The sequence below is a fragment of the Ornithorhynchus anatinus genome, chromosome 17, assembly GCF_004115215.2.
Source record: "Ornithorhynchus anatinus isolate Pmale09 chromosome 17, mOrnAna1.pri.v4, whole genome shotgun sequence".
Lineage (NCBI taxonomy): Eukaryota > Metazoa > Chordata > Mammalia > Monotremata > Ornithorhynchidae > Ornithorhynchus > Ornithorhynchus anatinus.
The window spans coordinates 15,251,113-15,538,442 of NC_041744.1; the positions used below are offsets into that span (position 1 = coordinate 15,251,113).

The window sequence follows — 287,330 nt, forward strand, 5'->3', positions numbered from 1 at the left end:
AAATATTTTTTCCATGTTCCATGGGATTCCCCTTCTCCGTGAAATCCAACCCACCGTGTGCAACAAGAGACTGCAACCTACCAGATAAGATATCCCGAAGATATCCGCTCACATATATACTTTACTATGAACTATCCCAGATTCAAACTCCTGCTTTCCAGGTTTTTTAAAAGACAAATCCTGCTGGGAGTCCTGCATCTTCCAAGGCATTTTGGAGCAAAGGCAAGGTGCTATGTTGGAACTGTAGCTTGGGAGAGACCAAAAAAAAAAAAAAAACCAACAACAAAAGGAAAAGTTTAGCATTCCCGAAATCCTGGCAATCGCGTGATCTGGAGAACTCACCAACGCCAAAAGAATTCAACTGAACAACAGTCTTGAAAATGCTTTATTGAACTGTGTGTCTTATTGTAATGTGCAGAAGATGTGTTCGAAAAGACTACAGCTTGAAAATTGTTTTTGAAAATCCTCAACAATCAATAAAAAAATCCCTACTGGGGTTAACTCCTAGGATAACAGAGCCCTGGAGTAAAATTTTCCCTTGAAACATTTTCCTGTTGCAGAGACTAAAGAAAAACAAAGCTACTATTGTGTGGAAATCACTGGATTCTAAGGCTTCCGGAAAATGAGAATGAAACGGAAACAATTTTTCAGCGGGGGTGGGGGGTGGAGTGGGAGGGGTGGTGGTGTCGGCGGCTACTTTAAATTAACATATAGGTCACAGTTGTGTCGAGAACACCGGTGGGTATTCAAGTCTGTAATTTAATTCTAAAATGTTGCTTTGCAGAAATGGAAGGACACAGAGAAAAGAGGTAAAGGGTGGTGGGAGAGAGAAGGATTTAGAGGAGAATCCGGCAAGAAGACATGATTATGATAAGCCTAGTCATCAATCGAGTGGAAGCTGTGCACATGGTTTTCAAGTTCTAACTTTACATTCCAATCCCACCCCCTCCCCCTACCTGCTGTCCCTGTCCTGGGGCCATTATGAAAGTCTATGCACAAAAAACAAAACAAAAAACCCCACCCAAATCCCTCTTTGCCCCCCAAAACCACTGTACATTCTTTTTACATATAGGATTATACGCATAGGCATGTAGGTGGCATGATTCAATTAAAAGGCTTTACTTTTTTATGCCAGAAGAGGAATTAAAAAACAATAAATAGAAGGTGCTAAAGTTAGCAGTAAGAATTCATTTGTAATATATTGACAAGGTCTGGGAAAGTGAAATCCTCGAGCTCTCCTGACACTGACAAGTCTCTGCAAACTATGAAGCAAATACATAAAAAACTCAGAACACGAGCGAGAATGTGAGGCTTTTAAAACGAAGACAACATTATCCAGGTTAACTTTTTTTTTTTTTGCACAGAGAATCAATGAATCCATCTACACCTGAATAAAACATGTTTTTTTTTTTTTAAACAGTTGGAAAGAAAAATCTTAAACAACCACCAAAGTAAAGACAGTAAAACAAACATGGAGAACAGGATCGGATCTGAGGGCGCGCAAAAAGCCCTCTGCAGCAGATTCCGACAGGAGCCGTAACGGTTGTGTCTTCTAGAGATGCGTTAAAAAGCGAGGTGGAACTTCACGTGGAGGCAGGTGGCTAGCGGGTGGTGGGAGGGGGATGTAAAGGGGAGGGAAAGTCACATCGAGTCAAAATGCCACCCCCAGGGGGTCCACGGCAGATCTGGCTTTATGCGCAGGGTAGGCACATAAAGGAAGGAGGTTCGGTCACACATTATTCAAAAGCTACTCCCTGGCTACAGACCGGGGCCGCCCGCTCGACGTCGTAACCTTTGAATAATGTCTAGGAAAAGCTTTGGGTTCTTATAGTGTTACTCCTTGTATTTCTTTTTTTTTTTTTAAATGACAAGGTCACTAAAACTCATGCACGCTGCAAAAAACCTCATGCAGTAGTTAAGGTAAACCATCCAAGCAGTTTTTATTCATTAATATTCATAAATACACACAGCAGCTTCATTAGAGATTTCAATTTTCCTCTTCAGTTTGAATGTGGAGTATTAGCAGAGCCTTTTGCATGTCAAGGTACAGGAAGCAGAGATCATCTCCGCACTGCTTCCTACGTTTACCTGCTAGAAGTAAAAATTAGTTAAGTGGAAATGATTATCATATATATTTTCTTTTCTCTCTCTTCCTTTTGAATGTACACAATGTAACAAGAGTGACAGACCTGAAATTACAATCACCAAAACAAACCCAAGATAGTTGTCCACTTTCATTGGCAAATACAGCACAGAGGACATTGTCTGCTTATTGGGATGTCATCAAAGAGGAGGTGGCGGAGGCTCATTTCCTTTATTACTCTCTTTTAAATTTAGATTTTCTAAAGCAACATCTAAAGGCATAATATCTACACAGCCCATAGCACCAAAATCGGCAATCTCCCCCCGCTCATCCTCGTCTGAGGACGAACTTTCTTCCCGCATCAAGGTGGACAGGAGAAGCTCCTGAACGAACAGGCTGCGGTCGGCGCGCTCGCTCTCCATAGACTGACGCTCCGTCTCAGACATCTTTGGGTCGTTCAACCTGCGCGGGGGCGAGAGGAGGGACAGGATCCGTGAGCTGCCGGCCGATGGACAAGAGAGGATGTGAGGGGGATCCCCGCCCGCCGCCTCCGACTGACGGGGGAGAGTCGCTCTCGACTGAGCCGGATCGGCCCCGCCCCGGGGGACATCTGATATGGAGCTTCTCCGAGAATGCGCCGGTCCCCCGGGAGTACGGCGGAGTGAAGACGGGAGAAGGAGTTGACGCTCCCTAGCCTATAAGCTCATCGAGGGCAGGGAACGTGTCTACCAGCTCTGGATGTATTGTACCCTTCCAAGTTCTTAGTACGGCAGACAGCGTTAAATAAATGCCACTGACTGATTCAGTCAGTCCGTATTTACTGAGCGCTTACTGGGTGCAGACCACCATACTAAGGGCTTGGGAGAGTACGATATAACTAAATAACGGACACATTCCCTGTTCACAACGAGCTTACAGTCTAGAGGGGGAGACAGATATTAATAGAAATAAATAAATGACCGATATGGACATAAGTGCTGTGGGGCTGGGACGGGGGATGAATAAAGGGAGCAAGTCAGGGCGAGGCAGAAGGGAGTGGGAGAAGAGGAAAGGAGGGCTTAGTCAGGGAAGGTCTTTGGGAGGAGATGTGCCCTCAATAAGGCTTTGAAGAGGGGGAGAGTCATTAACTTACAGAGGCTCGCTCAGGAATATTGCCAGGCCTCAAGCCTGAGAATCCACTTCCCAACACGCCTCAGGCACCATTCAGTGTGGCTATGAGAACAGCCCTAGTTTGGGAGTGGAAGTCCGCACACGGGAAGTGCTCAATAAATACGATCCATCAATCTATCAACATCCCAGACTTGAAGTCCATCTACAGGAAGCGCTCAATAAACACGATCGATTGATCGCTAGACACCGCAGAGCCGGGGGCCCTAACTCCAGTTTGGCTCGGCCCAGGCCTTGCCGTGGAGTTTCAGGCGAATTCCGATCTCCCCTGGCCTCCATTTTTTCATTTGCAGGGCCCCGGTCCCAAATTCCACGGTCAGATATTCCACAAGGTCTTTGTGGAATCAATCGTCAGTATTTATTGAACACCTTCTCAATGTGGAGCACTGTTTGGCTTTTGGGGAAGAGAGTCCAACAGAAGTTAAAAAAAAAAACAAAGCAAAAACCCTTCAATCTCTGCCCTTGAGAAGCTTTCAATCTGAGATTGGCGACCTATGGAATAAATTACTAAGGAGAAGGAGGAGGAAAGAGAGGGGATATTCCACAAGGTCTTTGTGGAATCAATTGTCGGTGTTCATTGAGCACCTACTGAATTCAGAGTGCTGTGCTAGGTTTTTGGGGAAGAGAGTCCAATAGAAGTGTAAAAAAAAAAAATCCCTCAATCTCCACCCTCAAGAAGCTTACACTCCAACAGGGGAGAACAATGGAATAAATTACTGAAGAGGAGGTAAGAGAGAGTGGAAAGCTGAATTATTTGAGTTGTCAAACATTTATACTCTCCAAGTCAGTCAACTGTATTTACTGAGCGCTTCCCGGGTGCAGAGCACTGTATTAAGTGCTTGGGAAGAGTTCAATGTAACTAAAGGACACATTCCCTGCACACAATGAGCTTAACTGTCTAGTCAAAGCCCTCCGACGGTTACCTGTTTCCCTCAGGGTCCCGGAGAATTAATTCAGTCAACTGTATTTATTGAGTGCTTATCATGTGCAGTGGGCTGTACTAAGCGCTTTGGAAAGTACAATCTTACTAGTGGTTCTCCAGGTTGGCTCTCTTCACCTGACACTTGTCGGGCTCCCACGCTCTGGTACTCCACAACCCTTGCTCCTGACTGCACCTTGCTGGACTCTCCCACCTCCCCTCTGCACTGTAAGCTCATTTTGGACAGGGAATGTCTGCTTACCGTTATAATGTACTCTTTCAAGCGTTTAGAACAGTGCTTTGTACCCAGTAAGCGCTCAATAAATTCAAATTGAATGAACTCCCTCCCCATCTCCTCTAAGAAGCCCTTTCCCACTCATTACTTCTAACCTTCTGTTTCGATTCGACTGTTAGCCCGTCAAAGGGTAGGGACGGTCTCTGTTACCGATTTGTACATTCCAAGCGCTTAGTACAGTGCTCTGCACATAGTAAGCGCTCAATAAATACTACTGAATAATGAATGAATAAACCTAAGCTGATTAACCCTGTGGTATTTATCCCCTTATTCAGCACTTAACTGTATCATAATCAGCTGAGTTACTTTTTTTCAGCTATTTCACACCAACATAGCGGTGCTACTATCCGTTGCATCTACTTTCTCCCCACGGTCCCTGGGTTTGTACATTATAAGCACTTCGTACAGCGCTTTCCATACAGCGCTTTCCACACCAGTAAGCACTAAGTATATACGAGTAATAACATCTTCTCCTGGCCCGAGTTCCTCATCAATAACTGGATAGGCCTTTAGGCTCTCCGAAGGCAGGGACTACGTCTTTGCTTCCGGAACTCTAGAATGTAAGTTCTCTGTGGGCAGGGACTACTGCGTCTCCCAACTCTATTGCATTGTACTATCCCAGGCGCAGAGTACGATGGGGAGAAGGGCAGAGATGCCAACGGTGGAAGGGGAGGGTGGGAGGAAGACAGGCAGGGAGGGAGCTGGGGACGGTGTCGCCAGGCCAGACCAGACTTACCCACAGCTCTAAATGCGCAAGTTTCCTTTCCGAAAGACTCATCCGGATGAACCCTTAGGTGCCCCAAGGCTGAGGCTGGTTGTCCCAACGGTATAAAAAGCCGAGTGCCCGGCTTTGGAGGGAAGAACCCCAGCTGGACATCTCCTTTTGGGGGACACTTGGGAAGCTAGGCCTGCAGCCAGTCGGGGTTCAAAGAGCACTGGTGATGTCAACCCCTGTGGTGGACATTATGTTCCCTGCTGACCTTTCCTTTTCTCTTTTTTGGCCTCTTTTCCCCACTGGGAGTCTCTGGCCACTCCCTTCTCCTTCCTGTTCCTTCCAGACGACTGGAAGCCGCTTCCTGGAGCCCCCGAATTGGTTCCGTTCGGCCACCAAGGCTGGCTTCAATGGCGAACCCCATTTTTACTGGTCCGAATCGCTTTTCCCCGGCTAATCGGCATTTACCCTAAGGTTAACGACCGTTTAAATCGAAAGCTGTTCGACAGCCATCGGCACAGTCAAATGCTGGCCCAAATTAAGGAAGGATTAACACTTGGAACATACATATTCCATTTACAATTTTGCTGTTCTGGGGGAGGCGAGAGATGAAAGCAAACTTGACCGCTACCAAGAAAGGTTTATGTAAGACTAAATAGGGAAGTTTAAGAGGCCTTATATATATATGTATATATATACACATATGCATATATGAATATATAAAATCAAGTCCATCTTCCCACACAGAGGAAAAAAGTCTCTGAAAACCCGGTTTTATTCCCAAGAGGTCGAATTTTAAAGATCGCGTCCCGGTGGGCAAGAGAGAGGGCACTATACCATCCCAGCATCAAGGGATTCTCAGCGGTCGATGCCTCAAGGCCAGTGTGGGTTTCCTTCGGGAGAAGGAGAGGGAGACGGTAACTTCCCATTTGGAGGTGGCATAAAGGGGCAGAGCCGTCGGGGCGGGATTAAATACGGCGAGACGCGCTACCTGGTGAGAAGAAACTGGGAATTCTGAATCGTTTGCTGACTGTTTTCCGTGTTGGCTGTGTTGGTGGCTGCTGTGGATTGCGTTATTGTCGTGGTGACACTGCTTGTGTTGGTGCGCCGGGTGGCGTTGCGGGCCGTCTCCAGCTGTTGCCGGGCTGCTTGCGCGTGCTGCCGTTCTAGCTGCAGTTGCATCTGCAGCTGCTGCAGCTGGGAAGCGGAAGGGCCGGAGGAGTTGAGCTGTCCTCCCGCAGAGCGTCTCACTCCTGAGAGCTGAGATAAAAGCTCTGCCGAGAGAGAGAGAGCAAGACACATGGTGACGTCCACTTGCCACACCAGCAAAATGCCAGTCGGGTCGTCCGTATTTACTGAACACTTACCGTGTGCCTGGCACCGTACGGAGCGCTTGGGAGAGGACGACAGAACGATAAACAGACGCGTTCCCTGCCCACAACGAGCTTACAGTTTCGATTCTGCGGTCTAGAGCTTAGTCCAGACCAAGGCCCTGATTGACAAGGTGATAACAGATCCCCACCAATAAATCGAAAGGCACTCATTAATAATACTAATTATTATAATGACATTTGTTAAGCACTTGGGGAAGATTAAAATGCAATCAGAACAGCAGTCCCTGTCCCATGTGCGATTTCCGGTCTATGGGGGGGACAGGTGTCGAACCCCCAGTTTTACAAGCGAGAGAACTGAGGCACAGAACTGAAGTGATTTGCCGAAGGTCACACAGCAGACAAGTGGCAGAACCGGGAGGAAAACTCAGGTGTCCTGTCCCCTAGCCATATGCTCCTTCCACTAGGCCATGCTACTTTTCTCCGTTTCTTAACTAGAGTGGAGTGCAAGTCCACTATATCGTGATCGTCTTATCGCCGGCTTCGGTTTTCAACCGGGGGTTTAGCGAAAAGAGGAAGTGGCCGACAAACCCTTTGCTAGTGCTTCCGCTCATTTCTGGGGGCTAAGAAGGTTTCCCCGGCTAGACTTCCCTAGTGCGGCCCAGGGAAGGAAGCGTAGGACGACAGAGTCGAGTCTCGGTGACCGCCCCGTCAAATCCCTCCCCGAGGCCAGATTTCGGGTTTTCGGGAGCCATACCGGCCCAGGTGGCTCAGGAAACACTACCGCTATCAGGAAAACCAGCACTTCCGCTGTGAAGATTGGGAGTGATTTATCTGGAAGGCCACCGCAAGCGCGAAATCTACTCATACCTATGGACCTGGGGGGTAGGGCACTTGAGGCAGGTCTTCCTGTGTCACTGGACTCTTTTCCTCCTCCCATAGTCCTCTGAGGGTTACAGTCTGATATAAGATCAGGGCGCCGGTGGGTTCGCTTTTCGTCTTCACTGGCCTTACGGCTTCTGATTGCCACAAAAAAGTCGCCGGGTAAACCCCCTCACGACCTCACACTCAGCCATTATGTCCCACTCAATACCCTGTGCCCCCCTCCCCCCCCCCAACCTCCTAAGCCTTCTAGGCCCCCTCCCTCCCAACCCCCAGAGTGTCAGGAAGGCGCAGTCACAATGGATAACAGTCTGAGTTGGGGTGGATCACGTTTCCACTCTGCAAGACCACTAACACTGGACGGTTCTGTCACCTTGCCTAGCTCTCTCCCAACCTATTCCTAGGAGAGATGCACTCTGGCGTAGTGGATAGAGCACGGGCCTGGGCATCGGCACCAGAAGGTCCTGGCTTCTAATTCTGGCTCTGCCACTTGTTTGCTGTGTGACCTTGGCAAGTCGCTTCACTTCTCTGGGTCTCAGTTACCGCATCTGTAAAATGGGGATCGAGACAGTGAGTCCAACCTGATTAACTTGTATCTACCCCAGCGCTTAGAAATGTGCTTGGCACAGAGTAAGCGCTCAACAGGTACCATGATTATTATTAATTATTCCCAAACCCTGCCCCTCTCGAGGGTCGGGGATGGTAGCTTTCTCCTTCCATTCCCCTTCCGAGAGGATCTGAAAAAGACACTGCTCTAACCCCTGTCATCTTCTATTTGTGCTTCATACCTAGGTACAAACAGGTAAGCAAAAAGGCTACGCAATCCCCAAGACTTACATTACAAAGGGCTTCCATGCTATTTTTCCCCTTGTCCTTCAAATCCCGAGACCATTCGCCCACCTCTGTCTGGGAACTGGGGGTAGAAAGGAGGCCATGTGAAGCAGCGTGGCCTAGTGGAAAGCGAATGGGCCTGGGAGTCAGGGGATCTGGATTCCAATTCTGGCTCCGCCAGTTGCCTGTTGTGTGACCATGGGCAAGTCACTTGACTTCTCTGGTCTCAGTTTCCTTATCTATAAAATGGTGACTCGATACCCGTTTTTCCTTCTAATTGGACTGTGAGCCCCACGGGGAACAAGGATCACAACTCATTTGATTATCCTGCATCTGCCCCAGTGCTTAGTACAGTGCTGGGCACATACCATCTGATTCCGTTACAGAGTTCTCTCCCAAGCGTTTTCCATTTTTCACATAGAAGCACTCAATAAACACGACTGATTTAACATACTACAGTTATTATCATCATCAGCTCATCACTGCTCAGATACGTTTTTCCCCATTAGGTTGCTGGTTCCCAAATTAGGAGGATGACAGCCCGACAGCTACTGTCGTTGCAAAGACCACAGACGACATTTCTTTCCTCTCAAAGAGCTCGACTTTTTACAAATCTCTGATGACAGCACACGATAGCTAAAATGTACTTAGGATGGTGGAACTGGGCTGATTCCAAAGACCTTTTTCCCTCTCAAAACACCCTTAAGTATTTTATCAGGCGGAACAGTGGCGGTCAGGACCGAGCCTTCCTGGAATATTCGTTTCTCCTAGAACACGGTCACTACGTTCTTGACAAACCTCGCACTACGGGATATATATATAAACTGTCGTCTTTATTCGAAGAATACACTATTGACGGGCAAGGGTCTCCCCGAGGGCCGGGGCAGCTGCAGTGAACGATACCAGATCCACGGCCCCGGTCACACTGGAAGAACAAAAAAGTTGTCTCGAGTTGCGATGTCTGATGCTTGAGTGCCTGGTATTGTTGTCATTTTTGTCTGTTTTTTATGGAGCTTTGCATTTCCTCAACTCTTTGCCAGCCATCCTCCTGCTATGGCAGTCACGTCAACAGGCGGGCAGGGGTGCCACACTCTGCCAAAGACACACAAAACCGTACCTCTCACCCTCCACTTATGGCCTAAGTGACCACAGCATAGCGCCAGTAATAATAATGATGATGATGATGGTATTTGTTAAGTGCTTACTATGTGCCAGGCACTGTACTAAGAGCTGGGGTGGATACAAGCAAATCAAGTTGGATGCAGTCCCTGTCCCACGTGGGGCTCAGTCTCAACCCCCATTTTACAGATGAGGTAACAGAGGCATTGAGATGTGAAATGACTTGCCCAAAGTTTTATTGCCATTGTTCTTGTCTGTCTCCCCCGAATAGACCGTAAGCCCATCAAAGGGCAGGGACTGTCTCTATCTGTTGCCGATTTGTACATTCCAAGCACTTAGTACAGTGCTCTGCACATAGTAAGCGCTCAATAAATACCATTGAATGAACATAGCAGACAAGCGGCAGAGATGGGATTAGAATCCATGACCTTCTGACTTCCCAGGCCCGTGTTCTATCAAAGGAGCCGTGCTGCTTCTCAGCCAGTATTGGGCTGTAGCAACCCACTGAAGAGTGGGCAGTTGCCCAGGGTAGCCGTTTTCAGTAGCCGTTGTGGTCACACGAGCTGGTTAATTTCCCGACTCCAGCTGAGCCTGCTGCCATGAGGGATGTGAGCTCATCTCTAGACTCACTGTGGGCAGGGAATGTGTCTGTTTATTATTGTATTGTGCTCACCCAAGTCCTTAGTATGGTGCTTTGCACACAGTAAGCGCTCAATAAATCCAAATGAAGGAGATGCCCTTGGTCATCTTTTATCCAGAATCCTTCGCCACCGCCGGCAAAGCCTCAGTGGGCAATCTCTACTTCTGGCCGCTTCTCCCCCACACCGAGGTAAGGGATGAGTAGCCGACCGCCAGCTCCACGGAGCAGGTCCTCAATTACCCAAATTAATCAATTAATAACCTCTCACACTTCTCTTACTCCCCCGCCTCGGTCTTTACTGCCAGAGGAGCCCAGTCCAAGGAAACGCCGGCCCCCCCCCCGTGGCTGTTTGGATTGGACCGGATCCTCGCCACTCCCGTCTCTGACAAGACTGAAGTTTTCCATCCTGTGCTCTTAGTTCTTGGGAGCCTGTTTCTTCCCAGTGCTCATCCCGCTCAAAATCCCCGCCCCACCTTCCACGCCTACGCTCAGAATGAGAAGTTGGCACCTTTGATTACTGGATCCATTCCAACACGAACACGCTTTGTAAAGTCTGGGACTAAATGTTTTCCTGAAGTGTAGGGACATGGAGCTTCCACCAAACCCAGATGTGGCTCAGAGGTGGGGGAAGAAAAAAAAAGGCAGGCAGGCAGGCAGACAAGCACATCCATTAAAACAGAGTTCTACTGGGCTTCACTGCTTACGCTGAGGACAAGGCATGAGAGGAGATTCTGTGTCTGTGGCGAGAGGCATGAGCGTGGGCATGGGAGGTGCTTCCACAGGAACGAGCCTAGAGGAGTAACCTCCTCCTAATAACAATAATGGTATTTTTAAAGTGCTTACTATGTGCCAGGCAGTGCTGGGGTGGATACAAGCAAAGTGGATTGACACAGTCCCTGTCCCGCACAGGGGTCACAGTCTTAATCCCCATTTTACACTGACACACAGAGAAGTGAAGCGACTTGCCTGGAGTCACTCAGAAGACAAGTATCTGAGCTGGGATTAGAACCCAGATCCTCCCGACTCCCAACCTGGGCCCGAGCCACTGTTGACCCCCTGTTCCAAGTGACCTCCTAGGTGATGCCTCCCCACCGCCACATTGCTACCCTCTCACCCTTGATCGAGGGCTGTAGGAGGAGATCCGGCTGGGAGAATATCTGGGGTTCGTAGAAGGGGAAAGAGCCTAGCCTGCTGCTGTTCCCCTTCCAGGATCTTGATCTCCTGCCCATCCAAAGGGCAAGGAAACACCAGCAACGCCAGCAACACCGACTTGACCCGTCTTCCCCCAGAAACCAATCGCTGCAGCTAGAATCAACCAGGGCTGGTGGCGGTGCAGTGCAGACTTATCTCCATGTCCCCCTCTGGTCTGTAAGCTCCTCGAGGGCAGGGGTAGATATACTGAACTCTCTCAAGCGCTCGCCACAGTGCTCCGCACTCAGTAAGCGCTCAGTACATACAATGACAGACCCCATCAGGGTGACCTGCTGTCCCTTCTGCAAGAGTCATTACCCTTTGTGTGGTTCTTGATCCCAGGGGGTCAAGACGGGAGGAGAGTTTAGCCTTCCCTCTACTTAAGAAGAGGAACAGCAATGTAAGAGTCAGTGTCCTCCCCTAGGAGTGTCCTGTTAGCTCACGTTGGGTTTAGGGAAAATTCTTCCTGCTCTGAGGCAGAGTGGGAAACCGGAGCTCTTTGGCTACCTAAAACCCAAGCTCCAAAATGGAAGGCCAAAAAACAAAATAGATTCCCCCAGGGGTGGCTATAATCCTTTCCCGGTGGCCTTTTAAGAAACGAGAGGAGGCGGGGGAACTCCAGCAGATTTTATACAGCCAGTTTTTACCCACGCTTTCTCAAGCTCCAAAGAGAATCAGATACAGTCCTATTTTTAATATGAAGAATGTAAACTTAACTCGAAGGAAACTGAGGAACTATCCCTTCCACTAAAACCAGTCCAAAATCCTCTCATTTTTCCAAGAGGCAACTTCCACATTTTATAATTGTTTCCATCTGAACGGACGACTCACAGACAAACTGCACGATAGCACGTTAGCAACTACTGCTAGAGAAAGCTTCGAATCCAATTTTCGGTTCGCAAAACTTCCTATTGCAATCCTGCCTTATTCTTACTACAGGTGCATTACGACAGAAGAGGAGCGAAGCACCGACGACAAGAGATCTAAAAACGACATTCAAGCTCGATTACGTGAGGGCTAACTCATCTCACCTGTGGCTTTTTCAAGGCATTTTGGCTTACGCTCTGCCCCTGGCAGTTTAGTGGATAACAGTCCAATTAATGGTACTTACTGAGCGCTTACTGTGCGCACAGCACTCTACTATACGCTTAGGAGAGGACGCTACAATAGTTGGAAGACATTTCCGACCCACGAGGAGCTCAAAGTCTAGAGGGGGAGAGGAAAAGGGGAAAAAGCAGGAAATGGAATTCACACCCCTCCCTGTTCTTTATGACTCCAGACATGCTTCTGCTTGAAAACACTGCGGGTACTTGGTGAATCTCTACAGGACGATGACTGTGATTTATTTTAAAGACCGTGTAACCTGAACGCTTTCATCACATAATGTTAACTCGGAGGGCGTGCCAACAAATTGGGGATTGAGAGATGGGAGGCAAAGCTACCATCGCAACGAGATTTCCTCGGAATACAAACGAGGAAGCTGAAAGACGTGAAGTCCCCTTTGAGACTTCCTGCCCAAATGGGAGTTGATTTCCGGAACCTCTTTCTCGGTAGTTGCTCCGTGTTTGCCCATAATGGGGAGCCCTTGATTTTAATAGGCAGAATTCCTGCAAATACACAAGAACCCAGGTGCTTGGCTCAAAAGGAGACCAGGCGGCACAAAAACAAAAGTGGTAAGAAACTGGAGTTTCGTAACGGCTGCGCTAGCGGGTTTTTTTCCATAAGCTCTCACTCAAATCTCCCGTTCTCTCACAATCTCGTGTGAGTGTGACGCCTATCCATCCTCCCAGCCCACCACACTCAGGCACACAAAATCGACACAAAAATACCTTGGTTCCCAAACCTATCTTGGGAACGTGGCCTCATTGCTGGCTGCTGTTGATGCCTCCGCCTCCTCAGCCACAGCACCATTTCTGGTTTCTCGGGGGAGGCTGGGGAAGCTTAGCTAAGGATCCTCGAGGAAAAGGGATATCTGGGGCATAGTAATAATCGTGGTAAACGTCAAGCGCTTACTACGTGCCAGGCACTGTACTAAGCGCTGGGGTGGAACCAAACGAATCGGGCTGGACACAGTCCCTATCCCACATGGAGCTCACGGTCTTGATCCCCGTTTTCCAGATGAGGGAAATGAGTCCCAGAAGTGAAGTGACTTGCCCAAGGTCGCACAGCAAAGTGGCAGAACCGGGATTATAACTCACAACCCGGATGGGCTCATAGGCTAGGTATTCCAGGGATGGGCAGCAAGAGGGACAGAGGAGAGAAGGGAGCTCTAATGCATTTCGGCGGGGAGGAAAGAAGGGGAAGAATCTGGATGCTTTGCCTTTCCGCGGGGGGGCGGAGGGGCTCAAGTCCCCTAACGTCCTTTCCCAAAATCAGATGGGAGGAGAGAAGGATGAGCCCCGGGGAAGCGTTAAAGTCCTCTCAGCCAGGTTTTCGCGGGAGAATCTGGAAGAGCCCGGTGGATCTCTGCCCTGATGGTAGCCACGGCGATCCCAGGCCATCGGGCACAATTTGACTACAGCGCTGGTGAACAGAGTAGCCCGTCAAGTGGCCTGCTGGGTGTGAAAACACCCATCTGCTAGGCCGGCAAAGTTTCCCCAGGCAAGCCGTTGGTGTTTAATCCCTGAGTTCTCAGTCTGGTATTCATTCAATCGTATTTATTGAGCACTTACTGTGTGCACAGCACTGTACTAAGCGCTTAGGAAAGGACAACAAAACAATAAACAGTGACATTCGCTGCCCGTAACGAGCTTACGGTCTAGAGGAATTGGCTGTGAGGAGGAATTCCCTTTGAGGCCCAAGCACCTTGGCTGGGTTTCAGAGTTCTTTGAGTTCTAAAATCCCCCGGAATAGTTATTCCCCCTATTGAATTCCCTGAGCCGAGGCCGGGGTGATGCACGGTGAGACCCTGGGGCAGACCAGCCCTCTTGGGAGAACAATCGTGTTTTGTGACTTGGCAGTGCATTTTGACAGACACCACCAAATCACCATTTGACGGATGGCTGGGGCATCCCCTTGTCGAGCTAGGTGTCGGAGAAAAACCTGTGACACAGGGGTGGGGGAGACTGGGAGAGCGAATGGCTCCTTGCCAGAGAGGAGGATGCAAACAGGAATGTAAGGCGGATAGGGCACCTAGGGAATTTAGAGAAGAATTTGTTAAGCGCTTACTACGTGCCATGCGCTGTTCTAGGCACTGGGGCAGATACAAAGTAATCAAGTAGGGCACAATCCCTGTCCCACATGGGACTCACTGTCTTAATCCCCATTTCTCAGATGAGGGAACTGAGGCCCAGAGAAGAGAAGTGACTTGCCCAAGATCACACAGCAGACTGGTGGAGTCGGGACTAGAACCCAAAGTCCATCTGACTCCCAGGCCCGTGCTCTAAGCACTCTCAGCAAACTTGGGACTATGCCTTTACCCCATCCTGAGAGTTTTCAACGAGCTACTCTTAAGCCTTTAAACTGCAGTTTGAGGACTCAGGAATTGGCAGGTGAAATTCGGGCCGGCCATTTCAATTTCCATTTTCCTGAGCTTTCAGAGCACACCACGCTTCCCAAAATCCCTCACTACCATTTCCCGTTAGCTCTTTCACTGGGAGGTGTTTCACGTGATCTTTTGTACCCCAGGGGAGGAGAGAGAGTGCGCTGTTCTCGTTCAAGAGCACAAAACTGGGCTGAATTTTCTCTACCACTTCACTTCCTGCTGCTGCAGAGGAGCCAAACAAAGTCATTTGGAGAGTTTCAACTTTTCTCTACCACCGTGAAGTCAGTCCGATTACTCCCGCAGGTTTGATCTTTCAAATCGGCACCCCACGGGTACACGAGAAGGTGACACACGTTTGAGGAATGGGGAAAACGAGAGGGGGAACGTGGCTTCCAGAATCGGAACCCAATCTGACAGCAGACACGCACACACACAAACGACCGCCCTTTTCTCCGGCAGACAGAAATACGGGGAAAAAGAAAAGCATTTGTAAATCTTACCAGCTATTGGGTCCATGGCTTCCCTATTGCTTGGAGAATATGAGCTCTGTGAAGAGGAAAGCCCGCCAGTAGAACTGCTAGTAAAGTGCATGTTTGATCTACGGGCCCGGGGACCGCCCAATCCCCGGCCTGGGTGAAACATTCTACGGACATGGCGAACACCACTGGATTCATCGTGGCCCGGGAGTTAAGAAAACAGTCAGACGTTGGACCGAGACGATAGCGTCGCTTAAGTCTTTGCCCGCACAATATAAAGCTGGCCCAGAGCGGGTGTAGCTTCGGGGCCAAATTACTTCGTAAATGAGGAGTAACAGCATGCTGTAGTGTGGATTTATTCTGCCAACTCTCCCTCCCCGCCGCTGGCCTCTCACCCCCTCTCCTCTTTATACGTTCGGTGAGTTTCTGCTTAATTGTGCATTCTTTGTGAGGTCCTCAGACTGTGTGACTCATCTGAGCGTTACTCGTAATACCAAGTCCTGGTAAAATATGGGACAGCCATAATATTTAAAATAACGATCCTTTCTGACCACTTTAACAGAAATATTTTCTTTTGAGTGAACGATTTAAAAAAAAATCCACGTTTTTCTTAAACCATATAAGGTGATCCTTAATCTGGCCCTAAGAGTTCAAATCTGTTCCACGTAAATAGAAACATGGATAGTGGGGCTTTTTTTTTTTTTGTTTTTTTTAAGCGGAGCGTGAAGAATTTTATCTTGGTGGCAAATCAATGCTGGCTTATTTTACTTAATTCAACAAAATGCGAACGCTGGTTGGAATGGCCGGCCGAATCAAAATCTCTTTCGGTTGGCACGGATCGTTCGCTTCAAACTGGAGACCTAATTTGCTTCCGATCGATAGGTTCGTTTGCCTTTCTCCGTGGGGAAGAAACCTAAGAGGATTTTCGCTTTTGTGATTTGCCTTTTAAATAATTCAGATTGGCAGGACCAGGATGAACGCAGTTCTGATAATTAGCGAGGCCCAGAATGGGTGGGGTGGGGAGTGGGGCCCAACTAGTGTCGGTAGTTATATACACTTCTCCCCTTTTCTCTTGCCTTGTAAAAGGATATTAAATCTCTAGGGGCTCTGTGTTCAAGTGTAAGATGAGCTGCAAAGTCATCCGTGACGTGATTAGGGTCTCCTCCGGGTAACGCCGCACATATTGGACAAATCTGAAAAGCAAGCAGAAAGACAGGTTTCTTGAATGAACACTCATCAGTGGACTCCTGTCTGGAAGACGCAATGAGGTTCCAAGGAGTTCTACGGCCAAAGGTTGAGGCTTCGGCTCCGGCGTCCCGCTGGTTTTGAGCTGCTGCCTTCCCAGCTCCCTCAACCAGGATTCCTGCGGGGATATCACCTTTCCTCTCTGAGGGTGGGCAGGGCAACAACAGGAGAGGGGGAGAAGTAAAGGGAGCAAGAAGGAGGAAAGGAATGGGGAAGGGGGAAAAGGATGGGGAGTCAATCACTGAGCGCTTACACAGAGCCCTGCACTAAAGGGCTTTCTAAAAATGCTATTTCCGCGCTTACTATGTGCCAGGCACTGTTCTAAGAGCTGGGGTAGATACAAGGTAATCAGGCCGGATGCAGTCCCCTCTCCCACATAGGGCTCACAGTCTTAATCCCCATTTGACAGATGAGGTAACTGAGGCCCCGAGATGTGAAGTGGGCACACAGTGGACAAGTGGCGGAGCAGGGATTAGAACGCAGGTCCTTCTGACTCTGCTTCTCATGCTCGGGAGGGTAATAGCAATAATAACTATGGTGTTTGTTAAACACTTACTATGTGCCAGGCACTGTACTAAGCGCTGGGGTGGATACAAGCAAATTGAGTGGACACAGTCCCCCCGTCCCACGTAGAGCTCGCAGTCTCAACCCCCATTTTACAGATGAGGTAACAGAGGCACAGAGAAGTGAACTGACTTGCCCAAGGTCACCCAGCAGACGGGGGCAGAGCTGGGATTAGAACCCCTGACCTTCTGACTCCCAGGCCCGTGCTCTATCCACTACGCCAGGCTGCTTCCCTAAATTCTGGTCGACAAGTTCCCCGCCCACAATGAGTTTACAAAGAGTCTGGGGGGAGATGGACATTAATATGAATAATTTATAATATACAATTTATAGATATGTACCTAAGGGGTGAGGAAGAGAGGGAGGGAGAGTGAGGGGAGGGGGAGATTTACTCTCCATTCATTCAATTGTATTTATTGAGCACCGTGTGCAAAGCACTGTACTAAGTGCTCGGAGAGTACAATATAAGACTGTGGGGCTTCATCCTCTTCCGCTCCCACAGCTATCCAAACCGGCTCTGGCCCAGGAAGGGCTCCGGCCCCGGAGTTGTCGGAGAGGAGAGTGGCGGCAAGGGGACAAGCTCAGCAGGCTCTCCACCGCTGCTCCAGAATTTGAATCCTCTCCCGGCTCGTACCCAGGCTACCTGACGCTGGTGGCCAGGCGTGCGGCTCAAATCGGGAACGAGGGAGCTCCTTAGCTGGGCTCTGAAAGGCTGCGTGGCCTAAGAGGAAAGAGCATCTGGGTTCTAATCCCGCCTCTGCCACTTGTCGGTCGCGGGGCCACGGGCAAGTCATCTAACTTCTCTATAAATGTCCTCATCTATAAGTGCTTACTATGTGTCAGACACTGTACTAAGCGCTGGGGTGGATATAAGCAAATCAGGTTGGATACAGTCCACGTCCCACGTGGGGCTCACGGTCTCAGTCCCCATTTGATAAATGAAGTGAGGCACAGAAAAATGGGTTCTAATCCCAGCTCCGCCACTTCTCTGCTGTGTGACCTTGGGCAAGTCACTTCACTTCTCTGAGCCTTACTTACCTCACCCATAAAATGGGGATTGAGACTATAAGCCCCACGTGAGACAGGCACTCTCTCCAAAACCTGATTTGCTTGTATCCACCCCAATGTTTAGTACAGTACACAGTAAGCGCTTAATTACCACAATTATTATTATATAAAATAATCAGGCTGGAGACAATCCACGTCCCACATGGGGTTCGGCGTCTTAATCCCGATTTTAAATTATTATTTTTTTAATCGCTCCTTCTCACACAATGATAAAATCTCATCATCAGTAGCTTCTACAGCACAGTGCTCCTGGGACCACTTGCTCTTTTTCCCAAGGGGATTTTTAGAAATTACATCCAATGGGTTATATTCATCAATACAAGGCATTTTTACACCGATCTAATTTCTGATTGGTGTTTCTTTTTGCAGGAAGAAAATCTTCAGTTTTTCTATAGCTGCCTGAATTCGATTCACAGTCTCCTCAGGTTTAAAGTCAGGTTGACCGGCTGGATTGATTTCATTAGCATCTCACTTCTCCCTGTGCTTTGGCTGTTAGCTGGTGAACGGCCTCGCTGAAGTGTGCCTTCCAAGAGACCTTATCTCCTCGAGAGGATTTTAACGCCTGCGGAGAGGGGCAACTAGGGAGATTGTCCAGGGGGCAACCAAAATCAGGAGGGAGCTTTGGACCATGATGCGAAGTGGACTTTTGTCTCCCTAGCCCAAAGATGGGGGGAGTGGACTCAACGAGTCAAGAGAAAAGGACTGCCTCCTGTCTCTCCTCTCTCCGGCCCATACTTCATTCTGCTGCCTGAATCGTTTTTCTACAGAAACGTTCAGGCCAGGTTTCCCCACTCCTCAAGAACTTCCGGTGGCTGCCCGTACACCGCGCCATCGAACAGAAACTCTTTACCGTGCATGAGCTTTAAAGCACTCAATCACCTTGCCCGCTACTATCTCACCTCGCTGCTCTGCTACAACAACCCGGCTGGCACACTTTGCTCCTCTAATGCCAAGGTATTCACTATACCTCGATCCCGTCTATCTTGTTACCGACTTCTCGTCCACATCCTGCTTCTTGGTCTGCAACGCCCTTCCTCTTCATATCTGACAGACAATTGCTCTCTCCAACTTCAAAGCCTTAATGAAGGCATATCTTCTCCAAGAGGCCTTCCTTGATTAAGCAAACCCTGCTTTCCTCATCTTCCACTCCCTTCTATGTTGCTGACTCACTCCCTTTATTCATCCTCCCTCCCAGCCTCACAGCACTTAGGTAAATATCGGTAATTTACTTATTTATATTGTCTGTCTGTCCCCCTAGACTGTTAAGTTCGTTGTGGGCAGGGAACGTTTCTACCAACTCTGTTATTTTGTACTCCCCAAGGGGTTAGTATGGTGCTCTCCACATAGTAAGCACTTAATAAATAGAATTGATTGAAAAAGGAAAGACCTGGAAGGTCTTTGAGAAGCAGCGTGGTCTAGTGGATAGAGCACCAGCCCTGGAGTCACAAGGACCTGGGTTCTAATCCCTGCTCTGTCACTTGCCTGCTGTGTGACCTTTGGAGAGTCACTTCACTGGGTCTCAGTTACCTCATCTGTCAAAAGGGGACTAGGACTGTGAGCTCCATGTGGGATAGAGACTGAACCCAATCCGAATTCCTTATATTGTAAAAAAAAGTCATGTTACAATGGAGTAGGTCTTTAATGCTTTCCACAGATTTGGTGGCTGAGTTCATTCGTTATTCAATTCTATTTATTGAGCGCTCACTGTGTGCAAAGCGTGTGTGTGTTGGGGGGCCCAGGCAGGGAAGGCAGTGGAGACAGGGGGCCGCCTCCAAGAGCTGTGAGCGAGCCAGCCGCTGAGCCACTGACCAGGGAGACAGGTGCCCTCTGGAGTGGTCCAACCATGATGGGGCGGACTGACTGAACTGGTCACTCTGGCTCCGCAATGCGAGAGAAGGGCTAGATTCTGGAATGCAGCGTTCCCAGAGAGGATGTCTCCCACTAGTAAATTGCACCAGATCAAGGCAGGGGGCGAGCAAAGGAGTCTGGGGCAGTTGCTTTGAAAGCGAGGCATAAGGGCCAACCGGGGAACACAGCAGACAGGTGGTGGAGCCGGGGATAGAACCCAGGTCTTACTGACTCCTAGGCTCAGGCTCTTTCCAGTAGAATGCGACGCTTCTCTACTGTTGGTCCCCCTGGGTGTTTAGACTTCACGTACGTGAATGTCACCGGGCTAAGTCACTTCAAAGTTCAGTAAAATACACCATATCTATTAAAGAATGGCAAAGGTAAAAAAGAGGTCAGAAAGGGCAGCATATAAGAATTACAAGCAGCCAAGTAATAAATATAATAATAATGGTATTTGTTTAGCATTTACTATGTGCCAAGCACTGTTCTAAGCACCAGGGTAGATTCAGGGCAATCAGGCTGTCCCACATGGGGTTCACAGTCTTCATCTCCACTTTACAGATGAGGTAACTGCACAAAGAAGTTAAGAAGTTAAGTGACTTGCCCAAGGTCACGCAGCAGACAAATGGCGGAGCCGGGAATAGAACCCACGTCCTCTGACTCCGAAGCCCGAGCTCTTGCCACTAAGTCATGCTGCTTCTTTTGCCAAGGAACTTGACACCTGAATCGACAATAAAATGTACTATTGACAGTCTGCAAAGTGGCGTGAATTAAGGTCACCTAATACAAACCCCAGAAAGGTACACTATTTGACTACTATCATGGAATTCAAAAGCAAACACCCAAACGCACTGTGTGTTCAGGTACCTGTTCTAGACTAATTCTTGGGTCAGGAGAGAATCAAGGAGGCAGAGAGCACCCAGAGGAAGACAAGAGACTTTGGATCCCAGTTACATTCCATCGAGAGCCTTTCAAATAAAACATTTCCTTCCTCTGTTGGTGCTGGGTGACCAATGCTGGCAGGCCTGAGATGGTTCAACTTGAATTAGACCCTCTTCAGAGAGCCTTGGGTTCCACTAAAATGACATCCGGTTAGAAGATCGCTCCCCATTGCCAGAATCAGCGCGAGAAGAGCGTTGCCCAATAAGGATACCGAGAAAGCCCTTCTCCTGGCCTGATTTTTTCAGTTTCATTCATTCATTCAATTGTATTTATTGAGCGCTTACTGTGTGCAAAGCACTATATGAAGCGCTTGGGAGAGTACAAGATAACAGTAAGACATTCGCTGACCACAACGAGCTTACGGTTTCCTGCGCCAACTCCAGATTTTCCTCTGGTGGGAAATGTTGGGTCCCCGCATGAACGAAGTATATGGCACGGAAGGCTCTCCGATGTACCAAGCCCAGAAAACGCATCTGATCCATCTTTGGACCCAAGGAAATCATTTAGAGGAGGGTGGCCTAGTGGATAAAGCATGAGCCTGGGAGTCAGTAGAACCTGAGTTCTAATCCTGGCTCTGCCACATGTGGGCTGTGTGACCTTGAGCGAGTCACTTCACTTCTCTGTGATGCAGATTCCTCATCTGTAAAATGGGGATTAAGAGTGTGGCCCCTACCCCAGTACTTAGAACAGTGCCTGGCACATAGTAAGTATGCAACAAACACTACAATTATTACTTATCGGGTAGCACCCCAAGCCAGAAAAAGTCACGGTGACAAACCAGGGCCGACATCACATAATAGTAATAATAATAATAATAATAATGATAATAAAAAACAACAATAACAATGGTATTTGTTAAGGGCTTACCATGTGCCAGGAACTGTACTAAGTGCTGTGTAGAATCAAGATAATCAGGTTGGACACAGTCCTTGTCCAACATAGGATTCACAATCTTAATCCCCCTTTTAGAGATGATGGAACTGAGGCCAGAGAAGAAGTGTTTTGCCCAAGGTCACACAGTAGGCGAGCGGTGGAGTTGGGATTAGAACCCAGGTCCTTCTGACTTCCAGGCCCGTGCTCTAGCTACTAGGCCATGATGCTTCCACGAGGCAGAATGAAGACAGGGGTTAAGTAAAAGTAAAGGAGCCACTGGTCTGTCCCACATAGCTTTCTAGTTTTAAAGGCTCCGTTCTTCCTGTCCTTCCCTGGAGGGAGTAAGCACGAGGTACAACAATTGCTGCGAGCAGCCTGTGCAGAGAAGAGGAACTTGAATTTACACGAAGCAAGCCAAGTCCGCTCGGTTCTGCCTCCATGCACAAGTTCGTTCCATGTTATGGATGAAGAACATTCCCGAATACCCTGAATGCATTTTGACAACACGCACCCCTCTCCGGGGAAGGCAGCCCCGTCATGGCGGAAAAAACGGGCTGGTCTCCGGCCATGTGGCTGGGGTCCAGGCGTGCACTAAAAATACGCATTCTCCACAGCGGGTTTGTCAAGAGAAGCAGCGTGGTCTAGTAGATAGAGGCCGGGCTGGCCTGGGAGGCAAACCTGCAAACCTCACCTGCAGGAAGCTGTCCATTTCCCTCATCCCACACAGAATAGGGCCAAGAAAGGAATGGTTCATGTGTATGGGGAGGGAGGAAAAAACCCCCACAAAAACAAAAAAACCTCCTGCTCTTGGGAAGCCTAAATAAAACTTGCTCTTTTGGTAAGGGCTCTGGCAAAGCCAACGAAGACCAAAAGCCGGTCACCAGGGAGATGAAAGTCTTCTCTTTTCCTTCTGAGGCCACCAGAAATCTAGTAAATTGAGTTAAACTAATGGAACAGAGGAAGCTATACTGTAGACTTAACTCGTCCCAATTAACAGCGAAGAATCTCAGGGAAGGCCCGTTTACAATAAAGGATTTGAGGATAATCAAATTAGCTCCAATCCCGGTCAGACCCCACTGCAACGGAGCAATGGGAATATCACCTTCTGGGATTCCCTCACTCTACAATAGCGATGTTTTCTGAAAAAGGCAACGGAAAGTTAACAAGGGTGGGGGACTGACCTCTTGGAACTGAGTGAATCCTGTCGCCCTGTGTTTCTGAGAGCCTCGGCTGAGCTCACCAGGGCTTGACTGCTTTGGCGATAACCATGGAATAAATTTTCTTGTGGGGCAGAGAGGAGACGGTGCGCCTGAGCCGGGCCCACCCAAGCATTTTGGGAACAGATGCCGGGTCAGACTCTGTGCGCACGGCTCTGTGCGGACCTCAGAGTCAAATCTTTCCTCAAGAAATCCAACGGTGGCATTCCCAGCCTGCCTTCTACTCCTGGCTCTGCCGCTCGCCAGCCGAGTGACCTCAGACAAGCTGCTTTAACTTCTCCGTGCCTCGGTTTCCTCACTGGTAAAATGGGGATTCAATGCCCTTTCCCCTCTCTTTCAGACTCTGAACCACATGTGGAACACATGGCTTGTGATTGATTTGCTTACATTGAATCTACCCCGGTACTTAGGGCAGTCCTTGGCCTGGCACTGAAAAGATACCCCAGTTATCTTACTAAGACTTGGGGGGAATGGGAGGTTCTATCCAGCCCCAAGATGGAAGCAGCACAGTGCAGTGGCCAGAGCCTGGAAGTCAGAAGGCCATGGGTTCTAATCCTGGCTCCGCCACTCCACTACCCAAAGCTTAGGTTTAGCAAGATCCTAAGATCCGAAAGCTACAAATAGCTCTCAGGGTCTCCGTGGAGCTGGCCCTCTCTTATTTATGAGAATAGATCGGGAGGCATCGGACTCGGGTGCCAATCCGGCTCTGACCTCTTCAGTCCCGTGTGCCAAAATGGGCAGAGTTAAAATGGGCCTGAGGTTGGCAGGGGAGGCCAGGACAGGCTGGAGCTTAATAATAATAATTGTGGTATTTAAGTGCTTACTGTATTCCAGGCACTGTATTAAACGCTGGGGTGGAGATGAGCAAATTGGGTTGGACACAGTTCCCTGTCCCACATGGGGCTCAAGGTCTCAATCCCCATTTTTACAGATGAGGTAACTGAGGCCCAGAGAAGTGAAGTGACTTGTCCAAGGTCACGGAGCAGACAAGTGGATTCAGCTTAGGGGGCCGTGGGACTGGATCAGAATGGGCCTGCGGGTCACCAATAATAATTATAGAAATTGTGTTGTTAAATCCTTACTATGTGTCAAGCACTGCACTAAATGCGGAAAAGATACAAGACAACCAGGGACTCAGAGGCTAGGTAGGAGGGAGAACAGGTTTGGCACCCCCACTTGACAGATGAGGAAGCCTAGGCCCAGAGAAGTTATGGGACTTGCCTGAGGTCACCCAGGAAACCAACGGTGGAGGCGGGATTAGATCCCCCATCCTCTGACTCTCAAGGCCAAGTCCTTTCTCCTAGGCTGGGCTGCTTCTCAAGGGGGCTCAGTGAGCCTCCTCACCTGCTTGTTCCTCCCTCTACATGAACTGCATGAGCCTCAGGAGCTCAAAAGCTGCTTCCGATCACGCAAGTATCTGTTGCTGTTGTACTGTACTCTCAAACATTTAGTACAGTGCTTTGCACACAGTAAACACTCAATAAATAAGACTGGATGAATGAATGACCTGACCTGGGGGTCGACACCAAAGGTATTTTGCCACCACAGGTTGGTTTGGTAGAACGATATCTATTTGAACAGAGATTTAAACACTGTGTGTGTCAATTTATCATCATCGTAATAATTATGGTACTTATTAAGCACTAAATCATCATCATAGTAATTGTGGTTCTTGCTAAGCACTTACTATGAGCCAAGTACTGTTGTAAATGCTGGGGTACATACAAGTTCACTGGGTTGGACAAAGTCCCTGTCCCAGATGGGGCTCACACCCTTATCCCTGTTTAACAGATCAGGTAACTGACGCACAGAGAAATTAAGTGACTTTCCAAAGGTCACGCAGCAGACAGGTAAGGTGATGGAACTGGGATCAGAACCCAGGTCTTTCTGATTCCAGCCACTGAGCCACACTGCTTCTCTCCGCATTATGGAACTACAAAGCAGCTTACATATGTGCAGTATAGTGTGTCATCACCGGAGGCCTGATTCTATCAGTGCTTTTGTGTTGTTGTTGATTTAGAGTGGGTTTGTCCAAGTTCTTGCCCTTTCTGGGCCTTAGTTTACCAACTCAGCTAATGACGCGGAGGATTTCATTTTGGTGAAGAACAGAGTCTGAAAACAAACCATTTAAATCATGACCCTCCTACCCTCTCAATGGTAATGCTTCCCGCTTACCACTTCGGTTGATGTTTCTGCGTGCTCAGAAGTCACGTGTTCTTGAAGAGATGTCTCCGTGTAACCCATTTTTCCACAATAGGGACAAGTAAAAGACTGTGGCTGCTCTACTGAGAAAGCTTCCCCACCATAGTATAAATCTGCCAAGACAAAACAAACAGGATGCACTGGTGAACTCCATTCAGAAATACATAATCACCTCAAAAACAAAACAAAAACCCCCCACCTTTTATTAGGAGAACATGGTGCCCCTCTCACCTAATCAACCACATTTATTAAGCACTTACTTCGTGCAGAGCACTGTACTAAGCACTTGGGAGAGTTTCATGTAAGAGAGTTGGAAGAAATGTAGCCTGACCACAAGGAGCTGACCGCCTAAATGAATACGGCTTCTCACATTTAACTCTGTATCTTCTCCCAGACATCCTACCGGGGGATAATGATTAATAATACTAATTATGGTACTTGTTAACTGCTTACTATATGTCAAACACTGAATGAATGAATTAATGCGTGCCCTTGGGTGTTGCTGGTCCAAAGGGGAGCATATTCAAGTTCAACAGGGCTCGGCATGGAGCCTGTTGCTCATAATACCAATAATAATGATAACGTTGGTATTTGTTAAGAGCTTACTACGTGTCAGGCACTGTACTAAGCAATGGGGTAGATACAAGCAAATTGGGTTGGACATAGTCCCTGTCCCACGTGGGGCTCACAGCCTCCATCCCCATTTGACAGATGAGGGAACTGAGGCCCAGAGAAGTGAAGTGAATTGTTTGAGATCACACAGCAGACAAGGGGCAGATCAGGGATTAGAACCCAGGCCCTTCTAACTTCCAGGCTTGTGCTGTTTCCACTAGACCCCATAGCTTCTCAGTTAGCCAGGAGGGACATTAGTGAGAGTGCTTTAAAAGCTCCTGGATACTATTAAAATCCACTCCTCCTCAGGTGCTTTCACAAATGGAACCAACTCAGACGTACAATACCACTGGTTCCTGAAAACTGGGACTAGTCAGAACCAGTTTTCTCCTAGGAACTGTTAATTAAAGGGTAATTGGATCCTGATCCAAACTGACTCTATTTTACTAAAGTTAACCAGAATCGTGTTCTCAATCCTAAAGGAAGGGTAATAAGCTAAGTTTGCGTGTTTACCTGAGGCTGTGAGGTTCCATGATAGGACAGGGGAGTTTTACATCACTAGGCTCTTTCTGTTGGGGCAGACAGTGAGATCCTCTCCTGCCCTGCTTTGCACGACTTAGTGAATAAAGCACCGGCCTGGGAGTGAGAAGGCCCTGGGTTCTAATCCTGGCTCTGTCCCTTGTCTGTGTGACCTTGGGCAAATCACTTTAGTTCTCTGGGCCTCAGTTACCTCATCATAAAAATGGGAATTAAGACTGCGAGCCCCACATGGGACAGGGACTGCGTCCGACCTGACTATTTTGTATCTACCCCGGCGCTCACAACAGTGCTTGACACACAGTAAGTACTTAATGAATCGCAACATTATTATTGCTCTTCCAATCTCCCTTTCCCTCCCCATAGTGACTTTTTCCTATTTCCCCTGGGCCCCCTCATTACCTGTGCTTCCAAAGCTAGTGTCTGAAGGAGGGTAATGTGTCAAGTTAGATGACTTGTATCGCTTAACTATAAATGCCTCAGGTTGGAATGTGTCTCTACTAACGTTACAAAAACCCCAAAACATTTGCTCTCAAGCCTTACAAAAGCACAGTCATTAAAACAGTGGCAGTCCTAGAGCTGAAAGCTCCAACTGGGAGGATTTCTCCCTTCTCTATCTTACCCCATTTGCTCTCCTTCTGCTTCTCATTTCTAGTCTGTGACACTATAATACTGAGTAAATTGGAAGCCTCTTCTAGTGTCCTGTGTCAGGTCTGGAAGTTTAAATTTTACTTCTAGTCTTTACACCTAGTGACTAACTTCGTAACCTGGAGTATCGGTCCCTGACTGCCTCACCTGAAAACTCTTAGGATGCTAAGTGAGATGATAGCCCTGTACCTTGCTATCCATGCTACTGATGTGGTTTCAATCAATTCACCAGTGATATTTATTGAGCACTTAAGATGGGCTGACCCCTGTACTAAGCCCTTGGGAGAGTACCATTTAAGAGCCAGTAAACATGTTTTCTTGTCCATACATTACTGAACAATAACTACCTGGCTATTCTTATCTCAGTGACTTTCCACTGCCTCTGCTCATGGGCCCCAATCACTATGGAAAAAGATGGACTAATTCTCTTTTTTCTTGAAATCCTGCTTTAACCATGAACAGGTTTTTTTTCCTCCTAAACTGAGCCCCCGTTTCACACCAATTTATGGTTACTAGGGGCTTGATGTATTTGTGGCTTCAGCCCGCTGCTGAAAATAAGATTTAATAAATGCCTAGCTTTTTTTTTTCCCAATCTCCAAACATTCAATCTCTTTAGAAATTGTATCAATCACTTACCAAAATCTACCCTTGTTAGTATGCACTGCATTGGATGGTCAGTTGTATGCCTTGTTGTCGTCGCACCACTTTCATAACAAGATGCACAAAGATCGTAATCGTAGCAAATTAAACACTTGTATCTGCGACCTCGAAAATTTCCTTTTAAACATGCATCACAGCTGACACCTGAAACAGAGAAAATGGCTCATCAGCAGCTGCAACAAGCTACACTTGGGTTATACTGCACAATGAAAAAGGAAAAACTTTCGGCTACTTCAAAATCTTCTTTTCACCTTAAAAGAGTGGAGCTATACAGCAAACTGTTGAAGCAGAACCTGGACTCAAAGCTATTTCTGACCAATTACTATCTGAATGTGCTTAAACACAATTTTTCTCTCTCTTTTTTTTAAAGTTTTAAGCACTTACTATGTGCCAAGCACTGTACTAAGTGCCTGGGTAGATATAAGATACTCAAGTTGGACCCAATCACTGTCCCACAGGGTGCTCACAGTAAGTAGGAGGGAGTAGGATTTAATCCCCTTTTTACTGATGAGGAAACTAAGACACAGAAGTTGTCACACAAGGTCACACAGCAGACAAGTGGTGTAGCTGAGATTAGAACCCAGATCCTCCGACTCCACAGCCTCTGCTCTTTCCACTAAAGCTCGGAGCTTCCGCCTTGTCTTGGTTCCTGATTCACTCCTTCGTTCAATCGTATTTATTGAATGCTTATTCTGTGCAGAGTACTGTACTAAGTGCTTGAAAAGTAAAATTCAGCAACAAAGGGAGACAATCTACCATGCAACTCAATTTGAATCATTACCATGATTTTGATCAGATCAAAATTTGGGAGAGGGTGGATAGAGGTTAGACAGGGAGGTAAGGGCATGAAGAGCAAAATCTCTAGTCTGGGAAGAACGAGAGAGACCCAACCTGGAAAATGGAAAAGAAATTGTGAGACGGGAAACTTCTTAAAAACGAGCGGCTATCACGGATCTGGAATTCACAGAAGGGTGGGGTTGATGTGAATGGGTGTCGATCACGCATCTTAACCAGAAGAGAGAACTGGCTAACACCACTCCAGAAAGTCTGCAATCTCCCATGGAAAAGAACTCCAACTCTCGAAATGTCCTACGTTCAGCCCCACAGCACTTTCAGACCTATCTCTAAATTAGTTCCTTATAATGTCTAGACTGTGAACTCGTTGTGAGTGGTTGTCTACCGGCCCTGTTGTGCTATACTCGCCCAAGCGCTTAATCCAGTACTCTGCCCACGGTAAGTGCTCAATAGATGCCAAAGATCGACGTCCAGAGAAGCCTAACAAGGTTGGGGTGAGCTAAGATGCCAAGTAGTTAGGAGGAGGATGGGAAGAGGTGAACGTTTCCCTACCGGCTAATGAAGGTTTTAACCTGCGTCTATTTCTGAAGAGGATATTCTGGGGGTCCCGGATAAAGATAATTGATTACAGTTGCGATTAGAGAGTTTATCAGGAGGAGTGTCAGGAGAGAAGCAGCACAGCATAGTGGACAGAGCACGGGCCTGGGAGTCAGGAAATCATAGGTTCTAATCCCGGCTCCGCCACTTGTCTGCTTTGTGACCCTGGCTAGGTCGCTTCACTTCTCTGGGCTTCAGTTCCCTCATCTGTAAAATGGGGATTAGGATTGTGAGCCCTATGTGGGACAGGGACAGTGTATATCCCAATTTGCTTGAACCCACTCCAGCATTAGTACAGTGCCTGGCACATAGTAAGCGCTTAAATATCATCATCATTATTATCAAATTGGACACAGTCCATGTCCCACATGGGGCTCACAATCTTAATCCCCATTTTACAGATGCAGTAACTGAGGTCCAGAGAAATGAAGTGACTTGCCCGTGGTCCCACAGCAGGCAAGAGGCGGAGCCGGGATTAGAATCCATCTTCTTCTGACCCCCAGGCCTGTGCCCTAACCAAGTCACAAGGCAGGAAGGTGGCTGAGCCGGGATTAGAACCCAGATCCTCCGACTCCCAAACCGACGCCTTTTCACAAGGCCTTGTTGCTTTTCCCATTCTCCCTTACCCCCGCAGAGTGGCGAGGCAACAGACACCCACTGCTGGCGTGAGCAGGTCTACGGTGTCACTGGGCTCTGTGCAGGAATCAGACGGGAGATCTTCAAAGGATAAACGCCTGGCGGCAGGCCAAAGCCACATTATCACAGAGAGCCCAGTTCAATTTGGGGCCAACCACTCAAGGCTCCGCAGATGAGGGATGACGACGAAGATGAAATCACTTCCTGAGATCTTCGCCGAGTTTTCGTTAAGCTCCTGTGATGGCTGGCCTGGTAAATGTCTGCTCCACTTTTTGTTCAATCACGCAGGTGCAGAATTGTTAAAATGGGCTTCCTAATGCTACCACTAATGATAACAGTATTTAATAATTTAAAGCGCTTACTATGTGCCAAGCACTGTTCTAAGCGCTGGGGTAGATACAAGGTTATCAGGCTGTCCCAAGTGGGGCTCTCAGTCTTAATCCCCATTTTACAGATGAGGTCACTGAGGCACAGAGAAGTTAAATGACTTGCACAAAGTCACACAGCTGACAAGTGGCAGAGCCAGGATCAGAACCCACGGCCTCTGACTCCCAAGCCTGTGCTCTTTCCACTACGCCACGCTGCTTCTCTAAGCAGTGTGACCCATGAACCCATGACCTTCTGACTCCCAAACCCATGCTCGATCGACTACGCCATGCTGCTTCCTGACTGTGGGCAAGTCACTTAACTTCTCTGTGCCTCAGTTACCTCATCTGTAAAATGAGGATGAAGACTGTGAGCCCCACGTGGGACAACCTGATTCCCCTGTGTCTACCCCAGCGCTTAGAACAGTGCTCTGCACATAGTAAGCACTTAACAAATACCAACATTATTATTATTATTATTACTAAGTGCCAAGCACTGGGGCGGATACAAGCAAACGCGGTTGGACACAGTCCCTGTCCCTCATGGGGCTCACAATCTCAATCCCCATTTTACGGATGAAGTAACTGAGGTGCAGAGAAGTGATTTGCCCAAGGTGACACAGCAGACAAGTGGCAGAGCTGGGAATAGAACCCATGACCTTGTTGTATACGGCTACTTAGCAGCAAACATTACCATCAAAACACCAACCAAAATAGAAGCCAGAAACCAAACTGAGGATTATTCACCTAGTCTTTTTTCTCAGCTTCACTCTGAAGCTGAGCGGGAAGCAGCATGGCTTAGTGGAGAAAGCATGGAACTGGGTGTCAGAAGGTCACAGGTTCTAATCCCGGCTCCGCCACTTGTCTGCTGTGTGACCTTGGGGAAGTCACTTCACTTCTCTTGGGCCTCAGTTCCCTCATCTGTAAAATGGGGATTAAGAGTGTGAGCCCTATGTGGGACAGGGACTGTGTCCAACCGATTATCTTGTGTCTACCCCAGTGCTTAGAACAGTGCCCAGCACATACCATAATTAATTATTATTATCATTAAAAGCCCCAAAGCTAGCTAACTTCCAACTCCCACCTGGCCCTAGCCATACCACTGGAATAATTGTCACCCAACCGTCACCCACTCCCGCCCTGGTCCCTGGGCCAAAGGATCACCAGATTGGGGACAACAGGAAAGAACAAAGAGAACAGAGAAAAACTGATGTCAACCAGAAGATGAATCTGTCACCAACAGAGCATTGTTACTTAAAAAGTTAACGTTGTACTTGGACTTATTAACTGGCTTATAACACGGAAATTAATCCTTCCATCGCTGATCAGGTCTTTATCTGAGTAGTGGATCCAGTTTTGATCCCTGGATTTTAAAATGGTTTAGAGACGCTGAAGATGACTCAGAGAAAGAGACGAAACTGCTTAAGGCGACAGAAAACCGGATTCAGAGAAGGTGGGGGGCAAATTTCATTGCCGAATTACAGGAAGAGAGATTTCAGTTTGGATATAATGTGCACATTCTTGATATTACGGGGATGAAATACTAGACTTGAGGAACTTCCATTTCTGGAGATACCTGAGTTAAGAATAGACAACTGTGTGCTCTAAGTAGCTCTGCTTGGGACACAGGAAAGTGGCGTGATGTAGCGGGTAGAGCCTGGGCTTGGGAGTCAGAAGGTCATGGGTTCTAATCCCGGCTCTGTCACTTGTCTGTGTCACCTTGGGACAGTCACCTCACTGGGTCTCAGTTCCCTCATCTGTCAAATGGGCACTAAGACCGTGAGCCTCCCGTGGGACAGGGACTGTGTCCAACCCGATTTGCTTGTATCCACTCCAGTGCTTAGTACAGTGCCTGGCACATAGTAAGCACTTAAATACCACAGTTATTATTATTATTTGCTTGACAGACAATTCGTCAAGGACCCTTTTGGCTTTAAGCTTCTGTGATATTCCTTTGTGCAAGCTTATGACGTTTTTAAAGGGGAGAGGGCGGGAAAACTGTTCTTCATCTTGAAACAGGCATTAGATGAGGGAAGGTGGAACAGGGTACCCCCCAATGGTGATACTACTAATACTAGTAATAATGATAATGGCATTTGTTAAGTGCTTATTAAGTGCCACACACTGTTTTAAGTGCTGGGGACCATATGAGTTAATCAGGTAAGGTACAGTCTAAGCAGGAAGGAAAACAGGCATTGAATCTCCATTTACAGATGAGGGAACTTAGGCACAGATGTGAAGTGACTCGCAGACAAGTGACAGAGCCAGAATTAGAACCCAGGTCTTCTGATTCCCAGACTAGTGCTCTTTCCTCTAGGCCACACTGCTTCCCCCTATTAGCTAACCTTACAGGCACCCAGCAAACAAGTTCACTGGGTTTTTGGTTGTTTTACTTTTTTGGCTGACAGTAGTAGTTGGATTTATGGAGCACCCACTTGGTACAATGCACTGTATTAGGTGCTCAGGAAGTACAGAAGTATAAAGATGTGACTTGTTCCAAGCCCACAAGGAGCTTTCACTCAAATGGGGAAGCCAAACATATCAAAAATGCACAACTAGAGGGAGGAAAAAAAATCAAAGTAAGACCGAAAAGGGAGATCTTTAACTTCAATACTGTTTAGGGATGGGGTGGGCTGTTCAGAAAAACCTGCTGAAATGAATCCAGAAGATGATAAAAGGAGGACAAGTCGTGGGTTTGTGATTGGCAATTTTGTTGTGACTGGATTATTTACACACTCCATTCTCCAGGAACTCCGGGAGACCCTGTCCCTGATCAAGTCCACATTGCGGAAAACTCCTCTTTTTAGCGAGCTTGCTTTTCTCGTAAAACACACAACTGCTGCTCTCACACTGTGTTCTATCCAGACCAATGTGCATTGGGGAAGCCTGGGCTCTATCTAAACTGTCTTACGAGTATCAAGTTTTCCTTTTCAAAACTTCCCTCCCCCGCCGCCGAGACGAAAAACTTGGGGGGAATCCAGAAGAGACTAAGAAAGGGAGGATTTAGGTGGCAAAAGAGAAATTCTTGGGGAAAATGAAAGGTTTATCATTACATGTGATTGATGGTTCTCCATTTCCACGAGAAGAGATGGGTTTAAACTGAAACAGGAAGGGTTTGGGTTAGATGTTCAGACAGTTTTAGGCCCTGAAATTTTGTCACACAGGGAAGTCATCGAGTCTACGTTCCTGGAGATAATGGGGGCTCTAATCCCAGCTGAGCCACTTGCCTGCTGTGTGATCTTGGGCAAGTGCTTTAACTTCTCTGTGACTCATTTCCCTCACCTGTAAAATGAGGATTAAACCCTGCTTCCTCCTACTTAGGCTGTGAGCCCCTTTTGAGGCAGGGACTGGGTCCAATCCGATTAGCTCATGCCTACTTCTGTGCTTGGTACAGAGCTTGGCACATAGTATGCATTCAATAAAATACCACAACTATCATCTGGAAGAATAAGATGGCCCTCATTTATTCAAAGGGATGTAGATGCCACCCCTTCTGAAAGAGACAATGCACTGTACTAGATCACGTTTTACACTTTTCATAGAAGTAAAAGAGAAGAAAGGGTAAAAGCCAAAATATTTTGACAATTATAGGCCCTATTATGAGTGTAACCCTAAGGAAAGTCTCTGTCTTCAGAGAATAAAGGGAGGGGAAGCAGGAGAAAGTGGGGATGAGAGGGCAGAGGCTAAAGGGTTGGGACCGAACAATTCCTTCAAGCCACAACATTGGGAAGGAGCTCTTGGGGCAGACACAAAATCTGAGTGTGTTTTTTCAAGTTTAACCTGAGCTTTTTTGGAAAATGAATCAGGGAGTCGAGAGAAACTGAAAATGAGGAGGGAAAAAAAAAATCAGGCAAGCCTCCGCCCACTCCACACCCCAAGGATAAGCTGGTTAAGTCATTATTAAACAAAACAACAGGCTACATTTTGATCAAACTGCCAACATCAGACTATCCTTGTGTTTAAAAGTGTCACCCATTCTGGCGGTGACTTTCTATGAAGCCAACCGATGGACCTCTTAAGGTAAAAGGGCCCGTTAGAATGTAAAGGGGCGAGGATTTGCTGTACCCTGGATTGTGGAAATTAGATGTGGCAGTTCCCCTAAGTGATCCACCTCGGGAAGCCCCTCCAATGGTGAGAGAAACGTAGCCGGCCAGACTGAGCCTAGCTTCCTTAACGTGCTAAACTCCGGGCAGGAAACAGGGCTCCAGGGGAATCTGGGTCAATCTTTCTTTCCAACCGGATGGTGAGAACTAAAGGGCAATAAAAGCTCCTGAGCCGCGTCAGCAAAGATTTCATTTCTAAAATCTCTGAGCTACCAACCAGAGCTGCCTACTTCCTCTACGACCTCAGGGGTTTAGTCTAGCTAAAGTCCCACAGCTCTGAGCTGAGGTTCAAACATCAATGTCCAGGTGTTTCACAACTAACCTGGCAAGCTTACTTGCAATGAAAAATTTTTAAATCGATATGACGTCCGCCCGCATGTTGCACGGAGATGATGACCAGCAACTAGTTTCCTCTCATGGAAGTGGAGAGACGGTGAGCTCTTTGTGGGCAGGGAATGTGTCTGTTATACTGTTATATTACATTCATTCATTCAATCGTATTTATTGAGCACTTAATGGGTCCAAGCACTGTACTGAGCGCTTGGCAGAGTACAAGAGATACATTCCCTGCCCACAACGAGCTCACGGTCTAGAAGGGGGCTTAATATAGTGCTCTTTACACACTACGTACTCAATAAATATAAATGGCTGCTTGACTAATGAAAAGCACTAGGCATTCAGGTGTAATAAAAGCACGTGACTTGGTTTCCCTACAAAATAGTGGCTTTCAAATCTGTTAGGGAGTACTTTTAAGCAGCCCACCATTTTGCCAGTGTGGCAACTTTTGAATAGATGTTATAGACTACATTTTTTCAATTTAGCCCAGAAGTGCAAAGTCAGTTTTTGATACCTCAAATCAACCAATATATTTACTGATCACTTACCATGTGCCTAGCACTAGTAAGTGCTTGGTGGGGGGAAATGGCAGGCAATGATCCCTGCCCTTAAAGACCTAAAGAGAAGCAGCATGGCCTAGTGGACAGACCATAGGCCTGGAAGCCAGAGGATCTGGGTTCTAATCATGGCTCCTCCACTGGTCTGTGTGACCTTGGACAAGTCACTTAACTGCCCTGTGCCTCAGTTACCTCATCTGTAAAATGGGGATTAAGATTGTGAGACCCACGTGGGACAACCTCATTGCCTTGTATCTATCCCAGCACACAGAACAGTGCTTGGCACATTGTAAGTGCTTATATAGCATAAATGAAAATTTTTTAAAAATCATGGATCGCCACTTGTCTGCTGTGTAACCTTGGGCAAGTCACTCCACTGTGCCTCAGCTACCTCATCTGTAAAGTGGAGATTAAGAGCAGTCATTCAATCTGTTGAGCACTTACTGTGTGCAGAGCACCGTCCTAAGTGCTTGGGAGAGTATAATACAACAATAAACTGATACATTCCCTATCCAAGAGAACCCTCATAATAATAATAATAATGTTGGTATTTGTTAAGCGCTTACTATGTGCAGAGCACTGTTTTAAGCACTGGGGTAGATACAGGGTCATCAGGTTGTCCCACGTGAGGCTCACAGTTAATCCCCATTTTCAGATGAGGTAACTGAGGCACAGAGAAGTTAAGTGACTTGCCCAAGGTCACACAGCTGGCAAGCAGTGGGGCCGGGATTAGAACCCCATGACCTCTGACTCCCAAGCTCGTGCTTTTTCCACTGAGCCACGCTGCTTCTATGTGTCCTCATGTGGGACACAGGGTGTCAACCCAATTACCTTGTATGTACTCTAGCGCGTAGTACAGTACCTGACACATAGTAAGCGCATAACAAATATCATTCAAAAAACCAAACAAAACACCAAACAATAACAAAAAAAGAGTACCTTACAATCTAGTAGGGAAGACAGATATTAAAACATATTACAGGTAGGGGGAAAGAGCAGGGCATAAGGATTGATAAATCAATGCCGTGAGGGCGGGAGTTTCTTAGTTTATTCAATTGTATTTACTGAGCGCTTGCTGTGTGCAGAGCACTGAACTAAGCACCTGGGAGAATACAATATAACAATAAACAAATTCCCTGCTCCGCTTACAGCCTAGAGGGAGCTTAGGGGTACAGACCCAAGGGCACAGACGGTGTGGAAGGGGAGGATGAATAGGGTGGGGAAAGGCAGGTGGTCAGGGAGGGCTTCTTGAAAGAGATGTGATGGGGGGTGCTTTGAAGATGGAGAGTGGTGGTCTGCTACACATAAATGGGGAGGGAGTTCCAGGCAAGAGGGAAGATGGGGGCCAAGGGTTGACGGTGAGAAAGAGACAAAACCGAAGCAGATGCAAGAGAAGCAAAGAGTGGGTGCTGAATTGTAAAGACGGAGGAGAGAGGCTTAGTGTAGTGCTTTGCATACAGTAAGCACTCAATAAATACGACCGAGGGAAAGGACTGATGAGCCTTAAAGTCGACGGCAGAGAATTTCTATTAGATGTGGAGATGGCCGATCAACCACAGGAGCTTCTCGAGGAGTGGGGAGACATGCCCGCGGAAATTTTTGAGAAAAATGATCTGGGTGGCAGAGTGAAGTATGGACTGGAAGGGGGGTGAGGCTGGAGGCAGGGAGGTCAGCGAGGAGGCTGACGTAGTAGTCAGGGTGGGATGAGTGTGTTTTGGCCACACATTTCAAAGGCTCACTTTAAATAAAACATTAAAACAAAACTGGAAGGAAGGAAGGCAGGAAGGAAGGCAGGAAGGAAGGCAGGAAGGAAGGCAGGAAGGCAGGCAATACTTAGAAGTCAATGAAAACTGTCCTGACCTTTCTAACTTTTTAAGTAGGATAAACTTGTATTTGCCTTACTTAGAGGCCTGGAGTTGAGATTTAGAAATCAATCAATGGTATTTATCGACAGCTGACTATGTGCAGAGCACTGTCCTAAACACTTGGGAGAGTAAAATGACAACAAAAGAGAATTAATTAGCAGACACGTTCCCTGCCCTTAATGAGCTTGCAGATATCCCTTAGCCAAATACACGCACATTTTTCTCCTACTAATTTGCTGACTTTTGCTCTTTCTACAGGAGTGGGATATGCTGCCTTACTGTAATTGGCTGATAAGGGGGGGGTTCACGTTCTTGACCCCACGTTGAAAAAGACTCCCGTTAGGCGTCCTCTCTCTTAGCCAGCACCGCATGTATGTGCAAAATTGTTTTTTACGACATGATGTGGCCTTTCCTGACAAATGAGGGTCGTTGGAGAAGAATTTCCTCCGTAATTCTATCCGAAGGCATAGTTGAGGAAGGATTAATTACATCAGTTTTTAAATAACAACAAAAAGAATACAGCAGCAATCGCATGAAACCCTGTCTGAGGTTTAAGCAGAAGAACAATGTGAACATAGACTATTTTCCACCTCTGGACTCCTCCATTTTTAGAGCAATCAATAGTATTGAGCGCTACTTTTTTATAAATATTTTTTTTAATACCCAACTCGGCACACAGTAAGCACTTAAATGCCAGGGTAGATAGAAGGCAATCAGGTTGGACACAGTCCCTGTACCACTTGGGTCTCACAGTTTTAACCCTCACTTTACAGATGACGTAACTGAGGCCCAGAGAAGTGAAGTGACTTACCCAAGGTCACACAGTAGATGTGTGGCAGTGCAAGAATTAGAACCCACATCCTCCTACTCCCAGGCCCGTGCCCTTTCCATTAGAGGCAAACAGTGATTAACAGAAGATGATAATAATAATAATAATTATTATTATATTTGTTAAGCGCTTACTATGTGCCAAGCATTGTTCTAAGCGCTGGGGTAGATACAAGATAATCAGGTTGTCCCACATGGGGCTCACAGTCTTAATCCCCATTTTACAGATGAGGTAACTGAGGCACAGAGAAGTTAAGCGGCTTGCCCAAGGTCACATAGCGGATAAGTGGCAGAGGCGAAATTAGAACCCACATCTTCTGACTCCCAAGCCGTTGCTCTTTCCACTAAACCACGCGGCTTCATTACATATTTATATTAATGTCTGTCTCCCCTTCTACACTGTAAACTTGGTGTGGGCAGCAAAAGTGCCTATCAACCTGTTTACTGTACTCTCCCAAGCGCTTAGTACCATGTTCTGCATATAGTAAACCCTCAAAAAATACCATTTGATGATGGAGGTGAATAAACATCCTAACAATATGTAAATCGACACCTACCAAAGTTAGAGTGGTTTGATGCTGATGCTTGTCTACTTGTTTTTGTTTTGTTGTCTGTTTCCCCCTTCTAGACTATGAACCCGTTGTTGGGTAGGGATTCTCTCTCTGTTGCCCTACTGTACTTTCCGAGCGCTGAGTACGGTGCTCTACACACAGTAAACGCTCAACGAATACAACTAAACTAATGAATAAATGCTGAGCTGGTGTCTGGGAAGGTTTGTCTGGGGAGGAAGATAAGTAACAAGGGGCTGCTTCCAGGAGGAAGTAGGATTTCAGGAGGGGACTGGAGATGGGCGAGCTGTGGATTTATTTATTATATTATTTGATTTTTATCTGTTAGAGTTATCAGTAAAAATAATGGTGGCATTTATTAAGCAGGTACTAGGTGCCAAGCACTGTACTAAGCATTGGGACAGACGCAAGCTGATCAGGTTGGAAATGGTCCCCGCCACACACAGCGCAGAGTTGAAAGCAGCATGGCTGAGTGGAGAGAGACCGGGCCTGGGAGTCAGAGGACCTGGGTTCTAATTCCGGCTCCACCACTTGTCTGCTGTGTGATCTTGGGCAAGTCAACTTTACTGCTCGGTGCCTCTGTTAGCTCATCTGTAAAATAGGGATTAAGACTGTGAGTCCTATGTGGGACAGGAACTGTGTCCAACCCAATTATCTTGCACCTACTCCAGTGCTTAGCAAGTGCCTGGCATATAGTAAGTGCTAAACAAATACCATTAAAAAATGATAATAATAAGCATTAAAAGATACTGAGGATTTACAGATGACCATAAAGCTTCTGAAAAACTTAAGAGGAGCAGTTTTAGGAGGGAAGATGGAGTTCTGTTTTAGATATGTTTTTATCGGCAATGACAACCAAAAGAGATAGCACCAACTCCATCTCGCCCAGGCCCCAGTTTAAAAAGATGAGAAGTCTTGGGAACATTGAAGTCTGATGAAAAGGTGTCCAGTGAAAAGCTCAAAAGGTCTGATAGCAGATCGGAGGCCTGTTAAGCACTCAAAGGCAAAAAAGAGAGGAAGTTGAAAAGGTAGGGGAGGGAATATTAAAGAAAGGACAGAAAAGGCAGAGAGCAGAGCCTGAAAGATGGAAAAAGAAGACATTAAAAGGGAGGAAAAGGAGAGGGCAGAGAAACAAGGAAGGAGAAGAAGAGAGGAAAAAAGAAAAACACACTGGTGGGTTAGGGCGAATAAGAAAATTCTGCAATTATGACGAGACAAAAAAATTTCTCAAGGTAGTGTAGAGTTTGAAGGCGTCTGTGGCGCTGTCAGCGATACGTGGGAGAGAATGGCTGTAGAGCTGAGTCAGAGAGAAATAAGTGAATCGTGGGAGAGGGTGTAAAGACGGAAGGGTGAAGGCATAACTACCATTTGGTTAGAGAAGGGACTTTGGGATTCTAGATGGGGAGAAAGACTCATGCCCTCTTTGGTAGTCGTCAATCCTCCAACGGTGAGCATTCAATCAACTGTATTTATTGACCTCCTACCGGGTATTCTGCACTGGACTAAGCGCTTGGGACGGTACAACCCTTTTCCAACTGAAGCAGGAGAGACCTCAGAATTTTTCTTGTGCGGGCTGCGGACAAAAGCAGAGAGAATCAGCATTCTCTCTATAAAGGCTGGAGAATGAAGGGTGTGGTGAGTTTCTACTTTCACAACCTTAGCCAATGCATGAGTAAGAAAAGCTGACAAATCCTCTTTCTTCATCCTTTCCCCAAAGCCTAGCTTCACCAGTTGGGCGTTTCGTAACTCGATGACTGTGCATCAGTCAGTGGTATTTACTGAGTGCTTACTGTACGCAGGGCACTGTACTGAGCGCTTGGGAGAGTACAACAGAGTTGGTAGGCACGTCCCCTGCCCACAGTGTGCTCAGCGTCTACAGAGATTGTAAATAAAGCAGAATACCAAATTGTCTAACCTTTATATACTCACATAGATGTCTAATGTCTGTACGATTGCTCTTGGGAGAAATCGATTGGAATCTGCAACAGGATTGAACCTAAGAGTATTAAAATGTGAGAAACGTCATTCCCGGATTAGGCCAATGGTTCATCCAACAGCGGCTACAGGAAGATAGGAGGACCTATATGGTCGAGTGCCCTCCTTGACATCTTTAGTTCCCTCATCTGCAAGCGCTTAATATAGTGCTTTGCATGCAGTAAGCGCTCAGTAAATACGACTGAATGAATCTGCAAAATGGGGACTGAATCCCTGATGTCCCTCCTACTTATCCAGTGAGCCCCATGTGGGACCTGATCATTCATTCAATCGTACGGATTGAGCGCTTACTGCGTGCAAAGCGCTGTACTAAGCACTTGGGAGAATGCACTACAACAACAAACAGACCCACAATGAGCTCACAGTCTCTACCCCAATGTCCAGCATAGATTAACTGTTTAATCAATACCATAATTACAGTTCTCCCCAGCACTTGGGGGTGGGCCTCTTAAGTGCCTTAAATTTTCTCCATACTTTCCCCCAAATCTGCCTTTAGTAAACCACTAAGCTTTACTCAGGGCCTAGCACAGTGCCTGGAACATAGTAAGCCCTTAACAAATATCATAATTAAGGCAAGCCACTCCCCTCCGCCCCCCCACCCCCCATCCCCACGCACTTCTTTATGCTTGCTTTGCACCATTTCCTGTGGTCATGAATTCCACATGATTACCCCACTGTGTGCCAAGGAACCTTTCCTCTTATTTTGGGAATCTATTCGCCCGCTTCCACAGATACTTTTACATCCTGTCGTTGGAGGACTCGGTGAATCCTCATTCGTCCTGACCATGTCTTTCATGTCTGTAAATTTCAACTACAAGCCCCATCCAGTCGTGGTTTCAGCAACTGTGGGAGGCCGAATCTTGTCAGCCTGTCCTAACATGGGATGTTCTTCATCCTTCTGATTGCCTCTGTTGCAACTGCTCTGTACCCAATCCTATTCCATTATATCCCTCCTAGGACATAATCAGAGAAGCAGCAATGTGTAGTGGAAAAAGCCCGGGCCAGGGAGCCAGAAGGTCTTGGGTTCTAATCCCAGCTCCGCCACTTGTCTGCTGTGTGAGGTTGGGCCAGTTGTTTCACTTATCTGGGCCTCAGTTACCTCACCTGTAAAACGGGGATGGAGATCATGAGTCCCATGTGAGAAATGGGCTACGTCCAAACTAAGTAACTTCTATCTACCCCAATACAGTGCCTGGCATATACTAAGTGCTTAAGGGGTATCATTAGAAAAAAAAAGGGTCAGGGAAGGGGTCTTGGAGGAGTTGTTGCTTCAGAGTAATTCCTAGCTCAGTTTACCCCGTGAGAGTCTTTGCCTGATTTCATCTCCGAGTTACTCTGTATTCCCTCTAGACTGTAAGTTCATTGTGGGCAGGGAATATGTCTGTACATGGTTACTCTGTACTCTCCCAAGAGCTTAGTAGAGCTTAGTAGCACACAGTAAGCATTCAATAAATCCAACTGAAAGAATGAATGAAAAGGAAGCTGGGCACTAGTGTTAGAATAAGTCTCCACTCCTCCAGGAAACTCTTTCAGGAAGCTGTTGACTGTCTCTCTTGAGTAGCTGTAAGTGGGTAAGCATTCCCTAGAGGCCCACAAACAAAAACACAAGGCAATGATTGAACTACTTTTCTTTCATCTCAGTGTTAAGAACTGGGGAGAAGCATGAAAAAGAGTAGTGAATAGCAGCTGTGGCCTTTCTGAGCACCCTCTAGGTACAGTTCACTGTACTAAGCATTTGGAGAGTAAAACAAAAACTAGTGTGACATTTTCCTGCCCACCCCACAAGAGGTTATACTCGAATGGTGGAAACAGACGGAAGTATTTACAGAGTAATTGAATGTCCTGCCTTGTCTTATGCCGTCGAGTCGTCTCCGACCCATAGCGACGCCATGGACACATGTCACCTAGAATGCCCCACCTCCATCTGCAATTGTTCTGCTAGTGTATCCATAGAATTTTCTTGGTAAAAATTGAATGTACAACTGCATAAATTGGCTTATATTCCCTCCCCCTTCTCCCTCCCCAGTGCTTAGTACAATGTCTGGCACCTAGTGAGTAATTTAAATACCACAATTTTATTCTCTGGGCTTCAGTTTCCTCATCTGTATAATTGAGATTAGTAGTGTGAGCCCCATGTGGGACAGAGACTATGTCCAACCTGTTTAACTGGTATCTACCCCAGTGCTTAGAACTGTGCTTGGCACATAGTAAGTACCTTAATTATCATTACTATAAACTTAAAAACCTGAGAGCTGAGGAATGGGTATGGCAAAGCAGCACGGCCTAGTGGATAAAGCACAGGTCTGAGAGTCGCAGGATCTGGGTTCTAATCCAGGTCCCACCCTTTGTCTGCTGGTTGACTTTGGGCAAGTCGTTCAAATTCTCTGTGCCTCAGTTACCTCACTGTAAAATGTGGATTAAGCCCCATGTGCAACAAGGTGTGTCTGACCTGATTAACTTGCATTTACCCCAGCACTTATTACAGTGTCTGGCACATCGTAAATTCTTAACTAAAATCATTATCAAAAAAAAAAAGACCAAAGTGGCTGGTGGATTTATAGAACATGGAGTTTTATTGAACGTGGAGTTCTATAGATTTATAGAGGTGCAATTCTGGGACTTAATCGGGGAAGGCTTGTTGGAAGAGGTACAGTTTCAGGAGGGCTTTAGATATTGGTTGTGTCTGCTTATTGTTTTATTGTACTCTTTCAAGTGCTTAGCACACTGCTCTGCACACAGAGAGCACTCGATAAATACAATTGAATGACTGACAGGATATGGCAGTAAATAGGACGTGAGTACTGAAAGGCCACAAGGAGTCCAAGACCACTCTGAGATCGGAGGATCGGCAATTTTGCCTAATATAGAAAAGTTAGGAGAGGTATATTTCGTTGTCCGCTGTGTGACCTTGAGCAAATCACTTCGCTTCCTTGTGCTCTAGTTCCCTCATCTGTGGACTGAATGGGGATTGAGACTCTGAGCCTCACATGGGACACAGACTGTGTCCAACCCGATTTGCTTGCATTCACCCCAGCTCTTAGTACAGTGCCTGGCACATAGTAGGCACTTTAATACCACAAAAGATAGGTAGCTCCACTTGGGACATGTTGAGCTCGAGGTACAGGCGAGCCATCCGAGGGGATGTATCCGGGAGGCAAGCTCCACATTAGATGAGAGATTAGCAAGACAGGTGAGGACTTGGGAGACATAGAGACAGATATGTCTCTAATAGAGACAGGAGCTGAAGCGGGTGAGCAGATGATCTCCCCAAAGAGAGATCACTCAATCCGGCAGTGGTATTTACTTAGCGCTTACTGTGTGCAGAGCTCTGTACTACGTTCTTAGGAAAATACAATCCAACAGAGTTGTTATAAATGTGATCCCTGCCGACGGGGACAAAAGCAGAGGACGTGGCGCAGAGACTTGCGGATCCCCAGTAAGAGGAAGAGAGGTAGCTGATCGTATTTACTGAGCGCTTACTGTGTGCAGAGCACTGTACTCAGCGCTTGGGAGAGTGCAAGGCAGAAGAGGAGCCACTGAGCAAAACAACACGTGATCAGAGGAACCAAAAAGCATATTCATTCATTCATTCAATAGTATTTATTGAGCGCTTACTATGTGCAGAGCACTGTACTAAGCGCTTGGGATGAACAAGTCGGCAACAGATAGAGACGGTCCCTGCCGTTTGACGGGCTTACAGTCTAATCGGGGGAGACGGACAGACAGGAACAATGGCACTAAACAGCGTCAAGGGGAAGAACATCTCGTAAAAACAATGGCAACTAAATAGAATCAAGGCGATGTACAATTCATTAACAAAATAAATAGGGTAACGAAAATATATACAGTTGAGCGGAGGAGTACAGTGCTGTGGGGATGGGAAGGGAGAGGTGGAGGAGCAGAGGGAAAAGGGGAAAAAGAGGGTTTAGCTGCGGAGAGGTAAAGGGGGGATGGCAGAGGGAGTAGAGGGAGAAGAGGAGCTCAGTCTGGGAACGCCTCTTGGAGGAGGTAAGCATATCAGTTTAGTCCCGTGTCAGTCAAAACGAGGTACCTCAGTGTTGAGGAGGAAGTGGTCCACCAAGGTAATCCAACAGCATGACTTAGAAAAATCCTTCATGTAACCAAAAATCTTTAGTGGCCATACTAAACTGAACGCTGTGGCAGAATTCTGCCTGCTACCTAGGCAACTACGGTCCAACACTAATGAAAAAGGAAGAGGAAAACCAGATTGAGATAGCTAGCATTTCTTTTAGGAGAATATGGAGACAACATGGCATTAAACTCCAGTTTGCCTGGGGTGCATCTTTGGGACAGAACAGCTTCAGAGTTTACCAGGCTTCAATCAATCAATGGTATTTAATAATAATAATGTTGGTATTTGTTAAGCGCTTACTATGTGCCGAGCACTGTTCTAAGCGCTGGGGTAGACACAGGGGAATCAGGTTGTCCCACGTGGGGCTCACAGTCTTAATCCCCATTTTACAGATGAGGTAACTGAGGCACCGAGATTTAATGAGTGTTTACTATGTGCAGAGCATTGTACTAAATGCTTGGGAGTACAATAGAGCAGAATTAACAGACATGTTCTCCGCCCATACCAAGTTTACAGTCTAAGAGAGGGAGACAAACATTAATGTGAATAAATGAATAACAGGAATAAATAATATGAGAATTTTGTCTCTCTTGCCGCTGGCCCACATTCTCCCGCTGGCCTGGAACTCCCTTCCCGTTCATATCTGACAGATCGCTACTCTCCCTACCTTCAAATCCTTATTAAAATCACATCTCCTCCAAGACGCCTTCTCCGACTAAGCCCTCCTTCTCCCCTTCCCTTCTGCATCGCCTATGAACTTTGACCTGTACCCTTTTAAGCACTTGATGATCACCCGACCCTCGGGGCCCCCAGATATGCACAATGTAGCTTAATGTTGGTCTCCCCCTAGGCTCTAATGGGCAGGAAACAGAGTCTACCAAGTCTGTTGTATTGTAGTCTCCCAAGTGCTTAGTACAGTGCTCTGCATACAAGTACACAATAAATACCACTGGTTGATTGATGGCAGTGTCACAATATCCTTAAAAAATCTGAGACTGTCCCGAAATTCTGAGGATCACATTTTTGTAACTCTTAAGCCTCCACTTACAGATGGAAATTTTCTCCAACCATTACTCGTAAATATCACCTTGAAAAAGGTGTAACTTTCAGGAAACCATTAAGATCACCAAGCAACCACAATAAGGTCTGCAAAGAAGACAAACATTGGCCCCTGCTTTTGAAGGGCCTCTTGAAGTATCATTGTCAAGAACAGTAACAATAACTCTACCCTGGATTTAACACCCATCTTTTTTCCAAAGAGCCCAAAGCACACCATCTCATTTATAATTCCTAAAAGCAGGAAAGTAGATAGAAGCAAGTCTTACTTCTCCATTGTACCATTCAAAATGAATAACTGAAGCACAAGAAGCTTAAGTGACTTGGCCACGGTTATAAAAATCAAGACTAGAATCCAATTTTCCTAATTCCCAGTCCAGTTTTCTATCTCCATGGCTGACTGTGGTGTAACTCATTTGTACAAATGCTGCTAAAATGCTGTGAACGGGTCACATCCTTCATCACTGAGAAGATGCATTGTCTGCCCTCTGGTTAGTAAGAGCTCTTGGAATTAGCTGCTGGCAAAAACTATTTTGCCTGGAATGTATCTCTCTCTCTTGCTAGGAAAACTATTTAGCATTTAATCTATAAAATGACACAATGCTTGAGGTTAAAGTAATTGAAAAGAACAACTACACAACCGGGCAAGGCTATGCTAAGAAATTTTTTTCACACTGGCCAAAGTTCCCCTCATATGCTTCCCCCACTGTTTTCCATGTTGCTGCAACCCATCTGGACAGTGAAGGGAGTAGGGGTGAGCTGTTGGGAGTGATAACTTGCATCCTCCTCCCCTGTGGGAGGATCTAGATTCTAATCCCGGCTCTGCCAACAGCCTGTTGTGTGACCTTGGGCATGTCATTTCACTTAGCGGGGGCCTCGATTTCCTCATTTGTAAATGGGATGAAACATCGATTCTCCCTCCTTCTTAGACTGAAAGTTCTGTGTGGGACTAGGACTTCATCCAACCCGATTATCTTCCATCTACCCCACCCCGGTGCTTGCCCCATAGTAAACGCTTAACAAATACCATTATTGTAATTCTGCCCTCACTGTTATCTTCAGGGCAGCGTGGCGCAGTGGAAAGAGCACGGGCTTTGGAGTCAGGGCTCATGAGTTCGAATCCCAGCTCTGCCACTTGTCAGCTGTGTGACTGTGGGCAAGTCACTTAACTTCTCTGTGCCTCAGTTCCCTCATCTGTAAAATGGGGATTAAGACTGTGAGCCCCACGTGGGATAACCTGATTCCCCTGTGTTTACCCCCGCGCTTAGAACAGTGCTCTGCACATAGTAAGCGCTTAACAAATACCAACATTATTAGGGCACCACCTCCCCAGCCTTCTTCAAAGGAGAAGACTAGAAGATGCCATGGCCTTGTTTCTTGTTTGAAGGTACCTCTGGCAAATACCACAGTAGTCACAGAACTGTCATGCCTGGCAAACGGTTACACACATGCACAAAATCATCCTCCACCGCCCCACAAGTCAGAAAATACTATTGCATCATGAGTACAACACTGAAGCCCAGGTAATGCATATGTAAGCTTAGCTACTCCTGGAATTACCACATATTGCTAAGCGAACTACTGGGCTTGGAAGAGTCACAAGTTTGTGGAAGCAACTATTTTACTCCAAAAGAGTTTAGAGACAAAGACACACACCCACACACAAAAAATATATACAAATATTTTATAGACAAATCAACCTCTGGCCCAACCTCTAAGTCAGACTGAAATGCTCCAGGAAACTGAATTCCACAGCTTTAGATCTGAGGGGAGATAGGGAGGGGGAAAAAAAGAATTATTTTTGCCTCTGTCTTTTGCAGCACCACGGGGCTCAAGCCAACAATGGGTGGGATGAGCGGGGTCTCAAGGAGGTTATTAATAATAATTGTGGTATTTGTTAAGCACTGTTCTAAGTGCTGGGGTGGATCTAAGCTGATCAGGTTAGGCACAGTCCCTGTCCCACATGGGCCTCTCAGTCTTAATCCCCATTTTACAGATGAGGTAACTGAAGCTTGGGGAAGTGAAGTGACTTGCCCAAGGTCACGTAGCAGACTCGTGGCAGAGCTGGGATTAGAACCCATATCATCTGACTCGCAAGCCCAGGCTCTTTCCATTGGGCCATGTCACTTCTAAGACCAGAGGAGAATTTGGAGAAGAGGGCAAGATGGGGAGAAAGAAAGATGGGGAGAGGAGGGAAGGGAAGCTGCAGCTCAGCAGGGAAGAATGGGGGTGAAAGGAAAAAAAAATCAAAGGAGGGAGAAAGGCCAAAAAGAGGAAAGAAAAAGGAGGGAAAAGGGGACGGCAGTTGTGACGGGGCTCCCCAAACCAAACCTGCAGGAAGTAGACAGTCACGCCAAGGGCTCCCCAGGTTGGGGAGACTGTCCTGCAGCCTCTCTGGCCGGGGTGGACCTCCAGCTCGCCCACAAAGGGCTCTGGGATGAAGGGAAGTGAGCCAAACCTCGCTGGGAAGTCCCAGCCTGCCGGGAGGATCTTGGCTCTGCTCCTGGCCCACTTTCAACTCCTCAAGGTGGCCCAAAAAGCCATAAGGGGCCCGCTGACACATTCGGCATTAACCACTCCTTGCCCGAGCTGAGCCCTCGATGGGGCAAAGGCCCCCGTCTGACACAAGGAGCTGGTCCCTGTTTGGAAGCACCAAGGGACAGAGCTACTTGATTCATCAGTGGCATTTATTGAGCGCTTACTGTGCACAGCGTACAGTACGAAGCGCTCAGAAGGGTGCAATACCGCAGAGTTGGTAGGCGCACTACTTGACATCTTGCAACGGGAAGACAAGAGGTCGAAAAAAGGAAAATCGAGCGGCAGAAAACAGAAGATGAGATTGCCACTTAACTGCAACGACAGAGTCAACTGAAAGGTAACGCTGTGGAATCAAACAGTCAAACAGCGCGTGGAGATGGAATGATTTACTGTGACCCTAAAGATGCAGTGGAAAAAGCCAAAGCCAACAAGCTTGATTCTCTATTTTTGGGAGGAAGCTCAGGGGCCATGGAATTCTGTAGGCCAAATTGCTTACAAAAGCGCAGACATCAATTATCTTCTAGTTTATTCCTAGTAAGCTTTCTTGCTCTTTTAGGGCAGATCAAATTGTCTTTGAAACCAAACTTTTCAACTCCAGAAACCAAACTTTTCCCTCCCTACTGCCTCACCTATGCACTTGAGTCCTTGATACTCTAACCACTGACCTCCCTGTGGGCATGGAATATGTCTGTTTATGGTTATATTGTACTCTCCCAAATGCTCCGCACGGTACTCCGCACATAGTGTGCGCTCAATAAATCCAAATGAATGGTCAAATGAATGCCCAAGGTCACCCAGCAGACAAGAGGCGGAGCCGTTATTCGAACCCAGTTCCTGCTGCCTCCCAGGGTCTATCCACTAGACCACTCTGCTCCTCCCCTTTTGTTCCTTGTTTTTTCCTCAACTTCTCACTCAAAATTTCCCCTTTTTTCTTGCCACCCCTCTTTACCATATTTGCCTGTAGCTATTGTTATCTGCTCTCCACTCCCTCTCTACCTTCCTAGCCAGATTCCCACTGGCCATCTTGCCCCAATGTCGGAATCTCCCTAACATTAGAATCTACGACTCTCCCCTACCGATCCGATCTTCTCTTCATTAACTGCTCTTATCTCCTCCTATATTCCTGCTTTTCAAAATGGGCGTTATGCCAGATGGGGAGGTGGGATGGGCTACAGTTGGAGGCCCTCTGGACTGGATTCCTGAGGCCGTGGGCTAGGCAGGGTCAGAAGGACAGTCAAGGAGCTACCTAGCCTCCCTCCCAGGGCAGAGATAACACCCACCTGTTTCTCTCTGATGTTTAACTAACCCTCTGCATTTGCTTTCTCCTCTGAGCCATGAGGACCTCTGAATCACTCCAGATTGAGTAAGTGCCTCATAAATATCATAATGATTAATAATCAGTCGTCCCTGTGAACACAATGCATGTTACTCAGAATAACTGTAGTATCTGTTAAGTGCTTAATGCGTGTCAAGCATTGTTCAAAGCACTGGGGCAGATACAAGATCATCAGGTCAGACAGTCCCACAAAGGGCTCACAGCCTACATAATAATATTGGTGATATTTGTTAAGGGCTTACTATGTACCAGGCACTGTACTAAGCACTGGGGTGGATATAAGCAAATCTTATCAGACACAGCTTCTGTCTCACATAGGGCTCGCAGTCTCTCCCAAGCATTTAGTATAGTGTTATGCACATAGTAAACGCTAAATAAATACAAGTGAAAAATAGCCAAGCACTTGGACAGTTGAGAAAAGGCATGGGCACAAGCTGCCCTAAATACCTACCTACTTCACCAAGCGGGCTTAGGGTGATTGGACAAAGACAGACAGTACAGAGTCTTCCAGGTCAAATGGCAAGATGGATCCAGGATTACCTCTCAACTCCTTTTGGTCTTTCCCCAGAGGCAGGAAGTCTCTCAATTTCAGTCTCTGAAATTGCCTCATCCACATGTGGGGCTACATAAAACCAATAACTTGTTTTTTTGTTTGTTTGTTTTTGGTCGGGGAGGGGAAGGGAAGAGGAGGAAAATGACCAAATTCAATTCAAACAATTTGGAGGGTACAAATTTCTAGTGAGGTTCAACTCACTCTGGGCAACTCTCGGGGCAGCCTTGGACCTCCCAAGTCCTCCCCTCTGGAGAGCTGCTGCCCTAAGGGACAAAAGGTGGGGGAAGATCAAGGTTGACCCTGGGGAATCAAGGCTGAGACTACCCACCATAGTCAGAGAACTTGGGGAAGGAAGGATTGGTACCACAGATAATAATAATTAATAACTGGGGTATTTGTTAAATGCTTACTCTGTGCCAAGCACTGTTCTAAGTGCTGGTATAGACATGCGATAATCAGGTTAGCCACAGTCCCTGCCCCATATGGGGCTCAGAGTCTTCCTCCCCATTTTACAGTTGAGGGAATGGATGCCTAGGGAAGTTAAATGACTAAATAATAATCATAACAATGGTATTTATTAAGTGCTTACTATGTGCCAGGCACTGTACTAAGCGCTGGGGTGGATACAAGCAGATCAGGTTGGACACAGCCCCTGTCCCACATGGAGCTCACAGTCTCAATCCCCATTTTAGAGATGAGGCAAGTGAGGCACAGAGAAGTGAAGTGACTAGCCCAAGGTCACAGAGCAGACTAGTGATGGAGCCAGGATTAGAACCCACGAGCTTCTGACTCCCAGGCCCATGGTCATGGAGCAAACACGTGGAAGAGCCGGGATTAGAACCCACGTCCTCTGACACCCAGACCCGTGTTCTTTTCATTAGGCCATATTTGGCAGCAGTAGTTAATAATGTCAGCAGTATCTGTTAAAGGTTTACTAAGTGCCAAACACTGTTCTAAGTGTTGGGGGTGATACAAGCTATTCAGGTGAGTCACGGTCCCTATCCCACACAAAGCTCACAGTCAAAACATGAGGAAAAACAGATACTGGATCTCCATTTTACAGGTGAGGAAACTGAGGCACAGAGAACAGAGTCACTTGCCCAAGGCCACACAGCAGGCAAATGACAGAGTTGGGATTAGAACGCAGGTCCTCTGATTCTGGTCCTTCTACTGGGGGGAAGAAGCATAGTAAAAGAACAGGTACATTAACGAGCAAATGTAAACTTAGTGTACACATAAGGATATGTACCATTAAGAGTTTTTTTTTGGGGGGGTGGTATTAAAGGGCTTAGAAGAGGGCAGATTTCAATGCATGAATGAGTCATGAGGGACAACACAGTACACATTTGCTAAGCGCTTATTATGTGCCGGAAGCTATACTAAACAATGGGACAGATACAAGATATTTGGGTTGGACACAGCCCCTGTCCCACTTAGGGCTCACAGTCTTCATCCCCATTTTACAGATGAGGTAACTAAGGCACAGAGTAGTGAAGTGACTTGCCCAAGATCAGACAGCAGATGACGAGTGGTGGAGCTGGGATTAGAACCCATGTCCTCTGACTCCCAGGCTCATACTGTTTCCACTCGGCCATGGTGCTCCTCATTAAATACCCGGAGATTAAACAGTACCTGTCTCCCTCTCCTTCAGACTGTGCGGAACATGTAGCACAGGGACTGTGCCCGATCTGATTATCTGTATCTACTCCATCACTTGGTATACAGTTACAGTTGCCACAATTATTATCATTATTACTATCACCATCTTGTATTGGGAGTAGAGAAGCAGTCTCATTTCTCAACAGTTCACTGAGGGGACAGCAAGCATCAGAGAGACAGGAATAGGGGGTGGAGAGGGTGGTTAAAACGGAGAGCAGACTCAAGGAAGGGATTGGGGGAGGGTACGAAGGAGTCTTAGAGGTAGAGAAAAGGAAAATCCAAACAGGGAGAGAGCTTCTTCTGGCACGTAAGCCAGTGTTTTGTTGAAGTTAGTCCACCAACACACATTTCCCTTAGAGCAAAATAAATTAAATTAGAGATCAGAGGTACACCTTACCCACAAAAGTCTCTTCACTTTTTACCATTCTGTCACACCCGCAGAGAGTTTCGGAAAGAGAGACGGTTTAAAGGCTTTCACTCCCCCAGGTCCTGACCCTCTCGATGTTCGATGAAGTCCTGAGTCTGCTTACAGAAGGAGGGGCCAAACCTCCGCTTCCCCATCTCTCCGGGGATGCTGTTTTGTTCACTTACAACGTGCTGCTTCTATAGTCTTACTGCCCGTACGAACACACATGTTGAGTAGTGGATAAAGCCCGGGACTGGGACTCAGGTCACGGGTTCTAATCCCGGCTCTGCCACTGGGCGGCTGCGGGACCTCGGACAAGTCACTTTACTTTTCGGGGCCTCAGTTACCTCACCTGGAAAATGGGGATTGCGACAGTGAGCCCCATGTGCGACGGGGACTGTGTCAAGCCTGATTTGCTTGCACCCACCCCAGGGCTTAGTACAGTGCCTGGCACGTAGTAAGGGCTTAACCGATACCACAATTATTATTGCCTCCCCAAGGGTGCTGCAAGCAGGTTTAAGGTGACCCTGTCCTGGTTTTTGCCTCAAATGCTCATCTACATCGACAGTGAGGGATTTCTGGTCAGTCAGCAATGGAGGTGGCAAAAATTCCAGCATTGACCAATGCCATTCATGAAAGGCAGGTGGGCAGACCACAGAAGATAAGAGGCGGGTGGACTGTCGGACCTGGAAGACCCACCTCTCTCTCGGCTGCGTTCTCCACAGGGCAACCTCGGCCCCTCCTCAACGCGGGTTCGAGTCCTCCGTGGGTAAAAAGCCCGCTGGAAACAATGACTTCCCTGTTCCACCTCCCGGCCTTCTCGTCATTTATCGTATTTAGAATCAAACCGATTCGCTGTTCCCTCCTCCGCTTTGTTGTGGCTCCGAAAGTAACTTGAAACCCAAATCGCTACAAACGGGAAATGGGACGTTTCCATGGAAAATCCTGACTCACTGAGGGTGGGACCGTCAAAATTGGTAGCGGTCGGTCGTGGTAGTGACCCCTGGGAAGGCTTGTTTGTTTCTCAACACATTGTCTAAATATCAATGGTAGGGGGGATTTTTTTTTCCTCTTCATTCTTTCAACTGCTTCATCATTAAAGCACTTGATGAGCTCTCAAGACATCTTGAGCCAGCACCTAATAATCATAATGGAATCTGTCAAGCACTTGCAATGTGCCAATTCACTATTCTAAGCTCTGGGGGTAGGTGCAAGATAATTAGGTCAGACACGGTTCCTGTCCCACAATCTAAGTAAGAAGGAGAAAGGGGAATTTTAATCCCCATTTTCCTGATGAGGCACAGAAAAGTTTGACTTTGCCAAGGTGACAGGGCTGGCAAACAGCAGAGCTGGGACTAAATTTCCAGGTCCTTGTTCTTTCCACTAGGCTACGCTGCTTTCCCTTGACCGCCTGTGGACAGAGCTGAAAAGAAAATCTTCCCTGTAGGCATGGGGAATGCCTAAACCAGCCAAGAGATGGGATTTCTTCTTTTTAAAAAAGACTCGAAGGATGGAGATACAACCACCTCTCGTGTCTCAGGCTGTTTTCACGTTTTAACCAAGAAGCTTTGTTGGGGGGGCTAAACTGAAATAGTAAATATGAAAACACCTTGAACTTCTCAAAGGTATGATACAAACCCAAGTCATCAGATCGCTATAAATCACAGATATATGCGGGCAGAAAACTTGACCCCAGAAATTGTACATCTAAAATAGCCCTTCCTGGAGGAGCAGCTTATATGGAGAGGGTGGCTGAACTTAGCCCAATTTCCTGCCCGGACAATAGAGCCACTGGCCGCTTTTTCCAAAATAACTGCTCTCTCATTAGTAAGTGCTTAACAAATACCATCATCAAAGATGGGTTTAAAAAGGTGACATATTGGGAGAGGCAAAAACAGTGTTTATTTCACGAGGGGTATTCTGTGGGCTACCAGGGAGGTTTAAGGTTGCTACAGAATTAATAGCAAACCAGAAAATAATATTGGATGAAGCATTTTCAGTAAAGGAAATGAGCAGGTAGGGTAGGGGGAGGAAGGGAGGGAATCTGAAAGTGACTGAATGGCACCGTAAACAAACATAGGCATAAAAACTTTAAATTACTTTAAATTCCAACAAGTTTTAAAATCAGTGACTGATAAACTATTTTCCCATGGCCCCTGTGCATTTCATAACTAAACACACATACATGTTTCTGAATCACTCTTTTAAAAGAAATTCTCTTAATTTTACAGCATAGTTTTGTAGTGACCACGGCTTATCTTTGGGGTATGGATTTTATCGGTCTTAATCCAATCACTCCCCCGACTCTCTACCACGTCCCCCCCAGTCAATCAACTTTTTAATACTAGGCTTAAACCTGAAAAAAAATATTATAAAGGACCACACAACTTCCATTGCCAAAATGCATTTAAGTTGAATTACAAATCCACTCTAACTCTGACTCGGTCAACTTAAATCGGTTTAGTGCCCCGTCAACATCTCCATGGTCCTTTATAAGACTGATGTGCATTTTGAAGGGTCATTTTTAAAAGTTTTTTTTCTTGGAGATTTTCCTTTACTCCACTGTGAAAAGGCTCTCGGGTGTCTCTGGTTAACTTCTCTCCTAAGGCTCTTTCTCTCCTATGCCGTCGCTCCTCTCGCTCCAAGAAACCCTCTCCTTAAAAACCAAGATGGGCATCCGGTTCGGTTTAGGACCGATGCTGGATTTCGATTCGAGTTAGGAGGCCGGAACATCCCGAGGTATGCCAAAGTGGAACTGGGGGGACAAAAGAGGCAGCATGGCTTAGTGGAAAGGCTTGGGAGTCAGAGATCGTGGGCACTAATCTGGCTCCTCTGCCGCTTGTCAGCTGTGGAACTTTGGCCAAGTCACAACTTCTGTGCCTCAGTTACCTCATCTGTAAAATGGGGATTAAGACTGCGAGCCCAAGGAGGGACAACCCGATAACCTTGTATCTATCCCAGTGCTTAGAACAGTGCTTAGAACAGTGCTTGGTACAAAGTAAGTGCTTAACAAACAAACACCATCATTATTATTATTGAAAGGTCGCTAAGAAACTCATGTCATTTGCTAACACCAGAAGGAAACAGTGACCGACAAGACGTTTGCCCAAGCAGACGTCTGCAGATAGGAGAAGAAAGCTGAAATGAAATCTCTGACTGGGCTCGCTGTGGGCAGGAATGTGTCTATTATACTGTACTCTCCCAAGCACTTAGTACAGCGCTTTGCACACAGTAAGTGCTCAATAAATATGACAATGAAATTTGATTCTCACCCCAAATCCATTCCCTCCTTCAGCAAAATGAGGCCTAGATTTACCCAAGCCTGCTCTGTCCTGCTCTAGCCCAGGAAAATCAGTCTGCAAAGAGGAGAGTCCAGCTCAGGTTGGGGATGGGGAGGGAGGAGGACCCTGAGGCAATTCTGTACCACCACCTTTTTTTCTTTTAGTGGTATTTGTTAAGCGCTTACTACGTGCCAGGCCCCATACTAAGTGCTGGGGTAGACACACGTTTAATCAGGTTAGTCACAGCCCCTGTCCCACATGTAGCTGACGGTCTTAATCCCCATTTCACAGACAGGGTAACTGAGGCCCAGAGAAGTGAAGTGACTTGCCCAAGGTCACACAGCAGACAAGTGGCAGAGCTGGGATTAGAACCAGGTTCCTCTGACTCCCAGACCCAGGCTATATCCACTATCCATTCTCAAATGTTGCTATTCACTCTCAGATGTTTCTCAAATGTTTTCAACCCTCCCCATCAAGACTTACTTCACAAAAAAAAAGTCAGTTTGGCTTAGTGGACAGAGCACAGGCCTGGGAGTCAGAGGTCAGGGGTTCTAATCCCAGCTCCGTCACATGTCTGCTGTGACCTTGAGCAAGACGAGAAGCAGCGTGGCTCAGTGGAAAGAGCACGGGCTTTGGAGTCAGAGGTCATGAGTTCAAATCCCAGCTCTGCCACTTGTCAGCTGTGTGACTGTGGGCAAGTCACTTAACTTCTCTGTGCCTCAGTTACCTCATCTGTAAAATGGGGATTAAGACTGTGAGCCCCACGTGGGATAACCTGATTCCCGTGTCTACCCCAGCGCTTGGAACAGTGCTCTGCACATAGTAAGCGCTTAACAAATACCAACATTATTATGTCACTTCACTGGGCCTCAGTCCCCTCATCTGTAAAACAGGGACTAAGAGTGGGAGCCCTATGTGGGACAGGGACTCTGTCCAACATAACTTGTATCTACCCTGGTGCTTGGTACATAGTAAGGGCTTAACAAGTACCATAAATATTATTAATTTTTTGGTAAAGGGAGATGTTCATAACAACTTTGTACTTTTTTCCTTCTCTAAGAGAAGAGATGAGAGGAGACACACCATGGCCTAGTAGAAAGAGCACAGGCCTGGGAGTCAGAGCACCTGGGTTCTATTCCCAATTCTGCCATGTTGTATCTGCAATTTTGGGAGGGGAACTCATAATTCAAATGCACGAGGGGCTTCTCCACTTCCAGCGGCCACACACAGAGACCAAGAGTTGCAGGTTGCAAGACCTCTGTCTCCTGATCCCACTGGGTTTCGGGCTCCCTGGCCACCGCCAGCTCACACTTCTCGCCCATTTGATCTAATCGGATGGCAGCCGAACCCAACCGAGCTGAAGTACGTGCTCTGAGCATCTCCAAAAATCAAAGGATAAAAATACACTTCATTTAGACTTGAATTTTCCACTCGCTACTTTTACTACGGTAATGAAATGTTAAGTACATTTTCCACTTGACGCAAGCAAGAGCTGACTTTCGGCACGGCCTTTACATGTGCTCGATAGTAAGTCGTTCATTCAGTAGGATTTCTTGAGCGCTGTGTACAGAGCATTGTCCTAAGCGCTTGGGAGAGGACGCTGTAACCATGAACGGGCACGTTCCCTGCCCACAACAAGCTTACAGTCTAGACTGCGAGCCCATTGTTGGATAGGGATCATCTCTGTTGTCAAATTGTACTTCCCAAGCGCTTAGTACAGTGCTCTGCACACATTAAGCGCTCAATAAATACAACTGAATGAATGACTACAGTCTAGAGGGAATACAGAGCAAGATGGAGATGAAATCAGGCAGAGACCTGCAAAGGGTAAAGTGACCTAAAAGCACTATGAAGCATGAACAGCGGTTCATGCTCAGCACGTGACTCAGGTGTCTAAGTCCAAAATTGCAAGGATTCATTCGATTATATTTATTGAGCGCTTACTGTGTGCAGAGCACTGTACTAAGCGCTTGGGAGAGTACAATGTAACAATAAGAAGATATATTCCCTGTCCACAATGAGCTTCAGCATGGGACAAGGGGCAAGAAGCCTAACTAGGAATAGTAGAGATAACCCCGGATGGATGAGGCTAAGATTTCTGGAGCCCCATTCACTAGCATCATCGAACGAACCGAGTCACTGAGCTGAAAGTCGTCCTCCCCTCAACCTTTCCCACCCCTCTTGACCCCCACAAGGAGGATGAGGAAGAATTAAAAGGACCCTTGCTGCTGTGGATCAATGCGGGTATGAGGGTAATCAGGAGGCAGCGCGGCTTTGTGGAAAAAGCGTGAGCCCGGGAGTCAGACGACTTGGGTTCTTATCGCGGTTCTGCCACTTTCTTGCTGTGTGACCTTGCGCAGGTCTCTTCACTTTCTGTGCCTCAAGTTCCGACTGTAAAATGGGGATTCAAAACCTGTTGGCCTCAGTCAACTGACTGTGAGCTCCACGGGGGACAGGGACTGGGCCCGAACCGATGAACTTGTATCTAACCCAGAGCTTTGTTTAGGACTTGGTAAACACTTAACAGATATAATTATTATTATCAGGAAGCATAACCTTATCGAAAAAAACCCACTTAGCTACATCTTCCCATCCCACTACCTGTTGCAATTGCCTTCCACAGTACTCGGCACACAGAAGCATTCATTTAAACCCGATGATGACGCTGAATTGTGACAGGAAGTTCCCGTTTTAAAATCTCTCACTGGATGACGACGGGGAAGCAGTGTGGCCTAGTGGAAAGAGCACTGACCCGTGAGTCAGAGGATATGGGTTCTAGTCCAAGCTTCACCACTTGCCTGTGAGACTTTGGGCAAAACACCTCTGTGCTTCGGTTCCCTCATCTGCAAAATGGGGATTCAACTTCTATTCTCCCTTCTACTTGGATCGTGATCCCCACTTGGGACCTGATTATCTACCCTAGGGCTCAGTACAATGCTTGGCAGAAAGTGCTTAAATACCACAATTAATATTTTTATCATTAATATTGACTAGGTAAAATATCATGACAGTAAATACCAATGGGGATTCTGAATTTTTTTTTTTAACCCTTTTTCACCAGGGCAGGCCCATTTCCTAATGAGCACCTCAAGCAGAGCAAGATTTAATGCTTTTCTTGGACCATCCCAAAATAGTACCAGCACACCAAAGTCCACTGAAAAGTCAAAGTTAACCACAAAAATCAGTTTATCTCCTTACATGGCATTCTCCAATAGTTAGGGGCAAAACAGGTCACAATTTGACTCTCTCCCACCATCTCAGTTTAGAGTGGAATGCTTGCACTGAACCATGAGGCCACTGACAGTTTTTTACCTTTTCAGAATTTTGTTTCCAATCCTAGAGAAGCAGCATGGTCTAGCGATAGAGCACGGGCCTGCAAGTCAGAGGACCTGGGTTCTAGTCCTGGCTCTACCACTCGTCTGCTGTGTGACACTTGGCCAAGTCATCTCACTTCTCTGGGCCTCAGTTAACTCATCTGCAAAATGAGGATTAAGAAGGTGAGTCCCATGTGGGACAGGGACTGTGTCCAAACTGATCAGATGGTATCTACCCCAGCGTTTAGAACAGTGCTTGACACATAGTAGGTGCTTAACAAATACCATCATAATTATTGTGAACCCGGAAAGTGCATATTTCAGTTCTACTCTACTGTACTCTCCCCACTCACCAAAGGCTGCCTATCTCTCTGGCGCTGGTGAATGAACAGTGACCTAAAGTTTAATATTCTCTGTTCAGAGTAGAAACAGCTTGCCATCTCGGGTGTTTTTGACATTTACAACACTCGGCAAATATTGGCTTAGCTCACTAAACAAAAGAAATCGCTTTCATTTGCCCCTGCTTTAGTCTATGTGCCCACCTCTGGTTGAGCTGGAGGTTGGAGTTTGCTGGCATACCAATTCCTATCTGTCTCCTGCTTCTGTGTCTGTGCATTACACACAAGATTATCTGGGTCACCCTTCATTTTTCACTTGATGGCCATCGACTGGACAGATGTAATTCATACACTTCAGGAGACAAATTTAAGGGAAGAGAGCCTAGCGAGAGAATAGGCTTTTCTTGAAAGTTAGCCCTTAAGTTTCGGTAGTCACAGAGAAACCCTGAAATCTTCCAACATTCAAGTGGGATTACAAACCCTGAAATCTTCCTAGAGACAAGTACAGTTCGAACCCTATCTCCTCCAGGAGGCCTTCTCCAACTAAGCCCTCAGCCAATCGAGCAATCCGCGGCATTTGCTGAGCATTATGATGTGCACAGCACTAAACTAAGCGCTTGGAAGAGTACGACAGAATTAGGGGACACGTTCCCTATCCATAACCTCCTGGGGACACGTGAGAGGCTGAAAAGGTCACACTGCAAAAGCCACAGTACCAATCACCCAGTAAAAGTGCTCCTTATCATGCTGGCGTGCATGCATGCTTTTACCAGTGGCCAGAGCCGTTGGCTGTTTTTGCCTCCATATCTTCTCATAACTATAATAATAAGGGTGCTCGTTAGCACCTACTATGATAATAATAATAACTGTGGCATTTGTTAAGTGTTTACTATGTGCCAGGCACTGTACTAAGTGCCAGAGTGAGCACAAGCAAATCTGGTTGGATGCAGTCCCTGTTTCACATGGGGCTTTACAGTATTAATCCCCATCATGAACAAGGGAACTTGTCCCGCCTTTCTGTACACTCCCAAGTCACTGGTATAGTGCTTTTCACTCAACAGGCAGGCAATAAATACCATCCATTGCGGGAATGATGTATGCGTGACCTGTTAAATTGTGTACCACGCAAGGGCAGGGGCCATATCTTGAATTTCTCTCCCCTCAAGGCAGGTAGTCGGATAATGGGATAAGACTTTCTAGGTCAACCAGAAGGTCAATTACTAGGTCAATTATTTCCATTTGTCTCGATTCGGAGAAAAATCTCTCGGTGTGTGTGGGAGATTCTGAATTTCCACCTTGGTCCGCACCTGATCTATCTTTGTTTTTTTAGAACTCACGGGTTGCTCAAAGCCAGTTCAGGTACATTGCCAGAGCGTTAGAAAAATCTCATTTCTTGGCTCCAAAGAGGGAACGTCGAGAGCAAGACGGAAATGAAATTTCCATCTTGGACGATTTGAACGCATAGGCCCGTGACATAAAGGAGCTCCTTAACCCATTCTGAAAAGGCACCGAAGGAACTCGCCCTTCATCGCCTTAAATCTAGCTGACTTCTCTCCGTTCACAGGGTAACAGACAGGAGTATACATTAACGGCACTGACCTGCTGCTCTCCGGAAAACATCCCTCTCTTCCGAAAGCGGAGGATCCAGCAGAGGAGTGGCTGAGCTCGGATCTTTTTCGAGAAAGACGACGATTGCTATATTAAAACCTAGCGTGGGAAATCTGTGCTAAGGAGCAAGCTACAGCTGAGAAGTTCATTTCTCTGCCCAACTGCTACAACCTCCCTGTCCGCTGGTAAGGTACATGCCCTCACCGGTGCTTCGTTTCCCGGTCACGGTGCACCGCCTTGTCCCCCACTGCAGGTGCTTTTGATAAACCCTGCGTAGACGATTACTCTCCCCGCCTTTAAAGCCTTATTAGGCACTGGGGTGAATACAAGCAAATCAGGTTGCACACAGTCCCTGTCCCACATGGGGCTCACAGTCTCAATCCCCATTTTACAGATGAGGGAACTGAGAGATAGAGAAGTGAAGTGAGTTGGCCAAGGTCACACAGCAGAAAAGTGGAGGAGCTGGGATTAGAACCCATGACCTTCTGACTCCCAGGCCCATGCTCTATCCACTACATCATGCTGCTTCTCTGCCCATATGTACGTATCTGAAATTTATTTCTACTAATGTCTGTCCATCTCTTGACTGTAATCTCACTGTGGGCAGAGAATATGTCTACTCATCCCAAGTGCTTAGTATTCATTCATTCAATCGTATTTATTAAGCGCTAACTGTGTGCAGAGCTCCGCACAGTTAAGCGCTCAATAAATATAACTGACCGACTTTCTTAACCCCAGGGGAATAAAACTGCTATACTCCCCCCGTTCGCCCCATTTGGTGAGAGGTAAATTGAAGAGTGTGGTTTATCGGCAATTTTAATTATCCAACAATGGCTCCCCTTGATTTGTGGGGCGGTTCGAGATGACGCGGATTCAACATGCCAAATAGTTACGGCACATTCCGTTGGTGGTGTTTTTCATTTCTGGCTCTGCAATAGGATGCTGGCTTTCTTCCTCCACCCACCTTCACTATCTCACACTCTACTGGGAGCGTTTACCTCAATTTGTCCCGCTTTGGAGCAAATCTCTCTGTATGTGTGAGAGATCTTTAATTTCCATCTTGGTTCCCATCAGATCTTTCTCTGCTTTTTGAGGACTCACGGGTTCCTTAAAGGCAGTTCAGGTACATTTGCCAGAGTGTTAAAATCACTCTTTTCTTGGCTCTGAACAGGGAACATCGCCAGCAAGATGGAAATGAAATGTAAATCTCTGACATCTTGAACAAGTAGGCCTGTGGCATTATGGTTGGTAGCTGCACACTTTCCATCTGATTTCCTATTTCCTCTAGGGGTTCTCCCTGGATCCTCAAATTATTCAAAACAGATTCTTTCCCTGGCTCGACTGCTGCTTCGACACCAAGTTTTTCCTGGCCAGCTCTTTCCCCCAAGCCTCATGGCTGGGGGCTAAGTGGGCAATAACAGTAAAGAGTTTACCAATGGCTACTTTGGCTTCTTATCCATCAATTGTACTGAGTGCTTACTGTGGGCAGAGCACAGTGCTTAAGCACTTCATTACTGTGGTATTTCTTAAGTGCTTACTATGTGCCAGGAGCTGTATTAAGCACTGGGATAGATGCAAGCAAATCAGGTTGGACACAGTCCCTGTCCCACATGAGCCTCACACTTTTAATTCCCATTTGACAGATGAGGTAACTGAGGACCAGAGGAGTGAAGTGACTTATCTAAGAGCAGACAAGTGGCAGATTAGAACCCAGATCTTTCTGACTCCCAGGCTCATGCTCTATCCACTAAGCCACACTGCTTCTCACTTGGGATAATAAAATAACAGAGTTGGGCAGATAATCAGTGATATTTAAGAGCTGGCTGTGCGCAAAGCATCTGGGATGGTACAATACAAGAGTCGATTGACGCGATCCCTGTTGACGGGTAGAGCCTCCAGCAGGCAGGGCTTCAAAGCCGTTTGACTTTTCCCTTTCTAGGGGGGCTCTCCTTGAACACACTGTGCCCCAGGAATTCCCAAACTCCCCTCAGCCTTCTCTCTGACCTCCCTTCCTCCTCTCTCGCCCCGCTCCGGTCTATTCTTCACTCCGCTGCCCGGCTCATCTTCCTGCAGAGACGATCTGGGCATGTCACTCCCCTTCTTAAACAACTCCAGTGGTTGCCTATCGACCTCCGCTCCAAACAAAAACTCCTCACTCTAGGCTTCAAGGCTCTCCATCACCTTGCCCCTTCCTACCTCTCCTCCCTTCTCTCTTTCTACCGCCCACCCCGCACGCTCCGCTCCTCTGCCGCCCACCTCCTCGCCGTCCCTCGGTCTCGCCTATCCCGCCGTCGACCCCCGGGTCACGTCCTCCCGCGGTCCTGGAACGCCCTCCCTCCTCACCTCCGCCAAACTGATTCTCTTTCCCTCTTCAAAACCTTACTTAAAAATCACCTCCTCCAAGAGGCCTTCCCAGACTGAGCTCCTCTTCCCCCTCTACTCCCTCTGCCATCCCCCCTTTACCTCTCCGCAGCTAAAGCCTCATTTTCCCCTTTTCCCTCTGCTCCTCCACCTCTCCCTTCCCATCCCCACAGCACTGTACCCGTCCGCTCAACTGTATATATTTTCGTTACCCTATTTATTTTGTTAATGAATTGTACATCGCCTTGATTCTATTTAGTTGCCATCGGTTTTTACGAGATGTTCTTCCCCTTGACGCTGTTTAGTGCCATTGTTCTTGTCTGTCCGTCTCCCCCGATTAGACTGTAAGCCCGTCAAACGGCAGGGACTGTCTCTATCTGTTGCCGACTTGTTCATCCCAAGCGCTTAGTACAGTGCTCTGCACATAGTAAGCGCTCAATAAATACTATTGAATGAATGAAACTCCAGGGAGAAAGGGGACTGTTTTAGATCTGGTCACCTCCGACATCAGAACCAAGTAGCCTGAAGCTTCCGGGAACACTTGCTTTGGCTGAGGGCAAGCTTGAACTCTGAACGTTGAGAAAAAGCCCCAGTGTAGTGGCTGCAATACAGGCCTGGGAGTCAGGAGGTCACGGGTTCTAATCCTAGCTCTGCCGCTTGTCTGCCATGTGACCTTGGGCAAGTTGCTTCATTTCTCTGGGCCTCAGTTACCTCATCTGTAAAATGTGGATTAAGACTCTGAGACCTAAGTGGGATAAGAATAAAATGCGGATTAAGACTCTGAGCCCCAAGTGGGATAAGAACTCTGTCCAACCCTATTTCCCTGTAACTACCCCAGCGCTTAGTATGGTGCCTGGCACACAGTAAGCACTGAACAAATACCACAATAATTATTATTATTGTTAGAACCTTTTGGGGGGGTGGAGTGGGAGGGGGTAGGAGTTGAAACAACTGGAAACTGTTTGCCTAATTCACCAAACAAAAATTTGGCCGGACCACTAGCATATAAATTCCCGTTCTGTGTTCCATCGATTGAACATCTGCCAATCTTTCTGACAGAGAACAACATCAGTCCTGCTTTTGTCTACTAGAATATCAATCCGAAATAAAGACAACTATCTTTTAGCATCACCGCTAGCAGGCTAAAGCTGCCGACAGCAAAAGCTCGCTGTTTTAGAAATGTCAGGTTTCTTAAGCGCTTCTTCCACAGAAATATTTTTGTTGGTTCTGGATAAAGAAAATATCCTGAGTATTGTGAACCTTCCTGGGATGAGCATGACAGAGTGCCACATTCAGTGACATAATCCATCATGGTTTAGAATTGCTGCTCGGTTTGGTTTTCCTTGAAAATTGAGCCTTTCTTTACTGATATTCTCTCTAAACTGTTCACTCAGTCCAAAACCGCTTCTGATCCCCCTTCATTTGTTCTGTCTTTAAGCACTCCCACCTTAGGGAAGATTTGTGATGTCACCTCCAAAACTTTTCCTTAAATGGCTCGCAGCACATTTTTTATGCTCCTTGCCTTGCCCATCAAAACTGTCTTATGCCTGAAACACGTTTGCTCGGATCTAGATCATTCAGCAAACAAGTTAGTAGAGAGAGGAGCAAGGTAGTTACTTCTCCGGAGTGGAGAAGAGCTAGTGGAAAGAGCACTTCAAAGAGCACTTCGGAAAAAGGTTCCAATTCATTCATTCATTCAATCGGATTTACTGAGCTTTTATTGTGTGCAGAGCAATTTAGGGTGCAGGGAATCCCTCGTGGGGTATCACTGGGATGGTGCTAATTAGCAATTCAAAATGAACAATTAAAAACACAAGAACATTACTGGGTCGGGTCAATCAATGGGCCATCTAGCCTAGGATTTTCTGCATCTGCAGTAGGGTGCTTTTAGAAACCAATTAAACCATTCCCTACTTAAATATTATAGTTGTTATTACTATTACAATATTTTTACATTCATTCAATTGTATTTGAGTACTGACTGTGTGCAAAGCACTATACTAGGGGCTTGGGACCGTACAGAATAACAATAACCATATTCCCTGCCCACAGTGAGTTTACAGTCTAGAGGGGGAGAGAGACATTAATATACATAACAAATTACAGATATGTAAGTTAAATATTTACTGTGTATCAAGCAGTATTCTAAGTGCTGGACGACGCTCGAGTTCATCAAGTCGGACACAGTCCCTGTCCCATTTGGGGCTCACAGTTTAAGCAGGCTAACAGGTAGGTTCTTAACCCCGTTTTACAGTAGAGGAAACTGAAGCACAGACAACTGACTTGTTCAGGGTCACACAGCAAGCAATCGGCAGAGCTGGGATTAGAACCCAGGTCCTCTGACTCCCAAGCGCCATGCTCTTTACACTAGCTCATGCTGCTAGGTATACACAGTAACTCTCTTTATAATAATTGTGGTACTTGTTAAGTGTTTATTATGTGCCAGGCACTGTACTAAGCGCTGGGGTGGATACAAGAGAATCGGGTTCGACACAGTCCTTGTCCCACGTGGGGCTCAAAGCCTCAATCCCCATTTTACAGATGAGGTAACTGAGGCACAGTGAAATAAAGTGACTTGCCCATGGTCACAGAGCAGACATGTGGCAGAGCCGGAATTAGATGCGTCTGCCAGGACTTCTGGGTTACTTTCTTCTACCACTGAGGTTGGTCTACCAGGGTCACAAGTACCATTGTGGGTGCCTGAAAGCGTTATAAGAGGTTTTGCAAATAATATTAATGACAAAAAGCATAAAGTGATCGTTGTTAAGCGCTTACTACATGCTCCGTTCTGGGGTAGAAACAAGGTAATCGGGTTGGACATGGTCGCTATAACACATGGGGCTCTCATTCTAAGTAGAAGGGAGTAGGATTTAATCCCCATTTTGGAGATGAGGAAACTGAAGCACCGAGAAGTGAAATGACTTGTCCCAGTTCACATGACAGGCAAGCGGCAGAGCGGAATTAGAACCCAGGTCCTCGGACTCCCGATCTTGTGCCCTTCCGACTAGGCCCTGCCCTCCCACCTGGGCCCGCTTTCCCAGCACTCTCCCAGTGCTCAGCCCACAGTAAGTGTTTCATAAATACTATCACTGCTATTACCACAGCTATTATTGCTATAACAAATGGAGAGGGAGAACCGGTTCAAGAAGGCTTTAGGAGCTCGGAAGAAACGAGAAGCGCGGTATCAGTCAGAGCAGGTGAGAAGCAAAACGAACTCTGTTGCAGCAAAGGCCACCAGTTTTGCAAAATGTTCCCTTGGCTCCAGGAATATTGGTGGTGTGTGGTGGGGGGAGTGTATGTGAGAGAGGGGGGTGGGGGTGGCTGGGTCTGACAACAGAAATGGGGATAATGACTGGAGGATTAAAGTTTCTAAAAAAGATTAAAAAGTCCCAGCCCCAGCAAACGTGAGGAATTTTTTGGAACAGATGCCCATGTTTACATCATCATCAAGTACTGTAGCTGAGCACTGGGGGCACAACATTTTGCTAGCCACGCACTTTCTGTTTAGGGAGTGACACTTTTTGTTTGGGCTTTTTTTTAAAAAATTGGCACGGGGTAATAGGGACCTAGTACATAGTAAGGAAGTTCTCCAGCTTCTAAAGGATCAGGGGAAGACTGGGAAGCAGTGTTACCTAGTAGACAGAGCGTGGGCCTGGGAGTCAGAAGGACCTGGGTTCTCTACACCTGGCACTGTCTGCTGTGTGACCTTGGGCAAATCATCTAACTTCTCTGTGCTTCGGTTCCCTCATTTGTTAAATGGGGATAAAGACTGTGAGCTCCACGTGGGACACAGACACTGTTCACCTGATCAGCTTGTCTCTACCCCAATACTTGGAACCAGGCCTGGCATTCATTCATTCAATTGTATTTATTGAGTGCTTACTGTGTGCAAAACAGTGCTTGGGAGAGTACAGTATAACAACAGACACATTCCCACCCACAACAAGCTCACAGTCTAGAGGGGGAGACAGACAATAATAATAATATAAATAAATTACAGATATATACGTGTAAACACCTAAACACCATTTAAAAAAAGACTAGCGTTGAATTTACACTTGGAAACTTCCTCGATCCCACGAGATCAAAAAATTCTACATTTCCATGCATCTCTATGCTGACTTCCTTGAGGCGATGCGTCTGCACAGCATTTCAAAAGTCTTCAAGTCTTTAGAATGTACAAAAACTCAACAAAAGAAAAAGAAGGCAAACTAACAAAAAAATTCAAGGAGTCTCACCCCCTCTTCTCCACCCCGCACCCCCAGGCCATGGCTCTGTCCGCAACGTGCAGGGGGTCGGGGAAGCAGTGGGGCGACTTGAGGCCGTGACGCAGGTCCGGTAGCCGTGGCTTTTCGGCTCCAGAAGTGGCAGGGGCAGCTGCTTCTTGGAGCCTAACGCCGCCCGTGCCAACTTCTCCCAACCTTCCCCTTCAGTAGGTCACCGCAACCATTTCTGAATTCTCATCCCTTCCCGAGAGCAACTCGGCTTCAGGAGAGAGCGTCCTGGCTGTCTGCCATTAAAGGGCACCTTTAATTCAACGGGTTGACTCGGGTGGCCCTCGAAAAAGGTACTTCCGGCCGGTTTAACTGACCGCCCTGAAAGAAGTCTGTACGAAAATACTCGCCGGGCAGACCGCATCCTCAGTTGGCAGTCGATCCATTTTTTTTAAAGCGCCAGTCTTGGAATAGTTGGTTTTGCAATGTGTGACTAGCCAAATCGATGATTATGGTATTTGTTAAACGCTTACTATACTCATAATAATTAGGGTATTTGTTAGGCGCTGCCTGTGTGCCAGGCACTGCTTTAAGCACTGGGGCAAATACAAATAATGGGGTGGAACACAATCCCTGTCCCACATAGGGCTCACAGTCTTAATCCCCATTTTATGAGGGAATGAGGCACAGAGAAGTGAAGTGACTTGCCCAAGGTCACCCAGCAGACAAGTGGGAAAGCCGGGATTAGAAGCCAGGTCCTTCTGACTCCCGGGCCCTTGTTCTAGCCATTAGGCCACGCTGCTTTGAAAACATTGCCTCCTTCATTTGACAGACTTGTGTTCAATGAGATCTTTCCTGAGCAGGTGGGCGAAAAAGTTGTTGGTTCCCAATCTCCCCCTTCCCTATTTTGTCACCTTTTGTGAAAGGTTCCATTTGACCAATATCTACGCAGCCCCGGACAGCTAAGAATGTTGGGACACCTAATTACGGAGTTTTCATTTTTCTAATCCGTCTGCCAAATCTGTTGTCTCTCCCAAGCTCTGCGGAGAAGCAGCGTGGCCAAGTGGAGACAGTTTAAAGCTCACCTTCTCCAAGAGGCCTTCCCAGACTGAGCTCCCCTTTTCCCTCTACTCCCTCTACGACCCCCCTTCACCTCTCCGCAGCTAAACCCTCTTTTCCCCCCATTTCCCTCTGCTCCTCCCCCTCTCCCGTCCCATCCCCTCAGCACTGTACTCGTCCGCTCAACTGTATATATTTTCATTACCCTATTTATTTTGTTAATGAAATGAACATCGCCTTGATTCCATTTATTTGCTATTGTTTTAATGAGATGTTCATCCCCTTGATTCTATTTACTGCTATTGTTCTTGTCTGTCCGTCTCCCCCGATTAGACTGTAAGCCCGTCAAAGGGCAGGGACTTGTCTCTGTTACCGATTTGTACATTCCAAGCGCTTAGTACAGTGGTCTGCACATAGTAAGCGGTCAATACTATTGAATGAATGGACCGGGAGTCAGAAGGACCTGCCTTCTAATCCCAGTTCTGCCAGTTCTGCCACTGGTCTGCTGCGTGACCTTGGGCAAGTCCCTTCACTTCTCTGGGCCTCCATTCCCTCACCTGTAAAAATGGGGATAAAGACTGTGAGGTCTACATGGGATTACTTAAAAATCACCTCCTCCAAGAGGCCTTCCCAGACTGAGCTCCTCTTCCCCCTCTACTCCCCTCTACTCCCTCTGCCATCCCCCCTTTACCTCTCCGCAGCTAAAGCCTCATTTTCCCCTTTTCCCTCTGCTCCTCCACCTCTCCCTTCCCATCCCCACAGCACTGTACCCGTCCGCTCAACTGTATATATTTTCGTTACCCTATTTATTTTGTTAATGAATTGTACATCGCCTTGATTCTATTTAGTTGCCATTGTTTTTACGAGATGTTCTTCCCCTTGACGCTGTTTAGTGCCATCGTTCTTGTCTGTCCGTCTCCCCCGATTAGACTGTAAGCCCGTCAAACGGCAGGGACTGTCTCTATCTGTTGCCGACTTGTTCATCCCAAGCGCTTAGTACAGTGCTCTGCACATAGTAAGCGCTCAATAAATACTATTGAATGACAGGGGTGTGTCCACTGCGATTATCCTCTATCCACCCCAGCGCTTAGAATGGTGCTTGCCACCTAGGAAATGCGTACCAAATACCACGAGTACATATGGCGCTCTGCACGCAGAAGGCGCTCAATAAAACCATCGATGGATTGACTGATAATCAACGCAGGTTTCTGAATTTTTAGACTGTTCTTCGAAGCATGCCTCGGCCATCCCGGACCGAGTCGGCCGCCCCAGCATTGGGTCTCCCTCAGAGGGCCGACTGGCCCTCTGGCCCAGGATTCCACGCCAGGTTTTCTCCACACCTCACCTGCTGGGGTGCCTCCTTCTGGCCGGGACAGCTGCCACGGCCTGACCTAATTAGCAGATCTGCTGGCCTTGCTCACTCCGCCGGCCAGCCCTCTCAGACCCGCCTGAAGACCCACTGGGCTCTGGTTTCCCGGTCCTCACCCTTCTGGGCGGCGCCGCTTCAGACGGGACCGAGCGATGGGGTTCAGGGGTCCACTCTGAAAGTGCCAGGAAGCTCCTGGACAACTGCCCAAGCCCCGCCACCGAGGCGGCATACACGGCCCCTCCCTGCCACCACATCTTTTCCTAGAGCTGGTAATAAGGAGCAGAAGGTGGCCATCAGGAGGGAGAAAGGACACAAAGGTCCTAGATAAGTGGGCGACCGGATAATCAGTCTTGTTCTTAGCCAATCAGAATGCGAGAGATCAGATTCACTCATTCAATCTTATTTGTTGAGCGCTTACTGTATGCAGAGCACTGTACTGAGCACTTGGCAGAGTCCGATGAATGAGTTGGTAAACACATTCCGTGCCCACAGTGAGCTAAAATCCTATGTGGAGTTTCACTCCTCTTCTTGAGGTTCTCATTTCTTCATTCATGTCTTCCCAATATCCCCCATCCCACCAAATCAATAATCCAGATAGATCACCTTCACTCAACAGTGGTAGTCGTCTTCAGTTAAATCCAACCCGGTCAAAACTGTCTATGACAATAATACTTATGGTATTTGTTAAGCACTTACTATGTTGCCTGGCACTGTACTTAGAGCTGGTACGTTGGGGAATGCGCTTAAAAGTCACGTGACGTTCCAGGGACCGGAATCGTGACGCGCTTCCATTCAGTGTGGCAGCCATTGCTGTTTACACTGGGTCAATAATACGAGCAAATTTCCAAAGCATTTCTAACTTCTTGTTGTATCTCCCTGTGCCAGGAGTCAAAGACACCCAGCCAGAAATAGAGGAATACCTAGCCAGAGGAGTAAGAAAAGTAGGAAAACTCTTAGTTCTATAATACTTTAGACATTTTCCACCCTCTAACTCCTCAACGTCAAACACCACGGGTCCATTAGATGTAAATTATTTAAGACTTTCACTGGTCTTATTGTTTACAAGATTCTTCCCTCTCTAGAACACATCCCACTTGCAATCACTCGTAAGGGGATATTTAATTCCTTTAATATGTTTTCTCACACATGGAGGGGGAACAGTGAGCAAAGGGTAGCTGACTCTAGGGTAGGAGACACTCAGAAAGCCAGAGGAAGGATGAAGGGAGGTAGGTACAGCGCCATAAATCTTCCTCCAATCATAGTTGGGAGGATAATTCTCTGGAGGATTAAGGTTTGAAAACAATTACTCATGAGTTACACAGTGGAGGAAAATAAAAGAATCAAACATTTAAGGGTATCTAATATTACTATATTCAATCCTCCTCTCTAAAAGTTGAAAAGTTCAACTCAGAGTACACTGAAAATCCAGCCCAAATCACCAATATGTTCTAACTGACCACAGCACTGAATCATACCACTGTTCCTGGTATTTGTTTAGCATTTACTATGTGCTAGGCACTGTACTGACCACTGGCATAGATACAAGATAATCAGGTCGGACACGGTCCCTCTCACTCAACAGGTTCACGGTCTAAGTAAGAGAGAACCGTTATCTAAATCCATATTTTACAGAAGAGGAAACTGAGGCACCATGGTCACATGACAGACAAGCGGCAGAGCTGGGGTTAGAACCCAGGTCCTCCGTCAGGCCCGTGCTCTTCCCATCGGGCCACACTGCTTTCCCACAAAATCCAGGGCATTTGAATTTACTTCCCATTCTAGATACGGTGAATTGAAATTACAATTCTATAAAGGACCAACACTTGGTGAAGGAGAAAAAAAAGTTAAGAACATACAAAAAGGCTTAGAGTAGTTTCTGTTGGACAAAAAGCAGTATGGCCTTGTGAAATGAGTGCGGGTCTGGGAGTCAGAGGACCTGGGTTCTAATCCCAGCTCCACTGCTTGTCTGTGGGATGCCCCAGGGCAAGTCACTTACCTTCTCTGTACCTCAGTTACCTCATCCGTAAAATGGGGATTAGATCTCTGTTCTTTCTGTGACACCCGTGTCCCACTCTGTGCCCAGCCTGATTAGCTTGTATCTACACCTGTGCATAGTACAGTGCCGGGCACGTAGTAAATGCTTGGCAAATATCATTAAACAACAACAGAAAAACCCAGCAAAAACCTGCTAAGCTGAACAACTTAGCTGACAAGCAAATATGTTGCCAGGGCAAAATGACCATTTTTCCGGCTAATCTACTTTAAAACAAAGAAGAATCAAGCGTTTCAAGCTTCTCGTTCTTAACTGCCCTGCCTTCTGGTTGGGTCCTTCCCTCCCCCTTTCACTCTGGCCCCCTTTCAGCTGTCCGCACTCCCAAAGCCCTAAGGAAAATCCTCCTCTTCCGGAGGCTTTACCCTCTTCATTTTCCTTCTCCCTGGGCCACGTCAGCCCTCAGATAAGCACTCCCAGCTAACCCTTCCGTTCTTAGCTATTTACACCCAAGTACTTGCTTACCTGCCTATCCGTCTTTCTCTTCCCTTATTCCTCCGATCTGAAAATTCATTCAATCGGATTTATTGATTCATTCATTTAGTATTTATTGAGTACTTACTGTGTGCAGAGCACTGCACTAAGTGCTCGGGAGAGTACGCTGTAACAATAAATACATTCTCCGTCCACAGCGACTTACAGTCTAGAGGGGGAGAAAGACATTCGTATAGATGTGTACAAAGCTCTGTACTGAGCACTTGGGAGAGTACAATGTAACAACAAATGGATCCATCCCTCCTGCCCACGGTCACAGTCTAGAGGATGAACAAAGGGGCAAGTTGGGGCAGTGCAGAAGGGAGTGGGACAAGAGGAAAGGAGGACTTAGTCAGGGAAGGCCTCTTGGAGGAGAAAATCATTTGGCTGTCAAAACTGCCTCGACTACATTCTCCCTGGCACTCAATCTAGCGTTTGGCCCACGAACTCAATATTAGCGACCGGGGGTGCTGCAGAGAGAAAAGGGGTACCTCTGCCTCCCATGTCCGCAGAGAGCCGACGGGAGGGGATGGGGAGAACCAAAGCCAAGAGACAAATCCTCCAACAATTGACCCATCTAAGGTTCCCCGGACCCCGAGGCCGCGCAGAGCCGGAGACCACGGCCACCAGCTAGCTCCCTTCTGCCAGGGCTAAAGATCCCCATCTGCTGGTGACCAAGTTGGGAACCTAAACATTCTTTGGAACCCCGAAACACCCCTCTCCTTCTGTTCCTCGCACACAGGCTCGCTCGGGCCCAGCTGAGTTCGGCAGCCAAGGGCGATGCCTCAACTCGATTTCCGACTCGACTTTTCCGCTCCACTGTGAGTTCCCTGTGAACAGGGATCGGTTCTTTCGGACAGCAGCTGGCCTGATGGCACGCAACTCCGAGTGCATATCCTAGCAGAAGTGGTAGTTCTCTGCAGGTAGTAAGTGCTCAAGAAATACTACTGAATGAAGGTAGCATTCATTCGATCGCATTTATGGAGCGCTTACTGCGTGCAGAGCACCGGACTAAGCGCTTGGGAGAGTACAACAGAACAATAAACAAGACACATTTCCTGCCCACAAAGAACTTACGGTCTAGTGGGGCAAGCTAGGGGAGATATCCACAGAGTAACAACCCTAATTTATCCACTGTCGCTCCAATCCTGTCCCACTGTTCCCACTCCCCAAATTCCCAAATGGGGACTGAAGCTCAACAGGTACCAGCCTCAAGCCGGCGCTTTAGTTTCTTTTTTTTCCTTACCCGTGGGAAGAGTTGCATCCAAATCGGATGCTCCTTACGCAGAAGAAACCTGAGAAATGCCAGAAGATACACGGATGTGATAGAGGACGACAGATATGAATCACTAGGCAAGCCGGTAACAAAATAAGCGCATTCTGTTTGTAAACAGAGGTAGCGTTGACCAAAAAGCACAGTAATCGACTCTGTCTTTTCTAGGTCGGGAAACTGCATTTGTGTTCTGTCCAGTATGCCTGCTTTCTTCATTAAGTAGGAGATGGAGGACCAGGTGTATGATTAAGAGAATGGAGCTCGAAATGAGCAACAGAAAAACAGATACAAGATCAATTAAAAAAGCCATTACAAATATTGAAAAACAATGCCCCCAAGAGCATAATCCTGAAGAGGATTAAAGGGCACAAGAAAACTGGGATAAAATCAAGCAAGGAAAGCTTCCACCTCTCCAGAAGGAAAATTCCCGGGTGATTTAAAATTCTGAGATTGTGAGATTGGAAAGGCTCCCAGATGATCTAGAGGCTTCAACGCTTGAAGAGTTAAAATCGTCCCGAGTTAGCAGGAAGATGAAAATGGGATAAAAATCAAGCACGGAAAGCTTTCACCTCCACAGAAGGAAAATTCCCGGGTGATTTAAAATTCTAACGTTCCGAGTTTGGAAAGGCTCACAGATGATCTACAGTGTCAACCCTGATGAGTTAAAATCATCCCGAGCTAGTGGGAAGTTAAGGTAATGACCGGTTAGGGGGTTTTACAACTTTAGTTTCAAAACCGGGAGATGCAGTGTGGCCTAATGGCTAGAGCATGAGCCTCGGAGTCAGAAGGAGGTGGGTTCTAAGCCTACCATTTGCCCGTGGTCAGACGGCAGACAAGTCCCTTGACTTGGGGATTAAGACTGTGAGCCCCATGTGGGACAGGGACTCTGTCCAACCTGATTAGCTTGCAACTACCCCCAGCGCTTAGAACAGTGTCCGGCACTTAGTAAGCAATAAATATACATCATAAAAACAAACAACTAGGAAGGCCCATTTCGACTATTACATTCACTTCAAATAAGATTAGTTCTCCGGCATTTGGTCAAGGTTGACTGTGCCAAAAAAATAACCTTTCCTAGAGTTAAAACGGTAGTTTTAACAACACCGGGCAAATACAGAGCAGAGACTTCCCACTCCATTTATTCCCCAATCCACCCATGACCATTTCAGCCTGGTGGAGGAGTGACGGGCTCATGCTCAGCATGTACGTGGATGACTGCTCACACGGAAAGAAGTCGGATATTTTTAAATTTTGTGGGTGATTCATAAAGAACTGGGGGGTGGGGTTTGGGGGGGGGAACAGTGTCCTGAAAACAAAATGGCTGCCAAGGACAACAGCTCTCTAAGCAACCCCTCGAGCCCTGAAACCGGTGATCTGACCCCAAATGTCATTTGTAACGTCCCGTGAGCAGTTTTGTTTCTGCGAGGCTCCTCGGCCCTTCCCTTACCATCCCCATTTCCAGTTAAATCATTTAATTTTAATTAAGTTAATTTTTTCTACAGGCCTCGCTTTGGGCCAATGTTTACCAAACAATGTCCTGACTGCATTTCTGTGGCTTCCCCTTTTTTAAAACTGGCTAATAATGATCAATGGTTTTAACATTGATAACAACGACAAACCTGAAATTACTTTCAATAAGGTTTTTTTTTGAGGGGGGGAGGGGGCGGAACGTTGGGGGCTGCATTTAAGTGCTTAGCACCAGAATAGACTCAAGGTTATCAAACTGAACTGAAGCCCTCTTCTGCCTGGAGCTCACAATCTATCTTAGCCCCATTTTACAGATGAGGAAAATGAGCCAGAAGTTGACTTCAACTGTTACAGGTACTTTCCCAAGGACTTAGTAAAGGGCTCTGCACACAGTAAGAACTCAGTAAATGCCAGTGATCGACTGATTCTCCCAGGGTCACCCAGCGGGCAGGTGGCAGAGCCAGGATTAGAACCCAGGTCTCCTGGACACCCAAGCCCAAGAGAAGCAGTGTGGCCTAGTGGACAGAGCACGGGGCGTGGCGTCAGAAGGACCTGGGTTCTATTCCCAGCTCCACTACTCGGGCAAGTCACGTAACTTCTCAGTGCCTTACTCTTCCCCGCCCTCCCAGCCCCACAGCACTTTTGTATATATTTCTAATTTTATTTATTTGATTTGATGTGTCACCCCGCCTCTAGACTGTGAGCTTGTTGCGGGCATGTGAGCTTGTTATGGGCAGGAAACGTCACTGTTTACTGTTGTATTTTCCCAAGCGCTTAGAACAGTTCTCTGCACACAGTAAGTGCTTAATAAATACGAACGAACGAATGAATACCTCATCTGTAAAAGGGGGATTGAGACTGTGAGCCCCATGTGGGACAGGGACTGTGTCCAACCCAATTTACTTGTAATCACCTCAGGGCTTAGTACAGTGCCTGACACACAGCAAGTGGTTAACAAATACCCCAGTTATGACTATTATTATTTTCTGGCAGTCCCAAAGCCCTCGGTCCTGAAATACAACCAAGCACCCACAGGAGGCTGATCTACAGTTCAGACCTTCGCTAACTGATGAGACACCGAGTTTCATCTATCACCGAGAGGGAAAAAAAATCGATTATCCAAACCAATTGGTTCGTTCAAATAACTGGAGGCCCAATCCCTAATTTAATCTGGCTATTTGGAACAGGTCCATGTGCAATCTGTTCAGTGACTTAGCTTTTTTTTGTTTTGATTACCCAAACTACCCTTACCTGAACTAATCATTTTTCTGAAGCCGGGTGGCAAACTATGGGCCCAAACGACATTCCCCTTCTCTAGATTGTCAGCTGGTTGTGGGCAGGGAACAGGTCTGTTTATTGTCGTACTGTACTGTACTGTACAGTTCTCTGCACATAGTAAGCGCTTAATACGACTGACCGAATGGATCGAATGCAACGAACCCCATCCCTGCCTACATCTGGTCCCTGGAACGTATTTCCTCCCTAGCTCCTGATGACGTAAAAGTTGAAACAAGCAACAAACAAAGATTTTCTGATCACGCCTTTAAACACATGTGAAAGCACTTGGAAATCTTACGAGGAACTGTTCTTTCATAAACCTAGGGCACAGTAGTCATTTAATGAATGAAAGCACTGGGGCAGAATGAAAGGAAAATGGAAAAAGTATAAAAACACTACAAGTAAATTCCATTCAAAGGTACAAATTAAATGTTTAGAAAAAAGTGAGCCAATTACCCGTATGACAAAATACAAACTCAGGATTGAAGACAGTTAAAGGGGCAGAAGGGCATTTTTTTATCTTTAAAATCTGAAGTAGAAATGACATTTCAGGAGATTACTTCTGATTCCTAAATATATGAAGTTTTAGGGTCACTGGACGCTATGGGTACATAGGGATGGCTAAATAAGATAAACATTTACAACAAAGGAGATTTCACTTCTCTATGCCTCAGTTGCCTCATCTGTAAAATGAGGATTAAGACGATGAACCCTCAGTGGAACACGGAGCGCGTCCAATCTGACTGGCTTGTATTTATGCCCGCGCTTAGTACAGCACCTAACGCATAGTAAGCACTTAAATACCATTGTTTAAAAAAAGAGACGGTGGATATTTTCGCTGAAGAACATCTTAGCATCCTTTGCCTTATATCAGCATCCCTAAGTGACTTTTCCCCAAAGAAAATTCTTTCACTATAAAAAAAGCAACTGTCAGAATGCATGCCTCTTTCCATTCTGAAGAGCTGAGTATGTGCAGAGGGAGAAGGGAGAAAATAAGCTTACTATTCCGCCCGACAGGAATATGCAAATGTGACATCTAGGCTCTCTCCAGACAACCTCCCAGAACCGACAGCCTGGGAGAACCGTACCCTTTGCGTTGAACACCCCTTCCCCAAATAAGCCACTCACTCAACTCCCCAAAGGGTCACTTTTTAGCCCCGTTTTTGCAGACCGACCACCCAAGTTATGGGCTCAGGGTACAGGATGCTCTCGTGGGAGATTCCACCAACTCTGGGTCACTTCCTCCCACCTTGGAGATTCTCTTCCTTAGTCCCTCCCAGCCTGGGATCTCTCGCCCCACCTGGGCAAGAAGGTTCCTCGTACATTTTCTTCTGGGAAGCGGCAGGGCGGAGCCGATAGAGCACGGACCTGGGAGTCAGAAGGTCATGGGTTCTAATCCCAGCTCCCCGACTTGTCCGCCGTGTGACCTTGGGCCAGTCACTTCTCTGGGCCTCAGTGACCTCATCTGGAAAATGGGGATTGAGACTGTGTGTGAGCCCAACGTGGGACAGGGACTGCGTCTCACCCCATTGCTTTTGTCCACCCCGGCGCTTAGTACGGTGCCCGGCACGGGGTAAGTGCTTAAATACCTCGATTATTATTCTCTCCCTCCCCCTTTCATATCTGACAATCTGCCATTTTCCTCGCCTTCAAAACCCCCTAAAAATCACATCTCCTCCAAGAGGCCTTCCCAGACTAAGTCCTCATCTCCCCTACCGGCCCTCTCCATTGACTGTGCAGCACTTTAAGCTTTCTGTTCCTCACTCCAGCCCCACAACACTTATATGCACAGCCTATAGTCGGTGTCCCCCTGTAGACTGTAAGCTCCTTGAGGGTGGGGATCATATCTTGTACTTTTCCAAGCGCTCAAGTACAATGTGCACCCAGGGCCCAGAGTAAGAACTTGATAAATTTCCAAGCGCTTAGTACAGTGCTCTGCACACAGCGCTCAATACGTACGATTGAATGAATGATAAATACCATCGATCGATGAAATCCACTGAGTTTCCCTACCGCCCTAAAAGCCGACTTCCAACGAGCTGCGGCCAATTTCTAATGCATTCGATACAATCTTTAAATTCCGACCTGCATTTCTGAAGTGCTTAAATTACGTCAAATTCCTCCTCACAACCATTCTGCAGGATTAATCTCTCCTGCTACTTTAACTTTACAAATAAATCCACTGAGCGGACGAGGCCGAAACTTAACCGACGTCAAAAAGCAGGAAACGCAGTTTGAACGTTCAGGGCTAACATTACAGAGTCAATCCCCTTCGGAATAGATAAATTTTATTCTTCATCAGATTCCCGTCCTCTCCTCTGGTAATAACGCTAGAGATATCTTTGCAAAATTTAAAGTTCGCGGTCTCGTCAGGACCACGCGGTACTTCGAACCGGAACCTTTTCAGAGAGAATACGAATATGGAACCGTAGCTTTAACTAGATCAACCCAAAGGAGATTTCCAACCCAGTCTATGCCCGCCTTTACTAAGCCAACAGTTCTGATGCTGGGACACGGTCTCCGCTTTCTAAAGATTTGGAAAGTCGAAATTGCTTCTCGAAAATCATCACATTCCCAAGGTAAGCAGTATAACAGGGCAGATTTTCTTCCAGAACCTCAAGTCCCCATTTTCCCTGCCAAGTTTCCAGGTTCCCATTAGACACCGACCTAAAGTGCAAGTTAATAAATTGAGGCAACGTACAGACTGGCGTTGAAGAAATGCTCTAAAACTGAAAAACCGTACAGGGTAGATCATCGCCCCTTAGACTGTGAACCCCGTATGGGACAGGGACAGGTGTCCAACTTGGTGATCTTATACTTACCCCAGGGTTTAGACCAGTGCTCGGTACGTGGCGAGTGCCTAACAAATACCCCATCGGTAATTCCCGAATGCTATACTGAGCACTGTACGAGACCAACGGGGAAACCATAGATACGGCCGCTGCTCTCGTGGGAAAAACCCCGATGTGATCGAACCCGCGCCACCGAGAAATCTGAACGTAAGTTTGAACGGGATCATTTCTGAGATTTGTACCACCAGCTCTCCTAACTGCAAACAGACTTGCCCGACCGGATCCCCGAACTGAATAGGGTCACAGATCTTTCTACCACCGTGTAACGGCAAAAAAGGAAGAAATACATGCTGTCCTAGGGCCAGGGGGCTGAAGAAACCATGGTCCCCCCAAAAAGGGTGGGCTACCTCAGGCCTGCCCTAGGCTCCCCGGGGCCCAGGACCAAGTGGCCACTGTGGGGTGGGGGAGGGTCATCACTTTGGGGCACGAGGGGTGGTGGCGGGGGGGAGGGGGGAGAGAGAAGGAGGTGGGTGAAGCAGAGCAACTACCTACCGGAATGAGGGGCGGTAATTCCGCGCCTTAAACCTCCTCTCCCCCCCTTTTCTTTTTTTATCCCCAAAGACCCCGCCGTGACTCTACCGAGCAGGGGACCGGATCGGCGACCAAATCTCCGGGCAAAGCCAAATGCCGAAATGGGCACCGCCAGACCTCCCCGAGAAGAGGAGACCCATTAAGCATCACGACTGAAGTTGCAGAGTGTTTGATTCCTGGCTCCGGTCACCCAGCATTTTTCCCCGAGGCACCAAAGGGCCCGTTCGAAGTTCGTTTCAGACAGTCCCGGGCCGGAGGGCCACCCAAAGCCGGCGTTTGGAACTTTAGCTCCGAGAACCGATCTGACTGGGCCCGGCTACCTGGGCCCCTGAAGCGGCGGGGCCTAGCGGGGAGAGCACGGGCCCGGCCCGGTCGCTTGCCTGCTGGATGACTTTGGGCAAACCGCTTCACTTCTTGGCGCTTCAGTTTCCTCGTCTGTAAAATGGGCATTTGATACCTGTCCTCCCTCCCACTTAGACTGTGAACCCTCTGTAGGGGAGGGACTGTGTCCTGCCTGATTACCTTATAGCTACCCCAACTCTTACAAGAGTCCTTGGCCCACAATCGGCACTTAGCCTATACCATAATCAACTCTGTCATTATTATGACGGGGCCGGAGCCATGCCCAACTTGGAAACCAGAGCTTTCCAATGATCAGAATCGGCCTGGGTTCGGACGACCGATTGGGATAATCGAGGTTCCGATAACAGGTTTTCATTTGTACGGGAGACAAGTTTTATTTTTTAAAAACCAAGTCCTTGGCCATCCCGCGCCCTGAAAGGATGGAATTCAGAAGTTAACCGTGAAAATATTTCTTTTGGTCCATTTAACCTGTTCCCAATGAGAAAAAGCCAATAGGAGCAACTGCGGCCGTTTTAGGGAAGAAGAAGAAAATCCTCAAAGTCAGATGGGTAACAACCGGATCGGTCTACACCGAGCACAAGGCAATCTAAGGGGACCAGAAGTTAAATATTCAAGGGCACAGAAATTACAAAAGAAATCACGACACCGATGCCCAAAAGCGAGTGCCTCATGACGACTCTCCCATTCCATTTTTCAGGTTTACTCTCCATAGAGTACGACGTCCAGCCACAGCTTAGTAGGATTCAGTTAGAAAGCCCAAAGGAACTACAGAAGCAACGTGGCCTACTGTAAAGAGCACAGGGCCCTGTGACTCAGAGGCCCTAGGTTCTAATCCCAGCCCCACCACTTGCCTGCTGTGTGACCTTGGACAAGTCCCTTCACTTCTCTGAGCCTCGGTTCCATCACCTGCAAAACGGGGATTCGATATCTGCCCTCCCTCCTGCTTCGACCGGAAGCCCCATGTGGGACCTGATTCTCTTATAATAAAAGTAATAATAATTGTGGTATTTGTTGAGCACTTACTATGTGCCAGACATGGTACTAAGCGCGGGGGTAGAATCAGGTTGGACATATTCCTTGACCCACCTGGGTCTCACAGTCTAAATATCTTTTATCGACCCAGCGCTGGGTACAGTGCTTGGCACACAGTAAGCGATTAAACACCACACTTGCTATTATTAATAATAACTAGGATTATAACGCTTAGAATTGGGTAAGCACTTGCTACCTGCTCGTCTCAAAACAGACACTAAGCACCTACATTCAGGAAGCACATTGTAAAACGCATAATCTGCTGCACTTTGGAGTTTCCTTAACTTTCTCCCACATTTCGCGCCAAGTCCGTTTTTGTACGGAGGCTGCCGAGCCGGTCAGTCCATCGTATTTATTGAGCGCTTACTGTGCACAGAGCACTGTACCATGCGCTTGGGAGAGCACAACAGAACGGACGCGTTCCCCGCCCACAATGACCTTACAGTCTAGTGGGGAAGCTGGGCACTGATACAAATAGATAAAATTGCAGGTACACAGGTTCAGACACAGTGGGCTTCAAGTATACGAAGAGCTCTGAGCCCTATTCGGTCCTGGCAATTTTTAGACTGTGAGCCCCTGCAGGGAGAGGGACCATATTGAATTCCCATCTGTGCATTTTTTCCCCAGCGCTTAGTACAGTGCTCTGCACACTGTAAGCGCTTAATAAATTCTACGGCGACTCGGAGGATGATGGCCAATCGTTCTTCCAATTTCAGAGAGTAGCAGAGGTGAAGGGTTTAAAGTGAAGCGTGAGGGATTTAGGTTAGATATAAAGAACACCCTCCTGACAGCGAGGGTTGTTTAAGCCCGGGGTGTCATTTGTAGAAGGTTATGGACTCTCCTTCTCTGGAGATCATTAAAAATAGAATGCTAATCTGTCAGGATGATTTTGATAAAAGTCCCGTGACTAGGTGACTTCTCTGAAGGAGACGGACCTGACGGTCAGAAGACCCAGGTTCGGGGCCCCGGCTTTGCCACTGGCCAACTGGGTGACCTTCGAGCAGATCACTTCACTTCACTGGGCCTCAGTTTCCTCATCTGTAAAACTGGGATAAAATGCTCATCATCTTATAATAATAATAACAATAATAATAACGATGATGGTTTTTCTTATGTGCTTGCTATATGCCAGGCACTGTTCTAAGCGCTGGGCCGGGGTGGATACGAGCAGATCGAGTTGGACACAGTCCAACTCCCACGTGGGGCTCACGGTCTCAATCCCCATTCTATAGATGAGGGAACTGAGGCCCAGACAGGTGAAGTGACTTGCCCAGGGTCACACAGCAGACAAGCGGTAGAGCCGGGTTTCAAACCCATGACTCAGACTGGTCACAGCTCCTGTCCCACCCGAGACCCCCAATCTGATTATTTTCCATCTACCTCATCACTTAGCACATAGAAAGCGCTTTGAGATCATCATTACGATTATTATTCCATAATTATCCAGTGGGCCGAGGGTTGGTGGGATAGCCTGATCTGTGCTTTAATCACTGGTTTTTGTTTACTCCGATGAGTTTCAAAGACGGTGTCGTGTGTACAGTGAGGCCTAAAATAGGATTTAACGTTCCTCCTAAAATTCAATTCCAAACACCACTTTTAATCTAACCTGTTGCTGAAGGACCCCCTAAAATTGTAAACCTGTTGGCCGGTGCTTCACTGTTCTCTCCCGAGGGCTCACTACAGTGCTCCGCACATAACAAGTGCTCAATAAATACCACGGATTGATCCTGGAAGGCTGGCCAGAAACTACAGGAGAAAGAGTTGAATTTCATTCATTTAATCGTACTTAGTGAGTGCTCTCTGCGTGCAGGGCACCAGGCTTAAGCGCCTGGAAGAGTACGACTCAACCACACACACCCCTTCCCTGACCACAACGAGCAACAATTACAAATGTTTCTGTCTTTTGACACCAGCTTTCTTTCGAAAATCCGAGCCCCGCTAAAATCCAGGGTGGTACACAGCTAGAGAGAGAGACCGTTTCCTATGTCTTCTAGCAGTTCTGTAACTTTGCTGGAGTATTAGACTCCTCATTATTAATAATGCCTCGAGTTTAGTCAGCACCCCCCCCCCCACCCCCCAACTACTTTTGCATCGTTTCTCCATCCTTCCTCCCGACCCCCTTGTGAGCCGGGGTATTAGAATCCTCATTTTCCAGTCGAGGGAAACTGGAGCCCAGAGACGAAGTGATTGGCCCAAGGTCAGCCGGCAGCCCCCGGGACACGCTGCCCTTCAACCACCTGGGAGTCCGCCCTGGGTTCAACCACCATCGCGGTGTGCCCAGCCCCCTCCACCGCGACTCTCTAAACGCTGCCCTAAACGCTCTGCGGGGGCCGAGGTGGGGCGGGACAGGCCGTGCTCTCTCCCGTTGAGCGTTTCCCCCCAAATAATAATAATCAAAGAAGGTCATCGTCAAAGGTTCGGGCCCCACGGCGCTTCCCGGGCCCGCAGGGGCCTGGCCCGCTGGGCACCGAGGGCTTCCTGCCACCTCACCCTGTAGCCAGCCGCCCGGGGAGGATGAAGCTCGGGGACCACTTCCTTTTAGGTAAATACCGGACCGACCCGGGGCTCCTCCTCCTCGTCGTCCTCGTCTCCCCACCCCCACCATGGGAGGGAATTCCAGTTGGCAAGATTTCTGGGCCACCGGGGCCATCTGCGGGGGGAGGGGAGCGGCTACTTATTTACCCCGGCTGGGGGGCTTGGGCTCCCTAAGAGTCCCCGGCCAGTGGGGAGCCCCCCACCCCCCCCCAAAACAACCCCCACCCCCACCGTGTTTGGGGGGTCTGGAGGGGGAGGGGAAGGCGGGCCGGGCGGCGGAGGCCGAGGCCCGATGGGGGTGGGAGGGAAGCCAGTCCTCCGGGCCCGGGCACGTAGGAAAGGCCGGCGGATGGCGGGCTCCTCCGGGCCGGGGCCCGGTCCCGCCGGCCGCAGAGGCCCCGGCCCCGGCGGGAGGGAGAGGTAGGCCGCGCCGGGCCCCGGCCCTCCCGCCCGACACGGCCCAGCCCGGCCCGGCCCGGCCCGGCCCGGCGGCCGCCTCCTCCTCCTCCTGGTGTTGGTCCTGGGCCTGTAACGGGCCGCGCCGCCCCATGACAGTGCAAACCCTCCGGCCGAGGCCGAGGCCGAGGCCGAGCCCGGGGCCGGAGCCGAGGCCGAGCAGGGCCGGGCCCCGCCGCTCATGGCCGCGGCGCCTCCGCCAACCCCCGCTCCTCGGCGGCCTCCTTCTCCTCCTCCTTCTCCTCCTCGGAGGCCTCGGGGTCCGGAGGCGGGCGGCCTTGGGCCGGGGGTTGGGGGTTTGGGGCCTGGGCCCGCCGAGCCCTCGGCGCCCCCCGGCCGAGGGCCCCGGTGGCCGGTGCGGCGGGGAGGGAAGGGGAAGGAAGGGGAAGGAAGGGAAGGGGTGGGGGGTCGCGGGCTCCTCACCTTCATGTCGGGACATCCTAGTCGAGACGGCGGCGGCGCGGCCCCTTCCGGGCTCCGGCTGCAGCGTCCCCGCGGGGCCCCGGCGCGGCCCGCACCGACACGCACAGCACAGGGCCGCCTCCCGGGGGCGGGGGCCGGGGCGGGGGCCGGGGCGGGGGCGGGGCGGGACCGGCCGGGACGGGCGAGGCCGGGGCCGGACTGGGACGGACGACGGCCCGCAGCCCGGGCGGGAGGAAAGGACGGAGGGAGGGAGGGAGGCCGGGGGCGGGCCGGGCGGGTCCCGGGCGGGCGGTGGGTGCCGGTCCTCCCGGGCAGGAGCTGGGGCTGGGCTGGGCTGGTCAGGCTCCGGCGCCCGCTAGGCCCCGGCGCGGCTTTCCCCGCCCCCCCGGCGCTCTCCCCCGGCTCGGCTCGGCTCGGCTCGGCCCGGCCCGGCGCCACAGCTGCCCGGGCCCCGCCCCTCTCGGCCCGGGCCCGCCCCGCCCCCGGACCCGCCCCGCCCCCGGACCCGCCCCGGCCCCCGCCAGCCGCCGCGCCGGGACCAGGAGGACGACGACGACGACGACGAGGAGGAGGAGGAGGAGGAGGAGGAGGAAGAGGAAGTGCCCCGGGACCGGCTCCCTCCCCCCGCTTCTCCCTTCCCCTCCCTCCCCACGCGCCGCCGCCGTCTCACACACAGGCCTCTGCTTCTTCTTCTTCTTCTCCCTCCCCCCGTTCCCTGTGAACTCTTCCCCTTCTCCCCTTTTAACGCTTCCCTTTCTCCTTCCTCCCCCTCCCCGTCTTTTTACTCTTCCTCCCCTCGCATTCTTCTCCTCCCTCCTCTTTTAACTTTTCCCTCCTCTCCCCCTCCCCCGGGCTGCCCCCGCCCAGGCCCCGACTTCCCCGGGACCCCGAGCCGCCCCCTCTCCCCCGCGGACCCCCGCGGTGGGGAGGAGGGAGGAGACGCCTGGCTCCCCAGAATCCGAAACGGCTTGGCCCCTTTTCCTTCCTTCCCTCCCTCGCGCATCTCCCCCGCCGGGCAGGGGGTGCAAAAGGGCCCCGCAGGACCGGCCTTTCGGGTCCCGGCCGCCCCCCGATCCCTGTCCATCCCGTCGCCAAGTTTTCCTTGGCGGCCACCTGGCCTGTGGCGGCCCTCCCCTTCCCTCCCGGGAATAAAGATCCCAGTCCCGGTGGTTTACCTCTCCCACTCATTCCAGTCCCGGGACGGGTCCGGTGGGGAGCCTTTCCCCGCGGGGGCCACGACCCGCCTCCGCTTTGCGCTAACGTCCCCGAGCTCTACACCGCCGACAAAAGTGCTCCTCCACCAACCGCCACTTCCTTTAGGAAAGGAAGATTTAGAGGGATGGGGGTGGAACCCACGTTTGCAGATGCGGAAAAAGGGAATATCTTCACCATCGCCCGAATAAGTGGACTGCGCTTCAACAGTAGCCCCTTGCCTGGGAGTCAAGACTGGTTCCCCTCTGTACTCTCCCCGGTGCTCAGAACGGTGCTCTGTTCCCCCCCACTTCCAGTAAGCGCTCAATAAACAGGGAAGCGGCACGGCCTAGAGGATGGAGCCCGGGCCTGGGAGTCGGAAGGACCCGGGTTCTAATCCCGGCTCCGGCCATTTATCTGCCGTGGGACCTCCAGGGGCAAGTCGCTCGGCTTCTCTGGGCCTCGGTCACCTCATCTGGAAAACGGGAGTAAGCCCGGGAGCCCCATATGGGACAGGGACCGTGTCCAGTCTGCTCGGCTTCGACCTACTCCGGCGCTTAGCACTTGCTTGGCACAGTGCTTGGCACAGAGCAACGGCATTTAGGCACCATTAAAAAAAAATAAATGCAATGAATGGTGATCATTCGGTCCGGCAGTGAAATACCACCTTTCCTAGGTCAGATTTAAATACGGGGCTTTACCTCACCGCCGGACACTCCGCTTGGAGCCGATTGTCCCAAGTCCTTTATGAAATCGATATGAAATGTCTACCAGGTCTACCGGGCCAGCCCCGCGGCCCGAAGCCACATCTTGCTGCCCGGTTTTTTCTTTTAACCTTCTCCCTCTCGGAGCCTCTCCTTGACCGAGGGATCCCTCGCAGAAGCAGCGTGGCCTCCCGGATAGAGCACGGGCCTGCGAGTCAGAAGGATCTGCCTGGCTTCTAATCCTGTCTCCGCCATTTGTCTGCCGTGCATCCTTGGGCACTTCTGCGTACCTCAGTGACCTCACTGGTAAAATGGGGATTAAGACTGGGAGCCCCATGTGGGACAGGGACTGTAGTATCTGCCCCCATGCTTAGTACAGTGCCTGGCATATAGTAAGCGCCTAACAAATGTCACTATTATTATTATCATCATTATTCTTACTTCCTGCACAGCCAAAGGCACAGGGATGGGACAGGAACAAATTGGGAAGGAATCTTTACCCTTGGCTTTAAAGCACTCAATCAAGCTCATCCCCTCCTACTTTACCTCACCGCCCTCGTCACTCTTCTGATGACAGCTTACTCACTGTGCTCCGATCTCATCTATTTTTTTATAGTATTTCTTAAGCACTTACTAGGTGCGAGGCTCTGTACTGTGCACTGGGGTAGATAGGAGCTAGTCAGGTCGGACGCTGCCCCTGTCCCGCATGGGACGCCCAGCCTTAATCCCCATTTTACCGACGAGGTAACCGAGGCACCGAGAAGTGGAGTGACTTGCCCAAGGTCATGCAATAGACAACAATAATAATAAAAATGGTATTGTTCTACGCACTGGGGTGGATACAAGGTGATCAGGTTGTCCCACGTGGGGCTCACAGTCTCTATCCCCATTTACAGATGAGGTACCTGAGGCACAGAGAAGTGAAGTGACTTACCCAAGGTCACACAGCTGACAAGCGGCGGAGCCGGGATTAGAACCCAGGTCCTGCTGACTCCCAGCCCGGGGCTCTATCCATGAGGCCAAGCTGCTTCTCTCTCACCACTGACCTCTTAACCACATCCTCCCCCTTGCCTGGAACTCCCTCCCTCTCCATAGACCAGACCACCACTCTCGCCACCTTCAGAGAATGATTAAGGTCACATCTCCTACAAGAGGCCGTTCTCAATTAAATCCTCTTTCCCCTGGCTCCAACTCCCTTCCAGGTCGTCTAGGCGCTTGGATCTGTGACCTTTGAACATTTGACATTTGCCCCACTCTCAACCCTAAAACACTCATGTTCATATCCTTAAATTATATATTATAAATGAATTATTTACATCCGATGTCTGTCTCCTCACTCTAGACCATAAGGTCATTGTGGGCAGGGAATGTGCAAACAAAAACTTCTCACTACGGGCTTCAAAGCTCTCCATCACCTTGCCCCTTTTTACCTCACCTCCCTTCTCTCCTTCTAACAGCCCAGCCTGCACACTCCGCTCCTCTGCTGCTAACCTTTTCACTGTGCCTCATTCTCGCCTGTCCCGCCGTTGACCCCTGCCCCACCTCCTAGCTCTGGCCTGCAACGCCCTCCCTCCTCAAACCCGCCAAACAATCACTCTCCCCTCCTTCAAAGCCCTACTGAAGGTGCAACTCCTTCAAGAGGCCTTCCCAGCCTAAGCCCCCCTTATCCTCAGCTCCCTCTCCCTTCCACGTCACCCCGACTCACTCCCTTTGCTCTACCCCAGTCCACAGCACTTATGTATACATGCATTTATCTATAATTCTATTTATTTAGATGAATGCCTGTTGACTTGTTTTGATGTCTCCCCCCCCCCCCCCCAGACTGTAAGCCCAGTGTGGGCAGGGATTGTCTCTCTTAACTGCTGAAATGTACTTTCCAAGCGCTTAGTACAGTGCTCTAAAAACAATAAGCACTCAATAAATACAACTGAGTGAATAAATGAATGAATGAAAACCAACTTTGTTGACTTATACTCTCCCAAGTGCCTAGTACAGTACTTAATAAATATCATTGGTGATGATGATAATGAATACTGGGTAGGGGCCAGAGCCATGCTGAGGGAACTCACTTGTGAAGACAAGGGCCTGGGCATTGCGTGGTTTAAACCTTGCCCCCCACTTATTCCTACCTCACTCCCACTGACTCCCCTCAATGACCGCTGACCTCACCTATCCATCCGCTTCCTCTTTTCCCTCCGCCATTGACTGAGGGTCAAAAACTATGGGCAGATAAGGATTTTTCAAGAATCAACTGCAAGTGGCTGATCCAGAAAGCTGTGAATTGTGAATTTCAGCTTCAGTTCGTCTACCTAATAGGCAAAACCCGTGGGTTTTGGTTTTACTCAGCCATGAAATGACGATAAATGTCTCACTCTTGTCTCACTGTCGACACCTTGCTCTCGCCTTCCCTCCTGCCTGGACCTTCCCTTCACAGATTCATTCATTCATTCATTCAATCGTATTTACTGAAGACTTATAATTGTGGGCAAAGCACTGTACTAAGCGCTTGGGAGAGTATGACACATTCCTGCCCACAACGAGCTCACAGTCTACAGGAGGAGATGGATGTTAATATAAATAAAGAGACAAATAAATAAATGACAGATATATACATATGTGCTGTAGGGAATGGGAGAGAGGATGAATGAAGGAGCTAGTAGGAGAGGCACAGAAGGGAGTGGGAGAAAGGGAGAGGAGGGCTTAGTCAGGGAAGGCTTCCTGGAGGAGATGTGCCTTCAATAAGGTTTTGAAGTGAGGAAGAGCATTCCAGGCCAGAGGTAGGATGTGGGTGAGAGGTCGGCGACAGTGAGATCTCCTCATCTCTAGCCACTGAACAACCTCCACCCTCACCAACTCTAAAATCCCTCTCTCTGACCATAACCTCCTCACCTGCTTTCTCTCCCACACATCTCCTCCCCACAAATCAGCACCGTTCCTCCACAGAGACCTCCGATCTTTTGACCCTATCCAATTTCCTCAACTCATCATGTCCCATTTAGCCTCCGTCCCCAAACTACTCACCCTCGATGACCAAACCGATGCTCTCAACACCACCCTCTCTACTGAACTCAACTCACTCGCTTCCCTATCCCTTTGTCGATCTCGTACCGCTAGCCCACGGCCCTGGATCACCTCCACAGTCTGCCTCCTTTGCTCCTGCGCATGAGCCGCAGAGCGATGCTGGCGGAAATCTAGATATCAGGCCGACTTCACCCGCTTCAAGTTTATCCCTGCGTGCTTCAACTCTGACCTCTCCTCTGCCCGGCAAAATTATTTTTCCATCCTTATTGACACCCATGCCCATCGCCCTCACCAGAAGTTTAACTCCCTCCTCAAACCCCCCTGCTGCCGCCCCCCTCCCATCCTTTGCCCCTAATGACCAGGGCACCTACTTTATTAAGAAAATTGACACTATCAGGTGAAATCTCCCTGAACTCTCCCCTGCTCCTCTAATAATAATAATAATAATGTTGGTATTTGTTAAGCGCTTACTATGTGCAGAGCACTGTTCTAAGCGCTGGGGTAGACACAGGGGAATCAGGTTGTCCCACGTGGGGCTCACAGTCTTCATCCTCATTTTACAGATGAGGTAACTGAGGCACAGAGAAGTTAAATGACTTGCCCACAGTCACACAGCTGACAGGTGGCAGAGCTGGGATTCGAACTCATGAGCTCTGACTCCAAAGCCCAGGCTCTTTCCACTGAACCACGCTGCTCTCCAACCCCTCCCCGACTCCGGTCCCTTCTTCAACTCTCCCATCTTTCCCAGCAGTATCTCTAGAGAAGATCTCCTGCCTTTTCTCAAAATCCATCTCCTCCACCTGCACATCGGACCCCATTCCTTCCTTATCAAAACATCTGCTCCCTCCTTTTTTCCCTCCCTAACTGCCAACTTCAACTGTTTGCTCTCCAGTGGCTTCTTCCCCACAGCTCTCAAACATTCTCATGTCTCCCCTATTCTAAAAAAAAACCAAAAACCTTCCCTTGACCCCACGGCTCCCACCAGTTATCGCCTCATCTCCCTCCTACCGTTCCTCCCCAAACTCCTTGAGTGAGCTGCCTACACCCGCTGCCTCAAGTTCCTCACCCCACATTCCCTCCTTAACCCCCTCCGATGTGGCTCCCGTCCCCTTCACTCCACAGAAACCGTCCCCTCAAAAGTCACCAATGATCTCCTTCTCACCCAATCCAATGGCCACTACTCCATCCTGATCCTCCTCGACATCTCAGCTGCCTTGGACACCGTCAACCACCCCCTTCCCCTGGAAACATTATCCAACCTTGGCTTCGCTGACACCGTCCTCTCCTGATTCTCCTCCTATATTGTACTGTACTCTCCCAAGCCCTTAGTACAGTGTTCTTCACAGAGTAAGCGCTCAATAAATATGACTGAATAAATGAATTAATGAATCCATGACCACTACTCTTCCCTTCTTCAGACACTTACTAAAATGGTATCTCAAGGAATCCTTCCCAAAGCATCGCCATCATTTCTCCATCGTATTTCCCCCCACCCCTTACTATACCACCTATACATTTTAGCCAGTACTTCCTAAACACTTAGATAATTCACCCCATCAGCGCCTTAAATACAGACCTATAATCATTCGCTTCCCCCTCCCTTATTTAATTTATTTTAATGTCTGTCTCCTCCCCTGGATTGTAACCTCTCTCAGGGCAGGGATCATGTCTACTTTACTATACTCTTCAAAGTGCTCAGTACAGTGCTCTCCACAAAGTAAGCCCTCAATCATTCATTCATTCATTCGATTGTATTTAGTGAGCACTTACTGTGGGCAGAGCACTGTACTAAGCGCTTGGGAAAGTCCAATACCACAACAGTGACATTCCCTGGCCACAATGAGCTCACAGTCTAGAGCTCATAAATACAAATAAATAAAATGACAGGTATGTACATAAGTGCTATGGGGATGGGAGGGGGGAAGAGCAAAGGGAACAAGTCAGGGTGACGCGGAAGGGAATGGGAGATGAGGAACAGCGGGGATGAGTCTGGGAAGGCCTCTTGGAGGAGGTGTGCCTTCAGTAATTATCACTGATAGACTGACTGACTGGGTAAGACAGTGATCTAGCGGGATAGCAAGGTATGTTGAGGAATTTTCCAAACTCATCCACTAGCGAAGCGGCATGGCCCAGAGGATAGAACACGGGCCTGGGAATCAGAAGGACCTGGGTTCTAATCCTGGCTCCACCACTTGTCTACTGCATGACCATGTCACTTCACTTCTCTTGGCCTCAGTTACCTCACATATAAAATGGGGATTGAGACTGTGAGCCCCACGTGGGAGGCGACTGTGTTCAAACCGATTTGCTTGTATCCACACCAGCGCTTAGAACAGTGCCTGGCACATCGAAAGCACTTAACAAATACTATTATTATTATTAGGAGAATTGTTCATGGCAATTGGGTAAAATCCAATACCCCAGGATCAGGCAAAGCAGGATCTGGGCTGCTGTGAAGAGAAGTCAGAGTGAGGAAGAGGACCTAAATGTCTATAAATAAAAATAATAATGATGATATTTGTTAAGCGCTTTCTATTTGTCAAGCACTGTTCTAAGCGCTGGGGAGATCCAAGCTAATCAGGTTGGACACAGTCCCTTGTCCCGCATGGGGCTCACAGTCTTAATCCCCATTTTATAAATGCCGGAACTGAGGCCCAGAGAAGTGAAGTGACTTGCCCAGGGTCACACAGCAGGCAAGTGGCAGAGCCAGGATTGGAGCAGAAGATTTAAAGACACAGTAGGGAACAGTGGAACTATCCTGAAATTCTTTTAATTATATTTAACACCAACAAGCAGAACCAGGAGCACCCCCTAAGAAGTCTTGAAAGTAGCTCGTCTTTATGATGATCATTAGCATTTTTAAGTGCTCACTCTGTGCAAAGCATAGTACTACGCAATGGCATACATTTAAGATAATTAGCCCGTGGTCCCATGAGGGGCTCATGATCCGAGCAGCACAGGCCAGACACACAGAACAAGAATAAATTATAAACAACCATGAGAGCACATTCAAATTCAACAGTCCAAACGAAGAACATTAAAATATGTAACAAAACAGCACGTTCGGGCGGCAGTCCCCAGAAATCCACCAGATTGTGTTTCTGGAAATTGCAGTTGTGTCCCAAATGGTTGCGCTGTGGAATGCATTTTCCCAAAGGCTTTCGTGTTATAATAATAAGACTACTCCCTTGTATTCTCTACGCTCTTTTCTTTTCCCAGAGCGCTTCTATGTTAGTGATCTCATTTTACCTTCACAATACCCCTGTGAGGTAAGGACAGTCCCCTATTATTAACCCCATTTTACAGCTGGGAAAGCTGAGGACCTGAGCTGTCAAGTGACTGGGTCCAGGTCACCTGGTAATAGGTATCGTTTGATTATTATATTATTATTAGTATACTGGTTAAGCGCTTACTACGTGACGAGTAGTGCACTAAGTACTGGGGTGGGTACGAGATCATTGGAGAAGCAGCATGGCTCAGTGGAAAGAGCACGGGCTTTGGAGTCAGAAGTCATGGGTTCGAATCCCCACCCTGCCACTTGTCAGCTGTGTGACTGTGGGCAAGTCACTTAACTTCTCTGTGCCTCAGTTCCCTCATCTGTAAAATGGGGATTAAGACTGTGAGCCCCACGCGGGACAACCTAATTACCCTGTATCTACCCCAGCGTTTAGAACAGTGCTATGCACATAGTAAGCGCTTAACAAATACCAACATTATTATCAGGTTGGAGTCGGTCCCTGTCCCACGTGGAGCTCAAACTAGCTTAGTTTATATCTACCCCAGCAATAGAACAGTGCTTGACACATAGTAAGCGCTTAACAATCATTATTATTACTATTATTAATAATTTGATCCCCATTTTACCGATGAGTTAACGAGGCCTGGAGATGAAGTGACTTGCCCAAGGTCACAGAGCGGTCATGTGGCAGAATGAGGCTTAGAACCCAGGTCCTTCTGACTCCCAAGCCCGCGTTCTATCCCTATGCCACGCTGCTTCCCTAGGCAGAGGGGCGTAGAGGAAAGAGCATGGGCCTAGGAATCAGGGGACCTGAGTTTTAGAACTGGCCCGACCACCACGTGACCTTAGGCAAGTCACTTCATCTCCGTGCCTCGGTTTCCTGATCTGTAAAATGGGGATTAAACACCTGCCCTCTCAACTAACTCAACTGTGAGGCCCGTGTGGGGCAAGAACTGCGCCTGATCTGATTATCTTACATCTACTCCAGGACACACAGCAAGAAACACCACTATTATTATTATTCTTGAATCACGAGGAGAATTTCTGCTCCTCTAGCCTCAGCTCCCAACTGACTTTTGTTTTTATTTTGGGATGTTTATTTGTCTTTGTCCCTTATTTTGTTTTAACGTTTCATTGCTCCCCGTATTTCTGCTCCTCGCCCTCCCCTCAAACCTATATTCACAGATTCTCTTGAGGGACAGGATCTGTGTCTAATTCTCACCCGCCTACTCCTTCCGGGCACTTAGTAGCGTGCTTTGCACACAGGGAGCACTTAATAAATCCTATTGTTGTAGTGGATAGAGCCCGGCCCTGGGAATCTGAAGGTCCTGGCTTCAAATCCCGGCTCTCCACTTGTCTGCTCTGTGTCCTTGGGCAAGTCACTTAACTTCTCTGGGCCTCAGTTACCTCATCTGGAAAATGAGGATTATGGCTGTGAGCCTCTCCTGGGAAAGCCTAATAACCTTGCATCTCCCCCAGCACTTAGAACAGTGCTTGGCACATAGTAAGCGCTTATCAAATACCATTATTATTATTATTATTATTATTATTATTTCCACCGGGCCATGCTGCTTTTTCAAAGGCCTCAACAATTTTTCCCTTAGTTTCTCCAGGTACTCTCCTTGGCCTTCCATTTCTTTGTTGGTGCTGTTTTCACTTGCGCCTGAGTTGTTGTTGAGGTTATACGTGTAAGGAGGAGTACCTCGTAACAGCTGCCAATTCCCCTGGCAGGGTCGTATCAGAGACCTGGTGTGCAGAATTCCTCTGCAAACACTCCTTCGCGAAACTGACATTTTAGTGTTGGTTTCTAAGCTTTTTAATTTGGTCTTCTAAGACAGTGATGATGTTTTTCTCTGAAAAGAGCACCAGGAGATTGGAGACGGTGAAAATGCTGCTTTCAACTACGGTCAAGACATCGAAGAAGATTTTGTTCGTGATCGGCCAAACGGCCGGTCTGGAGAAGCAGGGTGGCTTAGCGGAGAGCGCCCGGGCCTGGGTGTCAGAAGGACCTGGGTTCTTCTAATCCCGGCTCTGCCACGTGTCTGCTGTGTGCCCTTGGGCAAGTCACTTCAATTCTCTGTGCTTCCCTTTCCTCATCTGGAAAATGGGGATTAAGACTGAGCCCCACGGGGGACAGGAACTGTGCCCAACCCGATTTGTTCGTATCCACCCCAGCGCTTAGTACAGTGCCTGGCACATAGTGAGCACTTAACAAATACTTTCGTTATTATTATTATTGCTATGCACTGAGAGGCAGCAAGACCACGGGCCTGAGAGTCAGAGGATCTGGGTTCTAATCCCAGCTCTTCCCATTGCTTGCTGTGTGACCTTAGGCAGGTCACTTAACTGTTTTGTGCCTCACTTTCCTCAACTATTAAATGGGGATTAAAGTAGTCTTGCTCCTACTTAGACTGTGAGCCCCATACGGGACAGGGGTTGGGTTGGGTCTAACCTAATTAGCTTATATCTAATCCAGCTCCTTGAACAGTGTTTGACACATAGTAATAATTTAACAAATACTAATAAGAAAATATTTTCTGGGCCTCTGACATTGTTGTTCTTTGGGAAAAACTGGGCTCATGGCCCCCAATAGTTTACCACTGCCAAACTACTCAATGGACTCTTTGGTCATTTCACTGTCCTTTTCCAAGCTTCTCAATGAAGAATTCTGGGTCTGACTCATTCTCTCCTTTGATAACAATAAAGTTCCTTCGTCGACCTCTTCGGAAAAGTAATACCACCACCATTTTCCCTTCTCCCCCAATCTCCCCCCAATCTGCTCCTCGATCCCCAAGTTTGCAGAGGAAAGGGTATGCAATGGGAACTGCACAGGAACGATAGCAGTATTGGAGGAAATGTGTCTGTTTATTGTTCTACTGGACTCTCCCAAGCACTAAGTACAGTGCTCTGCACATAGTAAGTGCTCAATAAATACCACGGAATGAATGAATGGAGCTGTAGAAGAGCTATGTCAGTAAAAGATATAGAGAATAGAAAGGAAGCACGAAAGTCCAGAAAAACAGGGACGTGGAAATTCGACTCTCTCCTGGCTCCTTAGCTTTGCTCCTTCCCAGTACCACCCAGCCTGCACACTTTGCTCTTCTAATGCCAACCTCACAATAATAATTATATTATTTGTTCAGTGCCTACTATGTGCCCGGCACTGTACTAAGCGCTGGGGGGGATACAAGCAAATGGAGTTGGACACAGTCCCTGTCCCTTGTGGGACTCACAGTTTCGATTTCCATGTCACAAATGAGGGAACTGAGGCCCAGAGAAGAAAGTGATTTGCCCAAGGTCACGCAGCAGACAAGGGGCAGAGCCGGGATTAAAATCCATGACCTTCTGGGTTGTATCCATTATGCCATGCTGTTTCTCGCTACACCTATTCACTATACTTTGCTCTCTTCTCTCTCCCCACCAATCCTTTACCCACAACCTCCCTCTGTTCTAGCTCTCCCTTCCCCTCGAGAAGCAGCATGATACAGTGGATAGAGCCTTGGAGTCAGAAGGTCCTGGGTTCTAATCCCTGCTCTACCACTTGTCTGCTGTGTGACCTTAGACAAGTCACTTCACTTCTCTGGGCCTCAGTTCCCTCATTTGGAAAATGGGGGTTAGAGACTGCGAGCTCCATGTGGGACGGGGACCGTGTCCAACCCGATTTGCTTGGATCCACCCCAGCGCTTAGCACAGTGCCTGGCACACGGTTAAGCGCTTAACAAATAGCACAATTATTATTTCCAACAGACCGCCACTCTCCCCACCTTCAGAGCCCTATTAAAATCACATCTTCTCCAAGAAGCCTTCCCTGACTGCCCTTCCCTCACCTTTCTATCATCTTCTCCACCCTCTACCTGTGTCATTTGAGTCCTCGTCCCCTGAGCTCTTAGGAACATATGTTTAATTTCAGTTCGTTCATTCAGTTCGTTCAATCGAATCTACTGAGCGCTCAATAAATACGACCGAATGAATGAATGAATGAATCTCCCCTCCTCTTAGATTGTCAGCCCCATAAGGGCCAGGCAATGTGCTCAACTTGGTTGTCTTATATCTATCCCCAGTGTTTAGTACACTGCTTGGCACATAATAAGCAATCAGTCAGTTACATTTATTGAGGGCTTACTATGTGCTGGGCACTGTACTAAGCGCTTGGGAGAGTACAAAATAACAATAAACAGAAACATTCCCTGCCTACAACGAGCTTTCGGTCTGGAAGCAATGCTCTTCCCCACACTTGTCATTGAGTAATAATAATAATTAATAATTATGGGATTTGGTAAGCGCTTACTACGTGCCAAGCACCGTTCTAAGCGCTGGGCACAGCACCGGTCACCTCCGACAGACTGGCAGCACTTCGGAGTCGAGGTAGGACTACTACACTCAATAGAGAGTAAGCATTCAACAGACACAGCAAAGAACCAAGTGGGCGAGGGGAGAGGAGAAGTGAATATGAATAAAAGCTGAAGATGAATGAGGGTGAAAAGAGATGACTAAAATGGCTTACCTGAGCTGGGCCAAGCTGCCAACGGGGAGCTCGCAGGGAGAGAAAGTTAAAGATGGCCGACCTCCCTGGGCCTTTCCCCAGCTCTGTGGAAGGAGGTTAGTCATTGTGAAGTCAGAAGTTTCCAGAACCTTCCTCTCCCGCCTGGCTCCATGGCACTCAAACCCCTCCCCCAGCAGGAGCCGGTCCCTGGGTGGCTGCAGTTTTGGGGTCCTGGGGTGGAGGGGTGGGGTGGGGCGGAGCCTGCTATGGGAAGGGGGTGGGGTTGGCAGATTGGCCCACCCCCCTCCTGCCGAGGCCCAGCCGCTGTGCACCCTTCAACCTGAAGACCCGACCATCTTAAGCTCCCCCCAAATGGGGGGGGGTCATTTTTAATAGCTGAATTTTCCAATTTGCTCATTTGATGTCGGTCGGAACCATGGCTGTTTATACTCAACTAACTCAATTCCCCTCTTCAAAGCCCTATTGAGAGCTCACCTCCTCCAAGAGGCCTTCCCAGACTGAGCTTCCCCTTTTCCCTCTGCTCCCTGTGCTCCCTCTCTGCTCCCCCTCCGTCCTCTGCTCCTCCCCCTTTCCCCCTTCACCTCCCCTCAGCTGTGCATATATTTTTATTACCCTATTTATTTTGTTAATGTTAATGTTGTTGTTGTCCATCCCCTTGATTCTACTGATCGTGATTATGTTGTCTTGTTTTTGCCCATCTGTCTCCCCCGATAAGACTGTGAGCCTGTCATTGGGCAGGGATTGTCTCTATCTGTTGCTGAATTGTACATTCCAAGCGCTTAGTACAGTGCTCTGCACATAGTAAGTGCTGAATAAATACTATTGAATGAATGAATGAATGAATGAATGAATGACTACTCTTTTCCCATTTCCTCTCTGCTCGTTCCCTCGGATTCAGTTTGGATTTAGGAGCAATCCAAATCTTCCGGAGAGAGCACAGGCCTGGGAACCAGAGGGCCTTTGGAGTTTTTGAGTGGCTGCTTTTTCTTTTGTCATTCTTGTAGCCAAGAGCAAACTCCATGGTTTAAAAAGTGGGTAATTACAATAAGGGTGATGGTATTTGTTAAGCGCTTACTATGCGCCAAGCACTGTTCTAAGCGCTGGGTTAGATACAAGGTAATGAGGTTGCCCCACGTGGGCTCACATCTTAATCCCCATTTTACAGATGAGTTAACTGAGGCACAGAGAAGTTAAGCGGCTTGCCCGAGGTCACACAGCAGACAAGTGACAGAGCTGAGACTAGAACCCACGTCCTCTGACTCTCAAGCCTGTGCTCTTTCCACTAAACCATGAGCCCGGGCCTGGGAATCAGGAGGTCATGGGTTCTAATCCTGGCTCCGCCATCGGTCTGCTGTGTGACTCTGGGCAAGTCGCTTCACTTTTCTGTGCCTCCGTTCTTTCATCTGTAAAATGGGAATTAAGACTGTGAGCCCCATGTGGGTCAGGGCTGTGTCCAACCAATTACCTTATATCTACCCCAGCACTTAGATCGGTGCCTGGCACAGAGTAAGCACTTAACAAAGACCACACTATTATTAATTATTATTACTTGGGTCCTAATTCTGACTCTAGCCTGCTGCATCACCTTGGGCATCACCTAGGGCAGGTCACTTAACTTCTCTGGGCTTCAGTTTTCTCCACGGTAAAATGGGGCCTAAATATCTGATCTCTGAGTGCATTTGCTTAATGTTGTAGTGTACTCTCCCATATGCTTAGTACAGTGTTTTGCCTACAGTAAGCGCTCAATAAATATGATTGAATGAATAAATGAATGAATCTCCCTTCCTCTTAGATTGAGAGGCCCATGAGAAACAGGGACTGTGTTCAACTTCATTGTCTTATATCTATCCCCAATGTTTAGTACAGTGCGTGGCACATGGTAAGCAATCAATCACCTTTATTGAATGCTGACTATGTGCAGAGCACTGTACCGAGCACTTGGGAGAGTACAATATAAAAGAATTGGTAGATTTGTTTCCCACCCACAGTGAGCTTACTCTCTAGAGTGGTTGACAGACATTAATATAAATAAATGATGGATATATATACTAGTGTTGTGGGGGGGAGAGAGGAATAAAAGAAGCAAATCCAATCGCAAGGGTGATGTTAAGGGAGCAGGAGAAGAGGAAATGAGAGCTTAGTCAGGGAAGCCCCTAAACCCTTAACAAATACTGCAAGTATTATTATTGATAATAATAATATTAATAATAACAATATTTGGAGGCCCTTGTGGGAGAGGGTTTTTTTACCTTGTATTTCCTCAGTGTTTGCTGCAGTATTTGACTCAAAGTAAGTGCTTTAAAAATCTTATAATAATAATAGCAACAACAACATAATTATAATAATAATAATTGGAGGCCCTTGTGGTAGAGGGGTTTTTTAATCTTGCATTTACCTCAGTGCTTGGTACAGTGTTTGGCACAAAATAAGTGATTAAAAATTGTATAATAATAATAATAAATGTGGCATATTGGTATGCTTCATTCATCCTCCCTCCCTTACCCACAGCACATATGTATATATCTGTAATTTATTTATTTGTTTTTATTTATCTATTTATTCACTTATATTAATGTCTGTGACTGTGAACTAGTTGTGGGCAGGGAATATGTCTGATGTTATATTTGATTCTCCCAAGCCCTTAGTGTAGTGCTTTGCACACATTAAGCACTCAATAAATATGATTAATGATGATAATAGTATTAATACTTTATTATTTCTGCACCCAAGGCATTTCTTCTTCTCCAATTCCTTTCTTAGCCCTGTTTAATCTGGTTTCTGCCCTGTTCATTCCATGAATAATGATAATAATAATAATGATGATGGTATTTGTCAAGCACTTACTATATTCCTGTTCTATGTACTTTTCTAAGGGCTGGAATAGATACAAGGTAATCAGGTTGGACAAAGTCCCTGTCACACAGGGGGCTCCAAGTGTCAATCCCCATTTTCCAGATGAGGTAACTGAGGCCCGGAGAAGCGAAGCGACTTGCCCAAGAACACATGGCAGACAAGTGGTGGAGTCAGAATTAGAACTCAGGACCTTCTGACTCCCAGGTCCATGTTCTTTCATTCGTTCATTCATTCATTCAATCATATTTACTGAGTGCTTACTGCATGCAGAGCACTGTACTAAGTGCTTGAAGAAAACAATTCAGCAACAAATAGAGACTATTCCTACCCAACACCGGGTGCACCGTCCAGAAGGGAGGAGACAGACATCAAAACAAGTAAACAGGCATCAACAGCATCAATATAAATAAATAGGATTATAGACATGTATACATCATTAATATAATAAATAAAATAATAAATATGTACATATATACATAAGTGCAGTGGGACGGGATGGGGGTAGAGCAGAGGGAGGGAGTCGGGGCGATGCGAGGGGGAGGAGGAGCAGAGGAAAAGGGGGACTTAGGCTGGAGAGGCCTCCTGGAGGAGGTGACCTTTCAGTAGGGCTTTGAAGGGCCTGGGGGGAAGTGTGCTATAGGAGCATGGTCAGTTGCTTGTAGTTGTAGTGTCAGTGTCAAGAAGAGGGAAGTGTTCGCACATCCTCAAGTCAGCCCTGAATAAGAACAGAGCAGTCAGGGAGGGGGGAGAAGGTTACGCGAAAGGCAGTTTACTGGTGGCTCAGAATCCAGTCTTGGAGCAGGTGATTTAACATTCTCCATCGAGCAACACTAGCAACCATAGCGATTGCTGAGCTGGGGTGGCTGGGGCTCATCTGGTCGGGCTAGATCCCCTGAGCTTAATCCCTGAGTGACTAGTTCCATTTCTCTCCTAAAAGCCCTGAAGGATTTTTCTGTGGTTTCTGACAAACTAGCAGCAGCCCCGACTTTTGTCCCCATGGCGACCCTAGTAGGTAGGGGTTTACCTTTCACCAATTCTATGAAAATTTTGAAGAGCAAAGAAGAAGGTTTTCTTCAGGTATTTGGTCTCTCTGGGTTATCCTCTTCGGTTCATTCGTAAAAGTGTTTGGGGTAATTCTAGGGACCAAAGTTCGGAAAAGCAAGGGGGAGACAGAGCGGACCTTAACACCCTCCCTAAGGATGAGAGTACGATTCAGTCCTTCTGTGAAGATAAAGAAGCATAATGATTAGATTTATAATTTCATTTCAAATCTGAGATCACATGAATGATAGACTCTACGTAGAAAACGGTTAAATAAAGCACTCTACTATTCCATGATCCCAAATAATAAAATTGCAACAAGATATGAGAGGAAAAAAATGAAAGAAAATAACAAAGTACAATTATATTTAAATATTGGGTGGGGAAATGGCAGAATACGCATTCAGAAGACAATTCTGGGAGACAAAATCATGGCCTAGTAGAAAGAGCACAAGATTGGAAGTCAGGAGACTTGGGTTCCAATCCTTCTGACTCTCAGGCCTGCACTCTAACCACTAGACCATGCTGCTTCTCGCTTCTTGTTTTGCCATGGCTGCATCAGCTATCACACTGATGCTTGAGGGGCACGCCAAGACCGGGGGCGTGGCAGTGAGAAACTTGGCAAGGTCCTGGGCAAGGCTCCTCGCTCCCAACGGGGGTCTCAGTGCTGTCGGGGGGTGGGGGGGGACCTGTGGAGGGTGGCCTACTGGATTAAGCACGGGTCTAGGAGTCATAAGGTCCTGGGTTCTAATCCCGGCTCCGCCACTTGTATGCTGCGTGACCTTGGGCCAGTCACTTCACTTAAGCGTGGCTTAGTGGATAGAGCATGGGTCTGGGAGTCGGAAGATCATGGGTTCTAATCCCAAATCTGCCACTTGACTGATGGGTGACCTTGAGCAAGTCACTTCACTTCTCTGGGCCTCAGTTGCCTCATCTGTAAAATAGGGATTGAGACTGTGAGCCCCATGTGGGATGGGGACTGTGTCTAACCCAAAATGCTCGTATCCAGCCCAGCACTTAGTTCAGTTCCTGGCACATAATAAGTGCTTAACAAATACCATAATAATAATAATTATTATTCTCTGTGCCTCAGTTATTTTATTTGTAAAATGGGGATTAAGAGTTTGAGCCCCATGTGGGACATGAACTCTGTCCAACCTTATTAGCTTGTGTCTACCCCAGGGCTCAGTACAGTGCCTGGCGCACAGTAAGTGCTTAACAAATACCACAGTCATTATTATTATTATTACTGGGTTGAACAGAGGCTGGGCAGTTTTGCCATCTGCCTCAGCCACTCAGAGACCGAGGTGCGGGAGGGTACCTGGCTCGTTCCTTCCTCCCCCTTTTTTTCCTCTGACTGTTTCATTCGATCCATTCATTCAGTTGTATTTATCGAATGCTTACTGTGAGCAAAGCACTGTACTAAGCACTTGGGAGAGGACAAGCCATTGGCAGGCTCGGGGTGGGAGCTGGGGGTGCGGGGATTCCAGGGAGAAGGGGGGTCAGAGGGCATCCCGAGGAGGGGTGGAAAACCCTAGGGGGAGACAGCTCCCTCAAGAAGGATGGAAAAGAGTCTCTCTCAGTGCTGGGGTGCGGAGAAGGTGGAGGCGGATTGGACTCCTTCAGTTGTGGGCAGGGAATATGTCTGATGTGGGAGGAACATCTCCACCTCCAGCCCGTTGTCTCCCATTAAAGTTTCTGTCCTCAGTTCCCTCTTCTGGAAAATGGGGATAAAGACGGTGAGCCCCGGGGGACGGGGACTGTCCCCAACCCCATTACCTTGCGTCTACCCCAGCGCTTAGTACAGTGCTTGGCATATAGTAAGCGCTCAACAAATACCACAATTACTATTTTTAACAACTCCTACCGCCCTTCTCCGGAAGGAGGGACTTACTCCCCTGTTACAAGAGCGTGATTAGCTATAACCATGCCCCTTTGCAAAATTCTGAAAATTAACGTAGAGACCATTAAGAAAATATTTCCAGAAGGCCTGTTTCTCACTCGGCATTCCTTGTTCTAGCACCTGTATCTCATTAGTTGATTCCAGTTGATTTTATTTGGTCAAAATGTGACTGGGTACATTTCTCTGGATTTTTCTCCCTCCACATTCTGAACTCTTTGAGGATTAGCGCCTGTGCTTGCAACATTTCTGCCAAAGATTTCCAGCCCCTAGGACAGAGGATTGTGCAAATGCAATAGAGGTGCATTAGAAGAAAACAAAAGTAAAAAAAAACAAACCCCTCCCACTCCTCCCTGGGAATTCAATACATGCTTCGGACTTCCTGGATGTGGGGAAATAAAAGGCGAAGTGAATCGAACAAATGCTCTAAGACAGAACGAAGGGCAGAGACAGCTACAAGAGAGGAAAAACGGTTCCAGACTTCACATTTCAGTGTCTAATCTTAAGTACACACTGGTTAAAGGTTTATATTTGGAATGCTTTAAGTATGTCTTTAGCAGAGCCTTTAATTTGGGCCTCTGAAGAATTCCATAAGGTCATATCTCCTCCACGAGACCTTCTCCGATTAAGTCCTCTTTTCCCCGACTCCCTCTCCCTTCTGCATTGTCCATATACTTATATACATAACCATAAATTATTTCTGTTAATGTCCATCTCCCCCTCTGCACCGTAAGCTCGAGAACACAGGGAATGTATCTCCCCACTCTTGCTGTAGTGGACTTTCCCAAGTGCTTCGCACAGTGCTCTGCACACAGTAAGCACTTGATAAATATGGTTGATTGATTCTGAAAGCCCTGGCTGCTCACACATTCCATATCGCTTAAGCACACTCTGGATTCTCTGCATTGAGACTCCAGCGGAACATGGGACTATTTAGCGCCCAAAAAATGAAATTCAAAGGAGCCAGTCCTTGCCCTGCTCCTGCTTCCTCTAGTTCTGCACTGGCTTTTTACCCATAATCCCTTCTGCTCCTGATCCTTGACATAACTCTCGGTCTGGTCCCTTGGTCCCCATTCCACTCCCCACTCGCCGAATAATAATCATAGCAGTGATATTTGTTAGCGTTGGAGGAGATACAGATCACCAGGTCAGAAACAGTCCCTGTCATCATCTAAGGGGAAAGAACTGGTATTTCATCCATTTATAGATGAAGAAACTGAGGCACAGAGCAGTCAAGCAACCTGCCCAAGGTGACCCAGAAGGCGGATAGCAAAGCCGGGATTCAAACTCAGGTCTTTCGACTTCCAGTCTTGTAATCTTTCCTCTAGGTTGTGCTGCTTCTCTAGATCTGGTACACTCTTTATAAGCAGCTGCTTTCCACTATTTTTTTTTATGGCATTGGTTAAGCGCTTACTATGTGCCAGGCACTATTCTAAGTGCTGGGGTAGATATAAGGTAATCAGATTGGACACAGTCCATGTCCCACATGGGGCTCACAGTCTTAATACCCATTTTTTACAGATGAGGGAACTGAGGCACAGAGAGAAGCGAAGACTTGCTCAACATCACAGAGTAGAAAAGTAATAATAATAATAATAATGTTGGTATTTGTTAAGCGCTTACTATGTGCCAAGCACTGTTCTAAGCACTGGGGTAGACACAGGAGAATCAGGTTGTCCCACGTGGGGCTCACAGTCTTAATCCCTATTTTACAGATGAGGGAACTGAGGCACCGAGAAGTTAAGTGACTTGCCCAAAGTCACACAGCTGGCAAGTGGCAGAGCCAGGGTTCGAACCCATGACCTCTGACTCCAAAGCCCGTGCTCTTTCCAGTGAGCCACGCTGCTTCTCGAAAGTGACAGAGGGGAGAACTAGAATCCAGGTCCTTCGACCCCCAGGCCTGTGATATCAACTATATCAACTACCAAGGGCTTGAGATAAAACTACATCTATTTTTATGAAGGGGATTGTGCCAAAAGCTACATTTTCTCCTCACGGCAGATTTACGACTTGAAGCCACTAAAAGCCTGACGGTTTTTAGAGAATAGGGTGGCAGATGGAGGCTCTCTGCGTTAAGACACGTCTGGCTTCTGGGTTGAGATTACGCTCTGTTTACCGCATATTCGACTGAGTGATTCAATTCGAGCCACATTCGACATTTCGCAACGTACTTTATTTTCACAAGTCCTACAGGTAACTTTCTAGGACATTTCAAGACCAACGGACGAGTTTGGTGGATCCAGATCTTAAGTCCATTTAAGAACCAGAGCTTCACCCGCCCAGATGGAGCCTCATGTCTTCGGTCGTGACGATTCAGGTAGAGCTTCGAAAATCAGGACTGGGGGCGGTCCCGTCGATGGTGTGTCCGGGGCCTTAGGAAACTTCACCCCGTTTCTCTTGTTCGATTGCTGCAGAGACCAGAGAGGGCCTTTTAAATACAAGCTTCAAAAGCCCAAAGGGCTACATACATGTATGAGAGTTGCAACCTCGTGCTTTGGGGGATGGACAAAGGAAAGGTTTTGGGGAAAAGCGTGAAGGAAAGGTGAGGGATAGGAGTTAAAATGAGGGGTCCGGCCTCTCCCCTCCCTCCCATCCCCCGGGCCTGTGGTGGGTGCCGAGGGGTATGAGGGTTGGTGGGTACAGGCACGGTGATGCCCCTTGGGCTGGGGGGAGGAGAAGGCTTGGCTCACTCACTCTCTTTGGTGGGGAGCGTGTTCTTCTCCTGCGTTTCTGTCTTCTTAAGCTTGGCTTTGTCGAAGCTAGCGACCTCTCCCATGTCTGGTTTGTCTGCCATTTTCTTACAGAGACCTACGAGGTAAACAGACGTTGGACCCCTCGGAGGGCCCCCCTCCCCCTCCATCTTCCCAAAGGGTGTGACCAGCTAGTCCGGGTGCAGACCCCCCGACCTCGCCCTCGAGCCCCCCACTTCCCCATCTCCCCCGGCACCTCTCTGCAGAAATCACAGCCATGCCCACCGTGGGGGGAAGCATGCAGAACCAGCCCGGGGATTTAACCCCAGGAGATCCAGCCGACTGGACGGTCCACCCCAGCGCTTAGAGCAGGGCTTGGCCCGTTTAACAAACACCACAATCACTACTATTATTAGAACGGAGAGAGGGGGCTTCCCAGCTAGGGATTAAGCCCAGAGGACCTAATTTTCTTGCATCTACTCCAGAGCCTGGCCCAGGGCCTGGCACGTAGTAAACGCTTAATAAATACCACAGTTATTATTATATTACTACAGAGAACCGGGGGGCTTCGTGGCTGGGGGCTTAAAGCAGTGGACCTAATTATCTTGCACCTACTCCTGCGCTTGGCACGGAGTAAATGTTTAATAAATGCCACGGTTACCATTACTATGTTACTACAAAGAGCAAGGGGCTTCGTGGTTGGGGAATTGACGCCAGCGGTCTTAATCATCTTGCACCTACTCCAGCGCCTGGCGCAGGGTTTGGCACGTAATAAACGCTTAATAAATACTACAGTTATCATTATTATATTACCGGACGACCCGATAGCATAAGACAAGACGGGGGGGGGGGAGCTTCGTGGTGGGGGAATTAAAGCCAGCCCTGCCCAACGGACCTAATGATATTTTTGCGTCCACTCCAGCGCTTGGCGCCGGGCTTGGCACGTTGCAAACGCTTAATAAATACTACAGTTACCATTATTAGATTAGTACGGAGAGTGGGGGGGCTTCATTGGTTGGAAGGGGGGGATCGAGGGGGCTGCAAGGCCGGGGGATTTAAACGCAGCCCAGAGAGAGGGTCTGCAGGAGGGGAGGTGGTCCAGGCTGAGCCAGGTTTGGGGGGCGGTTGCAGGTGGGAGGGGGAAAGGGGGTTAAATTTGACGCCCCCCACCTCTCTTTTGCTGCTCTCGGTTCCCGCAAGAGCTCTACTGTGCTGGAGGGGACCCTCCCCAGCCCCCCAAACCCTAACCCCCGTGGCCCCCCATTTTCCCATCTTGTAGCCGGGGCACCCCCTCCCCCCCGCGCCCCCTCCTCACTCACCGCACCCCCCGATCCGCTCCCGCTGCCGCAGCCCGGGAACAAAAGAGAGGGGTCCGCCCCGGCCCTTATATACCCGCACGCCCCCGCATCCCCCCCCCAGGACCGCCCCCTCCACTCCCCCCGCCCCGCCCCCCGCCGCTCCGCCCCTCCTTCCCTGACCCCACTTTTTCCCTCCCCTCCCTCCCCCTCATCCGCCCCCATCTTCCCTGTGCTCCCCCAGATCCGCCCCCATCTTCCCTGTCCCCCCAAATCCGTCCCCATCTTCCCTGTCCTCCCCGATCCTCCATCTTCCCTGTCCCCCCCAACTTCCCTGTCCCCCCAAATCCGTCCCCATCTTCCCTGTCCCCCCGATCCTCCATCTTCCCTGTCCCCCCCAATCCACCCCCATCTTCTCTGCCCCCCCGATCCTCCATCTTCCCTGTCCCCCCTTGATCCGCCCCCATCTTCCCTGTTCCCCCTTGATCCACTCCTCATCTTCCTCGTCCCCCCCCAAATCCGTCTCCATCTTCCCTGTTCCCCCAGATCCTCCCCATCTTCCCTGTTCCCTCTTGATCCTCCCCCCATCTTCCCTGTCCCTCCCAGATCCTCCCCCGGCCCCTTTGTCTCCTCCTCCTCTCCCCCTTCTTTTCCCCGCCCCCGGCTATCTTGCCCCCTCCCTATGCCCCCTCTCCTTTGCTTCTTCCCTGACTCCCCCTTCCTCTCCCCTCCACTTCCCTCCCTTCAATGCCTCTCTTCTGTTCTCCCCTTTCTCTCTCCCCCTCTTTTTCCTGCCCCCGCTTTTTGCTCTTCCCCTCCCCATCGGGGAAGCCCCCAGCCCTCCCCGGGACGCTGCATTTTCCTTTCTCTCCGCGTCTGCCAGGGAACCCAGGATTTCGATTGCCCAACCCCCGGGCCCACCGGGCCACCGGTTCCTTCCACCCAGTGGCCCCGGACACAGGTTGCCACCGCCCTCTTACCGTGAGCCCGGGAGCTCCATCACAATAAGCAGGAGCAGCAGTGGCCGCAGCGGCGATCCCTTGCCTTGCTAGGGAAGGTTAACATCTCTAGAATTCACCCTTTCCTCTGCAACCCAAAAAGCACTGTGGCCTAATGAATAGATTCATTCAATAGTATTTATTGAGCGCTTACTATGTGCAGAGCACCGTCCTGGGAGTCAGGAGAACTTGGGTTCCAATCTCAGCTCTGCCACTTGTCTGCTGTGTGACCTTAGGCGAGTGACTTCATTTCTCGGTGCCTCGGTTCCCTCATCTGTAAAATGGGGATTTAGACTGTGAGCCCTGTGTGGGACAGGGACTGTAACCGACCTGATTTGCTTACTTCCACCCCAGTGCTCAGTGCAGTGCCTGGCACATAGTAAGCACTTATTCTATTTATTCTATTAATGAAATGTACAGATCTGTAATTGCGTTTATTTATATTGATGCTTTTGATGCCTGTCTACTTCTTTGGTTTGGTGTCTGCCTCCCCACCTTCTGGATTGTGAGCCCGTTGTTGGGTAGGAATTGTCGCTATCTGTTGCCGAATCGTACTTTCCAAGTGCTTCGTACAGTGCTCCGCACATAGTAAGCGCTCAATAAATAGGACTGAATGAATGAAGGAATGAATTAAAGGTTACAGATACAAGTGCATAGATGACTCGGAAGGGAAAAGAGGGCATAGATGGGGAGGGTCTCTTGGAGAAAATATGATTTTAATAGGAATTCGAAGGTGGGGAAAGTGACGATCGGTCAGATATGAAGGGGGAGGGAATTCCAGGCCAGAGGGAGGAAGTGGGTAAGGGTTCGGTGATGACATAGGTGGAATTGAGGTACAAGGAGCTGGTTGGCATTAGAGGAGCAAAGTGTGGGGGCTGGGTGGAAAGCAGGGAGGAAGGTGGGGGCAAGGTGATTGAGTGCTTTAAAGCCGGTGGTAAGGAGTATTCTGTTTGATGCAGAGGGGGACGGGTAACCACTAGAGTTTCTTTAGGAGTGGGGAAACATGGAAGCAATTTTTTTTTAAAAGAAATGATTCGGACAGCAGAATGAAAGAAGGACTGGAGTGGGAAAAGCTGGCAGGGAGGTCAGTGAGGAGGCTGATGTGGTAGTTGAGGCGGAAAGGTGGAGTGCTCGGATCAGCACAGTAGCAGTTTGGATGGAGAGGAGAGGGCAGATTTCAGGGATTTTGTGAAGGTAGAACAGACAGGGTTTCGTGACTGATTGAATGTGTGGGTTGAATGAGAGACGAGTCGAGGATAATGATAAGGTGATGGGCTTGGGAGACTGTGGTGTCTCCGGTGCTTGGTAAAACAGGGGAGAGCAGGGTCTGAGTGTGAAGATGAGGAGTTCTGTTTTGGACAAGTTAAATGTGAGGTGTTGGCTGGATATTCAAGCGGAGGTGTCCTGATGGCAGGAGGAAATATGAGATTGGAGAGAAGAAGAGTGAGTAGGGCTGGAGAAGTAGATTTATCATCAGCGTAAAGATGGTAGTTGAAGACATAGGTGTGTTTCAGTTCACCAAGGGAGTGGGTTTAGATGGAGAACCCGGCCCCCCCCGACTGTAAACCCCCCACTCTAGACTGTAAACCCACTGTGGGCAGGGAATGTGACTATTGCTGTATTGAACTCCCCCAAGCACTTAGTACAGTGCTCTGCACATGGTAAACGCTCAATAAATATAATTGAATGAATGAGACTAGAAAGGGTTCCAAACTGCTTCCACAATGATGATCCTCTAATTCTGTCCCGCCTTGACTATTGCACCAGCCTCCTCACTGACCTCCTTGCCTCCTGTTTCTCCCCATCCAGTACACACTTCACTCTGTTACCTGGATCACTTTTCTGAAAAACTAGTCAGTCCATGACTTCCCACTCCTCGAAAACCTCCACCTCTTCGTCAAACAGAAAGTTCTTTCCATTGGCTTCACGGCACTTGATTAGCTCAGATCCTCACTGATTTACAACCCGGCCCGTGCGCCTCATTCTTCTAATGCCAACCTACTCTCTGTACCTCAGTCTCATCTATCCTGTCACCGACCCCTTGCCCACGTCTTCCCTCGGGCCTAGCATCTCCTCCCCCTTCATATCCAACAGACCGCCACTCTCCCCTCCTACAAAACCCTCCTAAAAATCACAACTCCTCTAAGAGGCCTTCCCAGACTAAGCCCTCATCCTCCACTAAGGACTTTTTTCTTTTGTAATGGTATTTGGTAAACACTTGCTTTGTGCCAGGCACTGTACTAAGCGATGGGGTAGGTACTAGATAATCTCTTGTCCCTCATGGGGCTCACAGTCTTAAATCCTCATTGAACAGATGAAGTTACTGAGACACAGAGAAGTGAAGTGACTTGCCCAAGGTCACACAGCAGACTAGTGGAGGAGCAGGGATTAGAACCTAGGTCCTTCTGACTCACAGGCCCGGGTTCATTCCACAGTGTATCTATTAAGATGTTTGATACCCACCCCAGCCCCACAACACTTTCATACATATTGCTATACCATAGTTCCCCTCTCCATAATTTATTTTAATGTCTATTTTCCCTGTAGACTCTAAACTCCTTGACTGACTGTATGCTCCTTGTGAACAGGGAATGTGTCTACTAACTCTGCTATATTGTTCTCTCCCAACTGCTTAGTACAATGCTCTGCACACGGTAAGTGCTCAATAAATTTGATTGATTGACTTCCAACAACTCTTTCCTCCGAGAAGCAAAATTCCTCCCCCGACACACACCCCTAACTCCTCTCCCACCTTATCCTCGTGTGTGTGTTTAAGTGAATGTGGGAAACTGAGTTAAAGATAGAAGAGTTAAGAAGAAGCATGGCCTAGTGGAAGGAACATAGACCTGAGAGTCAGGGGACTTGGGATCTAATCCCAGCTCTGCCACACGCCAGCTGGGTAGCCTTTATTTCTCTGCGCCTCAAGTTCCTCAACTGGAAAATGGGGATTCAATATCTGTTCTCCCTCCTACTTAAACTGCAAGCTCCACATGGGACAAGGGTTGTGTCTGACCCTGTTAATTTGTAGCTACCCCAATGCTTAGAACAGTGCCTGACACATAGTAAGTGCTTAATAGCCTAATTATTAAGTGAAGGGAGCACACCATTCCATGGGTGAAGTTGTTGGTGAGTGTGTGGATCAGGCTGTGCTATAATTCCCACCATCTTGTATTCACCCCAGTGTTTAGAACAGTGTCTGGAACATAGTAAACACTTAACAAATGCCACGATTATTATCATTATTATTATTATTATTGTTATCCTGGTCATGACACTTCATTATCTGTTTAAAAGGGTAAACTGCAGGATTTGATCATTATGATAGTTAGGAAAGCATGTGCTCTGTGTCAAGCACTGCAGAAGATTTAAAATAATCAGATTAGACATAGCCTCTATCCAATAGAGAGCGCACGGGGTAAGCGGTAGAGAGATAAGGGATTTTATCACCAAGATACAGAGGAGGAAAAGAAACATGGACTTGTCCCAGAGCACGCTGCAGGCTGGTGGTGAAGCTGGAATCAGAACCCAGATGATGATAATAATAATTGATAGTATTTACTATGTGTCAAGCACTGTACGAAGTGCCCGGGGTGGATACAAGAGCATCAAGTAAGACACAATCCCTGTCTCACATGAGGCTCCCAGTCTAAGTTGGAGGGAGACCAGGTGTCGAATCTGCTTTTGTTACATGAAGAAACTGAGGCCCGGAGAAGTAAAGCGACCTGCCCAAGGTTACACAGCGGGCAAATGGCAGAGCCAGGATTAGAATTCAGGTCCTCTGATTCCAAGGCCTGTACTCTTTGCATCAGGCCACTCTGCACTCCCCCCATCCCACCCCCACTCCCCTGCCATTTTCACTAGCCCACACTGCCTGGGGGAGAGAGGATGAGGGTGAGAGGAGGTCTAGGGAAGAGGAGACACCAATCAGCGCTATTCATTGAGTGTTTACTGTGGGCAGACTAAGCTACTGGGAGAGCACAATAGAATTAGATACGTTCCCTGCCCCAGAGGAGCTTAAAAATCTAGCGGGAGAGAAGGACACTAAAATAACATCTAGGTCGGAGGAAAGTGATATGTAGGTGAGTGTTCAAATTAAAGGGTGTGTACGAAAGTAGTTCTGGTTTGTGTTGAGTACACAAATGTAGAGTCGGTGCAGGAGGACCGAGGTAGTCGCTGGGGACATGACCTTGGAGAGAGAAAAAAATCAGTCCTGAAGGAGATGTAATTTTAGAAGGGCTCGGAAGATAGGGAAAGTGCGGTCTGGAGGATATGAAGAGGGTGGGAATACCTGGAAGGATGAAGTGTGTTAGCTGGAGAGACAAGAGAGAGGTGCACGGTGATTAGGTTAGCTTGAGAGGAACCAAGAATGTGAGCTGGGGTGTACTGGAACACGGGAGCGGATAGGTTGTAGTATTAATGCTATTTATTAAGTGTTTACTGTGTGGAAAGAAGATATAGGTGGGGATTATTAATAATAATAATAATAATAATAATAATAATGGTATTTGTTAAGCGCTTATGTGCCAGGCACTGTAGTAAGTGCTAGGGTAGATACAAGGTAATTGGGTTGGACTGGGACCCTGTCCCACATAGGGCTCACACTCTTAATTCCCATTTACCTGAGGCACAGAGAAGTTAACCAAAGTCACACAGCAGACGAGTGGCAGGGTCGGGATTAGAACCCAGGTCCTTCTGACTCCCAGGCCCGTGCTCTATCCATTAGGACACGGACCCTGACCCTCGAGGGGCTCCAAGCTAAGTAGTGGGGAGAGAGTTGATTGAGCGCCTTAAACGAACCCTTTCACCTGTAACAAAATAAATTCCGGGGCTTCCCAAGCATTAGTGCAAAGTTCTGAACAACCTTGGCACACATTACACCTTCTCAGCTCCAGCGGAAGGAGTAGAAAGGGGAAGGGGGAAATTAGGTACATTTGTTTATCAATCACTCAATCAATGATATTTACTGAGCACTTACTGGTCCAGAGCACTGTACTAAGTGCTTGGGAGAGTACATTCCAACAAAGTTGGCAGATATGTTTTCTACCCACAGCGAGTTTACAGTCTAGAGACAAGTTTATAGTCTAGAGACCCTACTGCCTTTTTAGGTCCCATCTTACAGATAGATTGCTAGCTCCTTGAACAGGGATCATTTCCACTAACTCTCTCACGTACTTAATGCAACGCTCCACAGAGAGTAAGTGCTCAATAAATACTGCTGATTGAACAGTTGCCTCAAGTGGGAAACTTGGTTTCTTAAATAATCAAGCAGTGGTATTTATTAAACGGTTATTGAGTGCAGAGCACTATACTGAAGTATAAAGAGACAATTGAAATACTCTCTCAATCAGTTGTATTTACTGAGCACTTACTGTGTGCAGAGCACTGTACTAGGTGCTTGGGAGAGTAATATTAGTAATAATAATAATAATTATGGTATTTGTTAAGCGCTTACTATATTCATTCTTTCATTCAATAGTATTTATTGAGCGCTTACTATGTGCAGAGCACTGTCCTAAGCGCTTGGAATGTACAATTCGGCAACAGATGCCAGGCACTGTACACTAAGAGCTGGGGTGGATACAAGCCAATTGTGTTGGACACAATCCCTGTCCCACGTAGGGCTCACAATTTCAATCCCCATTTTACAGATGAGGGAAATGAGGTATGGAGAAGTGACGTGACTTCCCCAAGGTCACAGAGCAGACAAGCGGCGGAGCCGGAATTAGAACCCATGACCTTTTGACTCCCAGGCCCGTGCTCTAACCACTACACCGTGCTGCTTCTCCACATGACAATGTAACAGACACATTCCCTGCCCACAGCGATCTTACAGTCTAGAGGGAGAAACAGACATTGACATAAATAATTTACGGTTATGTACACAAGTGCTGTGGGGCTGGAAGGGGGTATAAATAAAGGGAACAAGTCAGGGTGAAGCAGAAGGGAGTGGGAAAAGAGGAAATGAGGGCTTAATCGGGGAAGGCCTCTCTCAGGCCTCTCCCAGGCATAGATGGACTGTGGACTATCACTGTCACCACACCCTTCTGTCTGGAGGAAGAAAAGATGATGGGCGTTCCAGTGGAGTGAGGAGAAAGGCTGAAGCAGCGTGGCTCAGGGGAAAGAGCCCGGGTTTGGGAGTCAGAGGTCATGGGTTCGAATGCCGACTCTGCCACTTGTCAGCTGTGTGCCTGTGGGCAAGTCACTTAACTTCTCTGGGCCTCAGTGACCTCATCTGCAAAATGGGGATGAAGACTATGAGCCTCACATGGGACAACCTGATATCCTTGTATCTACCCCAGTGCTTAGAACAGTGTTCTGCACATAGTAAGCACTTAAATACCAACATTATTATTAATCTCTCTTCCACCCAAGAGGCTCCAGCGGCCCATGCAAGGAGGCTGGCCGTGGACTGTCGCTTTCACTGCCGCCTCACCCTCTGGGCTGGAGGAGTAGAGGATGATAGGAATCCCACTTGGCAGGGAATGATTTTTAATTCCGCTGTTTTTTCCCACGTGCTTAGTATACTACTTTGCAATCAAAGTCAATCAATCAGGGGTATTTATTGAGTGCTCTCTGTGTTCAGAGCCCTCTACCAAACACTTGGGAGAATAGCATAGAATCGGTAGACATGTTCCCTAGCTACGAATTTACAATCTAGAGAGGATCACTGGGTACGATGCCACTTAATCAAGCTCCTTGTGAGCGAGATCGTGACCGTCAGCTGTATCGTGCTCAGTAAATACTGACGAGGAGGATGATAATAACGGTGTTTGATTTTCAGGGACTGCCAGGTGAAACTTCAGACATAATTGGGAAGTGTTATTTGACTGGAGTCCGGGAGAAAAATGATCTCGAGAACTAAGCGTTAACTCCCTCTGACAATAGCATGAGGGGCAGAGGAGGTGTTGATAACCCTTTTCGAAAGCTCCGTTTCTTCTCGGATGGAGATTTGATTGGTGTTAGATGAGCTGCTCGCATTGTACACAGTAGCATTCCCTCCAAACACAGCACAAATAAAATAGACTCTCCATAAAATCGGTCCAGTTCAATCCCCCAGCCACTCTCACGGCTGAATTGAGTCCAGCGTGCGTTGCGAACTGGTTCGCCGCGGGGGAACTGAGCAACTGAACTCGACTCTCTGTCCTTCCATCCATCTCCCACCACCAAATCCCAGCCCTGTATCACCTTTCGTTTATTCAGTTGTATTTATTGAGTGCTCACTGTGTGCACAGCACTGTACTAAGCGCTTGGGAGAATACGATACAACAATAAACACATTCTCCCCCCAAAACGAGCTGACGGTCTAGAGGGGAAAATAATAATAATGACGGTATTTGTTAAGCACTTACTATGTGTCCGGCACTGTACTAAGCACTGGAGTGGATACAAACAAATAGAGCTGAATGCATTCCCTGTCCCATGTGGAGCTTATAGTCTCAACTCCCGTTTTACAGATGAGTTAACCGAAGAACCTGCCCAAGGCCACAGAGCAGAGAAGTGGCAGAGTTGGGATTAGAACCCATGACTTTCTGACTTCCAGGATCATGCTCTACTCACTAGGCCATACCGCTTACTTCCACATCCGTCCTTCAGCCACTGTTGGTGAAAATTCAGGCACCAGACTGACTTTGGCCATCTCAAATCCATCACCCCCTACTCTGGCTCTACCCTCTCCTCGGCTCAGAAACAATACCTCTCCTCTGTCATTGACCCCCGGGATGGTTATCTCCACCAACTATTCCAGATCTTTAACTCCCTCCTGAAACTTCCAGTGTTCTGCCTTTCCCTGCTATCTCACCCCGATGGCCTCATTAATAATATTAACAATACTAATACTGGTATTTGTTAAGCACTTACTATGGGCCTAGCACTGTTCTAAGCACTGGGGGAGATCCAAGGTAATAAGGTTGTCCCACGTGGGGCTCACAGTCTTAATCCCCATTTTACAGGTGAGGTAACTGAGGCACAGAGACGTTAAGTGACTTGCCCGAAGTCATACGGCAGGTAAGTGGAGCCAGGATTAGAACCCACAACCTCTGACTCCCAAGCCTCTTTCCACTGAGGGCTCACATTCTTAATCCTCATTTTACTGATGAAGGATCCGAGGCACAGAGAAGTGACTTCTGCCAGGTCACATAGCAAGCAAGTGGCAGAGCCAGCACTAGAACCCAGGTCTTCTGGCTCTTAGGCCCGTGCCCCTTCCACTGGCTGGGCCACGCTGCTTCTGTAAGCATGCCTCTGCTGAATGGAAGAGGAAGAAGAAATCACCTCAGTAATTCAAAGGAGGATGTCAGTGGGCCAGATGGGAGGGTCTGAAATATTGCACTGAGAAATCGTGCTAAAGAGAATCAGGCTGAGAGGGTGAAAACACACACAAACACATACTTCACCTCTTGAAGAAACAGCCAGGTGGATTAATCGAGATCCCCAGACACTGACAGGGATACACATCTACATGAAGGAAAACTGTGAAATCCAGAAAAAGATAATTTCACAAAGAGCAGGGCAATTTTATTGTCAGAGTACCCCTTCGGGAACGATACACAGTCATCCAGTTCAGTGCAGGTGCTGGATGAAGAGCCTAAGACTAGGTGATTGCTGGAAGAATAACCACAGAAGTAAAAGTCGCAGTTCCTGCCTTTGAGAAACTTACGATCTGCTCCATGCAGATCTTCGCAAATGGGACCCGATTTAAAATTCCAGAACGAAATGTTAAAAATCAATGTCTACACATGAGATTAATTATCTTCCTCCAGGTGATGTCCTCTAAGGGACATAGAAGGCAAACTGTGAATTCCCAATTATTTTCAAGTTCAATCTGAGGAAAGAGTAAAAAAAAAAAATACAGAAACCTTTAGGAAGAAAACTATGGACAAAAACAAGTTAACACGAAATAAGAAGAAACATTCTTTCTTTCTGGGGCTGCAAATTTCTACCATGGAATCTAATCTCCCCAGAATTAATATATCCCTAAGGGGGACATCTGCCACCCCCAAGTCCCAACCTAAAAAGGTGGAGATTGTCTAGGAGGGACACTTGCGGTCCGCCATCTCTTCTGGGTAATTAGTATCCTTCCTTTTTGTATACGTTCATTCATTCAATCGTATTTATCGAGCGCTTACCATGTGCAGAGGACTGTACTAAACACTTGAGAGAGTACAATATAACAGTAAACAGACACATTCCCTGCCCAAAACGAGTTTACAGTCTAGAGTGGTGAGCTTATAGTCTAGAGGATAATATATATATGTATTATGTGTGTAATATGTATACGTATACATACGTATTACCTTCTCCCCCCCACCCTCGCCTTAAATCCCTCACTTTTAGCTCCTGTCTCCCCTTATTTACCTGTTACTGGTATTTCATGGTATTACTGAGAAACTTGGCCACAGGGTGTGTTGTATTCTGCAAGGGCAAACTCATCTGCAAAGACAATATTTAAAGAATCAGACCAGCCTCGCAAACAGTTTTTTCTTTCAAGCTACTAGCATGGCATCTCCATCCCCACCATCCTCATTGCAGTCGTCACTATCATCATCACCGTCAGAAGTTATTGCGAGCCCTCTCTTTATCTGTGAAGCGCTTATGGTGTGTTCTAAACTCTGAGATAGATACAAGTTTATCTGTTTGGACACAGTCCCTTTCCCACATCGGGCTCACAGTCTCAGTAGGAGGGAGAACAGGTGTGTAATTCCTATTTTATAGATGAGGAAACCGAGCCACAGAGAAGTTAAATGACTTGCCTCAGGTGAGGAGCAGTGTGGCCTAGTAGATAAAGCACGGGCCTGGGAGCCAGAGAACTTGGGTCCTAATCCATACTCTGCCACGTGACTGCTGTGGGACCTTGGACAAGTCACTTCTCTGTGCCTCAGTTACCCCCTCTGTAAAAGGGGGATTCAATACCCTTTCTCCCTCCTACTTGTTTGAGAATCCCATGTGGATCAGGGACTGCATCTGGCCTGTTTAACTCGTATCTACCCCAGTGCTTAGAACAGTGCTTGACACAGAGGGAGCACTTAAATGCCATAAAACAGTGACAGAGCTGTGATTAGAACCCAGGTCCTCTGATTCCCAAGCCTGTATACCTTCCTCTGTATTAGGTGTCCGGGGGGTACAATTATTATTATGGTATTTGTTAAGCACTGTTCTAAGCACTGGGGCAAATACAAATTAATCGAGTCGGACCCAGTCCCTGACTCACAAGGGGTTCACAGTCTAAGGGGGAGACAAAATGGTAATGAATCCCCACTTTACAGTTGAGGAAACTGAGGCAGAGAGAAGTTAAGCGACAGGCCTCAGGTCACACAGCAGGCAAGTGGTGGAGCCGGGATTAGAACCCAGGTCTTCTGACTAATCCTGGATCCACCCCTAGGCTCTTTCCACTAAGCTACAATGAGTCACAGTTTCTAGCCAGGGACGGGGAGAAACCAGGGGAAGGAATTTGGTGGGGAGGAGAAGAGTCCCCGTGAAAATTTCTCAGTAAAAGTAGAAGACACCATCCCTGCCCTTTGTGAATTTACAATTGAATAGGTGAGGTAGGTTGACTCCACTATTATCACCCCAGCTGCCACTTCAGCTCTTCTGCTTCATTCAGTCCATTTATTGAGCGCTTACTGTGTGCAGAGCACTGTACTAAGCGCTTCTGATCACTTAACTCTTTGGGTACTTACAGTATTATTGGGTTTCAGTAGCAGGATTAGCCTTCTCTGAGAAGATCCAGCCATTATTAAATAGAAGGTGAAAGGCAAGCTGAGAGTGGAAAGAGCACAGGCCTGGGATGAAGGAGACTCTCAAGTTCTCGTCCCAGACTGCTGTGGGAACCTGGGGAGGTCACTGAACTTCTCTGGGCCTCAATTTCTTCATTGGTAAATTTTAAAATGGGGATTAAACACCTGTTCTCCCTCCTTCTTCAGGTGTGACCTCTGTGTGGGACAGAGATCGTCTCATCTGATTGTATTGTTTCTGTGGCAGAGCTTAGCACCTAGTAAGTGCTTTTTAATGATATTTGTTAAGCGCTTACTATGTGCCAGGCACTGTCTTAAGTGTTGAGATAGATACAAGTTCATCAGGTTGGACATAGTCCATATCCCACGTGAAGCTCACAGTCTTAATCCCCATTTTACAGATGAGGGAACTGAGGCAGAGAGGACAAGTGGCGGAGCCAGGAATACCTCTTCTCGCTCCCTGGCCCCTTCTCTATTCAGGAGGCCATGCTGATTCTCAAATACCTTAACAAATATCTCCATTATTATTATTTTTATTATCATTATTATTACTAGGGTGCCCGATTAGTTAAAGGTTGTCAGTAAGGTTGAATCTGCCCTCTACCAAGACTTTCAGAAAGGCACGAGAACCCACAATTCCTCAAATCCTTTCTGCAAGAGCTTCTCTGATAACATTTTACATCTGGGAAGTGATCACGCATTTTAACGAACTGGAGATTTTCACAGAGGAGAACGACAAGCTAGGGCTGCCATTTCATCAGGTTTAAGTTTCTCCTTTATTTATCGCTTGGATCTGGAAAGGAAAAACACTCAGCCGGCCTCTTACCCGTTTCATAATAATCGTAGAGCTGCACCGAAGCCGGTTTGATATTGGACACGGGGATATCTTGCTCAATGGAGAATGAGAATTGAATTTGCTTCCGAGTAACCTGGGAAGAGATGACACAAATCTCATTAGGTGGCTTCTTAAGATTGTAAGATTCTTGTGGGTAGGGCAGGGATTGAGTTTTCTTCTAGTCTCCGGAGCCCTTAGTTCGCAGTAACCGCTCGGTGACTATTCCTGATAGATGGATCTTCTTTTAACTCCACTGCAAAGAGTGTAGTAATAATAATAATGATGATGATGATGGGATTTGTTAAGTGCTTACTATGTGCTAAGTACTGCTCTAAACACTGGTTTTTCCAGGCACGCGTATTTTTACTACACATTTTGGATACGGTGGAATGGGGAATGAGAGAATGTATCCCGACAGCACACATCTAGATGGGAAGAACGTGACATGAGATCAGAAGAATCAGTTAATAATAATAGTATTATTATTCAGAAGGTATTCAGATTGTACACAGTCCCTGTCTCACAAGGGACTCACAGTCTTAATCCCATTTTACAGATGAGGAAACTGAGGCACAGGCAAGTTCTGCCCAAGGCCACAAAGTTAGGCAAGGCACACAGCTACAGCACAGGTTTCCCTTAATCCAGGGCTCACCATTAAGTATTGAGTGTACTTTCATGATAATAGCAATGGCGATGTCTGTTAAGCACTTACTCTGTACCATGCACTGTGCTAAATGCTGGGGCAGATGCAAAATCATGAGATCAGATACAGTCCCTGACACACACGGGTCACAATCTGAGTAATTGGGAGGAGAGGTATTACTCTCCATTTTCCAGATGAGGACACTGAGGCACAGAGAGGTTAAGTGACGTGTCTAAGGTCACACAGTAGGCCAAGAGCATAGCCACAGTGAGAACTTGGGTGTCTTTACTTCCAGGCTTGTGCTCTTACCGCTATCAACGTGCCTTTCACCACCTATTTAATAGCGGCTGGATCTGAACAGAGAAGGCTGATTCCTCTACTGAGAGTGTCAGTAAATTCCGATGTCAGCACATCCAGCTCACTGCCAGATCGTCATTAATGGTATTTACTGAGCGCTTACTGGGTGCACTGTACCAGTAAGCTTGGGAGAATAAGCTTGCTGTGGGCGGTGAATGTGACTGTTTATTGTTTATATTGTACTCTCCCAAGCACTTAGTACAGTGCTCTGCACATGGGTAGCGCTCAATAAATAGGACTGACTGACAAGGAATCTACTCTCTCATCAACAGTGAATACATTCAAAGGGCACTCAGGGAATAAAGCAATACGCATCGCAGAGAAGGACTTCTGGTCAACTTACGCTCTCCAAGTAGAAGTAGACATGATTGATTTTCGTCTCCACTCTTTGCACCGTTTGGGCATCCTGAAGCTGTAATTGAGAGCACCAAGGGAAAACTTCCCGTGAATGAAAGTGCACACTTTTTATGGTATTTGTTAAGCACTTACTATGTGTCAAGCGCTGTTGCAGGCGCTGGGGTAGATGCGAGTTAATCAGGCCAGATACATTCCCTGTCCCACAGTCAAGAAGGAGGGAGAGCAGGTTTTAATCCCCATTTTTCAGTTGAGAAAACGGAGGCACGGAGGAGTTAATTACCCTCCCCCCATTCAAAGCCCTGTCGTAGGCACGTTTCCCGCAAGAAGCCGTCCCTGATCAAGCCAACCTTTCCTCTTCTCCCACTCCCTTCTGTGTCGCCTTGATTCATCCCCCCTCCCAGCCCCACAGCACTTATGTACACATCTGTAATTTTATTTATTTGTACTGATGTCTGTCTCCCCCACTCTAGACTGTAAGCTCATCGTGGGCAGGGAATATGACTGCTTATCGTTGTATTGTACTCTCCCCAAGTGCTTAGTACAGTGCTCTGCACACAGTAAGCGCCCAACAAATAAGATTGAATGAATGAATGAACGTTAAGCAACTCGCCCAAGGTCACGCGGCGGACAAGTGGCGGAGCCAGGATTAGAACCCAGGTCCTCTGGCTCCCAGGCCTGTGCTTTATCCATTAAGCCACGCTGCTTCATACAAACATAGTACATGCTAACACAGCGTAATCACGAAGTGTCATCTTTGCCAGCTCCCAACGCATTTACAGTGGTTTTCCTAAAAGGCTCGGACTAAGTGCCGCTTAGGATGCTTAGGATACCCGGACAGAACCTCTGTTTGAGAAATAAGGAATAATAATAATGTTGGTATTTGTTAAGCGCTTACTATGCGCAGAGCAGTGTTCTAAGTGCTGGGGTAGACCAAGTTGCCCCACCTGAGGCTCCCAGTTAATCCCCATTTTACAGATGAGGTAACGGAGGCACAGAGAAGTTAAGCGACTTGCCCCCAGTCACACAGCTGCCTGTCACCGTTCTCTCCATCCCAACCTCTGGGCATCTCTGAATCTGATCCTTTACCTTTTCCACGGATGATTTCACAACTGTGAAGCCAGAAAGCATCTTCACGTCAATGATAGCCATGTTGGATTTATCACGTTTGCCAGTATAACTGAAAAGAATAGAAACAATCCAGACTGAGGTGGTTCATCCAGGATCGGTTTCACATGAGAGGTGGCCTGGCCATGTTTCCCCGCTCCTCGAAAAACTCTAGTGGTGGCCCATCCACCTCTGCATCAGAAAAAAACTCCTCACCATTGGCTTTAAAGCACTCAATCACTTTGCCCTCTCCTATCTCACCTCTCTACTCTCCTACTACAACCCAACTCGCACACTTTGCTCCTTTAATACTAACCCTCTTTCTATGCCTCGATCTCGCCTATCTGGCCGATGTCCTGCCTCTGTCCTGGAAAGCCCTCCCTCCTCAAATCCTGCAGACAGTGACTTTTTCCTGCTTCAAATCTTATTGAAGGCACATCTCCTCCTGGAGGTCTTCCTTAAACCCCCCTTTCCTCTTCTCCCACTCCCTTCTGTAGCTCCCTGACTTGCTGTCTTTATTCATCCCCCCCAGACCCACAGCATTTATGTACACATCTGTAATTTATTTATTTATTAATGTTAATGTTGGTGTTTGTTAAGCGCTTCCTATGTGCCGAGCACTGTTCTAAGCGCTGGGGGAGATACAGGGTGATCAGGTTGTCCCACGTGGGGCTCACAGTGTTAATCCCCATTTTACAGATGAGGTAACTGAGGCACAGAGAAGTGAAGTGACTTGCCCACGGTCACACAGCTGGCAAGCGGCAGAGCCGGGATTCAAACTCATGACCTCTGACTCCCAAGCCCGGGCTCTTTCCACTGAGCCACGCTGCCTTATAATAATGATAATAATAATAACGTTGGTATTTGTTAAGCGCTTACTATGTGCAGAGCACTGTTCTAAGCGCTGGGGTAGACACAGGGGAATCAGGTTGTCCCACGTGGGGCTCACAGTGTTAATCCCCATTTTACAGATGAGGTAACTGAGGCACAGAGAAGTGAAGTGACTTGCCCATAGTCACACAGCTGACAAGTGGCAGAGCTGGGATTCGAACTCATGACCTCTGACTCCCAAGCCCGGGCTCTTTCCACTGAGCTACGCTGCCTTATATTAATGTCTGTCTCTCTCCATCTAAACTGTAAGCTTGTGAATGGGAATGTGTCTATTTACTGTTGTATTGTACTCTCCCAAGCACTTAGTACAGTGCTTTGCACACAGTAAGTGCTCAATAAATACGATTGTACTCTCCCAGTCACTTAATACAGTGCTTTGCACACAGTGAGTGCTCAATAAATGTGATTGAATGAATGAATGCAAGAGCATTCCACTCCCACGTGATGATCTCAGACGAGGTCTTTACCTCTTTCTTGTTTCTAGTGATTTAGTTCTAGTGTTGAGTTTCTAGTGTTTGAGTCCTGAAGGGAAGATGTTTCTGATTACAGTTGTACTGAACTCTCCCAAGTGCTTAGTACAGTGCCCTGCACACAGTGAGAGCTCAATAAATACAACTGAATGAAATGAATGAATAAATTAATGAAAATAGGTCCAGGGTTTTTATGTTAACCCCTAGAGAGCGGAGCTGTAGGGGTCAATCATTACTAATACTAATGGCATTTCTTAAGTGCTTACTATGTGCCAGGAGCTGTACTAAGTGCTGGGGTGGATACAGCAAATCAGGTTGGACCCAGTCCCTGTCCCGCATGGGGCTCACGCTCTTAATCCCCATTTCACCGATGTGGTAATTGAGGCACGAAGTGAAGTGACTTGCCTAAGGTCACACAGCCGACAATGGCAGAGCCAGGATTACTGGGCAGAGCACTGTCTTAAACTTTCGGGAGACCACAATTCAATACTGTTATTATGGTATTTATTAAGTGCTTTCTGTGGGCCAAGCACCGTACTAAGAGCTGGGATAGACACAAGCTAATCGGGTCGGACAGAGCCCCTGTTCAATTTGGCGCTCAGAGTCTAAGTGGAAGGGAGGACAGGTATTGAATTCCCATTTTACAGAGGAGGAGCCTGAGGCCCAGAGAAGCAAAGGGATTTTCCCACGGTCACACAGTGGGCAAGTGGCAGAACCGGGAGTAATAATAATAATAATTACGTTGGTATTTGTTAAGCGCTTACTATGTGCAGAGCACTGTTCTAAGCGCTGGGGTAGACACAGGGGAATCAGGTTGACCCACGTGGGACTCACAGTCTTAATCCCCATTTTACAGATGAGGTAACTGAGGCACAGAGAAGTTAAGTGACTTGCCCACAGTCACACAGCTGACAAGTGGCAGAGCCCGGGATTCGAACCCATGACCTCTGACTCCAAAGCCCGTAGAATCCAGGACCACGCTCTTTCCACTAGGCCACGTTGCTAATATAATGAGGTCGGATGACTTTTTGAGCAACCCCTAAAGCTCTTTTTTTTCTGAAAATAAGGAATGATTACCTGGCCGAAATCATAAGGTCAAATTTCGTCTGTAACGGGTTGTTGCAAGAAGCGTTGTGGGTTTGCACAGCCAGAGAAAACCCGGAGGTCTGCTTGGGCTGCATGATGTTGTATCTTAGGATGGCCTGGTGCGGAATGGGAGAGGGGAGGTTATTAGCATATCGTTAAAGAATCCATTCAACAATCTCATTTCTTCCTAATTCATACTAAGACGCTTTGAGAGTTGTTTCCTTTTTAGCGCTGTCTGCTCCCTCCTGCAAAAACCAATTCTCCCAGAATTAGTTACGATACTTCTTAAGCACTTTCTGTGGGCTGAGCACTGTGTTGGGTAGATAAAAATGAAAAGGCTAAACACAGTCTGTCTCACATGGGACTCACAATCTAGGCGAAGTTAAGAGGTGAAAATGATGATAATAATGGTGAAGATGATGATAATAATACTAATAATGGTTGTTAAGCAATTATTAGGTGCCAAACACTTTTTTTAATGGTATTTGTTACGCGCTTACTACGTGCCGGGCACTCTACAGGGTGGCTCAGTGAAAAGAGCCCGGGCTTGGGAGTCAGAGGTCATGGGTTCGACTCCCGGGCTCTGCCACTTGTCAGCTGTGCGACTGTGGGCAAGTCACTTCACTTCTCTGGGCCTCAGTTACCTCATCTGTAAAATGGCGATTAACTGTGAACCTCACGTGGGACAACCTGATTACCCTGTATCTACCCCAGCGCTTAGAACAGTGCTCTGCACACAGTAAGCGCTTAACAAATACCAACATTATTACTAACCACTGGGGTAGATACAAGCTAATCAGGTTAGACTCAGTCCCCATCCCACATAGGGCTCCCAGTTTTAATCCTCATTTTATGGATGAGGTAACTGAGGCCCAGAGAAGTGATGTGACTTGCCCGAGGTCATACAGCAGGCAAGTGGAGGAGCTGGGTTTAGAACCCAGGTCCTTCTGACTCCCAGGCTCAGGCTCTCTCCACCGGGCCGAGCTGCCGTGTATTTCGTCAGAAAGGCATCCCAGAAACATCTTCACCATCGGTCGCTACAGGATAAGAGCCGAGAAATGCCCAGAGTGGGCGCAATGGCAGGACCCGGTCAGCTACAGCCGGCGCTCTGGACTCTGGGGCCCAGGCCTCCCTACCTGAACGTAGACACAGCCGTTGCCCGTCACTTCCACGGTGTAATTTCCCCGAGGAGAAGGCAGGGCGTTCTGCTGCAGCAACAGGCGGTTCCGGTGATCCACCTGGAAAGCCTTCTCGAAAGGTTTCCCCGAGAAGATCCGGACGGAGTTCTGCCCTTCCTTCGAGAAGGTGAGCCTCTGGAACACGGTGAGGGCTTGGAGAGCCACGATGGTATCCTGAAAGAAGCAATCCCCCCAGGCCAGTGAAGGAGAGGTCCAAAGAGGAGCCCCTCTCGGGATCGCACCCGGAGAGTTTCCAGTACCGTACCGGTCTCGGCTAAGGGAGGGACGGTCCAGCAGAGGCATAACCCTTCCATCCCTTGCTTGGACAGTGGCTAGTGAGTGGAAGGCAGTCTGCTAAAAGTCAAAACTCTCCTGGGCTGGGCAGCAGCCGGGTGGGAGAGAGTTGAGGGAGGAGACTCAAGCTGAACTGCGCAGAAGAAGCCTTCTGTGTTTTTCCCAAGTAAACTCCATGGACACGCTACCAGAACGACTGCGGATGGAGATGGGGCGTTTTGGGAGAGATGTGTCCGTGGAGTCACTGTGGGTCGGAGACGACTCCACAGCATAAGAGAAGACCAAAGAAGAAACCCCATAAAGATTCCATTTCAAGGAATTTATGTCTTTATGTCACGAGAAATCTCCGTAAACCAGAGTCTAGACCACCAAGCTTTCTGTTAAGATTTCTCCCTCAGGGTAAAATGGTAAAGTTTGGGGGTTTTTTCATGGTATTTGTTAAGTGTTGACTAAGTGCCAGGCACTGTTCTAAGAGCTGGGGTAGATTCAGAGTAATCAGTTTGGACACAGTCCAAGTCCCACACGGGGCTCAGAGCCTTAATCCCCATTTTACAGATGAAGTAACTGAGATGAAGAAAAGTTAAGTGACTTGTCCACGGTCACACAATAGACAAGTGGCAGGGCCGGGATTAGAACCCAGGTTCTTCTGACTCCCAGGCCTGTGCTCTATCCACTAGGCCACACTCCTTCTTTGTTGGGATTCTAACAGGAAATTTAGCTAATTTATGGAAAAAACAATGGCATTTAGAAGCACTATACCTCTTCCTTTTATTCTGGGATATCTTACTGAACTTAGTTTTAATTAGACTGTTTTGCTTCTAATTCTCAGTAAGACCAAACTATTTTCCCATGATTTTCCGGTTTTTGAATCTCAGGGAAATAAAAGAATGCTTTGAACGATTCCATCTTTTGTAGACTCTAAGTGCTTTGTGGGCAGAGACCGCTTACTACAGAACTCTCCACAAAGTAAGCACTTAATAAATAACATTGGTCGATTGATTGATTGATTGATTGGCAGATGTTCAGATGTACACTTCCTTAGGAGAAGTTATTTTCAAGAATCTTGAAATTGAGAGCAGAGATCCTCTTTGGATTCCAGGAGAAACTTGATTCCATGGGCTTAATCAATTAATGGTATTTACTGAGAGCTTACCTTGTGCAGAGCACTGTGCTAGGTGCTTGGGAGAGTTAAGTATAACAGAGTTGGTAGAAACGTTCTCTGCCTGCAAGGGGCCTATAGTCTAGAGAGAGATAAAGCCCAAATCTAAACTATGGTAATTGTGATATTTGTTAAGTGCTTATTATATGCCAATCACCAAGGTAGGTACAAGATAATCGGGTGAGACGCTGTCTCGCATGAGGCATGCGGCCTATGCGAGAGAACGGGTATCTAATCTGCACTTTACAGCTGAGGAAACTGAGTCCAGAAGAGTTGTGACTAAGCCAAGGTCGCCTGGCAGCTTGGCCTAGTGGACAGAGCACAAGCCTGGGACTCAGAAGGACCTGGCTCCTAAGCCCGTCTCCTCCACCTGTCTGCTGTGTGACCTTGGGCGGGTTACTTCACTTCTCTGTGCCTCAGTTACTCATCTATAAAATGGGGAGTAAGACTGTGAGCCTCACGTGGGACACGGACCGCGTCCAACCCGATCAGCTTGTATCTTCCCCCGCGTTTAGTGCAGTGCCTGGCCCATAGTAAATGTCAACAAATACCCTTTTTTTTTTTGGAAGTGGCAGCACCAGGATTAGAATCCAGGTCCTCTGACCCATTCTGAACTAGGGAATGTAATCCTGGGCATGTTGTGGAGAGGGGCAGGGGAAGCAGACGTTACCTGGGTGGAGGAGAATCCTCCGTAGGGGTTTTGCTGCTTGGCCACCCATTGGACAATCTGAGAAGCATAGGACAAATCCTCCGCCGTGAGGGCAGGCCTGGAGAGGATGACCAACAGGATGTAAGACGTAATCTCCACCTCCGCTGACGGAGCCCGTGCGAAGAAGAAAGGCGACGCTGCCACTGACGGCTTCTCTTCTCGCTCCCAGTGCACTGAGCCCCCTGAAAAGAAAGAAGACTGTAAAGGGCCCCAAGAGACGTCTACTAATTTAACCCCCAAATGGAATAATAATAATGATAACGGTGGCATTCGTTAAGCACTTACTGAGTGCCAGACACTGTACTAAGATCTGGGTTGGGTACAAGAAAATCGGGTTGGACACAGTCCCTGACCCACGTAGGGTTTACAGTTTCAATCCCCGTTTTACAAATGAGGGAACTGAGGTATAGAGAAGTGAGGTGACTTGCCCTAGGTCAGACAGCGGACAAGTGGCGGAGCCGGAATTAGAACCCATGACCTTCTGACTCCTCGGTCCGTGTTCTAGAGAAGCAGCATGGCTTAGTGGAAAGGGCACGGGCTTGGGAGTCAGAAGACGTGGGTTCTAATCCCGGCTATCCCACTTGTCTGCTGTGTGACTTTGGGCAAGCCACTTAACTTCTCTGTGCCTCAGTTACCTCATCTGTCAAATGGGAATTAAAACTGTGAGCCTCACGTGGCACAACCTGATTACCCTGTATCTACCCCAGTGCTTTACAACAGTGCTTGGAACATAGTAAGCACTTAACAGATACCATTGTTATTACTATTATCCACTACACCATGCTGCTTCTCTCAGGTCAGTGTGTTAACCGAGACTTAAATGGGGTATTTGTAAAGCGCTTAATATGTACCAAGCACTGTACTAAGTGCTGGGAGAGATACAACACAATCAGGTTGGACACAGTCCATGTCTCACATCAATCAATCAGTCCATGGTATTTACTGAACACTTACTATGTGCAGAGCACTTTATCAAGCACTTGACAGAGTATGCTATAACAGAGTTGGTAGACAAGTCACCTGCCTACAAGGAGCTTACGTTCTTTTTTTTTTTTTGTGGTATTTGTTAAACACTCACCCTGATTCGGGCGCCGTTCTAGGTTCCGGGGTGAACACAAAGTAATCAAGTTGGTCACAGTTCATGTCCCACATGGGGTTCACAATCTTAATCTCCATTTTACAGATGAGGTAAGTGAGGTACAGAGAAATTAATGACTTGCCCAAGGGCACACAGCAGACAAGCAGAGGAGCTGGGATTGAGATCCAGGTCCCTCTGACTTGTGTGCCCTATCCTGCCAAGCTGCTTCCCTAACATTCCTTGGGATGGGTCTCACAGTCTAAGTAGGAGGGAAAACCAGTATTGATTTCCCATTTTACAGCTGAAGAAACCGAGGCAGAGAGAACTGAAATGACTTGTCCAAGGCCCCACAGCAGGTAAGTGGCAGAGCCAGAATTAGAACCCAGGTCTTCTGACTCCCAGGCCTGTATTCTTTCCAAATTATTTCCAAGTTCTGGTTTCTTTGTCCTGGGATGTAGCTGGGGTGAATAGGCAAGTTCATTAAAATTAAGTGGATCCCCAGAATCCTTTTAATAGGTAAAAATGATATGGGGCGGGGGGGGGTCCCAAGGCAGAAAGAAAGCAGAAAAGAGACACAGAAGCCTCCTCTTCCTCGATCGCAACAAGAAAATCACCGGTAGACACTCACCCACTTTCTTTTCTGTTTTCTTCAGTTCCTTTAAGAGGAAGTCTCTCTTGTCCTCTTTGCCTGCTAAACTGAAGGTGTAGGCCAGAAGAGCTTGGTCATAAGTGTGCTTGACTCCCAGGTTAGTTGCTGCCTCCAAGCACTGCAAGCCCTTCTGCACTGCAGGAAACTATGAAAAAATCCGAATAATAATAATTGTGATATTTGTTAAGCGCTTTTATGTGCCAAGGACGGTCCTAAGCACGGGTTTAGATACAAGGTGATCAGGTCAGGACTCAATATCTCGATCCCCTTTTTACAAATGAGGTGAGTGAAGCACTGAGAAGTTAAGTGACTAGCCCAAGGTCACACAGCAGACAATTCATTCAATAGTATTTATTGAGCACTTACTATGTGCAGAGCACTGTACTAAGCGCTTGGAATGTACAAGTCAAGTACGTGTACAAATCATGTACATGTCAAGTCAAGTCATGTACAAGACAAATGGCAGAGCTAGGATTAGAACCCATGGCCTTCTAATTCCCAGGCCTGTGGTCTATCCACTATGTCATAACCCCCACCACACAACCACACAACCACACACCCACAGCACGGCTGAAGGGATCAGACAGGACTTCCCTCATCCCAGGGAAGTCGACCAATCAATCGATTGATCAGTGGGAGAGTTTTTCTAAATATGTATCCCATCACTGGAGATGAGATCAATTAAAGCCCAGAAAACTGTCCAAAATGTGAAGGTTCCAACTTTTGAGGAAGTCCACCTTAAGGTGAGGGAATGAAGTATAAGAAAAGCATCTGGCATTCTGATGACATCGTGATCGATTCTCCAAAACCCCCAAGGTTTGGTGGGCATAATCCTAAACCTCTTCACTCCAAGCCAGTTGGTCCTGGGTGCCAGTAGTAAGGCAGTTTTTCAAAACTCCTATGCCACAGGATAGTTTTTTTATGGTATTTGTTAAGCTCTTACAATGTGCCAGGCACTGTACTAGCGCCGAGATAGTTATAAGATAATTGGGTTGGACACATTCTCTGTTCCACACGGGGCTACCAGTCTTAATCCCCATTTTACAGATGAGGAAACTGAGGCACAGAGAAGTGAAGTGACTTGCCTAAGGTCACACAGCAGACAAGATGAGAACCCAGGTCCTCTGACTCACGCTTTGTCCACCAGGCCATGCTACTTCTCTTTTGGGCCCATCCTCCTCCTCCTCCTCCTCATCCCCATAGTCAGTGATATTTACTGAGTGCTTACTTTGTGCAGAGCACTGTACTAGGTGCTTGGGAGAGTATAATTCAAGAAGCCCATCAGGATACATACCGATAATGGGTGACCGGCTTCCAGGAGAGCGGCAGTGATGTAAGCCGTGAGGGAAAGTTGATCATCTACTCCTCCCTGAATAAAAACCGAAAGGCAAAATGGAAGACGTGAGAGATACAGTCTGAACTACATTTCTTTCAGGAAGTTATTAGTGGAATGGAGTTAATAATGATAATAATAATTGTATTTGTTAAGCACTTACTATTAATAATAATGTTGGTATTTGTTAAGCGCTTACTATGTGCCGAGCACTGTTCGAAGCGCCGGGGTAGACATGGGGGAATCAGATTGTCCCACGTGGGGCTCACAGTCTTAATCCCCATTTTACAGATGAGGTAACTGAGGCACCGAGAAGTTAAACGACTTGCCCAAAGTCACACAGCTGACAAGTGGGCGGGCCGGGATTCGAACCCATGACCTCTGACTCCAAAGCCCGTGCTCTTTCCACTGAGCCACGCTGCTAGCCAGGCACTGTACTAAGCATGGGGGTAGATACAAGGTAATCAAGTGGGTTATAGTCCCTGTCCCAGATGGGGCTCAAAGAGAGGAAGGGAAACACGGATTGAATCCCCCATTCTCCAGATGAGGTAATTGAGTCACAGAGAAGTGAAGTGACTTGCCCATGGTCACACAGCAGACAAGGCAGAAAAGCAGCGTGGCTTAGTGGAAAGAGCACAGGCTTGGGAGTCAGAGGTCATGGGTTCTAATCCCGGCATTGCCGCTTGTCAGCTGTGTGACCTTGGGCAAGTCGTTTCACTTCTCTGTGCCTCAGTTACCTCCTCTGAAAATGGGGATGAAGAACTGTGAGCCCTGTGTGGGACAACCTGATTACCTTGAATCTAGCCCAGCACTTAGAACAGCGCTTGGCACATAGTAAGCGCTTAACAAATACCAACATTGTTCTTAAGTGGCGGAGCCAGGATTAGAAAGCAGGTCTTTCTGACTCCCGGGCCCGGGATCTAGCCACTAAACCACGTGGCTTCTCAGCATGGTACTGGGAAGTGGTCCTGATTAAGTGTTGATTATGTTCCAGGCACTGTTTTGGGTAGATGCATGTTCATCTTGTCAGACACCACCCCGGTCCTACGTGGGGCTCACGGTCCAAGTAGGAGGGAGAAAAGGTGTTGAACTTCCATTTTTCAGTTGAGGAAACAGGCTCAGAGAGCTCAAGTGACTTGCTCAAAATTACAGAGCAGGCAAGTGGCAGAGCCGGGATTGAAATCCAGATCCTCTGACTCCCAGGTCGTGCTCTTTCCATTGGCGGTCAGTCATTGGTATTTATTGAGCGCTTACTGTGTGCAGAGCGCTGTACTAAGCACTAGGGAGAGTACAATAAAACAATATAACAATCACTTTCCCGGCCCACAACTGTAATATTAATTGTGGTTTTATTAAGTGCTTATTAGATGCCATTCAATTGTATTTATTGAAGCACTGCGCGCATAACACCGTAATAATAATAATTACGGTACTTGTTAAGCGCTTACTACCTGTCAAGCACTGTTCTAAGTTCTGGGGTTACAAGTTACGCAATCCCCGTCCCACATGGGGCTCACACTCTTAATCCCCATTTTTCAGATGAGGTAACTGAGGTCCAGAGAAGTGAAGTGGCTTGCCCAAGGTCACACAGCTGACAAGTGGCAGAGGCAGGATTAAAACCCGTGACCCTCTGACTCCCAGGCCGGTGGTCTACTCACAGAGCCGTGCTGCTTCAGAATACAGCGTAACAACAGACAGACACACTCCCTGCTCACGACGAGCTGACAGTCTAGAGGGATGGATGCGAGCAGATACTTTGGGACGGAGTCCCTTTCCCACATGGGTCTCACCCTCTCAATCCCTATTTTCCAGACGAAGGAACCGAGGCCCAAAGACGTGAGGTGACTCGCCCGAGGTCACACAGCAGACAGGTGGCAGAGCCGCGATTAGAACCCAGGACCTTCTGACTCCCAGGCGCGTGCTCTTTCCACTAGGCCACGGTCTAGAGGGGGATGCCTTCAAGCTCCTCCTCAAGAGAAACGTTTGGCGTGTAAGCGCACTTAGGTTATCTTTAAAATGGCGGGGTAAAGGCCTCTTGGCTCACCTGGGCCCGGATTTGCCTGTGTCCCAGCCGCGACCCTTCCGCGTCTCCATTGGAGGAGGGAGAGCAGCTGGGCCACGTCTGTCCACGCCAGTTGCGAGCCTCCGAGGTAGGGTGGCAGGCCGGTTGGTCAGTTGGAGACCTCCAGGCTCCGGAAGGGCCATTCGAGAGCAGCTGGGACTCAGAGGAAGAGGACGACGAGAGGACTTTTTTTTTTTAAGGTTACTTGGGAAGCGTTTCCTATGGGTTCTAAACTTCGGGCGGAGGGACAAGTTAGTTCATTGGGACACAGTCCCTGTCCCCCGTGGGACTCACGGTCTAAGTAGGAGGGGGAATTTTGTTCACGTGGGGAGCCGGAGTTTCCCCCGAGATGAAAATCTGGAGTTTGCTCGGAAACCGTAAACTCGTTGTGGGCAGAGAATGTGTCTCCTTATCGTTATATTGTACTCTACCGAGCGCTTAGTACGGTGCCTTGCATGCAGTGAGTGCTCAGTATTTATGATTGAATGAATGAATGGGTACTGAACGCCCCTTATAAGGATGAGGCAACTGAGGCACATAGAAGTTAAGTGCCTCATCCAAGGTCACGCAGCAGGCAATTGGCAGAGCTGGGATTAGCACCCTGGGGACGTTCTCGCCCCAGGCAGGAAGCCATGAAACTAGAGAAGGCAGATTCCCATAATAATAATGATAATGGTATTTGTTAAGCGCTTACTATGTGTCAAGCACTGGTCTAAGCCCTAGGTAGGGACAGACTAATGGGGTTGGTCACGATCCCCGTCACCCACTGGACTCACGGTCTTAATCCCTATTTTCCAGATGAGGGAACTGAGGTCCGGAGAAGGGACGTGATCTGCCCAAGGTCACACAGCAGATAAGTGGCGGAGCCGGGATTAGAACCCAGATCCTTCTGACTCCAAGGGCCCCGCTCTAACCAATAGGCACGCTACTTCTCCTATTGAGCGTGGAAGCGAGCGCTGGAGGCGCCTGTCACCCCTACTCCTCCCCCACAGTACTTAAATCTCTCAGGAAGGCAGGAGGGAGGCAGTCAGGGAAGCCGGATTGAATTCCAGCACTTGAGAAAATCAACGCTCCCTTGCGAAACACCATGGTCTTGTGGATACAGCGTGAGCGTGGGACTCAGAGGACTTGGAAACCAATCCCGGCTCGGTCACTTGTCTGCCGTGTGACCTTGGACAAATCATTTCACTTCTCTATACCTTAGTCACCTCATCTGTAAAATGGGGATTAAGACTGTGAGCCCCATGTGGGACAGGGACCGTGTCCAACCTGATTACTTTGTACCTACCTCAGCATTTAATACAGTTCCTTGCACATAGTGTATACTTAAGAAATACCATAAAAAAAACCACCGGATGAATCGATCAGTGGTATTTATTGTGCACTTACTGTGTGCACAGCACTGTCCTAAAAACTTAGGTGAGTACGATATGATTTCATTCATTCATTCAATAAAGCAGAGCACTGTACTAAGCGCTTGGAAGGTACAAATCGGAACAGATAGAGACAGTCCCTGCCCTTCGACGGGCTTACAGGCTAATCGGGGGAGATGGACAGACAAGAACAATAGCAATAAACAGAATCTAGGGGATGAACATCTCATTAAAACAATAGCAAATAAATAGAACTAAGGCGATGCACATTTCATTAACAAAATAAATAGGGTAATGAAAATATATACAGTCGAGCAGACGAGTACAGTGCTGAGGGGATGGGAAGGGAGAGGGGGAGGAGCAGAGGGAAATCGGGGGAAGAGAGGGTTTAGCTGCGGAGAGGTGAAGGGGAGCGGTGGAGGGAGTAGAGGGAGAAGGGGAGCTCAGTCTGGGAAGGCCTCTTGGAGGAGGTGAGCTGTAAGTAGGGTTTTGAAGAGGGGAAGAGAATGAGTTTGGCGGAGGTGAGGAGGGAGGGCGTTCCGGGACCGCGGGAGGACGTGACCCGGGGGTCGACGGCGGGATAGGCGAGAACGGGGGACGGTGAGGAGGTGGGCGGCGGAGGAGCGGAGCGTGCGGGGTGGGCGGTGGAAAGAGAGAAGGGAGGAGAGGTAGGAGGGGGCAAGGTGATGGAGAGCCTTGAAGCCTAGACTGAGAAGATTTTGTTTTGTTCAGAGTGGGTACACACGCTTCTTGCCGATGGGGAACTTCAGCAGTGACAGGAAAGAAAATAGAAATATCTCCTACTCTGAAATGATGGATTAGGGTACTGGGGCCCTTCCTTTGGCGGCATAAATTGGTGAGGCTACGCTTGGAAAAAACTTTTTCCCATCAGTCAATCAATCAAAGGTACTTACTGAGCATTTACAGTGTGCAGAGCACTTTACTGAGCGCTTGAGAGCACAGAATACAGCAATAAAATCAATCAGTCGGGGTATTTATTGCATGCGAGCACTAGAGTAAGCTTGGAAGAGAACAACAGATTCAAGACCCAACATCCCCTGCCTTCAGGGAGCTGACAATCTAATCCCGTTTAGCCTTCCCAGATTTTGTGGTGACCCTTCGGGATAAAAACAGTAGTTAAAAGAGTTCCACGGTGTTCCGAGAGGGTCTTCCTCGCTTTGAGGTTTCGGGGGTAATCGAGAATAAAAAATACCTTTAATGCATTGTTGAAGAGCTTTCCAGTACTTTCGAAGCAACCGTTGGACGTCTGTTTGCTCAGCAGCCAGATGAGGGTCTGGGATTGAACGTCCTTGTCGATGTACACGTAGCGCCGAGCTTGGGCAAACGACTTGTAGACGAATGCCGTGAGCCTGCAAGAGGTAATCAGGGTAACCGTCGGGGGAGCAAGAGAGACTTTCCATGAGATCTGGAAGTTATAAAGTCAATGAGAGCCGAAAGGATCCTCGGATTTAAAACCCGAAGAACGTACCTCTTGGTGGTATTTGTTAATAATAATAATTGATACTAATTGTGGTATTTGTTATGTGCTTAACAATGGCACAGTTCCTTTCCCACACGGGACTCCCCATTTTCCAGATGAGGGAACTGAGGCCCAGAGAAAAGCCCAAGGTCACATAGCAGATAGGCGGCGGAGCTGGGATTAGAACTCAGGTTCTTCTGATTCCCAGGCCCATGCTCTATCCAGTAGGTCACACTGCTCCTCATAATTGAGCACGTACCGTGTGCAGAGCACTGTACTAAACACTTGGGAAAGTACAATCCAAAAGAGTTGGAAGACACATTCCCTGCTCACGGTAATAATAGTGTTTGTTAGGCGTTACTATGTGTCAGGTACTGTTCTCGGTGGTGGGGAAGATACAAAATAATCAGGTCAGAAGTCTCTATCCCACAGAGGGACTCACAAAATCTAAGTAGCAAGGAGATCAGATACTGAGCCCTCATTTTACAGATGAGGTAACTGAAGCACAGAGTTGTTCAGTGACTTGCCCAAGGTCACACAGTAGACACGTAGCAGAGCCGGGATTAGAATCCAGGTCCTCTGACTCCCAGGCCTGTGCTCGTTGACTAGGCCGTACTACTCCATACTGCACAAGGAGCTTACGGTATAGAGGATATGTATTTATAGTAACGGTGACATTTGTTAAGCGCTTACTATGTGCCAGACACTGTACTAAGCACTGGGATCGATACAAGCAAATCGGCTTGCTCCAGTGTTATACCCTTCTCTTTGCCAATCTCAGCCCTCCATTCTCCTTGTCCAAACGGGAAATGTGCATTCCCGTTCCCGTAGTTCCCGTAAACTAATTCCTTTATTGCCCGGACTCTGGGCAGTAGAGAGTCTCCGTCTGAGAGTCTGTGGATGGTTCAGTGCAAACCGTCACCACCACAGCAAAGACAACTTAAGTTCAGAGCCTGTGTACCGACGGCAGGCTACACTTCATCCCATACTTTATCCCTAAGAAGCATAAGCAATCTCTCCGTGGCCTCTCTCATTCTATAGGAGGAAATCTTCCTGGCTAACGATAATAATAATAGTAATAATAATCCTAGTGGTTTTTGTTAAGCTCTTACTATGTGCTGAGCACTGTACTAAACTGGGGAGGATATAAGATTATTAGGTCCCACAAGGGGCTCACACTGTAAGTAGGAGGGAGAACAGGTATTGCGTTCCGATGTTCCAGATGAGGAAACTGAGATCCAGAGAATAATGATAATTATTATATTACTTGTTAATCGCTTACATTGTGCCAAGCACCGTTATAAGCACTAGGGTAGATACAAGTTAATCACATTGGACACAGTCCCTGTCTCAGATGGGGCTCACAGTCTTAATCCCCATTTTACAGACTGACTCTAAGGCCTGTGCTCTTTCTACTAGGCCACTAATGTGGGCATAAAACAAGGAAAGGGGCAACCCTGAGGCTGACTGTGATTGCTTCAATGTTATACCCTTCTCTTTGCCAATCTCAGCCCTCCATTCTGCTTGTCCAAACAGGAAATGTGCATTCCTGATTAAGTGTGGGTTTGCATTCCCAGGAACGCTCGGGTGCTGCTTTTTTCAGCCTTGCCTGACAAAAATTAGTGCCCAGAGGAAGAGTCAGAAAATCACTTGCAAGCTGGGTCCGCCGTCTAGCACTGCCACTAGATCACGCTGCTTCCCAAAATAATATTTTTATACGGACCCAGCTTGCAAGTGATCTAGTGGCAAAGACACAGACTTGGGAGTCAGAAGGTCATGGGTTCTAATCCCTGCTCTGCCATTAGTCTCCTGTGTGACCTCGGCCAAGTCACTTCACCTCTCTGCGCCTTAGTCACCTCCTCTGTAAAATGGGGATTTAAGACTGTGAGCCCCACGTGGGTCAGGGACTGTGTTCAACTCGATTTGCTTGTACCCACATAGTAAGAGCTTAACAGATACCATAATAACATTAATAATAGTAGTTATTATTGTTATTATGGTATTTGTTACTCTCTTACTATGTTATTATTATTACTATTTATATTCATGCCCATTTCCCTACACAAACACACAGAGCAGATAAATGGCGGAACCGGGCTTAGAACCCAGGTCCTCAACTCCCAGCCCCGGGCTCTCTCCACTAGGCCACACTGCTTCCACTTGTTTCTAGTGAAAAAGCAGAGGGAATCTGAAGAGTGGGGGGGCTCATACCCCTACCCATTCCATCGGACCAGGTTCCCACTGGATTGCCGATTCTCACCATGCGTTTCCTTCCTGATCTTTTGTTCCAAAGGTACTGTACGATCCATCTGGGTGTTTGTACGACAGCTGTTTCTGATATCCTGGAAGAGAATGAAGACTACAGTGAGCTGGTGGTTAAACTATTTAGAAGCCTTTAGTACGCGGAGGAGTACCTGTCCATCAGCCGATCGGAGGTATTGATTGAACACTTATTGTGTGCGGTGAACACTGGACTAAGCACTTGGCAGGGTATGACGTAATAGTTGCTCATTGTGGGCAGGGAATATGTCTATGTCTGTCCCAAGCGCTTAGTACAGTGCTCAGCAAAGAGTATGAATGAATGAATGAATAGTTGGTAGTTATGATCTCTCTCTCTTTCTCTCACACACACACACACACACACACACACACACACACAGTAAAACTGAGGCAGAGAATTGCTTACAACCAGAGGAATTTCAGTAAATCCCTTGAGATGACAGGATGGAAGAATCTTGCCGAGTCCTCCATTCCGTGGTATTTATTGAGCACTTACTGTGCGCAGAGCACCGTACTAAGAACGTGGGAGAGCACAATACAACAATAAACGGACCCATTCACTGCCCACGACAAGCTTAGAGTCTAGAGGGAGCTCACCTACCTTGAGAGAGGTAGCCAATGGCTTTGGATTTGATCTCCTCCGTCAGCTGTTGCGTCTGATTCAGGTAGTCCAAGATGTAGATGTTGGGGCTGAACAGCACCATGTTTTGTTCTCCACAGCCGAAGGGCATCCGGAGGAGATTCTGCAGGTTACGCATTGCTGAGCCCAGGATATCCCCTGCGGAGTAGGAGAAAAAATTCAGAGCCAGTCCCCAAAGTTGCTGGGGGAAACGAATGGAATGGACACTTGAGTTGGCTCCTGCTTCTCTCTCCGTATATATATATATACACATACATATACAAACACATACACGTTCATATATATATATATACATGTAGTGCCTTGTAATCTCCAGGTCTAGAAAGGTCTGCTTCATGTCATTCCATACACTTACCCAAGACAGAGAAATAGGCTCTGGCAGAGCCTTCCACCAGGTTTGCAGGCAGTTTCAAGGCCAGGGGCTCTGACTTCGGAGAACCTGTCGACAAGAATTCGGAGAAGATCCGTGACTGCAGGGGTAGGGGTTTGTCCTTCCTTCGAAGGAATTAGCACGGCATAGTGGATAGAGCAGAGGGCTGGGAGTCATAAGGCCATGGGTTCTAATCCTGGCTCCGCCACTTGTCTGCTGTGTGGCGTTGGGAAAATCACTTTTCACCTCCCTGTGCCTCAGTTACCTCATCTGTAAAATGGGGATTAAGACTGTGAGCCCCATGCGGGACAGAGACTGTGTCCAACCCGATTTTCTTGTATCCACTCCAGTGCTTAGTAAAGTGTCTGGCACATAATAAGTGCCATAATAATAATAATAATAATAATTATTTGATATCTCCCGTGGCTGATGGCTGAGTCTTAAGGGGTGCCTTAAGATCTGGCTCTGGGAGAGCAAGCCACTTCTTGGGAAGTAAAATTGTCTCATGGAAATCTCTTCAGTAGGGAAGCAGCATGGCCTAATGGAAAGGTCTAGGAGTTAGAAGACCTGGGTTCTAATTCTGGCTCTGCCACTTGCCTGCTGTGTGACCTTGGGCAGATCGCATCACTTCTCTGGGCCAAAGTTTCCTCATCTATAAAATGGGGGATTCCATACCTACTCTCCCTCGTACTTAGACTGGGAGTCCCACGTGGGCTCTATGTATCTGGCTTGATTTGCTCATGTCTACCCCAGCACTTAGAACAATGCTTGAGCAATGCTCAGTTAGTTCGAACTTAACAAATACGGTGAAAAATGAAGAAGTTAGAAGGTTGACTTGGTAGGAACGAAGAGAGTGAGCTGGGGAATAGAGGGTTAGGAGAAGTAAGGAAGAAGCGTGCCTAGTGGATTATATCACGGGCCTGGAAGTCAGAGGATCTGGGTTCTGTTCCCGACCCCGCCACGTGTCCGCTTTGTGACCTGGGGCAAGGCACTTAACTTCACTGTGCCTCAGTTACCCCAGTAAAATAAAGGTGAAGTCCTAATCCCTTCCATTTAGACTGTGAGCCATGGGACAGAGTCCAACTTGATTTGCCCCGGCGTTTAGTACAGCGTCTGGCACACAGTAAGCTTTTAACAAATACCATTTAAAAAAGATAAAAACAACTAAAGAGTCCAGATATATAGAGTGGAATGAGTTGGTAGAGAGTCTTGAAAAGTGATAGTTTTAACAGAAATTGAAAGTTATTAACGGAAGATGGTATTGGAGGAAGATGATTTGGAGGAATGAATTTACCTTTGGTACAGATGAGAGAACCCTGAGTCACCTCTTTTTCAATGCCTTCAGGCTGATGATTGAAAGAGAAAGTAACATCTGCTTAATACGACTGTGACATGCTTTTCCAAGTAATAATATTACTACAACAAATCAACAACAGTTAAGTCACCAAGAATTTCAGAATCTCATATCGATTCATCCACCTGCTAAGAGTTGACCGAACCATTCAACTTCCTCCCTAAGCCTTTTCCTTAATGTCTCCCTTATCTGTGTTTTCATCATTTTGGCCCCTGTCAGTGACATTTCATTGCTAGAGAAGCAGCTTGGCTCAGTGGAAAGAGCACGGGCTTGGGAGTCAGAGGTCATGGGTTCGAATCCTGGCTCTGCCACTCAGCTGTGTGACTGCGGGCAAGTCACTGAGGTAACTGTGTCTCAGTTACCTCATCTGTCAAATGGGGATTAAGATTGTGAGCCTCACGTGGGACAACCTGATGACCCTGTATCTACCCCAGCGCTTAGAACAGTGCTCTGCATATAGTAAGCACTTAATAAATACCAACATTATTATTATTACCTTGGTTGACTCGTCATCAAGCAAAAACTTTCTGGGAATAAATCATTGAGTAACTTATGATCTGAAGCAGCGTGGCCTAGTGGAAAGAACGTGGGCCTGGGAGTCAGAGGATCTGGGTTCTAATCTTGGCTCTGCCACTTGCCTGCTGTTTAATCTTGGGCAAGTCACTTAAATTCTCTGTGCCTCAGTGTCCTCAACTGTAAAATGGGGATTCAGTACCAGTTTTCCATTCTACTTAAACTGTGAGCCCCGTGTGGGACAGGGTCTGTGTCCAGCCTGACTAACTTGTACCTACTATAGCGATTAGTACAGTGCTTGACACTAGTAGATGCTTAAGGGTGCTTAGAATAGTGCTTGGCACATAGTAAGTGCTTAACAAATACCAACATTATTTTTAAGAAACACAGTGATAATTATAATAATAATCAGAACAATTGTGAAGCAGCATGGATTAGTGGAAAGAGCACAGGTTTGGGAGTCAGAGGTCATGGGTTCTAATTCTGGCTCTTCCACTTGTCAGCTGTGTGACTTCAGGCAAGTCACTTAACTTCTCTGTGCCTCAGCTACCTCATCTGTAAAATGGGGATTAAGACTGTGAGCCCCGTGGGACAACCTGATTACCTACCTTTTATCTACCTCAGCGTTTAGAACAGTGCTTGGCACATAGGAAGCGCTTAACAGATACCATCATTATTATTATTAAGGGGTTTAGAAAAGATGCTGCATCTGAATTCAGAGGGTTTCTACTTCTTGGGCTCTTTCTTTAAAGATTTTTGCTTAACCTGGTCGGTATTTGAAAATCTCTACAAACTGAAGGTTTCATTAATCCTCCAAATCTCACAAAAACCAAAGAAGGGAGAGAGGAGAAATACCTTTGTCTGTATAGTCTGATCCAAAACTATTTAACCTCCGTGATCTGCGTAAAAACCCGCATCGTTGTTTTGTTTGATAACCTTGACTCGACTTGGTTGTATTTCACCATTCTCAGAAAAGTGAGTTCAGCTAAGGTGTCTATTCAGGGGAGTAGAGTTCCCAATTAGCACTGATTTTTCTTTAAGTGACTTGCGGAACCATGGAAAGGCGAGTAGCTGTGGGTTACTCGTCTCCCCGAAATTGCGATTTTCCAGCATACCTCTACCAGCAGGGGTTTGATGAGAGTATCCCTTCGCCGAATCATGGGCTTTGGTGTCTCATTCCCACAGTCCCCGGTGTTTGGCTTGGTCTCAGCAGTGATGGTGAGGTTTGTGGTACCTGAAATCATGTCAGTCAATCAATCAGACACTGGTATTCGGCTGAGCACTGTTTTAAGCCCTTGGGAGTTGGGAGGCCTGGGATGCCGAGACCATCCCTCAGATGCCAGCGGAGATGCTCCGAAGATCTCAGTGAGACAGTTCTGAATTTGGCACAGCATCTCAGTATCCGTGTGACCCCCCCCAAACTCGACAGGAGAACAGGACTGTTTCCCCTCCTCCTTAGTCTGTGCATCCCACGTAGGCCAGAGACTGTGGCCGATCTGAATATTCTGCATCTCCCCCAGCGCTTAGTACGTTGCTTGGCATGTTGTGAGCACTTAATAATTGCCATCGTGATTATTAATGAGAGAGGCCTTGACGTGAGGCTGAGGGAGAGATCTTCTCCTTCTAGACAAGCAGGGCTAGAGATAGGAGCAGTGAAACAGATGAGACTGTGAGCTCGTTGTGAGCAGGGAGTGAGTCTGATGTTATATTGTACTCTCCCAAGCACTGAGTACAGTACTTTGCATAGAGAAAGCGCTCATTAAATACAATTGAATAAGTGATAAGAAAAGAAGAAAAGGTAAAGGAGAAAGGAGTATTATGGGCTGAAATGAGGCCCAAAGAAGGAAAGAGAAAAGGATAGGGAAATTACAAATGACTGAGGATTGACTGATTGATTCATTCATTCACTCAGTCATTCAGTCACATTTATTGAGCACTTACTGTGTGCAAAGCACTGAAAAGGTGCTTGGGAGGGTACAATTTAACAATAAACAGACACATTCCCTGCCTATCAGGACCAGTCTAGAGGACGAGCTTACAGTCTAGAGGATCTTACCCAGAGTTTTGGGGGTGATAAACCAGGCGTAGGACTTCTTCTCTTTCTTGCAAATACACTTATTATCATCCCCTGTAGAAAAGGGCTCGGCCTGATAATCGTTAGACGCACTCAGGGCACTGCTGATCTGAAAGTTCAAGAGCAAATATATTAGTTGGAATAAGCATTTATTAGGGAGAGCGTCAGGAAAAATCAAATGGTTCCTAATAATTCAGTTCTCGCTCGAAGATGCCCTTGTTGAACAAGGATCGGAAAACCCCAAGCTGTGAAGCACTCTTCTGAACCAAAATGGTCGCTACCTCTCTCCTCTCCAGGCTCCACACAATTACATCTAAATCATCGGTGGGTATGGGATTTTTAAGGGAACCAATAAACCAAAAAATTGTATTTATTGAGCACTTACTGCATGCAGAGCATTGTAGTCAGTTAATCGTATTTATGGAGCACTTACTGTGTGCTCATCACGAATCCTCCGATTAAGCCGAAGAACGGCACCCGGCCTTGGAAATTCTAGGCCACTCGTCCCCAGCCTTGGAGCTCTAGCTTAGGAAGCTGCCGTTAACTAGAGGCTGTAGTACCTGAATGCAGGAGTCCAGATAGTTGAAGACGTTGGCTTTAAGGGCGAACTCTTCCCCTCGAACCACTGAATAGGGCAGAAGGAGATCCACGAAGAAGGGCTGGAAGCTTTTCAGGGAGGTGGTTGGGGAAATCCCAAAGCCGACTTGGTCGTTCAGGCAGAAGCCACTGGCCTTCCATTCGGTGATGGTGTCCGGAATGGTGACGGGGAGGCTGGCTTGCCCCTTGGAACTAAGAGGAGAAGGGACACACGGAGGACACTGAGTGCACTTTAGAGATCAAGAATCTGAAGATCAATGGTCGTATCTGTTGAGAGCTTACTGTGAGCAGAGTACTGTACTAAGCTGAAATCTATTTGCTCTATCTGTAATTAATTTATTATATCTCTTATTTATTTATTTATATTAATGTCCGTCTCCCCACCGTAGACCATAAGCTCGTTGTGAGCAAGGAATGTGTCTGTTTATTGCTCTACTGTGCTCCCCGAAGCGCTCCGTACAGTGCTCTGCACACAGTAAGCGCTCGATAAATACGATGGAACGAATGATGGAATGAATATTAAGCACACGGGGGAAGAGAATTTCCCAGCTTCGCCGACTGTAGTTAACATCTCGAGCATTCCCACAATCTTCCTCCGTTTGAGTCCTGTCTCCATCACTACCTTGCCATGGGCTGTGGGGCAAATCACCTGTTTGCACTAATTGTCTTTATAACTGGAACGGACCCCTTCTAACCCCTAACAGTAATCCCCTTTAGGAATACTGGAGGAATAGAAAGATGTAATGATAATAATAATAACGATGGTATTTGGTAAGCGCTTACTCTGTGCCGAACACTGTTCTAAGCGCTGGGATAGATACGGGGTTATCAGATTGTCCCACGTGGGGCTTACAGTCTTAATCCCCACTTTCCAGATGAGGTAACTGAGGCACAGAGAAGTTAAGTGACTTGCCCACAGTCACACAGCTGACAAGTGGCGGAGCCGAGATTAGAACTCACAACCTCCGACTCCCAAGCCCGTGCTCTTTCCACTAAGCTACCCTGCTTCTCGTAGAATGACTATTCGAGGACTTTACCTCTGAAAACCACAAGCCAACCTTGCAGATAGACTCAAAAGTCATCAGGCCTGGAAAATGCTTTATCGAGTGTCAACAGTTTCCCATAAGCTTTCTTCACGCTTACCAGTGCCAAGGAAGCATCGTGGCCTAGTGGATTAAGCATTTGCCTGGGAGCCAGAAGACTTGGATTCTAAATTCGGATCTGCCACCTGCCTGCTGTTTGACCTTGGGCAAGTCACTTAAGAAGCAGCGTGGCTCAGTGGAAAGAGCACGGGCTTGGGAGTCCGAGGTTGTGGGTTTGAATCCCGGCTCTGTCACTTCACTTCTCTGTGCCTCAGTTACCTCATCTGTAAAATGAGGCTCAAGACTGTAAGCCTCACAAGGGGCAACCTGATTACCTTGTATCTACCCCAGCGCTTAGAACAGTGCTCTGCACATAGTAAGCGCTTAACAAATGCCAACGTTTTTATTATTATTCTCTGTGTCTCGGTTTTCTCAACAGCAAAACGGGGATTCGCTACTGTTCTCCCTCCTACTTAGGCTGGGAGCCCCGGGTGGGACAGGGACTATAACTGGCCTGATTAACTTGTATCTACCCCAGTGTTTGGACCAATGCTTGACACAGTGTGCGTAACAAAGACCAGAAAAAACTAACAAAAAAAGTGCCAAGAAACAACCTCGATAGGGTGGTTGGGGGGAGGGGAGGGTATAGTAGGAGGAATGGAGAAGTGCTAAGAGAACGGAAACATCCACCGGCGACCAACGCGTCCAACCTCCCGCGAACCCGTTCCTCATCGCCGAGGCCCAGGTTCCCATGGAGACCGAAGGAGCTCATCCGCCTCGTCCGCCGAGGTGGCCACCCATCGCACCCGGAGGCCGTCTAGGGAAAGATGTGGAACGAAAGACCCAGAGATGGTGGGAACGACTCACTCGGTCGTGATGAGATTCCAGATCCAGGTCTCGGGGAAGAATTTCCGTACGGTCTGGATGATGGCGTTAGACCCTGCTGGTATTGATGCATGGGCGAATCCCTCTAGACGAAGGGAAAAAGGAAGGGGTGGAGCAAATTGGCACATCTGGGCATGCATGTTAGTTAAATGGCCATATGCGGACTGAGCTGATGGAGCCTAGATTCAGTAGTAATTAGTGTTGCCTAATGGCTAGTGCAGAGGTTTAGGAACCAGAAGGATCTGGGTTCTAATCCCACTCTGCCACATGTCTGCTGTATGTGACCTTGGGTGAATCACTTAACTTCTCCATACCTCAGTTACCTCATTTGTAAAATGGGGATTAAGACCGTGAACCCCATGGGGGACATGGATTCTGTCCAACCCGATTATCTTGTATCTACCGCAGTGCTTAGTACAGTGCCTGGAACAAAGTAAGCGCTTAACAAATTCCATAGAAAATCATAATCACAATAATGACTGTGGTATTGGTTAAGCTCTTATTTTGTGCCAAGCACTGCCCTAAGCACTGGGGCAGACAAAGAATAATTAGACTGGACACAATTCCTGTCCCGTGTGGGACTTAGGGTCTAAGTGAGATGGAGAGCGGCTTTTGAATCTTTTTACAGATCTCCTCTTAACTCTCAAAATTCTTCTCCAAGGCCTCCATCTGTTCTGTCACTGGGATGTTTCTAAAAAGACCAACGTCATAGATTCACTGAGCCAAGGGAGCCAGGGTAATGTCAATCAATCAATCAATCAATCAATGGCATTGAACTATTAACAACAGGTCTGATCCCACTCCCAGCACCAGTTCATTAGCAAGGTAAAAGAAATATTGATCAATGCTAATCTTCACATACCTTTCATAAGTGGGATCTCGTCCCGAGGTAAAGGTCTCTCTGGAAACTCAAACTGCTTCTTGCACAGGACTGGTTTCCGGAGGTGAGAGTTGGTGAAGACCTTCAATCCTATTTCCTGTCCAGAGAAGAGATGGTTTTAGCTCTTTCACAGTCCAGGGGAAGCAGTAGGTATAATTTTACCCTTTCTAGTTTGCCAAGAAGTGTATACAGCCTTGACAGGCCCTCTCTCCCATTAATACCAGTCACTGGTCAAGCGCTTAGTACAGTGCTTTGCACACAGTAAGTGCTCCAGAAATACCATTGAATGAACTGTTTTTCAAGAAAACCTCAACCTCCAGATGCCTCATGCCCACTATTATTCACCACTGGCTCTCTGTGTCCAAGGTGGAATAGCCAAATTAATCAGCCAGTTAATCAGTGGGATTTATTGAGCGCTTACTCTGTGCAGAGCACTGAACTAAGTGTTTGGGTGAAAAGCAACATGGCGTAGTGGATAGAGCACTGGACCAGAAGGACCTGGGTTCTAAACCCAGCTGCCTCAATTGTCTGCTGTATCGCCTTGGGCAAGTCACTTAAATTCTCTGGGCCTCAGTTACCTCATCTGTCAAATGGGGATTAAGACTGTGAGCTCCACATGGGACAGGGACTATACCTAACCCAATTTCCTTGTATCCACTCCAGTGCCTAGTACAGTGTTTGGCACAAAGTAAGTGCTTAATAAATACCATTAATAATAATAATTATGGTACTCATTAAGCCCTCAACATGGGCCAAGCACTGTTCTAAGCGCTGGGGTAGAACTGTGTCGGGTTGGACACGGTTCCTATCCCATATAGGGCTCTCGCTCTTAATCCCCATTTTGCAGATGAGGTAATCAAGGCCCAGAGAAGTAAAGTGACTTCCCCAAGGTCACACAGCAGACAGGCAGCAGAGGGGGGATTAGAACCCATGAACTTCTGACTCCCAGGCCTGTGCTCTATCCACTGAGCCGCACAGCTTCACTGGGACTTTAAAGGTGGTGAGAATAGTGTTTTTTTGTTAAGCACTAACTACGTGCCAGGCACTGTCCTAAATTCTGGGGTAGTTACAAGCTAATCAGATTGGACACAGTCCCTGACCCACATGGGGCTCACAGTCTTAATCCCCATTTTCCAGAAGAGGTAACTGAGGCCCAGAGAAGCAAAGTGACTTGTCCAAGATCACACAGCAGACAAGTGGCATAGTTGGGATTAGAACTCAGGCCCGTGCTCTTTCCACTAAGCCACACTGCTTTTAAGTTTCCATGGGCAGCATCAGTGTCACCCCAATGCCAAGCAGTAACCTTTTCCTCTGCTCCTCCTCCCCTCCCCGTCGCCCCGACTCTCTCCCTGTCCTCTATCTCCCTCCCCACCCCACAGCACTTGTATACATATGTACATAGTTATTATTTTATTAATTTTATTAATGATGTGTATATGTCTATGATTCTATTTATTTCTATTGATGCCATTGACGCCTGTTTACTTGTTTTGATGTCTGTCTTCCCCTCTTCTAGACTGTGAGGCCGTTTTTGAGCAGGGATTGTCTCTATTTGTTGCTGAATTGTACTGTCCAAGTGCTTAGTATGGTGCTCTGCACAGAGTAAGCGCACAATAAATACGATTGAATGAATGAATGAATAAGCAGTGAATGAATTAGGCTTCTCTGGCCTCAGGGAACTTGCCAACTGCCACTTTGCCTCTTCATCTTTGATGTTTCTCCTTTCGCCCTCTTTAACCCAACACTTCTTACCCTGACCACATCGTAGGCATCTCTGCCAAAGTCAGCCTCCACGGGCGTATAGTAAATGCCGTTGGAGTAGATGTTTTCGCGCTGGATGCATGGTTCTTGCTTGGAATCCTCCAAGTTGAGGCCATTGAAGTAATATCCATAGCGGTTCCAGACTTGTAAGTTGTTATACACCTGAGAGAGAAAGACAAAACAATAGAACTCTTCCCCCCAAATCAGAAGAGGAATATTTTAGCTCTGAGACAATCATGGAACTAAGGAAGGGTGTCACCTGAAGAGAAATTGCATCTTGGCTCACAAGTGACATTAGAGGCCAGTTAATTCAACCCCCTGCTTCTAGCAGGACCAAACTTAAACCACCTGGGAGGAGCTATACCATTTTTAATGTATAGATGCTTTACAATCCCCCCAGTCTTCCCTTTAAAAAAATGATAATAATGGTGTCTGTTAAGGGTTTACTATGTGCCAAACACATAGTGCTGGGGTAGATACAAGGTAATCGGATCGGCACAGTCTCAGTCCTACACAAATTATCAGGGCTGACTTCAATCCCTCATGCTTCTGGTCTTGTCTTTTGCTGGTTCTAATCCCGGCTCTGCCATTTGTCTCCTGTGTCACGTTGGGCAAATCACTTAATGTTTCTGTGCTTCAGTATCCCCATTTATAAAATAGAGATTGAAATCTACTCCCTCCTTCTTTAACTGTGAGCCGTATGTGGAACAGAGACTGTGCCAACCTAATTAGCCTGAATCTAACCCAGTGCTTAGAACAGTGCTAGTAGATACATTGTAAGCACTAAACGAGTACCATAAAATAAGCTAGATCCTCTCTGGTGCTTCCAATCAATCTATCTGCTGACTGTGTGCAGAACACTGTACTGTTGGGGAGAGTATAACAAAGTAAGTTTGGTAGACATATTCCCTGCCCACAAGGAGCTTATAGTCTATCCATCTTCTGTAGGGGTAGAAACAGTTTGGGTCTCTTTTTCTCCCCCTTCTTTTCTTTGAAGGAGTCTGCTCTTTAAGCTGGAGATTTCCTCCATTTTATTACCCTCTGAAAAGACCACAATGTTGGTTCCATTGTACCACCCACTGAATTAAATGCTTTGGACATGCTAATGACTTCATTTTGGATCTCCTTCTGGGATTCCACTGCCTATCCAGTCAGGATTTTCTTTCTTCCAGCATAAGGAATATGCATTAGAATAGAAAAACGGAACCTAGAGCTATTGCAGTAGAATGGCTGGTAGCCAGTCACCAATCTTCCTCTAATAACTTCTCTTGGACTTGAAGATCTTTTTTAAATTGCTGTGCAGGGTATCACGGCCTGACCTCAGAGGTAGAGGGCAGGGGTGATTCTACGAATTTTACGCAAGGGGAAACTAAGTCAAGGGGAAACTGAAGCCCAGAAATTCTAAGTGATTTTTCATAGGTTCACCGCGGAACGCCGTGGAACGCCGTGGATACTTCATTTTTCATTTTTCTGGGAGGTCATTCCCGTTTCTTCATTTTCCATTTCCTCCTCTACCCTTGAGCCTGCCTATCTTAGATTCCTGCGGGGCCAGAACTTCAAGCAGGGTCCCTTCAGTGACCGCAAAAGAACCTCAGAAGCCTGAGAGGTCCTTACTGAAGGTATATATTCTCCAAGAAGCCTTCCCTGACTAAGCCCTCCTCTCCTCTTCTCCCACTCCCTTATGCTTCTCCCTGACTTTTTCCCATCATTCATCCTCCCTCCCATCCCCACAGCACATATCTATATAACTGTAATCTACATATTTATTTATATTAATGTCTGTCTCCCTCTCAAGACTGTGAGCTTGTGGGCAGAGAATGTATCTGTCGTTGTATTGTACTCTCCCAAGTGCTTAGTACAGTGCTTTGCACATAATAAGCACTCAATTAAGTACAAGTGAATGAATGAATGAAGGTCCATTATTCATGACCGGGCCTGGTCTCTGTTCTAAGGTCACTCAGTAATCTAGGCCGAACCAAACGGGGTATGGGGAAATTCCAGATGAGAGGCTCATAGTGGGTTTCTCAAAGGGAATTCAGGCTAGGGAAATGGAGGGAAAGATTACCCCGTTATTGAACCCACTACTGGGCAGGTATTGCCTCTATCAGTTGCCGAATTGTACATTCCAAGCACTTAGTATAGTGCTCTGCACATAGTAAGCACTCAATAAATACTATTGAATGAATGAATGAATTAGTCTCGGTCCATCCCTAGCCAGGAGCATGTATTTCAAGGTGAGCAACCATTACATGATTTTTCTAATTCAGTCGTTTTTACTGAGTATTTACTTGGTGCAGAGCACTGTATAAGTACTTAATTAAGGTACTTTTTATGTGCCAATCCCTGTTCTAAGAGCTGGGGTAGATACAACTTAATTAGGTTGGACATAGTCTCTGTCCCCCATGGGGCTCACAGTCTTAATCCTCATTTTACAGATAAGGGAACTAAGGCCCAGAGAAGTGAAATGACTTGGCCAAGGTCACGCAGCAGACATGTGGCAGAGCTGGGATTAGAACCCAGGCCCTTCTGACTCCCAGGCCCGGGCTCTGGCCACTAAGCCAAGCTGTTTCCCTCGTACTCTCCCATGCTTGGGAGAATACAATATAACAGACACATTCCTTGCCCACTGTAAGTCTAGAGGGGGAGACAAACGTTAATATAAATAAATGAATTACAGATATATATGTAAGTGATGTGGGGTCAGGATGGGGGATGAATAAAAGGAGCAAGTCAGGTAGATTATAGAAGGGAGAGGAAGGAAAGAAAAAGAGATCTTAGGGAAGACCTCTTGGAGGAGATGCATCTTCAATAAGGCTTTGACCTTGGGGGAGAGATAGTGAACAGAAGAGGGAAAAGAACCGGAAGCTTACACTTTGGGCTGAAAGCTCACTCTCGGGACTCAAGAGGAGGACGCTCTGATCCACAGCTCGGAGGGCACAGAGGGATTTCGTAGCCGCGGTCACGCGGAGGGTGACGTTGGAGCCCGGTGATCCTTGATCCTCCGAGAAGCTTATATTGACCTGAAATTCAGAAAAGACACCCAATGGGGTCAGCTTGGGCTCTGAGAAATAAAAATAACGACGATAATAATTATGATAATGGTAGGATATATTCAGTGCCTACTATGTGCCAAGCACTGTACTAAGCGCTGGGGTGGGAAGCAGCGTGACCTAGTGGATAGAACATGGGCCTGGGAGTCCCAAGTTCATAGGTTCTGATCCTGGCTCGGCCAATTGTCTGCTGTGTGAACTTGGGCAAGTCACTTCACTTCTCTGGGCCTCTATTCCCTCATCTGTAAAATGGGGATTGCGACTGGGAGCCACATGTGGGACAGGGACTGTGTCCAACCTGACTACCTTGTATCTATCCCACTGCTTAGCAAATGCCAAAATTATAATTTTTAGATACAAAATAATCAGACCCCTGCCCCCCACGGGGCTCACAGTCGAAGTAGGAGGGAGAATTGAATCCCTACTTTATAGATGAGGAAATGGAGGCACAGAGAAATTAAGTGATTTGCCCAAGGTCACACAGCAGGCAAGGGGCAGAAATGGAATCAGATTCCTTAAAATGACTTTCTAGGTCGACAGCTATTCTGGGAAGGTGCTGATCCATTGTAGATTTTCTCCCTCTCTTTCCCACTCCAGGAAGGACAGTCATTCCTTCCTTCCTTCATTCAATCGTATTTATTGAGTGCTTACTGTGTGCAAAGCACCGAACGAAGCACTGTACAACAACCAGACGTATTCCCTGCCCTATAATGAGCTCACAGGATCCAAGCCACCCAGCCTAATTTTTTTTCCAGTGGGAAAGAGACCACTTCCTCGGTTTCTAGGTTTCTCCACTTTTACTGTTTTACAATCATCTTTCCATAATCTCCCGTCATGGCGGAGGGATACAGAAGAAGCCAGTGGAGTCCTAGCCTCTTTTGTCCAATCTGGTAGGAAACCAGAGAGGTCACAAAAGCATAATGAATACAGCACAGACCAGGGAGTCAGAAGGTCATGGATTCTAATCCTGGCTCCGCCACTTGTTTGCGGTGTGACCTTGGGGAAATCACTTCACTTCCCTGTGCCTCAGTTATCTCGTCTGTAAAATGGGGATTGAGACTGTAAGCCCCACATGGGACAAGGACTGTGTCCAACCCCGTTTGCTTGTATCCACCCCAGAACTTAGTACAGTGCTTGGCACATTGTAAGTGCTTAACAAATACAGTAATTGTTAATTATTATTATTAAAAGGAATAGGGGCTCCTCACCTTGTTTTTAAAGCACTTCTCGACTTGGAGTGTGATGCTGTCCGTGACCATCTCCCCTCTGGGGTGCAGCGTGTAGACCAGCAAAACCGCAGCTGGAGCCAGATCAGAACTGACCTTGAGGGAGATGCTGAATGTACCACTCATACCTGTGGATGGAACCAGATTCTGTCAGAAAATGGGAATCCAACAAATGAAACTATCCCGAGTCTGAGTGACTCAGAGGGCCCATTCTCCGGTCTGTCGTAACTACCAGCCCTTTAAGTTCTCTGTAGAAAGAGACCAACTCCCAGCTCGTTCTAGGAATATTTAGCGACTGTAATTTCTGGTTTACTTTTAATTTATTTTCTCTTGATCTGGGCGAAAAATGGCCAGCGATTACCCTAAAGTCAATCCTCCCTAAAGTCATTACTATCTTATCTCTGTCAATCCCGCCATCATCTTCCCTGCCCCCAAAATCAGGAACCATGGCACCATCTTGGACTCCTCACTTCTTTCCAGCCATCACAACTAATTCTCCCTCCGCAGCAGCTCTTGGATCCAACCCCTCTTCTCCATTTCAGCAGCTTCACATTCTCATCTCATGGATAACCTCCTCTACCAGTCTCCTTACCAGTCTCCCTGCCTCCAGCCTCTCCCCATTTCAGTCTGTCGTCCAAACGGGCTGCACGGATCGATTGCCTTTGACAGGAGTGCTCAGCCCGCATCCCTCTGCTCCTCAAAAACCTCTGACTTACCCATCTCCTTCCTGATCATTGGCTTCAGGGCTCTTCACCTGCTTCTCCATCCTACAGATCAATTATTCTCACCCAAGTTTCCAGTCTAAACGTACCTAGCTCTCTACTCTCCCACTTCTGACCCTTCACTTAGTTTCCCAAGGTTACAACTCTTTCCCAACCCAAATCCACCAGATTAAAGCTCTTCCCATTTTAAAACAAGCCCTCAGTAAAAAAGACCATACAGCAGACAAATGGTGGAGCCGGGAGTAGAACTCAATTAGAAATAATTGATTGAATCGATAAATACATATGCATACATACATAAGGGCTTGCAGTTAGGAATGAAGTACGCAGGGCTAAGAATGGGTATTGGCCTGACATCATTAAAGTGTTCAATCGATCAATCATGTGGGACAGGGACTGTGTCCAACCTGATTTGCTTGTATCCACCCCAGTGCTTAGTACGGTGCCTGGCACACAGTAATCACTTAAGAAATACCAGAATTATTATTATTATTGTTATTATGTTTGCCCTGTTTACACACTTCCTGATTTTCTAAGCTTCAGTTTAGTTACTGTGCATTCTTTCTCCTAGAATGTAAATGTAACAAGCTTTCTTTGATCAGAAGGTGATCCTTGAATCAGAGCAGCTCAGGATTTGAAGGATGCTCAATCTTATACCACCTGCTCACCGTTCCCATTTATCTTGACCCCTGAACCATATTTACCATCACGGATGTTCTTTGTCACTTGGTCGTGCAGGACAATCTCACCTCTCACCATCACCTGTGAGATGGAAAGGGTCATGAGTCTGGATAAGGAAGCCACCACCATGCCTAAGCAAATGATAAGACTCCAAAGCCACCCTAGAAACAAATCCAGACTCCAGAGCCCAGATAGAGCCATAATCAAACTCCAGAACCATGATAAAACTCCAGAACTATGATAAGAGTCTAGAGCCACAAGACTCCAGAGGGATAATGAGGTGCTCAAGTCGATAAAACTCCGGAGCCATGACAAGAGGCTGGAGCCATGCTAAGATTCCAAGACCAGTAAGGCTCCAGAACCATAAGACTCCAGAGCTATAATTAGATTTTAGAAGCAAGTCAAGATTTTACAGCCACTAAGATTTCTCAACCATGATCTGGATCCAGAACCATAACTGCGTAGCCATGATGAGACTCTAGAAGCAAGTCAAGGCTTTAGAGCCATGATAAGATTCCCGAGACCTCCTTTTCAGGGTCATTAGCAGCTAAGTTCAGGACCGCATTTCAGCCACTACATGTTCAGGCATCTTGCATAACACCGTGTGTTTGGTGAGTGCCTAATACTTTTTGGTTCAGCCATAGTTTAATAAAACCAGGTTTTAGGAGGTCTGCAATTGTCCCGGTGATTTATTTTAACTCCAGCAAAATGATCACAGATTTAATTTTCTCAGGAAGCCCATAAAGCTCCTGGTAAAATGTCTACATTGGATTACTTTTTCCCCATTATTCCATCGAACAAGAAGGATGCCAAACAATTGCACCTTTCACACGAGGAGGAGGCCCGGGACTTCACCCTTTTCCTGTCTGCAATCTAGTCGACTGAAGTCGTCAGTCCTAATAATGACTATTTAAGATTACCTGTTTTGAGCCACAGCTTCCCCCAGTCACTCGGTCAGTTGACCATATTTATTGAGCGCTTACAGTGTGCAGAGCAGTGTACTAAGCGCTTGGAAGAGTTCAGTACAACAATATAATACAGACACGTTCCCTACCCACTGAGTCTGAAGCAAAGAGGCTGGCCCACAGTTCTTGGTGTCGGACCAGGGCGTCCTCACTGTCCCATCTGCCTCAGTGTTGCCTCCCCACCTGCTCTAAGAGTCCTGACAGTGGCCTGTGGCCTCACCTAACTGTCCTTGGGGAGAAGCGATGTGTGTCCGCCTCGTCCCCTCTTGTACCTTACTGTCCCAAGTGCATAGTATAGTGCTCTGTACATGTCGAATGCTCAACAAATACCATCGATTGATCCCCAGGTGGGCCTTGGAAGGGAGGGAGGGGCGGTGTGTGACATCTCCCAAATTTGCAGTTTCTTCTCAGGAACTGAGAGAGCTTTATGAGGAAAATCAATTTGGGGTGCTCAATTTGCCACTTGCCCGGGACGATGGTATACAGGGGAACGCTCTCTGGGTGATGATCTGTCTGTACCCTGCTGTCCATCAGGGGACGAGCTGCAGAGAGTATCTTGGACTATTCTTCCCCCATGTTGGTCTCCTCAGGCCTCTGCTGCTCTGAGAGTTCCCAGAATTCAGCTAGTCTGGGAGCAGAGTGGGGAAGGGAGAGCAGAGGCATCCTGCATATCAGCTGTCCATCTCACAGGCTTCTGGCAGATGCCGCCTCCACGGACTCGCTGCCTTTTCTTGGCAACCCAATTGAATGTTGGCATGATTTACCTGACAGAGTTGGGGCTCAAAATTCTAGCTGTTAATACCCCCTTCAAGAGGCTGAAAATGAGGCTGCATTTGGAACACTTCCTCTCACCTGTGAGCGTGTTATGGACAGGCGTGTCTGCTGATTCTGTTGTATCGTACTCTCCCAAGAGCTTAGTACAGTGCTCTGCACCTAGTAAGCCTTTAAGAAATACAACCGAATGATTCCCAGAGGCAAAGCTGAAAATATCCACCTCAGTTACCAAGCACCACACTGTAGCCACTGCACAGGGATTGGTTTCATAAAGGTTTGAAACTCTTAGGGCCTCTGAGAGAAAGAAACTGAGAGAAAGAAAGTGTCTTCCTGACGTACCAAGTAGTAAAAGGTGATGCTGTCAGTGGTACTGCCAAAGCCCTCTTTGTTTAGGAGGTAATGTACAGTCACCATCTTCTGCTGGTCACATTTCAACTCTTTTTCCTCAGGGACAATCTTCAGGAAGCTGTTGGTCTTGGAGTAGAAGCGAGTGATGTAGTAGGTGGCCTCAGGATAGGTAGGCATAACCCAGCCGTCGCCGTAGCAGTTCTCGTTGGTCTTATAGGTTGCCTAGGCAGAGAATCGAAGTTAGAAATTCATGGTCAATACGCTACTAGAAAGGGGATGAATGTTTCAATGCTCGTTGTGTTCCCTGTCCTCAAAAACAGCTTATTAGATATGACCCGAGACGCCCATCTGTCTCAGAATGGCAGGTGTGTGGAAAACGATTCAAAAATGAGAAGTAGCTTTCTGGAAAAAGTTAGTATGGGGACGAGATGGCCGGGGAGGAGCAGAATAGGTGAGATCACATCAAACATTCCCCATTGCTATTATCTATCATTAAGGGCCGTCGAGTCATTTCCGATTCATAGCGACTCCATGGATATACTTTCTCCAGAACGTCCTGTCCTCGGCCATAAACCACAACTTTTCTAATGGTTCTCCATTATCACTGCGAGGGTCTCTATCCCCATTGCTACTGGGGGCTAAAAGGACTGTGGGTAAATGGTGCAAGGGAGACTTAAGGAGTCAAGGAGACAGAAGTTCCCGACAGGAAATGATGAGAGATGGTAAAATACATCAGCCAGGGAGTGAGGGGCAGCTCCTCTGGAGAAGTTGGGCATATTGGCAGGTGGTTTTTGCGGGAGATAATTTGGGAGCTCAGGTCTTTTCACTTCGAGGCTTCTATGAGTTATGTCCATTTTTAACCCATGTTAAAATGATTCTTTAAGCTCAATGAAAGCATATCAGTGAGCTCTAGAAATAGCCTTTGGTGAAGTTTTCCCTTGAGAAACATATGGTGACCTTGGGTTGGGAAGAATCTATATCCTAATCAGCACTTTAATAAAATCAATAGTATTTATTCTGAAGTTGGAAGAGACCAGCAATGGCCTAGTGGATAGAGCACAGGATTCAGAGGGACCTGGGTTCTAACCCCAGCTCTGCCACTTGTCTGCTGTGTGACCTTGGGCAAGACATTTAAATTCCCTGCGCCTCTGTTACCTCATCTGTAAAATATGTACTGAGATCGTGAGCCTCATGTAGGTCATGGACTGCGTCCAATCTGATTTGCTCGTTTCCACCCCAGCGCTTAGTACAGTGCCTGGCACATAGTAAGTGCTTAAAAAAAATCCCCAAAGAGTAAGTAAACGCTATCCTCACTGTCGAGGAGCTTAACATTTAGTGGGGAAGATGGGCACTGAACAAATTTCAGGTAAGGGGAATCAGTAGAATGTAAATATATGTACGTAAGTGCGAAGTGTGTGTAACGAGTGGTGTGGAAGGGCTGAAATGTCATTAATGGGGAAATAGGGTGGGGAAGTGAACGATTACTCAGGGAAGGGCTCTTGGAGGAGGCGAGATTTCACGGCCTAGTGGATAGAGCATGGGCCTGGAAGTGAGAAGGACCCGCCTGCTATGTGACCTTGGGAAAGTCACTTCACTTCTCGGTGACTCAGTTCCCTCATCTGTAAATGGGAATTAAAACTTTGACCCCCATGTGGAACAAGTGCTTAGCTGACCCCCATGTGGAACAAGTGCTTAGCTTCTATCGACTCCAGCGCTTAGTACAGTGTCTGGCACCTAGTAAGAGTTTAACAAATACCATAAAAGAAGTGGTGAAATCAGTAGCCTTCTGTATCGATAGTCTTTAACCTATCTTCCTAGTACACATCCATCACAGCCTCCCTTTGAGGTAGCCCCTTTTTTCCTATCCTTATTGGAAAGCTGACGCCTTTCAGTCATTTCTTCACTGGGCCAAGAACAACCACTTCTGGTCATCTATCCTCAGAACGTACATTTTTTTTTCTTATTTCGAGGTATTTGTTAAGTGCTTACTATGCGCCAGGTACTGTACTAAGCACTGGGCACTTAGTACAGTGCTCCACACATAGAAAACACTCAATAAATATGATCGAATGAATACTTAAATGCTGGATTTTCCCAGATCTTCATCCCTCTCCAAATTCCCCGTGAATTCACGTGCGCTTTTATGATCATTCGGGTCCAAAATGCCAAGACCCCTTAGACTCACCCCATCCGGCTCCTCTCCCTGCAAGTCTGATGGGTAACTTACCTTCAGGATGGCCCGTGGAAGCAGAATCTCAGAGGTGTCAATGGAGAACTGAGCAACGCCATCTTTGTCGGTCGTGAAATTGCCCACGTATTTGTCATCCAGGTACAGTCGGATGACCTCATTCGGGATGGGAGAGTCATTGACCTCCTGCAGCATGATCTGGAGGGAAGGGAAAGCGCCACAGTCTGAGAAATTTTACAGATGAGGAAACTGAGGCACCGAGAAGTTTTATGACTTGGCTGAGGTCATCAAAGAGGAGAGTGGCAGAGCCAGGATTCCTCCCTTCCGAGCCCGTTCTCTTTCCACTGAAACTTTGGGACCCTTTGAGACCCTTTGAACTAGCTTTTCACTGATCCACGGTTCACTGACCCCCTCCCGAATCCTGAATCCTGCGGACCATATCGCTTCAGAGCCTGAAGAGATTCATTCATTCATTCAATCGTATTTATTGAGCGCTTACTCTGTGCAAAGCACTGTACTAACTGCTTGGGGAGTACAGACAATTACTTTGCCCCCACTTCAAAGCCTTATTGAGGGCACATCTCCTCCAAGAGGCCTTCCCTGACTAAGCCCCCCTTTCCCCTTCTCCCACTCCCTTCTGCATCTCCCTGACTTGCTCCCTTTGTTCATCCCCCATCCTAGCCCCACGACACTTATGTACATATATGCAACTTATTTATTGATATTAATGTCTGTCTCCTTGCCTCTAGACCTGAGCTTCTTGTGGCAGGGAATGTGTTTATTGTAGTACTGTACTCTACCAACTGCTTAGTACAGTGTTCTGCACAAAGTAAGCACTCAGTAAATACGATCGAATGAGTGAATACTATATAAAAATAAACAGATACATTCCATGCCCACGAGTTTCCAGTCTAGAGACAGCAGTCTAAAACTGCTTCTAAAACTCGCTAGCCATCAGTTATCTTCTTAGAAGACTGATCTCCTCCACCCCGGGTAATGATAACAATAATAACAACGATAATGATAATAACAATAATAATGATGTGGTAATTTGTTAAGCACTTAACGTGTGCCAAGCACTGAAATAAGTTCTGAGATAGATATAAGATATGATAGATATGACTCAGTACCTTTCCCACATGGGGCCCACAGTCTTAGTAGGAGGGAGAATGGGTATTGGATTCCCATTTTACAGATGAGGAAATGGAGGCCTAGGCCACCCAGCACGAATTTGGGGGAGTTGGGATTAGATTAGATGGGATTGAGCTCTTGTGGGTAGGGGCTCAATAGAGAAGCAGCATGGCATAGTGATTAGAACATGGGCCTGGGAATCAGAGGTCATGGGTTCTAATCTCAGATCTGCCACATGCCTGCTCTGTGACCCTGGGCAAATCACTTTGCTTCTCTGGGCCTCAATTACCTCATCTGTAAAATGGGGATTGAGATTGTGAGCCCCACATGGTTTCAGGGACTTAGTCCAATCCAGCTCGATTTGCTTGTACCTACCCCAGTGCTCAGTTCAATGTCTGGCACGTAGTAAGTGCTTAACAAATACCATTATTACCATTATAATGTGAGGAAAAGTCTCCTTCCTCTCACCTGCCCAAAGAAAGGCACTCCCTGCTTGTAGACGTCATCCATCCCTCGAAATGACATCCTTGCCACATTTGATGAGATGTAAATATACTTGGACTCGGTCAGCTGCACACCTGCCGGACAGGGGAGGAGATTAGATAGGAATGGAAATATTAGTGCCTGGAAAGAGAGTTCATTCATTCATTCAATCGTATTTGTCGAGTGCTTACTTTGTGCACAGCACTGTATTAAGAGCTTGGAATGTACAATTCGGCAACAGATAGAGACGATCCCCGCCCAGTAACGGGCTCACAGTCTAAACGGGGGAGACAGACAGCAAAACAAAACAGAACAAAACAAGTGGCCGAGGACATATTCCCCAGAGCACAGGCTCTAGGAACACAGGACAAGTCGAACAACCAACTTGGCTCGGAAGAGCGAACCGTGCCAGGAAAATTTAATCAATCGGGTCAGACTAGAGCTACTGTTTTTCCCTCGTCTGTGGAGACAAGGAGGTAACTACCTTCTAGACTTCAGGAAGTTTGTCCCGCAAAAGATGCTGACTGGCAAGATGAAGAGATGTGGTCTTGTGCGGGTGTATAGCTGCCGACGTGTCATTTTGAGTGCAAGAGTTAAAAGAGGGCATGGATTTTATGGGGAGTAGGGATAGGGCAGGAGTAGACTGGAAGCTCCTTGTGGGCAAGGATCGCCTCTTCCAACTATCGTCTTGTACTTTCCCCGTCGCTTAGTACAGTGCTCTGCACACAATAAGGACTCAATAAATATTATTGATTGATGGATGGATTTGACTAGACTGTAAACTACCCCTCTAAACAATAAGCTCATTATGGGCAGTGAGTCAATTGTAGTTATGGAGCACCTCCTGTGTGAAGAGCACTGTACTAAGCGCTTGGGAGAGTACAATTAGCAGACACATTCCCAGTCCTCAGTGAGCTTACAGTCTAGAGGGAGAGACAGACATTAATATAAAGAAATTATGGAAATAATAAATAAATTAAGGAGCCATGATTCCTCCCTTCCAGGCTGTTCTCTTTGTACTAGGCCACGCAAAAACTTTGAGACGCTCTGAACTAGCTGCATATGGATCCATGGTTGACTGTTCTGGAACGCCATCCCTCCTCAAAACCACCAATTACGCTCCCCTGCTTCAAAGCCTTATTGAAGGCACATCTCCTCCAAGAGGTCTTCCCAGACTAAGCCTCACTTTTCCTCGTCTCCCATTCCCATCTGTGTCCCCCTGACTTGCTCTCTTTGCTCTTCCCCCCACACCAAGCCCCAAAGAACATAAGTATATATGTGTAATTTTATGTGTTTGTATTCATGTCTGTTTTTTTGTATTATGGTCTGTCTCCCTGCATCTAGACTGTGAGCTCGTTGTGGACAGGGATTGTCACTGTTTATTGTTACACTGTAACTTCCCAAGCGCTTAGTACAGTGCTGTGCACACAGTAAGCACTTAATAAATACGACTGAATGAAGGAATGGCTCCCTGCCTCCTGAATCCTGTCCGCTAATTCTGTTGCACTGTATTCTCCCAAGCGCATAGTACAGTGCTTTACAGAGAGGAAGTGCTCAATTAAACACCACTGATGATTCATTCATTCATTCAATAGTATTTATTGAGCGCTACTATGTGCAGAGCACTGTACTAAGCGCTTGGAATGTACAAATCGGCAACAGATAGAGACGGTCCCTGCCGTTTGACGGGCTTACAGTCTAATCGGGGGAGACAGGCAGACAGAACAATGGCAATAAATAGAGTCGAGGGGAAGAACATCTCGTAAAAACAATGGCAACTAAATAGAATCAAGGCGATGTACAATTCATTAACACAATAAATAGGGTAATGAAAATATATACAGTCGAGCAGACGAGTACAGTGCTGAGGGGATGGGAAAGGAGCGGGGGAGGAGCAGAGGGAAAGGGGGGAAAAGAGGGTTTAGCTGCGGAGAGGTGAAGGGGGGTGGTAGAGGGAGTAGAGCGAGAAGAGGAGCTCAGTCTGGGAAGGCCTCTTGGAGGAGGTGAGTTTTAAGTAGGGTTTTGAAGAGGGGAAGAGAATCAGTTTGGCGGAGGTGAGGAGGGAGGGCGTTCCGGGACCGCGGGAGGACGTGGCCCGGGGGTCGACGGCGGGATACGAGAGACCGAGGGACAGTGATGAGGTGGGCGGCGGAGGTGCGGAGCGTGCGGCGTGGGCGGTAGAAAGAGAGAAGGGAGGAGAGGTAGGAAGGGGCAAGGTGATGGAGAGCCTCGAAGCCTAGAGTGAGGAGTTTTTGTTTGGAGCGGAGGTTGATAGGCAACCACTGGATGTGTTTAAGAAGGGGAGTGACATGCCCAGAGCGTTTCTGCGGGAAGATGAGCCGGGCAGCGAAGTGAAGAATAGACCGGAGCGGGGCGAGAGAGGAGGAAGGGAGATGAGAGAGAAGGCCGACACAGTAGTCTAGCCGGGATATAACGAGAGCCCGCAGCAGTAAGGTAGCCGTCTGGGTGGAGAGGAAAGGGCGGATCTTGGCGATATTGTAAAGGTGAGACCGGCGGGTCTCGGTAACGGATCGGATGTGTGGGGTGAACGAGAGAGATGAGTCAAAGATGATGACACTGATAAGAGCAAACAGGTCAAAAAGCCACCATTTTTGGTTCTTTCAATCCTTATTCAAAACTTTCAGGTCTGACAGAGATCTTGGGTAAGTAAGACCGGAAGACCAGCTCAGAAAGCCATGAGACTGATAAGCCCTCTCATTCCCATGCAGTTATCGCCTAAGATCGGATGCACATCTGGCTTGATGAGAAACAGCATGGCCTAGTGGATGGAGCCTGGGCCTGGGAGTCAGAAGGACCTGGGTTCTAATCCCGACTCCTCCACTTGTCTGCTGTGTGACCTTGGGCAAGTCTTTTAACTTCACTGTGCCTCAGTCACCTCATCCGTAAAATGGGGATTAAGACTGTGGGACAGGGACCGTGTCCAACCCGAGTTGGTTGTAGTCACCCCAGCGCCTGGCATATAGTAAGCGCTTAACGAATACCACAGTTATTGAGACTCCCAGATTCACCCCACTTACCCCTCTATCTTTAAGCTGTCTCTCTGCTATCTCTTCCTCACTGTCTCTGGTTGGTTTCCAAGATGACCTAGGCGACTATAGGTTTGAGTTGCCTAGGTTACTAAATTGTCTTAGGCCCCGCCTCCTATTTTTTTTCTGTGGCATTTGTTTATCACTGTCTAAGCACTGGAGGAGATACAATCTCCTGGGGTAGGATGCAGTTCCTGTCCCAGGTGGAGCTCACAGTCTAGAGAAGAGGGAGAACAGGTATCTAATCTCCATTTTGCAGATGAGAAAACTGAAGCACATGGAATTTAAGTGATTTGCCCAAGGTCAACTGGCAGGCAGTAGGCAGATCAGGGATTAGAACCCAGGTCCTCTGACTCCTCGGCCCGTTCTCCTTCCACTGGGCTACGCTGCTAACATATCATTATCTCTGATTGGTTTGACAGTGCAACCACTTCCTACAGTTACCTAAACTGCACCTGGTCTTGTTTATTAACAAGAACATTGTACTAAGCACTTGGGAGTGTACAATACCACAGAGTAGGTGGACACGTTCCTTTCCCACCAGGAGCTTGCAGTCTAGAGGGAATAGATTGTTCTTTGGTGGACTACTTAAATGCTTAGGACAGTGATTTGCACACAGTAAGCGCTCAATAAATACATTAATTAATGTATTACTGATGTATACATGAATTAATGAAGGAATGGACTACATTTATCTCTTCCCTGCTGGTGGACTATGAGAAGCAGTGTGACTTATTGGATAAAGCACGGGCCTTGTAGTTAGAAAGACTTGGGTCCTAATCCTGATTCTGTCACTTTTCATTCATTCGATAGTATTTATTGAGCGCTTACTATGTGCAGAGCACTGTACTAAGTGCTTGGAATGTACAAATCGGTAACAGAGAGAGACAGTCCCTGCCCTTTGACGGGCTTACGGTCTAATCGGGGGGGACGGGCAGACAAGAACAATGTCACGTCTGCTGTGTGATGGTGGGCAAGTCACTTAACTTCTCTGTGCCTTAGTTACCTTATCTGTAAAATAAGCAAGCCCCATGTGGGACAGGGACTGTGTCCAACCCGATTTGTTTTATCTACCCCAGTGCTTAGTACAGGGCCTGGCATATAGTAAGTGCTTCACGAATACCACAGTTACCACTATCTCATTATAACAATTATCTCATGATAAGAACTTACTATGTGCCCGGCACTGTACTAACCACTGTCCCATATTGTCCTTGATTACTTAAGCAAGGATTATATGATTTCTCCTGCCTCTGATCGCTTGGCGAGAGTTACCTGTTCCAGCCTCCGTAAAGACAGCTTTCACGTTAAGACTCATCCAATATCCAGAACGGTTGAACTCAAAGGGATTGGTTTCTATGACCTGGGAGACGCAGCCATCTTTCCCTAACTGGAAAGCAAAGCAGAGAGAGCGATCTGGCGTTAGTTCTTTTGATTCGCTGCCCCTTCTCCGGTGCGTGCATTTTCGGTCATGAGTCGAAGGTGCGAATTGCTTCTCCTACCTGGGCGTTGTAATTTCTACAGAGTCCGTCAGGGTTCTTCTGGCACTTTCCATAGGAATTGTCTCTCCGACAGACGCTGAGCTGGACTCCGCCCTGGACAGGTTGGCCATAGGTATATCTGATCAAGGAAGACACAGAACAAGTCAAGCCTTTTACCTAACAATGAGTAATAATGATGGTATTTGTGAAGTGCTTACTATTGCTTGTGTAAGCACTGTTCTAAGCACCGGGGTACTCATACAAGTTTATCAGGTTGGATGCAGGCCCTGTCCCGCATGAGATTTACAGTCTTAATCCCCGTTTTACAGACGAGGTAACTGAGGCCCAGAGAAGTGAGGTGACTTGCCCAAGGTCACACAGCAGACAAGTGGCAGCCGGGATTAGAAGCCCGACGCTCCACAGAGCACCTAAAAAGTGCCATGGCTGGATCTGACCAGTGATTCATTCAGTACTGGAGTCTGTCGCTGAATATATCTGTAAATCTTTCATTTGTGTTCTTAAATAATGAATGATTATGATATCTGTTCAGTGTTTACTACGTGCTAGACACTGTGCTAAATGCTTTGGATTTGCCTCTGGTACTCGGCTCTCTTCATTTAGGACCTGGGTTCTATAATCCTGGCTCCTCAAGTTGTCTGCTGTGTGCCCTCGGGTAAGTCACTTAACTTTCCTCTGCCTCAGTTATCTCAGCTGCAAAATGGGCATTAAGGCCGTGAGCCCTACGGGGGACGGGGACTGTGGCCAACATGATCAGCTTGTGTGTCCCACAGCACTTAGAGCAGTGCTTGACACATAGTAAGTGCTTAACAAATACCTTCATTATTATTTAGCAGCATGTAGAGGGGTTTTGTGTCTGTTCTTTTTCCACCTTTAAACCCTTCCCTAGGACCGGGACAATTTCTGGTTCTTTTAGATTTCGTTGCGATGCGTTCTCCAGAACGTGCTCAAATTCTAGAGCGAGTCCATGCAACTCCAAAGGTTGTTTGGAACTATATTAGTAATAGAGAGAAGCAGCGTGGCTCAGCGGAAAGAGCATGGGCTTGGGAGTCAGAGGTCATGGGTTCGGCTCCCGGCTCTGCCGCTTGTCAGCTGTGTGACTGTGGGCAAGTCACTTCACTTCTCCGTGCCTCAGTTACCTCATCTGTAAAATGGGGATGAAGACTGTGAGCCTCATGTGGGACAACCTGATTACCCTGCATCTACCCCAGCGCTTGGAACAGTGCGCTGCGCATAGTAAGCGCTAAACAAATACCGACATTATTAGATGGAGATTTGATTTTTAATAGATGGTTTCAGTACACCATCTAGTGGTTACGTGTAACCTACTTGACTTCTTCCTTAAAGCAGAGTTTCTCCACTAGTGTTTTTCGGTTAGCAAGCAATTCCAGATTTGGGGACTGTAATGTGTGTCTACCTTGATGGAACACAACGTGATTTTGAAAAAAATGGTTGCGTGAGTGCTATAGCCCAAGTTTTTCTTCACGCCAGAATATTACCATTATTGTCATTGTTCAGGATTCCTCCAGAACTTTACCCCTATGTTGTAAGAGAGCTGAATCTATATGATCTCTACTTTATATCATTTTTAGGGTGAAAAACTCACTTGAGGCCAACGAGATTCAACTAGCCAAGGACCTGAAAACAATATGGTAGGTCCTTAAAAGAAAGCAGCCTGCTGGAAAAAGAGCACAATTCAAGGAAAATCAAAAATGAGATGGAGCTTTTTCAGCCATCCGCTAAGACCGTTACCGGTGATATCCTTATAAATCAAGTCTTTCAGAAAGGCTGCTAATAATTCTGTTCTCTTTCAGATACGTGTTATACGGTAGGATGAAAATCCTACAGTTCTCTCTGAGACACCTTTTTGAATTTCAGTCATCAGCAACCTCAGCTTTTCCCCTTTTTTCTCCTCTTCCTCAGCTTTCCTCTCTCCACCCCCTTACCTACCTTTCTTTGACTGTCTCCCATTCACTGGTCAGCGTTCATACTTACGAGGCACAGACATTTACTTTGAATTCTGGGTCCCTGACTAAGACGGTGCTTGGTGCCGTCACAGTCATCTGGAACTTGGGCAACACTGCGAAGAAAAATCAAGAACCATTAATTTCCCCTTAAACATCCGGACTCCATCTCACCCTCCTTAGCTTCATATTTCCTTAAGGGATCAGGTGGTGACCCAGGATTTTTCCTTGCCATTAATAATTTGGAGTCCGAAATGGAGATCAAAAAGAGTGAGAATGCTATTATTATTATTATCGTATTCGTTAAGCACTATGTGCCAAGCACTGTTCTAAGCTCTGGGGTAGATGCAAGGTAATCAGGTTGTTCTAAGTGGGGTTCACAGTCTTAATCCCCATTTTATGAATGAGTTAACTGAGGCACACAGAGGTCTTGTCAGCTGTGTGACTCTGGGCGAGTCACTTCACTTCTCGGTGCCTCAGTTGCCTCGTCTGTAAAATGGAGATTAACTGTGAGCCTCACGTGGGACAACCTGATGACCCTGCATCTATCCCAGCGCTTAGAACAGTGCTCTGCACATAGTAAGCGCTTAACAAATACCAACATTATTAAGTGATTTGTCCAAGGTCACACAGCAGACAAGTGGAGGAGTCAGGATTAGAACCCATGACCTTCTGACCCTCAGATCTGTGCACTATCCACTACACCACATTGCCTGCCACTTTTACGCCTGCCCCGAGAAACTTCTCCTAAAAAGTAATGGGCAGAAGAGGCTATTTAGCAAGCAATGAATGAATGGTGTTGACTGAAGACATACTGAGTGCAGAGCACTATGCTAAGTGCTTGGGAAAGTACAATACATTAGCATTAGTAGATGGGATGCCTGCCCAAAATTAATTACAGACAGGGAAATCAGCATATTTGCATTAAATTAACGTTATCTGTGAAATTAAACACATATTCGCGGATCCACAGTTCAAACGTGGACAGCTGCGATCCCCAAAAGTAGAATTTGCTTTGGATTTCATTTCTATTTCCTTTCCGTTTGATTTTTTGCAGGGACCTTGTTCGTGGTGGGGAAAATCTCGGGGGTGTCTGCAGCAGGCAGATGCTTAAGATAGCAGGACAGTTCAGATCCCTGCTGTCTCATTAAACTAAAGGAAGAAGGGAAGGGAATGGCATTAATAACTATGGGCAGGACAATACAATATTTAAAGAGTCAAGGGATTGGGGGCATTTATGGAAGCCCTGGAATTTAGTGATTCTTTCTGTGACTAATATAGGGAATAGTGGCAAAGACCCTTTACCATATTCTTCCACCGTGAACCAATGGTAGGTTTTCTCTTCTGTTGATGTCTCCACCACAATGCTATATTGTCCCAGGATGGGCTCTGGGATTAACTGGAAAGAGAGCTGGACGATTCCTTTTACGGCCTTCACGTCAAGCCACTGGAAGATTCTGTTTTGTTCTGGGTCCTGGAAGAGAAAGGCAAACAGTAGTCCAATGTGGTGATTTATTTTTCTGCATTTTGGCACGGCCCGGTGGAACGAGCCTGGGAGTCGGAGGACCTGGTTTCTAATCCCGGCTCTGCCATTTGCCTGTGTGTGACTGTGGGCAAGTCACTTCACTTCTCTGAGCCTTGGTTTCCTCATCTGTAAAATGGGGAGTCAATATCTGCCTCCCATTATGAGCTCCGTGTGGGACAGGAACCAGTGCTTACTGCAATGCTAGGCACAAACCGAGTGCTTAGTACCACAGATCAGTATTATTACTATTATTAGGATTAGTATTATTCTTCTGTAGATACTATTTCTTTTCTTAACTTGAGCAGGCCAGTCGTTGACCTCCTGACCTGCAACCCTGTCTCTTAGGTGTTTCATTTTCCAAGCACCTAGTGGAAAGATCCCAGGCCTGGTGGTCAGAAGGGCCTAATAATAATAACTGTGGCATTTGTTAAGTGCTAACTATGTGCCAGGCACCGTTCTAAGCGCTGGGGTAGGTACAGAGTTCTAATTCCGGCTCTGCCGCTTGACTGCTGGGTGACCTCGGGCAAAGCATTCACTTCTCTGGGCCTCAGTTACCACACCTGTAAAACGGGGATTAAGACTGTGAGTAACCATGTGGGACATGGACTATGTCCTAACAGATTAGCTTATATCTACCCCAGTGCTTTGAACAGTACCCAGCACATAGTAAGTGCTTAACAAATACCATAAACCTCCCCACCCCCAAAACACCCAGATGCCTTCTGGGATATGCCAGAAGTCGCAGTGGCTTGGGTTATGGTGCAGCTGACATGGACACATTGTTGTCGCTGTTCTTAATAAGAATAATTAATAGCTAGGGTATTTGTTAAGTGCTCACCATGTTCCAGGCACTGTATTAAATACTGGGGTAGACACAAAATAATCGGGTTGGACGTAGTTCCTATCCCACAGAGCACTCACAGATGAAGTAACCGAGGCCCAAAGAATAATTATGGTATTTGTAAAGCGCTTACTATGTGCAGAGCGCTGTTCTAAGCGCTGGGGTAGACACAGGGTAATCAGATGGTCCCACGTGGGGCTCACATTTTTTTAAATCTCCATTTTTACAGATGAGGTAACTGAGGCACAGAGAAGTTAAGTAACTTGCCCAAGGTCACACAGCAGACAAGTGGCAGAGCGGGGATTAGAACCCATGACCTCTGACTCCCAAGTCCGTGCTCTTTCCACTAAGCCACGTTGCTTCTCTAAATGAAGTGACTTGCCTATAGTCACGAAGCAAACAAGTGGTGGGTCCAGGATTAGAACCCAGGTCCTTCTGACTCCCAGGTCTGTGCTCTAGCCACTAGACCACGCCGCTTCGTAGTGGGAGTTGACCCAGAACTCTTGATCACGTAATAATTGGCTCCCATTTCTCAGTGAGGTCAAGAACCCAATGACCACCCATCTCTCCTCCAAATCCCACGCTGTGTCTGGGAATTGACGACGGAACTTGAAAATTCAGGAGCAGCCATTTCAGACAGTAGGTCGCTTACCTGAAGAGTGATTATCGGGTACTGAAAGAAAACAGAAAAACAGGAGACGTGAATGACGTAAAAACACCGGCTCTTCCCCTTTAGGGGACGAGAGACCAAAGGGGAAAATAGAGTTATCCAACGTGCGTGATCTCACTAGGAATAGGTGTCATCAAAAAGGGCTATCTTATAGGTTGGGATAATCGTCTAAGGCCTTATATCCTACTGTTGGCAGGAAATATGTTTGTTATAATGTTATACTGTCTCTCCCCAGTGCTTAGTACAGTGCTGTGCACACAGGAAGTGCCTAATGAGTGTGATTGACTGATTGACACCCAAGGGGGTACTGACCCTCCCAAAGAGTGGAACTCCTTAGAGCTACCCGTGGATAAGCCAATGAAGGAAGATGGTGAGGAAGCCTGGGGAATTTTGATGATTTTTCATTCATTTACTACCATGAGACTCTCCTGGAGGCAGATTGAGTGGGATAGACAAAGTAATTACCAGACTGCCTTAGATCTAAGCGGGAACCCCTCAACTCTCAAGGAAATCTCATGTGTCACCTGATACTAGTAAAATCTCCATCCACCACTAGCAGTGTTTTTAGCTGGTGAACGAGACTTCCTGAGGAAGAGGCCCTTTCATTCAGTTGTATTTATTGGGTGCTTACTGTGTGCGAAGCACTGTCCCGAGGGCTTCTCTGGAGGACTTCAGTGGCAGGATATACCCCCCCCCGGGGAAGGGGGGTGTTACATGCCCCAATAAATACTATTAGAAGAAAATACTATTGGATGGATTGAGAGTCCTTCCAGCGTGACGATCCTGATTCCACGGGATGAAGTGTGCACGCATCCAGGGCTCTCCCAAGGTGTGTATATGTCTCCAAGTGTGCCCCAGGTGCGTGTACCTCCCTGGCTTTCCTAGGTGTGTACACTTTCAGGGGTCCCTAAATGTGGATACCTCCAGAGGCCCCCCCAACCTCCCTGTAATTTTCCCCGTCTTCAGGGCTCTCCCAGCTATGGATATGTTCAGGGACCCCCCTCAAGATGTGTTCGCCCCCCCCCCCCCAAGAGTCCCCCCACAAATTTTCCCCACCTTCAGGACTCCCCCAGCTATGGCTATGTTCAGGGACCACCCCCTGCAAGATGTAGACACCCTCCCACCAGAGGTCTCCCAGATGTATATACCTCCAACCCCACCAAATGTCTACACCTCTAGAGACACCCCCCCCACGTACGAGTACCCCTCCAGGGCTTTCCCAGATGTGCTTCCAGAGCCCCCTCTTCCCCTGGCTTATGTACACCTCCGGGGCTCCCCTAGATGTGTGTAGCTCCAAGGTCCCCCAAGAATTCACCCAGACCAAAATCCAGACTATCTGGCACAGGGACCAAGGGGTAATTAGGGGGCTGAACCTCCCTCGGTGGAATCCAACGCCCATTCAGGGCCACTCACCGTCTCCTCAATGGGTTTGAACTCGGTGTCCAGAGCCACGACTCGAAACAGCACTGGAGAAGGAAGGAGAAGTTTATGAGTTGGTGGGGTTACCCGGTGACAGGTACGACCAGCAGACACTCTGAGTTTGAACCCTGGATGATGATGTTGATGTGTACTAAGCACTTAGTACAGTGTTTTGCATGCCGAAAGCAGCGTGGCTTAGTGGAAAGAACAAGGGCTTGGGAGTCAGAGATCGTGAGTTCTAATCCCGGCTCCGCCACTTGTCAGCTGTATGACTTTGGGCGAGTCACTTAGCTTCTCTGTGCCTCGGTTGCCTCATCTGTAAATTGGGGATTAAGACTGTGAGCCCCACGTGGGACAACCTACTTGTTAAGCGCTTAACAAATACCATAAAATTATTATGATTAGAAAGCACTCAATAAATCCTTTCATTCATTCAATCACATTTATTAAGCGCTTACCGAGTGCAGAGCACTGTACTAAACACTTGGGAAGGCAAAATACAATAATAAATGATGACATTCCCTGCCCACAACGAGCTCTCAGTCTAGACGGGGAGACATCATTCATTCATGCATTCAGTTGTATTTATTAGGCATTTACTGTGTGCAGAGCACTGTACTAAATGCTTGGGAAAGTACATGCAACAATAAATGGTGACATTCCCTGTCTACAACGAGCTCACAGTCTAGAGTCCAGAGTCTAGACTAGAGTCACAGTCTAGAGAGGGAAGATAGACATCAATACCAATAAATAAAATGCCAGATATGTACATAAGTGCTCTGGGGCTGGGACTAGGAGGAAGGGCAAGTCACTTAACTTCTCTGTGCCTCAGTTACCTCATTTGTAAAATGGGGATTGAAAGTGTGAGCCCTATGTGAGACAACCTGATTACCCTGTAACTATCCCAGCGCTTAGAACAGTGCTGGGCACATAGTAAGCACTTAACAAATACCATAATTATTATTAATATTATTAAAATACAATACAACAGAGTTAATAGTTGCATTTCCTAAATATGCTAATGATGATGGTATTTGTTAAGCACTTACTGTGTGCCAAGCACTGTTCTAAGGGCTGGGGTAGACACAAGGTAATCAGGTTGTCCCACGTGGGGTTCACAGTCTTAATCCCCATTTTACAGATGAGGTAACTGAGGCACAGAGAAGTTAAGTGACTTGCCCAAAGTCACACAGATGACAAGTGGCAGAGCCGGGATTAGAACACATGATCCCTGACTCCCAAACTCACGCTCTCTTCACAAGCCACGCTGCTTCTCTATCTAACATCTGATCCCGCTGATCCTACTCAGTGCTTAATACAATGTTTGATACACAGAAAGTCTCTGTGCTAATTGCTATATTGTACTCCACTGAGCGCCTACTACAGTGCTCTGCACACAGTAAGCATTCAATAAATATGACTGACTATTAAATGCCTAATAATCATAATAACAATAATAATAATAATAATAATAATGATGTCCCCTTTGGACGCCCTTCCATAAAAAGTCAGTTTAAGCAGGATTTTGATCATGAAAGAGATTTCTAAAAACAGCAGCCTGACAAATGTTTCATCAGGCAACATGGCCCGGTGGAAGGAGCACGGGCCTAAGAGTCAGAAGACGTGGGTTCTAAACCCAGCTCTGCCAACTGCCTGCCGTGTGACCTTGGGCAAATCAGTTCATTTCTCTGGCCCTCAGTTTCCTTAACTGCAAAATGGGGATTCAATACCTGTTCTCCCTCCAACTTAAACTGTGAGCCCCTTGTGGGAGAAGGACTGTGTTCAACCTGATAATTAGTATCTACCCCAGAGTTTAGAACGGGGCTTGACACATAATAAGCCCTTAAGAAATACCATTTAAAACAAATTAATAATAAAAACAACCACAACAAAACACCAGCTTGCCCGCTCCCCAGGGAGAGAGTGTGGCATTAAAATGAACGGAACCACCACTTTCCTTTCACTCTGGGTAAAATCTAACCTCCCACCCTGCCGTGTTAACTCATTCTGGGTGGCTATTTCTAAGAGGAGGCTTGGAAGTGGCCTCAGGCGACAGATTTATAATAACAATAATAATGATAATTACGAAATTCGTTAAGTGCTCACTATGCCTTAAACGCTGAGCTAGGTAAATGGGTCTCACAGTCAAAGAGAGAGAGAGAGAACAGGAGGTTAATCCCCACTTTACAGGTGAGAAAACTGAAGCAGAAAAAAGTTAAGTGACTAGTCCAAGATCACACAACACACAAGTAACCCAGCACAAATCGAACCTAGGTCCGGCTCTTTCCTTTAGGCCACACTGCCTCTAGATTTTTTCATTCCTGCAGTTCCCAGGCATTAGTCATGCAGTTCTTTTTCTCATCAGACTCTAGACCTGAATATCTTGGATGAAATATGAGCGGGAGGAGCTTTCTCCTGGCAGTCCAACAGGAAATTCCTGTCAGACCAGCGGAGAGAAAGAAAGAGAGAGAGAGATCTTTGAAAGACTAGAAAATCAGAAGCACCGAGTCTGAACTTGTGTGGAGGAAGATGTAAGGAGCCCTCCTGAAAGTGATTACCTCGTGAGTCCATCTGCCTCTTTCTCTTTAATTCCCAGTGCCCCGAAGTTGCTTTCAAAAGGAAGTGAGTTCACTCCCCTTCCCACAGACTCTGAAATCAGGTGGGCTGTTCGATCCATGCGGCTTAAAACAGAAGGTCTAGGGGAAAAACTAAGAAGGAATTGGAATTGTTCAGCCCGAAGAAGGAAAGGCTAAGGGGGAAATAAGTTCTGGAGAAGGCACTGGCCATTATTTTCCACACCCACAGAGGAATGAACAAGGAGTGGAAACTTCAGCAAGAGAATTCAGGAAGACAAACGTTTAGCTTCAGTCAGGGTGATTAAATCCGGTTTGGGCTGCTAAGGAAAAGTCTCAAATTTTCCTCCTTGGGACTCATGGAGGTAGCGGGGCTGGATCAAATGACCCTTTGTTGCTAATCCTCTGTCTTTTTTGTTAAAATGACATCCACTGTGCTACTGTTGGGTATTTTGAGAATATCTTGAATCCAATGAAAGGACATAGAGGATAGGATTGGATCTACTTTGCAACTTTTCTTTTCTCTGGGATGATGGGAAAAGGCAGACAGTACTCTTTCAAATCTGACGAGTGATTTCAAGATCATGCAGCCCGAAGACCTCCGTGAGCTTATCATGCAACCGACTCCTATGCAATCGTCAGTGTTCTGGTCTGTGGACGAGGAGGTCAAATGGGGAGGTCAGGTTTGTGAAAACAAGAGGTCTTGATGCTTGCTCTGTCAATGCTGAAACCTCTAAAATCACATCTGCAGTGCAATCATCTCAATTAATGGTTGGTATTTATCGAGTGCTTACTGCGTGCTGAGCACTATACGAAGAGAAGCAGCATAGCCTGGAGGAAAGAGCACGGGCTTAGAAGTGAGAGGATGTGTGACCCTGAACCAGTCATTTCACTGCTCTTGGTCCTCAGTTACCTCATCTATAAAATGGAGATTAAGACTGTGAGCTCCATGTGGGACAGGAACTATGTCCAACCTAATTAGCTTGTATTTATCCCAGCGCTTAGAACAATTCTTGGCACATAGTAAGCACTAAACAAATACCATAATTATTAGTACTTGTCTCCAGAAGGATTCTGACTAAAATCTTCCGGGCGATGGGAAAGAAATGAAATGTTTCCAGACACTTGAAGATGAGGCCTTTCCTGGCTTGTAGATTTCTGCCTTCATACACAGATTCTTTATCCAAGGATCTGCCTGGGGAAGTGACTCTTTCAAATATCAGACCAGAGCCAGGCCGTCATATTTTGGGCTGGTTTTCTGTGCTTTAAAATGCCTCTTTCACCTCAGGGGTGGAGGACAAGTTTGGAAGGTCATTGTCAAGCTTCTGCCATCTTTATTCCTCTTGGTCTGTAGATAGTCCATGTAGTGGTGTGGTGGTAATGGATAAAAGAAAGCTTCTTTCTGAGCAAAAGGCCTTGATTTGGTGGCCATCGGCTTATCCCTAGATCTCTTCAGCTTTGGCTTTCCCACTGCTGTTGGGAAGCTTCCTCTAGACTGTAAGCTCATTGTGAGCGGGGAATGTGTCTTTCAATTCTGTTGTAATATACTCTCCCGAGAGCTTAGTACAGTGCTCTGCACACAGCAAGCACTTTTTGATTGACGGAATGATGTCATGTTACAGCATTTTGGCACAATCACCAGGTGCTGCAAGGTGCAGTTGCTGCACTTCTTGGTGGGCTGCAAGTAGTTTTTTGAATGGTTGAATGGTTTTCTTCAAGCTTGTCTCATTGATTCTCTCTCTCCTTCCTCAGCATCCTGATTGGTGCCCGATAGAGAATTGGCTATTGGTTGTTCACATCGCTACTCAGAGCCGGGATTCCTGGGTCCAAGAGGGTGCTGAGGGTGACTATAGCCCTGTTACCAGTTTCTAGATTCTTCCTAAGCTTGTTATTTGATGATTGGACCACCTCCTTTGATGCACCGGTGTTGGACTCAATGATCCGTTGAGCACTGAACCCCCTGATGATGACGGTGGTCATTATTAAGCCCTGACTACGTGCTAAACCCTGGGGTAGAATCAAGGTAATCAGAATGGACACAATCCCTGTCCCACATAGAGCTCAAAGTCTAAGGGGGGGAGAACAGATATTTAATCCCCATTTTTCTGATGCAGAAACTGAGGCCCTGAGAGGTTTAGCGACTTGCCTAAAGTTGTGTAGCAGGCAGGTGGTAGAGCCGGGATTAGAATCCAGGTCTCCTTTCTCCCAATCCCATGTTATTTCCACAGCCCCTGGCTTAGTTACAGTGATTTCTGAAACTTTCAGGATCTACTGCCAGATATTGATAAAATCTACCCAGTGGCAATCTGCTTTTCTCTTATGTGGGAGGCAGGAAGTGGTGATTGGGAGCTGAGCAGAAATTAACCATTGTTACTTAGCTTTCCAATCTCAGATTGAAATCTAATAACTCTTTTTAAGCAGCCTGGCCTAGTGGAAAGAGCACAGTGAGGAGAACCAGGTTCTAGCCCGGCTCCACCACTTGCCCGTTGTGTGACCTTGAGCAAGTCATTTTACTTCTGTGGGCTTCCGTTTCCCCATCTGTAAAGTGGGGATTCAATATCTATTTCCCTCTCCTTTAGACTATGAACCCAGTTTGGAACAGGAACTGTGTACAATCTGATTATCTTCTATCTATCCCCAGGCTTATAGTAAGTGTTTAACAAATTATCATTACGATTTTTTCCATATTATGATAACAATCCTCCCCTATGCTCTGAGAAGTCACCTATGATGTCTAATTGTCACAGATTGGAGCTGTTACAATGCATGGTTTCAGATCCTTAAATAATTTATCTTCGCCTCTGCATTATTGCTGAGTAAAGTGATGATAATGGCAAAACATTTAGATTTTAGAGACAGGCATAAAGACATCATCATACCCCTGGGCAGAATTGGAGGACCAAAATCTTAAGAACAGTCTGATGGAATTCCAAAACCCTGGTGATGTCACTCTGAGGAGGAGGTGGTGACAGACTGGTGTTGGGGGGTGGAGGGAGGGGCGCCTCTCTTGAAGGAAGTGTTTCCAGAAACTCTCTTTGTGAGCCTCACTTCATCAGGAGATCTAGGTTTACTCACCTTTGCCATGTTGACTCTATTTCTAGCCAGGTCAGGATTTATACCTGCCCCTGTTTTGTTTTTTGTTTTTAATGACATTTATTAAGCCTTTACTAAGTGTCCAGCACTCTTCTAAGAATTTGGGAGACTACAATAAGACAGAGTCAGTAGACACACGCCTTGCCCACACCGAGTTTTTTTTTTTTATGCTATTCATTAATCGCTTACTATGTGCCGGGCACTTGTTTAAGAGCTGGAGTCGATACAAAGTTGGACACAGTCTGTGTCCCAGAGGGGGCTCACAGTCGTAATCCCCATTTTACAGATGAGGTAACTGAGGCGCAGAGAAATGAAGTGACTTGTCCAAGGTCACGCAGCAGACACACACAGCAGAGCTTACAGTCTACATATCCTGATGTGTCACCATATCAACCCTATTTTCCTCTTATTCATTAGATTTCTATTTGCTATTAAGCCACAAGATTAAAACTGGCCAGGTGTGGTTCTCTGGTGAGCCAATCTTGAGCCTGGAGAGGAGGAAGAGAAGCCATGTGGCTAGTGGAAAGAACACGGGACTGGGAGTCAGAAAGTCTGGCTTCTAATTCCGGCTCCACTGCTTGACTGGCGTGCGACCTTGGCGAAGTCGCTTAACTTCTCTGTGCCTCAGTTTCTCATCTGTATAAATGGGGATTAATTATCTGTTGTCCCTTTCTTAGACTGTGAGTTCCATGTGAGACAGGGACTTTGAATTGTACTGTGTCTGTCCTTGTGCCTGGCACATAGTAAACACTTAACAAATACCGCAATTACTATGTTGTTTTCCCAACATGTTGGTAGCGAGCTTGTCTACCCACTCTGTTGAAGTGTTCTGCATACAGCTGGTGCTCAGTAGATGTAATTGATTGATTAATTGATTTAGCCCATTCTTCTCTATTGCCCCAAGGGTGTGTTCCTGAAAGACTCCTGTTAAGGAAGCCTGGGCTGGAGTAGTGTGAAGCCACACACAGGAGCACAAATGTTTCTCTTGACACCGCATCGCAGTGCATCCAGTCAGGCTCCCATTGTTGAAAGAACCTTCCCTAATTCTGCTTTTGTGTCCTAGCCAAAACATGTCGTGAAACCTTGCAGTATGTCAGAACTGTGTGTACAGTTCTAGGTACACCTGCTGACTTTATTTTAAGGCCACAACTTGAAAACAATGACCATAGGTAAGAATGATCCGGCCAAAGGGTATCTGGCAACAAGATTTTTCTCTTGCCAGACAGTTATCCCTAGAAAGGAAGCCAGATTCCCCTCAGTACACAAGAGGAGAATCAATGATAACGGGATACCTGAACAGCTGCTTTGTGGGTATCTGAAATCAGACAGGTTTTAAAACAAGAGGGACAGAGGAAGCATTTGAAGGTTGTAGCAAGAAAAGCTTCTGTCTCCCCCTCTAGACTGTGACCTCATTGTGGACAGGGAATGTGTCTGTTGTTGAAGCGTACTCTCCTAACTGTTTAGTACAGAGCTTTGCACGCAGTAAGTGCTCAATAAATACGATTGAGTGATCGAATGAATTAACGATGCTCGTTCCAGCTGAAAAATGGGAGAGAACTGTGGCAGATGGACAGTACAGCTTGCTGCTTTCAAGGAAGGACTAGCTCTTTTTGAGCAGAAAGTTCAAGAGGATCGTGAGACAAGAAGGCAAAAGTGAAAACACTGCCTTTTGCTGCCAACAACAAAGCAGCAACAGAATGATATCTCCAAACAGAAGCCATTCTTTCTTTTCCGGGGAGCTTTATACTAAAAACAGCGCCACGACCTAGTTGGAAGAGCACGGGTCTGGGAGTCAGAGGACCTGGGCTCTATTCTTGGTTCTTCCACGTGTCTGCCCAAAGTCAAGTCACTTAACTTCTCTGTGCCTCAGTAACCCCGTCTATAAAATGGAGATTAAATCCCATTCTCTTCAACTCAGACCGTGAGTCCCACGTGGAACAGGGACTGTGTCCAACCTGATAAAATTGTATCTACCCCAGTGCTTAGAACAGTGTTTGTCACATCGTAGGCACCTAACAAGTACCATTATTAGTGTTATTGTTGATATTACTATCATTTAGACAGCGCACCAATGCTGAAGGGTCTAACACCAGAACCGGGTTGCTAGGGGTCACCCTTATTGTGGTCACTTGGTATCATCCATGGATTTGGTACATAAAACTTCTGTGGGAATTTTGAAATGAGTTTCACCTTAGCCTATCTACTTGATTGTTGCATCTACAGTCCTGGGGAAACAAGACGGATAGAGGCAAGTGATCTTGAGGAGGTCATACAAGCTACCAGCTCTATCAATCAGGGCCTTCATAGAGGTGATTTGGTCCTGAAATCTTTGTGACAAGATGGAAGCCTGTCTGTTGTTGATGGTGGGAGCCTAAATCATCATCATCATCATCATCAGATACACTCCTTCCCTGATAAATTCTAGAGAAAATGCTTTAACACAACTAGACCCAAAATATAATCTTGAGAAAAGCTCACCATTTTGCCCAGGCTTATAGATGGGCTTGTCGGTCTGCACAAAAATCGCCCTCTCGATTTTGCGGATAGCAACAGATCTTCTCTCTTCCAGGTTGAGGGTGTTTCCTTTGGCTGAGAATGTAATAAAAGCCAGTGGATCTGGGTTTGCTTCAGGGACCTATGGAATGAACAAAATAGGTGAGAGAGGTTGTATTCTGGCACTTTTTAAGTGAGCCTATTTCCTACCAGGAGCTGCACAGTCTTTGATCCAAATCCAAGAAAATCCCTTCCCTGACCTCGCCCATGAGTAGATTTCTTGGATTACCTATTACCTCTTCTCCTTTGCTCTCCTCTTCCCTATAGATCTCTTTTCTTATTTTGCCATTATTTTTTAGCTTCCCAGTAGAAGTTCCTTTAGCAGACTTGGGAGCCCTCTCCTTGCTCTCTTTTCTCCCCTCCCCTCTTTCTCTCTTTCTCCCTTTTTTCTCTCTTCCTCTCTTCCTTTCTTTTTCCTTCCTTTCTTTCTCCCCTTCCTCTCCCTCCCCATCTTTCTACTCTTCCCCCCCCACCCCATTCCTTTGTCCTCGTCCTCCCCATTTCTTCTCTCCTTCCATCACTCCTTCTCCCCTCCCTCATCTTCCTCCCCGTCTCTCTCCCCTTCCTCCCCATCTCCTTCTCATCTTCCTACCACATCCATCTTTCTCTCTTCCCTCTACCTTTCTTTCTCTCCCCTCCCTCCATCTCTCTCTCCCCGTTTTCCTCATTCCACCCTCCCTCACTCCCTATTCCTTCCCAATCTCTCTCTCTCCTCCCTCCCTCTCCCTCTTCTCTCTCTTTTTCTCTCCCCACTTCACTTATCACATCTCCAGATTTATTTCTAGAATCTCAGTACCAAAAAAGACCAAAAGTCTCAAGTAGTCCCCTTCTATTTCCCATCCCCCAACTTGTTTCAGGGTAAACTCTATTTTGGAAAAAAAAAATTCTCAAGAGAAGGCAATTCCACAGTATTTCTTGAGCGCTTACTGTTTGCAGAGCACTGCATCCCAATCCCATACTCTTCCACAGTTTCCCTTTGCTTTGGCATAAGTGGAAATCAATACTTTACCAGGAAGCTGCCGCATTTGAAGAAGTTCTTCCCCGTCACAGTCTCCTCAAAGATCTTTGTGGTGGCCCCTTGATAGTCCAGCACAGCGCTCAGGGACACAGATTCGGTGAGGTTAAAGAGCTGGACGCAGGCTTTGTCCAGCGAGGCACCCTGGAGGACGGAGGGGACCAGCAGGACATATTGCCTGTTGAAAGGTTAGTCAACAGCTTAATCCGTGGGAAATGATGAAGCCACAGACTCTATTGGTTTACTGACTCAAGGACCATCAGGATAAGTGGAAAAATATTAGAAATTTTAGGGTTGGGTGAGTGATTTGCGAGCTGGAGATTCCAGGGCCACACCTTGGCTGTTAATGTGGTTTTGAGTAGTCCAGTTAATGAGTGCCCCAATTTTTTTAAAAAAATGATCTTTGTTAAGCATTTACTATTTGCTAGGCACTGATCTAAGCACTGGGTAGATACAAGCTACTTAGGTTAGATACAGTCCAGGTCCACCTGGAGCTAACAGTCTTAATCCCCATTTGACAGATGAAGTAACTGAGGCACAGAGAAATGAAGTGACTTGCCCAAGGTCACACAGCAGACAAGTGGAGGATCCGGGATTAGAACCCAGGTCCTTCTGACTCCCGGGCCCGTGCTCTATCCACTAGGCCATGCTGCTTCAATTGTGAAATCCCAGTACAATAACTTCCAATCGCTTCTTCCCACCTTCCCAAGGCTCTTTCAGAGCAGTTCACTTCAGCTCAATCATTCATTTAATCATATTTATTGAGGGCTCACTGTGTGCAGAGCACTGTACTAAGCACTTGGGAGAGTACAATACAACCGGCTCGCCCACCTCTCTTCTGAATTCCCTCACGGGCTCCATTCCCCAAATAGCCACGAGACCAACGCATCCGGGACTCAGACACTTCCAAGCGAGCAAAGACTCTGGGTCCCTCCCCTGCCGAGAGGAGGGCGATACCCAAGTTTGGCCATCTCAGTTTGCTCTGCAGAGTCCTCGAATAGGGTCACGGGCCTCTGGGGCCAGAGACCTAGACGCTTATTCGAAACCGCAACCGAGTGGAGAGAATCTCGGCCGGCAAACGCAAGGAGGGGGCAAAACCTGGGCGGGTGCTTACGTTTCAGGAGCCTGGCAAGACGCCAAGTGAAGGAGACAAACGCCCCACAGTATCTTGATCCACATCTTGGTCCAGGGAGAAAGAGAAGAGGGGGGGAGTGGAAGAATCCCCCTCTTGGAGCCAGCCAGCACCGCTCCTGCTGGCTCTCGGACACCAGCTCAACTCGGTTCAGAAAGAGGGCCGAATCCTTTCAGCAGCAGAGAGCGGTTCCTTCCCTCTTCCTCACTGACCCTTTCTCCACTCAGCTGCCGGCTTTATAAATCTCCAGTGGGGGTGTGGCACAAATACTCTTTTGCATTTTAGAAGTTATGCAGAAGTCATGGTGTGTCATGCTTAGGCAAACCTCTCATTAGCAAAGTCATATTATTCCTGAAGGCTTGGGTTGAGGCAGGATTTCTCTCTGATTTCCCCAGTTAAGCCCTCTTTGCCCCAGCTCCCTCTCCCTTCTTCGCCTGTGCCCTTGGATTTGCAACCTTTGGATATCTGGTATTCGCTCCATCCTCAACCCCACAGCACTCATGTAACATGTCCTTAAATCGTATATCATAAATTATTTATATTTATGCCTGTCTCTCTCTCTAGACTGTAAGCTCATAGTGGACAGGGAACAGGTATTCCAACTCTGTTATAATAATAATAATGTTGGTATCTGTTAAGCGCTTACTAGGTGCAGAGCACTGTTCTAAACGCTGGGATAGATTCAGGGTAATCAGGTTGTCCCACATGAGGCTCACAGTCTTAATCCCCATTTTACAGATGAGGGAACTGAAGCCCAGAGAAGCGAAGTGACTCGCCCACAGTCACACAGCTGACAAGTGGCAGAGCTGGGATTCGAACCCATGACCTCTGGCTCCCAAGCCCATGCTCTTTCCACTGAGCCACACTGCTTCTCTGTTATCTTGTACTCTCCCAAGTGTCTAGGACAGTGCACTTAGTACAGTGCTCTGCACACAGTAAGTGCTCAGTAAATATGATTGAATGAATGCTCTGCCCCTAGTGAGTGTTCAATAAATACCACCGATGCTGATAACGATGATGATGATTTCCTCTTCCAGTTCCTTGTGAGAAGGTCATTTACCCACCGCCGTGTTTGCAGTCCTTGGTCTCCAACTCAAATCTGAAATCTGGGCTCCTGTTGCTGTTATGTGGTGATTACTCATCTCCTAATAATAATAATGATAACTGTGGTATTTGTTGAGTGCTTTCTATGGGCCAAGCCCTAAGCACTGATGTAGACACAAGATAATCAGGTCCCTTGTTGGGGCTCACAGTCTAACTAGGAGGGAGAATGGTTTTTGAATCCCCATTTGGCAGATGAGGGAGCTGAGCAAGGTGAAATCAAGTGACTTGCACAAGGTCACACAGCAGGTAAGCGGTGGATCTGGGATCAGAACCCAGGCCCTCTGACTCCCAGTTGCCAGCTCCTTCCCCTAGGCCATGCCGTTTCTACCAACAAAGCCTCTATTCTAGGTGGTCTATAAGTAAGGTGAGCTGGAAGGAAAACAAAGAAAGATGTTAAAGGAAACTTCTTGACATTCAGTACCCAATCCTATCATGGCTATTTCCCTCTTCTCCAGATTCCCTTTCCTCTTTTTCCCCCCTAATCCTTCAACCCGCCACAGCTCCCTTATTTCCACCATCTTCATCCACCTCCTCAATAATATTTTTTTCCTCCTCCTTTTGTTTCCCTTCCTTTTTCCCTCTACTGCCTTTTTCTTATGGTACTCGTTAAGTGCTTACTATGTGCCAGGCACTGTGCTAAATGCTGGGGTAGATACAAGCTAATCAGGTTGGACGCTGTCCCTATCCCACATGGGGCTCACAATCTTAATCCCTAACATGGCGTAGTGGATAGAGCACGGGCCCGGGAGTCAGAAGGTCAGGGATTCTGATCCCGGCTCTGCCACTTGTCTGCTGTATGACCTTGGGCAAGCCACTTCACTTCTCTGTGCCTCACTTACCTCATCTATAAAATGGGAATTGAGACTGTGAGCCTCACATGGGAAAGGGACTGTGTCCAACTCGATTAGCTTGTATCCACCCTAGTACTTAGCAGTGCCTGGCACATAGTAAGCCTTTAACATACATCATCATTATTATTTGACAGATGAGGTAACTGAGGCACAGAGAATTGAAGGGACTTGCTCAAGGCACAGAGCAGACACGTGGCAAAGCCGGAATCAGAACCCAGTTTCTTCTGACTCCCAGGCCTGTGGTTTATTTGGGGTGGGGTGTTTCTCATGACCTCCTCATCTCTCTAACTTGGGTCTGAGGTAAAATTGAGGGCCCTTTCGGTCCAATTCCATGTCAGTTTTGAAGGCCTCGCTCTTTCAACGAGGAAATATGTATGTACATATGTGAAACTTACATATTTACACAGCTATAATTTATTCATTTATTTACATTAATGTCTTCTTCCCCCTCTGGACTGTAAGCTTGTTGTGGGCCAGGATTGTGTCTGTTTACTGTTGTATTGTACTCTCCCAAGCGCTTAGTACAGTGCTTTGCACACGGCTAGCGCTCAATAAATACAATTGGATGAATGAGTGACCGAATGAAGAAGCAAAGAGTCGAACAGGAGGAGAGTAGGTGTAGGGGGGGTCATGAGAAACCCAGGCTCCTTCTTCCAACTAGGGTCTTCACAGTAGCAGCACCGATCACATGTTATGGTTTTGAATCCCCTCCTTTGAATCCTGTGCATCAGAATGAAACATCCAACAGGAATGCAGAACACTTACATCCGCGTCTCCTGGCTCTGTTGGGAAAACCCCATGCCATTCCAGGAGGAGTTTATTCCTGATCTATGGACACAAGCGATTGCATTAGAGGCTTGTTCATCATCATCATCATCATCATCGGTAATAATGAAGGCATTTGTTAAGTGCTTATTATGCGCCAAGCACTGTTCTAAGCGCTGAATTTATTGAACGCCTACTGTAGGTAGAATAAGATCCTTGAGGGCAGGGTTCATGTCGACTTACTCTATTGACCTTTCCCAGAGCTCTACCCCAGGTGCTCGAAAGATATCATCGATGGACCGATCGACTGGGAACAAGCAATAGAAGCAGAAGTTGTCCTTGCCCCCCGGGAGCTTGCAGTCTCCTGGAAGAGACGAGCCCACGCAGATCGCCCATGGCAAAAGAGGAAAAGCGGGGTTACAGATGATAAAACTAGAAGGAGACAATTACATTCCAAGCGGGCATACCGAAGAGGGTTTAGGTGTTGATGCAATGACAAGATAGGGAAGATGAGGATTAAATCAGGGATTAAGACCTTTGGAGGAAGTGACTTTTTTGAGAGCGTTGAAGATGATGGGGTTGTGGAATGGAAGACTTAAGAGGGGAGGGAGTGCCAGCCAGGCTGAAAGATGTGAGCAATGGGAGAGTTGAGTGACATAATAACAATAATAACAAAAATAATAGTAATTATTGTTGTTGTGGTTTGTTTTAGGAACTTACTGTGTGCAAAGCACTGGGGAATACATTGAGAACAAGCCTCTACCGCCATGGAGGCTAAGGTGGAGGGAGACTTTCAAAGCTAACTCAAAACAGTGTGGCCTAGTGAAAAGAGCCTGGGAGTCAGAAGACCTGACTTCTAATCCCGGCGCCGCCATCTGTCTGCTGTGTGACCTTGGGCAAGTCACTTAACTTCTTTGTGCCTCGGTTACCTCAGGATTAAGATGTGAGCCTTATGTGGGACAGGGACTGCGTCCAACCTGATTAGCTCGTATCTACCCCGGCGCTTAGTACAGTGTCTGGTACATAGTAAGCACTAAACAAATACCATCGGGGGGAAAAAAGAAGTGACAGACATTGAAGAATCTGAGCTGGAAAGCAGCGGAAGACAGTGGATGAGTAAGAGGAAGAGACAGCCAATGAATACTCTTAAGGTCAACTCTGAATAGTTTTTACTTAATGCAGAGTGAAATAGCTCACTATCAGAGGTTCTTAGAATAATAATAATAACAATAATACTTGTGGTATTTGTTAAGCATTTACTATGTGCCAAGTGCTGTACTAAGCGTGGAGGTGGTTAAAGAAAATTGTATTGGATGCTGTCTCTGTCCCGCATGGGGCTCACAGTCTTAATCTCCATTTTTCAGATCAGGTAACTAACACACCGAGAAGTGAAGTGCGTTGTTCAAGCCCACACAGCAAAATAGTGGTGGAGTCAGGATTAGAACCCATGACCTTCTCACCTCCAGGCTCATGCTCTATCCACTACACTGTGCTGGTTAGAAGAGAAGCGATGCACTCTGAAAGATGTTTTGAGGGGATTCAGGTAGCTGATGTAAGATAGACTGACGAGAGGAGATGCTGGAGGCAAGAAGGTGACTGTGGAGGCAAAGCCAGGTGGAAGAGGTTTGGGGCTTGGGCCAGGCCGATGGTTGTAAGGCTGGAAAGAAAGGGGAGAGTCCGTGAAATATTGCGGAGGAAGAATTGGCACCCAAAGGAGGTGGTAAAAGCCAGGGGGGAGTCAAAGATGACACGAGGTCGCGAAGTTCTCGGAAAGGGAGGGCAGGTGCTGAGAAAGTTAGAAAGGAGGTTAAAGAAGGAAAATGGGGAGGAAGTTTAAGGAGCCATGGCTCAAAAAGCTCCAGGGGTTACCCATCTCTCTCTGCATTGAGCAGAAACTGCTCAACGCCGGTTTTAAGGAACTCCGTCGATTCTCTCCTTCTGGGGTTCTAATCCTGGCTCTGCTGTGTGACCCTGGGGAAGTCACTTTGCTTCTCTAGGCCTCAGTTGCCTCATCTGTTAAATGGGGTTAAGACTGTGAGCCCCGATTTGGGACAGGGATTGTGACCAATCTGATTTGCTTGTATCCACCCCAGCACTTAGTTAGACACAAAGTATGCGCTTAACAAATACCACAATTATCATTATCAACTTGTTTCTCCCACTATACCATCCCAGCCTCCGACTTGCACAGTTCATCACTCCCCAGAAATGAAGCAGAGAAAGCAGCGTGGCCTAGTGGAAAGAGCACGGGCCTGAAGAATGCTCAGAAGACCTAGGTTCTAAACCCAGCTCTGCCACTTGCTTGCCGTGTGGTCTTGGGCAAGTGACTTAACTGCTCATGCTTCAGTTTCCTCATTTGCAAAATGGGGATTCAATACCTTTTCTCCCTCCTACTTAGACTGTGAGCCCCGTGTGACTCTGTCTGAACTGATTATCTTGTATCTACCCAGCACTTATAACAGTGCTTGACACATAATAAACTCTTAACAAGTACCATTTAAAAAACCAACAACACCCCCCAAATCTTCTTACTGTAGCTTGTTTTCAACTTGCTCACCCCCAATACTTCACTCATCCCTTTCCTCCTACTTGGAATCCTCTTGCTCTCCCCCTTCAAAACCACCAGACCCCAACTCTTGCCATCTTCAAAACTCTCCGGAAAATCCACCTCTAATGGGAGGCATTCCCAGATTAAGCTCAACCTTCCCCAGTTGCATCCGTCCAATTCCCATCCTTAGCATTTAGGTTTATACATCTTTGTATATGTATGTTCTTGACTTTTATCAGCTTTCACTTATTTAACTATTTACCCAATCATACTTTTGCTCTCAAAAATCTTAGAGCTTAGTGAGTATCTTCCCAGTCTTCCCCAGTTAGACTGTAAACTTCTCAGTGGGCTCCGAGGGTTAACCGGCAGCTTCACCCCACAAAAATCAGTACCATCATTTACGTTGCCGGAGAGGTCTCTGGAGGCAGAGTATCATTATGGCTGTGGAAAGAATGAAGAGGAATGATCCCTGCCCTTCCTCCTAGCCTCACAATCTCATCTTGGGCAAGTCCCTTCCCCATTCTGGGCCTTAGTTTCCTCAACCATAAAATGGGGATAATGACAGATGCCTCATTCAGAAGCGGTCAGTTCAAGGAGTGAATAACTGAGAAACACTTTGCACTTCTCGGAAACCACCTGATGTCATTTCCTAGTAAAATCGCGGAGCCAGGGAGCGATCCCAGGCCTCTCTGCTTCTCCATCTGATGCTTCTCACACAAGACCTCGCTGGTCGCCCCGATTTCTAATCGTCTGGGGCCGAAGCCCCGGTTGAGGCGTGTCGGAAATGAAGAATTTCATCAACTTTCAGGGGAAGTTGCACCCACGTCCTTTGTGCACGCACTTGGGGATCATTTGCAAGAGGCCTTGCCCTGCTACACTTGTGTCAGAGGTAATAGGTTTAGGGGAAATGAAAAACTTTTATGAAGCTGATGTCAGCATGAGTAATGTCACAATGTTCCACTTTGTTTCTCTGTTAGTCTAATCTCAAGAAGATCCTTAAATCAGGTGTTCTAGCCCATAAATCTCAATATTAATGAGGATGGTAAATATATATGACAGAATAAATTAGAATAACTATCCTCTGTCATGATTAAACACTTTTAAAAACCCTCTTAATGTGCTGGGCTTATATGGAAGACAGATAGGTTACCTTCTCTTCAAAGACCCTTCAGAGCTGTTCAGAAATGAGCAGAGTAACTTGGACTGGATATAGGCTGCATTTGGGGAAAAAAAGCCAATAAAGAAATCTTTACTGGAAGTGATTTGAGTTCTTAATAAGAAGTGGGGAAACGTTGTTATCTGATGGGCCTCCCTCTGGTAGTCAGAAGTGTCTTGGGAAATACAAGTAATTCATGCAATCAATCCATCAGTGGTATTTCATTAATTCATTCATTCATTCAATCTTATTTATTGAGTGCTGACCATGTGCAGAGCACTGTACTGAGCGCCTGGGAGAGTACACTACAACAATAAGCAGACACATTATCTGCCCACAACGAGCTTTTATGGGTGTTTACTGTGTGCAGAGCTCTGTACTAGGCTCTTGGGGGAGGACAACACATCAGTGTTGATAGAAAGCCTTCCTGCCCACAACGAACATGCAGTCTAGAGGGGAGACAGATATTAATATGATTTATGGATATATATATATATATACACATTTTACAAGCCTGAGGGCACTCAAAAGGTCACATATCCAAATGCTTAAGATGAAAAAGAGGGTTTAATTGGGGAAGGCCTCTCGGAGGAGATGTGAACTTAATGAGGCTCAGGTGGTGGAGAGAGTGGGGGTCTGCCATATATGGAGGGTGAAGGAGTTTCAGGCCAGTTGGAGGATGTGGCAAATGGTTTGGTGGTGAGGTAGATGATATCAGGGCAAAGTGAGCCATCTGGCCCTAGGGGAGTGACGTGAATCAATCCACCAGTCAGTCAGTCCGCTAACGAAGTATTTACTGAGCACCCTAAGGTGCCCGAATTTTTGGAAACGATGATAACAGGGCTTCTCTGCCCACAAGGCACTGACAGTTCAATAGAGAAGTGGTTAATGTGGTGCTAAAAAACACCGACGTGTTCAAATACATGCAGCAACCTCACATCAGTGGAAGCAGGTGGGATCAGACAAGGCTGAAGGTATGAGCGATGGGTTGGAAAATGGCGAAACTCTCCTCAGGGAGTTGACTGCTGAGTTGCGATTTGAATTCTCACTAGATTGTAAGCTTCTCAAGGGCAGCGATCGTGTCTACCAACTCTATTATACTCTCCCGAGTTCTTCAGTACTACATAGTGTTCAATAAATACCACAGGTGAAAAAAAAAAGAGGACAAATTGATCTGGGATAAAGGAGTAGGGGCGCTGTTCCGTGAAATAAAGAATGTTGATTTATGCACCTACTGGAAGGGGAGAGAGAAAGAGTGGAGAACAGCTGTGATGCTCACAGCTTGTCACTAGACCCACGGAAAAACCAGGGCTCCTGTGGGTCCGAGACAGGGGAAGCTTAAGTGGGTGCACTTGGCCACGTTTTTTTTTTTTTAAATGGTAAGAATAATAATAATGGTGGTAGATGTTAAGCGCGGACTACATGCCAGGCACTGTATTAAACACTGGGGTGGATCCAGGCAAATCACCATGGATATGGTCCTTGTCCCTTGTGGGGCTCACAGTCTCAATTTTACAGATTTTACAGATGAGGTAACTGAGGCACGGGGAAGTGAATTGACTCCCCCAAGGTCACAAAGCAGGCAAGTGGTGGAGCCGGGATTAGAACCAATGAACTTCGGACTCCCGGGTCTGTTCTCTATCCACTAGGCCACTGTTAAGCACTTACTATGAGCCAAGGTGGGCTAGAAAAAAGCAGTTAATCAGTCAATCAAATGTACTGAGCACTTACTGTGTGCAGAGAGCACTAAACTAAGTACTGGAGAGAGTACAATATAGCAATATTACAGATATGTTCCCTGCGTACATTGAGTTTACAGTTTAGAGTGGGAGACAGACATTAATATAAATAAATAAGTTACAGATATGTATATAAGTGTTGTGGGGCTAGGATGGGGGGGGTGAATAAAAGGAGCAAATCAGGGCGACGCAGAAGGGAATGGAAGAAAAGTAAAAGGGTTTAGTCAGGGAAGACCTCTTGGAAGAGATGTGCCTTCAATAAGGCTTTGAATAATAATAATAATACTGATGGCATTTGTTAAGCGACCTACAATGTGTCCAGCATTGTTCTAAGCACTGGGATAGATACAAGCTAATCAGGTTGGACACAGTCCCTGTCCCCCATGGGTTTCACAGTCTTAATCCCCATTTTACAGTTGAGGGAACTGAGGCCCAGAGAAGTGAAGCGGCATCCCCAAGGTCATACAGCAGACAAGTGGCGGAGCAGGGATTAGAACCCAGGTCCTCCTGATTTCCAGGCCTGTGCTCTAGCCACTAGGCCACGCTGCTTCTCCCCGCCCTGCTCTCCCCGCCACCGCACATATGCTCTCTTCTCCAACTCCAGCTGATCTGGGAGCAGCAGAGGAAGCAGAAGAGGGGGGAGCCCTGGGTGGTGAGTGTCAGAGGGGCGTTTTCCCATTCCTCTAACACACCGACCGGTGGAATGCAACGTGATGCCATCACCTGTCAGCCAGGTCAATCTTTTTATTATTTATTGCTTTCTCTTTACTCCACCCGCCCACCCCCCATTCTCTCCTCACTGGCCCCACTGACCCTGCTCAGCTTTGATCTCCTCAACCCCACCCCTAGAGAGCCCCAGAGGTGACAACCCTCCCAGTGACCCCAAATCTGACCCCACCCTGCCTGTTTTGTTTTCTTTTCCTTTTTTAACCTCCCTTCCCTGAGAGCACGTAGGACTTGGGGCAATCCGGTGCCTGAGACTCCCAGAATCGTGGTATTGGTGGGGGGCGGGGGAGGGGGAAGGGGCAAGACACTGTGACCGTGAGCTCTATGTGGGACAGATAACCTTGTAGGTACCCAAGCTCTTAGTGCTTGGCACATAGTACGTGCTTAAGAAATACTATTATTGTTATGTGGCCTGTCGGTGGGGAGGTGGGAAATTACACGGAGGGGAGCTTCAGGGGGTGGGAGGAGGTGGGTTTGTGCTTCGGAGCACAGGGAAGAAAGAGTTCAAGAAGGCTTAAAAGATTAAAGGAGGGTTGGGGTCGGGGGGACAGGGCGGTTGGGTAGGAGCATGGCTTCCTGCCTCTCTGAGCTCCCCACCACCTCCCCACCCTCTCAGCCAGCAAACCCACTCTCCGCCACCTAGGTCACCAGGGCACCACTGAATGACCCCATCCCATTGCCCAGTGTACCCACTGCCAGCTCTGTGACCGGGCTGGGATCCGGGCAAGGGGGCTAGTTCCAGGAAGGTAATCCCTTTACAAGTTCAGGGCCACATATTTGCTCAGGGCTGAAGCCCCTCTTCCTTCTCAGGATGGAGTTTCCATTACTCTACCAGTCTCGACTCCAGGAGGGAGAGTCAAGCAGAGACCTACTCATTCCTAGCTTGGGCAGTGGCTATCGAGTGGAAGGCAATCTGCTACAAGTCAAAACTCTCCTGTGCTGGGCCGCAGCGTCATGGAAGAGAGTCGAGGGCGGAGACTCGAGTTTACTGCATGGAAGGAGGCAGTGGTAAACCACTTCTGGATTTTTACCAAGAAAACGCTACGGATGCACCACCAAAACAATCGTAGACGGAGGTGAGGCGTTCCGGGAGAGATGTGTCCATGGCGTCGCTATGGGTCGGAGACAACTGGACAGCAAAAGGCAAGACAAATAGCCCCTCTCCCCACAGGGGCTGGACTGGAATGGGGCCTGGGTCTGCTTCCTAGCTGTGATTCAGCTCACTGTGGCAAGGGAATATCACCGTTTATTGTTATATTATACTCTCCCAAGCGCTCAGTACAATGTCCTGCCCATAGCGCTCAAAAGATATGACAATGAATGAATTGCACATCTAGGAAGGCACTGCCTTGGACTGGAGCAGGCTAGCAGTGTCCCACACTTTCCCACTTCCTCTCCCCTGGATGTCCAACTCTTGCATTGTCCTCTCCCAAGCGCTTAGTACAGTGCTCTGCAAACAGTAAGCACTCAATAAATACCACCGATGAGGATGAGGGGGAGAGAATAGAAAAAAATACATAAATAAAAAAGTTACCTGGGAACGGGGCAGTGTCATTTTGGAGCATGAAGGAAAAGATACACAGCTGTTGGGTCATCTTTTAGAGGCTGGGGACATGGAAGAGAAGTTGACGGTATTCGTTCATTCATTCAGTTGTATTTATTCAGGGCTTACTCTGTGCAGAGCACTGTACTAAGCGCTTGGCAAGTACAATTCAGCAACAGAGACAATCCCTGTCCACACAGGCTCAGTGTAGAAGACATTAAAACAAATAAACAGGCAGACAAAACCAGTAAATAGGTACTGCCAAGACCACCATGAATGTCCCTACTGGGAGAAAGAGGACCCAAGCACTTTTGACGATTGTTAAATGGCCCTGGTGAGCTGTTGGGAAATAATAATAATTGTGGTGTTTGTTAAGCTCTTACTAGGGGCTAAGCACTGTACTAAGCCCTGGGGTGAATGCAGACAAATAAAGTTGCACACATTCCTTGTCCCACATGGGGCTCACAGTCTTCAGCCCCATTTTTCAGATGAGGGAACTGAGGCACAAGATCACACAGCAGACAAGCGACAGATCTTCTGACTCTCAGACCGGTGCTCTATCCACTAAGCCATGCTGCTTCTATAACAATTCTAAATGCTGACAGCTCTTATTATTAATAATAATAATAATAATTATGGGACTTGTTAAGCTTGCACTGTGTGCGAAGCAGAATTCCAAGCACTGGGGTAGATACAAGTCAGTCAAGTTGTCCCACATGGGGCTCACGTTCTTAATCCCTATTTTACAAATGAGGTAACTGAGGCCCAGAGAAGTGAAGTGACTCATTCTAGGTCAGACAGCCTACAATTCTGTTGCCGAATGGTACATTCCAAGCGCTTAGTACAGTGCTCTGCACATAGTAAGCGCTCAATAAATACTATTGAATGAACGGCAGACCCGAGGCGGAGCCGGGAGTAGAAACCAGGTCCTTCTGACTCCCAGGCCCATGGTCTATCCACTAAGCCATGCTACTTTGAGATGACCCACTGGAGAAAACAAATCAATCATTTTTCCCTGTGGAACAAACAAAGGCCCGCCCTCCCATCCCCCACCCTCTCTGGACGGATGGACTCACACATTCACACACACGCGCTCCTTCGACAGACGCCAAGAAGCAAACAGAACTGGACACTTCCCCCGTCTCCCGGTCCTCGCCATGGAGAAAGGTAGAGAAAACGAAACCTGCAGAACACACGGTGCCCCGAGAGACTCCCACATCTCCGCAGAGAGACACTGTTGGGCTGGTCGGATGAGGTGGAGCCGAAAACCGGTCGCTCTGCTGGAACTCCGTGGCAGCGAACCCAACCCTTGTCATGCAGAATCACTGGGCCATGCTCGGGTCCCTTTCCCTGAAATCTCAGGGCGAGAGGGACTGAGTGCCGGCTAAACCGAACCCCAACCTTTTCCCCGACTTGGCACTCTGGACCGGAAGAATCAGAAAACTAGAAAGCCAGTCACGCTAATAATGTTGGTATTTATTAAGCGCTTACTATGTGCAGAGCACTGTTCTAAGCGCTGGGGTAGACACAGGGGAATCAGGTTGTCCCACGTGGGGCTCACAGTCTTAATCCCCATTTTACAGATGAGGTAACTGAGGCACAGAAAAGTCTCAGTTTCTGACGAAGGACCCTCTAACCTGTAAGCTCGCTTGCGGGCAGAGAATGTGTCTTTTGATTGTTGCGTCGTAGTCTCCCAAGTGCCCTGCACACAATAAGCGTTCAACAGATACGATCGAACGAATGAATTCCCTCTGAGACTCAGTTGTACCGGGCTCTGATGCTTCACAAGGGAGATCAAGAGCAGGAAGCAGGGGTAGGGGAGAGTTGGTTGCCTAGGAAGAAACTCATCCCGATCACTCAGGCATTAACCACTCCTGGGAAACATTTTCAGGTGAGCTTAGTGTGAAAAGCAATTTCACTAAGGCATTGTAATATTTCAGTCTGCATTGTTCCCAGTAGTCCCTCAAGGGAAGAGAAGGGTGAGGTGGTTGGGTGTGGAAAACAGTCACTGGGGCAGGGTGTGGATGTGAGTGTGTTTGTGTGTGTGTGTGGACGTAGGAGGGTGTGTGTAGCTGCCTTTTGGAGTCAAACTTGACCCTATTCACAGTGAAGATTTCCCAAATGACAACTGTCTCTTGTCTGCACTCTTCTGCCCCCTCAAAAGCTTGCCCTAATTCATTTCCCAGCACCCCCAGCTGCAGCTAAGCATCCCTTCAGCCACCTTTCCGGCCTTTGAACTTATTTTCAGGTTCAAAGAAGCAGCGTGGCTCAGTGGAAAGAGCCGGGGCTTGGGAGGCAGAGGTCATAGGATCGAATCCCGGCTCCGCCGCTTGTCAGCTGTGTGACTGTGGGCAAGTCGCTTCACTTCTCTGTGCCTCAGTTACCTCATCTGTCAAATGGGGATGAAGACTGTGAGCCTCACGTGGGACAACCTGATGACCCTGTATCTCCTCCAGCGCTTAGAACTGTGCTCTGCACATAGTAAGCGCTTCAAAAATACCAACATTACTATTTTCACCCTCTTTAGCACTCATGTATTGCATTTAGTGAATTGCATTTAGTGAGCGCTTACTAAGTGCAGAGCACTATACATATGAATATGATTTTTCAAAAATATTATTCAGCACCCATCTCCCCGCTCCTCAAAAAACTGCAAAAGCTGCCCTTCCCTCTCGGCATCAATTAGAAACTCCTCATTATCGACTTTTAAGGAACTCAATCAGCTCTCTGCCCTCCTATTTATCTTCTCTCCTGCTCTACTCCAAACCAGGCCCACACTTGATTCTAATACAAACCAACTCACCGTGCCTCGTTCACATCTTCAAACCTTCGCTCACGCCCCTCCGTTTCTGTGAATTTCCTTCCCCTTCTGATGTGACAACACCTTAACCTGACTAATTTCTCATCTCCCCACCCTCCTCCCCCCCCCCCCCCCACGTGTCGCGTTTGCACTTGAGCTCTTACTCCCTAAGTTTTGGAATTCACCCCAGCACTTCCATACATATATTTAGCCTCAAGACCCTCTCCTAGCTGTAAAATATTTAAGGGTCCGTCTCCCCCACCAGATTGCGAAGCCTTAGATCCCGATGCTGTGGGCAGAGTAACTGCTCAGTAAGTGCCACTGTTGCCTCTTCAGCTGCAGAGATACCAAGGAATAGAGGCGAGGATGGAAATCAGCCAACCGCCTTTTCCCGTCTCGTCCGCACCTGCCCAAACAGCGAACCATTCTGGATGTATGGTCAGGGCAGTGGATGGAGAGTGTGTTAATGGAAAAAACAACGGGAAGCAGTGTGGCCCGGTGGAAAGTCACTTCATTTCTCTGGGCCTCGGTTACCTCGTCTGTAAAATGGGGATTGAGAATGTGAGCCCCATGTGGGACAGGGACTGTGTCCAGTCCTATTAGCTTGTATCTACCCCAGCACTTAGAACAGTGCTTGACACATAATAAGCGCTTAACAAACACCATCATTATTAATGGAAAAATCAACTCTCCGCCCGATGATGTAATTGTATTTAAGTGTTTACTATGTGCCAAGCACTGTTCTCAGCACTGGGGTAGATACAAGGTTAACAGGTTGGAGACAGTCTCTGTCCCACATGGGGTTCACAGTCTAGGTAGGAGGGAGTAAGATTTAATCCCCATTTTAGACGGGGAAACTGAAGTACAGAGAAGTGAAGTGACTTGCCAAAGGTCACACAGCGGATCAGTGACAGAGCCGGGATTAGAACCCAGGTCCTCTGACTCGCAGACCAATGTCCTTTCTGCTAGGCCACGCTGCTCCACAAAGTAACAATTCATTACCTCTTTAGTCACCCAGAAAGTCTTCCATTCTTCTCCACAAATCTCTATAAGATGTTATAGCTCCCTTAGGGCAACCCATCAATAATTTGATTTTATTGAGGGTCTACTAATGGAGAGGAAGGTACTAAGCACCCAAATGCTCACTAGAGAGTTTTGCACCCGCACGCGCTCAGTAGATACAGTTGGTTAATGCTGCTTCTAGACATTTGTTCTCTAGGCTGTAAGCCTTTTTTGGGCTGGGAACTTGTCCACTCATTCTGTTGTATTGTATTCTCCCACGCGCTTCACTTAGAGATGCAGCATGGCGCAGTGGATAGAGCACGGGCCTGGGAGTCAGAAGGGCAGGGGTTCTAATCCCGGCTCCTCCACTTGTCTGTTGTGTGACCTTGGACAAGTCACTTCACTTCTCTGTGCCTCAGTTACCTCAACTGTAAAACGGGGTTTGCGACTGCGAGCCCCACGTGGGACTGGGACTGTGTCTAACTCGATTTGTTGGTATCCACAAACAGGCTTAGTACAGTGCCTGGCACAGGGTAAGCGTTTAGCAAATACCATCATCATTATTATTACTACAGTGCTCTGCAAGCAGTAAGCGCTCAGTAAATGTCATTGATTGGTTGACTGATGTGCTGAGGGAAGTTTTAGGAAGCTGAGCCGGACAGCTGAGATGAGAGTACGGGCTGAAGGAGGGAGGCTGAGGGTCCAGTGAGGAGGCTGATACGGAAATCTCGTCATGATAAAACAAGAATCTGAAATAGGGCGTTGGCGGCTTGGGTGGAAAGGCAGGGAGGGATCAAGGAAATGTCATTCAGGAAGAACCAACGGGATTTAACACTTGACTGAAAGACTCTGAGGATGACGGGACCGATATGGACTTTAGGGACAGGACGGATGGGTGGTGTTATTATCAGAGATGGGAAAGTGCCTCTGGAAGATGAGAAGTTCTATTTCAGACATACTGAGTTTGAGGTGCAGAGAAGCAGCGTGGCTCGGTGGCAAGAGCCCGGGCTTTGGAGTCAGAGGTCACGGGTTCGAATCCCAGATCTGCCACTTGTCAGCTGTGTGACTGTGGGTAAGTCGCTTCACTTCTCTGTGCCTCAGTTACCTCATCTGTAAAATGGGGATTAAGACTGTGACCCCCACGTGGGACAACATGATTCCCCTGTGTCTACCCCAGTGCTTAGAACAGTGCACATAGTAAGCGCTTAACAAACACCAACGTTATTAATGTTATTGTTATAGGGACCTTGAAGTGGCAAAGCGGTGGTGGCAAGAGGGATGTGGAGATGAGAGAGCAGATGGGTGGATGGGCTTGGAGAGGTGGGTTTGGGAGAGATCTCAGTGGAAAGGCGGACTTCGCAAGACAACAAGTGCAGAGTGATAATAATAATAATAATCATAATAATGATATTTGTTAGACGCGTACTGTCAGGCACTTAGTGCCGGGGTGGATATAAGCAAATCGGGTTGGACACAGTCCCTGTCCCACATAGGTCTCACGGCCTCAATTCCCATTTTACAGATGAGGTAACTGAGGCACTGAGAAGTTAAGTGACTTGCCCAAGGTCACACAGCAGACAAGTGGAGGAGCCACGATTAGAACTCAGGTTCTTCAGACACCAAGCCCTGGGCTCTATCCACTGGGCCTCGCTGCATCTCTCGATCAGTACTCAAGCGGTCAGTCGGTCAATCGTCTTTATCGAGCACTTTTGTATACAGAGCACTGTATTAAGCTCTTGAGAGAGTATAATATAACAATATTACAGACACATTCCCTATCCACAGTGAGCTTACAGTCTAGAGGGGGAGACAGACATTAATATAAATGGCAAATATGTATGCTCGCAGTTAATAATGTATGGCATTTGTTAAGTGTTTACTATGTGCCAAGCATTGTTCTAAGCCGAGGTAGATACAAGATAATCAGGTTGGACAGTCCGTGTTCCGCATGGGACTCGCAATCTTGATCCCCATTTTACGGATGAGCTGAGGCACGGAGAAGTTAAGTGACCTGCCCAACATCAGACAGCAGACATGTGGCAAAGCTGGGTTTAGAACCCACAACCTCTGACTTCCAGGCCCACGTTCTTTCTATCAGGCCATGCCGTAGAGAGATGAGATGAAGAATCAATCAGATCCAGGCAATGAAACTGGAAAGAGAAGTCAAGAAGGGCAGAGAAGAAGCAGGTGAGTTCAACTGAGCGGGGCAGGAAGGGGAGCGAAACCAGTGCTAAGAACAGCGCTCGGCGCTTAGAACAGTGCTTGGCCTGTAGTAAGTGCTTAACAAATCCCACTATTATCATTATTATTTCCAGGAAGATCGGCATGGTCAGCAGTATCCAAGACAGCTGAGAGAGGCCGAGGAAGAGTATGAGAGAGTAGAGCCTATTGGACTTCGATGAGCTCATTGGACTCCCCCAGTATGGAAGGGGAAATTAATCTCGGGGAAGTGAAGTCAGTAAACCGCTGATTTTGATGGGTCAAGAAGAGAGTCGATGGAGGAGAAGTGAGCAGACATCTCATTCAAGGAACTTCCATCAATCTGTTTATATATTGAGCATAATACACACTATTACGTATTATAATAATACATACCCTATTGCAGAGAACTGTATTATGTGCCTGACAGGAATGGTGGGGGGCGGGAAATAGGACGATAGAAAAGGTTTTTTAATACAGGAGAGGCTAGAGCACGCCTCAAGGCAGAAGCGGGAGGAGCCGTTAGAGAGAGAGCAGAGTGGCTTAGGGGTTAGAGCACCGGCCTGGGAGTCAGAAGGACTTGGCTTCTAACTCCGGTTCCGCCACTTGTCCGCCGGGTGACCTTGGGCGAATCGTTTCACTTCTCAGTGCCTCAGCTACCTCATCTGTGAAATGGGGATTAAGACCGTGAGCCCCATGTGGGACAGGGACTGTGTCTAACCAGATGACTTTACATTTAGAACAGTGCCTGGCACGGAGTAAGTGCTTAACAAGCACCAAGGGGGGAAAAAATAAAAGAAGTGGAAGATACAGGAAAGGAGAGTCGGAGCATGGGAGTGGAGGATGGAACTGGGGGCTCACAGGAAGTGGGGAGAGAATTTGATAACCCTGTTGGATTGTACTCTCCCAAATGCTTAGTTCGGTGGTCTGCTCAGACAGTGATCAGTAAATACCATTGATTGATGGTTTAGGTGAGAGAGCAATGGGAAGGAGGTGAAAGAGGAAGGCTACTTGAGGACAGGGAAAGTGAATTTTCCTATTGCTGTACTCCCCCCTGAGCACTTAGTACAGTGTCTTCCACCCAGTCGCTGCTCAGGGAATGCCAGTGATTCAGAGAGACAGCAGAGAAGTGAGCAGGCAAGACTTTCCTAGTAAAATTACCCCTGGAGATTTTAAGAAGTTGATAAATTGGCCTCATTATCTTCTATCTACTCCAGCGCTTAGTACAGTGCTTGGCCCACAGCAAGTATTTAATAGACACCGCAATTATCACTCTTATTATTCTAACCGGTGAAAATATTCCCAAATATATTCAATAGAAACATAGAGAGCAATGATCAGCAACCAAACTCGGTAGGAGCTGTTTTGGACCTTCGTTAGTCTACCAGTGAGTTCCAAAGGGAAGAGTCAACGGAAAGACAAAGTAGACGGGAAAAAGATTCAGAAGAAAAACGGAACTGGTGAGCAAAGAGTAAATGAAATTAAGGGAAATGACCGTACGCTATATCAAAAGGAACAGAAGCTGGTATCGCGATCACTTAGAAATGAATGTATGATAATTCTTCAGGATCTTTAGGAAGAATTAATGTACAGTGACTCCTGTTGCTCATCGAGGAAGCTCAGATGCTAATCCCGAAATCGTTTGTTCACTTTGGCAGGTGGAAGATGCAACACAGATTACAGAGATCATAAGCCAGAGCACTTATTGTGCTGTGACACTCAAACTTAATTATCAAAGCACAATTAATACCCAAACACCATTTGCCCCATGGATACTGAACCTGGGTGTGGATAACCCTTTCAGGTAGGATTTGAATTCAATTTTTCAAACTCAGAGGAGTCAGCTGAAAATTCGAAGGTTATATTCCCTGGCCCTCAGTAAACAGATCCTTATTTGTCTTTGAGATATTCAAAGTGGATTTTACGCTCACACCCAACATCAGGCCGGCGTTGGAGAGACCAAGCACGAGGTAGCAACTCTCAGATTATTCAGTGAGAATCATGGGTGCCTTCTGGCCAAATATAAAGTGATGACGTGGGACAATTCATAATCTTGGAAGCTACAAACATCTCAGGCCACGCCTACCCAGCCCAAAGGAGTGCAAAGAGTTGACGATTATTCAATCATTGGTATTTATTAATAATTGTTATTTATTGGTACTAAGGACAGGGAAGGTGAATTTTGCTATTGCTGTACTCCTCTGAGCACTTAATATAGTGCCTTGGTATTTATTTATTATTATGGTATGTTAAGCACTTAGTATGTGCCAAGCACTGTTCTAAGCGCTAGTAGATATAAGGTAATCAGTTGTCCCACGTGGGGCTCACAGTCTTAATTCCCATTTTACAGGTGAGGTGATCGAGGCACAGAGAAGTTCAGTGACTTGCCCAAGGTCACACAGCAGACTTTCCTGATTGTGGGGGCACAGAACACCATATTAAGTGGTTGGGAGAGTACAATTCCACAGAGTTAGTTGGTAGACACATTCCCTGCCCAAAAGAAATACTGTGCATAGTAATAATAATAATAATTGCGCTATATGTTAAAAGTTTACTATGTGCCAAGCACTATACTAAGCACTGAGGTGGGTACAAGTAAATCAGGTTGGACACAGTCCCTGTCCCACATGGGGCTCAGAGTCTCAATCTCCATTTTACAAGATGAGGTAAGTGAGGCCCATTGAAGTGACTTGCCTAAAGTCCCACAGCGGACATGTGGTGGAGCCTGGTTTAGAACTCGTGACCTCCCAGGCCCGTGCTCAATCCACTGTGCCATGCTGCTTCCCCTGCTCTGCAGAGAGTAAGCGCTCAATAAGTACCACTGATCGACTGAAGTCTAACTGGGCCTTTCTGGGTGGTTAGGTGTTAGATACAATAATGACTCAAACCACAGACTCGAGAAAAAGGCATTTAATAGAATGACGGAACATGAAAATCAGGATCGTGACGAGGAAAAGATTCATTTCCGGGTGGGATCATCAAAACGGAAGTCCAGAGTGGGAAATGAAGTGGAAAGAGATTTGCTACAGATGGAATGTCAAAAATCGGGAATTTGGCCTAGGATGACAAAAAGAAAATCGAGGGAAAAAAGGTTAGGCTTCTTGAGTTTTGTCATCCATTGTGGCAATGTGCTCTGCGATTTGTTTGGAACGTGGCTTTCGTGCTTCTCGGCACATTCCACCCCTGCTCCAGACAAGATGCCTCTCCCAACTTTCAGGAGCACTTGAGGAGCTCACGTCTTCTCCTTCGCTCTTCCCCCGATCACCCACCCATTCTCCTCCTTCCTGTTGGATCTACCTAGTCAGATGTAATTTTTACCACTTTACCTTTTCCTCATTTCTCAGGCAGAAGTCTGACCACAGGGAGTGTTGTATTCAGCCAACCCATACTCATCTGGAAAACAGGAAAATGGTAGTCAGAGATCCAGCTTTCAATAAGACTGCTCCAGATGGTGATAACCGTCCAGTCTAAGCAAGGAGGCGGGAATCACCCTGTTTGGAGGAGTTTTAGGATGCCACAAAGATCAGTTGGGGAAACAGACCATTAAGGAACAGATATCTTCGTTCTTCCGGAGAAAATCCCCACGGATTGTTCATGGTCACAGTAGATCCGATTGGATGAATCCCTTGTCCCCACGTGACCTCGGTACCCACCCAAATCCCCAGAAAAAGTAAGCGAATCAATGTCAATGCGAAATTGGTCTTTACAAAAATAAGAAGAAAAGGCCTTTGGAATTTTTCTCAGGATTTATCCTTCCCACTTGGAATAAAAATTAGCCAGCTGGGTTTTGAGTGATGGAAAAATTTGCCCCACTTTATAAAGGGTTTGGGATAAACCCCAAACGACCTTTATTCCACATGGGATAACAATTCTCTAAGTTGATTTTTCTCATCTCCTGATTCAGTTTTGGAAACTTTTTCTCTTCGTCTGGAGGGTGAAAGTGGGTTGGCCTCATATTGGCCAAGAGAAAAAAAAATGCCAAAAGAGGAAGGAAGAAATCCCTCTTACCCCCTCTCTGGGTTTGGGGGCATTTGGTGAAAAGTCCTCAGTTCAAGAACCCTCATCTCTCTTGCCCACTTTACTCAGTTGTGCATGGAAGGCCATGGGTGGCTGATTTCATACCTGTTTCATAGTAATCATATATCTTCACCGACGCTGGCTTAATGTTGGACACAGGGATAGTCTGCTCGACAGAGAACGTGAAACTGACTTCCGAACGGAGCTGTGAACAGAAGGATCGATAGTCCAGAAATAAACGCACTCTCCAAGCACACATTACCTAATCCACAACCAATATATATGGCCCTCTCAATGACCTCAATCTACTTCTTTGTAATTTACTCTGTCCCTTAATTGCACTGATTGAGTTTCTACTAGGTGCAGAGCACTGTGCTAAGAGTCCTTGGAAGTTACAATCCAAGCAGTGGTATTTATTGAGTGCCTTTTGTATGCAGACCACTGTACTGGGAAAGTGCAATACAACACAGTTACAAAGGAGGGAGAAAATTCCATTCCTATTCTCACTGGCTTCTAAGTACAAGGAACCTGATTATAAGTTCTTCAGTTTCTGTATTTCTGTGCACGTACGGGCACACGTGCACAAATACACATTATCCACTGAGTGATAATAATAATCATCATAATTATGGTATTTGTTAAGGGCTTGCTGTATGCCAGGCCCTGAAGTGCTGGGGTGGATACAAGCAAATCGGGTTGGACACAGTCCAGTGTGATGAAGTTCCTCATATTAGACGCTGTCCTTGAGGGCAGAGAACACGTCCACTGTATTTTCCTAAGTGCTCTGCACAAAGTAGGTGCTCAACAAATATCATCAATTGATTGGCCGATCAAGTTACCCAGAGCAGCAGGAAGGTAGAAGACTCCAAACAAATTGCAGTGCTGTAGACTTCCCAGATTTGCCCTGTCCACTCTTCAAGACTGTGTAGACTTCAGCGACATTCCCACCTCAGTCACACTTTCCCAGATGTGACTAGCCTTTCAACAGCTGAAGTAGCCACAGTGTGGGGGTTAGAATGGAGGAAAGGCCTTACCTGTGCCGGCCACTGTGGGCACGTGTTGGATCCATTAAACTCCGAGCAGCGAGGAGCCCCGAAACTCTGCTCTTCTAGCCACGGTGTTCTACGGCTTTTTCAATTTTACTTTGCATTTATCTATTATTTATCTATTTATTTATCATAATGTCTGTCTCCCCCTCTAGACTGTGAGCTCATTGTGGGCAGGAATGTATCTGTTATACTGTACTCCCCCAAGTGCTTTGCACACGGTAAGCACTCAATAAATCCTGTCTACTTGCTTTGTTTTGTTGTCTGCCTCCCCCTTTCTAGACTGTGAGCCTTTTTTTGGGTAGGGATCATCTCTATCTGTTGTCGAATGGTACTTTCCAAGAGCTTAGTACAATGCTCTGCACACAGTAAGCGCTCGATAAATACAATTGAATGAATGAATACGACTGAATCAATTTATCCCTTACGTTCCTAAATGATCTTTTCTTATATGTCTGTTACCAGCCTCTTTCCCCCTTTTATTCCTATATTATGAGCCCCTTGAGGGCCAAGGGCCCTAATTTCCATCTATGAATCCTTTATTATTTCTATTATTAATAATTGGTAAGTACTTACTACGTGCCAAACACTGTAATAAGTGTGGGGTAGATATAAGATAATCAGGTCCCACAATCTGAGTAGGAGAGAGAACAGGTATTGAATCCCCATTTTGCAGATGAGGAAACTGAGGCCCAGAGAAGTGAAGGTCACACTGCCATTCACATGCTGAGTCAAATTTGAACCCAGGCCCTCTCACTCCCAGGCCTGTGGCTCTTCCACTTGGCCAGGCTGCTTCCCAGCACTTAGGAGCGTAATACTTGACTATTTCTACTACTTTCTGGTCTTCCCTCTTACAGAAGCTGCTCCATCCCCCCCTAAGGAGATTAACCACATCTAGTAGGAAGTGCTATAAGCAACCTTCTCTACACTTACATCGTCCATATAGATCAGGAGGTGGTTATTCTTGATCTCGGTCTTCATCACCTTAGTATTCTCCTTCAGCTTTAAATAAAGAAACGGGAAAGATGGAGAGGTTCAGACATATAGAACAACAGAAAGGGCAATGCTTTTTACATCAGTATTCACTCTACCTAACGGGGGTCCACAGGAGGAAAAAAGATGCCCGGATTTTAGGAGGAAGGGGTTGAGTAATGGGAGGGAATAGACTTCAAAGAGCTAATAGGTTAGAAATTCATCATTTTGGGTCTCTTCAGCTCTAATTGAAAGCACTTGATTATGGTTAAAGATCAGGGATTAGCAGGAAGTCTAGATCACGAAGTTATGGAGGCCAGGAGAGCGGACCGTTTTTCACACGGCTAAGGCACTGTTATGATGCCGTGAACCCCAAATGCCACCGATGGCACAAATAGATTGCAAACGTGACTATTTACCATGGACTGGTAATCTAAAGTAATCTAATTGCTGTTGGCTAAGGCAAAAATTGACTTCAGGAAGGCCCGGCGGAGAATACAGGTTTTTCTATGTCTGCATACGGAAATAGAAATGAACTTGGAACCCGACCGAGGAATTTTGGAGTTCTTGCTGAACAATCAAAAACCCTCCTTTCCATATCCCCTAGAGAATTCACCTGATTTTGTTTACCTTCTCCACGGATGTTGAAACCACAGAATACCCTGAAAGCATTTTCACATCCATGATGACCATATTAGAGTTATTGCGGATTCCAGTGTAGCTAGCATGAAGAAATTTAAATGGTCAGAATTATAAACTTGGTTGTCAAAAATGATCAGAGCGGGAAATTATACAGACATTTTACCATTCCCATTTTAGCATAAATTTTGCATATAGGTTCAGGTTCATCAACTTTTATCACTTTTAGCTTCATTACTAAATGAATTTCTAGTTTATAGGAAACAAAGCTTATTCATTAGCTCTTAGTTTGGTAAGGCTCCCCTTATTAGGTTTGATTCCTTGTGAGATTTCTCAGAAATGCTGAGAACTAGCATGACCTAATGGAAAGAGCATTGGGCCTGGGAGTCAGAGGACCTGGGTTCTAATCCTGAAACTGCCAAATGCTTCCTGTGTGACTTTGGGCAAGTCACTTAATTACTCTGTGCCTCAGTTTCCCCAACTGTAAAATAGGGATTAAATCCTACTCCCTTTTAGGGAGATAGGGAGAGGGACTGTGTTCAACCTGATTCACTTGTGTTAACTCCAGTAATAATAATAATGTTGGTATTTGTTAAGCGCTTACTATGTGCAGAGCACTGTTTAGACACAGGGTAATCAGATTGTCCCACGTGAGGTTCACAGTTAATCCCCATTTTACAGATGAGGTAACTGAGGCACCGAGAAGTTAAGTGACTTGCCCACAGTCACACAGCTGGCAAGTGGCAGAGCTGGGATACCAACAAAAATAATAATAATAATACAAAAATTTTCCAGATGTCTGAAATCTCCATGGCACTGTTACCTCATTTCATTTGTTTAAGAACATATCCGGGTAAACTTCCTGTCCTCTGGACTGTAAGCTTTTTGTGAACAGGGAATGTGTTTTGCAACTACTATACTGTACTCTGGGCTCAGACATGGGTTCTAATCCTGGCTCTGCCACTTGTCTGCTGTGTGAACTTGGGTAAGTCACTTAACTTCTTTGTGTCCCAGTTCCCTCAACTGCAAAATGGGGATTCAATACCTCTTCTCCCTCTTACTCAGCGAGCCTCATGAGGGACCCGGATCTTGTATCTACCCCAGCTCTTACTACATTGCTTGGCACATAGTAAGAGCTTCAGAAATACCACCATTATTAATCAATTAATCAATGGTATTTATTGAGCACTTACTGTAGTAAGTGCTGGGAGAGTACAATACAACCCAATCAGCAGGCACTTTCCCTGCCCACAACAAGCTACAGCCTAGAGGAATAATAATAATTATTATTGTTCTCTCATGCACTTACTACAGTGTTCCGCACACTCTAGGTGCTCAATAAATCGACTGCTTTCTGAAACCGACTTCCCCCTCCCTGACAATTCCTGTCGCGAGCAGGGATTGTCTCTCTTTTTTGCTGAATTGTACTTTCCAAGAGCTTAGTACAGTGCTCTGCCCATAGTAAGCGATCAATAAATACAACTGAATGATTGAATGTCCCTCTTAATGGAGTTGAGTCACAGAGAGACTCTTACCTGGTGGTGATGACCAAGTCGAACTTGTCCTGGAATCCATCTGTACAGCTGCTATTTGCCGTCTCCACATAAAGGGAAAATCCCGCTCCTATCCGCGATAGCAGCACATTGTATCTCAGCGTTGTCTACAGATGACACACAATGATTCATTCATTGATTCATTCAATCGTATTTATCGAGCACATTCTGTGTGAAGAGCACTGTACTAAGCGCTTGGGAGAGTATAATACAACAATAAACAGGTACATTCCCTTCCCACAGCGAGCTTTCAGTCTAAGGGCCGGGGGGAGACAGACATTAATACAAATAAATGACAGATATGGACACTAGTGCTGCTGGGCTGGGCTGGGGGAGGAATAAAGTCAGGGAGACACAGAAGGGAGTGGGAGAAGAGAAAAGGGGGGCTTAGCCGCGGAAGGCCTCTTGGAGGAGACGTTTCTTTAGTAATGGTTTTGTTGTGCCTCTTAACGAGAACCTACTGAGTTTTTCAACTTCCCCCTCACCATCGTCGACAGTCAACAACAGGAGAGAAAACCCCTGGGCTAGCAAACAGTAAGCCGAGGAAGGCTGGGGTTAAGGAATCATCTTGACCTATCGTTTGCCCGAGGCCGCCCTGTTCCGATATCCAGGATGAACATACCTGTGGGTTCATCTCCAAATCCTCCCTGCCAGTTCTCAATCAGATTCTAGGTCCGTTTCTGTGGGTAAATCTACAAAATACTCATGGCAATAAAGCTAACATCCTCTGGGCTGAGTTTTCATCCACTCTCTATTCAAACTTTAAATGGGTTCAGCGTGGAGGGAGGAAACATCTGTAATTTATTATGTATCTATAATTTATTTATATTAATGTCCATCTCTCCCTCTAGGCCGTAAGCTCGTTGCGGGCAGGGAATCTGTTTATTGTTGCGTGGTACTCTCCCGAGCACTCAGTACAGTGCTCTGCACACAGTAAGCGCTCAGTATTCAACTGAGTGAATGGTCCCAGGTGCCTCTGCCAGGCCGATGTGCTTGGGAAAGAGTCCGAGTTACCTGGATGAAGGCACATCCGTTGCCGGCCACGACCACCGTGTAATTCCCGGGGACCTGGACCAGGTCGGAGCGCTGGAGCAGAAGGCGGTTGTCCCCGTTCACCTGGAAGACCTCGCTGGAGCTTTCCGAGCTGATAGTGACCGTGTTCTGGCCCTTAGAGAAGGTCAAGGTCTCATAGAGGCTCAGGGCGTGGAGACAAATGGCCGTGTCCTGCAAAGGTACAACAGAAAGAGTCGTTGGAAAGATGGCGCCTGGATACGATGGCGGGAACCACCCCCATCCTCCAACCTGGAAGCTGGAACACTAAAGCCATATCTACTGGCTCTAATGTGCTCTCCCAGCACTTAGTTCAAAGCTTTGCACACCGTAAACAGTCAGTAACTACTACTGATTAATAATAATAACAATAATACTAATTATCATGGTACTTGTTAAGCACTTACTATGTGCCAAGCTCTGTTCTAAGCACTGGGGTACAGTCCCTGTCCCCCACTTTTAATCCCCATTTTATGGATGAGGACACTGAGGCCCAGAGAAATGAAGTGACTTGCCCAAGGTCACCCAGCAGACAAGTGGCAGAACCAGGATTAGAACGCAGGTCCTTCTGACTCCCAGGCCCGTGCTCCATCCACAAAGCCACGCTGCTTCTCAGTTTCACTGATTGAGCTGGGATTGTATAGGCAACTTGTTGACTGAGGGCAATGGTGAAAGAGAGGAAAGTTTTAAAGAGAAGAATCCATTTCTGCTTTTAAACTGTCTTCTCCCTGGATTAAACCCAAGAACCCTTGGTTCCACGCTCAACACCATCCTGGAATTAGTTTAAGGAGGGGGTGGTTTAAGGAGCATCTAGTTTTTCCACATTTGAAAATTTCCCCACTCTCTTCCTACCCTGAGGCCACGGAAGATTGGTTTGCTTGGGACTGCCAGTCTCTCCCTGCTGCCCACAACACTGAGGGAGGAAAGAGAGGGAGAGGGAGAGAGAGAGAGACAGAGAGAGAGACAGAGAGAGAGAGCTTGAAGAGAGAGGGAGGAGAGGAGAGAGACAGAGGAAGAAGGGAAAGAGAGAGGAAGAGGGGAGAGAGAGGAGGAGTGAGAGACAGGAGCGGGAAGACAGAAGGAGGGAGAGACAGGAGGGGAAAAAGAGAAGGGGAAAGGGGAGGGGATGGATGGACAGAGAGATGGGGAGAGAAAGGAGGTGGAGAAAGAGAGGGGCGGGAAAGAGAGGGGCGGGAAAGAGAGGGGGAAGGGGGGGGAAGAGGGTGGGGGAAAGGGGGGGAAAGGAGGGAAAGGGGGGGAAAGAGAGGAAAGAGGGGAAAGAGGGGGGAAAGAGGGGGGAAAGAGGGGGAGGGAAAGACGGGGGCGGGAAAGAGGGGGGTGGGAAAGAGGGGCGGAAAAGAGGGGGGCGGGAAAGGGGGGGCGGGAAAGAGGGGGGCGGGAAAGATGGGGGCGGGAAAGAGGGGGCGGGAAAGAGGGGGCGGGAAAGAGGGGGCGGGAAAGAGAGGGGGAGGAAAGAGAGGGGGAGGAAAGAGAGGGGGAGGAAAGAGGGGGGGAGGAAAGAGGGGGGGAGAAAAGAGGGGGAGAAAAAGGGGGAGAAAAGAGGGGGAGAAAAGAGGGGGAGAAAAGAGGGGGAGAAAAGAGGGGGAGGAAGAGAGGGGGAGAAAGAGAGGGGGAGAAAAGAGGGGGATAAAGAGAGGGGGAGAAAGAGAGGGGAAGGGGAGCCAGAGGAGAGGAAAGAGAGAGGGAAGGGAGAGAGAGGGAAGGGGAAATAGGGGGAGGGGGTGAGAGGGGGAAGGGAGAGATAGGGATGGAGAAAAAGAGGGTAAGAAAGACGGGGGAATGAGAGAGGAGAGAAATGGGGAGAGAGGGGAGGGGAGAGAGATGAGGGAGAGAGATGAGGGAGTGAAAGAAGTGGGGGAGAAAGAGAGGAGGGGAGAGAGAGGAGGAGAGAGAGAGGAGGAGGAGAGAGAGAGGAAGGGTGAGACAAATAGAAGAGGGGGAAGGAGGGAGGGAGAGAAAGAGAGAGAGGAGGGGAGAGAGAGAGAAGGGAAGGGGGGTGAAGGAAAGAGGAGGGAGAGAAAGAGACACAGGGAAATCTTCTCAGGGTCTCTACCCATGAGATCTCTGACATCAGAGAGAAGAGATAGACCCTTGTGACCACTTCACCCATCCTTCAAACCGGCTCTGACTTGGAGCATACTCAGTCTCTAGCTCCATGGCACCGAGAAGTAACTTTCTTGAGCAATAGAACAGGATGTATGTTGCGCCTGGAGAATGAGTACAGAGAAACTAATTCAGATGAGACCGAGGCTTTCACTAAGGGTGCCGGGAAAAGAGATCATTCACATGCCACGGAGGTTATTTTCCAACCAGGCAGGCCAGGTTGGCTCCAAGAAACCAGCTCTCCCTCTCTGGCTCCGAGCAGGCTTTCTGATGAGATCCTTTCAGTTTGGAACCCATTTCGGCCTGAGAAAAACAATGTTAAACACCAAGCTAATAACGGGAAGGAGCATCGTCTAGTGGATCTGGGTTGTAATCCCACTTCTGTCACTTTTCTGTTGTGTGACCCTGGGCAAGCCACTGCACTTTTCTATGCTTCAGCTACCTCATCTGTAAAATGGGGATTAAGACCGTGAGCCCCATGTGAGAAATGGATTGGGTCCAACCTTGTAGTTACCCCAGCACTTAGTATAGTATAGTGCCTTAGTACATAGTAAATTCTGAACTATCATTTTAAAAAACAACAAATGAACGATAAAAAAAATCCTGCACCTTGCAGGAATAGTTAATGGTTTTGCCCTGCCATATGCCAACAATCCCATCTTGAAACCCATTCCAGCAATCTCCCTGAAATTCCTGTCTCTCTCCTCTGCTCCTCTGACTTAGCGGCAGCCATCTTGGTTGGTCTAAGTAATAACAATAATAATAATGGCATCTGTTAAGCATTCAGTACATGATAAACACTGGGCTAGATACAAGAGAATCAAGTCGGACACAGTTCTGGTATGACACAGGGCTCGCGGTCTAATGGAGAGGAAGTATGGGTATTTAATCCCCATTTTATAGATGAGGAAACTGAGGCACAGAGAATTTAATAATAATAATAATGTCGGTATTTGTTAAGCGCTTACTATGTGCAGAGCACTGTTCTAAGCGCTGGGGGAGATACAGGGTCATCAGGTTGTCCCTCGTGAGGCTCACAGTCTTCATCCCCATTTTACAGATGAGGTAACTGAGGCCCAGAGAAGTGAAGTGACTTGCCCACAGTCACACAGCTGACAAGTGGCAGAGCTGGGATTTAAGTGACTAGGCCAGTGTTTAAAGAAGCAGCATAGCCTAGAACTGATAGAGCATGGGCCTGGGAGTCAGAAGGCCATGGGTTCTAATCCTGGCTCAGCCACTTGTCTTCTGCGTGACCTTGGGCAATTCACTTCTCTGGGCCTCAGCTACCTCATCTGCAAAATGGGGATTAAGACTGTGAGCCCCACGTGGGACACGGACTGTGTCCAACCTGATTTGATTGCATTCCCCCCTAGTGCTCAGTACAGTGCCTGGAACAAAGTAAGCACTTAATAAATACCACAATTATTATTGTTGCTATGATCGAATTGTACTTCCCAAGCGCTTAGTACAGTGCTCTGCACACTTAATCACTCAATAAATATGGCAGATTGAATGAATGAATGATCCTTTGGCAAAAAAGGGATCGGAACCCACATCCCCAGGTTTCCAGGCCCGTGCTCTTTCCATTAGACCATGCTGCTTCTCATGAATTATTTATTCTAATTGCTCTAATTGCAAATCTTTATGTCCGTCTCCCCCATTAGACCGTAAACCTCTTGTGAAAAAGGAACACGTCTCTTCTTTCGGTTACATCTTCCCAAGTGTTTAGTGTGCAACATCATCTACTAAATGAAAGATAATCCTGTTAATAATAATTATAATAATTGGGGTATTTGTTAAGTCCCTACTATGTGCCAAGCATGGTATTAAGTGCTTGGGTAGAAACAGTAAACACAGATTGGTAATAGCTCTGACTCACGTGAGGCTTACAGTCCGTGGGGGAGCAGTATTTAAATCCCATTTTATAAACTGAGGCACAGAGAAGTTGAGCGATTTGCTCAAGGTCAACTAGGAGGCAAGCAGAGGAGCCGGGATTAGAACCCAGGTCTTCCTACTCCCGGGGCCGGACTCCTTCCCCTAGGCCACGCTGCTTCCCAAACCTAATGGTGGGGAGTCTGCAACTGCTCGACCAGAGTCAGTCAATCGTATTTACCGAGCGCTTCCTATGTGCAGAGCACTGTACTAAGCACTTGGAAGAGTACAGTAGAACACTATAACGGGCACATTTCCTGCCCACAGCGAGCTTACAGTCCAAATGGGGAGACAGAAAATAATATAAATCAATAAATGACAGATATGTCCATAAGGGTTGTGGGGCTGGGAGGGGGGATGAATGAAAGGAGCAAGCCGGGGAGATGCAGAAGGGTGTTGAAGAAAAGGAAAAGAGGGCTTAGTCAGGGTCTAGACTGTAAGCTCCTTGTGGACACTGTGTCTGTTGTTAGACTCTACCCTCCCAAGTGCATAGTACTATGTGCCAAGCACTGGGGTAGATACAAGTTAATCAGGTTGGACCCAGTCCCTGTCCCACATGGGGCTCACACTCTTGATCTCCTTTTTACAGCCTGCTTTTGCTTCCCCACTAAAGGTCCTTAAGCAGAACCCTGAGAGTCTGTGTGAAGGCAAAAGTCACCTGAGTGGAGGAAAAGCCTCCATAGGGATTCTGTTGCCTGACGATCCACAGCACGATGTTGGCGGCCAGAGTGAGGTCAGGTACGGCTTTGGATATGACGGCCAGAAGCCCATAGCACGTTATCTCCACCTCGGCCGAGGGGGCCCGAGGGACGAAAGAGGGGAGGTCATCCGGCTGGGGCTTCTCTTCCCGCTCCCAGTGCACCGTGCTGCCTGAGGATGAGAGAGAGAGAGGTAATAATAATACTAATAACAATAATAGTTTTTGTTGAGGATTTATTGGTGCCAGGCACTGTACTTATGTACCGTACCACTACGGGGCTCACATTTTAAATAGGAGGGAGAACAAGCATTAAAGAGCATGGGCTTGGGCGTCGAAGGATGTGGGTTCCAATCCCGGCTCCGCTACTTGTCTGTGGTGTGACCTTGGGAAAGTCATTCAACTCCTCTGTGTCTCAGTTACCTCATCTGTAAAAAGGGGATTAAGACTGTGAGCCCCAAGTGGGACAACCTGATCATCTTGTATCTACCCTGGCGCTTAGAATAGTGCTTGGACCATAGTAAGCGCTTAATAAATACCATAATTATTAATTATGACCAAATCTCCACTTTGCTGGTGAGGTAACTGAGGCCTAGAGAAGTGAAGTGACTTGCCCAAGGCCACACAGTGGATGAGTGGTGGAGCTGGGATTGGAAACCAGGTCTTCTGACTCCCAGGCTTTTCTTTCTACTGGCCATGATGCTTCATTCAAGAGAGACTGCACGAAGTAAATAGAAAGGGCTGCAGGATTAGCTGTACATCCTCGCTGATGTGCTGGGTTTTTAAAAATTAATTTTTTTATGGTATTTTTTAAGCATTTACTATGTGTCTAGGGTACGTACAAATTAATTAGGTTAGACACGGTCCCTGTCCCACATGGGACTCACAATCTAAATAGGAGGGAGAAGAGGAGAACAGAGGCACAGAGAAGTTAAGTGACTTGCCAAGGTCACACAGCAAGGATTTGGCAGAGTCAGGATTAGAACCCAGGTCCTCTGACTTCTCAGGACTGTGCTCTTTCCACTAAGTCATGCAGTTGCCACAAACCTCCTTGTGGGGAAGCTGAGGGCCACTGCGGGGGCTAGGGGGGACTCTCTGGAGGCTAGTTTTGGCTCTTGAAGCCAGGGCTGTTATTCAGACAGCTCCAGAATTATAATAATAATAAAAATAAAAATAGTAGTATTTCTTGAGCACTTACTATGTGCCAGGCACTGTACTAAGTGATGGGGTGGATACAATCAATTCAGGTTGGACACAATCCCTGTCCCATATATGGCTCACGGTCTCAATCCCCACTTTACAGATGAGGTAAGTGAGGTCCAGAGAAGTGAAATGACTTGCACAAGGTCACCCAGCAGACAAGGGGCACAGATCACCAGAACCCAGATCTTTCTGAGTCCCAGGCCCGGATTCTAAACACCAGGCCATGTCGCTTCTCTTTAGTGAGCCCTTACTGCGGGCAGAGCTCTTTCCTCTCGGGATTGTTCAACAGAGTTGAAAAATAAAATCCTTCCTCTCCAGGCAGTGGGAGAGTCTTAGTGGGGCTCACCTTCTTTCTTGGCAGATTGATCCAGTCTCTGCAGTAAGGATTCCACTTTGTCTTCTTGGCCGGCTAAGGCAAATGTGTAAGCCATTAGTACCTGGTTGTAGACGTTGTTGGAGTTAATGCTGCGGTCATAAGCTTCATCCAGACAAATCAACCCTCTCCGTACGAGAGGATGCTATTCAGAAAGGAATGGAGAACAACAAAAATCAAAACGAGTCCATTTCGGAAGAGGAACGGCCTCTCAGATTTCACAGTTCCCCGTCACGAATGATGCTCATCCCTTAGCTCTGATATGGGGTTTCTGCCACCTCTATTCTCGATTCAAAAGTAAAGTTTTAGAACAAAATAAATCCATCCCCTAAATACTTTTGGAGAAATCAAAGCTAATAATAATAATGTTGGTATTTGTTAAGCGGTTACTATGTGCAGAGCACTGTTCTAAGCGCTGGGATAGATACAGGGTAATCAGGTTGTCCCACGGGAGGCTCACAGTTAATCCCCATTTTACAGATGAGGTCACTGAGGCCCAGAGAAGTGAAGTGACTCGCCCACGGTCACACAGCTGACGAGTGGCAGAGCCGGGATTTTGAACTCATGACCTCTGACTCCCAAGCCCGGGCTCTTTCCACTGAGCCACGCTGCTAGTTTAAGGCAAGGAGTGAAATCAGGTAGTCACGTGCCTGGCAGCAATAGTAGAATAATAAATGATTGTGTTATTTTCTTAGTTGCTCATTATGTTGTATTGTACTTTCCCAAGTGCTTAGTACAGTGCTCTGCACATAATAAGCGCTCAATAAATATGACTGAATGAATATGCTAAGCACTGGAACAGATACAATCAAATCAGATGCAGTCCTTGTTCCCACATAGGGCTCACGGACTACGGGGGAGGGAGAACAGGTATTTAATCCACCCTTTCACGGATGAGGAAAGTGAGGCACCGAGAAGTCAAGTGACTTGCCCAAGGTCACACAACAGGCAAGCAGCAGAGAGGAAATGAATCTCCTGACTCCCAGGACCACGTTCTTTCCGCTAGGCCACATGGCTTCCCTAATGATTTACTTTAGTTCCTGGCTAGTTCTTCCAGCTCGGAACTTTTCAAATACGCTTTCGTCTACCCTGTCACAGATATGAATTTATAATTAATATACCTTATTTAGATAGGGTTTTTTAATGGTGTCTGCTAAACGCTTACTATGTTCCAGAACACTGTACTAAAGTACGAGCTAACCAGGTTGGACACAGTCCATGTCCCACAAGGAACTCACAGTCTTAATCCCCATTTTATAGATAACAGACACAGAGAAGTGAAGTGACTTGTCCAAGGTCACACAGCAGACAAGCGGCAGAGCCAGGATTATAACCTTGGACTTTCTGATTTCCAAGCCGGTGCTCTATTCACTAGGCCACACTGCTTCTCGTAGAGTAGGGGCAGTTCTGCCTAGGAAATTATCACATGGCCCCTTGCATGGTCTTGAGGCCGGAGAATTCTAGGATTGCATCTTCAGGCGGCCCAGAGATCATCTGAGGTTAAACATCGCTAGCAGAAACTGCGGGTTTATTTTCAGGAAGCCATTCCATACCGTGGAATTCAATCCAGTTTGGAGTAAAGCTCCGACGACGAGTGCCGTCAGGGAAACTTCATCCATATCTCCGCCCTGAAAGCAAACAAAAGAGAGGGCAGATGATGAAACACATTCTAGCATGCTGAGTTGCTAAATGTCTTTGAGCTTGTTTTCCCCACAAGCTCAGACTGTTTTTAATTTTTTGTCACTGTTTCTCCAAGCACTGAATATGGGATTCTAAGCATTGTAAGGCCCTCAAAAAATAATTGGGATGTTGTTTCTGCTGCTAGTGATGATGATAAACACTCCGGATGACACTGTTGATAGTGAGCTATAATCAGTAGGCACATGGGTGGCAACAGAGGCCCAGGTGAAATCAAATCCGAACGATCAAGTGAAATAGCAATAACAACAATAATTAAGCATTCATTAAGCAGTGGGGAAGAGACAAGGTCAAGATAGCAGACCCAATCTCGGTCCCACAAGGGGCCAACAGTCCATTTTATCCCCATTTTACAGTTGAGGAAAATGAGACCCAGAGAGGTTAAGGGACTTATCCAAGGTCACTCAGCAAACCAATAACGTGGGCTTCCCAGTTCCCACTCCCGGGAGCTTTCCACTAAGTCACTCTGCCTCTTCCTCGAACACGTCAGATAGTCCAACGATGGTGATGATTAATAGATAAGGTGGTCCTCCCAGCCTTGCTGGGAAGACGGGACAGAAAGGAGGGAGGAATTGTCTCTGTTTACCCAGCTCTTATTAATAATAATAATAATAATGATAATTATGGTACTTACTATGTGTCAAGCACTGCTCTAAGTGCTGGATAAAGTTAATCAGGTTGTACACAGTCCCTGTCCCACATGGGGCTCACACTTTTACTCCCCATTTTACAGATGAGGTAACTGAGACCCAGAGAAGTTAAGTGAGTCGCCCAAGGTCACACAGCAGACAAGTGGCGGAGCCGGGATTAGAACCGAGATCCTTCTGACTCCCAGGCCAGGGCTCTATCCACTCACCCTCATTTCTTCTCTAGGGGCAGGTACCCGTGGGTGGGGAAAAGTGGATAGAGTCATCGTCTCTCACCTCCAGAGCGTTGTTGAAGGGTTTGCCTTGGTTCGCGAAGCAGCCGTTTGTTTTCTGTTGGCTCGAGAGCCATATCAGAGTCTGGGATTGGACCGTCTCGTCAATGTAGGTGTACTCCTTCATTTTCCCAAACGTACTGAACACGATGGCGGTGAGCCTGGAACGAAACACACCTCAACGGGATGCGCGCGAAGGGACGTTGCTGGAGCCGTCAAAGAGCTCGCGTCCTGAACTGATGATACCCACAGCCAACCATTTACAGGGGCAAAACGTACCCAGAGAGGGCATCCTCTACCTTATCAGGCCTGCATGGCCACTCAACTGGCCTGAGGAGGGAGGATGTAGCTAGCGTTCATTAGACTACATCTTCACAGCCCTGCTAAAAATCACATATCCAGGAGGCCTTCCATTCATTCATTCTTTCAATCGTAATTATTAAGCGCTCACTGTATGTAGAGCACCGTATTAAGCGCTTGGGAAAGTACATCAATAAACAGTAACATTCCCTGCCCCTAACGAGCTCAGTCTGGGTGGGGGAGACAGAGATCAATACAAATAAATAAAATGACAGATATATACGTAAGTGATGTGGAGCTGGGAGCGGGGAGAAGAGCAAAGGAGCGGGAGATGAGGAAAAGTGGGGCTTATAGGAGAGGAGATGTGGAGGAGTAGATATCCTTCAATAAGGCTTTGAAGAGGCGTAGAGTAATTGTCTATTTCCCTCCCTACTCCAACAGGTCACCCCTCTCTGCCTAGCGCTTATGTACAGATCTTCGAGCTTGTTTGCTTCCCCTATGTGTCATTTAGTTTTGCGGCTCCCTCTGCTAGATTCCAAGATCCTCCATAATGATGACGATAGCATTTGTTAAGGTTTACTATGTGTCAAGCGCTGTTCTCGGCACTGGGGTAGATACAAGGTTATTATTTTGGACACAGTTTCCATCCCACATGAGGCTCACAGTCTAGGTAGGAGGGAGTGGAATTGAATCTTCATTTTACAGATGAGGAAAGTGAGACACAGAGAAATGAAGTGACTGGCCCAAGGTCACCCAGCAGACAAGTGGCGGAACTGGGATTAGAACCCGGGTCCTCTGACTTCCAGGCCTGTTTGCTTTCCACTAGTTTACGGCAGCAACATTCTTAGATGACAGGAATGCCACAGTTGTGTGTCTCCTACCTCACTTTAATCTACTAATCCCCAAGATTATAGTAGAGTGCTCTGCCCAGCATAATTACTATTGTTTGAGTAATCATTTCTATTGATTTATGCTCGACAACCAGGGACCTGATTTATCTTCCTGAATTCCCGGACACGAATCGAAGGTCAAATTGGAGTTAGAGTCTCCTGTTATAATGAATCCCAACACTAACCTAAAGAATTACCCCTGCTGATAAGCCGTGCTTTAAAACCCCTCTAATTATTATCATCGCATTATGAAGGAAAGGAATCGAAATTCCCTTGATCCTTCCTGACTTGGTTCTCTGGAAGATTCCTAAAATCAGCTCTACACTTTTAATTTGTAAGGCATTTTTAATATTCCAAAGCATTTCACGTCGTTATCTTTTCTGTTGTTTTTTTCTTTTTAATCCTCTTGCCTTCCCTGGATGGTAGGGAGAGGCAGCAATTTTTCCTTCCCATTTTACAGATGTGGAATCGGAGGCCCAGAGAGGTAAAGTGACTTTCCTGGAGTCACACAGTAAAAACACAATAGGCTAGTGACAGACCTGGGTCTATAACCTAGATCTGCTAACTTCCAAGATCTTTGTGCTTTTCCATAGAGCCCACTACCTCGAAAATGGTGTGAGCTTGAGGAATACTGGCGGTGTGAAATTTGAAATAAGCTTTAGAAAGCTTCATAGATTTCCCAGAAGTATAAAAGAATTAACAGTACAAATGCTTTTTGTAGAAATCAGTTACTATTAAGGCTCTCACCTACCAGTCAATCAAATTAAGCACTTATTGTGTGCAGAGCACTGCATTTAGCAGAGCACAGTTCAATATAGTTGCTAGACAGGATCCCTGCCCAGGAGAAGTTGGGCAGTGTAGCTTAGTGGATAGAGCACGGGCCTGGGAGTCAGAAAGACCTGGGTTCTAATCCCAGCTCCACCACTTGTCTGCTGTGCGACCTTGGGCAAGTCATTTCTTCTCTGTGCTTATCTGTAAAATGGGAATAATAACAGTGGTATTTGTTAAGCGCTTGCTATGGACCGAGCACTGTTCTAAGCGCTGGGGTAGATACAAGGTCATCAGGTTGTCCCATGTGGGACTCACCGTCTTAATCTCCATTTTACAGATGAGGTAACTGAGGCACAGAGAAGTGAAGTGACTTGCCCAGTCACACGGCTGACAAGTGGCGGAGCCAGGATTAGAACCCAAGCCCCACATGGGACAGGGACTCTGTCCAACCCAATTTGCTTGTATCCACTCCAGCACTCAGTACAGTGCCTGGCACATAGTTATTGTTATTAAGGCATTATCAGTCTATATGCAAATGAGAGCAGATCAGAATGACTTAGAAGTCTCTATCTCCTACATTACTTCCTACTCCCTCTTCATAAGACATTTGTGGGAACTAAACTCTAGATTGTAATTTAGTAATAATGATATTAACAAGAATAATATTTACTTCATTCCAGTTTAGATATAATCCCTGTCCCACACGAGCTTCACAGTCTAAGAGGTAGGAAGCACAGGTTTTATAGATGAGGAAACGGGCACAGTGAAGAGAAGTGACTTGCCCAGGGTCACTCAGCAGGCAAGTGGCAGAGCTGGGATCAGAACTCAGATCCTCAGACTCTTAGGCCTGGAATTTTTTCACTAGGCCACACTGCTTCTCCGGGATTGTTTTCTATCCTTTTGTGATGCAATAGCCTCAGTCACTTAAGCTTAGGAAGAGTCCCCTGACTCACCGGGTGTCTCCTTTCATGTTTCTCCTTCCAAATGTGCTGTAGGAGCCATCGAAGAGTTTGTAGGACAGTTGTTTTTGATACCCTGAAAAACAGTGACAAGGCAAAGGAAAACATATCTTCAGAAACCTAGGGGAGTGAAACTTGCAGCGTATTTTGGAACAGTACCGGCTGGTTTCCCAAATGCAACATTTGGGGCGTCACCTTCTTGACGAGGTTTCTTGAAATGCCTTCCCTTTATAAGTATCCCACCCACTCCCCAAACTATTAATCTCGTAATTATACTGGAGGGCAACGGATTCCAATGAACAATTTTCACGGGGTGCCCCACTGGGCCTTACGGGATGGTAAAGTGGATTGACTCGGTGATATTCTGAGGCACTCACTATGTGCCGAGTCCTGTTCTAATCAGCAGAGGTAGATCCAAATTAACCAGGTTGGACACAAATGCCGTCCCACATGGGGCTCACACTCTAAATAAGAGGCAGAGTCCCCAATTTACAGATGGGGTAACAGGAACTGAGAAGTTAAATGACTTGCCAAAGGTATGGAAGCACTGTAAGCAGAGCCTCGCATTTGCCCCTTCCCCTCAGACCATCCTCTCTGAGCCGTTTCACCTCTAGGCTTGCTTGCTTGCCTCGGAAAAATAATAATAATGCTATTTGTTAAGCACTTACTACGTGCCAAATATAAGTTTTGGGTAGATACGAGATAATCAGGTTGTCCCACATGGGACTCAAAGTCTTAATCCTCATTTTACAGATGAGGTAAATGAGGAGCAGAGAAGTGAAGGGACTTGCCCGGGGTCACACAGCCGACAAGCGGCGGAGCCGGGATTAGAAGCCACATCCTCTGACTCCCCAAAATGCTCTTGCCACTAGGCCGTGCTGCTTTTCAGAACCATCTAGTTTAAGTGAACGGGGTAAATCCGGTGACTAGAGTCCTTAGGAGTGGTAGAATACCGAGGCCTGGACTCCATTTTATATGACCAAGCCTCCATTTCTTCAAAGCAGGCAAATCACATATCCTTCCCTCCTTTGGTTCTTCCTGTCCAGATGTCCATCTTATCTCGAGACAGGAGGGAGCTAATAATAATGTTGGTATTTGTTAAGCGCTTACTATGTGCCGAGCACTGTTCTAAGCGCTGGGGTAGAACAGGGGAATCAGGTTGTCCCATGTGAGGGCTCACAGTCTTAATCCCCATTTTACAGATGAGGTAACTGAGGCACAGAGAAGTTAAGTGACTTGCCCACAGTCACACAGCTGACAGGTGGCAGAGTTGGGATATCTCCCTTAGCGTGGTCAGGACCGATGGCCAACTTATCAGAGGTAACTGTACTTTCCAAGCACTTAGAACAGTGCTCTGCGCACAGTAAGCGCTCAATAAATACAACTGAATGAATGAATGCATTTACCCACCTGGCCTCTATAATGAGGAGAACCAGTCAGGGCTGAGCAATTATCTCAAAGAGAAATTTACTGCTGCTTGGCTTAGAGTATAATCACGTCACAAGCTCGGATGCTTTACCGACTGTACATAAAGAAACTCTGTATTGTTTGGGGCTGAGTCGGCCTTGACTAGTAGAGGAACCTTGGATTAACCACCGCTCCCTACTAGCGTTAGTAGAAATGAATTCTGTCTCTGACACACCCGCTTGAACACAACGCAGAGTCCATGAAGTTTTCTTTGACAAAGGTCACACGGTACACAGTGGCAGAGCCGGGATTAGAACCAAGGTCCTCTGATTCCCAGGCCTGGGCTCTTTCTACTCGACTATTCTGCTTCCCGGTAGTCGTACTGACTACGCTGATCATGGCAAAGGACACGAGAGCCGTACCAAACCAGGCTGACTCTCTGGGCGACTTCTAGCCAGCTCGGTGCCAGGGGAGAGATAAATTGGAGGCATTTTTTTTGTGGCATTTGTTAAGCACTTACTATGTGCCAGGCTCTGTATAAAATCAGGCTCTGTACAAAGCAAATCAGGTTGGACACGGTCCACGTCCCACAGAGGGCTCACAGTCTTAATCTCCATTTTACAGATGAGGTGAATGAGGCCCCGAGAAGTGAAGTGACTTGCCCAAGGCCACACAGCAGCCAAGCGGCAGAGCCGGCGTTAGAATCCATGACCTTCTGACTCCCAGGCCCGGGCTCTACCCACTAGGCCACGCTGCTACTAATGATAATAATAATGACAGTATTCGCTAAGTCCTCACTATGTGCCGGGCACTGTACTAAGCGCTGGGGCGGATAAAGCAAATGGAGCTGGACGCAATCCCTGCCCCGTATGGAATTCACGGTCTCAACCCCCATTTTACAGATGAGATAACTGAGGCACAAAGAAGTGAAGTGACTTGCCCAGGTCCCACAGCAGACAGGTGGTGGAGCCGGGATTAGAACCCGGGTCTTTCTGACCCCCAGGCCCGTGATCCACCCGCTAGGCCATGCTCCTTCTCTTGCATTTCCGAGAAAGGGCTGAGTAGACCCAGAACTCACCGCTGGCTAAGAAACTGATGGCCTTAGATCTGAGCTCCTCCGTCAACTGCTCTGTTGCAATCAGGTATTTCAGTATGGCGACGTCAGAAGCGAGCAGAGCGATATTCTGTTCTCCACAACCATAGGGCATCCGAAGAAGATTCTGCAAGTTCTGCATGGCCGGTCCAAGACAATCACCTGGGGACCGGCAGAATAAGAGCTCGTCACGGGCAGGGAACGTGTCCGTTTATCGTTGTATCGTAATCTCCCAAACCCTTATTACAGTGATCTGCGCACAGTGAATGCTCGAGAAATACAATTGAATGGATGAATGAATGAATGGAGAATCCCAAAGGAGGGTAGCGTTTACCACCGGGGGTCTGCAGAAGGCTGCAGCGCAATTCTGCCATTTTCAAAGCAAGCTGGATCCCCAGCCAAGTCACAAAGACCGGTCAGTCGATCGACAGTACTCACTGAGCGCTTCCTCAGAGCAGGGCACTGTACTGAATGCTTGGGATGGTGCTATAGTTAGTAGACGTGACCCCTACCCTCGAGGAGTTTACGATCTAGCGGGGACTCTAGGCCTGGAGATTATGGTTAAAGTAAGAAATTGGGTCTCTTCACATTGGAATCAGTATGTATACAGCTTTAAATTATATATTATAAATGACATTTATTCATGCTAATGACCGTCTCCCACTCTAGGCTGTAAGGTTGTTCTGGGCAGGGAACGAGGCTGCCAATTCCATCGTATTGTGCTTTTCCAAGCACTTAATACGGTGCTCCGCACATAGTAAGCGCTCAATAAATACGATTGATTGATTATACTCCTATGCAGTCTATGGATTCCCAATACATAGTTTATCACTTTCCCAGGAAAGGAGCATGGAGTGCTCTGGGAAAATTGGGATAGGGATAATTGTGCAACTCTCCTCCCTGCCTTCGCTTTTAGACTGGGCATCCAATCTATCCGTTAAACAATGGAATTTATTGAGCTCTCACTGCGTGCAGAGAACTGTACTAAGCACTTGGGAAAGTACAATAGAATAGAGTTGGTAGATTCTCTCCCTCTCTAGACTGTAAACTCATTACGGGCGGGAAACACATCTGCTAATTCTCCTGTAACGCACTCTCCAGGTGCTTAGAACAGTACTCTGCACATATTAAACACTCCATAAATACCACTGACTGATTATTTGATTCTTGCCCACAGGGAGCTTACAACCTACTGGACTTTTCCAATCCCTATGGATTGCTTCAGGTTTGGAATGAGTAACAGGGATGCCTTGGGAGCAATTGCTTTTTCTAGATATCAGTAGAGGATGGATTCCTCTCTGTTGACTTTTATCGCACGCTTTCTCTTTCTATACAAACACCGCCCCCCACATCCATCTCTTTCTAACCCACTGGTTTCGAGGAACTTACCAAGAACAGTGAAAACAGCTCTGGCCGATCCATTCACGAATGTCCCCGGCAACTTCAGAGACACCTGCTCAGATTCGTTGGTATCTGGAAACAAAATGGCACCACGATAAATTGTGAGGCTTCCTCTCCTAATCGATGATGGGGGATTTGGGAGAATGACCAGGAGGAATCAGTTTTCACTGACTGTTTCAGAGGGGCTGGAAAGGACGTTTGTACATCAGGGCATAGCAGAAGCGGAGACGTGTTTGTGTACTTCAGGCAGTGATGTAGAAGTGAAAAATGTGGATTCTGCTATTGGCTGCTAAAGGTGAGGAAGTTCATGGCCAGATCTTTGCCCGACAGCCAGTTTTCCCGTAGGAATGGCCGGACGAGAGAAGTAGCATGACTTAGTGGATAGGGCACGGGCCTGGGAGTCAGAAGGACACGGGTTCTAATCCCAGATCCGCCACATGTCTGCTGTGTGACCTCGGGCAAGTCCCACTTCTCTGGGCCTCAGTTACCTCATCCATAAAATGGGGATTAAGAGTGTGAGCCGCCTATGGGACAGGGACCGGATCCAATCTCTTGTATCTACTCCAGGGCTTAGAACAACGCTTGGCACACACACAGTAAGCACTTAACAAGTACCATAATTATTATTATTTCAGTTGTTCTGTGAGTGGGAGGATTAAGTCCACTCTGACATCATCGGAGGGACAGGAAGGCAGCTATGTGGAGTCCCCAGTGCCACATTATGAAGGAATTGTACTCTTCCTTTCCGCAACTCCTAGCAATCAAAAACAGCTCCAAGGACCATTCTGTAGGAAACTTCGCATTGCTGCTCACCGAAAAGCCAAGAATCAGCAGATTCACACTGAGGTACGTATTGTACCCGCAGGAGAATGAAGGGCAGCAGAACATGACCACCCTGTAGACATTTTTCTCACCAACACGGGTCCACACACCCGAGGGTAGAGGGATCGCTAACCTTTCGTGCAGATGAGGACACTCTGGGTCATCTCCTTTTCGATGCCTTCAGGCTGTTTGGGAGTTGGGAGGGAAAGATGAGAGAAGACACACAGAATGGTTACAGGTCACCTCTCCTCCAAGAAACCTGCCCGGATCAAGCCCTCTTTCTTCTGGCTCCCTCTCCCTTCCGCATTATCTAAGCACTAGGATATGCCCTCGAGAAGCAGCACAGCCTACCGGATAGAGCACGGGCCTAGTAGTCAGAGGACCCGGGTTCTAATTCCGGCTCTGCTATTTGTTCGCTGTGTGACCTCGGGCAACTCACTTCACTTCCCTTTGCCTCAGTTACCTCACCTGTAAAATGGGGATTAAGATTGGAGGCTCATGAGGGATAAGGACTGTGTCCCACATGATTAGCTTGTACCCATCCCAGGACTTATTAGAGTTCCTGGACCACAGTAAGTGCTTAGCAAATACAATTTTTAAAAAAGCCAAACCAACCAAAAAACCCTTTCATCCGTGACCTTTAGCCTTTGGTGTTCACCCCACCCTCAGCCCGACAGCATTCAGGTAAATATCGGTCATTTATCTATCTTAATATCAGTCTCCCCCTCTAGATTGTAAACTCACTGTGGGCAGGAAACGTGTCCACCTACTTTGTTGAAATGTATTCTCCCAACCACTTAGTACAGTGTTCCGCACACGGAAAGCACTCAATAGATACTATTGATTGACTGATTCAATAAGAGAAACAGGGAATCAAAAATCAACAAACTAACGAATGCAGGCAGACTCCAATTCCGGTTAAGGGTGGTTGAGTCCCGATTAGACTGTAAGCCAGTCAAAGGGCAGGGACCGTCTCTATCTGTCACCAATTTGTACATTCCAAGCGCTTAGTACAGTGCTCTGCACATAGTAAGCGCTCAATAAATACTATTGAATGAATGAATGAATAAAAAATTCCTTCGGAATCTGTAAGAAGTAAATACTTCATCCTCATGTGGTCTCATGAAGAAGATATTCTTATCGCAGCACTTATGTATGTATCTATGAATTAAAGATTATAAATTATGCATATTGTCTTCCTCTCTAGACCGAAAGTGGATTGTGAACGGGGAATGTGTCTACCAACTCTGCTGAACTGTACTCTGCCAAGAGTTTAGTACAGTGCTCTGCACACAGTAAGCACTCCATAAATAGCATGGATTGATATAAACTAGGATCGCCGGCCAACTAAACTCCAACGAAAGCACTGGGTTCCAGAGGCTTAGGAAATCACGACCGAGAGTATGGGTCTCTAGTCTCAGGGTTTCATGGATGAGTTTCACCTACCTCCACCAACAGCACATGGATTAAGGTGTCTTTCCGCTGACTCTGCTGCTCAGAAGTTCCACAGGCTTCGCTTTGCACGGTCTCGGCAGTCACGGTGATATTCACTTCGCCTAAAACAATCCCCACATCATTCATTCATTCAGTCGTATTTATTGAACGCTCACGGTGTGCACAGCACTGTACTGTGTGCTTGAGAGGGTACAATAGAACAATAAACAGACACATTCCCTACTCACAAGGAGCTTACAGTCTGGAGACCATCATCAGAACAAAGATTTCTTGCCATTTTGGGCTCCCTCTAGAGATGGGTTTTACTGGAGCCGGGAGGCCGTTGTTTTGAAAGGACGGGTTTGTTTTTTTTTTTTAGTGGCGGGGGGGTGACTTCTTGACTATTTCGGGCTACCTGTTTTCTCCATAATCAGATCCTGGGCCCGCCCATGAGAAAAAGAAGACTACCAGTTGCAAAGAATCATCGATCTGATTTGGGAGGATGCCCTATGTGGAAGAGGCCAAAGCGGGCTCCTTCAGCTTGTCGTTTCCACTGGGGTTGAATCTTCTCCCTTGCTTTCCAAAGAATTCCTGCATGAGACCGGGGAGTAGCTTGGCCTAATGGAAAGAGAACGAGCCTGGGAGTCTGAGGACCTGGGTTCTAATCCCAGCTCCACCGACTTGTCTGCAATGTGACCTTGGGCTAGTCTTTTCACTTCTCTGTGCCTCAGCTTTCTCATTTACGAAAGGGTTCAGTACCTGTTCTTCCTCCTACTTAGACTGTGAGCCCCACGTTTGACCTGATTCTGTTGTATTTACCCCAGTACTTAGTATGGTGCTTGGTATATAGTAAACGTTTAACAAATCGTGGCCTAGTGAATAGAGCACGGGCCTGGGAGTCAGAAGGACCTGGTTTCTAATCCCAGCTCCACCACTTGTCTGTTGTGTGATCTTGGACAAATCATTTCACTTCTCTTAGCCACAGTTACCTCATCTTTAAAATGGGAATTGTGACTTAGAGCCCCATGTTGGACAGGGACTGTTGCTTGTAACTTCTCCAGCGCTTAGAACAGTGCTTGACACATAGTAAGCGCTAAACAAATACCATCATCATCATTAAATAACGATTAAACTAGACTCAGTATGAACGATTATCCCCACATTTCTTTGAATAGCAGGTGCAGCTGGAAAATCCATTCAACTGGCAAGGTGGTTTTAAGCCATTGTTTTCACAGTTTTAACTTCACGTATTTTTACCTCCCTCTTGAATTTGAGTTCCAACCCTCTCCATTGTACTGACCACATGAAAAGACCTTAGGAACCCCAAGGCAGTGTGTTTAGGGGAGGGACCCCCAAAATCGTATACACTGGGCTGGGGAATGGAAAATGCTAGGGAACTGCTACCAGAACACTGAAAATGGGGTGATAAACACCCCTAAATCCACAATCCACCTGGTACAATCTGTACAGTCAGGGAAGTTTCACTTTGGAGGTCTTTCCAAGCCATGGGATAGTGTCCACTCTGTGCCCCGTGGGCCCATTAATGGCCTAGAGAAAATTACTGACTGACTTTGACTTCACTCTATCTTTCTGCAATCTTCTAAATGGAATTTGGTAAGTGCTTACTATGTACCAGGCACTATTCTAAGCGCTGGGGTAAGCAGGTTGGACACCGTCCATGTCCCTCATGGGCTCAATGTCTTAATCCTCATTTTATGGATGAGGTACCTGAGGTCCACAGAAGTGAAGTGACTTACCCAAGGTCACACAGCAGATAAGGGGCAGAGCCAGGATTAGAACACAGGGCCTTCTAAACTCCCAGGCTTGTGCTCTCTCTCCTAGGCCACCCTATGCTCCTGGCTACTAGCTGAAAGGCTCCTGAGCTGATGAAATAAGTGATAAAGCAAAAATAAATGAATGACAACGAAAGAACTAATAAAATTTTACTATGCAAACTGTCTGGGGAGAGCCTGGAAGGATTATGCAAGGTAAATCTACATCATATGCAAATCAGCTCCCACCCCTCTTATAAATCTGACGGCGAGAAAGCTCATTCTGGATTAACTGGATCAAGATTCTACCAATCTCTTCCTTCAGAGAGTTACAGAAAGGAGGAAGTGAATTTCTCAGAGATCAGCAATTGGGTAACAGCAACTGGGCTAGTGGAAGAGCATGAATAGCCTACTAGTTAGAATGCCTGGGTCTATTTATTTATATTAATGTCTTTCTCCCCCTCTAAATGGTGAGCTTGTTGTGCACAGGAATGTCATTGTAATAATAATGTTGGTATTTGTTAAGTGCTTACTATACGCAGAGCACTGTTCTAAGCGCTGGGGTAAATACGGGGTAATCAGATTGTCCCATGTGAGGCTCACAGTTAATCCCCATTTTACAGATGAAGTAACTGAGGCACAGAAATTTTAAGTGACTTGCCCACAGTCCCACAGCTGACAAGTGGCAAATCTGGGATTCGAACCCATGACCTCTGACTCCCAAGCCCGCATTCTTTCCACTGAGCCACGCTGCATCTTCACTGTACTCTCCCACCTGCTTAGTACAGTGCTTTGCACACAGTAAGCGCTCAATAAATGCAAGGGAATGAAGGAATGAATAATCCCAGCTCTGCCACTTGCCTACTGTGTGATCTCGGGTAAGTTGCTTAACTTCCCTGTGCCTCAGTTTTCTCCTCTGTAAAATGGAGATAAAATACCTGCTCTCCCTCCATTTTGTCTGTGAGCCCCATGTAAGATAGTGACTGTGTCCAATCTGATTATCTTGTATTTAATCTACCCAGTGCTCGGAAGCAGCGTGGCTTAGCGGATAGAACACGGGCTTGGGAGTCAGAATGTCATGGGCTCTCCCACATGTCTGCTGTGTGACCTTGGGTAAGTCACTTCACTGAGCCAAGGTTACCTCCTGTAAAATGGGGATTAAGACTGTGAGCCCTATGTGGGACAGGGACTGCATCCAATCTGACTAACTTGCATCTTCCCCAGTGTTTAGAACAGTGCTTGGCACATAGTAAGTGCTTAACAAGTACCATAATAATCATCATTATTGTTACTATGATTATTATTACTGAAATCATAAAATGGGATTTTCAATGTTAAAGTAAGGATAATTGGAAATGGGTGGGAAAAAGCTTTTCAGAACAGATGCAAAAGCACTCTGGAAAAGTCCAAGTACTATGCAAATTCAAAGGGTTTTTTAAACTATGAATTCGAAGAAATTTAAAAGTAAGATTCAAAGTTGGAAAATCAATGGAAGCAGCAAAGACGGAACAGATTTCCAAGAGAGACAAGTGGGGACATACCCAGTGTTTTGGGGGTGATGGTCCAGATATACGTTTTCCTCTCGTTGGCTCCGACGATCGCATTGCCGACGCTTTGTGGGGAATTGAGCTGAGCTTCGTAATCTGCAGATTCTTTCAGGACCACAGAAACCTGAGGAAAAGACAAATCAGAGCAACATAGATCTCTCTCAAGGCAGGATTGCGGTTATTTCCAACTGCCAGAACTACCGTGGCTAAGACCTCAGGCACAAAAACTCGGTCTAGGGAAGGGCAGCAGAAGATCTTGGAAAGTTTCCGGCCATCCAAGTGGGAGGAACGTCACAGATACGGGTTACTTCAGACTCCCACCCTACCTGACCCAGATCATCCTAAAATGGTCACTCCTCCACCATCTTGTCCTCAGGGCACAAGAAAGCAATCAATCCTGAACAAGTGGGCTTCCTTTGCTCTGGACTCCTTTACTGGGGGAGTGGTAGTCCCGTGTCCCGTCCCGTCCCCCCCCCCCCCAGTCTGCAAGTCTGCAAGAGTTCAATCTTCAGATTTGAGGGCGATTGTGGTAAATGAAGATGGATAAACAAATCTTTCCCCCAACAGACAGACCACAACTCTCTTTCAAATCAAATCCCCCCACACTGTCCCATCTCCTTCAACGCACTTTCCCCGATTAATCTCCCAGAAAGCTGAGCTGTCGAGTTCCACCAGTCGACCTTTATTTCTGAACTTATTTATGAGTTTATGAGCTTATTAACAGTCCTCGGCACTTAGGTATATGTGCGCACTCTTTTATTTGAACCACTCCAGTTAATAATTTTGGGTGCGTATCTCCAGCTAGAGTGTAAACCCTTGTGAGCAGGGAAGAGGTTTAATATTTATTCTGTACTTTCCAAGCACCTATAGTACAAAGTACTATAGCAAGTGGGTTGCCAATAAGTACTAATCTAAGCCTGAAAGATATGTTCTTGCCCTAAGTTCTGCAGGTTGAAACTTGGGAAGCAGTTTGACCTAAATGGAAAGAACACGGGCCTTGGAGTCAGAGGACTTGAGTTTTAACCTCGACTCTGCCACCGGTCTGCCGTAACCTTGGGCAAGTCGCTTAACTTCTCTGGGCCTCAGGTTCCTCGTCTGTAAAATGGGGATTAAATCCTACCCTCTCCTACTCAGACTGAGCCCCCTGAGGGACAGGGACTGTGTTCAACCTTATTTTAATTAATAATAAGGGTTAATTTAGGGTTATAGTAGTTCTACTCTGAAGGTAAGGTAACAACTCCTCCAAGATGCCTTCCCCAATTAGGCCTTCTTTTCTCCTCTCCCTTCTGCACCATCTACGCACTTGATCTTTGACCTTTGTGCACTTGATATTCACCCCATCCTCAATCTCACAGCACTTAAGTACATATCTATACATTATGTATTATAAATGATTTATTTGTCTTAATGTCTGTCTCCCCCCTGTATGCTGTAAGCTGACTGCGAGCAGGGAACGTGCCTATCAACTTGTTTGTATGATAATAACCACAGCAATAATAAGAATATTTGAGAGCTTACTATGTATCAAGCACTGTTCTAAGATGGTTACGAGATAATCGGGTTGCCCCACATGTAGCTCACAGTCTAAGTAGGAAAGAGTAGGATTTCATCCTCATTTTACAGTGCTTTATAGAAACAATGTAACTTAGCAGACAGAGCATGGGCCTGGGAGTCAGAAGGAACTGGTTTCTAATCCCTACTCTGCCATTTGTATGCCGTGTGACCTTGGGCAGGTCACATCAATTCTCTGTGCCTCAGTAGCCTCATCTGTAAAATGGGGATGAAGACTGTGAGCCCCACATGGGACAGAGACTGTGTTCAGCTCGATTTGCTTTATCCACCCCACTTTATGGACACAGTAAGCGCTCAATAAATGATTGATTTACAGATGAGAAAAGTGAGGCCCAGAGGAGATACTCTCCCAGGTACTTAGTATTTATTCAATCGTATTTATTGAGCACTTACTGTGTGCAAAGCATTGTAGTAGGTGTTTGGCAGAGTACAACACAGCAGTGAAGATTCGCTTTCTCTGCCCACAATGAGTTTACAGTCTAGAGGGACTAGTATTCAGTAAGGGTTCAAGAAATTCGGTTGATGATTCATTCATTCAATCGTATTTATTGAGCGCTTACTGGGTGCAGTGCATCATACTAAGTGCTTGGGAAGTAAAATTCAGCAACAAATAGAGACGATCCCTGCCCATAAAGGGCTCACAAGCTAGAATGATAACGGTGCTGATGATGTGACACTCCCCAAGACCAGAATATTCCAAGGGGCGCACCGTTATCTGGAGCGCACCCCGGATCGGCTCTGGAGGGGAGCCGGTGTCCACCCCAGGAAGAAACGCACCTCAACACAGTAGTCTAGGTAGTTGAAGAGGGTGGCTATCAATTCGAACTGCTCTCCTCGCACCACCGAGTAGGGCAGGGTTAGGCCGACGAAGAAGGGCTGGAAGCCGATGAGCTCGGCGTTCGAGGAGATGCCAAATCCAGCTTGGTCAGCCACGCAGAAGCCACTGGCATCCCATCGGGTGATGGTGTCCGGGATGGTGTAGGAGAGGTCGGCCGAACCTGAGGAACTGGAGAGGGACAGGACAAGGTAAAGACACTTCCCGAAGGGCAGCGTGACCTGGTGGATGCAGTCTGGGAGTCAGAAGGCTCTGGGTTCGAATCCCACCTCCACCACGAGTCTGCTTTTTGACCTTGGGCAAGTCACTTCTTGCCCTTCTCGGCACCTCAGTTCCCTCATCTGTAAAATGGGGATTAAGACTGTGCGCCTCATGTGGGACAGGGACTGTGTCCAACCCAATTATCTACCCTAGTGCTTACAACAGTTTCTGGCACACTGTAAGCACTTAACAAATACCACAGTTATTATTATTATTATGTACGAAACGGACTGGGTCCAACCTGATTATCTTACATCTACCCCACTGCTTAGTACTGTCCCTGACCCATAGAAAGCGCTTAACAAATACCACAGAAGAAAGAAAAGAGCAAACCCAAACCACAAGATCCTGACTTTTCAGTTGTGAGTCAAAATGTGGATTCAGAAAGAAGCAGGAGGGAGGAAAGTTTGAGTTTCCATCTTCTGAAGTGGGTCAAGTGTTGCTAGTCAAAATCCTGACTCTGCTCTATCGCAACCAAGGCCTTGTACTAGTCTTATTCATGATCCTAGCCTTGTCATGCACTCTGTTACCTACTGCATCATCATCACCACCAACGGCATATTTTATATACGCCTCCCTCAGCCTTCATATGCGACAGACCGTCACTTTCTCCACCGTCGAAGCCTTATTAAAATCACATCTCCTCCAAGAGGCTTTCCCTGACTAAGCCCTCATTTTCCCAACTCCCTCTCCCTTCTGCATCGCTCTTGCACGTAGAGTTGTACTCTTTATTCACCTTCAGGCCCACAGTACTTATATACTTAGATGCAATTTAGTTTAATGTCTGTCTCCTCCTCTACTCTGTACGTTCCTTGTGGGCAGGTAACATGTCTACCAGCTCTGTTATATTGCCTCCTCCAAGTGCTTAGCTCGGTGCTCTCCACACAGAAAGCACTCAGTAAGTACTATTGAGTGACTGATAACTGCTATTTTTTATGGTACTTGTTAAGCACCCGCTATGAGCCAGGCACTGTTCTAAGCATCGGGAGGGATGCCAGCTAATGAAGTTGGACACAGTCCCTATCCCATGTGGGGTTCACGGTCTTAACCCCCATTTTACAGATGAAGAAACTGAGGCCCAGAGAAGTGAAGTAACTTGCCCAAGGTCACACAGCCAATGAGTGGCAGGGACTGGATTAGAACCCAGCTCCTTCTAAATCCCAGGCCCACGGTCTATACACTAGGCCACCCTGCTACGTGGCGAACAGGCAAGAGAAATGAAAGCAGTGATTCCAGCCCTCTGGGTTCTTATGTCTTCCTCATTAAGATCAGCAGACACAAAAGGCCAAGAATATACTGAGAAAAATCAATAAATCAATTCTTGGTGTTTATGATTAATATTATTTATAATAATTGTGGTATTTGTTAAGTGCTTACTATGTCCAGAGCTCTGGGGTAGAGACTAGATAATCAGATGCCATATGGGGCTCACAGTCTAAGTAAAGAGAGGACAGGGATTGAATCCCCATTTTGCCGATAAGGGAACTGAGGCATAGAGAAGTGAAGTGACTTGCCCAGGGTCACACAGCAAGTAAGTGGCAGATCTAGGATTAGAATCCACATCCTCTGACTCCCAGGCCCATGCTCTTTGCGCTAGGTCAGGCTGCTTCTCACGCGCGCTCATTGAGAGCTTACTGTGGGCAGAGCACTGTCATGAGCCCTTTCCTAAATTCGGAGAATCGGTATGACGACAAACCCAAGCGAATAAATTATTCCGTCATACATTTTTTGAAGCCTTATTTAAAATGGCTCTGCAGTACAGGAGGTTCAGGAATTGGTCAAGCTGAGTGAAGAGGGTGCTCCACACAGGAGAGGGAGAGAGCACTGGATTTAAATCACCTCGCCCCCTCTCACCTCACCTCGCTGCTCTCCGACTACAACCCGACCCACACGCTTCTCCCCTCTAAAGCCAACCTAGTCACCGGACCTCGATCTCATCTACCTCGCCGCTAACCTCTCACCCACATCCTATCTCTGGTCTGAAACTCCCTCCTATCGGACAGGCAATTACTCTTCTCCACCTTCGACGCCTCAGTGAAGGCACGCCTTCTCCAAGAGGCCTTCTCTGACTACGTCTTCCTTTTCTCCCGCTCCCGTCGGCACAGCCCTGACTTGCTCCCTTTACTCACCAACCCATCAGCCCCACAACCCTTATGAACATATCCAGAATTTATTTATATTAACGTGTCTCCCCTTTTGACTGTAAGCTCGTTGTGGGCAGGGAATGTGTCTGTTATATTGTTATACTGTACTCTTCCTAGCACTTAGTACAGTGTTCTGCACACAGTAGGCGCTCAGTAAATACGACTGAATGAATGCTCCACTCACAGTAAACACTCAATAAATAGGATTGATTGAACAACGGCATGGTTGCTCAATCAATCAATCCTATTTATTGAGCGCTTACTGTGGGAGTTGGAGAGAAGTAAACACCATTAGCCGTGCTGAAGCTGGAGGAGAAAAGAATACGTAAGGGGGAAGAGGAGGATGGAGATTAAAATGAAGGAAAAGGAAAGAGGAGAGCAGGGAAAGATGAGAAAAAAATGAAGACACAGGGGTCACACTCACCCGACTGTAACCAATTCCCATATCCAAGTCTCTGGGAAGAATGTCCGGACGGTCTCTATCACAGCTGTTTTGGCAACCGAATTGGAAAAGCCCTGGTTACTTGAGGAGCCTGAGGAGGAGAAAGGATGAGCCGGTTTAGAGGGTTTTGCCCATGTGACCGTAGATTACCATTTGAGGACCGGCCACAAGCTGCAAAAGCTTTCTTTCCGAACGCAGGCGCGAGGAGGGCATGAGAAGCAGCATGGCTTGGGAGTCAGAAGGACCTGGGTTCTAATCTCGCCTCCGCCACTTGTCTGCTGGGTGACTGTAGGGAAGTCACTTCACTTCTCTGGGCCTCAGTTACCTCGGCTGTAAAGTAGGGATTAAGACTGTGAGCCCCATGTGGGACAGGGACTGTGTCCAAACTGATTATGTTGTATTTTATCTGGTGCTCAGTACAGAGTCAGGCACATAGTAAGTGCTTAACACCATGAAAGAAAAAGTAACTGAACCTCCGCTGAGCACGTTCAATGCCGTCCTTACTCGTGACAGGTTGTCCATGATGATGAGGCTAGAGAGTCCAAGGTGGAGGCTCAAAATCTGTTGCAGCATGGCTGAGTCACAAAGAATAACTGGAATGAAAGCTTTCTTTGTCTTAGGGACCAGGCCAAAACCCAGAGATTTTGAATCAATGGATGAAGCGGCGTAGTCTAGTGGACAGAGCAGAGGCCCAGGAGTCACAAGGACCTAAGTTCTCATCCCGGCTCTACCGCTTGTCTGCCTGCGTGACGTTAGGTAAATCACTTAACTTCTCTGTACCCCAATTCCCTCATATGTCAAATGGGGATTAAGACTGTGAGCCATATGTGGGACAGGGACCGTGCCCAACCGATTATCTCGTACTTACCCCCGCACTTAGAACAGTGCCTGGCACGTAGTAAGCGCTTAACAAATACTATTAGTATTTTTATGACAGCCATTCGGGATTCCAGCATAGCCAGGAGTCTATTCAACATCCTGAAACCTGCTAGGTGTGAAAACTCTCAACTCAGTGACCCCCACATTTCTCTCTCCTTCAACCGGCTTCTTAAGACCACGTCACACGTACCGGAAAACGAGGCGACGCTGGTGGTGCTGAATGCCTGTCCACGGGCAAATCCCATCTCAGGAAACGGCTGGAATGTATTCCTTACGCACACCTCCGGCTTGCGGAGACGGGAGTTGGAAAAAACCTTCAAGCCCATTTCCTGGAAACAAGTCAAAACCCCCAAATCAATCAAGGCTTTTTTGGGGGTGGAAGGTGGGAGGGGAAGCAGCTTGCTCTGCTTGACCTGAGAGATGAAGCCAGAGATTTCCCTGTGAACCACAGGGCTTGTAGGGATGGATGTGTCTTGTTAAACCCCTGCTGTTCCCTGACACTTCTACCAGTGCAGTCTCATTATTATTATTATTGGTATTTATTAGGTGCATACTATAAGCTAAACACTAGGGTAGATTTAGGGTTATGAGGTCAGATTCCATCCCCATCCCACATGGGGCTCACTATCTTCTGCCCATTTTACCGATGACGAAATTGAGGCTCACAGAGGTTAAGTGACTTGGCCAAGGTCACACACCCGCAAAGAGACAGTTTCGGGGCTAGAACCTAAGTCTCCTGACTTCCAGGCCTAATCAGCTTCCACTGGACCACATTGTCCTCCTCCACATTGCCACCAGAAGCTGGCAGGGGCTCTTCCCCCAGCCTCATTAAAGCAATGCTTAGGGAAGCATTTTGGCCCATCACGGGCCTGGGAGTCAGAGGAACTGGGTTCTAATCCCAGATCTCCCATTTTCCTGCCGGGTGAACTCAGGCAAGTCACTTCACTTCTCTGTGCCTCAGTTTCCTCACCTGTAAAATAGGGATTCAATACATATTCTCCCTCCTACTCAGCCTGTGAACCCCATGTGGCACAGGGACTGTGTCCAACCCGCTTATCTGGTATCTACCCTAGCGTGTGGAATGGTGTTAGACATATAGTAAGTGCTTACTCAATGATAACCACAACAATTAAGCCTCCATGATTCTGCCTTCACCCTGGAACCTGAGGTAGGAGAGGGTAGAGCTTGGGAAGTCCTAGGGGTCTGTGTCAGGTGGCTATTCCAGGTGATGACTAATTATGATTATTATCAGTAATAATAATAGTGGTATTTGTTAAGCTCTTATTATGTGCCAGGCACTGTACTAAGCACTGGGATGGATACCAGCAAATTGGGTTGGTCACGGTCCTTGTTCCACACGGGGCTCACAGTTTCAATCTCCATTTTACAGAGGAGGTAACTGAGGCCCAGAGAAGTGAAGTGACTCACCCAGGGTCCCACAGCAGACAAGTGGCAGAGCCGGGATTAGAACCCATGACCTCCTGGATCCCAGGCCTGTGCTCTTGCTACCACGTCATGCTGTATTCTCCCAGATACTTACAACAATGCTCAGCCCTCTAAAGGCATTTGATAAAAATCTTTAATTGCTCTAATGGGAGTAAAAGAAGTCCTCTGTCATTCATGGGTATTTATCCTTAAGAAATCAGAACATTCCTACACAGCATAAAGTGAAAGAGAGTTGGTGATGATTCTGTAGAATATAAGTTCATTATCTACCAACTCTGTCACATATATATGACTCTGTTATATCCTCTAGACTGTGAGCTTGTTGTGGGCAGGGAATGTCACCGTTTATTATTGCATTTTACTTTCCCAAGCACTTAGTACAGGGCTCGGCACACAGTAGCGCTTCGTGAATACGATTGGATGAATTAGAATCCATGTCCCACTTACTCCCAGGCCCAGGCTCTATCCACTACGCCACGCCTCTCACTGGAAAGCACATTTGGCCCTGACTCAAATTTAAGGTTGCCAACTGTTTGAGAATTCAAGGATTTATGCTCGGGCTCAGTTCCCCAAAGCGTCGGAAGAGCCAACGCCCACCGCCACAGCTGCCAAAGTGCTGAATTAGGGGCATGCTAAAAGCCCACTCTCGCTTCGGTATTGATGGCACTGAAGTATTTTTCCAGCTCTGCGAACACGACCAATTTTAGCTCGAATTTATGGACTCTTTTCAACCAGCCTGGGTTCTCTGTTAGAGATGGTTATTTCAACAAGGCGAGGCTGTTTAGTGTCGGCCAGCCGGGTGGCTGGGAGAGGCTGTTTATGCACATAGGCGAGGGCACCTATGTGCATGAGGGTGATGTCAGAGCGGGCTAAAATATGGGAGTGTGACTTTTCCTTAACATGTGGTTTTGCAGGCACACAACCCTCCTGTTCTAGGAGACTGAGTGTACCGACTTATCCGAGCGTCATAAACACCCTGCTTCTCAAGCTCTCCTCTCCTGCGTTGTGAACACCCCACTTCCTAGGAGAAAGCAGCACGGCCTAGTGGAAAGAGCCCGGGCCTGGAGATCGAGGAACCTGGGTTCTAAACCTCAGCTCCGACACTTGCCTGCTGCGTGACCATGGACAAGTCACTTACCTTCCATGTACCTCAGTTTCCCCATTCATAAACTGGGGCTTCCACACCTCTCTCCCTCCCCATTACTCTGTGAGCCCCGTGTGGGATGGGGGCTGTGTCTGACTGTGGCTAGAGCGCGGCCCTGGGAGTCCGAAGGACCTGGGTTCTAATTCTGGCTTCGCCACATGTCTGCCGTGTGGACTTGGGTAAGTCGCTTAGCTTCTCTGGGCCTCGGTTACCTCATCTGCAAAATGGGGATTAAGAGCGTGAGCCCCATGTGGGACATGGACTGCGTCCAACCTGATTAACTTGCGTCTACCCTAGCGCTTAGAACAGTGCTTGCCAGGCGCTTAACGAGTATCATTATCGTCATCATCACCATCGTTATTCTCCTGTATAAGCTATCATTATCGTCGTCGTCACCATCATTATTCTCCTGTATAAGCAGCGTGGCTTAGTTACAAGGGTCGGGGCTTGGGAGTCGGAGGACGTGGGTTCTGATCCCGACTCTGCCACTTGTCTGCTGTGTGACCTGGGGCAAGTCACTTAACTTCTCTGTGCCTCAGTTACCTCATCTGTAAAATGGCGATGAAAAGTGTGAGCCCCACATGGGGCAACCGGATTACTCTGTATCTACCCCAGTGTTTAGAACAGTGCTTGGCACATAGTAAGCACTTAAATACCATAATAATTATTACCCAGAGCTCAGGACAGTGCTTGGCACATAACAGATGCTGAACAGAAGCCATGATTACCATCACTATTATCCGGCCAAGGGAGGCAAACTTACCTTGACGATTTCATAAGCATCTCCATCGCCGCTATTGCTCACGGGCTCATAATATAAACCTTGGTAAAATATTTCCTTCTCAGAGATACACGGTTCTCTCTTGTCATCTTCCAGCTGGAGTCCTCGATAATAATAACCATATAACTCCTGGGGCTGAACCAGGTTGAACACCTATAGGGGAGAACATCGGGTGGGTTTTAGAAGGCGGGAGAAAGTCAGGGTCAAGGACAAAGCAGGTGTTAGCATTCTGCTGGCTCTTCCTATGGAGAGCTCCGTTCCCGCATCACCTCAACACCGTCAATCAGTGGTACTTACTGAGCGCTTACTCTGGGCAGAACACTGTACTGAGGACTTGGAGGGGGGTGGGCGAGGGGACTCTACAGTTGGTAGACACAATCCCCGCTCTCCAGGGGCTTACAGTCTAACAGGGGAGTCTACAGACATGATAATAATCATTGCGTCTGTTAAGCGCTCACTATGTGCCAGGCACTGTACTAATACAAGGTAATTGGGTAGGACACAGTCCCTGTTCCACATTGGTCTCCCAGTCTCAATCACCATTTTACATGGAGCTGAGGCACAGAGAAGTAAATTGACTTGCCCGAGGTCACACAGCAGACATGTGGCAGAGCCAGGATCAGAACCCAGGTCCTTCTGACTTCCAGGCCCGTGCACTAGGCCACTCTGCCGCTCCTCAGCAATAAGGCAAGCAAATAAACTGCTAAAGGGTAGGGATCGTGTCTACCATTTCTGCTGTACTGTAATCTACCAAGTGCTTAGTACGGTGCTTGCCAGAGAGTAAGCGCTCAATAAGCATCATTGATGGAAATACAGGACTCTGCTAGTTCTCAACTGACAGCAGAAATACCTCTGGGGTTATTCTTGGGCTGTGGTCGGAGCAGGAGCCCCTCCTGCTCCACTGTTTCTGGCAGAACTCCCTGAGGAGGGTAGAATTCTGGAGATCCCAGCATCAATCTATCAATCATATTTATTGAGCGCTTACTATGTGCAAAGCACTGTACTAAGTGCTTGGGAGAGTCAATACAACACTAAACAGACAGATTCCCTGCCCAGGACTAGGTGTTTTAAAAGAGGTTGGAAATCTGTCGGGAGCAAGCACTTTAAGAGGCTGAATGATTTCAGGGAAAGTCAGCTGATGGAATGTGAATCGAAAAACAGCACCCGCTAACTCCCTGACACTCGGAGACATGAGCCACACAACTGAAGGAGGCTGGCCTAGTGGATAGAGCACAGATCTGAGACTCAGGACCTGGGTTTTAATCCCGGCTCTACCACTTGTCTGCTGGGTGACCTGGAGCAAGTCACTTCACTTCTCTGTGCCTCAGTTACCTCGGGGAGTAAGACTGTGAGCCCAATGTGGGACAGAGGCTGTGTCCAACCTGATTGCCTTATATCTACTACAGTGCTTAGTACAGTGCCTGGCACACAAAAACACTTAAATATCACAATTTTCTTTTACTATTATTGTTTGCTTTTTTAATGGTATTTGTTAAGCACTTACTAAGTGCCAGGCACTGTTCTAAACCATGGGGTAGATACAAGCTAATCAGATTGGACATAGTCCCTGTCCCATATGGGACTGTCACTCTAATCTCCATTTTACAGATGTGGTACCTGAGGGGAAGAGAAGTGAAGTAACTTGCCCAAGGTCACACAGAAGACAAGTGGCAGAACTGGGATTAGAACCCAGGTCCTTCCGACTCCCAGGCCCATACTCTATCGACTAGGCCACACCGCTTCAGTTCTGCAACCCTGAAAAGTATGGACTTTCTGCTGTACAGGCCTGAAGGGCCGATGAGTTTCAACATGCTGTCAAAGTTGTTTCCCTTTAGACTCTGGGCTCGTTCTGGACAGGGATTGTCATTCTTTATTGTTGCATTGTACTTTCCCAACCACTCAGACCAGTGCTCTGCACACAGTAAGCGCTTAATAAATACTACAGAATGAATGAGGTAGCTCATAATGCTTAGGAACTTCACCACAGGTCTCCTCAGTCCTGCCGCTCCCTGAGCTAAAGGAAGGACAAGCAGAAGTGAACGCTTAGACCGCCGCACAGCGTGTGGCTCTCCGTCCTGGCCCTGAAGGAAGGTAGCGGGAGGCCTAGGCCAACACCAGTCGAGGGCGAAGGGCTTACGGTTGCGGCTGAGAGCTGCTCCTCGGGCTTCAGGAGGAGAACGCTCCGATCCACGGCCCGCAGAGCGCAGTAGGAGTTAGCGGCTGCTTCGAGGTGGAGGCTGACGTTGGAGCCTGGGAGCCCTTGGTCTTCGGAGAACTTCAGGCTGACCTGGACGGGGACAGAGAGATGGTGAGGGGTAGAAACCGCTTGTACGCACGAGGGATATACAGGAGGTGTCCCCAACTTCATTCAGTGGAGAAGCAGAGTGACTCAGTGGATGGAGCACAGGCCTGAGAGTTAGAGGACCTGGGTTCTAATCCCCTGTCCGCCACATGTCTGCTGTGTGACCCTGGGCAAGTCACTTCACTTCTCTGGGCCTCAGTTACCTCATCTGTAAAATGGGGATTAAGAATGTGAGCCCCACGTGGCAAAGGGACCGTGTCCATCCTGATTATATCAGAGCTTAGAACAGTGCTTGGCACATAGGAAGCGCTTGACAAATAACTGTAATTATTATTATTATAATTACTGCTATTATTATTTTATCTCTGCCCGTTTACTACTACCAGTGATATTTGTGAAGCGCTCACTACGTGGCCAACACCGTTCTAAGCATCTGGGTAGGCACAGTGCAATCGGGTCGGACACAGTCACGGTCTCCCCCGTGGGGCTCAAAGGTTAAAGGGAAGAGAGAACAAGTATTTCATTGTACAGATGAGGAAACTGAGGCTCGTCACTGAGGCTTGTCCAAAGTCTCATGGCAGGCAAGTGGCGGAGTCGGGACCCCCCCAGCTTGTCCCCAAACAATGTCATTAACAACACTACCCAAAAAAAGAAAAAAACATCCTTTTGAACTCTTATTTCCAAGCACCTCACTTTTCCTATTCATTCATTCAATAGTATTTATTGAGCGCTTACTATGTGCAGAGCACTGTACTAAGCGCTTGGGATGAACAAGTCGGCAACAGATAGAGACAGTCCCTGCCGTTTGACGGGCTTACAGTCTAATCGGGGGAGACGGACAGACAAGAACGATGGCACTAAACAGCGTCAAGGGGAAGAACATCTCGTAAAAACCGATGGCAACTAAATAGAATCAAGGCGATGTACAATTCATTAACAAAATAAATAGGGTAACGAAAATATATACAGTTGAGCGGACGAGTACAGTGCTGTGGGGATGGGAAGGGAGAGGTGGAGGAGCAGAGGGAAAAGGGGAAAATGAGGCTTTAGCTGCGGAGAGGTAAAGGGGGGATGGCAGAGGGAGTAGAGGGGGAAGAGGAGCTCAGTCTGGGAAGGCCTCTTGGAGGAGGTGATTTTTAAGTAAGGTTTTGAAGAGGGAAAGAGAATCAGTTTGGCGGAGGTGAGGAGGGAGGGCGTTCCGGGACCGCGGGAGGACGTGACCCGGGGGTCGACGGCGGGATAGGCGAGACCGAGGGACGGCGAGGAGGTGGGCGGCAGAGGAGCGGAGCGTGCGGGGTGGGCGGTAGAAAGAGAGAAGGGAGGAGAGGTAGGAAGGGGCAAGGTGATGGAGACCCTTGAAGCCTAGAGTGAGGAGTTTTTGTTTGGAGCGGAGGTCGATAGGCAACCACTGGAGTTTTCCTAGTGGTATCTTGAGGCTCTTCCTCTCCGCTGAGCCCGGCAGATGGCCCAGTGGCTCACAGTAGGTAGGGAATGTGTCTGTCATATTGTGCTTCTCCCAAGTGCATCTTAAAGTGCTTTGCACACAATAAGCGCTCAATAAATACAATTGAATGAATCATGGCTCTGGGACTCAGGGACACCTGGCTTCTAGGAGAGGCTCTTTCACAGCAGAATCATCATAAGAATTGTGACAAGCAGGCTAGTGGATAGAGCCCAGGCCTGGGAGTCAGAGGACTTAGGTTCTAATCCTGGCTGGGCCACTTGTCTGCTGTGTGACCTCGGGTGAGTCACTTCATTTCTCTGTGCCTCATCTGGAAAATGGGAATTGAGACTGTGAGCCCCACGTGGGAAGGAACTGTGTCCGACCTTGTATCCCACGTGGAGCTCATAGTCCTTTCCCCCCATTTTACAGATGAGGGAACGAAGACACAGAATAGTTTAGTGACTTGCCCGAGGTCACAAAGCAGATATGTGGCGGAGGTGGGATTAGAACCCAGGTACTCTGACTCTCAGATCCGTGATCTTTCCACTAGGCCACGCTGCTTTTCTTAACCCTGTCTTCTCTGTCTTAGCCCTCCTCTTTCTCCAGCTGAAGACCGAGATGGCCATGATTACCCTGAACAGTCTGAAGAGAAAGATGAACTCACCTGGTTCCTAAAGCATTTCTCGATCTGGAATTTGGCACTGTCCGCTACCATCTCCCCCCGGGGGTGCAGGGTGTATATCAGCATGGTGGCTTTGGGAGCCAGCTCAGGAGTGATGGTGAGAGAGACGGAGAATGAACCATTCAGGGCTGTGCGGGGGGAAGACAAATGAAGATTCAGAGAGATGAACCTAAAAGACTGGGTTACACTTGGACGTGTGCACGCGAGAGATGGAAGTGAGGTGGACTTGAGGAAAAACAAACTTTTCTTTACCAGGGAGAGGCCGGCTCAGATACCCCCCCATTTAATGGCTCCCCATCTGCAGTCGGCCCCCCCCAGTTCAGCCCTTCACCCCCAATTCTGTAGCCCAAGTTACTAGCCTAAGCCTTCCCTTCTCCTCCCCCAGCTAACAAAACTTCCCAGGGACCTGAGACAGCCTCACTGCTTTGTTATAGTCATAAGTCACGAGGAAACCCAGAGATGTCACCACTGGAATCTAGGCAGCACTTCGCTGGACACCACTACCCATTTCCCTCATGAAAGCTTGAGCGTCCCAAGGAAAACGGAAACACAGAGGGGTAAAGTAACTTGTCCAAAGTCACACTGTAGGCTAGTAGAAGACATGGAGCCCAAGCGGCTTAGGATATATCCCTCCGATATTTTGTGCTTTATATTTTTAGGGTATTGGTTAAGTGCGCTATTGTCAGGCACTGCACTAAGCACTGGGGTAGATACAGGATAATCAGGCCAGGAACAGTATCTGTCCCACATGGGACTTACAGTCAAGTAGGAGGGAGAACAGGTATTGAATCCCCCTTTTTCAGTTGAGAAAACTGAGACACAGGGAAGTGAAGTGTCATGCCCCAGGCCCCTTGGCAACCAGGAGACAGAACCGGGATTAGAACCCAGTCCCTTCTGACTCCCAGGCCTGTGCTCGATCTATGAGCTCGCATTGCTTCTCAGTTGCTTCTTCCGAAAAGGGAATAAAACTCCACCTACCGCCGCTGATGCTGACTTCTTTTTGGCCCGTCACAACGAAATCTTTTCTCACCATCACCTGGGGAGAGCAAAAACAAAATGAAATGAGGTGGCAGTCGGGGAATAGATTTAGGCAACCCCTTTGGACAATTCATTCAATAGTATTTGAGCGCTTACTATGTGCAGAGCACTGTACTAAGCGCTTGGAATGAACAAGTCGGCAACAGATAGAGACAGTCCCTGCCGGACAATTCTCTGGTGGACTGAGTGATAAGCTGGTCTTTTGGCAATTTTCCTAGAAGGCCAGTCTGTTCTTTATTGCTGACTCCCAACTACCATCATCATCATCATCATCAATGGTATTTATTGAGCACTTCTTTTGTGTAGAGCACTGTACTAAGGGCTTGGGAGAGAGCTATAACACCCAGTTGGTAGACACGGTCTCTGCTCACAAGAAGCCTTTATCAGCTATTCCACAGTTTGCGGTTTTTCTTTGTTTCTTTAAATTGTTTCGGTCAGTCGATAGCATTTATTGCAGACATATTGTTTGAGAAACCCTGTACTACTAATAATTATGGTATTTGTTAAACACTTACTATGTGCCAGGCACCGTTGGAAGCGCCGGGGTAGATACAAGCTAATCGGGTTGGACACAGTCCTTGTCCCACATGGGGCTCACGGTCTCAATCTCCATTTTACAAGATGAGGTAACGGAGGCCCAGAGAAGGGAATTGACTTGCCCAAGGTCACACAGACAAGTGGAGGAGCCAGGATTAGAACCCATGACCTTCTGACTACCAGGACCGGGCTCTATCCGCTATGCTATTTATCAATCAATTCATCCTCAAGGAGCTTACAGTCCTTATTATTAGGGAAGAGCTAATAACTATGGAATTGGTAAGGGCTTACCATATGTCAAGCACTTTTGTTTTTCTTACAGTATTTGTGAAGCACTTACCATGTGCCAGGCACTGTACTAAGCGCTGGGCTAGTCAGAAGCTAATCAGGTTGGACACAGCCAACGTCTTATATGGAGCTCACAGTCTTAATCCCGGCCCTGCCACTTGTCAGCTGTGTGACTGTGGGCAAGTCACAACTTCTCTGTGCCTCAGTTACCTCATCTTTAAAATGGGGATTAACTGTGAGCCTCACGTGGGACAACCTCATTCCCCTCTATCTACCCCAGTGCTTAGAACAGTGCTCTGCACATAGCAAGCGCTTAACAAATACGAACATTATTATTAATCTTCATTTTACAGATGAGGTAACTGAGGCACAGAGAAGATAAGCACTGATATTTGACCCCCATTTTACAGAGGAGGAAACTGAGATCGAGAGGAAGCATCTTCCCTCTGGACTGGAAGCCCCTCTAGACCATAAGCTCGTTGCAGGCGGGGAACGTGTCTGTTTATCATTCTACTGTACTCTCCCAAGCATTTAGTACAGTGCTCTTCACACGGTAAGTGCTTAATAAATACGACTGAATGAAGGAACGAATGAATGACTTGCCCTGGTCGCACATCCCTCTGGATTGTATGATCACCGTGGGCAGGGAATGGGTCTGTTTTTTGTTATATTGTACTCTCCCAAATGCAGGGCGTAGTGCTCCACACAGAATAAGTGCTCAATAATGAATAAAAGATTGGAACCCAGTTCCCCCGATCCCCAGACCACTAAGCTATGATTATATTAATTAAAATTTTTATCATTAATGGCGCTATTATCATTATCCATATGTCCCATCCAATGAAGCCTGGATAAATGACATCCGATTCAGAGGGTATCAAATAGGTCAAAGGGATTTCAAGAGGCTTACCAAGTAGTAAAACTGGACACTGGCAACATTGTTATAGTCTTCTGCGTCAAGGGAGTAGTACACAGTGATCGTCTTCTCCCGGTTACATCTCAGCTCCTCTGGCTCTGGCTTGATCTGCAGGAAGCTTTGGAAACGCGAGTAGAAACGGAAGACTGAGAAATAGCCCTGAGAGTAGTACGGAGTTAACCAGTTGGAATCGTAGCAGTTTTCAGAGGTCTTGTATGATACCTGGGAAGAAAAAGGGAGAGAGTATAGAATCTGATTGCCCTCTGGGGAAGAAAAAAAAACACCAAACAATGTGGGGAAGGTGCTGGGGTAGGGGAAATGGAGGAAGAGGCCTGGAAAGTAAATGTAATAATAATAATTAATAACTGTGGTATTTGTTAAGCATTTACAAAGTGCTAAGCACTGGGGCAGATACCAGATAAGCAAGTCCCACATGGGGCTCACAGTCTAAGTAGGAAGGAAAGCAGGTATTGATTCCCCATTTTGGCAGATGAGGGAATCGAGGCACAAAGAATTTGAGTGACTTGCCCAAAGTCACACAGCAGACAGTAGAGCAGAGATTAGAACCCAGATCCTCTGACTCCCAGCCCCGTGCTGTTTCCACTAAGCCACTCTGCTTCCCTTGAAAAGTTGAAGCTGAAGAAATCTTTGATTTATTAGATTTCAGCTCCCTTGATGAGGGAAATATATCGAGAAAACCTTAATCTCATCTAGTGGCTACATGCTACGGTATTCAGAAGGAATTACAACACAAACGCTTCCAATAGTATCTGTATGACTTTTTAATGTTTCTAAAGAATTTTCACACCCGTTATCTCCTTTTATCTTTACGATATTTCTGCAGGGGGAGGAGGAGCAGGTATTATCCTCCTGGAACAGATGGGAAACTGAGGAACAGAGAAGTTAACCCCCATCTCCTGACGCCCAGTTGATTTGAAGGCTGAGTGGCTCTAGGACTTGTCACTCTCTACACTGTAAGCTTCCCCTCTAGACTGTAAACTCGCTGTGGGGAGGGAATGTGTCTCTTTACTGATATTCTCTATTCTCCCAATCGCTTAGTACAATGGTCTGCGCACAGTAAGCTCTCAATAAATACGACTGAGTGAATGAAAGCCCCTTGTCCGATTTGTGCTTCAGTTTCTTCATCTGAAGGGATATGACTCCTAACTCCCAGAGATTTGTAAGAATGAGCGAGATGATATCTCTGAGCTTTTTCAGAAGGAAAATTTGGTGAATCTGAGGCCTCAGTAGTGACGATTATAGTAGTGGTATGAGTTGAGCGCTTATTACGTGACAAGCACTATGTAAAGCACTGGGGCAGATACAAATGTAATCGGACACAGTCCCTGTCCCAAATGGGGCTCACCATGTAAAGGGAAGCGAGAACAGGTAATTCATTTAATTAATAATAATAATAGTATTTTTTAAGATGTGCCAGGCATCGTACTAAGCGCTGGGGCGGATACAAGCAAATCGGGTTGGACACAGTCCCTGTCCCACATGAGGCTCACGGTCTCAATTCCCATTTTACAGATGAAGGAACTGAGGCCCAGAGAAGTGAAATGAATTGCCCAAGGTCACACAGCAAGTGGCGGAGGCAGAATTAGAACCCATGACTGTCTGACTCCCAGGCCTGTGCTCTATCCACTACTCCATGCTGCTTCCCCTAACTCCTTCCCCCAATTCCTAGACCTTGCCCTTGGATTTGCATCCTTTATTCACCGCCGCCCTCCCGGCTTCAGCCCCACAGGACTTATATACATGTCCATAGTTTATTTATATTATTGTCTGTCTCCCCCTCTAAGCTGTAAGCTCCTAGTGGACAGGGAACAAAGTCTTATTTTGCACTCTCCCAAGTGCTAAGTACAGTGCTCTGCACATAGTAAGCATTCAATAAATATAACTGATTGCTTGATGAGGAAACTAAGGCACAGGAAAGTGACTTTCCCAAGGTCGTACAGCAGAGCAAAGATTAGAATCCAGATTCCCTGACTCCCTGCCCTGTGGTCTTTCCACAGTAGCGGGGTACCTGACCCACAGTAAGTACTCAATAAACGCGACTGATCGATTGACTGATCATTTCCTTTTTTTAGAAACAGTACCCGTTCCCTTTCTGGGGACTTACTCTCAGGTTGAACTGTGGGTCGAAGATGTTGGAGGTGTCGATGGAAAACTGGGCGCTGCCATTCGAGTCCGTGGTGTAGTTGTCGAGGACCTTGCCATTGAGTTCCAGCTGAACCACCGCATTCTCGATGGGAGAGTTGTCGGCCTTGACCAAGGTGAACTGCACCATGGGAGGGAGGGAGAGGGGGAAAACAGTCATTTTCTGAGGCGTTGATGTGACTGTGGAAGATTCAAATTGGCATCAGCGTCACCCATCGTGAATACCGATTAGGTCGTTGTGTACAGGATTAGCACGTTCTAAGCTGCCATTGTGTGTCAGGAAGGGGAGAAGAGTCCTTAAATTCCTTTGGAAGACCCGTACGGAGGGAGGTAAAGGGAACCAGGAAGGAAGCTTTGTGGGGGTTCACTGGGAAGTCCCGACTGTTGGGTGAGTTATATTTGTTGGGTGATTTATATTTAATATGAATGCTCGGATCGGCTACCATGGATTAAGGGAGTTTGCACAGGAAGCATCTGGGGCTCTATGGGTAGAAAAGTGACGTGACTCGTCTTGGCCTCTCACGCCATACTGGATTTCTCCACTCCACTATCTTCCTCTACTGTATGACTTCCTTTTCTTTATATTTGTTTAGCACATACTATGTGCCAGGCACTGTACTAAGCACTGGGGTAAATACAAGATATTCGGGTTGGACACAGTCTCTGTCCAATACGGGGCTCACAGTCTTAATCCCCATCTCACAGGTGAGGCTCAGAGAAGTTGAATGACTTGCCCAAGGTCACACAGCAGACATGTGGCAGAGCTGGGATTAGAACCCAGTTCTTCTGGCTCCTGGGTCCAGTGGTCTTTCCACTAGGCCATGCCGCTTTTTCTGTGACTCCGCTTTTCCGGTGACTTTGGTCACAGGAGGAAATAAATGAGCTTGAGATCGAAGAAGGGGATGGTCCGAAGAACCCAGGGCCCACGGGTGATCTTGGGAGGCCCCAAGGAGACATTTTTTCACTGACACTTACCTGTCCATCGTAAGGGATCCCCTTCTTATAGTAGCGACCCACGTTCTCAAACTGTAATCTCCCAAGCATCGAGGAGATGGAAATGGTGCTGGAATCTGTGAACTGCACACCTGAGGGGGAGTGGAGGAGACTGCTCAGGAGGAGGATAGACAGTGAGTTTGTCGTGGGCAGGAATGTGACTGCTTGTTGTTATACCGTACTTTTCCAAGCGCTTAGTACAGTGGTATTTGTTAAGTGCTTACTACGTACCAAGCACTGTACTAATCACTGCAGGAGATACGGGCTAATCACATAGGGATCAGTATTGGCTCCATATGAGGTTTCATAGTCTAAGTGGGGAGGAGAACAGATATTTAATGCCCACTTTAGATATGAGGAAACTGAGGCCCGAGAACAATAATTACTGTGGGACTTACTATGTACCAAGGAGCAGTGAAGCTGCAGAGGAGTAGCGAGACTTAGCGGAAAGAGCCCGGACTTGGGAGTCAAAGGACATGGGTTCTGATCCCAGCTCTGCCACTCGCCTGCTGTGTGACCTTGGGCAAGCCACTTAACTTCTCTGTTCCTCAGTTACCTCATCTGTAAAATGGTGTTGAAGACTGTGAGCGCTTAGAACAGTGCTTGGCACAAAGTAATCCCTTAAATACCATAATAATAAATCATTATTATGATGACGTACTGTTCTAAGCGCTGAGGAAGAAACAATTTAATCAGGTTGGATACAGTCCCTGTCCCACACTGGACTAAGACTCTTAATCCCCCTTTTTTTTTTTTTTAACAGATGAGGTAACTGAGGCCCAGAGAAGTAAAGTAACTTGTCCAAGATCACACAGCAGACAAGGGGTGGAGTCAGAACTAGAACCCACAGAGAAGTTAAGTGACTCTCCTGGGAACCCACAGCAGGCAAGCGTCGGTGTCAGCATCAGAACCCAGGTCCTAACTCTCCCAGGCCAGCCCTTTTTCCACTCAGTCTGTTTCCATTTATGTATATATTGATATTTAGGCTCTTAAACACCGTCAAACTGCAAATGCTACTTATCCATTCATTCGTTTCATCTTCCATTCTCTTGCTAGTTGCTTCTTTGTTCTGCACCCTGCTTGCCCTATTGGAAAGTAATTTGTCTGTCTGTCTGTATTCCCCCATTAGATTGTAGACTCCCCGAGGGTAGGGAATGCATCTGTGGGCTTACTTCCAGATATCTACAAGAAATATAATTTGGTAAACCTCTGAGTGCCAATGCTTTTCATTTTGAAATCGAAGTCCCTGGGCTGCCTCAGGAAGTCGACGGGAGTGAAATCGGCTCTCGTGTCTGAGAAAGTTCAACCCTGCTGCCAAGGGCAGGCAAGACTCTGGACTCATAATTAAATTCAGAGCCTTCTCCCTTCTTTTCCTTTCGTCCATCTTTCCCTGTGCTCATTCCTCTTCAGCTGCCCACGCGATTATCTCCTCCTCAGCAGCCAAGCACACATCTCCTCCCTCTTCCATTCAAAGAGCGGAAAAGTCAGTCTCTCGAGCCGTGAACTGACCCGTGTCCGGTGAGCTAAGCCACAGCCCAGAGGGAAGAACACGGGTCTGGGAGTCAGAGGACCTGTGTTCTAATCCCAATTGTGCCTACTGCCTGCTGGGTGATCTTGACTGAGTCGCTTAACTTCCTTATGCCTCAGTTTCCTCACTTTTAAAACAGGGGTTCAATGCCTGTTAATAATAATAATCATGAGGATAGTATTTATTAAGCACTTACTATGTGTCAAGCGCTGCTGGGGTAGATACAAGGTAATCAGGTTGGACACAGTCTCTGTCCCACATCGGGTTCACAGTCTTGATCCCCATTTTATAAATGAGGTAACTGAGGCACAGAGAGGTGAAGTGACTTGCCCAAGGTCACACAGCAGGCAAGTGGCAGGGTAGGGACTGGAACCCAGATCCTTCCGACTCCCGGGCATGCGCTTTATCCACTAGGCCATTCTCCTTCCCTAAAGCAATAAGCAGTCCTCCTTTCCCCTTAGACTGTGAACCGCTTGTGCGAGAGGGACCGTGTCCTACCTGATTAGTGTAGCGCTTGGCACATAGTGACCGCTTGACATCACAGCTATTATTATTAATATTATTATTATGGGACTCCACATCCGCCAGCCTCTTTCCCCACCCCCCACTCCCACTCCGGGGCATTACCTGTCCCGTTCTCCATCACGATGGCCTGGACATCGAGCGACATGTAAAGCCCAGACCGGTAGAGCTGAAAGGCTTCCGTTGCCAGGCTCTGGGAGGCACAGCCCGTCGTGTTTAGCTAAAAACGAGCGAAGCAAACAACCAAGTCAATGGCCCCTTGAATCCCGGCAATGGGGAGTCCCCTCCTGACAGTCCTGATGGTTTTCTGTGTCGATAGAATCAGATTTTCCCTCACAGACTCTTCGTCATCCTTCCCTTAATCACGTTTGCCAAGGTTCTGGTTCCAGGGATGAACACCAGGCCACTGTAACCTACCTAGCCACGGGCGGGAGCCAGAATGGCTAGTGGAGGCCCAAGGAAACAACTCTCCTCCCTCCCGCTCCCCCACCACTCCTGCCCCATCCCCAGGACCCAAAATCCATCCATCCATTAGATCATATTTATTGAGAACTTACTGCGTGCCAAGCACTGTACTAAGCGCTTGGGAGAGTACAGTATAACAATAAACATACACATTCCCTGCCCACAACAAACTCATAGTCTAGAGACCACTCCCTTGCTTAGACCAAGGCCCATTATAAACCCAAAGCAGAGGGAAACGGCAGGGATAGAGAAGGAGAAAAGCAAAAGCAGGTTTGCACCGAAAGGAGAGAACGGGGGCTATTCTTAGGAGAGTTCAGATAACCCTACCTCTAGGGTAAAGCGTTGGCAGATCTCGTTCTGGCCTCTGCCGCAGCCTGGAGAGGAAAAGTATTTCCTGCACACCTGAATCTTGGCTTTTCCCTGCACAGGCTGGGCGTAGGTGTACCTGGAGAGAAGAGGAGATAATAATTAAATAAGTATGGTATTTGTTAAGCCCTTACTATGTGCCAGGCACTGTACTAAGCGCTTCGGTGGACACAAGCAAACTGGGTTGGACAGAGTCCCTGTCCCACCTGGGACTCACAGTCTCAATCCCCGTTCACCAGATGAGGTAATTGAGGCCCAGAGAAGTGAAGTGACTTGCCCAGGGTCACATAGCAGACAAGTGGCGGATCCGGGATTAGAACCCAGGTCCTTCTGACTCTCAGGCCCATTCTCTATCTACTAAGCCACGCTGCTTATCTACCCCAATTCTTGACACAAAGTAAGGGCTTAACCAATACCTACATTATTATTATTAATATTGGTGAGGGAAATCAGAAAGTAGCAGGGGTCGGGGGGTGAGGGGTCCCACCCCCAGACCCTGCTCTCTCTTCACTCACCAGTATCTTCAGGATTTTATTTCACTTTTGAGACTCTGGGTGGCTTCCATCACCTTCTTCAGTGCTGGCTGGCTATCGTTACCATCATCAATAGCGTTTATTGAGTACTTACTACCTGCAGAGCACTGTTCTAAATGCTAAGAGGGCTACCCCCCTTTCTTGCCCTCAGAAAGCCTGCTTGTTGGTAAGTGGAGCTCCAGGGCAGAAGGGGTGGCCAACCTTTCAATCAGAAACAGTTTTTCTTTGAGCACCCTCCTCATCTCCTAGAGAAATGTTGCCTCTGCCCACCCAGACCTGATTCTGCCACCCTGCCATAATAATAATAATGTTGGTATTTGTTAATAATAATGTTGGCATTTGTTAAGCGCTTACTATGTGCAGAGCACTGTTCTAAGCGCTGGGGTAGATACAAGGTAATCAGGTTATCCCACCTGAGGCTCACAGTTAATCTCCATTTTACAGATGAGGTAACTGAGGCCCAGAGAAGTGAAGTGACTTGCCCACAGTCACACAGCTGACAAGTGGCGGAGCCGGGATTCAAACCCATGACCTCTGACTCCAAAGCCCGTGCTCTTTCCACTGAACCACACTGCTTCTCTCATAATGGTGGTATTTGTTAAGCGCTTACTAGGTGCAAAGCACTGTTCTAAGCGCTGGGGGGATACAAGGTGATCAGGTTGTCCCACGTGGGGCTCACAGTCTTAATCCCCGTTTTACAGATGAGGTAACTGGGGCCCAGAGAAGTGAAGTAACTTGCCCACAGTCACACAGCGGGCAAGTGGCAGAGCGGGGATTCGAACCCATGACCTCCGACTCCCAAGCCCGGGCTCTTTCCATGCCATGCTTTCTCTGTCCCAAAATGGAAATTCGATCCATTAGGGGGCTTCTTTAGTGCCAAGAGCATGGGCTTGAGAGTCAGAGGACATGGGTTCTAATCCCGGATCCTCCGCTTGCCGGCTGTGACACCTTGGGCAACTCACTTAACTTCCCTGTGCCTCAGTTACCTCAACTGTAAAATGGGAATTAAAACTGTGAACCCCCCCATGGGACAACCTGATCACCTTGTATCCCCCCAGGGCTTAGAACAATGCTTTGCACTAGGAAGCGCTTAACAAATGCCATCACTATTATTATCGTTTTCCTCAGAAAGACCCTCACTGGCCTCTGTGGCGATCAGCATCCCCCTCCAGCAGTGCCGTGGAATTGTCCCTCAGGATGACCCGAAAGCCACTTGCCGCCTACGTTGCTTGCAAGTGACTGTCTTCAGCTGCCCCCGTATGGCAGCAGTGTACTCCTTTGCCCCCCAAGATGAAGTCAACATGGCGTAGTGGATAAAGCACGGGCCCAGGAGTCTGAAGATGTGGGTTCTAATCCTCACTCCGCCATATGCCCGCTGTGTGACTTTGGACAAGTTACTTCACTTCTCTGGGCCTCAGTTACCTCATCTGTAGAATGGGGATTAAAACTGTGAGCCCCATGTGGGACAGGAACTGTCTAATCTGATTTGCTCGTGTCCACCCCAGCACTTAGTACAGTGCTGGGCACAAAGTAAGTGCTAAATAAATACTATTATTATTATTATTAAGTCCTGGGAACGGATTGCTTCATGGTGGTCTGCCTACTTTAGAGTACTTGACTGCTTCTCCCCACTGCGTGTCAAGCAGGATTTGTAAGCAAAATATGAGCCGTTCGCGTTTCACAGCCCAGACAGAAGGTCAGACACCTGCCCGGGAAAACTTCAGCTAATAATAATAATTGTGGAATCTGTTAAGTGCTAATTTATTCAGGACAACGATGCTCAGTGGGTAAAATACGTGGTTCCTGACCTCTGGGGTCTTTCAATCTGAAGGAGTTTCCAATCCTACAATCTAAAGAGTTAATCATTTCTACTGTGTGCAGAGCACTGTACTTAGCATTTGAGAGTATGATAGACCGTAAGCTTGTTGTGGCAGGGAACATATCTACCAGCATGACTTAGTGGAGAGAGCATAGGAATCAGAGGACGTGGGTTCTAATCCCGCCTCCACCGTTTGTCAGCTGTGCGACTTTGGGCAAGTCACTTAACTTTTCTGTGCCTCAGTTACCTCATCTGGAAAATGGGGATTAAAAGTGTGAGCCCCTTGTGAGACAACCTGATTACTCTATATCTACCCCAGCGCTTAGAACAGTGCTTGGCACATAGTAAGCCCTTTACAAATGTCATCATCATCATTATTATTATTCTCTGGCCCTCAGTTACCTCATCTGGAAAATGGGGATTAAAAGTGTGAGCCCCGTGTGACAACCTGATTACCCTGTATCTACCCCAGCGCTTAGAACAGTGCTTGGCACATAGTAAGCACTTAAATACCACAATTATTATTATTAACGATGGTATTTGTTATGCGCTTACTATGTGCCAGGCACTCTGCTTATTAATGGGGCATATCTGCATCCTGATTTGATAATGAAACTACAGGGGTCCTTGTAGACCTTGCCCTGGATCAGGATGAGATGAATTCCATGTTTTTTTTCCTGGCACACTGTTCAGTCCACAGCAAAAATGCTGACTTTTGGAGTAGAAGCTCCTTGAGGACAGGGAACGAGTCACTTCTTTATTTGTCCTTCCCCGTGCGCTGGCAACCAAGTGGGTGCTCAATAAATGCTACTGCTACTATTTTTCTAAATGGCCAGTCATCTCACGTGTACGCATAGCTTATTGGACAGAGGATAGACCAGGGAGTCAGAAGGACCTGGGTTCTAATCCCAGCTCTGCCACTTGTCTGCTATGTGACCGTGGGCAAGCCACTTCACTCCTCTGGGCCTCAGTTACCTCATCTGTAAAATGGGGATTAAGACTGTGAGTCCCAGGTGGGACAGGGACCGTGTCCAACCCGATTTGTGTGTATCCACCCCCGCGCTTAGTATAATGCCTGGCACATTATAAATGCTTAACAGATACCTTATTATCATCATCTTCTTGATTGTACTGCCAGACGTCAGAAGCTCCATCCCAAGGTCGTCTGATCGTGCTCTGAGCCAGTTGAGTTCAACTATGCAGCGGTGTTTTAAGAAACATTTTCCCCCTAGTTTTCCGGTTGAATAAAGTGGATTGAATCCACTAGAGCCGATTCAGTAGTAACTCAACTTCACCCCATTGGTGACGAGGAGTGATTGAAACAGTGATGGAACCTTAGCATGTCTGTGAATTCACAGGGATCCAGATTGGGCGGGAGTCTGGAAATCCTGAAGCTGTTGACTGCTTTCGATAAATCACCGATCCTGGGGTGAATCTCCATACGTGAATGTAGAGGTCTTGATGCGAATCATCCCAACCCTGCGACTCCATATTGGGCTTTAATGCTACACTGTGATTTGGGATGGGGGTGGGATCTGGGTGGGGGTTGGTTGGTTGAGAAAAACTCTACTCAGCCCATTCCTCATGATCTAGAATAACACTCTAGGAAGAGAGAAGACAAAACTGTGTACTTACTTTGCACACACATCCACTTGGAATGTCTGATCCTCCACAGAAATTGTTTTGGGGCTATGGAGTTGAACTTCATATTTAGGTAGCACTGAAAACAAAGAGCAAATATCCTTCGTTTTAACTCCAGAGCTCTTAAGGGAAAAGGTGGCAGTTTCTTGGGCCTTATCTACTCATTTTCCTCCAATATTTTCCTTCTTCTAATTTTCTAATCTGTCCATCTGAGGTCTTTGATTGTGATTCTTGTGAGAAGCAGTGTGGCCTCGTGGAAAGAGCATGGGCCTGGGAGTCAGAGGGCCTGGATTCTAATCCTGCTTTCTCCATCTGTCTGCTATGTGACTTTGAGCAAGTCACTGAGTTTTTCTGTTGGCTCCGTTCCCTCATTAGCAAAATGGGGATGGCCTGGTGGCTACAGCACAGGTCTTGGAGTCAGAAGGACCGCTGAAAGACCTTGGGCAAGTTGCCTAACCTCTCTGTGCCTCAGTTACCTCATCTATAAAATGGGATTTACTACTGCGAGCACCATATGGGACTTGAACTGTGTCCAATCTGATTTCCTTGTATTTACCCCAGCGCTTAGAACAGTGCTGGGCATATAGTAAGTGCTTAGCGAATACCATTAAAAAAAACCCCTATTCTTCCTCCTATTTTGACTGTGAGCTCCATGTGGGACCTGATTATCTTGTATCTGCCTCAAAATTTAGTACAGTGCTTGGCACATATCAAGCTCTCAACAAATACCCCAGTTATTATAATTTCCCCTGTTCTTCCCATTAGATTGCAGCTCCCTGAAGGCAAAGACAATGTCATCTTCTTTTTAAATAACACCCCCTCCATTCCCTCCCACAGCGATCATTTGATAAATGCTGCCAATTAGAACACCCTCTTCACTTCTATAGGGTAAGCCAGGAATTTACCGTATTCCTCAACGGTGAAACGGTGACTCACGGTCTCTTCAGAATTTTTTCTGACAGTAATCGTGTAGGTCCCCAGGATGGGCTCTGAAATCAACTGGATCGAGAACTCGGCGATAGGAGTGAGAGGCTTCACCTGAAGCCACTGAAAAATCCTGTTGCCGTCGGGATCCTGGAGGGAAAAGATGAACACCGGCAACAGGTATTAAGTCATTGAGCGGATTGTTTGGGTCTGCCTAGAGGTAGAAAAAGAATATAACAGCTTCTCTTAGATTATCAAGTCCCCATGAACATGCATCTTACCCAGGAATACCAAAAAACACACAGTTTTTGATTCAGTACTGCTATAAGAGGGGTGTGAAGCCATCGTGGGGGTCATCTTAGGAAAAGGAATTGATCGAAGGCCACAGACCACCAGATTAATGTTTATAATAATAATTCAGGTGTTTAAGTGACTGCTTTGTACCAAACACTATACTGAGCGCTGGGGTGGATACAAGATCATCAGTTGGGGCACAGTCCCCATCCCTTGTAGAGCTCGCAGTCTAGATAAGAGGGAGAACAGGTATTGAATCCTCATTTTACAGATGAGGAAACAGGCACAGAGAAGTTAGGTGACTTGACCAAGGTCAACCAGCAGGCAGGTGGCAGCTAAAATTAGAATCCAGGTCCTCTGACTCCCAGGCCCGGGAAAGCCAGGAAGCAGGTCAAGGACTAGCCGTGTTGAGTTTTACCCAATCTTCAGAGAGAAGCATACCTAATGCTTCTAGGCAAACCTTTCATTCATTCAATAGTATTTATTGAGCGCTTACTATGTGCAGAGCACTGTACTAAGCGCTTGGGATGAACAAGTCGGCAACAGATAGAGACAGTCCCTGCCGTTTGACGGGCTTACAGTCTAATCGGGGGAGACGGACAGACAAGAACAATGGCAATAAACAGCGTCAAGGGGAAGAAACTTGCTTCTGCCTGCCAGCAACTACAAACTTCTAAAATGATTAACGGTCAACACGATCCTGGATTTCACTTACTTGTATATCGCCTCCTTCCTTTACCTAAATTCTCTCCCTGCCTCATTCCGCTGACTTTTCATTTGTTCTTTAGCCCAGTCTAGGAGATTCCCATATGGGACAGAACTGACATTTGGGATGGAAAAATTATCCCCCCATTGTTTAAACCGGGCTCTTCCAATCCCAGCCTGATTGGAGAGGCCCACCCCCTTCAAAACCCGTTTTGGCACAATGAGGTTCTTACCTGAATGGTGACCAGAGGGTACTGAAAGAAGAAGAAAAAAAAATAAGTTGAAAACGGGACAGACCATTTCTCTGCTGGAGGAGTCAGAAACACAAGCCACTGAAGGCTAGATAATTCTTCTCCACCCAGCATTCAGTTCCAGTGGAAGGGGTGGGGGGAAATAGCAGGAGCTGAGAGAGAGAGATATGCAAACAAACGCAAACACACCTCGTCCCACCCCACCCTCCCAACCTCGGTTTGGTTTCAACTGGAAAGGAGCATTAATCTGCCCAGCTGAAATCTGAGATTTAGCTGGGCTAATTCCCTGTGGGGATGGGTGGTTTCCTGGGAAAGGTCACTGGGCAGCAATTATTCAAGGAGTACTCCGGGGGGGGGGGGGAGGGTACTCCTCCAAGACCCCCAACCCCTGAACTCACTCACCGACTCATTTACGGGCTTCAAATTGTTGTCCAGAGTCACAATGCGAAACATCACTGAAGAGAAGGAGAAAGGGGCAGGCATTTACTTGCCAAACTGGAATAAAAATGTACTGGAGTGGGGAGAGAGATTGGCGAATCAGTCACCCTGATCAGGTCCCTCGGTATTTTGGGGGTAAGTCCATGTTAGGAATCATAATAATAATGGAATTTATTAAGCGCTTACTATGTGCCAGGCACTTTACTACGCACTGGAGTAGAAACAAGCAAATTGGTTTGGACACAGTCCCTGTCTCTTGTGAGGCTCACAAATTGGGCACAGAGAAGTGAAGTGACCAGCCCATGATCACACAGCAGAAAAGTGGCTGAGCTGGGATTAGAACCCAAGACCTTCTAACTCCCAGGCCCGTGATCTATCCACTACGCCATGCTGCTTCCTCCCAAAACCTTGCTCAGAGACTCTCTGCAAGGGGGGATGGAGATAGGAGGTGGAGCACGTCAAATTCACAAAGGGGTTGTCTCTCACCTGAAGTCCATTGATGAGCCAGCAATGGGGCTTGTATAATAATAACAGGGGCATTTGCTCAGCTCTTACTTCATGCCAAGAACTGTACTAAGCACTGGAGTAGATACAAGATAAGCGGGTCGGACACACTCCCTGCCCCACATGGGGGCCCACAGCCTAAGAAGGAGGGAGGAACAAGCATTGAACCCCATTTGAAGGATGAGTTAACTGAGGCAGAAAGAAATTGAGTGTCTTACCCCAGGTCACACAGCAGGCAAGTGACAGAGTTGGGATTTGAACCCAGGTCCTCTGACTCCCAGACCTGTGGTCTCTCCCCTAGGCCATAGCGTATAAGGGACGAGGAGTCCTGCCCCCCATTCTCCAGGTTCACCAGTGACCGGCGTGAATTTTTTCTAGGACATTCTGACGGGTCTCCAGTGTAGCCCAGACTGAAATTTGGAATCAACAGATATCTCTGCGATTCCTCAGCAAAAAGGGAGTTCCCTCCTCCCTCTGCTGCTAAAGTCGGACAAAACACAATGCCAGTAAGCTCGTTTGAAGAGATGTTTCTTTCCTCTTTCAATAATTGTTGGCAACTGATGACAGTACAGAAATGCAGCCATTTGAACTTAGTCCCGACCCATCTGGGGATGTAGGAGCAACTCTGTGGCCAAGTGAAATTGCACTGGGAACTGTGACCTTTGGGCATGAGGTATTCACCTCACCCTCAGCCCCCTGCGGCCCAGCCCTCCTGTATTTATCCATAAATTATTAATTATTTATTTATAGTAATGCCTGTCTCTCTCTCTAGACCGTAAGCTCTCTTTGGGCAGGGAACTTATATACCACTTTTATTGTACTGTACTCTCCCAGGTGTGTAGTACAGTGCACTGCACACAGTAAGCGCTCAATAAGCAGCTTTGCGTAGTGGATAGAGCACAGGCATGGAGTCAGAAGGTCATGGGTTCTAATCCCACCTCTGCCACTTGTCTGCTGAGTGACTTGGGCAAGTCACTTCATTTCTCGGGGCCTCAGTTACCTCATCTGTCAAACTGGGGATTGAGACTGTGAGCCCCATGTGGGACAGGGACTCTGTCCAATCCTATTTGCTTGCATCCATCCCAGTATTTAGTATAGTGTCTGGCTCAAAGTAAGCGCTTTAACAAATAATCATTCATTCAATAGTATTTATTGAGCGTTTGCTATGTGGAGACCACTGTACTAAGCGCTTGGGATGTATAATTTGGCAACAGATAGAGACAATCCCTGCCCGATGAGGGCTACAATTATTATTAATAAATATCACTGATTGATGTAAACACCCGAACCTACTACAGAGAAGACCTCTCTCTGAAAAGACCAACTTAAGCCTAAATTGAGAATTTAGTGACTTTAGTCAGCATTCTTAGAGTACACAGTTAATTACGAGAGTTAACAGACGACAATGTTAGTTAATATCACTGCAAATATCACCCCGCTTCCTCCCAGGTCCCGTTCCCAAACATTAAATTCAAGAGCGGCTCAGTATTCCCGGGGGCAAGGAGCTATTTTAGACGGCGAAGTTTCCATTTTGCCGCTTCAAATGTGCCCCATTAAATTCAGATTGCAGAGCTGAAATGGAGCAGAAGGCACCAGCTGAGTAGTTTGATTTTTCAAACTGAGGGACCAATCAGTGGTATCTATGGAGCGCTTACTGTGTGCAGAGCACTGTACTAAGCGCTTGGGATTTACGTGAACTTCCAAGCCCAAGAGGTCTTCTCCGACTAGGCTTTCATTTCTTCTTCTATTTCTTTCTGTGTCTCCCTTGCGCTTGGATTTGCACATTTATTCACCCCTCAGCCCCACAGAATTTATGTTCACATCTGCAACACCCGTCTCCCCCCTAAAGTGCAAGCTCTTTGTGCACAGGGAATGTGTCTACAAACTCTCCCAAGTGCTTAGGACGGTGCCTTGCACCAAGTAAGCGCTCAGTAAATACTACTGATCGATCGAATGTCCCGGGGATGTCGCAGCTCAGTTTTGGGTGGGTTCGCTCCTGGATCATAGAGTTCCCAAACCCCCTTGACCCTCACTCACCGTTCTGCCCTGGCTTGTAGATGGGCTTGTCCGACTGGACGAAGGTCACCGTCTCTTCGGTTGGAATGACCACGGATCTCCTCTCCAACATTCGGCTGGTGCTGCCCACGGCAGAGAAGGTGATGAAAGCCAGGAGTTCCGCCACAGCTCTGGGAACCTAAGGGTGAACGTGGCCCAGCGCAGATCGTGAGCCAGAGCTTGCCAGGACCACAAGGTCGATCGGCCAGGTGGCCTGACAGTCAGTCCCCACGCACGCCCATCTTCTCCTTACTAGGCCTACCCGCCCCAACTGTCCTTATCATCAGTGCTCTTGATTGAGCCCCCGCTGAACATGAAGTGCCGGGCTAAGCGCTCTGGATTGTTCATCCCCCTTTTTGGCCCCACAACACTTAGGTACATATCCGTGGCTTAGTGGAAAGAGCACGGACTTAGGAGTCAGAAGTCATGGGTTCAAATTCCGGCTCTGCCACCTGTCAGCTGTGTGACTTTGGGCAAGTCACTTGACTTTTCGGTGCCTCAGTTACCTCATCTGTAAAATGGGGATTAAGACTGTGAGTCTCACTTGGGGCAACCTGATTACCCTGTATGTACCCCAGCACATAGTAAGCTCTTAACAAATACCAACAATATTATTATTATTATTTATTTACATCTCTATCTACTTCCCCCTCTAGCCTGCAAGCTCGTTGTGGGCAGGGAATGTGTCTGTTTATTGTTGGATTGTATTGTCTCAGGCACTTAGTACAGTGCTCTGCACACAGTAAGAGCTCAATAAATATGATTGACTGACTGATGACTACCACAGAAACAAGATTACAAGTGCTGGCTTCTATTTCCTGCATTTCTCTATTTCTCTTTTAATTTTACCCCAATATTTTTCATTCTATCAGAATTTTCCTCTGTTCCCAGACTGCTCCCCTTCCCTTTCTGAAGCTCTCTTTCCCCTGCCAAAGGGGAATTTGCCTCTCACCCTGATCTTCTGCATTCTTCTTCACCTCTTCTTCTCCCTGACTCTCCATTACTCCCTAGCCCCCAGTTCTCACAATGGATCCATCTCCACACTCTCCCGAGGAGTCATTTCTTCATTGCTCAGAATAAGCGGTTCAATATCTCACCTGGAAACTTTTGCATTCAAAGAAGCTGCTCTCTGACACCGACTGGTCAAAAATGGTGGTGTTGGCACCATTATATTCCAAGACAACACTCAAAGACACAGTCTCATTGAGGTTGGAGAGGTGAAGGCACACTTTATCTTGAGAGTCACTCTGTAGAACCGAAGACACCAGCAGGACATATTGTCTACAGACAGGTTAAAAAAAAATCAAAATAAATGACAAATGGTTATTTGAGGAAAAAGAAGCATAACAAATAAAGGTGAGAGGAAAATACTGGCTATGAGAACATGAGCCAAGCAATAACTGTCTCTCTCCCAATAATAAACTGGAGGAATTTTACAATATTTATCTACGCAGCAATAAAGGACATTAACAAAAACCTGACTCTACTGTATTTGGTCATTTTTTCAAAGTTGGAATATCATGAGAGCCTCTTGAGGGATGTGGAAAAAAAAAAAAGACAGGTGATGTTGCTATGCACACAAATAAAAAATCTGATATTTCCTTACGGTTCAAGAGACTGCACAAAAGTGAAATGGAAGAGCAAAATGCTCAGGAACACTCTGATCTTCATCTCTGCCCTATCCCACGGAGACAAAGCTGGATGAGGAAGGTGGATTCTTTCCTTGACAAGACGTCAGGGGCCTCTACTTGGTTCCTCCCTCCTGTCTCTCGCCTAGTACGTTTCAGATTTATAGCTCAGCAAAGAGTGGATCAGTTCCCTTCTGGCATGAGCTAGCCCCGAGCCACCAATCACTGCTTGGTCCACCTCTCTCTCTTTCCTTCCAGGGCGTGCCGTTTTTTATGCAACTTCCTGGACTATTCCCCACCCCCCCCCCCACCACTTTAACAAAGTGTCTAATAATCTCCTGAAATCCTTGAGGCTTGTATGTTTGAATTGGGTTCAGGAGTATGGGTTATGGAGGAGAAAAAACACCAAAGAAAGGACGGGGCGGGGAGGAAAATATTATGCAATGTCTCTCATTTCTGCTCTCTTTTTACCTACCTCAGTCAGCTTCAGTTCAGCTCCTGGTTTGTGATTCTGGCAGCGGTACCAAAGCCTTCTGTAGGAATTACCCTTTGTAGGAAAACTAACTCCCAGCATCTCTGCAATGATCTGAAAAGCATCAAAGCCCCAAGGTTCAAAGGTTGATTTTCATCTGATACAGACCTGAAAGAGCAAACGTAGCCTAATAGAAAGACCATTTCTGGGAATTAGGAGATCTGGGTTTTAATCTCTGCTTCACCACTTCCCTGCTGTGTGATCTTGGGCAAATTACTTAACTTTTCTGTGCCTCAGTCACCTCATCTGTAAAATGGGGATTAAGACTGTGAGCCCTCATAGGACATGGATAGTGTCCATTCTGATTATCTTGTATCTACCCTAGCATTTAGTACAGTTCCTGGCACATAGTAAGCACTTAAATACCATTTAAAAAAACTCAACACACACCTCCTTGCCATTAGAGAAGTTAAAAGCTCGGCAAAAGAAAGCTTCCCACCTTTTCTCTGGGTGTGTATTTGTGTGTCTCTTTCTCCACCCAAGGGATATTTGTCTCTCTCTCTCTCCCTTCCATCTTTAGACTTGCTTTCTCTAGATTATGTTTCTCTCTCTGGGGCTTCCAGGTTAGGGGAAGCAATCATTATATTGCAAACTCTTTGAGGGCTGGGAACATATCTGGAAACATCTGCATATAATTCAACAATTTATTCAGGAAACAACCAGATTAAGCAGTTATTGCTGTTGTTAAAAGCTACCTACAATGGCTTAAACTTCCCTGACCTCTCCCCATGAGTTTCAATCTCTACTGCACAATCTCTATCCTCACCAATTCTGAAATCCCTCTTACTGCAAACTCATCACCTGCCTTCTCTCCCACACACCACCTCCCCAGAGATCTGTCCTGTCCCTTCACAGAGACTGCTGATGTCTTAACCCCATCCAATTTTCTCAAGTCATCACACCCCACATAGCTTCCATACCCAGACTACCTTCCCTTGATGACCAAACTGACACCCTCCACTCCACCCTTTCTACTGAACTCAACTCACACACTCCCCTATCCCTAGTCGATCTTGTACCACTAACCCACAGCCCTAGATCACCTCCACAATCCGCCTCCTTCACTCCTGTGCATGAACCTCAGAGCACGGCTGGTGGAAATCTAGATATCAGGCTGATGCTTTTCACATCAAGTTCATCCTCATTTCCTTTACCTCTGACTGGCAAAATTATTTCTCCAATCCTACTGACATACATGCCCAATGCCCTCACTAGTTGTTCCAGACATTTTACTCCCTCTTCAAACCCGCTCCCTCTATCACCTTTTGCCCCTAATGACCTTGACATTTATTGAGAAAATTGAAACTATCAGGCTTGATCTACCTAAAACCTCCCCTGCTTCTCTCCAATCCCCTTCAACTCTTCCATCTTCCCCAGCAGTATCTCAAGAGACGATCTCCCACCTTCCCTCAAAATCCACCCCCTCTACCTGCGTATCCGACACCATTCCTTCGTACCTTATCAAAGCACTTGCCCCTTTCTTTTATCCCTCCCTGACTGCCATCTTCAACTGTTTGCTCTTCGATGGTTTCTTCCCCACAGCTTTCAAACATGCTCATATCTCCCCTATCCTAAATAAGCACTCCCTTGACCCCATGCTGCCCTTCAGTTATCTATCACCCAATCTCCCTCTTACCATCCCTCTCCAAATTCCTTGAGCGAGTTGTCTACACTCTCTGTCCCCATTTCCTCTCCCTCAAGTCTCCCTTTGATCTTCTCCGATCTGGCTTCCATCTCTTTAACTCTGCAAAAACCACCTTCTCAAAGGTCACGAATGATCTTCTTGCCAAATTCAATGGCCTCTATTCCATTCTAAGCCTCAACCTCTCAGCTGCCTTCTACACTGTCTACCACCCCTTTTTCCCGGAAACATTATCCAACCTCGGCTTTACTGACACCATCCCTTCCTGGTTTACCCCTACTTCTCTGGCCACTCAGTCTCAGTCTCATTCGTGGGATCCTAATCTGTCTTGTACCCTCTACCTGTGGGACTCCCTTAAAATTCAGTTCTAGGTCCTCTTCTATTCTTCATCTACACCTACTCTCTTAGAGAAAACTCAATCCCTCCCCTGGCTTCAACTACCACTTCTATGTGGATGATCCCAAATCTACATCTTCAGCCCTGATCTCTCACTCTCTCTCCTCTCCATCTATTTCTCTCTGCAGTCTTGAATTTCCCCTTGCCTTCAAAATATTTGACCTTGCATGTCCTGACATCATCTCAAACTTAACATGTCCAAAACAGAACTCCTTATCTTCTCACCCAAACCCTGTCCTCTCCCTGATTTTCCCCATCATTGTGAACAGCACCACCCTTCCTGTTTCACAGGCCTATAAACTTAACTTTGTCCTTGACTTATCTCTCTCATTCAACCCACAAATTCGATCTGTTACCAAATCCTATCAGTTCAATCTTCATAACATCGCTAAAATCCACCCTCCTTACTGAACTCCCAGCCTCCTGCCTCTCCCCATTCCAGTTCATACTTCACTCTGCTGTCTGGATCATTTTTCTATAAAACCATTCAAATCATGTTTTCCCACTCTTCAAGAACCTCCAGTTTTTGCCCACCCATTTACAAATCAATCAGAAACTCTTCAGTGTTGGTTTTAAAGCATTCAGTCACCTCGCCCGGTCCTACCTCACCTCACTGCTCTCCTACTGCAACCCAGCCCACACATTTCGCTGCACTAATGCCAACCTACTCACTGTATCACCATCTCATTGCCAACCTCTTGCCCATGTTCTGCCTCTAGCCTGAAGTGTCCTTTCTCTTCATATTCAAAAGACAATTACTCTCCCCACCTTCAAACTCTTATTGAAAGCTCATCTCCTCCAAATGATCTTCCTCAACTAAGCCATCATCTCCTCATCTACCACTCCCTTCTGTATCACCCTGATTTGCTTCCTTTATTCAGCCCCTCAGAACTTATGTACAAATCCATAATTTATTCATTTAATGTCCCTCTCCTCTTCTAGACTGTAAACTCACTTGGAGCAGGGTCTACCAACTCTGTTACACTGTTATATCATACTCTCCCAAGAGGTTATTATAGTATTCCCTCCACAGGAAGCATCAATAAACTCTTTTGCTTCTGTTACAGAAGCAGCATGGCCCAGTGGCCATGACCTGGGAGTCAGAGGACTTCGGGTCTAATCCCAGCTCTGTCAATTGTCTGCTACGTGACCATTGGCAAGTCACTTAATTGTTCTGCACCTCAGTTTCCTCATCACTAAAAAGGAACATGGGCTGTGTCCAACCTGATTGTCTTGTACTTACCTCAATGTTTAGTGCCTTGTGACTGGAAGAGAGTAAGTGCTTAATGAATATCACTAAAAAAAAGTCAGAGGACCTGGGTTCTAATCCAGGCTCCATCACTTGACTGCTGTGTGTGATCTCGGGCAAGTCATTTTACTTTCTTGTGCCTGAGTTTCCTCATCCATAAAATGGGGATTCAACACCTGTTCTCCCTTACCTTTAGACTATAAGCCCCATGTGAGGATAGGGGCTATTTCTGACCTGATTATCTTTTATCTTCTCCAATGCGCAGCACATAGTAAGCACTTTCTAAATACCACAGTTCTTCTTCTTGTTGTTATTGGTACTCATCCAGGAATACCTACTGTCCTGCTAAGAGAAGAGGAGACTATTTTAATTTGGATGAATGCATGAAAGATGTCTCACAGGATAGCTACTGTCTGTGTCCAACCTGATTATCTTGTACATATCTCAGCACTTAATTCAATCCCTGGCACATAGAAAGCACTCAAGTTCCATAAAAAATGAAAAAAAATCCCACAAAACCCTCATCCCCATTCAAATAAAACCTGAGTTAGACTATAGGTTGGCCACATATTTGTTCTACCCTTAACCCACTTGGCTACTGGCCAGTTTCAAGTCCTGGAATGTTCCTCCTAAATACTTTCTTGGAAAAGTCCCGGGATGAAAAGCACAACTGTTGAGGAAAAACTTAATGCACTTCTCCCAGACGGACCTTCTTCAAGTTACTAACTTTAGTCTTTGGAGGGCCAGTCATTTGCACCACAATCAAGGCTAGAGGAACTGTCTTGAGCACCATACCAAGAGAGACTTCATCTTGGCTAAGGCGGTCACAGTGGGCAGAGGTGACTAGGCAAAATGCCTCTCTTTGGACTGAAAAGTCACCCTCTAGGGTCTCGGTCCCATAAGCCATTTGATCTTGGATTGCACGTATTAAGGGTTCAATAATAATAAAATAACCACCATGAGAAAAAGAAGAAGAAACACTTGCTATGAGTCAAATAGTGGACTAAACACAGGTAGGTAGAAGATAAGCAGGTCGGACACAGTCCCTGTCCTACATTGGCCTCACATTCTAAGAGGGAGAACAGATGTTGAATTCCAATTTTACAGATGAAACTGAGGCACAGAGAAGGGAAGTGACATGCTACTGTGCAATCTTGGGAACGTGTCTGCTAGTTCTTTTGTATTGTACTTTCCCGAGCTTTTAGTATGGTGATCTGTACATAGTAAGCGCTCAATAAATACCATTGATTGATTGATTAAAGTAGCTGAGGCTTAGGAGTTAGGTCCTCTAACTCCTAAGCCAATGCTCTTTCCACTAGGCCTTGTTGCTTCTTTAGATTTTGTTGGCAGGATAGAATTTTCAACCAAGGTTTTCTTCCCCCTCCTCTTTCTCTAGACAACTCAGCTGCTGCCAACGCCATCACCACCATGACCGAATTGGCCCTCCTGGGCCAAAGAACGGGCACTTCTGGCAAGGACAGAGACACTAGGCCACAACAGGAGTGACCGCCCAAGCCACAGTTACCTGATGTGTGACCTTGGCAAGTCACTTCACTTCTCTGCGCACCGGGTACCTCATCTGTAAAATGTGGATTGAGACTGTGAGCCTGGGACGGGGACTATGTCCAACCCGATTTGCTTGTAACCACCCCACTGCTCAGTACAGTGTCTGGCACATAGTAAGTGCATAATAAATACGATCATTATTATGAATTATTATTAAATGTGGGTGCCTTTATGACCACCTGAGGTCTCCCACAGCTGCTCAGTTTAGGTAGGGTAGTTTTGGAGGTTCAAATGGTGGCACAGTTATTCCATCTGGGCTCCTTTCATTCATTCATTCAATCATTTATTGAGCGCTTACTATGTGCAAAGCACTGTACTAAGCGCTTGGGAGAGTACAACAGATACATTCCCTGCCCATAAGAAGCTCACAGTCTTGATGCTTTATCGAAGGCACGTCTCCTCCAAGAGCCTTCCTTGACTAAGCCCTCCTTTCCTCTTCTTCCACTTCCTCCTACACGACCCTTAGACTTGGATTTGCACCCTTTATTCACCCTTCCTTCAGCCCCACAGCACTTATGAACATATCTGTAATTTATATTAATGTCTATATCCCTCTCTAGACTGTGAGTGCATTGTGGACAGGGATCATGTCTACCATCTCGCTTATATTGTATTCTCCCAAGTGCTTAGTATAGCGATCCGCATACAGCGCTAAATAAATATGATTGATTGATGGGTCTGGGGTATATTTTTGGGGAAGGAGTTCCAGGCAAGAGGGAGGATGTGAGAAAGGGGTTGGCGGCTAGGATGTCTGAGATGGGCAAGGGACTTTTTGGATCTGGAAGAGTGTCCCTTCACCCACATGCCCAGGTCATTTTTCTACAAAAACATTCAAGCCATGTTTCCCCATTCCTCAAGAACCTCCAGTGGTTGTCCATCCACCTCCGCATCAAACAGAAACTCTTCACCATTGGCTTTAAAGCACTCGATCTTCTTGCCCGCTCCTACCTCACTTGCGACTCTCCTTCTACAACTCAGCAAGGACGCTTTGCTCCTCTTATGCCAACCTTCTCACTTTACCTCTATGTCATCTGTCTCGCCACTGACCCCTTTCCCACATCCTGCCTCTGCCCTCCCTCCTCATATCCGACAATTACACTCCCCTCACTTCGAAAACTTACCGAAAGCACATCTCTTCCAAGAGGCCTTTGCTCGCTAAGCCCTTTTTGCCTTTTCTCCCACTTCCTTCTACGTTGCCCTGACTTCTCCCTTTATTTGAGAAGCAGCGTGGCTCAGTGGAAAGAGCACGGGCTTTGGAGTCAGAGATCATGGGTTCGAATCCCTGCTTGGCCATTTGTCAGCTGTGTGACTTTGGGCAAGTCACTTAACTTCTCAGTGCCTCAGTTACCTCATCTGTAAAATGGGGATTAAGACTGTGAGCCCCACGTGGGACAACCTGATTCCTCTGTGTCTACCCCAGCGCTTAGAACAGTGGTCGGCACATAGTAAGCGCTTAACAAATACCAACATTATTATTATTATTATTATTCCCCTCTCCCAGCCCCACAGCACTTATGTACCAATCTGTAATTTATTTATATTAATGTCTGTCTTCCCTTCTAGACTGTAAACTCGTTGTGGGCAGGGACTGTGTCATATTGTTGCGTCGTACTCACCCAAGCAGTTAGCTCAGTGCTCTGCACACAGTAAATGCTCAATAAATAGGATTGATTCATTGATGTCTCCCCATTCCTCAAACACCTCCAAAGGCTGTCCATCCTTCTCCTCATCAAGCAAAGCTCCCTGATTATAGGCTTTAAGACATTCAAATCAGCTTTTTCTTCCCGCTTATCCTGGTTTCTCTCCTTCCATATCCCAACTTGTAAGATTTGCTCATTTGAAGCCAACTTTCTCACTGTGACTAACAATCTTTCTTCCCTCGCTCCTGCTTAGTGCTGTCTTTCCTTTCATTTACAGCTGGCAGACCGTGGTTTAGGACAGGGATTTACCTGCATACGACATCTAATGCTGTCTCTATCCCTGAATTTTCTGCCTTTAGTGAGCATTAATTCAAGCTACACAAACCATGAAATGCCGGCTTTTCCTCAGGACTTTCTGAAATTTTATTTTTTTAATATTACTTTGCCCTTCAAAAATCACTGTGTTCACAGCTTTCTCTTATAATCACGCTTATCTTATAAGCATGCTTTCCTTCCTGTTCCTTAACTCTCCCTCTCCTTCCCTTGTCCCAGATTTTTATTTTTTATTTCAAGACTATGTAATAGGTTGTGCCTTTCTGGAACAGTTTTGAAAAACAAAATAGGCCCTGGAAGTCACCATAGAGCAGATATTAATTTATCCAGTTAATAAAATGGAGAGGGTCAGCAAGACTGCCCAGCAAGTTCTCAAATCTCCAACTCCAGCCCTGATCCTTCTTCTTCTCTGCCGTCTCATATTTCCTTCTGCCCTCAGGAAATCTCTACTTGGATGTCCCTCAGACACATCGAATTTAACGTGTCCAAAACAGAATTTGTCATCTTCCCATTCAAACTTTGTCCTCCCCATGACTTTCCTATCACTGTACCGCCATCCTCCCTGTCTCAAATACGTAAACTTGTCGTTATCTCTCTTCACCTTAGTACAGTTTTAAGCGCTTTAGTACAGTGCTTTGCACAGAGTAAGGGCTTGATAAATTCGATTGAATGAATGGATCTCTTACTCAATCTATGCATTCAAATCGTCACCAAATCCTGTCGGCTAAACCTTCACATCACTAAAATCCGCCCTTTCCTCTCCACCCAAACTGCTAACATGTTAATCCAAGTACTTATCCTATCCCGCCCTGGCTACTGCATCCACCCCTTTGCTGACCTCCCTTCCTCCTGTCTCTCCCCATTCCAATCCAGACTTCTCTCTGCTGCCCTCATCATTCTTCTACAAAGCCGTTCCGTTCATTTTTCACCACTCCTCCAGAAGCTCCAGTTGCTCCCCATCCACCTCTGTGTTGAAGAGAAACTCCTAACCATCGGCTCTGTAGCGCTCAGTGACCATCCCCCTTCCTGCCTCACGTCTCTGCTTTCCTAATACAACCCAGCAAGCACACTTCGCTCCTCTAATCCCAACCTACTCTCTGTACCTTGATCTCATCTCACTCACCACCGACCCCTCACCCACATCCTGTCTCTGGCCTGGATTTCCCTTCCTCTTCCTATATGACAGAAAATCATTCTCCCCACATTCAAAGTCTTATTAAAAATCAGATCTCCTGCAAGAGGCCTTTACTGACTACCTCTCGTTTCCTATTCACTCCCTCCCTCTGCATTGCTCTTGCACTTAGATTTGTGCCCTTTCTTCACCCTATCCCCAGCCTCACAGTATTTATGGACATATTTGTTATTTATTTACTTGTATTCATGTCTGTCTCCCCCCTAGACTGTAAGCTCCTTGTGGGCAGGAAACGTGTCTACCAACTCTGTTGTACTATACTCTTGCAAACGCTTAGTATGGTGCTCTGCCCACAGTAAGCACTCGATAAAATATAATTGAAAGATTAGTAAGCTCAGTACAAATCCAGGGCTACAATTCAGGTAACTCAACACTCTTCTGTCTCCCATCACATCTCCTCCAGGAAGTCCTCCCTAAGTAACCTTTAATCTTCACCCCCACCCCCACGTGCATTTCAGCATTTTCCCCTCACCTAGATGCTTGGGTACTTTGCTCCGCCGTAACACCTATATACAGATCTTTAATACATCTGTCAATAGTATTTATTGAGTGGTTACTGTGTGCGGAGCACTGTACTAAGTGTTTGGAAAAATACAATACAAAGACTTGATGGATGCAATCCCTGGCCTTGAGAAGTTTACGATTTCTGCGCTCCCTGCTACCCATACTTTATTTTAGGGTCTAGAATTTTTAGTCCTAGAGGTGAGGAATCGTGTTTGCCAACTCTTATGTAGTCATTCAATAGTATTTATTGAGCGCTTACTATGTGCAGAGCACTGTACTAAGCACTTGGAATGTACAAATTGGCAACAGATACTCTTCCAAGTGCTTAGCATAGTGCTCTGCATGCAGTAAGAGCTTAAAAAATACCCTCAGTTCATTTGCATATTTAATGATTAAGTCGGTGATTTCATCCTGATATATATTTGCACTCCTTCCTGCCATCTCCTTATTTTTCCTTCTGTTTTAACTCTTTGAAGATAATTTTTCTGTCTCATGTTTCCCCTCATTAAATCTTAAACCACTTGGGGACAGAGGAACACGTGCCTTGCTACCGCTGTACTGTCCCGAGTGCTTAGCACAATGCTCAGCCCTCAATAGGTGCTTGGATAAACATTTAATAATAATGATAATCATAATAATTGTGGTATTTGTCAATCGCTTACTATATGACAGACACGGTACTAAGCACTGGGGTGGATCGGGTGAGGCGCAGTCCCTGTCCCACATTCTCACAGTCTCAATTCCCATTTTACAGATGAGGTAACTGAAGCCCAGAGAAGTGAAGTGACTTGTCCAAGGCCACAAAACAGACAAGTGGTGGAGTCAGGATTTGAATCCATGACCTTCTGACTCCCAGGCCTGTGCTCCTACTACACCATTTTGTACTCTGCCAATGCTTAGCCCTCAGTGGGTACTTGATAAACATCTTTGATTAATTGCTCTAATGGGAATAAAAGGATTCCTCTGTCATTCACAGATATTTACTGTTAAGGAACCAGAACATTTCTACACGGCATGAGGTGAAATAGAGAGTTAGTGAATGTTCTCTAGACTATAAGCTCCTTATCTACTAATTCTGTTATATCCTACTTTCCCAAGTGCTTTTATTACAGTGGTCTCAATTTAGTAAGCACTCAAATACCACGGATTGATTGATCCAGTAAGCTTGATTGGTGTAGGAGGCCAGAAGGGACAATTCTGATCCTAAGCTCTTGCGATTTCCTCAAATATTTTGACAACTCAGATCAAGACAATCATTTTTACTTCAGTTATTTGGCTAATTGCCAAGTGAAGTAACTGTATTTTTAACCTTGAATCATTTGGATGAGGATGAGAAGGGTAAATCAACTAACATGAGAACCGGAAAGAACCAAAAAGAAACAAACCTTCCTCAAACCATAGAGTAGACCTCAAGTGATGGTGAATGTCAATTCTGCCCACAACCCACTCTAACAAAATGATAAATTGATAAAAGTTTATTCTGTGTTTAGCTCACTCTGACATCTCTTTCTCCCTTCTAACCTTTATCAAGTGTTAAGCCAATAACATAAACAAGGGCCTTGCCCCAAAACAGAGATTCATCGGGAGGTAGTTAGTGGTTAGAACCATGTGCTTCCTGATGTTGAAATCTCCAGACAGGGAAAGCACCTCTTCCTTCTGGGGATACAGCCAGCACTGCAGGCAAAATTGTCCTTCCTCTTGGCGGGATTCTGCCCCCAGTGTAATTACAGGATGAGTTTTGTTTTTTTTTTTTGGTGCGTGCTCAGGTAAAAAAACAAAAAAACACCCAACAAGGTGTTTTTTTAAGTACATACTATGTGCCCAGAATTGTACTAAGTGCCGGGGTAGAGACAAGATCGAGTCAGACATGAGAAGCAATGAGGCATAGTGGAAAGAGCATGGGCCTGGGGGGCAGAAGGATGTGGATTCTAATCATGACCTAGTGGATAGAGCGGGGCCTAGGAGTCATAAGGACAGTGCTCTGCAAACAGTAAGTGCTCAATTAATACCAGTGAATGAATAAGGATCTGGGTTCTAATCATGGCTCAGTCACTTGTCTGCTGTGTGACCTTGGGCAAGTCACAAAGTCTCTGTGCCTCAATTACCTCATCTGTAAAATGGGGATTAAGACTTTGAGCCCCATGTGGGACAGGGAGTGTGGCCAACTCGATTTACTTTTATCCACTGCAGCACTTAGTAGAGTGTCTGGCACATAGAAAGTCCTTTTTCCCCCCTTCCCAGTCCCACAACACTTATGTACATAGCTGTTATTTTATTTATTTGTGCTGATGTCTGCCTCCTCCACTCTGGAATATAAACCCATTGTGGGCAGAGAATGTGACTGTTTATTGCCATGTTGTACTCTCCCAAGCACTTAGTACAGTGTTCTGCACACGGTAAGCGCTCAGTAGATGTGATTGAACGAATGATGTTTCCAGGAGCCCAGGACGGTGTCGAAGGCCACTGAGAAGTCGAGGAGGACTAAAATGGAATAGAGGCCATTGGATTTGGCAACAAGGAGATCATTGGTGACCTCCGAGAGCACGGTTTCTGTGGTGTGAAGGGAGAGGGAGCCAAACTGGAGGGGAGGGGAGAGAAGTGGAGGAGAGAAAGAGGAGTCAGTGGGTGTAGACAACTCAAAAAAGGAGTTGGGAGAGGGAAGGAAGGAGGGAGATGGGGCAATAACTGAAGGGAATCATGGGGTCGAGAGAGAGCTTTCAATCAGGTTCAGCGCAGTGCCTGTCCCACAAGGGGCTCACAGTCCAATTAGGAGGGAGAACAGGTATTGAGCTCCCATTTTACAGCTGAGGAAATTCAAGCGCAGAGAGGTTGAGTGACATGCCCAAGGTCACATAGCAGGCGACTAGTGCTTATTTATAACTAAGCCATCTAGGGACACTAAATATTATAATGTAATAGAATTGTAGTGTAGTAAATTCAAGCACGGAGAAGTTAAGTGCCATGCCCAAGGTCACATAGCAGGCGAATAGTGCTTATTTATAAATAAGCAATATAGGTACCCTAAGTACTCCATATTATAATGTAATAGAATTGTAGTGTAGTAAATTATACATGCAGTATACACTAATGTAATGATGCTGTGTGACGTCAGGCCAATCAGTTCTCTGTGCCTCAGTTACTTCATCTGTAAAATGGGCTGAAGACTAAGAGCCCTTTGTGGGGCAGGGACTGTGTCCAACCTGATAATTTTGTATTTACCCCAGTGCTTAGTAGAGTGCCTGACATAATAAGCACTTAAATACCACAATTATTATATTATTAACATGGCTGTCATTGCCTTCATAATATACCTTCCTTTTGCCCTCCCCTTTCTGGCTGGGAGTTCCAGAGATGGGGAGGGAGGAAATATTACCACGATGAGTTCTGTTAAGGAGAGGCAATGTACTAAGCTCTGGGGCGGTCACAAGATAATCAGACACAGCCCCTGTCCCTCGAAGTGTTCACAGTCTAAGGGGGAAGGAGAAAAGGTATTGAATCCCCATTTTACGGATGAGGAAACCGACGCACAGAACATAATCATTATTGAGGTATTTGTTAACCCCTTGTGTGGCAGGCACTGTACTAAGCAGTGAGATATGAGATAACTAGAGGTTCACGGTCTAAGTAGAAAGGGGGAACACGTACTGAACACCCATTTTATAGAGAAGGGAACTGAGGGACAGAAAGGTTAACTCGCTCAACAGGCAAGTGGCGGATTGGGTATTAGAACCCAGGTCCCCTGATTCCCAGAGCTGTGCTGTTTCCTCTAGGCCATGGTGTGTGACAAAGTTAGCTGGGCTGACGATCAGCTCTTGCCATTAACTAAGTTCAAAACAGATACTAGTGCCTGGGGATAGGAGTCAGCGAACAAGTTCGGGATGCCGATCGACAGGAAAGCCTCTAGGAACCAAGGCGGAAACTACACGGGCGTATACTTATAGGGAAACATAGAATACAACGATTTACAATACATCAGCATTTTCAAGTGACCCATCGTGACTGGATCGTGGAAAATGCAGAGTGTATGGAAATGCTTTTCTGGCAGAATTAGCTACATTTTACTGATTTTTTTTTTTAAATTAGATAATGAAAGTAACGCCCTCTATAAACTGTCCATGCATCAAGTGACCGGATCTGAGAGTAGATGGTCATTTGAATTTTTCTTGAAATAAGGGTAATTAGAACTGAGAGAGGATTTTCACTTCACTGTGTATATCTGTCTTTCAGACTCGAAGATGACACTGCTGATACAAAAGGGAGGTGTGGTGTGAAGGTGCTGACAGTCATGTTAATGGTAATAATACAGCATATTAATAATAATTGTGGTATTTCTTAAGCACTTATGTCAAGCAATGTTTTAAACCCTGAGGTAGAAGTTTCCAAAATGTGCTTTCCAAGCACCTAATACAGTGCTTGGAAACTGTAACACAGTAACACAGTAAGCGCTCAATAAATACGATTGAATGAAGTGATTTGCCCAACGTCACACAGCAGATAAGTGGTGAAGACAGGATTAGAACCCAGGTCCTCTTATGAGAAGATGCATAACCTAGTGGATAAAGCCCGGGCCTGGGCGTCAGAAGGAGCTGGGTTCTCATCCCAGCTCTGCCACTTCTCTGCTGTGTGACTTTAGGCAAGTCACTTCACTTCTCTGGGCATCAGGTCCCTCATCTGTAAAATGGGGACTAAGACTGTGATGCCCATGTGGGACAGGGACTGTGTCTAACCTGATTTACTTGTATCTACCCTAGTGCTTAATTCAGTGCCTGGCATACGTGCGAACTTAACAGATACACTTGGGAACTAAGGCAGCAGAGCCTTGTGGGCCAAGAACGTGATGAGAAAGGACACATTAGGTCTGGAGCCTGGCACAGGGATCTGGAATAGTAAGCAACGCTAGACCGTGACTCTGGGCAACTCTCAGTGGCGGGTGTGGCATGCCAGCTGGAGGCTGGGATCCTAAAATGGAAGGAGAAACAGGGATGACAGGAGGGCAAAATAAAGGAGATGAGATCACAGAGATGCACAGGCTCAAGCAATTTAGCAGTGAATGGCTGGGAGGCCACTGCCGTAGAAAGACTGGTCAGAAGGTCATGGATACTAATCCCGGCTCGGCCACTTGTCTGCTCCGTGGCCTTGGGTAAATCGTTTCACTTCTCTGAACCTCAGTTACCTCGTCTATAAAATGGGGATTGAGACTGAGCCCCATGTGGGACAGGGACTCTGTCCAAACTGATTACCTGGTTTCAACTCCAGCACTTAAATCATAGTGCTTGGCACAAAGTAAGTTTAGAGAAGAAGCGTGGCTTAGTGGACAACCTGATTACCTTGTATCCCCCCTAGTGCTTAGAGCAGTGCTTGGCACATAGTAAGTGCTTAAATACCATCATCATCATTATCATTTTTATTGTTATAACAATAACAATAAAGACCAGCCTGGAGGGAAACAACTGATGAATAGTGGCATGTAGTAAGCACTTGAACAGGTTGGAGGGAAAAAATCAAGGAATCAACCAATTTATCAAGGACATACTCTGCAGAACACTGCTTGGGAAAGCTTACAGTAGGGCTCGTAGTTCACTCCCAATCCCTGTCCTCAAGGAGCATGTACAATCTAATGGGGAAACCAGGAGAAAGTTATTTTCTTTGGACAGAGGTTCCTCAAAAGAACACATCAATTTGGCAACGTTCACATAAACATGCGCAAGGTGGAAGATCCTGCAGCAATCTTTTCAGCCACCCACACGCATCGATAGAAATTCACGGTCAGTTGAACCGCCTCTGCAAAGGGCCGCGCACAAAGGTTTATATATCTGCAGAGTAAAATAGAATGTGATGCTCGGGTAGGAATTATATAATAATAATAATGATAATAACTGTGGTATTTGTTAAGCGCTCGCTTCGTGCCAAGCGCAAGATCATCAGGTTCCACCCAGGGCTCACAGTCTAAGTAGGAAGAGGAACAGGAATTGAATCCTTATTTGCAAATGGGAGAGCTGAGTGAAGTGACTTCCCCAAGGTCACAGAGCAGAGAAGTGGCAGAGCTGGGATTAGAACCCAGGTCCTCTGATTCCCAAGCCCGTGCTCTATCCACTAGGCCACTCTACTTCTCGGCGTGCCACCTCATATATGCAGAACTTCGTATAACCTCGATGCACGAGAGGCCCACGCAGATTTCTCTAGGTCATTTGCACAAAGACATTTCCTCATCGGGCCGACAAGCTCTCCTGAGGTCTGGCATGGCTGAGAACACCGTGTTCTTCATTACCTTGTTCCTGGGAAAGAGCCAGTGGCAGAGTGGGGACAGAGTGGGGACCTTGGGGACAGAGCGCGTTTTGAGATTCTAAGCGAATCCAGAGGCCGCATATTTGGGGCTTCTCATTCAGTTGACAGGACAAGTATCCTGAGAGAGCAGGACACAGCTCAACTCCAACCCCTAGTTGGGGAAAGGTGGGACGAGAAGTACCGGGGCCAAGTGGAAAGAGCACAGACCTGGGGGTCAGAGGACCCGGGTTCTAATCCCAGCTCTGCCACTTGTCTGGTGTGTGAACTTGTGCAAGTCATTTAACTTCTCTGTGTCTCCGTTTCCTCATCTGGAAAATGGGGATTAAATCCAACTCCCTCCTACTTAGACTGCAAGCCCCATGTGGGACAGGGACTGTGGCCATCCTGATTATCTTGTATCCACCCCAGTGCTTAATTCAGTGCTTGGAGAAACAGCATGGTGTAGTGGATAGAGCATGGGTCTGGGAGTCAGGAGGTCATAGGTTCTAATCCTGCCACTTCTGTGTTACCTCAGGCAAGTCTCTTCACGTCTCTGGGCCTGTTACCTCATTGGGAAAATGGGGACAGGGACTGTGTCCAGCCCAATTTGCTTATAACCACCCCAGCACTTAGTACAGTGCCTGACACATAGTAAAGGCTTAAATGCCATCATTATTATTAAAGTAAGCACTTAAGTACTATAAAAAAGATGCACCAATTTCTGCTTTTTCCCATTTCATTCACCGGCAGGGGGAGAGAAGTAGGGGAAAGAGATGTCCTGGTCTTACCTTTAATGGGTTAGATGTGATCCTACCTTCCTAGACAGAGATAAGAATGAAGGGATAATTTTTTCCACACTCCAACCCTCTTCTCTGGAAATACTTTCTGCAAAAGGAACACCCATAAACTGAGTGGAGGAAGTTCGTATACACTCCTTCAGGAAAGCAGGAAATACTGCACACTAATCCCTTTCTCTTCTCCTTGGGAAAGTTTGGATGTTTGTAGGTCTTGCATATTCCTAGAACTTAATAATAAGAGTATTATACTATGAAAATAATTTCAAATTGGCAAGCTGCCCACATGTTTAATAGCATTCATTCAACAGGGTTTACTGCACTCCTCCTGAGGGCAGAGTAGTGTTCTAGGCCCTGGGAGTAGGTGTGGCCAAGTGGAAAGAGCACAGGCCTGGCAAAGGACCCGGGTTTTAATCCTGTTTCTGCCACTTGTCTGCTGTGCGACCTTGGACAAGACACTTAACTTCTCTGTGCCTCAGTTTCCCCATCTATAAAATGAGGATTAGGATTGTGAGCCCCAAGTGAGACAAAAATTGCGTCCAACCCGGTAATCTTCTATTTACCGCAGTGCTTAGTACAGTGTCTGGCACATAGTAAGCACTTAACAAAATACCATTATTATTAGGATATTCCCTGCCCTAAAGGAGCTTACTATCCAATCAATTAATGGTGATTTATTGAGCACCTACTGTGTGCAGAGCACCATATTAAGTGCTTGCCAAAGTACAGTTCAGAAGAGTTGGGAGACTAGATCCCTGGAGGCGGGGTGGAGACAGGCAGCCCCAAATTGACTCATTGGATGAGAGCGGGAGGAAAATCTTAGACACACGACAGCAAAAGTAAGCGAGAATAAATATGTGAATATTGGAATAAACTGGTGCGCACGTTTTTCTAAGGGTGGCCTATGGGAAGATCTGGCTAGAGAAGTGGAGATTTTGGTGTGTTTTCAGAAGAATATAGTAATTAATAACAGTACTAGCATCGAGTGCTCCCCCTCCCCTCCTCAAGGTATTTGTTAAGCGCTTACTATGTGTCTAACACTGTACCGAGCACTGGGGATAGAGACAAGTTAATAGTTTGGACACAGTCCCTGTCCCCCCATGGGGTTTACAGTTTACGTAGAAGGGAGAACAGGAGAACTGAAACACAGAGAAGTAAAGTGACTTGCCCAAGATCACAAAACAAGCATTTTGCCGAGCCAGGTTTAGAACCCAGGTCCTCTCATTGCAGGCCCGTACTCTTTCCGCTAGGCCATGCTGCTTCTCACTTGGTGCCGAGGACCACGCTGGGCTATCGGAAAGTAAAGAATAAAGACTTGACAAAGTTCCCTGTCCACAAGGAGCTTACACAATCATCGTAATCGTAATAACAATGTTATTTGTTAAGCAATTACTATGTGCCAAATACTAATCTCTGGGGTAGACAGAGAGAAAAATAAAAGAATATTAACAGCTAGAGAGATAACTAGAACTGCAGCGGTTTGACTAAATGACTGAACATCCGATCCACTTATACCCTAAAGAGGGAATAAATAACATCATAGACATTGGACTTGGCAGAAGGGACATTATGCTCGAGGTGCTGGGAAATTGAATGGGGGAAGACTTATCAGAGGAGGTGGAGTCTTAGCAGGAGGGGGAATCAGGGGGAAATATTTCGAAGGTTTTCTAAAGCCAGCACATCAGTCAACTAATGATGCCTATCGAGTGCAGTGTGCAGGATACTGTACTGACTGCTTGGGAGAGAAACTATTCTACAGAGTTGGTAGCTCACATAAATCCTCACTCAGTCAACAGTATTTATCAATAATAATAGTAATAATAATAATGTTGGTATTTGTTAAGCGCTTACTATGTGCAGAGCACTGTTCTAAGCGCTGGGTAGATACAGGGTAATCAGGTTGTCCCACGTGGGGCTCACAGTCTTCATCCCCATTTGACAGATGAGGGAGCTGAGGCCCAGAGAAGTTAAGTGACTTGCCCACAGTCACACAGCTGACAAGGGGCAGAGTTGGGAATCGAACTCGTGACCTCCGACCCCCAAGCCTGGGATCTTTCCTGCTTACTATATGCAGAGCACTGTATTGAGCGCTTGGGAGAGTGTAGTACAACAATAAACAGACATATTCCCTGCCCGCAGTAAGCTTACAGGCCTCTGAAATGGTGACTGTGACAGTCAATGATCTCAAAGGCATCAATAACTCATAAAGAGACTCTTTGCTCAAACAGCTTTGCTCCAGGACAAGAAGCAGAGCGGCTCGGTGGATAGAGCCCGCATCTGGGAGTCAGAAGGATCTGGGTTCTAATCCCGGCTCCGCCACATGTCGGCTGCGTGACTTTGGGCAAGTCAATTAACTTCTCTGGGCCTCAGTTACCTCATCTGTCAAATGGGGATTAAGACTGGGAACCCCATATGGGACAGGGACTGTGTCCAACCTGATTAACTTGTATCTACCCCAGTGCTTAGTAGGGTGCCTGGCATGTAGTAAGTGCCTAATAAGTACCATAATTATTATTAATGATTATTATTACGACAAGCTCCTTCCCACCTGATGAGCAGCAGTTATTCCAAAGTAGCTGTGGTATTTTCCTGGCCTGCACATCCATTTTCTTTTCTGTCCACTGCCTTGTTCGAGCACCCCTTTTTGGACCCTGATCTTGCACCCAGCCTAGTTTACTTCACACAGGATCCAGTCAGCCCCCACCTCATAACGCCTACCGAGTTCTGCCCTCCGCCTCAGCCCTGACCAGGAATGCCCAATCCTTTCCTGGCCGGGTGGGATTTGGAGCTACACGGTGAGCAGCGGGAATCACGCTGGAACTAAAGAATGCCCTCATTCATGAGGAGAAAGAACCTTTGTCCGGAAAACCTTCAGCGGGACGGCGGGTGGAAGCCCGCTGCCGGTCAGAATCCCGGCAAACATCCGTCACAACACGGGACAGAGAAAAGAGAAGGCAGACACGCATGAAGGACAGCCACAGGCCTTCCCTGGGGCAGGAAAAGAGCAGGGGAATGCAGTTTATCCAGTGACCTGCCACCCTTTTCCGAATCAATCCAGATCATTCGGGTAGGAATAAAGGGGTGGTTTTTCCTGACTGATCTGATTCTCTAGGACAACGATTCTCAAAGTGGGGATCCAGAGGATATCAAGAACGTTCTAGAGCTTGGAACAGTTGTGCGGAGGGAAAAGCAGCAGCTACAGGTCAATGAAACAATCATTCGATCAATTACGATAACACCGCCACTTGTGGCGTTAAAGCCTAGCAAATAGTAAGCACTTACTATGTGCCAAGCACTGGGCTAGATGATTACAATCAGATCGGGTCCCCGTCCCACATAGGGGTCACAATCTAAGGGGGAGGGGGAACAGGTATTTTAACCCCATTTTATAGGTGAAGAAACTGAGGCCCAGAGAAATCGAATATACGCCAGTCTTTCACTTCCTCCCCCCAGGTGCTTAGTGCAGTGCTCTGCACGTGGTAAGCATGCGATAAATATGATTGATGGATTAAGCGCTTACTATGTGCAAAATGCTGTATGATGAGCTGGTCCAGATACAAATTGATCAAGTCAGGCATGTTCCCCTTATCCAATATTGGGCTCACAGTGTCAGTAGGAGGGAGAGCAGGTATTGAATTCCCATTTTACAGATGAGGAAATTGAGACAGAGAGAAGCGACTTGCCCCAGGCATCCTGCAAGCGATTCCTCCCCCCTTCCAGCCTCCCGGCTCGCTTTTCCTCTGCTCCTCCTCCCCTCTCCATCGCCCCACTCCCTCCCTCTGCTCTACCCTCCTCCCCGTCCCACAGCACTTGAGTATATTCATACATATTTATTATTCTATTTATTTTATTAATGATGTATATAGATCTATAATTCTATTTATTTATATTGCTGCTATTGATGCCTGTTTCCTTGTTTCGACGTCTGTCTCCCCGCTTCTAGACTGTGAGCCTGTTATTGGGCAGGGATTGTCTCTGTTGCTGAATTGTACTTTCCAAGTGCTTAATACAGTGCACACGGTAAGTGCTCAATAAATATGACTGAATGAAGTGATGGAGCCAGGATTAGTCAGGCCTCCCAATTCTCAGTCCTGTACTCTTTGCTTTCATTCATTCATTCAATATTTACTGAGCGCTTACTGTGTGCAGAGCACTGTACTAAGCACTCGGGAGAGTACAATACAATAAACAGACATTCCCCGTCCATAATTAGCTTACAGTCTAGAGCGGGGGAGACAGACATTAATAGAAATTTATAAATTACAGGTATGTACGTAAGTGTTGTGGGGCTAAGGGTTCTATTGTACTCGCCCAAGTGTTTTTAGTACAGTGCTGCGCACACAGTAAGAGTTCAATAAATATGATTGAATGAAGTGGTAGAGCTGAGAACCCATAATCTTCTGACTCCCAGGCCCGTGCTCTATCTATGCCATGATGCTTGCAAAGCACCAAAAGCCATAATCCAGTAAGTGGCTGTCTTTTTAGCAGCTCTGCTTCTCACTGCTCAGATCAATCATATCTGAGCTCATACTCTGTGCAGAGCAGTGTACCGAGCACTTGGGAGAGTACAATATAACCGAGTTGGAAGAAACTTTCCCTGGCCACAAGGAGTTTGCAGTCTAGAGGGGAAGACAGATGTTAAAATAAATTACGGATACGTGCGTAAGTGCTGTGGGGCTGAATGAGGGGATGAATAAAGGGTGCAATTCCAAGTGCAAGGGTGACGCAGAAAGGAGTGGGAGAAAGGGAAGTGTGGGCTTAATCAGGGAAGGCCTCTAGGAAGAGGTGTGCTTTTAATAAGGCTTTGAGGGTGGGAAGAGTGATTTTCTGTCGGATAGGAAGAGGGAGGGTGTTCCAGGCCAGATCAACCAGCTCCCAGTAGATACAATCTAAAGATTTTCCCATTCAGGACTATAAAGTCAATAGTGCCCCACAATAAATTGTTGTGATAGAGCTATTCTGAATGAAAACAGTGAATGCTTGATCAACATTTGCATTAACCTTTGAGGAAAAATCGAGACAGCCTTTTAAACTCTTTCTCAAGAATGTTACAAACAATGATGAATGGATTAGCTGTGTATCCTCCCACTTGGAGTAAATTACTCACACTCCAAAAGTTTTAGAGATTAAAAGGCATGCCCGAAAAATGAATAGGTGAAAGTATGATTAGTTTTGGTTGCAATCATTTAAAATCTCCTGGAGTCATATTCACACCATGGTATCTATTGAGGTTTGTTTGTTTTTTTTTTTGTTTTCAGATGGCATTTGAGCACTTTATGTTCTAGGCACCGTATTAAATTCTGGAGTAGATATAAGAGAATCAGGTTAGGCCCGGTCCCTGTCCCAAACTGGGCGCTCAGACCTAATCCCCATTTTCCAGATGAGATAACTGAGGGACAGGGAAATTAAGTGACTTGCCCAGTCACACAGACAAATGGTGGAGCCGGGATTAGAACCCAGGTCCTCCTGACTCCCATGCTCTTTCTATTAGGTCATGCTGCGTCTCAAAAATGATAATAATAGTAATAATAATAATGGTATGTTTTAAAACACTTACTATGTGTCAAGCACTATTCTAAGTGCTGGGGTAGATTCAAGTTAATCAGGTCAGACCCAGTTCCCGGCCCACATGGGGCTCACAGTCGAAGTAGGAGGGAAGACAGGAAATCCCCATTTTACAGATGAGGAAATTGAGGCACAGAGAAGTTTAGTAATTTGCCCAAGCTCACACAGCAGGCATTTGGCAGAGCTGGGATGAAAATCCACATCTTGTGACTCTCAGCCCAGCCCTTGTTCTTTCCCCTAGGCCATGCTGCTTCAAATCCCACCTGTCTCCAAAGTTTTTCCAACCGGGATTCTTGCTCTCCCTCCATTAAGTCTGGACAGATACAGAGCAGGGCTTCCATGGTTAAAAAGTACTCTGTCCTGTGATAACGTGTGTTCATATTACATGCCTTAGCTAGAATGTTAGGAAATTGAGGAACATGTTTCTGACAGCGAAGGCCTCTTGGGACTCAGGATGTTGTGAGAGCAGAAGAAACAGGCGCTCTGAGTATCGGAAATAGATGGTCGCTACAGCACGCTTCATCCCTTGCATTATGGAGGACATGTGAGTATGGAAATTCTATACCCACCTTCAAATGAGGGCATATTTCCTCACCCTTCCCACCTCCGCCCATCAAAAATGCTTCCAGAGCCAAGATTCTCAGATGTCATGTAAAAATAATGATAACACTATTAATATTTTATAAGCGCTTACTACTTGCCAAGCATTGTGCAAACCTTTGGGGTGGGGGAGCTACAACGTAATCAGACCGGACACAGTCCCTTTCCCACACGGGGCCCCACAGTTAATCTAATTAAGCTTATCTTGAAAATAGCCTCTTTCCTTTTGGCAACGATGTTAGATGTCAAAAAGGAGGCAAGTTTATTTATTCATTTCTCAACTCGTGGCAGGCAAGAAGATGGCCGTTCTAATACAAGAATGGTCGGTCCAATTTCTGAACACCTTACGAAGCTGTCCTTTCTCGAAGAAGGAGGTTATTCCATGGCTTGATTACAAAGAGGTGATTCAACAGACAGAAAGAGGAAGATGTCTTCATGCATTTAAAGGACACTGGGAAAAAGGAGTCATCGTGTTGAAACAGGAACTCCGAAAGCCTCCCTCTCCTCACCTTCACCTCCTTCCTTTCACCTGGCTCTGAAATCCCTTGCAAGAAATGACAAGCTGGATGGGGGCAGTGGACTCCTCAAGCCTCAGAAAGCCCCCGCAAGACCAGGCCAGTGATGCAGGAACAGAAGATAGTAATAATAATAACACTTGTGGTGTTTAAGCGCACTGTCCTGAGCGCTGGGGTGGATACACGCAAATCGGTTTGGATACAATCCTTGTCTCACATGGGGCTCAAGGTTTTAATCTCTATTTTACCGATGAGACAACTGAGACACCGAAAAGCAAAGTGACTTGCCCAAGCTCACACGGCAGATAAGTGGCAGAGCCAGGATTTAAAACCCAGGTCCTTCGGACTCCCAGGACCTTGCTCTATCCACTAGACCACAGTGCTTCTCGAAAGTTTGGTCCTGGGGCCTTTGGAGGAGTGGAATTCATTTCCAGGTTTGTAGTTCTGCTTCTTCAACCTCTCCGCCTCCCAGACTGAGCCCTGGGACTCCGGCCCCCCGGGGGCTCTACTTCAAATAATCCCCAACATCGGGATCCTAGGAAAACCGCCTTCCCAAAGGGCTCAGAATTATGCCACTGTTCCCCTGGCTTGGAACGCCCTCCCTCCATTAAATGGATCACAGCAATCCTCTTAAAATCCCCCCTGCCCCAACGAGGTTACCCCCCAATTAATTTCCCAGCACTTTGAGTCATATCTCCCTTCAGCCAACTTTAACACTTGAGAATTTATTTACATCCTCCTTTGCTCTCATGTACTTACCCTCTTTATTTTGACCACTCTAGTTAGGGAAGCAACATGGCCTAATGGATAGAGCACGGGCCTGGAAGTCAGAAGGGACTGGGTTCTAATCCTGCCTCCGCCACTTGTCCATTGCTGTGTGACCCTGGGCAAGTCGCTTCTCTGTGCCTCAGTTACCTCATCTGTAAAATGGGGATTAAGACTGTGAGCCCCATTGTGGGATGTGGATAGTGTCCAACCTGATTAAAGTGAATCTACCCCAACACTTAGAACAGTTCCTGACACAGAATAGAACTTAAAAAATACCATTAAAAAACTCTAATTATAAATATTTTCATGTTTGCCTCTCCCATTAGAATTTAAGCTTCTTGTGGGCAGGGAACACGTCACTTCTTTACACTGAAGTTCCCAAATCCACTGCATCAAGTGGGATCTCACATAGAAGCAGCGTGGCTCAGTGGAAAGAGCATGGGCTTTGGAGTCAGGGCTCATGAGTTCGAATCCCAGCTCTGCCACTTGTCGGCTGTGTGACTGTGGGCAAGTCACTTAACTTCTGTGTCTCAGTTCCCTCATCTGTAAAATGGGGATTAAGACTGTGAGCCCCACGTGGGACAACCTGATTCCCCTATGTCTACCCCAGCGCTTAGAACAGTGCTCGGCACATAGTAAGCGCTTAACAAATACCAACATTATTATTATTATTATCTCAATAGATGCTACCACTATCTAATCCCAGGACAGCAGGTGAAGGGGACCCTCATCAAATAATAATCAAATAATAATAATAGTAACATTTGACAAGCACTGTACTAAGCATTGGTGAGATACAATATAATCAGGTCCCACTTGGGGCTCACAGTCTAAGTAGAAGGGAGAGCAGGTATTGAATCCTCATTTTGCAGCTGAGGGAACTGAAGTACGAAGGAGTGACTTGCCCAAGGTCATACAGCCTGTATGTGGCAGAGCTGGAATTAGAACCCAGGTTCTCACCCAGGCTCTTTCAACTAGACCACACTGCTTCAATTAAAGTTAGAAGTAGGCTCAATTGTTTATTCAAGACTGTGGATTTTATTATCATCAGAAGGGTTATAAATGACAGCCAGTCCTACATTCAAGGAGGATTTGAATACATTCCTGAATGACCGGGCCCACACTAAATTACTAGGGGAAGGCAAGTGAAGAACGGAAAAAGCTAGAAGACCTATTCCCTAATCATTAGGGCAGGTGTCAAGGAAGCTAACTGTAAAAGCTTGCAACTTGTAGGTACCCCAGTGTTTAGTATAATGACTGGCACAAAGTGAGCCCTTAACCACTATTAATAAAAAAAAAGAAACTATCACACAACTCCTCTAAGTACGCTGCTCCTACCCTTGGCAGTAGGATTTCCGACAGCACAGACTACCATTCTCATACGATATGGTGTTTCCTCTGTTCTCTTAACTACCCCCAGTCTTCCCATCAGAGCACCACATCATTCCCGTCTCACAAGCCCATAACCTTGGCATTATCCTTGACTCCTCTCTCTCACCCCACATATTCAATCCATCACTAAATCCTGTCAGTTCCACCTTCACATCACTTAAATATGCCCTTTCAACTCCAACTGCGCTCACGGTAATCCAGTCATTTATCCTATCCCACCTTGACTACTGTACCAGCCTCCTTCCTGACCTCCCAACCTCCAGTCTCTCCCCACTCCATACTTCACTCTGCTGTTCAGATCATTTTTCTAAAAAAAACCAAAAAACATTTAGGACACATTTCCCCGCTCCTCAAGAATACCCAGTGGTCACCCATCCACCTCTGCATCAAACAGAAAGACCTCACCATTGACTTTAAAGCAATCAACTTGCCCTTCCTACTGCAACTCACTACTTTCCTTCTACAAACTAGCCCACACACTTGGCTCCTGTAATGCTAACCTTCCCTCTGTACCTCAGTCTCATCTATCTCACCTCCTACCTCTCTCTCACCTCCTGGCTCTTAACTGGAATGCCCTCCCTCCTCAAATCCAACAGACAATTACTCTCCCCCTCTTCAAAGCCTTATTGAAGACACATCTCCTCCAAGAGGCCTTCCCTGACCAAGCCCTCCTATCCTTTTCTTCAATTCCCTTCTGCATTGCCTGAGTTGCTCCCTTTATTCATCCCCCTTCTCAGCCCCACTTAGGAACATATCTATAATTTATTTATAGTAGTGTCTTTCTCCTCTCTCAGTAAGCTCATTGTGGGCAGGAAATATGTCTGTTATACTCTTCCAAGGGCTTACTATAGTGGTCTGCACACAGTAAGCACTCAAATATGATTGAATGACTTATGAAATAACTACAAGTCCTACCTGTTGGACTTGTTTCCACATCCTCTTGCCATCCTGTCCATGGTGAGCAGCAAGTAGAATTCAGAAGGGCTTCGGGATTCTGCAGAAATGGCTCATTTCCATGGAAAAAGTGAGTCAGAGAGAAACTTTCCTTTTAACTACTGCCAGGGAATGGCCTTGGAATCAGAATGATGAGTTCTTAATCCCATTAACTACTAACCAAACC

At 47.0% G+C, this 287,330-nt stretch overlaps 4 protein-coding genes and 1 long non-coding RNA gene across 8 annotated transcripts; 1 reads left to right on the forward strand and 4 right to left on the reverse strand.

The window, feature by feature from the left end:
• Positions 1–367: 367 nt before the first annotated feature.
• KCMF1 (potassium channel modulatory factor 1) lies at positions 368–96,940 on the reverse strand. Of its 4 annotated transcripts, none has more exons than XM_029082191.2 (7): positions 84,112–84,211; positions 27,523–27,690; positions 25,063–25,202; positions 16,222–16,323; positions 15,155–15,329; positions 6,168–6,450; positions 368–2,545 (listed from the first exon to the last, which is right to left on the reverse strand). In XM_029082191.2, exons 1-7 carry the CDS (start codon positions 84,125–84,127, stop codon positions 2,284–2,286), a joined length of 1,146 nt encoding a protein of 381 aa, XP_028938024.1. In that variant the 5' UTR covers positions 84,128–84,211; the 3' UTR covers positions 368–2,283. The 4 variants fall into 4 exon arrangements, with proteins under 4 accessions (XP_028938024.1, XP_028938025.1, XP_007671084.1 ...); XM_029082192.2 differs by lacking the exon at positions 84,112–84,211 and adding an exon at positions 96,770–96,940 and having other exon boundaries at positions 2,284–2,545; XM_007672894.4 differs by lacking the exon at positions 84,112–84,211 and adding an exon at positions 85,287–85,401 and having other exon boundaries at positions 2,284–2,545.
• A 7,777-nt stretch (positions 96,941–104,717) lies between these two features.
• TMSB10 (thymosin beta 10) lies at positions 104,718–106,654 on the reverse strand. The gene is made up of 3 exons (XM_029082389.1): positions 106,573–106,654; positions 105,258–105,371; positions 104,718–104,971 (listed from the first exon to the last, which is right to left on the reverse strand). Exons 2-3 carry the CDS (start codon positions 105,355–105,357, stop codon positions 104,937–104,939), a joined length of 135 nt encoding a protein of 44 aa, XP_028938222.1. The 5' UTR covers positions 105,358–105,371; positions 106,573–106,654; the 3' UTR covers positions 104,718–104,936.
• A 9,378-nt stretch (positions 106,655–116,032) lies between these two features.
• LOC100077982 (ovostatin) lies at positions 116,033–180,505 on the reverse strand. Its single transcript, XM_039914540.1, has 37 exons — positions 180,492–180,505; positions 179,529–179,712; positions 178,445–178,601; positions 170,295–170,347; positions 168,864–168,884; positions 167,151–167,319; positions 165,877–165,961; positions 163,885–164,002; positions 163,658–163,772; positions 159,321–159,430; positions 157,761–157,919; positions 155,525–155,755; positions 153,470–153,527; positions 152,026–152,171; positions 150,638–150,787; positions 147,759–147,929; positions 145,989–146,103; positions 145,109–145,211; positions 143,123–143,351; positions 142,545–142,671; positions 141,604–141,722; positions 139,916–139,967; positions 138,607–138,690; positions 138,213–138,389; positions 137,592–137,673; positions 135,065–135,221; positions 132,461–132,637; positions 130,378–130,452; positions 129,063–129,228; positions 127,318–127,538; positions 125,153–125,368; positions 124,008–124,132; positions 121,552–121,642; positions 120,452–120,520; positions 119,100–119,202; positions 116,898–116,972; positions 116,033–116,364 (listed from the first exon to the last, which is right to left on the reverse strand). The coding sequence occupies exons 1-36, from the start codon at positions 180,503–180,505 to the stop codon at positions 116,920–116,922; spliced, it is 4,482 nt and encodes a 1,493-aa protein (XP_039770474.1). The 3' UTR covers positions 116,033–116,364; positions 116,898–116,919.
• A 12,337-nt stretch (positions 180,506–192,842) lies between these two features.
• On the forward strand, positions 192,843–197,455 carry LOC114817763. The gene is made up of 3 exons (XR_003765615.1): positions 192,843–192,989; positions 196,999–197,087; positions 197,216–197,455. It is a non-coding gene; the product is annotated as an uncharacterized LOC114817763 (long non-coding RNA).
• A 2,539-nt stretch (positions 197,456–199,994) lies between these two features.
• On the reverse strand, positions 199,995–261,446 carry LOC103168757 (ovostatin homolog 2). The gene is made up of 36 exons (XM_007663450.3): positions 261,237–261,446; positions 260,728–260,911; positions 259,613–259,769; positions 257,036–257,088; positions 256,616–256,636; positions 255,365–255,533; positions 254,454–254,538; positions 250,428–250,545; positions 249,741–249,855; positions 247,568–247,677; positions 246,555–246,713; positions 244,424–244,651; positions 242,629–242,686; positions 241,633–241,778; positions 239,360–239,509; positions 237,205–237,375; positions 234,042–234,180; positions 232,955–233,063; positions 230,068–230,296; positions 227,713–227,842; positions 224,412–224,521; positions 223,099–223,150; positions 222,132–222,215; positions 220,728–220,904; positions 218,237–218,318; positions 215,327–215,483; positions 214,259–214,333; positions 212,679–212,850; positions 211,091–211,302; positions 206,341–206,550; positions 205,309–205,433; positions 203,765–203,855; positions 203,096–203,164; positions 201,222–201,321; positions 200,426–200,492; positions 199,995–200,156 (listed from the first exon to the last, which is right to left on the reverse strand). The coding sequence occupies exons 1-35, from the start codon at positions 261,299–261,301 to the stop codon at positions 200,440–200,442; spliced, it is 4,365 nt and encodes a 1,454-aa protein (XP_007661640.1). The 5' UTR covers positions 261,302–261,446; the 3' UTR covers positions 199,995–200,156; positions 200,426–200,439.
• Between the last annotated feature and the right edge of the window lie 25,884 nt (positions 261,447–287,330).

What these genes read in the sequence shown, in the direction of transcription:
- KCMF1 (XM_029082191.2), bottom strand. An exon ending in AGCCATGGACCCAATAGCTG is followed by an intron (nt 6,451 to 15,154) that starts GTAAGATTTACA and finishes CTCTCTCGGCAG; the next exon opens with AGCTTTTATCTCAGCTCTCA. An exon ending in TCCCAGTTTCTTCTCACCAG is followed by an intron (nt 2,546 to 6,167) that starts GTAGCGCGTCTC and finishes GCCCCCGCGCAG; the next exon opens with GTTGAACGACCCAAAGATGT.
- TMSB10 (XM_029082389.1), bottom strand. Translation starts at nt 105,357, where the DNA reads ATGGCAGACAAACCAGACATGGGAGAGGTCGCTAGCTTCGACAAAGCC. An exon ending in CACGCTCCCCACCAAAGAGA is followed by an intron (nt 104,972 to 105,257) that starts GTGAGTGAGCCA and finishes TGGTCTCTGCAG; the next exon opens with CAATCGAACAAGAGAAACGG.
- LOC100077982 (XM_039914540.1), bottom strand. An exon ending in GTTCACGGTGGAAGAATATG is followed by an intron (nt 165,962 to 167,150) that starts GTAAAGGGTCTT and finishes TTTTCTTCGCAG; the next exon opens with TGTTGCCCAAGTTCCAGATG. An exon ending in CATTGGCTACCTCTCTCAAG is followed by an intron (nt 137,674 to 138,212) that starts GTAGGTGAGCTC and finishes ATTCTCTTCCAG; the next exon opens with GATATCAGAAACAGCTGTCG.
- LOC103168757 (XM_007663450.3), bottom strand. Translation starts at nt 261,301, where the DNA reads ATGAAGATCAGAGTGTTCCTGAGCATTTTGCTCTTCCATTTCACTTTT. An exon ending in GAGGCTTTTCCTCCACTCAG is followed by an intron (nt 206,551 to 211,090) that starts GTGACTTTTGCC and finishes GTACCTTTGCAG; the next exon opens with GACACGGCCATTTGTCTCCA. An exon ending in ACGGATGTGCCTTCATCCAG is followed by an intron (nt 205,434 to 206,340) that starts GTAACTCGGACT and finishes TGTCATCTGTAG; the next exon opens with ACAACGCTGAGATACAATGT.